At 47.3% G+C, this 278,039-nt stretch overlaps 12 protein-coding genes and 1 non-coding gene across 46 annotated transcripts in view; 8 read left to right on the top strand and 5 right to left on the bottom strand.

Annotated features, from left to right (window-relative positions):
• Nucleotides 1–46,674, bottom strand: part of LOC104019961 (rho GTPase-activating protein 39) — a 53,536-nt gene extending 6,862 nt beyond the window's left edge. The window contains exons 1-5 of the mRNA XM_087750309.1: nt 46,542–46,674; nt 19,452–19,850; nt 10,020–11,328; nt 5,509–6,055; nt 4,105–4,194 (exon numbers count right to left, since the gene is read on the bottom strand). Of these exons, the coding sequence (XP_087606435.1) occupies nt 4,105–4,194; nt 5,509–6,055; nt 10,020–11,328; nt 19,452–19,850; nt 46,542–46,552 (2,356 nt within the window). The 5' untranslated portion in view covers nt 46,553–46,674. The remainder of the gene's footprint in view (nt 1–4,104; nt 4,195–5,508; nt 6,056–10,019; nt 11,329–19,451; nt 19,851–46,541) is intronic.
• A 9,906-nt stretch (nt 46,675–56,580) lies between these two features.
• Nucleotides 56,581–56,652, top strand: TRNAE-UUC (transfer RNA glutamic acid (anticodon UUC)). The gene has a single exon. It is a non-coding gene; the product is annotated as a tRNA-Glu (tRNA).
• Nucleotides 56,653–59,826: 3,174 nt separating this feature from the next.
• On the top strand, nt 59,827–92,879 carry RBM39 (RNA binding motif protein 39). Of its 14 annotated transcripts, none has more exons than XM_087749330.1 (18): nt 59,829–60,127; nt 63,495–63,557; nt 65,397–65,446; nt 69,114–69,308; nt 74,791–74,856; nt 74,962–75,015; nt 76,415–76,532; nt 77,156–77,308; nt 77,881–78,018; nt 79,593–79,658; nt 80,584–80,788; nt 80,995–81,072; nt 87,335–87,367; nt 88,532–88,607; nt 88,767–88,872; nt 89,003–89,063; nt 91,704–91,782; nt 91,877–92,879. In XM_087749330.1, the coding sequence occupies exons 2-18, from the start codon at nt 63,507–63,509 to the stop codon at nt 91,878–91,880; spliced, it is 1,533 nt and encodes a 510-aa protein (XP_087605456.1). In that variant the 5' UTR covers nt 59,829–60,127; nt 63,495–63,506; the 3' UTR covers nt 91,881–92,879. The 14 variants fall into 14 exon arrangements, 12 of the variants coding, with proteins under 12 accessions (XP_087605465.1, XP_087605457.1, XP_087605456.1 ...); XM_087749335.1 differs by lacking the exons at nt 59,829–60,127; nt 89,003–89,063 and adding exons at nt 63,780–63,852; nt 64,877–65,024 and having other exon boundaries at nt 63,490–63,557; nt 65,397–65,450; nt 69,117–69,308; XM_087749331.1 differs by lacking the exons at nt 91,704–91,782; nt 91,877–92,879 and adding an exon at nt 91,059–91,682 and having other exon boundaries at nt 59,828–60,127.
• Nucleotides 92,880–94,863: 1,984 nt separating this feature from the next.
• On the bottom strand, nt 94,864–97,649 carry ROMO1 (reactive oxygen species modulator 1). Its single transcript, XM_087749343.1, has 3 exons — nt 97,559–97,649; nt 96,897–97,027; nt 94,864–95,221 (listed from the first exon to the last, which is right to left on the bottom strand). The coding sequence occupies exons 2-3, from the start codon at nt 97,025–97,027 to the stop codon at nt 95,113–95,115; spliced, it is 240 nt and encodes a 79-aa protein (XP_087605469.1). The 5' UTR covers nt 97,559–97,649; the 3' UTR covers nt 94,864–95,112.
• Nucleotides 97,625–111,241, top strand: NFS1 (NFS1 cysteine desulfurase). 2 transcript variants are annotated; one of them, XM_087749341.1, is made up of 13 exons: nt 97,625–97,781; nt 97,919–97,986; nt 98,816–98,932; nt 99,547–99,630; nt 100,291–100,443; nt 101,489–101,582; nt 103,605–103,739; nt 105,171–105,328; nt 106,770–106,875; nt 107,052–107,133; nt 108,540–108,623; nt 108,751–108,840; nt 109,433–111,241. In XM_087749341.1, the coding sequence occupies exons 1-13, from the start codon at nt 97,673–97,675 to the stop codon at nt 109,494–109,496; spliced, it is 1,344 nt and encodes a 447-aa protein (XP_087605467.1). In that variant the 5' UTR covers nt 97,625–97,672; the 3' UTR covers nt 109,497–111,241. The 2 variants fall into 2 exon arrangements, with proteins under 2 accessions (XP_087605467.1, XP_087605468.1); XM_087749342.1 differs by lacking the exons at nt 97,625–97,781; nt 97,919–97,986 and adding an exon at nt 98,038–98,621.
• A 4,031-nt stretch (nt 111,242–115,272) lies between these two features.
• On the top strand, nt 115,273–158,885 carry CPNE1 (copine 1). 10 transcript variants are annotated; one of them, XM_087749321.1, is made up of 17 exons: nt 115,319–115,408; nt 118,317–118,368; nt 143,864–143,992; nt 144,484–144,663; nt 145,428–145,502; nt 145,729–145,800; nt 146,479–146,562; nt 146,870–146,959; nt 150,776–150,874; nt 152,068–152,154; nt 152,257–152,316; nt 152,754–152,887; nt 153,523–153,577; nt 153,656–153,707; nt 154,750–154,883; nt 156,665–156,901; nt 157,693–158,885. In XM_087749321.1, the coding sequence occupies exons 3-17, from the start codon at nt 143,864–143,866 to the stop codon at nt 157,807–157,809; spliced, it is 1,605 nt and encodes a 534-aa protein (XP_087605447.1). In that variant the 5' UTR covers nt 115,319–115,408; nt 118,317–118,368; the 3' UTR covers nt 157,810–158,885. The 10 variants fall into 10 exon arrangements, 7 of the variants coding, with proteins under 7 accessions (XP_087605445.1, XP_087605447.1, XP_087605446.1 ...); XM_087749320.1 differs by having other exon boundaries at nt 115,352–115,408; nt 118,285–118,368; XR_015702848.1 differs by lacking the exons at nt 115,319–115,408; nt 118,317–118,368 and having other exon boundaries at nt 157,693–157,885; nt 158,234–158,283; nt 158,638–158,885.
• RBM12 (RNA binding motif protein 12) lies at nt 115,279–127,514 on the top strand. Of its 6 annotated transcripts, none has more exons than XM_087749316.1 (4): nt 115,330–115,408; nt 118,317–118,368; nt 119,415–119,483; nt 122,939–127,514. In XM_087749316.1, the coding sequence occupies exon 4, from the start codon at nt 122,961–122,963 to the stop codon at nt 125,601–125,603; it is 2,643 nt and encodes an 880-aa protein (XP_087605442.1). In that variant the 5' UTR covers nt 115,330–115,408; nt 118,317–118,368; nt 119,415–119,483; nt 122,939–122,960; the 3' UTR covers nt 125,604–127,514. The 6 variants fall into 6 exon arrangements, with proteins under 6 accessions (XP_087605443.1, XP_087605441.1, XP_087605442.1 ...); XM_087749314.1 differs by having other exon boundaries at nt 115,363–115,408; nt 118,285–118,368; XM_087749315.1 differs by lacking the exon at nt 119,415–119,483 and having other exon boundaries at nt 115,321–115,408.
• A 4,092-nt stretch (nt 158,886–162,977) lies between the features above and the next one.
• On the top strand, nt 162,978–203,818 carry LOC104020015 (fer-1-like protein 4). The gene is made up of 44 exons (XM_087749326.1): nt 162,978–163,030; nt 163,810–163,898; nt 165,826–165,925; nt 169,019–169,110; nt 169,722–169,763; nt 169,874–170,035; nt 170,326–170,386; nt 171,656–171,787; nt 171,950–172,012; nt 173,053–173,137; nt 173,413–173,572; nt 173,789–173,972; nt 174,749–174,935; nt 175,147–175,511; nt 176,161–176,269; nt 177,009–177,207; nt 178,548–178,668; nt 179,264–179,364; nt 179,930–180,017; nt 181,312–181,428; nt 182,909–183,061; nt 183,315–183,498; nt 184,062–184,186; nt 184,593–184,727; nt 185,930–186,103; nt 186,347–186,463; nt 186,819–186,980; nt 187,299–187,458; nt 188,541–188,644; nt 189,032–189,163; nt 189,772–189,820; nt 191,016–191,122; nt 191,479–191,610; nt 192,345–192,455; nt 192,903–193,030; nt 193,503–193,673; nt 194,459–194,613; nt 196,427–196,605; nt 197,683–197,768; nt 198,727–198,825; nt 199,098–199,339; nt 201,301–201,578; nt 202,296–202,396; nt 202,929–203,818. The coding sequence occupies exons 2-44, from the start codon at nt 163,843–163,845 to the stop codon at nt 203,107–203,109; spliced, it is 5,889 nt and encodes a 1,962-aa protein (XP_087605452.1). The 5' UTR covers nt 162,978–163,030; nt 163,810–163,842; the 3' UTR covers nt 203,110–203,818.
• Nucleotides 203,819–205,210: 1,392 nt separating this feature from the next.
• Nucleotides 205,211–232,305, top strand: LOC104019966 (arf-GAP with SH3 domain, ANK repeat and PH domain-containing protein 1). Of its 2 annotated transcripts, XM_087749546.1 has the most exons (24): nt 205,249–205,291; nt 209,698–209,770; nt 213,384–213,433; nt 213,550–213,679; nt 215,568–215,653; nt 216,173–216,248; nt 217,680–217,766; nt 217,989–218,089; nt 219,479–219,548; nt 219,994–220,081; nt 220,573–220,621; nt 221,007–221,170; nt 221,393–221,526; nt 222,215–222,306; nt 224,039–224,216; nt 225,133–225,218; nt 225,559–225,674; nt 227,496–227,563; nt 228,055–228,162; nt 228,274–228,478; nt 229,160–229,336; nt 230,296–230,417; nt 231,141–231,263; nt 231,490–232,305. In XM_087749546.1, the coding sequence occupies exons 4-24, from the start codon at nt 213,596–213,598 to the stop codon at nt 231,562–231,564; spliced, it is 2,289 nt and encodes a 762-aa protein (XP_087605672.1). In that variant the 5' UTR covers nt 205,249–205,291; nt 209,698–209,770; nt 213,384–213,433; nt 213,550–213,595; the 3' UTR covers nt 231,565–232,305. The 2 variants fall into 2 exon arrangements, with proteins under 2 accessions (XP_087605671.1, XP_087605672.1); XM_087749545.1 differs by lacking the exon at nt 209,698–209,770 and having other exon boundaries at nt 205,211–205,291.
• A 444-nt stretch (nt 232,306–232,749) lies between these two features.
• LOC104020016 (CMP-N-acetylneuraminate-beta-galactosamide-alpha-2,3-sialyltransferase 2) lies at nt 232,750–237,859 on the top strand. Of its 3 annotated transcripts, none has more exons than XM_087749697.1 (8): nt 232,751–233,017; nt 233,965–234,025; nt 234,942–235,211; nt 235,519–235,709; nt 236,007–236,294; nt 236,611–236,656; nt 236,849–236,968; nt 237,076–237,859. In XM_087749697.1, exons 3-8 carry the CDS (start codon nt 234,957–234,959, stop codon nt 237,241–237,243), a joined length of 1,068 nt encoding a protein of 355 aa, XP_087605823.1. In that variant the 5' UTR covers nt 232,751–233,017; nt 233,965–234,025; nt 234,942–234,956; the 3' UTR covers nt 237,244–237,859. The 3 variants fall into 3 exon arrangements, with proteins under 3 accessions (XP_087605824.1, XP_087605823.1, XP_009471653.1); XM_009473378.2 differs by having other exon boundaries at nt 232,756–233,017; nt 236,007–236,186; XM_087749698.1 differs by lacking the exon at nt 233,965–234,025 and having other exon boundaries at nt 232,750–233,017.
• A 1,372-nt stretch (nt 237,860–239,231) lies between these two features.
• Nucleotides 239,232–266,097, bottom strand: ERGIC3 (ERGIC and golgi 3). Of its 2 annotated transcripts, XM_087750307.1 has the most exons (13): nt 265,950–266,097; nt 265,677–265,747; nt 265,001–265,088; nt 263,579–263,698; nt 260,232–260,325; nt 258,891–259,056; nt 257,287–257,344; nt 247,616–247,647; nt 246,871–246,967; nt 245,098–245,162; nt 242,990–243,126; nt 241,973–242,028; nt 239,264–240,065 (listed from the first exon to the last, which is right to left on the bottom strand). In XM_087750307.1, exons 1-13 carry the CDS (start codon nt 266,035–266,037, stop codon nt 239,986–239,988), a joined length of 1,152 nt encoding a protein of 383 aa, XP_087606433.1. In that variant the 5' UTR covers nt 266,038–266,097; the 3' UTR covers nt 239,264–239,985. The 2 variants fall into 2 exon arrangements, with proteins under 2 accessions (XP_087606434.1, XP_087606433.1); XM_087750308.1 differs by lacking the exon at nt 265,677–265,747 and having other exon boundaries at nt 239,232–240,065; nt 265,950–266,083.
• Nucleotides 266,098–266,807: 710 nt separating this feature from the next.
• On the bottom strand, nt 266,808–271,419 carry LOC104020018 (uncharacterized). Of its 2 annotated transcripts, none has more exons than XM_009473381.2 (5): nt 270,928–271,419; nt 270,008–270,163; nt 269,476–269,583; nt 269,258–269,308; nt 266,808–267,094 (listed from the first exon to the last, which is right to left on the bottom strand). In XM_009473381.2, the coding sequence occupies exons 1-5, from the start codon at nt 271,417–271,419 to the stop codon at nt 266,915–266,917; spliced, it is 987 nt and encodes a 328-aa protein (XP_009471656.2). In that variant the 3' UTR covers nt 266,808–266,914. The 2 variants fall into 2 exon arrangements, with proteins under 2 accessions (XP_009471656.2, XP_087606229.1); XM_087750103.1 differs by having other exon boundaries at nt 270,008–270,160.
• LOC148056492 (uncharacterized) lies at nt 271,391–277,397 on the bottom strand. The gene is made up of 5 exons (XM_087750102.1): nt 277,153–277,397; nt 275,986–276,165; nt 275,555–275,706; nt 275,088–275,231; nt 271,391–273,406 (listed from the first exon to the last, which is right to left on the bottom strand). Exons 4-5 carry the CDS (start codon nt 275,127–275,129, stop codon nt 271,391–271,393), a joined length of 2,058 nt encoding a protein of 685 aa, XP_087606228.1. The 5' UTR covers nt 275,130–275,231; nt 275,555–275,706; nt 275,986–276,165; nt 277,153–277,397.
• Nucleotides 277,398–278,039: the final 642 nt, after the last annotated feature.

Raw genomic sequence — 278,039 nt, 5'->3', positions numbered from 1 at the left:
TGACACCAAGAGAAATGTTTGCACTGACAGAGCACTGATTGCTGGGAGAGTTTTTTCCAAAACCGTTGGCCTTTTGTTCTTTTCTGAGTCAAACTCAAATTGCTTGCTGAAAGCAGTGAATAGATCTGCCCTATTTGATTCCCTGCCAGGCTCGAAGCTTGCAGCAGAGTTCAAAATACTTGTGGCTTTTAAAATCTACATTCTGGTCAGATGCTGTGTATTTCAGATCAGCCTTTCACACACCCTATGGCTTAGGTAAGCTGGTCAGGAGCCTGGAGTTCCTCAAATCCTCTGGATACAGAGGGAGGACAAGCTCTTCCCAAGCAGAACAACAATTCAAAATGGTGAGAGATGTGCTTTCCCCCGTTCTCCTCTCAGCCAGCAGACAAACCACAGTCCCTGGCTCCCCACAACAAAACAAGCACCCCCTGCCTCAATCAATCTGCTTGACTGTCACAGCTGGAGCGGAGCCTCTCTGTAATGCTGGAGCAATGCCAAAGGAGGTACAACAGCATCCCCCTCTCCTGCAGGCAAAGGGATGGAAAGTCAGTTTTAAGAATTTCTCTCTCTTGGGAATATCTAAAGCAAAATATTCCCCATATGCAAAAATCCTGCTGATCCCAGGCACGATTCATACTGGAAATGTCTAAGGATTAAAGAAAACAAAGCCAATGAGCTGCTTTGTGATGCTTCGCTATTTCAGGTTACAGCTTCTGTTGTTAAAATGTGCAAACACACCCTGATGCAAAGTGTCATCCGCTTCTCGAAGAAGGGAATGGGAAAAAGACTGGACCGTGTCTCTGCATCACAACAATTACACGGGAGGCAGCACATTCAAAACTAATAATAGGAAATGTTTTTTCACACTGTAATTAGACCATGAAACCCATAATCACCCTAAGAGTTTAACAAGGTTTGCAGAGGAACTGGTTGCCTTGAAGAGCTTGCATGGCTGATGCGGGGGCAGCAGCCGGACATGTTTGCTTGAAGCCTGTTTCGTACTTTTCCAGAAAGCTCCCCGATCCTGGGAAAAGCGTAAAACCTACACCCTGCACTTTCTGCAGTGAGGTGTCCTGTTCCCAATGATGACGAAGCTGCAACCTCTGACCCAAAGGGGACTGTCAGGGCGATGCGTGGAACCCACTGAATTTCAAGCAAATAAACCAGAAACTAAACTTGCCCTGCACACAAGGGGCTGGACCCATTACTGCCCACAGACCTGAATCGCCAAAAAAGCAGAGCGCACCCTGAGGAACGGGGTGACCGATGCTCTGCCACAGCAGGCACAGAATGAATGACTCCCGCAGGGGCTCACACCTTAAACGTGCAGTGTGCAGCCTCCCTGCTACATAGCAGAAGTCATCCGCCCCGATGCAAGCGCTCCTGGCTCCCAGGGCACATGCAGAGTGAGACGGGCAAAGGAGATGTGGAGAGGCTGGGAGTGAGCTGGAGAGGGAAACGCAAGGCAGTGGAGCAGAATTTAGCTTTAGCCTCCACTCTTCCGACCTGACTTGACCATCTGGCTGCTTTTAAAATGCTCAGCTAGAGACTGACTCCTGGCATTTCACTCAGCACGTGCTCAGTTCTCCTAACAAGCAGACCACGTACTCCCCTCTGCTCCCCAGCTCACACCCGGGCAGCTTTGCCTGCATGGGCTGGAAAGGGCTAATACTGAAGGCAATTCCACTTCCCTGAGCACATCATGAATCTGAAATCCAAGTTGATCTGTTATTTCCTGTGGTACCACAGTAGCCCCAGGAGCTTGGGAACAGAAGACTACTAACAACCCACACAGTGAAAAATAGTTTGCAAAGGAAAATATTTTTCCATGTGCTGGCCTAGAAATACATGCAAGGAGCTTCTTGAAGAACCTCTCCTTTTATAACAAGTTAAAATCCAAGCAGGGCACACACAGGAGCGTACCTTCTGGAACAGACTTGAATGCTCTCCTGCCAAAAAATGTCTTAAAAAATGCAGCCAACAATGTGGATTCAGAACACAGCCATGGGACACATATTTTAGCACAGTAGAAGCTGTTGTCTTGGTATTTCTCCGATCTACTGCAGCTTCTCACAGACCTCAGCCTGGCACAGTCAGAGCAGGCTCTCAGACCGAGGCCCCCTCTCGCCATGCACAGGGGTAGGTGCCTCCTGAACCGCTCAGCTGGGCTTTGCGCCGGCACTGCTCTCCTGGTTTTGATCTGCCCAGGGACCTCCATTTTATGGCAGTGTTTTAGCCCCTCTTCCTCACACCACCAGTGCATCCTTCTGCATTCCAGCAATGCGCCTCCGTCACCATTCCCTACGTGGGAAACGCCATGCTTCGTCAGCCCAAAGGGCCGTACGAGTCAGCAGCCTGCATCTGCCACCAGGAGGATAAGAAACAGATACAGGATGTCTGAAAAATGAGTATTCCCCTGCGAAAATCTCCCGGCTAATGGCAGGTGGGAGATACCCTGAGGCAGCGTTGCACCTGGACCATTAACCATCAGCTGACAGACCTCCCTTCTTTGAATTTGTCCCATTTCTTCCTAAACCTGTTCATGCTCCTAACCTGCACAACACCCTGCTTTGCCGACTCTTAATGATTTACTCTTGTGCTTTAGGAGAGGGTGCTCTTAAGCCTCCTGCCCAACAACAAAACCAGGCAGTTTACAATTCTGCTACAACAAACGATGGGAAATTTTCTTTCTCTCGCTTTCCCCAGCACCTGCAGTGCTTCATTCTGGAAACTTTATAAAGCTATCCTGACATGCCTTTTTCATAACATTTCACATATATGTGTGTATCTATATATAAATATATATATATATAAATATATTTTTTATTTTAAATTTATTTTTAATTTTTAGGTAAAAACTACCTCTACCTTCCTAAGCACAACTCCAGCACACGCAACACAGACAAGCAATTGCACAGAGCAGCCTGCTCAGCCCACAGACAGAGCACGCCCTGCACAGAGCAATCTCCGGGGAGTTGTCCAATAAAGATATCAAAGTCCCTCTGAGCACAAGCAAAATGACTTTTTGAAGGCTCAGAATGGGCTGAACTGTCCTGGGCCTGAATAGGAAAGGAAAAAGACATATCCCGACCAGAAACATAACCCCTCTGTGTAATTTCAGGTCTCTGCTCTGAATCCCACTGGAGACGGAGAAGTGATAGATGCTCTTACTGCAGGGGCTGCGACCAAGGGGCCTCCTCAGCCACTTCCCAGACTTGCAGCTGCCTTGGGGGAGCAGTGACACAGGGAAGCCGCTGCAGGAGAGAGCGTCTGTGGTGTTCGCGTTTCACATGCCTGCCTCCTGGCGTCAGGTAGGGCTCAGCAATGCAGGAAGGTGGACTCCAGCTCTCCCAGATTAAAAAGGCCAAGGCCACATGATGTAAAGTGCTGCCTGATATGAATTCACAGGGTTGGCTCAAGTTTCTTGAAAGCAATATAGAAAAAAAGAATAGAATGGACTTTGTCTAGCAAGACTTTAGCCAGATAAAGTAGTATCCTGCAGCCAGCAGTTAAAACCTGAGGCTGGAGGACTACGTAAGCTCTTGTTCACTTGGCAGAGAGGCTATTGCAAGCCCTGGACTGCAGAGTCCAGGAAGTGTGGACAATGGGAAGCCAATGGTGGAGAGAAAAAGGCAGTGTTCTTTGCCAGGTATCGGTGTCCTCTCTGAAGGTCCTCAGGTTGGGTGGTGGTTTAAAAAATCCATTACTACAATTGAGACAGGGTCTTTTTAACACACTGGCTCTTACAGCTTTTAGCACTGGAATGTGGCATAGGAAACTCCGTGGCATATGCAGACCAGTTGAATTACAGCCCCAGGTCTGCATCCAAATTAAAATCCCTTTTCTCACACACCTGTGAGTGAAAGGGGTTCCCCCCTGCTGCCACACTGCTACCTGTCCCATATGCTGCCCAGCTGCCCCCCACACTGCTGATCCATGCTCTGGTCAAATCTCTCACACTGGCCACCTGCAGTAAAGTTTCCCAAATCTAAGTCTATGCGCTTAAAGAAATGGTCTGATTTTCAGTGCAGCTCAGCATCCCCGCCTGTCTGAGGTCAGTGCAGTCCTCCCTCTCAGCTCCCTGCATACTGTGCCTCCCTTTACCTTCATCCTCAGTGTTTTGTTTCCTCTTTTTCCTGGATTTTGAGTTCTTCTTGTTTTTCAGATCCACAAGCTCCTTGATGCGCTGGGCAACTGAAAATTCAAAAGAGGCTCTGGATTAATAATGTGGAATGATAAAATACCAAAGCCCAGAACTGCCAGCCTAACTCCAGCATGAGGAGGTCTGCTCAGGGAAAGGTCCTGTACCACAGTCAGCTCCAAACACATCTGAGTGAGGGGCTCAGAACACCACTCAACTTCTCCATACAGCCAAACAATTGAGAAGGGGCTCCAGGCAGCAAGCTTATACCTAAATAAACGTACTGCCTAAATAGCAGCAGAAGGAACAACCCACTCAAATAGTTCAGCTTACTTCTCCTTGCTGCCTGGACCCTGGTGCTGGCAGGGTGATTTTTTACTCCGGGCCAAGCGTAGCTGGAGGGAATGGTTTTGGGGAGAAGTGACAATGGCCTGGGATCCTCATGAAAACTCAAACCAGTGCTGTGCGTGAAGGAACCCCACGTTAAGGCTACAAGCATGAAACCAGAAGGCAAAGGTTGGCATTGCACTGCTGCTGCCCCTAGGACCCACCTCCACTGCCGCACTCACTCACAGGGGCAGAGAGGGGCTGGGGCAGAACTTCCACACCTGCCCTGGAGATCTGTGGGGGCTTTAACCTGCGTCTGAAGCCCCAAGTGGAAATAGATGCTCTGGTTTCTCACCTGAGACTGCACAAGACACAGCAAGCACTGCTGAAATAGTGACAAATCAGCCAATAAATACTCTACAGGCTGGCACTTGGCTTTTTTTTTTTTTTTTTTTTTTTTGTACAGGATGCTATAGCAATTTAAAATTGGGGTAATAACTGAATATATGCTGGGCTGGTCCCCAAGGCTTCTGAAAGACAGATAAATCGCATCTATTCACAACAAAAGACAGCATCCTTCAGGATCCCCGCCTATTTGCCAAGATGAGGCCTGTTTGTGATGTTTGCAATGGCTCCCTTAAAAAAATTTTGTATTAAGATTCATCTGGGTTTTTTTGCCTGCTTTAAGGAACTTTGAAGTAAATCATGTCTTCAGAGAACCCAGAGAAACTCTGCCCTTGGCGGGTCCAAATCAGCTCTTTTCAGTGCTGATCTTGCCATGCTGATCGGTGAGATAAGCACAGTCTAGGGCTGGCATTTCTTTGCCAGACACAAGTGAGAATTGCAGGGAGATGAGCCGGTGGCAGCTTCATCTCGCCAAGGAAGGATGAACTCGCCCAGCACATGGTGCTCTCACTGATGGAACCCACAGCACTGGCTGGTGACCACCTGTTCTTTTTAAAAAACAGACAGCCCTGAATAAGTGGCACAACCCACCAGAATGCTGCTGGGGGCAGAGTGGGTGTGCTTGAGGCACTTACTGTTTTCATCACTGTCAAGGTGGCGATAAATGTAACCTTCCAGATATGACTGAAATTTGGGTGATGGGGAGAAAAAGGCCAGACTGATGGCCATCAGTTCCCAGCCCCATGCCAGACTTCGGTAGCACGTATTATCTGTTGTCTGCCGGATCAGTTGTATGTAGAGCTCATCCCGTAAACCTTGCATGCTCCAGCACTTGGTGACTGTGACCAACGCCACGTGATTCCGGTCCATGCGAGTCTGACGATCTCCCATGTAGCTCTGCACCAGTTTGAACATCTCACATGCCTCTTTTTTGATGGTGCGGTTGCTAGTGATAAGCATTGGCTTTTTGATAGAGCCACCGTTCCAGGACAGCATGTTGGAGATGGAGATCCTTCGGCGGAAGATGCCCTGTGTGTGCATGTTCAGGTTTTTAGAAGCCCAGTCTGCCATGCTGCTCTGAGAGATGGGCTTCCGTAGAGTATTGTAAGGGAAATGATACCCTACAGAGCTGCCAGACTGGCCGTTGCTCTCCTGCTTGGTGTCCAACTCTATTGTCCCAGGCTGCAATGGAGAACAGATGTGTTAAATGCAGCTCAGATGACTCCTTACCCTGCTAGAAAAATTATGAACAGTGAGTCATGAAGCTACCAGCAACTGCAAAGTAGCGAATCTGTCCAAATCATGATTTTGTGCAGAATCGGTGGCTGACATCTGTCATTCTGCAAGAGCCTGGCTGGCAGAGCTGCACACTGATGCTGTCCCCAAGAGAAGCGCTGGGACATGGAGTAACAGGGCTGATTGTCCAAATTGTCCCAGAGCTCCAGGGAACAGCCCAAGCAGGAGCTGGGCTGACTCCCAGAACAGCAGTACAGCTCTGTGGCACCAAGCACCCACCAAGGAGCCAAGTTTCTCCCCAGTCCTCACCTCTCAGTTCCTGTGGAGCCACAGGATCCCAAGAGGTGGGTGGGGAACACCAGGAGGTGGCAGAGACTAGACAGCCACAGCACTATTTGTAATGTTTCCTTCTCACCTTTACCCTTTGTGGCCCCTACAATCCCATAGCTGGTTCCTGCCTTTACTATTTTTCCAAGTTCCAGAAAAACAAACCAAACCAACCAACCACAAAACGAAATCAACATGGCTGGTGACCACCAGGAGCTGCCAAGCTTTGGGCAGCCTGTGCCTGGACAGCCTCTGCATTGAGGCATTCAAAACATGTATCTCAATTCCACCACGACCCTCCTGATGGAAATACTGGCCAGACACACAAACGAGACAGGAGAAGCTAAGACAAGAACAGCAGAGCACAGGCACAGCCATTTTGATGGCAAGGCTGTCACGCAGGTAGGATAAATCGTGTTTGAGTTGGTGAAGTGAAGGAGACCAGATATCTGCGTCAGTCAACTTCCACCACCAATGGAGCTGGCTCTCACCATACCCTACAGACACACCACGACCTCCTGCTGAACAGGCCCTGGTCCTCAGCATCTGTGGGGAAGATACAGGCTGTGGCTACAGATCCAGCGCTTCTGACAGTACCGCTGCACAGGACTCGGGGACATCTCTATAATGGGCTCCCTACCATGTTTTCCTATCCAAGACAGGCATAACCTTCCCCAAATTAAATCCGAATTGTTCACAAGTACTGGGTTGTTTTTTCTTCTCAGAGAACTAGGGACAGCTGCTCCCAACCTGCAGTCTGCAGTGATCGAACTCATTTGCTCCAGGGACAAGTTCACTGATCACAAGTTTACAGAGATAAGCAGCACAGACAAAGACCTTCCTGCCTCCCAGACTTTGTATGCAGTTTTTACAGGCAGCCCTTGTCCATCCTTCTTCCCCAGCAATTGCTACAGATAACTACATAATTAGAGCTTTGCTAGTACTGATCCCAAGAAAATGATGTATAATAACTACTTGTGAGAATAAGACACTTATTTTGCCCATCCAGAACTCTCTGTTCTGGATGGAAGTGGCAGCCTGGAACACATATTGAACTCAAACACCCAACAAGTTGTTTTAGGAAACAGACTTTTTTGTTAGAATTGAAATTCCCACATACAGCAACTAAGAGCTAAACAGCCCACACTTCGCTCTGCGTTCTCCAAGATCTCCAGCAAGTAGGAAAAAGCCAAACATGATAATCTTGAGGGTTTTGGTTTTTAAAGGAAGACAAAGAAACAAAAATCCTGTAAATTTTGTTTTTGCAGTGGAAAAAGTGAAATAAAATATGCATTTTCCTTCTTTGCAGATCACCTTTAACTTGTGTGCCACAGTCTATTCCGGTCCTGGCCTACAGTCAACCCCAAAGTACACGTTAGCTCTTAAACGCTTAGAGCAAGTCAGTGTTTTCTTCTTAGTAAGGAGGAACTGCTGAACTCACAACAGAGGCTTGTGCGGTCCAACCCTTTCCTATCTTACAGCAAACATGTACCTACACGCGGATGTCGGGATCAGCACACATCACATTCTACCTCTTATTGCCAGCCTGGGACACAATCATTTCTCCCGCTTTTCTACTTCGTTTTGTGTTTTTATCCCTTGAGTTGCCCATCTACCTCTTCACTCTCTCTGAATTCACTTAACACCCTGCCTAAAAAAACCCTGCCTGCAGTTCTCTCCCATCTCCATCCTCAGTTGCTTTCAATCCACCTCCCCTGCCCGGGGTTGGTTTCCATCCTACCACCCCAATTGCTCCTTCAGCATGTTACTTCTGAGGATCCACCTCCTCATACCCTCTAAAGGTTCAACAGGCCTTTGGTTCTCTCCTCTTCTCTCTCTAGAGTTTATCTCTTAAATCTTGTTCACACAACTACCCAGCTATTATCTTTGTGCTGACAGTATGCATCCACCTCTGCTCAGCCTGTCCTAGAATGCACCCAGGCCCACCCTCCTCAGATAATGAATTTCGTCGTCTCCCGATTCTCCTCTCCATCACGCAGGCCCAGCACAGGACATCACTGGTGACTCAAGCCATACACTGCCATTTTCAGGTGAGGCAGAGATTTTGCAGCCATATTCTCTGCCACCTCCTCCCCTCTTTACTTGGACTCTTACATCTCAGAGTATTCCTGTAAATAGAGTATTTATTTATTGACTCATTGCCTTTACCACAACATCCATCTCCTTACATCTTCCACTGTATTCTCCTTCTCCATCCTACCACGTGAATTATTTTTCTTCGTTTTCAAGGCTATGCACAGCCTATCCCCAACCCACCATCTCTTGTGCATAATCAAGACATCAAGTCTCAGCTCTCCCTGTCGATGCAATGAGGTGCAACACATCCTGAAGACCAGATAGCAGTCTTCCAACAAATCTAAAGAGGCTGTGAAATGAAATTGCTGAACTATTAACTGTAACATGTGAGTCGTGTAAACTCAAACTGGCCCTGTGCCTGAAAAATGGAAAACATGGGAACATGACATCAGTTTTAAAAAGGGTTTCAGGTGAAAGCATGGCACTATCGATGAGAAATTACAATAAAGAGAAGAACACACACACATAAATCTGATAGAGCTGGGAGGTATCAGCCTGGCTTTTAGAGAAAAGTTACACCTCACAAGACTACTGGAGCAATCTGAAATGGTCAAGGAGCTTTGCCAAGTTTCTTCATGAAAGGTCATGGACTAGTAAACAGGAGAAAAGACAGAACAGAGGGTTAAAATAAATAGTCACTTTTCAGGCTGGAGGATTGTTATCAGCTGTGCCTCGCAGAAGAGATGCAGAGACTCAGGCTGTTCAGCTGGAGTGAAATAATTGGAAGAGTAAGCAAAGAGAAAAAGGACAAAATGTTCACAGGACATGAAATTACCTATGTAGAAGCTAAATCTGAACTAAAACCATGAAGCAGGAGGTCCCTTCAAATCCAAATAGGAGAAAAGATGGCAAACTAAATTCTGCACAAGTGCTGTGTTATAGCGAAAAGCTACTCCAGTTGTGCAGGCACACTAACGGGCTTTAAAACAGCTATTTCCAACAAGAAGATGCTACAGTCACTGTCACCAGTTTTCTGAATATTTCCATTCAATGCGCAGGAACGATCAGAAGGGAGAACAGAATACGAGGAACTATTAGAAAAAGAAGAGAGAGAAAAAAAAGAGAAAACGCTGCCACGTGGCCATACAAATCCTGACGCCTGCGTCCCGTATCCCACCAATTCTGGCCATCCCAGCGCAGAAAGGACATGTGAGGGCAAGGGCTACCAAAGAAGACGTTAGCGCCAGTAAAATGATCAGGCAGTAGATTCACCCAAATAACACAGCAGAGCTACCCACAGCACTGAGGGGTTGCTGGACATGAGCCCCTCCACAATTCCCCCTCCTCTCACGCCACTGGCATGAAATGGGGTCGTCACCTGCAAAGCTGTGAAGCTTTGTGACCTGTTTGCTATTCTGCAGGCACAGACATGTTCTGCCTGCAGCACATCCACTAAACCCACCCAGGAGCAGACCAGGTACTTGGCTCTGCACCACGACAGTCCAGCAAAGGCATGCGATTTAACCTGGTGTAGATGGAGAGGTACCTGGGAGGAGCGGTGTGTAGCATCTGATGAAGCCAAACTTGTCTGGCTGGTCACATTCTTTTCTAAAGAATCTATTTTCTCAAAAGTCCTCTTCTGCCTCACTGTGTCCTGTGGAGCAGCCACATCGTTGGGAAAGCTGCCCCTGCTCTCCAGGCTCTGTCTATACAGAGACCTAGTACTAGCTGAGACATCGTCCCTTGAGCTCCGGCTGATGCATTTTTTCAAGTGGTCGGACTGAAATCTGACTTTGCTGCTCTCTGCCGGGATGCCACTCTCCAGACTTTCAGCATCGAGGCTGGCTTTGCTTCCCCTGCAAGCTGCTGACCTGCCCACCACAGCACGCATCTCAGCAATCAGCTTATCATTCAAAGCTGTGAGCTCGCTGCTACTGCCCACAGAGCCAGGTCTTCCTTGACCTGTCCCTTGCCTCCTTCCTTTCCTTTTTCTCAAGCTTGGAGAAGGACCAGTCGAATAACCAGAATCCTGATGGCTTATACCCATTGGGTACTCTTGAGTTTGCAGGCTGTTCTGCCGACTGTGGTGGGCTTCCATGTTCTTGAGGACGCTGGCTTCCAAGATCCTCCAAGACTGCTTGAAGCTGTCCTTTGAAGTAAGCTGACCAGGCAGTTTAGTAGAGGCATCTGCTGTTGCAGCAGAAGAGTGGGAAAGTTTGGAAGACTGGTCAATGTTGACCATGTGTTTTATATATTCTCTGCCAGCTGGGCTGTATTCAGTGGAAGAAGGATTTCTTGCATGCTTCTTTGCAGCTTGCTGCTGTTGCATACCTGGATGCTGTAATAATTTGGTTGGTTGCAGCTGCTTTTTTAAGCTATTGCTTGGCGACCTTGGTGGAGACATCCCACTCATACTGACGCTTTCAGTGTCCATATCTACTGGTGGCTCATCATAAATCGGAGACTCTAAAGATGGCTCATCATATATAGGTGCAGGGGAAGCATACTTGGGGGATGCAGGCTGGGGGGTTCCTGTCTGGCTCCTTGAAGGTGTTTGAGAAGTTGGACCATTCATCAGCACTAGGCAAAACCCACCGTTCTCCATCTTTTTGATCTGCATAGACTGCTTTGTTTCTCCTGCAGGCATTTGCTTTGTGGCGCCAGGGCTCTGGGACACGGATTGAGGCTGAGCATATGTGGCTGGTTTTGGAAGAGATTTTTGGCTGTTAGCCTCTGGAACACTCTGCAGCTGAAGCGAACTGTTTGAAGAGCTCTGTATCTGCCTCAAGCTGTTCACTTTGACCAACATCGCTGCTTTTGTGCCTGGCAGAGGCTGCCAGTGGGTAGGAGTCTCCCTAAAGGAAGAAAGATACAAATACAGGGAATTATTTAAGAATTATATTAACTGAAGTGTCCTCTACTTCTACCCAAATACCAGATTGTTAGTCTCAAAGTGCCTGGAGATTCCCCAGCCAGTTATATCAGTTCCTCATTGTTTTTTCTTGGAGATCCCCCTTCCCAAAACAGAAAGACGTTGTTGTTATGCACATGACAAATTCCTGAGTCACGAACAGCAGACGAGATGCAACAAGTTCATCATACTATAACATGTCTGGTATCAGCAGCACCGAGATAGGAGACGACCTATACTTCCCAAGGCTCATTAGCTAGCACGGCACCCAGAACGACCAGCTGAAGACCAGTAGGCTATTCTGGACCACTCAAGCAGTGAGTTGGAAAATAATCCCAAGTGTCTACCTTTGGATTGTCAAACTATGATGACATTCCTGCCAGACCACATTACTTTTTTGATCTAAGTTTCCAAATGCATGTTTATTTTGCAGAAAAACCTATGAGGTGTATGGGAGGTGTACAGGGGCAGGTGCCTGTGTCTCACAGCCCACCAAGTCTCTGTGTAGAGCATCCTCCCAGTCTGGTCCAGATGCCCCAGATCTGGTTCCCTTGGCCAAACCTACTGGCTCTGCTCAGCTCTCATGGCTGTGAAATCGTCCTCTGCTGGGAGTATCCTCTGACCTGTGGCAGTACTCAGGATCCACCACAACCCAACGTGCCCACTGCAACATCCCAGTCCCAAAGGTGCATTTTGCAATGTAATAACAACCTGCTGCCAGAATGCAGCTATAGCCAGTCTGTATTTTTGAGCTCTGAGGAAAAAGGAATGGAAAGGCTGTTAAACCAGCCTGAGCTCCCAGGGCTTCAAAGGCACCACTGTCCCCAGGAAGGTCCCCTTGAACCTGGCCCTATTTTGTGCCCTCCCTCCATGTATCCGCTACCAGCCGTCACTGGGTAAGACCTAAGGGCGCGCTGTGCATGGCCCGTCTGCGACAGGAGATGTTTCCATAACACCTTCACAGCCATTTTGCTATTTGAACCTTAACACTTGTTCCCCATCCCACGCTGCTGACCTGTCCTGCACGGCCCCTGCACTGGCAGACAGACCCACGTCCACCACATGACCAGAGCTGCCTCTCAGTGATGCTATCCCCTGCTTGTGCCTTCCCCGCCAAGCCCCAAGATATCCAAACATCCCAACCCTCTTCTGCTCTGCTCCTGCTCTCCAGAGACCTTTCACCTGCGAGGTCCCAGACTCCTCCTTCAGCGCGGCTTCCTTGGGAGTGCTCTGCCTGTCCTCCCCACTGTGGCTCTCCCACCAGCAGGGTGCATCTACACAGACCCTGCTCTCCCCACAGCAGCAGCCCCACATCACTGTGAATGCCCTATTTCACCTGCTCCCCCCTGGTTACCTGCCCCACATCCTCTGCCCCACACCCAATATCCCACATCCACTCCCACTCACTCCCCTCCTAAGGGGGTGGCGTGCTCCTTCCCCATCCACCGCTTACCATATTTTTGGCAAAACATTCTCTCCGATGGCACTGCGTCTCTGTGAATCCCACCTTGGCACAGTGGCACTGGGAGAGGCATGGGTGAGGCCGGCACTGCCCTGCCGCAGGCGCAGTGGCTGGCTCCTGGCCAGGGTCCAAAGGCCCCTGCCGCCCTTCGGCTGCCCCGTGCTGCACGACTGCTTTTGCAGGGCCTGGCTCCTTACCCGTGACAGACACGCAACTGCCTTGTACAACTACCCAGGTGACCAGAAAGGGTTTGAGAAAGGGCTGCCATCCTCTGCTTCCCATCCTGGGGTCCCCCTTGATCTGGGGACCTCTCCCAGCATCTCCCACTAAGGCATGCAGGGTTTTATTTTAAGGGAGCTCCCAACACTACTTCAAGATGGAGATGCCAGCACTGCGAGGAAGGACTGTCCCCCAGCCACCGCCTCCCGCTCACAGCGTCACAGCTCAGACCTGACCCGAGCCCTGTCCCAAGAGTGGCTGCTTGGGAAACACCGAGGGATTTGGGATTGGCCTCCCTCCACCTGCCGAAGCTGCCATCAAGCACAGCCCCTGGCTCTCCCACTCCTGTTCTGCCATCAGTGGCTTGTCCTCTGCATGCTTCTTCCCAGAGGCGCAATGCCTGGAGCTGGGGGGTGACCATCAGCGGTGCCAAGCAAGGACACAGGCAGGGAGCAGCCAGCAGTAATGGCAGGATAGGGGTGGCATTCGCGAGGATATGCAGCCCTGCAACCCACCAGGCATCCCTCCCTGGAGGCCGCAGGGACTGCTCCTCTCACCTGTGTGTCCCTCCTTCATGCAGTCAAAGCCCCGATCCCAAGCACAGGCGCTGCTGAAGACCCAGCTGTTCCTCAAAGAGGTCCTGGACTAACAGGAAGAACCAGAGCAGCAACATTGGGTAGAATTTTAAACGAGTGTTTCTGACACACCTCCGTCTACCCCTCTGCTAGGCTGTAGCAGCAGCTCATTTCATGGCAGGGAAGTCAGACTGGCAAAGAGCTGTGTCAAGGACAAGCATGACAGAGCCACTCATGGGCTCCTGACTCAGCTGGCAGGCCAGGATTGATTGCTTGGGAGTGATTTTAACTCAACGCTACGACCAGATCAGCATCACATCTGGACCAGCACTATCCAGCTCTTGGGTCCCAGGGGAGACGAGCCGCAGCCCTGCAGCACCGCAGCCCCTGAGCTGAAGGCATGTCCACCTGCCTTGAGAGACCCGCAGCTGTAGCAGGGTTGGAAAATAACCCTGTGCTCTGAAGGAAGGTGCTGGACCCCACATCCTACGAGCCACCTCCCGAGGCTATTCCTCTCCCTACCCTACAACATTGCACCTCCAGCCAGCTCCGTGCACAGCTGAACCACGCGCTCAGCCAAGGATTGGCAGACCCACCTCCGTCAGGCATGGCACAACCAGACTCGTCCCCCGGCGCAGGCTCAGTGTCCGCTGGGCATCAGCAGGCCCACCAGTGCCTGCCACTCCAGTGTTCACCAAACCCCTGCTGATCTGGAGTGGCAGGACCTCAGCCTGAAGCTCTGCCGCCTCCTTGCTCAGCTCTGCAGCCTCCTTGCTCAGCTCTGGGCCGCAGCAAGGAGCCTCTCCCTGCCTGCACAGCAGGCAGAGGCACCGCCTCCTGCCCAATCAGTCGTATCAGTGCCTGTCCCGATTCGCACCCATGTGGCAGTGCTGGGCAGGTCCAGATCTGTCCCTGCTCGGGTGCAGGGCTGGGTGTCTGAGCAGTGCCACCGGCCTGACCTCCGGAGATGGGCTGCCACCCCAGCATGATATTACGATTTTTGGGTCCTGTGGGACCCCAGCTGGCAACAACCTCCCCCACTGCATCTGTGAAGAAGAGCAGAGCCCAGATTTTGGCCCTCAGATGAGCAATGAGGGATTTGATCCGGAAAAGAAAAGGGGGTGCTGTGCTCATGGCCACTCCCAGAGGACAAGCTGCCTACCTGTGACTTGGTGCCAGCCAGAGAGCAATGGGTGCCCCAAAGCACAACAGCTCCTCCCTGCCCCGAGTCACTTCACTGGGGCAGGAGGAAGGCGTCCCACACCTTGGCCCTGCCCGGGGCCAGAGGATGGGGTGGGGCCTTGGCACCGGCTCAGCCACACGGGTGGGACGTGGCAGGGAGCGGCAGGAGCTCCACACCGTGCTCCACAGATGCCCTGAGACCAGCCGGCAGGACAGCAGGACAGATTAGACAGATGGCCACAGCAAGGCAACGAGCCAAGGGGTTCTGCCGTGAGCAGCGAGTCTCCCCAGAGCAGGTTTTTGGCACTCACAGTCTGCACCCCAACGGGCAACTGGGTCAGAGAAATAGGCTCTGCTGCCTCTGCAGACTCATGTTCCCTCCTTCAGGCTGAGGGGCAAAGCTCGCATTGGGACCCGCCTGCCCTGGACCACTTCAGACCAACTGCGGCGAAGCCCTGGAGCCAGCAGAGCCCAGCGGCACTCAGGCAGCTCTCAGGGGACAACAGCACTGGGACCTTTTACACAACAGCCACACAGGGCAGCCGAGCAGGGTGGGTGGCAAAGGTGCAGTCAGAGGTGGGAGACAAGCAAGGCCACTGTGCTCCTCCCCAGCTGTGATTGGGGATGTGAGGACTGGTCCAGGTACCCAACATTTGCCAGGGGTTCCTCAGTACCCGCTGGGTATTGGTACCTCTCTGGGGTGCCCCTCTGCCCGCTGCGTGCCCACAGGCACTCCTACTTCAAGGACAGGGTATTGCACCCAGAAGCTTTGCATTCAGGGCTGGCATGGGACTCTGGCACTGCCGTGGCAGTGTCCTTGCATGGCTTTGCCAGGATATCCAAGGGGGTCTCACAGGGCCAGAGAAGACATTGTGCCCTCCAGTGTCACTGAGGACAGAGGGAGCCAAGCTCCAGCCTGACCACAGCCACCACATTCCCCCTGATCAGGAGGTTTGTAAGTAAACATGATGGAGGAGTGAAACCCCTAAACGTGTGCCATATCCCACTTTGCCTGTCAGTCCCATCCTGGACAAAACGTGCCGTCTCCAGCTTCCCCAGCTTCCCCAGCTGCCGGAGATCAGAGGAAAGAGGCACCACTGCAGGGAAGACAAAGCTTTTTTGAGAGGACCATTTCCACAGCCATGAACGATCTCCTGGGGCCACGTCTGGATACAGCTTCCCTCAGCCCCATCCCCAGGCTGCTGAAAAGACCGAGCAGAGGAGAAAGGGGACTTCCTGACTTCCCAGCATGGAAAGAGCGTCAGCCTTGTCCTTCTGAGCAGCGAAAGCCCTGATGGAAAGCAAAGCCAGTGGGGGAGAAACGTCCCAACACAGCCTCTTGGCCGTGCTCTTCAGCCACCAGCAGGAGAGACCCTGCCGAGTCCCCCAAGACGGTTCCTTCAAGGAATGCTTTCAAGTAGCTCCAATATAAACACTGCAGCCCAGCGCTGGCTTTCCCAGCCCGCACCCAGCTCCAGCAGGCCCAGCGGATCCAGCAGCTCTTCCCAGGCTCCAGAGCTCCATTGTTTGCTCTTCCCTCCCAGAAGCCTGCAGAAAAGGCCCCGCATCTCAGCTCTACCCTTTCCAGGCGTTGTTTTCCTGGTGCTTTGACAGAGGCGAATGAACAGGGATATTTGTATTTCAGCGGCACTGCTGCCACTGCCTCCGGTGCCCATGCTGGAGGCATGGATGGAGACCCCGTGGAGGCAACCCACCCAAGCCCAGGTCTGCATGGCCCCGAGGAGAGCTCTGCAGACATGCGCAAAGGGCATTGTGTTTGCGCACCCGGCCCCAAGGCCAGCAGCTTAAGAAGGAAACAAGCCTGTATTAGCAATCCTGATGGTGTTTCTTGCCCAATTATAAAGAACTTAATATTAGCATTACTTAACACTGGGCCTTGAGAGATGTAAGGCACAAGAAAGGAAGGGTGGGAAAACCCAATCTGCTAAAAGAAAAAAACCCCTCAACCACAAAGTATTACTGAAAAAAGGATAAAATCCCTTCCCCCAGCTCTCTGTGGCATGTGCTTGCAGGAGGCCCCTCTTGGGGACCATGCTATCTCTTCTGGCATCTCCATTTATCATGGGATGATGAACATGAAGGGAAGAAAAACAAATCTTTTGTGCTGCTATTAGAGACAAAAGCGAAACCATCTTGGGCACAGTTATCTATAAAGATGTCAAATGCTACTAGCAGCACTCAACGTGTTCACCCTCTGTTTATACAGCTGTATTCCTGCCGAGGAAAGGAAGAGGACACACTTATATTTGTCTTTGGAGAACAACACAGACAAAAAGAGCTGACAAGCTTGGTGTGCTTTTGCTGTTACTAGACCAGATATCCCAGTAAGGGCATTAGATCCCACCTGGGACACTTGCTTTGGGCTCAGCTCTTTGCTCACCATTTTACGAGCTAGCAAAAGGCAAGAAATCTCTCCTTGGGTGTCATACTCGGGTAGGGAAATTGTTCTCTGCACCATAACCAGACATGCAACCCCTGCTCACAAACAGGAGTGACAACACATGATGGATGTGCAAGGAAACAGTGCTCTATCTCCTGCTTCCAAGAAAGCAACTTCCACAGGCAAATGCTGTCAGCTTATTGGTGTGAGGATCTGGAAGAGCCTTGCACGTCCAAGCAGCCTGTTAGCTCCCAAGCAAGCTGCTACTCACACCCTTCCCAGTGCTTGCACTTCAACAGAGTTTATTGCAGGCTCAAAGTGCCCCCAGGTTGCTGCAAAAACTTGGGCTTGGGATGGAGTGAGGGAGGACCCCTTCCCACTCCCCTTCCCTACAGGAGAACCGGCAGTGATGCCTGAGATGCTGCCTGGCACCAGCCTGGCTGGCAAGGAAAGGTAAAGTAAACCCCTGCACACGTTGCATCATTCCCCTTCCTCCTATATGAGGGGGCCTGTGTGGGGTCCTCCCTGCCAAGAGGGCTGGAGAGCGGAGGGACGGGTCAGAGCTGGCATCACTTATCCCTCGACACACAGCCATTCCCTGGACTGAGACAGAGGAGGCCACGTTCTCCTCCTGAGAGCCTGAGTCAGAAGTATTTTGGACCCCGTGGAGCTCAGGATATTTAATGCCCTGTGCAAGGCTCTTGCAGTCGCTCCTCTGGAAACACATAGTTTGTCAGCTCCCGTCCCAGCTGCCCCAGAGCACCGGGCTGCAGAGGGACAAGGAGGGGAAGCCGGTCAGCTCATGGCAAATCCCACATGCCTGTGGCTCACCTGTGGTCACTGGGGAGGACCGGAGGGAGCTGGGAGCTACTGGGGTTCAGCTTAAGGTATTTCTCACTGTTCGGCTTTCTCCTGGCAGGGCAGGGATCATCCTCTGTATGGGTCTGAAGCTCAGAGGGGCTGCTCGTGGAGCAGGAGGCACTGGAAGCATCACAGGCACCAGTAAAGCTCTGGGCTCTTTCTGGTGCACTTTATGTGCATCACCAGCATCTCCCAGTCACACAGATCTGAAGTGAATACAGTAGCATCTCGCTGGGGGCAGCAGACAAGTGATAAGCCTCAGTTTAGGGCACTCTAGAGCATATATTTTCCAGAATCACCATCCTACATGGTTTTAATCATCCTGGCTTTCTTCTTCTCTCCCCACCACCAGCACATACACAGAGAGGCAACCTCAATCCAAAAGCCAAGCTGTTAAAGTAGCCTGGCTTGCTGCATTGCCCAGAAGTGGGGACAAGGAGCACTGGCATAGATGGCAGGAGAGCCAGGCTCACCTGAGCTCTGCTCTAGACCTTGGGTGAGTCACTTCTCAGCATGTCTCAACTCTTCTCGCTGCACAGCCTCCCCAGCTGTTGGTACCACATTCCCCAGGGCAGGATGATGCCCAGACAGAGCAGAAGGGAGCAGGGCAGCCCTGGGCAGTGCCCCAGGTGGAGGGGCTGTCCCCACAGAGACTGGGGGGGTGGGGGGTGCTTTTGTGCAGCTGAAGCTGGCAAAGTTTCAATACACCCCCCCCACCCCTGCCCCGATTGTTGTCAGACTGGTTTGAGCGTTAGAAAATCTCTTAGCCAAACAAAATAGCATCCCGTTATTGTTCTTTCATTTCAGGCTTGATGTGAGCAAATAACTGTGCCCAGGAGCTCTGTCCCTGCAGCCCCACCTCCCACCCTGGCCAAAGCTGCAAGCACATGCAAGCAGCTGAGCAAGGGGGGAGGGAAAGAGCCAGAGCAGCTGGGCTCACCTGCACCCGCAGCAGCCTAACCCCTTGCACAGCAGCTCAGCCATCCCGGCAAACTCCGCCATGAGCATCTGACAGAGTTCTTGTCACTGTGTGACACTCCTGCCTGTCCCCTCTCATTCTGTTTCGCACAAAGTGCTCTAGAGTGATGATTATCTTTTGACATGTGTTTTTACGGTGCCCCACACAAATGAGGCCTGGCCCAGACTGGGGACGTTCAGGTGGTACCACAGTGCTGAAAGCGGACAGCTGTACTCCAGGAAGAGGAGGCCACGTGGCGGTGATCGCTGGCCTGGCAGCACTTTGCCCCAGCACTGCACCCTCTTGGGGCAGCACAGCTTCCCAGCCTGTTTGCCAGGCAGCCAGTGCCTGCCTGGCAACTGAAGCCACCCATTAGTTACAAAACAGAGAAGGCTAAAGCTCTCCCTACCTGCCAGGGTCTTTCCTCCTCTCCGCAGCGCAGTCACCCTTGCCCTTCTCCATCTCCTGCAGGAGGGCCATTTGGACAGGGGTACTTCTGCCATCGCTGCTCGTGCTGCCCCGGTGCTGCCGGCTGCGGCAGTCGGGCTGGGAGCTGCACTTCATGGCCTGGAGCTGCGCCAAGGGCACGATGTCACAGCCTTGGGGCCGGTGCCACACCGTCTGCCGCGTGATGGCATTGTAGTAGTAGAAGCGGTTGTTGTTCTGGTCGAAGAGCTCCCACCACTGCTTCTGGTCTGACTGGCGCACCTTCAGGTTGGGAGGGGGCTCCCAGCCACACTCGCCGGTGGTCAGGTTGACATACATCCGCTCCTGGGAGCGGGGCTCGATGATCTCCACCCAGTCTGAGCTGCAGGGACACGAGAGCCTTGTTAGTCTGGGCAAGAGGCTCGAGGCAAATGGGTTGTCTGGGAGTCCTACAGAGCTGCTGCCACTGGGCCTGGCAGCCATGCTGCAGATCAAAGCATTGCTTGGGGCCATTCAGTGATCTAACAAGCTCAGTAGAAGACGAAGGGAAGGGTTTGAGATGAGGCTGAGCCAAATCAGCAGCTCCCTGGCACAGGGAAGGGGAGGTCAGCCCCCGCCCAGCCCCAATGTCCCAGCCTGGGACAAGTGGCACGGGGCAGGCGAGCACCATCTGCTGATGATCTGATAACTCACATCAAGGGCTGGCACGATTGCAGGAGTGCCAGCACCTGGCAAGATGCAGCCCTGGCTCCTGACAATGCAGGCAGCCTGCTCATGTGAGTGCCTGCCTCCAGGGCTCACATGTTGTGGGGCTGGAGGGGACCTCTGGGTCACCCAGTCCCTGCTCGAAGCCCACACCTACTTGCCCAAAAGATAAATACAGGGAGTGACTGGTGGACGAGACCATCTCCATCACAAGCTCTTCCCCTCCTCCCCTGGCTGATGGGACAAAGCCCTTGGTGGCCCTTTGCATGTAAGGTGACACAAAGAACAGGCACAGCCTGCCACTGATCCATAACCCCAGAGAAGCCCCTCCAGCCCAGGGCTCAGCCAGAAAGCAACGCGGGTAATGCTGTAGGGTTGGTTTTGAGGCAGATCAGTGCAACAGTTTTGTGGCAACAGAGGTGTTGGGCTGCACAGTCCTCATGCATGGCACGTCAGCCTTTAACACCGACCCACCTAACCCAAAAAGCTGGCCCGGGTGAAAGCAGAGGAGCTCAGCAAAGCCAATGCCTCCACAATACTGCAGCCAAAACCATTCTGGCTGGCCCAGGTAAACAGAAGAAGGAGGTGCAAACCCCAGCAAGGTCTCCTCCCGCGCAGGAGAGATGCTGCCACTAATGTGATGCCACCCCCGGCAGCATGCTTGAGTGTTCAGCTGAAAACAGAGATAAAACCTACATGTGCCCCCCAGCTCCTCCTCGCATCCCCCAAGTCCTGGCCCTTCAGCCTCCTCCTCTGCCCTGTGTCAGTGGAGGCTGCAGGAAGGAGGTCCTATTTAACCCCAGTTACTTTCATTATTAATAAAAGGCATATGAAAAGGACAGGTCCAGGGACACACTTGAAACCCGCTCCTGCCCAGTGTCTCAGGGGCTCGCCCTGGCAAGGGCATGGCAGCAGGAGCCATTCCCAGAGAAGCAGCTGGAGAAGGAAGATCCCATTGCATCCCTCTTGCGCAATCTCCGCTGCTAGCATGTGGCTCCTCAGAGGGGTCTGGGTTGATGGTGGCAGCACTGCAGTGTCCGAAATGGCAGCCTGGACTCCCAGTGCCTCGCTGGCACGGTTGCGGGAGAGGAGGTGTTTGCTAGCAGGGCAGTGCAGCCCTCAGCTCTGCCTTGGCCTTCTGGGGAAGGGCAGTGTGTCCCCTCCCACCTGGCAAGTCTGGGAGGGGATTTAATTGCACATCACGCCTCCCCACTAGGAAAACCGTGGGTGTATTCAATGCTGAGCAGTCTGGCATGCACCCCTAAAAAGCAGGCTGCTCCTTGACTCTTCAAGGATGCAAAATTGATAGGTACAATGTCAGTTAAACCCAAAATAAACCTGAACTGCCTCTGAAAAGGTGCAATTCTCCCCGCCACGACATCTACCATGCAATGCTGACCTCCAAGAGCCTCACGGAGGGCAGATGTTCAGGCTACCACAGACAGGCTGGCTGGGGAAGCTGATCTGGGTAAAAGCCACTTTTTTGTGGCATAGGTCCATTTTCAGCCAGATCAGCTCACCCGGCACAGGCTATTACCACCATGACCATTCACACTGGTCCAGCAAGCAGCTGGGAGCAGAGCACACCACCTTTCCCCATGGCACAGATTCCTGCGGGGCTCCCACCATTGCCAGAGCAGGGCAGGGCACTGCCAAGAGAATGCCTGAGTGTGTATCCCACTTGGAAAACCTTATGTCCAGAAAACATCTGTTTTATCGTTTGGTATTTTTTGGTCAAAACTAGATCAGTTCCCCTATTTGATTGAAGGTGCAATACAAACAGCCGTACCAGCACCCCAAGCCACAGCTCAGGGTGGGAATCACAAAGCCAGCCTGATTATTTCCATGCAGTTGCAATGTCAAACTATAGGCACAGGAACAAATATCAGCAAGTCCCTGCTGTTATCAAGGGCGTTGTCAACTGCAAAGAGGTGTCATCTATAAACAGGCCATAAAAGGGGAAAACGAGGGCAGCAGCAGAGCCCAGCGGTGCTCGGAGGAGAGCAAGATGAGCAGGACCACGGAGACAGCAGGAAAGAAGCACAGTAGGACAAGGAACTGGCAAAGAGGGTCTGAGATACAGCTCAGAGGGGACACAAGAGGAGCAGTGACCTCTGAGAGCACCACAACTCTTCACAAGAAGGACAGGCAGTCAATAGGAAAAGGGGCACAGGGGACTAAAAACGGGACTTAGACCTAGGTGGCACACTGGCAGCTTCAGGTGGGGAGAAGCTGCTGCTGGTGCTGAAAGGTGGGGGCTTCACCCAAAGGTAGGGGGGCACAGCACGCTGCCCTCGGGAGGGGAAGGGCAGGGGAGGAGGACAGCAGGCCTTGGAAGGGCTGGAAGAGGAAAGCAGGTGGGGCAGGACCTCCCCAAGCAACACAGAAATGCACACACGGACGAGCTTGGGAGAAAGACAGGAGGTAGTTATGGAGTATGTGCTTGTCAAGGGGAAAAAAACCAAAAAACCAGCAAGACCCAGCTGAGCGACCAAGACACAGTTGAATGATCATCCTTTTTAACTTTCAAGAGCACACTTGTTTTGATCTGTTTTGCCAGCAACTGGATTAGCAAAGTGCTGAAACACCAACTGCTCTACCAGTGCTGTTGCTCCTCAGGAGAGAGGAGAGGTCAGCTATTTTCTGTTAAGTACAAGCTGTTGAAAATAACGAATTCTTCTCATGGCACTTGGCCACAACCAAACGTGTGTTGCTAACTATAGTCTTCCGTTTATAACAAGCTGACATTTATCTTTGCGTGCAAAGACACATAAGTGGATGACTTGCGTTGGTGACCTCTTTGCTCCCCTAAAATTGAGGGGCTGAGGATGACTGAGGTGGAGTTTATTCAGGGAAAAAGTCTGCACAGAACACACTGAAATACCAAAGAGTTTGGTACAATCACATTCATATGTAAAGAAAGAAAAGGAAAAGCAAGGAGCACATTCCTGGAGCAGGGCCAGCCAAGGGCTGCCACACAAGCCTTGAACATAACATCAGGAACTCTGGAAATACGTGATAAACCCAGGATTGCCGAGAGATAAGGCCATAACTTGGACATAAAAAAAAATTAATTCCAACTCCCCTTCATGGGGTTAAAGAAGTAGTTTCCTGGGAATGGTCTGAATAATGCTTTTCCCCATCCTCTCAGCTCCAAGCGCTGGGCAACGCAGCAGCCACAGAGCATGCACCCACTCCTGCCAGCACAGCGGTGCCTGGTCACACCAGCAGGATCACTGAGGTGCTTTCAGTCCATCTCATCTCTTGGGACTCAGCGTCCCCAGGTGCAGGACTTCCCTGCAGGCCCAGTTTGCAAACCCAGACCAAACCCCATCACAGCCCGAGCGTGGGGACACACAGCCCGTCGGAATCACAGCAGTGACAGGGAACTAACCCAGCCACCAGAGAGCCTGCAACACAGAACAATTTCAACAAAAACCCCACTTGCTTCCAAAAACAAACCCACATTTCCAGTGTGCACCCTCCTGTATCACCAGAGAGATTTCAGGAGTTTCTTCTGTGTCCTGAGCAACTACACAAAAACTTTTGACACCGCGTAGCTTGTAAATAGGCCACAGTTCCAGCCACTCACGCCGAGTGGTCTGAGACCCACTTGACTGCAAAGTGACTTTCCTCAGCACACTGATTTTTTGGGTGGCAGGGCCATGGCAGGGGGCCGGGTCCCCAAGCAGCGAGGTGCCGCGCGGGGGGATGGTGCACTAGGCATGCAAAGAGCAGGAGGAAACGTAGGGCTTTTTGTGCACCATTGCATCTCACATGGGCAGACAGGTTTGTTCCCACCTGAAGGCTTAGCCCTCACAGGCCAGCAGCTTGTTTTTTTATGAAGTGTTGTATAGACAGAGCAGGTAAGAGGCCAAGCTGCTGCGCTCTGTCCTGCCAGCCTCTACGACAGAGGTGATGGACATCTGCAAACTTTGCTCCTTCAAAAACAACTTGGGTCCCTCCTGCCTGCCACCTCTGCCTGGCAAAGCCTGGGAATTAAAAATAATCATTCTTAAAAAAGGGTATTTTGGCCTGAAAGAGCATTCTGCTAGCATCTCTTCATTGGATCTTCTCACAAAGACTATAAATGTTAGCATGAGTCCAGGAAAGAATAAAATTGTTTTAACTAAAGAGAAGGGAGCAGGACTAGAAATGGAAGGGACCAGATACAGGAGAAGAGTCACTTGCAGGAAGAACTGAGAAACCCCAAGAAGCTGAACAGCCACTATTCCACATGAGAACTGGTTTTCTTGCCACTGTCACCCAAGTGACACCGCAGCCCGGGCAGCCGAGCACGGTCCCTGGACGCTGGAAGTTCTTCACGAGGCCATCCAAAGATAAGGATAGTAGATGTTTTTTCCACTGGAGCTGTTAGCTTGAGACCAGCGTGATGTGACCACCCAGCCCTCTGCATGAAGCCTTCACTCCACTCATTACCTGCGCATGCTGCTCAGCACCAACTCGAGGAGACATTTACCTGCTGAGGGCAAGAGAGCCCCAAGAGAAGCCACAGGGAAACCCCTGCCTCAGGGAGCTTCACACCAGGCTGCAAGCAAACCCCTCTACGTGGCTGCAAGGGGAGCTCTTACACCCTGATCCCCCATTTCACTTCCATGTCCTGTGATTTTTGGACTTCCCATGCTCCAGGCCAAGATCCCACCTCCTTCCCCCACTTCCCTTCTTCAGGATGAGCCCTGCAGAGAGCTGGGGCAGTACTAAGTCCTTCTTGGCCAAACATGACTGCATACCAAGTGGGATTTTTGAAGACTAATGCTCTCAAAGAGAGCCTGCAGCATGCTCAAAGATGGCCCCAAGTCAAATAAAAGCAGTGGGAAATTAAGCTCTTCCTCCAGGAAACAGTGTATGCTCTCGTGTTTAGTATCACAGAAGGACAGCCTCACTCTGAGGACAGGGGACCCTCCTGGACAGCAGAAGACTGAAGAACTTGAGGGGCCATAGGCCAACATGACCTTTATGAGCGTTAATGCTTCCCTTTACACCATCTCCATACCTTGCATGGACAAGGTGTTGCTACCACACCCTGCATGGGGCAGCCACCTTGCTGTGTCCTTGCATGAAGAGCTGCAGTTCTTTGCCTACGGCTCGAAGCCAGGGCTGCTGAAGCCTCTGCAAAGCCCCAGGAGGTGGTGAGGCCCCAGGACCGGGCAGATCCCATCATCAGAGGTCATCTAACTGAGGATGTGTCAAGGTCAAGACTAAGTGCCTATGAAGTGGTCCTCCTTGAGGACAAGGAACAAAGAGTTTAGCCATCAGGCACACACACAGATTAAAGTACAACTCTCGGAGACCGGTCACACTGTGGCACTGGCCAGAGGCAGGGATGCGTGTGTGTGATCCAGGGCTCCTTGCTGCAACAAGCGGCTGGGGTGCTGGGGACAGGCATCTGAAATGACCTGTCCTACAGAGACAGGGAGTTCAGAGCCTCCTTGGTTTGCTGCTAATGGAGCGTAGGAGGAGGGGCCCATGACAGGGAGCAGGAACAGCCTTATGGAGAATGAAGCTATGTTTACAACCCCAAGTGCTCCAAAGGGAGGCCCCAGCAGCAGACCAAGGCAAAGCAGTTAAGGAACAGGGAGTGGGTACCATCCCAGAGGCACTGAAGCTGCTGCCATTGCTGCTTCTCTGCAGGTCCAGGCTCTTGGCTGGCTGCAGAGCAGCCCAGGCTGTGCTCAAGCACCCCAACATCAGCACAGCTTTTTTTAAGAGGATTGTGCTTGCCCCTTCACCTTCTGCATGATGGGCAAAGCCACTCCAGCACACTGGGTGGGTTGTCAGACAGACTCCCCTCAGAAAAACTTTGCTCAGTACAGATGCTGAGCAATAAAGTGCAACCCCCGGGTGGCTCCAAGTCACTCAGATTTGCACATCAAAGCCAGGACAAGGCTGTAAAGCTCATCTGTATCCTGGAGCTGCAGAGGGCCTCCAAGAAGGCTGTAAAGCTCATCTGTATCCTGGAGCTGCAGAGGGCCTCCAAGAAGGTCTCTAGCACCAGCTCCTTGCGGCAATGCTCCACCAGCTGACTCAGTCAATTTAGGCTTTATTCACTGCCTTCTCTCAGCCAAGTCCAGAAAAGCTGTAATTTAGATCTTAGGAAAAAAAAAAAGTACCCAAAACAACCCTCTCCCCACACATATATATCTGAACTTATTTTGAACACACATGCATCCTTCTAACAAAAATTATAGAGGAACTAAAATAAACATAATATCAGCCTGTTCCTAAAACTCCCCTGCTTCCGAAAATAAGCATTGTGCAAACAAACCAACCTCTGCTTCACAGGAGACAGACCAGACTGTGAAAATATAGAACAAATGGCTGCAATTGCTCAAAGCCTGAGCACGTATGCTGGTTCTTGCTTGTTCCCTGGCTGTTCCCAAACTTTCCCCCAGCCCTCATGCCAGCACTGCCAGCTCCCATCTTGCTGCTGTGAGTCTCCTGGTTCACCCTGGCTCCAGAGCAGAAGTGAGGGCAATGGGGCAGCTCATCCCTCGGGAGTGGGTCAGGGCAGCGCCAAAATTAACAGCAGATTCCTCCAAAATCCTGTCTCAGAGAGAAAGAAGTAAGAGACAAGGATTTTCAAGACACAGCTGAGATTTCCTGGGGTCTCCACAAGAGGAGAAACATCCTCGTTTTCACGGCTTTAGGACAGAGCATAAAGCACTGCTGGGTGGGCACTAACAGAGCAGGAGGAGCCTCAGGTACCAGAGATGTAGGCACAGTTGCCAGGGGACTGCACAGACCAACACTAAAGGAAATTGCACCTGAGGGCAGCGGGAGAAGTAAAATCCACTCCCATTTTTAAAAATCCTGACGATACAGACTGGGCATAGCTCTGTCTGCGCCTGCACAGCCGGGGTAAGCACAGGCTCTTGCCACAGCTCCTCTGTTGGAGGTACAGAGCAGGGCTAGCTGCTATGCCTGGGGAAAGGACCTGCTGCTCCCTTGGAGACCAAGGGCCTCTTCCTTCTCTCTGTCCCCAAATTGTCGGTGAGGGTGAACACCTCGGACTGCATCATGGCCAGAGACCAGATGTGGCCACGGCAGCCTGGGCAGAAGGTGAAAGACGTAAGATGTCAAAATGCATTCAGCATCAGAAAGGCTACAGGTGCTTCCCTCTGCTCTTTGTAAGGGTCCCCAAAGCTGGCCAGGGACATGGATCCGGCCAGGTAGCCTCTCCTGTGTATCTGTCCCAGCCAACCCAGGGGTTTTATGTGACTAGGGAACAAAATCCCTTGTAGAGATTGAGCCCCAGGCCACAACAGAGCAGCAAGCCAGTTTCCTTGGGCTACAGGATCTGCCTGGATAACCTGTCCAGACCTCAAGCTGCCGCCATGGCATCCCCTGGATCTCTCCTGCCACCACGGCTGGAGTTACTTGTTTTTGCACGTCAGAGCACTGCCCAAACCCCCAATCCTTAAAAAGCCTCCATAAAGCTCTGCTTTGCCCCAGACGCAGTGGCACCTCCTAAGCTCATTGAAGGCTTCAGCAGAGCCATTTTTCCTTTTAAGGGCTGAGCATTTGGGAGTTTCAGGAGGCGGGGGGGGAAAGTACTGGCAGTTTTCATCCTCTCTCTCCTTCCAAAATGTGCTGCATAGATCCACAGCCCCATCCAAATCCCAGCTGCTGGAGGGGAGGCAGCTGCGGGGGAGGCTCGGTGCCAGCCGGACGGTCCCTGCCCAGGGGGCACGGGGTGCCCTGGAGGGGAGCCGAGGTCTGGTGCAGCTCAGTGCTGTCCTACCACCTGCACAGCCACAGGCTGCATCAATCCCAGGACACACGGTCAGGTCCGTTGCCACCAGGACTCGGAGCAATACCAGCGGCACCATGCTCTGATGGTGACTGCATCTCTCCTCGACATGCGCATAACAAGACTTTGTCCCCAACAAACCAGATTTACATGGGAAAACCTCAATTTTAGCAATACCCTAGAAAGGAAACACTTCACAGCTGCTTAGGTGAAGGCATTACGGGACAACCTGCGAGTTCAGCAACAACTGACCACCACGACTGGGATGTATCTTGCCCTCCCTCCATCCCCTGGTGCTGCCCCACTGAGGAATCCCAAGCTCAGCCCCAGGGCAGCAGCCTGACACCTTGCCATTGCCCCCAGAGGCAATGTTCCTGATTTCAGGGAGGATTTGTACAGGCATGTATGCCATAAGCACAGCTTGATGAGTGTCACTGCAGCCATCCCACCCGTCCATGGCCCCACCAGCAGGGGCAGCAGGTACTCACATGAGGCCATCGCCAGCTGCACCAGCCGAATCCTTTCAGGAGTGCAAATCTCCACAGTGAGGTACCCAAGGTCACACATCTGCTTTCTCCTTACGTCTTCTTGGGTCACACCAAGCTAAGACAGATGCTTCCAGCTGGAGCAGAGCTGGGCTTTATCTACCTCTGGGAGTGTGTGCTGGCACTGAGTCATACAGGGTCTGCCCAAGATGGGACTCAAAGAACCTAAGAACCTCCCAGCTCTTATGAATGTAACCCTACAATTAGGCCTGTTCCCATTTTTATCAAGGGGACAGACACGGCAAGAGGAAGGGACAGGGCCAGAACCCGCACATGAGTCTCGTGCCCTCCTGATGAGCCCCAGCACCACGGAGCTACCTGCTGATTGAAACCCTGGTCAGTGACCAGAAAGCTGAACATGGCTTGTTCTGTTTCCATGGACCTCTAAATCCCCTACACCTCTTGCCAGCCGCCGAAGAGAAGTAAATCAGACCTAAGCAGGGCAACATTTCCCAACACTGACAAGTCTGTGCCCAGGGCCAAGAGTGTCATGCTGATACAGCTGCAGGAACGAGGTGGAAAAGATGCACCTGCCAAAAGGATGAACAGCAAAAGCCCAGAGCCCTGGAGAAGCAGCACATGCCAAGTGCTCTCCCTACACCAAAGCAAGTAATGTCACACAGATGATATCCCTGCTATTTCAAGGACACAGCAGCACCCGCTGCCTTCTCTGTCATTCTAGGAATTACTGACAAAGGTCCTGCTTTATCTAGCTTGCTGCCCAGTTGCTTCAGGACTGATATTTACTCTTCACAGCCTCCTATAACACCACTACTGATTTCAGGGATTCCTCCCAGCATTGCCACAAAGCCTTTGCAGCCAGGGTCCCTGCAGCTGCTGTCTCAGCTGGTCAATGCCAAGGAAAGCAGCCCAGGAACAGGAGGCTCCACGATCAGAAGCTGTTCTGGAAAAGCTGCCCCACTACACAAACCCAGCAACTGCTCCACCACCCCAGCAGCAGCCGACATCACTCATGCTGCACGAGGAACACGACTCTGCAGCATTAACTCTGCAGCCAACTGATTTTCATCATTTCTGTGCACAAATAGATCATCCTGGGCTTAACGAAACAACGCGAGGTGTTGCACGGCCACAAACATGCTGCAGTGCTACAGGGCATATAGTTTCCCCATATAGGAGGGGAAGAAGAATTTTTATACCATCTTCATTGAAGAGGAGAGCCCACAGCAGCCATGACAGAGCAAAGCAAACAGCCAAGTGCCAGAGGCTCATTTACACCAGGCACAGAGATGCTTGTTTGCTACACAAGGGAACACTGAGCAACAAGGAGAAAACATTTACAGAGGTTTCTGAATTGTGTCGGTGGACGAAGACTGGGAAGACAGGAACAGAAAAGAAACCTACAAAACCAGAAAAGGGAAACCCATGAGCTGGTACCTTGGGACCGAGCAGCTGCCTTAGCAAGAGCATGCAGGGACGGGGACTGAAAGAACCTCTTGAGACACCCACCTCAGGTCTAAAATAACTCCACCAGACCATAAAAAACCCACCACAACTTCAGCTTTTCTAAAGGAGGCGCAGAAGCTGGCAGCGGTGGTGGGCAGGAGCAGACCAAGGCTGTAATTACAGGGTGGAGCACCTGCAAGGCAAGGCCATACACAAACGCCCGGTGTCACCGAGGGTGCCAGCTGTTGACTCCCTACAAACAGCCGGATCACAGAGCATAAGGCTTCCAAGCACCAGTCTGCAAAGCTACATATCTGAAGCAGCGACATTCCTAAATGCGCGGCATTAGCAAAATAATGGCCCTCTGTCTCTCTTCATTTAAAGGGCTGCCAGTCATTTATTAGCTGAAACACAGAATCCCTTGAAAACTCATGCACAACACAGACGCGGTTTGCAAGGGACGGGGTTATTTCTCAGCTAGCAGAGCCCACAAGACACTGGTGGCTAAAAGTATAAAACAAAGATAACAGTGTTTCATCACAACTTTTTTAGGCCATTTCATTCTTTGGCAAATCTCTCCAGCTGCAGCTGTCTCTGCCGACTCTGTTGAAAAAACTAAGCACGAACAAATGCAGAGAAGCTCTTGAAAGTATTAGCTGTCCAAGCTTGTTAAGCATGACTCAAGTTAACTGCTACAATGCCGGGATGGCAGAGGAATTTGGCAGCGAGTCAAAGGCAAGAGGAAACACAGAGTCCGCAAACGAATAACTCCCCTGCGCCCCGAGCTGCCATCAGAAAACTCATCCCAACGGGACTCCGTGCAGAGGAGCTGTTTCAGAGTCATCATTTTCCCCAGCCCAAAGTACACTAATTTCCTCTGGCAAGGGAAGAGAGGCAGTAAATAAATAGCCCAAAACCTCAGCCACAGAGTTCATAAACCCTTCATAAAACAATAAGCACAAAAACCTCTTTTCCATGAGAAATTAATTTCTTACATTTGTTTTGCCTATAGGAATCACTGAACGAAAAGCGCATTGGACGTGACAGAGTAAGGATGCTGCAAAGCCAACGAACTGGACCACACAGCATCAGTCCCCTCCCACAGCCCCCGAGCTTCCCCCTCCCACACGCTTGCCCCGCGGAGCAGTGCACGGTTCCCTGCTCCATACACACCTCGATCTCTGAAAAGCTCACCCATTGATGAGTGAATTAGCAGTTTGGGATGAAAAACACAGCCCGTGTTTGACTTTTTCCATTGTTTTTAATTCTCATGTAATAAACAATGAAAAAAGCTTCCTCCGAAAGGAAAGGCGTGTTAAGTGTTGCCCCAAACTGACATTCTTTTCCTGATTGTCTCAAACATTACGGTGTGGGTAGGAGTCACATCCCGTGAGCTGTATTTCAACCTCTGCTTTGTGGGCTACACACTTAGGTCTGTAAGATTAGCAGTGACTATAGTAACACCTCCGAACCCCAAATAAACAAAAATACTAGTTACGTATAGTTCTGGTGCTTTGTCATTAGCAAGATCTGGCTTGATTTAACGAGAAACAAAGACTGAGTTGCTCAACCTTGCTTTAAAACACAGTCACAGCCTTTTTAAAACTGAACATCTCTGCAATCTCGCATGTTGGAACAAAGCGTGATTAGTTAAAGCCCAAAATCTGCCTTTGCTCTCACCATGTCATAGAAACAACGGTGAGATTAACCTTCCTGAGAGTCCGCAAGAAGCCAGTTATTGGTGAATAACTGTCAGACACGAAAGGCTCTCCAAAAGGGTCTCAGTGGTTTCTTGGAGATGTCCAGAAGAAAAACCAGCTGGGCTGCGTGAGCCGGTACCAACCCAGCCAGGCTCACTTGGCTGAACTCCCACATCGCGTGTGCTGCCTCCCCAGGGAGCCGCAACCCTTGGCAGTGCCTCCAGTGGTACCGCATCCAACGGACCCTCCCGAGAAACAGGTAGAGCAGCAATAAAAGGGATGCAGTCACTCCCTGCAGACATGACAATTATTTCTTGCCTTGGACCAACTTTTTGCAGGGCATATGCTCATTGCTTCAGCTTCCCCAGGGATGTTGGTAGGAGAAAAGATTCTGTGTTTTCACTAAATCTTTTTCTCTCTGTTATGACAGTAGGCTGTCAATCCAGCAGGTCCAGGAGATCTCAGGAAGGGTGATGTCAAAGACAGTGACATCAGAAGAAGCTGCAAGAGTTGAGAGCACCAGAAAATAACGAAAACCAGAGTGCTCATAGAGTGTCTTCCTTTTAACTCTCAAGTTGGCGAAGAAAGGGGGCAGGGAGGCTTTTACAGTTAATAGCTGCACTTCTGCAGCAGAAAAGCAAACTCCCTTGGGGAGAGGAGATTGGCCTGGCAAAACAACTCGTTCCTCTGGAGGGATGAAACTGGACGACTGCACAGTTGTGACTTGTGTACAACCAGAAGCAGAGCTGGGGACAGACTGACAACCCTGGTCCTTACCCATCGCAGTGCATCACAGGTGCTCAGGCTCAAGAAGAACCACCAACATGAGCAAAAGCCCAAGTCCCACATTTTCCACAGCTCCTCAATCAGGTGCTAAAAGACCTGGTGGTGGTATTTCTGACACGTTTCCAACTCAAAGGAGATACATACAGGCAGGCTAATGCAGCTAGGAAAAGGTGGATGTGCACTTGGGGGTTTTAACCATAGCTAAATTCAACTACTGCCAAGAACAGTTTAACCACAAATTTGAATACACAGGGTTTATCTTGCTTAAATGACCAGGAGATAAGTAAAGAAATCGTGCAGACCAGAGCCTGGCCCAGATCATGTTTAATTGGCAGCAGGTTCTCCCCTTGACCAAGTCAGCCTGAAATAAACACTTAAGCTTCTGTACAGAGCTGGAAGAGTAAATATGTGTCATCTGTTTGTCCTGGTTTAAGGGAAAGAAAAAAACAAAAACAAAAGAAAAGGAATAAAAAAAACTCAGGCTGGGCTTTCTTATAAATAGCACAAGAGAGACAGTCCAGCTCAGCTCAGGAGGTGGCTGCAGAGCTGGCAGCACTAGACAGGATCTCCAGAACAAAAAAAAAAAATCCAGGAAGTCCCCAGTGTCACTTCTCCCCACAATTGATTTAAAATGAGCTTATCCCTTGTACTTGGTACATGAGGAAGAAGAAACTTCCTGGCTACGAGGGGGGAAAACACAGTTATTAATAGCTCCACAATGAGCAAGTATCAGAAGTTATGTTGCAGCCCTGGAAGATCTTGGCTGGATCTTGAAAATATCTGTTGCCATGGCAGTAATTGCTATACATGGTAACAGCGAACAGTGGTGTGAGAACAATTTAGTTTTTGATTTGGTGCCCAAAACAAGTTCCTTTTGTTTTCTGTCACCAAAAACCCAAGCATTTATTAGCCTGCGTTCAGTCCAAAACTGAGCTTTTCACTTTCAGCAGTGGCAAGGAAGGCAGCAAAAAAGGGGCAAATTCAGAAAGACATCAAAGCGGGTAGTGCTCTCTCTGTCCTTCTCTTACGGCATAGCTGATGGATTGGGGCAAAGATCTGGACCACATTCAGCTTCCCTTTATATTTGATGCCCACCTAGACAGTCCTCATCTGCCTCCAGTACATAGTATTTGCCACTGATAAAAAACACAGAGGCGTTTATTCTACTTCCAGCAGCTAGAAGCAAGAACTTTTCTGAGATGGGATGACCTAACGCTCACTTAATATTCAACGTGACAGCAGACCACAGTGGTGTCGTGACTTTTTCATTCTGTCCTCTGCTCCCCTCCCTGCTGTTCACAACCTCCTCTTCCCTTCCTGCAGCACTGCCAAATGCCGGCCGATACTTTCGCAGAAACATCTGCTACCCCCAACCGCATTCCTGAATTTCAGTGCTCAGTATTTCTTACCTCATTTGCTCAGAGCCCATCACTGTGCACGTGGACTGCGGCACACTCTTCCCCAGCCATCGCTTTCATCCCCTTTTCTAGGTCACGTACAAACACAGTGAGCGGCAGAGATCCCAGCCTGGCTCCCTGAGGGACTTCCCTCCATTGTGAGGTCTTACAGTCTACTCCTCTTCTTCATAGCCTATCTTTCAAGCATTTACTGACCCATGGACCCCATGATGGACTTTTCTTGGATACCCAGGGCTGAAACCTTTTAGAGAGGTCCACTAGACCACTCCTCTGGATCAGATCACCCCTGCCATGTGCTCACAAACACCTTCCAAGTGCCAAAGGAGTCATGTGGCTCAATTCCGGTCTACAAAAGCTATGCTGGCTCTTCTGCAACATGTCTTATCTATCTACGTTCCTACTTAATGTTGGTTTCTGGAAACTTTGAAGAATGTAAGATACACATCTTGAGTGAAACCAACTGCCCCTCCATCCTTTCTACAGCTGGGACAACAGGAGAGGTCTGTTAGGCACAACACGTGAGCCCAGTCATACCCTCTCTCCATCTTCTTCCTTATTCCCCAAGAATTCACACTTGTATTATGGATGCTAAAGGCACATCCCTGTCTGTTCTTCCTAGTATCCGTTTCAGACTGGCTGCCTGTAAGTTTACCCAAATGCTTTTTGAACCTGCTGATGCCTTTTGCATCTACAACCCCCCAACACAATGAATTCAGAAGTTCATCACACATTGTGGAAAATAAATGTACTTCCTTCTACCTGCTTTAAACCAATCTCCTACAGGTTTCATCAAGTGCTCTGGTTCTAGTGCCACAAGACTTGGTAGATAACATTCAACTTAATCAGTGCCTTCATGATTTTGTATACCTTGATTATAGGCTACGCCAGACTTCTCCTATTCCAAACCACATAGTCACAAATTTTTTTCTCTCTCCTCATAAGGCAGCTGCTCTGTCCCTCAAGTCATTTTAACTGTCTTCTCTGCAGCCTCTCCAACACCACTGTCCTTCTCAAGATGCAGTAACCAGAACTGCGTGCAGCCCTCAAGATATGCACCAAGGTGTTACAGGGGGTCAAAATTATGCTCTCTGCTTTGTTATTATCTCCCTTGCCAATGGTGACCAGAATTTATTGTCTTTTTTGGCTAACATTGCACACTGAACTGATGATTTCAGAGAACTGCCGATGATGACACTGAGCTCCTTCCTGAGCTGTAACCATCAGTTCTAGGTTCAGCGTCATACAGGCCCAGTATAGATAATTTTCCCCTACGGGTACCCCACATTTTCCTACACTGAAGTTCATCTGCCACTTATTTGTCCACTTGCTCAGTTCTGTGAGGTCCTTCTGGATTTCGTCACCTTCAGTGAGGTATCCAACCACCTGAAGGAACTGAGGATCCTCTGCAAACCTGGGGATTTCACTGCACCCCTCCATGCCTGAGGTCACTCACAGGATGAAAACCAGTCCCAGGACCAGTCTCTGGGGCCTCGCTGCTGACTCTTACCCATGCTGAAAAATTACTGTTAAGCCCTACCCTTTGCATCCTATGCTTTCACCAGCTCTCAGTCCATAACAAGACCTTTACTCCATGCCCATGGTGACTTAGTTTCTTAAAAGCCTTTGATGAAGAACCTTGTCAAAGGCTGTTTGAAAAGCCAGATATATGAAGTCTATTGGTCCTGCTACCCACATGCTCACTGAGCTCCAGCAGGTCCGTGAGGCAGGGCTTGCCTTTACATTAGCCCTGTTAACTCTTTTCTAAGAAGCCATGCTTGGCCATGCCTTCAGTGATCTTGTTCTTCACTGCAGAGGCCCAGGCACAGAGGTCAGACCCACCAGCTTGTGGTGCCCAGGATCCTTTCTACAGCCTTTCCCTAGCGTTACACCTGGCAAGAGACATTGAGCCACCTGATGTGTACCTCCCTGATTTCCCCAAGATCCCCCTCTTTTAAAAAATGCCATCGTATTTGCCACCATCAATTTCTGCGATACCAAAGGCACTTAAGCAACAGAATACACACAAAAGTATCTCAGCAATTTCAGATTTAAGATTCTACAGCACTCTTGAGTAAACACTATCTGTTCCTTACAGTTTCTTATCAGTTCCTCTGTTTGCTCTAAAGCTATTTCTACTGACATTCAATGCCAGGCAACTTCTCAGACAGCTCTTTTGTAGAGAGCCTGTAGTTTGCAAAGCTACAAAGCTCCTCCACAGGAGTGAAGACAGCCAAAAAATGGTTTAGATTTCTGCGTGACGGCTTTATCTTCCGTGCCCCTCACACCTTAATCTTTTCTGCTGCCTGTCTCCAAAAGGTTTTTGATGCATTTGAAAATTAATCATATTTGGCAAATTCAGTCTTCAAAAGTCTTATTTTGGCCTGCCTTATTTTGATTTTACATGTAATCTGCTGAAATATATACTTTTTTGGTCTTCTTGTATGGATACAGCTTCCCCTTTTTGACCAACATCCTTCTCACTCCACCAGCCTTCTTTCCCCTGCACATTTCCTTTTGTTTTCTGTCTTTCTTTATAAGAAAGAAAAGGAAAAAAAAATACTTTGGTCTTTTCTTGGTGGAGGTATCCATTCCTTCTCAGCTGCCAATGTCATCATTAAATAACTTCCATACCACCTCTGGTCCTATCAGCTACTCTTTAGCAGAGGGACAGAGCCATACAAAGCAGACAAATATCAGGGCTCTTACATGACTGCAACAACAGACAACCCCTTTCTAGCAGGCTCAGGAGTAAGCGCCAGCTCTATGGCAGGGCAGACATAAGTCTCATTAATTTTATCAATGATGCCAGTCATAAAGAGCCCATCAGAACCACAGGCTCGGACTTACCATGACTGTTCCTGGGCACATACGTACTGAGTTTTCATAGGTAACTGCATATTCCCAGTTTCCAGATGCCCACGGAGACGTGTTTCCAGGTGGAAACACGTTACATGACCAAAGCACCTCCTGTGGTACCCACCAGATGAGAGGCAGAGGGGTCAAGGCTCCTCCTTCTTGAGGGAATACAGGACTACAAAGGGCAGCCAAGATCCCAGGAGAGCAGCACCCTGTGGCAGCATCTCCCTTCGAGGGAGCAGCCACAGCCTGGACCTTCTCCCTTGTTTTCAGCACTGCGGAGCGCACAAGGCTGCAGTCAAGGTCAAGGCCCACACAGCTCCTGCCAAGGTCCTGCCAGAGACAAGAGGCAGGGCCCAATTGCTAACAAACTGCAAAACAGGTTTAGTCAGCTACAGGTTTTAATTTAAAAAATAAAAAAAGTCACCAATCAATTTTTGCCTGAAGCACAAGAAAAACGAGGGTTTGCATCTCCCAGCTGTTCATTACTCTTCTTGACATCTTCTGTCACAGCTTAGCAGGTGTGAAGTCGAAAGAGATGAAGCCTGATACTCTTCTGCATCTTGAGCAGCACGGAAAGCTCTGCCATGACAGGGCTGCACCCCAGAAAGGCGCTGGCTGAATCCCAGCAGCACCCAATTTTCACAGCCAGCTGCACTGACATTGTGCTTTGTCCGCAGGCCCACATACTGGCTGTCCTAATGAAAGGCTGCGCTTCCACAGGGACCCACAGAGCAGTCCAAGCTCTAGTACAGATGCATCTCACCATTAAAGCTGTTTATGCTCACGGATGTCAATTGCCTTTCCCAGGGGAAACAGCCACACCATTAGGAGGGTTTACAGCTATAGCACTATAGGCAAAGCAGCACAAGGTCCTACCACAGGTAACAGCTCCAAAACGGTAATTTCAGAGAATACTGTTAATTCATGTAAAGCCCCTCAAATCCTCTCTGCAGTCCACAGAAACTCCGTGTTTAACCTAGGTCCAGCTGGGACATGGGGGACAAGAAAGCAGCACCGCAGGCAGCCCCACAAGAAATTTGTCTGTTCTCTGACCATCTCCACACATTCACTTGAAGAAATGGTCTACCACTGCAAACAGTAGAGGTTTGAGACAGGTAACAGGAATTAAACACATGCCCTCCCCGGCCCGCAGCGTGCCATTCCTGGGGGCCGAACTCCACTTCGGGGAGGCGCTGCACGCGCTGTGAGGACCACAGTAATGGAGCTGCCGTGGCCAGCTGCAGGGGCTATTTTATTTCAGCACCCAGAGTACAACATGTACATGGTATCAGGACACATTCTCAAATAGGAAACTGTGCTCTTCCCCAAAGAGCCTCCGGTGCAGGATGCAGCCCAAAATCAACACACCCCAAGCACAGGTCACCACCCGAGCCATCCAGACCAGGCAGGAACAAGCATGTCAACCACTGGAAGTCACTCATTTTTACATTTTGAGCTGAACTCTGGACTGTTTCACTGAGCTATTTGACAATCATCACACTGTCCACCCTTTTCCACCTACGGTCTTTGCTTCATGCTCCAGAGCCAACAGGGCAGACAGAGAAAGTAGCCCAAGACAAAGTTTCCCTCTAGCCCCACAGCAAGCACACCTTGCACCAAACATGCTGGGTTACCAAAAAACTTCTCTCCCACGCACAGACAGCTCTTGCAGCTCAGCAGAAGCTCTCCTTATCCAAACAGAGACAAAAGCAAGTGATTTCATCCCTCCAAGACCAAAGAAAGTTTAAGCACACAAGTGCTCAGCCATTAGAGGCAGCACTTGGAGGCTGAGGGGGGACTCTGCCATCGCACCCTGAGAGGCTGCCTTGCTGGGGAAGAGTTATGGGGAGCCAGAGAGGCTGAAATCACTGACATCTTCCCCTTTGCCAGACTCATCCAGCCCTCCTTGTTTCAACAAGAGCAACCAGACAAGTGTCCCCCACCAAAGGGAGCTCTGCCCCACAGCAGCTCTCTGCCAGCCTCCCCCTCTCACAGCAGGGTTTTGGCATTCAAGGCCAAAGTCTCAACAACATACCCAAAGTCACCCCTGCAGCATGGCATCCAAAGCTGGCCCAGCAGACCACGGGAGAGGGAACTGGATGATAACGTCATGGTACACTGAAAGCAGAGCGGATCCAATGACTTGCTGCTGCTGGAAGGAGGGGGTGCCCTCCGCATCCCCCCCATGCTCTTTCCCCACAGTGCACCCCCAGCACTCATCACACAAGAACACTGGAGCTCCTCAAATTCCACATGGAGCTAATTCAGCTTGCTAACTAAAAAGCAGCCAGTTTTCTGTTGCTTTAGTGAACTCAGCCACTCTGGTGACGGGACCCAGGGCCAGAAGAAATGAGAGTGGCAGTGCACAGCTTCACCCCCAGAAGATCATCACTGTCTTTCTTATCTTTTATGCTTATTACTACCCCAAAACAGATTTCTGCTTTGGAAAAGCCTTCAGTCTCCAGAACCTCAAACACATGTTTTAGACTTAATTTCAAATTACAGCTTTAGTGAATTTCGGCCAAGTTGTCAGACCATCACCTAATCACCAGGCATTTCCTCAGCAGCTTCTAAAATCACAGTACAGAAGGGACCACGACATTTGCTTTTCGTCCTCATTTTCAGTGATTTTAAAACTCATTTCATGAAAATGGAAGTAGCTTATTCCAGGGGCAAGCTTTCTAAGGAGTTTCCAAGCCAAAACTGCAACTCTTCTGCCATTTGTACTCTAATGCAGGATGGCAGGTGAGAGCCCAAGGGCAGCACCAACCCAAGCACAAAGCTGCCCTCCAAGCCCCAATGCTACTTGCTTCACACTCATCTTACTGTACCGACTAAATGCAACTCAGCCGTATCCCAGGCAAACTATCCATTGTATTATGATGGTATAAATTGCTAAGAAAATATACCTCCATATCACAACGTGCTTACCACTTGTCCTTAGGTATATATCAAACGCTTCTCATGCCAGCCGCACTCCAGGCTCTGCACCCCAACTCACAGCCCTTTCGCCATCTCTCTTTGCTTCACTGGATGTTGATTCATCACCAAGAATTCGTAAAACACTTGGAGCTTCTCCTCTCACCATAGCTTAGAGCAATGCTTGCAAGGCCTAATAAAAAAATCCCAAACCTAATTACTGTAGATAGGGAGCAAAGAAGAGCTAGACAGTGCAGCTGATACACAGCTGAATATTTCTAGCTATCAAAGAACTACAATATACATGAGAAGGAAACAGTTGCCAGACCAGAAGAGGACCGAACATGGCATTTACAGTTTTACGACAAACTGAATGCGTTGAAACTAACAGCTGGACCTTGAGTTACTGTTCAAACGCATATAAGGGAGACTCAGAGCCTGGATTACAGTGTGTGACCACCCGCAGCTTACCCCATGTCTGGAAACAACCCTGCACTTGCTATTTCCCACACAGCACCAAAAGCACGTGGGGACGAGCCCAGAGTAGATGTGGCTGCATGGGGGAGCATGACTGCACAAGCACATTAGCAGGGGAGTAAGGGCCAGGCGCTGCAGCAGCTGGGGTGGCCAGGACCAGTTGGCTGGAGCAGGTCAGCATCCCGACAATAAAACCAAGCCAGCCACCCCAAGGGCCCAGCAGCCAGTGCAGAGGCACTGAAAACTGCAGCCAACATCCACCGCCTGCTCTGGCCACAGCCCTGGGAGGGGCATCTTTCCAGGCAACACTACCCAGCACTGCTCACCCACTGCATCCCCTGGGTCTGTATTTAATTATTCAGCTATAAAGTCTCCTATGATAACTTTTTCTGACTCGACTTTGTTACTGAAAATACTTTACGCCAATTCATGCTTCTCCTAAACTGAGTCCTGGCTGCTTCTACACATGAAAACCCACGTGCAAGACATTGCACTGCCTCAGAGTCGGAAAAACCAAGACAACTGAACTCCATGTGGTTAAAGGGGATTTGCTGAGCTCAGTCCCAACTCATTGGGCATCATCATACAGGGCTTTTCTTGGTACCACTGGTGATGGAGACAGTAAGCCTCCTTGTCATTCTTCTGGGGGAAAAAAATAAACACAAGCAAAACCAAACAGAAAAACCAGATCTACAGAACAAAGAAGTTCTGTCTGCTGCAGTGCACCTGGCCCTGGGCCACCAGTTCATGATGTCCAAGACGACACAAAATCCCACTACAATGAGTCTTCTCTGCCTCTGTAACAGGTTTCCAGCCAGAAAGCAGTAACCTTGTTTGCCCAGGTAGGAAACAGCCCCATCTGCCAAAGCAAAGTGCCTTAGGGCAGTGTCCCACATCTGCCAAGTTACACACACAAATCAGCCCAGCACAGGTTTGGGTTCCCCCACTTCGCCCCGCTTGGCTTGTTTGTTTTTTGTAGATCATAAACCCTGTGGCTAAGAAAAAGGTCAGTTTAGAGGGGCCCAAGGACTGCTCTGCTCCAGGCTGAAAGAGGAACGTGCAGCAAGTCCAGGGAGCACTGGGCACTCATCATCTTTGTTTCATCCCGTGTCAGAGCAGTTTCCATCGAAGAAGGCAAAGTGCAGTGAGAGCTTGGCTTGGGGAGCTGGGCACAAGCAGAATACAAGAGGCGTAAGAAAAATACATCCTCTGTGTAGAACCAGATTTTTATTTGCCTCTGGTGGCTGACGAAGATGCCAATGAATAATTTTATTCAGACCTCTCTATTTCAGAAGTTCCCCAGCGCTCTGCAGCATAAAGCCCTCAGTGGAATTTCATACAAGACCTTAAGTCCAAAAAGACAAGAAAGCCCGACAAAAATAATCTCAGCATCTCCAGTGCTTTGGTCTTTCAGCTTGGTTTTTTTTCAGGGGGAATTTTCTAAAGTTGATATCGTCCAACCCGAGTCTCTTCTTTTTGCCTGAAGCACATAGCTGCAGGAAGCCAGGCACATCCCAACTCCTCGAGCTGCTACACAAGCCGTACCAACGCTCCCCCTGGGGATCATGAAGTCCTTTCTATCTCCAATGCTTCATTGCAAATAAGCAATCTGGACCTTCAGCATCCTCATTATAAGCTTCCCAAACCTCTTTTGGCTCTGTGCATTGCATAACCAAAAAATGGCAGCTGACAAGACACAAAGAAAAAAGCTTGGGAGAGTAGCTAGAGGATGGTTGACACCAGCTACACTGGAATTTGCTGGTCAATATTCAACTGGAAATATAAAACATTGTTATTCCTTACATCAGTAACCTCAAACACTTGGAACAGTAATTAGGATGAGAGAATATATCCCAAGTAATGGTATTTTTTCCATTCTCCCATGAGACAAAGACCAAGTGCAAAAAAATTTTCTCTTGACCTACAGTGTCTCGTTCCAGATGTACGAGCCAGATGGACCTCATGTCTACTGCTTTAGTTAATACTTTCCTGCCACTCTAAAAACTGACTGCTTTAAGAAATTGCCCAAAGCAGAAGACTACTCTTGCCCATGAAAAATATAAAAACAATTGGACAGACAGCTTGCTTCAGCAGACACTCATGACTGAGCTACTAAAAAGCACAAGAAATTGCTTGATCATTAAAGCCATCTTTCTTACAAGGGAACTACCTTTCTGTGCACCTTGAGAAAGGCAGGAATTAACATCATATGTGTAATGACAGCAGAGCTCAGAAACCTTCTATGAATCCAGCGAAAACCAAATTCCAGTGTCTGTTCTGGAATTTATTTTTATTACAAATAAGAGGCACTTCACTAACTATTCAAATCTGCCCAGAGGGCTTTTTAAAGAAACACGAGCGTATACGTCACAACAAGGCACAAATAATTGTGCTCCACTTGGGAAGGACTGATGGACCCTAAATGGAGCATTTCAAATTCTGACGTATTTATTTGCTGAAAGCTTGCAATCTCCTCTCAATTGCACCATCCACTAAGAAAGCCATTTGGGTAGTACGACAGGACTGGAAACACTGGGAAAGAAGACCACAGGGAAGGAGGAAATGCCGCGTCTTTCCTTTGAACTTCTGATTAGTTTCCATTAGAAGACTCTGGTGTGTCTGAAGGTGTTTCCCAAGGACCAGGCTTTATCTGCATAGAGTCAAACACTGTAACTGAAGGCATGACTCCCCCTCGGGAGCTAGCTCCAGGCCATGCTGGGCCTGCTGATGGAAGCAGGATATGGCAGTGATGGTGGACAAGATGACTACCTTGTCCTCCACAGCTTATCACTCCTCTTCTGCCTCTGCCAGCAGAGAGAAAATGCACTCCTGGTTTCATTTAAAGCCAGCCAGTCTGTCACCCCTAAACCATTTAATCCCAAGGAAACTGCGCTGGCAAGCTCACCGATAGCTCCAGCAGCACATTCAGAGGAGCAGGGATGACACCAGGAGTGCGTGGCAGAGGTCGGGCTGCTGATAACCTCTCCCACCTGCCCTTATCTCCATTGATGCAAAAGAGCAAACAGAGACCTTCACTGCCCCAGCTCATGTACTGTGAAGTGAGTTACCACAATGCTCATCCAGGAATAGACTCATCCAGCAGATGAGAGCTGGATGACTTGCTGGAAGCAGAAGCTTGTCCTGCGGTCACAGCTAGCTATAGAGAGGACATTTATTCATGGCCTTATTTAAGCCAATTAAGAAGAGGGTAAACCAGAACAGGGCACATGGACCCAGTTCAGAGGATGTGGGGGGCCTCTGCACTGAATAACAGTGGGAGGTTCAGATGCCCTGACAAAACCAGAAGACGCCTTTGCTGCAAAGCCACGGCTGAGTTCAGACACAAGGAGTCTGTCAGCAGCTCCAGGGCAGGCTGATGAAGTGTGGAAGTTTTCACTCATTCCCAAATTAAAGCTTCTGAAAAAAACACAGAAACGAGTATTCAGGCAAAGACAAATTAAAGCCTGAATTAATCTGAATTAACTATATGCAACAAACTCATACTCAAGATACTGAGATTCAATAACAAAATTAAGAGTCTTCATCGTAATCAGAACAGAAAGCACGTGAATCCTTTGTATTTTGTATTAATCAAATTAAAATGGCCAGCCAGACCAGCAGATTTCCCACTGAACAAGCGCACTCAGTACCATCCCCCGTCCTTCTACCCACCCAGCTAACAGGACTTCAGCAACCCCCAGTACTTCTGGCGCAGGCTATAAGATCTCCCTTTGCTAACATCCCAAGGCTGTTTAATTCAAACAGCCAAGAATACCCTGCTGAAACAGCAAGTCCAAACTGAAAAGCTTTCTTTTCCATAGGTAAAATGGCAACCAAGTAGTATTCTTACCAATGCATTTACCTATCAAGAAATATAGATATGACACATCCTTTTGCGACTTCAAAGAAAGGGTTCGTGAATATTTATTAAACTGCACTGCCAGGGGAAAACAAACAAACAAAAAACCAACCAAACAAAAAAACCCCAAACAACACCCTCATGGGCCAAAAAGCCAAAATCCCACAGCAGTTTATGCTTTGTTATCTTTAATTATAGAAGCAATTCCATTAAAGCTGATTCGGATCTTACAGTCCTTCCCACAGTCCCTCAACAATGCTAATAGCTCTTCCTCCATGGCTCTATGTGAAAAAAGAAAACACTGTTCCCTGGTTTACAAAACTTTACCTGGTTGCCAGCAGGCAGTTGCCCCAATCCTATGAAGCCAACTCCAAAAGAACAGCAGGATTGATTTTAAAAATGCCTTAAAGCTCAGACACAAATACATTGAAATCTGCAGGATTTTCTTACCCATTAGGCAGTTCACTACAGGAGTCTCAGTCTCTCCTCCTTTCATCTGTGCACCATGGCACATTACATTTTTCTAGAGATCAAGTAAATCACTTGAATGGGATGCATTTGCCTTTTGTGCCCATAAAGCAGGGCATCGTTCAGTGAACCGGATTCTGCAGGTCTTGTTGGCACATTAAACGTGCAAGTCTCTCATGAGGTTTTCAGCTGCGGATCCAGTAATGGTCAGGCTGGAAGCAGCCTTTTGCAACACAAGGATGGCCATAAAATTCTCTTGGTTACAAAACGCACCAGACCAGTGTACTTAGATCTCCCTGTAGCTTATGTGCTCCCAGCTAAGGCCAAGACATCTGTTTCAGCTAAGCAAACCTGTTGTGGATACAGAAGGCATGTGAACTATCCGACCAAAAACCTGGCTTCAAAATCTGCATTCCTGTAATCTGCTGTGATCTCAGCATCGCTCCAAATAGCCTCCATCCAACTGATAGGAAGCTGTCTCATCAACTCAGCAAACACCAAACTCAAAAAGCACCAAAGAGATAGCCAGTGGGGATATGCTAGAAAAATTATGCTGAAATCCAGCACAAGAAGCTCTGTACTCCTCTGCACTGGCTAGTGGAACGATAGCCCCAAATCTACATGGCTTTGCCAGGTTTTTGAGTTTATCCCCTGAAGTGAGCAACCTGCAGCCTCGATCCCTGAGTGCCCTTGACTGTCACAAGCAGGGAGGCAGAAGCAGACGCTATGAGTTGCTGCTGCTGGCAGACCGAGAGCGTGCTGCTGTGCTAATTGTTTTGCTCTGGATGAATTCTGGTATTCTACATCCACTCTCAAGGGGATTTGCTATCCCTTCTCAAGACGTTCCTTCTTACAGACTAACTCAAACCATGTTCTGCTGGAGAGGATGCAGAACAGACAGAAGAAAAAACACAACTTCAAACGCAAGAGAAAAAAAATATTCCAAACACCTTGCACCGTCACCGAGGTACTGGGCAAAACGCCAGCACAGCCCTCCCTCCTCTCCCCCAGACAAAGAGAATGCGAGAAGCCAGCTGAAATCTGGGGCCTCGAGAGAGAGCCCCACTCACAGGAATGTTAAATCGTTCCGAGCTTTTCATCTAGGACAAAAAAAAAACGCTGGCAAAACAGCACAACAGCAACTGGCATCAGCCACGGGAAGGACAGTCCTTCTGCCAAGCTCTGTACCTTCCTCCCAGCAGAACCAAACTTCATTCAGCCACTTCTGGCCGATGAGCTGAGGCACAGAACGACCAGGAGGAACTCTTCCTGAATGGGGTTATTCAGAGGAGCCATAAAATCCACCCATGTTTCTCGGAAGCAGGAGGCAGCCTGGGAAACTGGCTTGGCTACCTGGCCCTCCATTTTCACTGCCAACAGGTGATCCTGGCTCCCTACCAGCTTCCAGGTGAGGAGCAAACCCTCTCCTGGTCACCCCTCTCCAGCAAACCAAATGCAACAGCCATTCCTGTGCTTGGCCAGGAAAACATTGTCATTTTGTAATTGCGTTTGTTTTTTTAAGTGATGGAGAGCAACCTACGCGTGCAACTCACCGCAGAGCCTGCAAGCCTGGTCTGAAACATACAAAAGCAGAGGGTGCTGCTGACTAACCGCTCGTCTGCGGAGGTGCGGGGCACCCGGCAGAGCCCAGCCGCCGCTCTGCCGGACCCCCAAGGCCCAGGCCGGGCGGGGAGCCACGGCTCAGGGTCAGGCCAGCTCAGCTCAGTGAAACTCAGGGCCAGCCGCCTCGCCAGGAGGCTGCCAACAGCCCGGCGCTGGCAACGGCCGGCGTGCCCCAGCGGGAGCCGGGCCTTGCGGGGAGCCGATCTGCCGGGGCCGAGTGGGTGCGGGAGCTTCCCCCGCAGACAGGCCGGCACAGGCCGGGGGAGCCGGCCCGGGGAGCGGCTGCGGGAGAGAAGCTCCTCGCACAAGTTGGCGGCGCGGCGCGGCCCAGCCCTGCCTTGCTGCCGCCACAGGTCCCGGCCCGGCGCCGGCCGCCCCTCACCTGCCCGCCGGGGCCCGCGGCTCGCCCGCCCCCTCCCCGGCCGGGGGCGCCCCCAGTCCCGTCCCGTCCCGTCTCGTCCCACTCCTCGCACCGGCCCCGCGGGGGCGGCGGCGCCTCCCGCCCACCTCAACAGGTGCGCGGCGGCCGCACTCACCCCTCCGCCATGGCCCGCTCGGCCGCGCCGCCCGCTCTGCCCGCGACCGGGGCAGGATGTGAAACCGGATCCCGGCCCCGCCCGGGGGGCGGCGCGGCCCGGCCCGGCCCGGCCCGGCCCGGCCTCCGGGACCCCCGGCCGCTCCCCGGGTCCCTCTGCTGGGGGCCGCCGCGCCGCGCCGCGTCGGGCCGGGCCGGGCCGGCAGGAGCGGGGCGGGGCGGGCAGCGGCGCCCCGGGCCGGCGGCAGCGGCGGGGCCCGCGGGCCGAGGGCAGCCCCTGGCGGCGGCCGCTCCGGAGCCCTCCCGAGCCCGCCGAGCCCCTGGCGCCGCGAAACCCCTGCCCGGCCCGAGGGGTGGAAACGAGGAGGGGAGAAGCGGCGCCTGGACCTCGGTCTTGGAGAAGCTGAGGCATTATATGAGCTGCAGGTCAATGGCCACGGTCAGCGGACCGTGGCTGGTGCAGGTCCCAGATGTGGCCCGTGCTTGCTCCTGGATCACTGCTGCCCCGGCAAATCGTTGGGTGTCCCCGACGCTGCCTCCGCTGCGCCCGGAGCTGGCAGGGGGTGTCCAGGCAGGAGCTGGCCCCCATGGTGCACAGTGCTTCAACGGCTGTGCTCTGCCCGCTGTTATTGCCGACATCCTCCAAGAGCCGGGATGGAAGCGGGACTTAGGCAAGTGGGACTTGAACCAGCCTGGAGCATCGAGAGAGGAAAACGTCTTCATCCACGCTGGATGCCGGGCTGTCCCTGCGAGGTCACAGAGAGGGATGACAAGCCTGGGGTCAGCCCGTGGTGTAAGGCTGCCACGCATCTGGGTTTGCCCAGATGTGCCCCCTTTTTTGCCCTGGCCATTTTGTCTGGGCAGATTTTGGGGACTTTCTGTGTTTGTTCGTGTCCTGAGCACATAGTAGTCTGGTCAAGGCTGTGCAGGAAGACCAGGTGTGTCCCCCACGCATGCACAGATCAACCATCAGCGTACGAGCAGCAATCCAGAGGCCTCAGGAAAAGGTGGAGCCCTGCTCCTCGACCAGCATGAGTAGTGTGAATAAACAAACCGTGTGCTAAAGGTCAGCCTCACTAGATCAGCTTCTGTCAGCCACCAGTTTGGAGTATGTCACTTGGCACCATGGCACAGCAGAGCCCCTGTTATCTCAGTGACTGCTGCGATGTGGCACTGCATTTCGTACGGGGTCCTATTATTACAGAATAGGAACAACCCCATGCAGAGGCAAATCCTGGGGGCTGAGCTGCCAGATGCCTCAGGCCCCTCTAACTGGGGGTCCAAGGCTTGGCAGACACTCGGTCAATTTTGCCACTAACAGAGTCATTTTGGGCTGGTATCACACCATGCAGCAAATTTCTGCTACAGTCAGAAATTAGTCTGTTCAGCTTATTAATCACCTCGGGCGAGCCAGCGGACAGGATCCCTGCGCAGAGCGATACCACACTCATGGTGCTCTCTCGCAGACGGCGTTTTGGCACTGCTGAAGAACTTCAGAGTAACTTAATCTAAACACATTCACATGAAAGTCCCACTGCACTTTTAAATAACAAATAGAGAGACAGTGAGATCATGGCCACTCCGCTCGCTGGCTGGACACACAGCTGCATTGTGCTTATCGGGGGGGGTCCGTGCAGTGGGGGCTGGCGGAGAGTGGGGCCCCCGCAGGGGCTGCGAAGCTGCTGGAGATGCCCAGGGTGCTGTGGGAGGGCAGGCAGGGGAGGCTAAGTTTTGCACGGCTGCAAAGCTCGCGGACTGAGGCATTGGCTAGCAGGGAAGGAAAGGAAGAGTTAAACCAGGTCTGTGTTGGAAACAAAAGTTTGCTGGTGTAGCTCTAACATGGTTAAATTGGCAGCTTTCCTTGTGGAGATGCAGATATTATTCTCCTTTGCCAAGAAAGGCTATACCTGTCCTCTGAGGGAAACAGCGGTACTGGGAAAATGCTTGACAGTCTCTGTCCAAGGGCTCTTGTAGATACAGACTTGGTGTATAAAAACTTTAACAGCCTGATTGACATTGCTTTGCTCATAAGAGCCTTTGGACAGACTGAAAATAGGAGCTGGGAAGGTGGGAGGTTGCAAGAGCCCCAGCTTCAGGGGCCCCCCAAAGTGGGTGTCCTGACGCGGTACAGGGGAAGTTGGCCGCAGGAGGGACCAGACAAGCATTCATTTTTTCTGCAATGTTCTCATTTTATTTTGCATATTTCAGGGTTTGATGATAACATGTAGGCTGTTTTCAACCTACACCTCTGGCAGAATTGCTGGAGAACCTATAACTTCATTGCTTAGCTGCTGCGGCTGAAACTCTTGGGATGTGATTCTGCACATAGCACACTAAGAGGTCCGCTCTCTCTTGAGGCCGAAACAGGTGAGCTGGAGGCTCTCAAGGACACAGAGGACACACCAAGATGACATCTCAGATCAGTCCTACTCATGGGCTAGCAGCCCTGTGCTGTCTTGCACGAAGTCATGCAGCAGGAGGGCATCAAAATGAAGAGCAAGGAAACTACCATGAAGGCAGAACCTCCCCACCAGAGGATGGTCATATACTCGCTGGCACCAAGGACACTTTTGGGAGCAGAGATCCCCACTGCTGTAAGAGGAAAGCTGGGTGGAAGGGGGTTCAATTACCAGGCACGATAGATGGTTCTGAGGCTGTGACTTGCACACAGGTGCAAAGCTGCCAGACCAGAGTGCACCTCTTTGGGAAAGCCAGGGAGCGCTAGCAAACATGAGCTGTGTCACACCAGTGACTCAGGGAGGAGGAGAGAAATCCCACAGGGGAAAAATTAAGGAGCTAAGGGAAAAGCTTATTTTGTGGGACCTCTGCAGTGACTTTTTCAGAGGCTTTCCCAGCTCAGGCAGTCACAGGCTGAGGAAAACTTCTACTAGTGGTACCTGGTACAATAATACAAGGAGGTCCTCCTCTAGAGATACAGGTGAGTCGCTCTGTGGCACGTACATGGGAGATCAAGCCCACCAGTCATTGCCTGCCATCAATGCACCAAAGATGGCAGCAGGAGGTGAATATGAAGTGTCTGAACAGTCTTTGAAAGCATGGCAAAGACATCGCAGTGTCTCTGAGAACAGAGGGTTATAAACCCTGACTCTTTTGCTAATAACAAAACCACACTGCCTACAAGAAGACACAGCCGTCGTGAATTGTGAGGCTGTGAACACTAGATCACTGTGAAATGAATTAAGAGATGTGTGATCAATGTTTCCAGGCCAAAGTATCCCCTTGCTGCCTGTTCTTGGCTGAAAGATATTTCCTACAACTGTCACTGAAGAACTGCAAAAGGAGCCAGCTCCCTGAGATCATGCTCGAATCACGTCTTCAGATGCTGCTCCCAGGTGGAAGAAACTGTGTCTGGAGTCATGCACCCACCCCCCTTTCATGAAGCTGCTCAGCTGGTGGACGTCCGTACTTGTGCACACACTCCACATCAGGAAATGGCAGGTGGAAGACCTTGCATTGACGGGTCTTCCTCATCTGTGGGTGTGCAAGAACTGGTGATGCTAAAGGTAAGGAAAGCTCAGTATTGCACTGCTGCTGCCCTGCCCACACGTACCAGGCTGGGGAGATGGGGCAGTGCCTGGGCAGATGTGCTACAGCTGCAAGCACAGCCAGCATGTTGCCCCAGAGGTTTGGGCCAGCGGGAACTGCCCTTGCTCTGCCTCTGTTAACAAACTGAACTGCACAGCCTGGAACCAGCCCAGCCCAGTACCAGCCCCACAGTAAGTGTCTCCACATACAGCAAGGGGGGAGTAACAGCTCCAGTCACGTGTGAACAAACCCTGTGTTGATGAGAGACTGGAGATACTGGGAGTAGACGCCTAAAATGCTTGGCAAGATTTGAGTGTCTGGGCTTATGGCCAGCACTGACCCAGTGCAGCTGCAACCTTGGATCAGCCTTCCAGGGCACCAGCGATGGTTGGAGGATGAGCTGGGAGATGCTTCATCAGGGGGGTGCCTGCTCTGCTTGGGACCTGCATTTAAGCTCAAGTCCTCACCTTCAACCCTGCCTGAGCTACGTTCCAGCCTGTGGAACCAAGTCTGCCTGAGCTACGTTCCAGCCTGGTTCCTGCCAGGCCTGGCACCTTGCTGACCCCGACCCACCAACTGGGTCAGCAGTCCCCCGACTGTGGCTGACCCTGGTTACCATCACCAAACCTGCTCTGCTCCTCTTGCATGGTGGGTATGGCACTGCCATGCTGTCACCTTGTCTCCAGCTCACCTGTCACCTCCTACTGCCCCTGGCACCACAAGCCCTCATGGCTGAGAGGGGGAGCAGGAGCAGGAGCAGCTCTGTGGACTCTTGTACTGAAGGAGCCAATAATACCAGAAAACTTTCTGTACTGTGAAAGCTGTATGATGTTAAATAGGACAAACTACTACCAAGTTACTACTGTGAGTGCCTACATGTGTGCAAGATTTCTCACCATGGGCAGCTCTTTGTTGCAACAGGAAACAAGATAAAGTGCTAGGTTGACCAGGGGGTACAGTTCACCCACATGGGTGATGGGGTCTCCGTCCTTCGAGATTTTCACAGTTTGACTATGCAAAGCCATGGTTGACCTGATCTAGTGTTGGTGATGGTCTCAGTTCAAAGAAGAGTTTGTGCTAACACCCTCCAAAGCTCCTTTCCGATCAACACATCTGTAATTCTATGTAAAAGGGCTTAAGGTTCGAGCTAGGCAGGCAGATGTGGTGAATTCTCCATTCTTTCAGAGCACAGACGTCTTGTATCAAATGTCTCAAATACCTTACTGAACGGGACCAGGCTGACCTGGATGCAGGAGTTGCTGGCTGAGGTTCTCTGGATTGTGCGCTGAGAGAGTCCTCTCTGACAAATGGTCTTAGCATGTATGAGGCAAAGAAAAACATCCCTGTTCTTAATTAACCCTGTCTGTGTTTTGAAGCTGAATGAAGATATTGAATAGCCCAGGACTGTCCTTTGGAAAGAGCTAGTTGGAGATATTTGGCCATTTGTAAAAATACTTGTTTTTAAGCAGCAATCAGCAGTTTTTTTTAAAGCGAGCATGATGTAAATTTATATAACAAGCCAGATGTTCTGCAATAGGGCTTTTTAAAAGTTATCGCGTCCCAATTTTTTCCATCTTACCATCTTTAGCTCCCTTGCACAGTAAGCAGTCATGCTATCACATTACCAACTGGCAATGGCAGCAGCTGGCTGTAACCCAACCTTACCAGCATGGGATGCGGAAACAGATGGAGCGGCAAATGCTCCTTGTTTCCTCTCCTGCTTTCTAAAACAGATTGTGACTAAAAACATACAGGAGAGGTTTCTGCCATCTTCCCTGCTACCGTGGTTCCCTGGCTGCTGACAAAGCTATAGGATGAGCTGTAGCAGGAGTTACTGCTCCCCACAGCGAAGGAGAGCTCTGCCTTTTTAGAGGAGAGCTGCAAAGAGGGGAAGGGCATCAGATGCGATGATTACAAGCCCTTAGAGGGGAAAGAAGGGTGCAGTGGGTGAGATGGCTGAACTGAGCTGAGGGCTCCCCATGCATCAAGTCCTGCTCCTCCTGCTGCTCTGAGTCTTGGTTCTGGTGTTCTTTGGAGCCTGGGTGAACCACGACAGCTCATGAAACTGGCACAAAACAGAAGTGAGTCGTGTTTTGCCAGGCTAGTAACCTGAACTGGCCCAATGGATGATCGGGCGAGCACTGGGACGAGGATGAGGAGCAGAGCCACACACGAAAATGGGCTGGGAGGAGAGAAGAACAGGGGAGGAAGGTGGAGGTGGGAATGTCCCTTGTGAACCAGAAGATTGACTCTGCTGTCCTGGGTAGTCCTTGTCCCAAAGCTAGGCAGACACAGGAAGGGAAGTCCATGCTCCCAGGTTACTTTCTATGAGCTGAACTCTGAGGCTGCTGGCAATGAAGGTCAGGAAAATGTCCACAGCAGAGGCTTGCCTGTCTTGCTTCAAAATTCCCGTGGGACAAAAACTCCCCAAAATAAGGTGCACGTGTCCCTGCTACCACATCAGTTACAGGCTCCCAAGGGACTTCTACTCTGTCACAGCCTCTCACACCTCTTTGTATCTGCTAAGAGCTGTGCTGCTTTCAATCTACATCCTCTAAGGATTTACTGATTGGTCCAAATGCACGAGCTGGGCAATGGTGCTCTCTCCCCGGCAGGCAACATTATACACTGGAAAACATGAAACTGCGTGTGAGTGGGCTACACGAGTCCCACCATCAGCTGCCTTGAGCTGGGGGGCAGCTGCCCAGAGCAGAGGACACTTGCCGAGAGGCGGGTGGCCAAGGCTGATGACACAGGACTGAGCTGGCAGCGCCACGTGCAGCGAAGCAGCAGCGTGAGCAGTGGTGACACAGCTGTCCCATCTCACTGCAACTCCCTGCTCCCCCTCCCACCAGGCTGCACAAGCTGCCTGACCCGTCTGGCCTTGCTGTGGCTGATGTTTGTGCCAGACAGTGTAATATTGTTGTAGGTACTTGCCAAGAACTGAGTTTATTTTTTAGCCACACACAGAACCTGTAATTCCTCAAGCTAATCCTGCAGTCTGATGGTTTTTTCTTACAAGCCTTGACAAATTAATTGAATCCCCACTTCTGTGAGAAACCTGGAAGGAAAGTCCCACAGTCAGGACTCCAGAGTTAGAGACGGGGATTCATAAAGTCACCTACGCTGTTTCTCACTAGTGCAGAGGCTCTTCTGGGGGTATTTCTTGCTGGCCTTGTTGTCTCCTGGGGCAATCATTCAGTCATCTATCTGAGATCCTGTCAGGGTGTTTTGCATTATAATTTGCGTAAGTTTTCTCAGCTTCATCCCATTATTCTTATTCTTAACTATTACAAAAAAATTTGCTCCATTTTGTTGTTTATAGATGTCCACAACTGAAATATCTTCAGGTTGTTATTTCTCACTTTATCCTTTCAGTGAAATAATACAGATTTGATTGTTTAAAGCTTAAACTTAATCCCTTTTGCCCTTAGATAGCGTCTTGAGTTCTGCCTGCACCCTGCCTGCTTACTAATACATACTGATAACAAAAAGTCCTATAATGAGTGCAAGGAGTGGTATATTACTCTCTTACCTTTTATCCTTTCTCATACAGTCAAGGATTTGAGGACCAGCCATGCTCCTGCAAGGGGAACCGCAGCAACTTCTTTGCTCTACCACGTAACCGCGGGGAGAAGATAAATTTCTGAACTTGTGGTTGCCAGCGTTGCAATGCCAAATGTCCCTGTTTGCATTTGCCACACTGACTGTGTCAGGCAAGCTCAATTCCTCTCAGCATCCAGGTACTCAGCTTTAGGCAAACCACGTTGAAAGATGTTCTTTGCTATTTTTTTAAACACCTTGGATATCTGCTAAGCAGACCAACTCAACGAACAGGTTCTTGTATTTTAATTTGAGTGCTGTGCACACAGGCTGGGTGCTGCCAACCTGAACACATGTATCTCTGTCCAAGTACCTCCGTGGCCGCCCTTTGTGAACGGCTGTTGTTAGAGGAGAGAGGAAACGCTTGGCCTTACGCCTGAGCAGCATCTCGGGGGACTATCTGATGCAAACTCCAGGTAATCCTCCATGGCAGCACATCGGTAGGAGGCTATGGTCAGCCCCACCGTGCCAGAGCGGTCCCACAGGGCAGCCCGCAGCCCAGACTGTCGGGCAGCTCATGGAGATGAGGCAGGTCTGAGGTCAACCTGGAAAGTCAGTCTGCAGGTCGGGGTCAGGATCAGGCCAGTGGTGGTGACCGGGGTCAGACGCAGCCCAGTGACGGTCGTGCAGGTCTGTAGTGACAAGGCGGAGCCAAGGCCAGGCCAAGCAGTCAGTCTGCAGGTCAGGGTTAGAGAGACCCAGGGCTGGGCATAGCCATGGGCACGGGCACATTGATGAGAGCACTGGAGACAAGCGCATCTCCAGCACAGCTCAGATGGGGACTGAGGGCCCAGGGCTGATCTGAATTGGGGCTCCTGGGCAGGGCTGGGGTGCAAGCCCCAGGTGAGGCTGGCCAGAGCTGTAAGGGCTTCTTAGCACCCTTGGGGCCCTGAGAACAGCTTCACGGGCAGGTACGACAACAGCATGATCATGGTGAGTCTAAGTGAAGCCAAAGGTCTGCCTCCCCCAGTGTCCTGATCTCCAGGAGTGGTGAATAAAGGGAGACCTTCCCCCTTCCCTCAAACATAATTCCTGGGCAAGCAGAGGTGGAGGGGTGTAGGTGCTGTCACTGCTGCTCCTTCTATTGACACTTCCCTAGAGCTTCTGGAAGAAGGAGCATCGTCCAGCACTGAGACTAGAAGAGAAGCTGAGGAGAGGCAGGTTGATGCATGGGAGAAGCTCAAATCTCACCACCACTGGTGCCAAGTCCTTGGGGAGCAAATTGCCTCTCATCTCATGGAGACAGACTGCAATCATCTGCCAGAAAAGCAGGGACCTCTGACTGGCAGCCAGTCCCTCCTCATGTCCTTAGCACAGACCACAGCAATTTCACGCAGGCCAGTGGGCTGCAGCTGGGATCCACGCGAGGATACAGGATCTGCTCAGATCTACCTTACGCAGTTACCATCAAATTCATTTGAAACCTCTTCAGGATCTTCTCTGCTGGCATACGGACATGGTCTGCACCAGCTTCACATTTTGAAGGGTATTTTATTTTTAATTTGATATTTCAATAGCTTTCTTTACCATGCTTTGTAGCCATACCAGCCTATTTTTAGTCTTTTCCCTCCTGGTGATATAAACTGTTCTGAGCCATTTTAGCAATCTCCGTGCTTCTTACAAGCATGTTATCCTTTTGGCTTATTCATTTTTTAATAAGCTCTTTTGGGAGGAATTTCTTTGTTGCTGTTGTTCTTTTAATTATACAAGATCGAATACATTATACTCACTCTTATACATAGCTTTTTTAATAGCACGGTTCTGAATGAAGCCCCTCACACATCTCAGCACTAAACCCAGTCACTTCTTTTATGTTCTCCAACCAGCTGCTCCAAAAATCAAGCCTTTGTGGTATCTAAAATGTAGCAACTACATCATATGCTGATGTGACATTTACTCACTCAATGTGGGGGTAATTGGAGACTCTCCATTATGATGATGTTTTCTGCCTCGGCAGTGTCTCTGATCTCCTAAAGATATCACTGTCACCACCACTGTTTTTGAAGACTGTTCACTACAGTAGTCCTAATATTCCCCTTTGCCTATTTAGGTGTGAATTTTGTAACTACAGGGGTTCAGCGTTACACGTTGGAAGATTAAAATCGTGTAGGCACATTGACGCCGAGGTTTCTTGGGCATCCAGCATCATTCCTCCACAAGCACAATTTAGTCGGTTCTTCCTGTGTAATCTGTAGCCTGCTATTGCAACGTCCCACGGATTATCTGTCTTGCACCAATTTCTGATAAGGTTGTTATCAGTCACAACTGGGTAGTCCAGTTGTTCCACCTTGGCTTTTGATTGCTGCAATTTGTACAGGAGCACATTTGTGGCTGTTACCCAGTTTCTGTACTTTTTAAGCCGGACTTAATTTGCTCATCCTCCCATTTGTCATCTCCTTTTTCTTCAGTTTTGCCAACCTCCATCCCCATCTTTTAACTGAGAGAATTTTAATGACTTAAGGAAGGATGACCCTAAATTTTGTGGGGTTTTGCACATCAGCCTTCTTCACTCGGCGCAAACACTCCCCTGTAACTTGATGAAGGGTTGGCAGCCCGACTCCTTCGCTCGCAGCCCGTGTCCGTATTCCCACGACCCGCTCCTGGCCGCCTGCCTGGGCTCCTGCCAGCGAGAGCCTGCGGCCGCCCCCGGTCCCGAGGGTGAATTGCTTCCTTCGGGCTCGTCTGCGCGGGGGAACGCGCCCCAGTGCAGCCCCGGCCGCGGCTGCCAGGAGCCTCGGCGGAGGGGGCGGGCGAGGACCAGCGGGCAGCGCGGGCAGGAGCGGGCAGCAGGCAGCGCAGGCAGGGCGGGCAGCAGGCAGCGTAGGCAGCGAGCGGCGCGGGCAGGCGGGCAGCAGGCAGCGGGCGGCGCGGCAGGAGTGTTAAGCATGCGGTCCCACATGGTCTAGCGGTTAGGATTCCTGGTTTTCACCCAGGCGGCCCGGGTTCGACTCCCGGTGTGGGAAAGCATCATCGTTTTTTGCTTTCCACCTTTTTTTTTTTTTTTTTTTCCTTCTTATTTGTTAATTCTGTGACATCCCTTCCACCATGTTCCACCGCAGCGCAGGGCAACACGAACGACTCCCACCCCCACACCAGACCCTCTGTGCCTCCCCAGGGACGTCTGTTAAGTGAACGCCCTGGTGCTCATCGCAGAGTCAGGTGATGACAAAACACCAGCGATGGCTGGCGTTCCGCCCACTGCGCTGCAGCGAGAGCCAGTCTCTCCTGTGGATCAAGCCATCCTGGAAACGGGAAAAGTTTTGTTAGGAAATGTGTTACTGAGAGCTTCCCCCGGCCTTCCCGTCAGTGTCAGAGCTGAATCCAGCCAGGCACGTAGTGACCGCACCAGCAGCCCCGCAGAGCTGAACATCCACAGCCGGTCGGCCAGGACAGCGCTACAACACACCAGGGCTGGCACTGGACATGGAGCTTGGGCACCTCCCTGCCAATCAAGGTCCCTCATTAGCCACTCCCACCCAGTCCATAAGCACCAAGCCCTACATGTGTTGGGTTCATCCTTCCTCCCACACCACCCCGGCATCAGCCAAGGGCGAGGGGTGTGTTAGTGCAGTAGACAAAAAAAGACACATCCGTGGCCTTCTTCCAGAGCCTGGCTTCACAGGCAAACAATGGGAGAGAAAACCCCTAGGGAAATCCACCAACATGAGCCTAAGCACATACTTAAGTCGCAATCATATGATGAGGGAACAAGGAACACGGAGCTGGTTAGACCTGACCTTTTGCGGCTGACTGGGAGCAGCACCAACGAGCAGCAAGTGATGGCGGCGGGGTGAGGGACATGCAGCCAGTGCGGTGCTACAGGAACGACCACAATAAACCTCATTCTGTTTGTGAGCAAATTATTAATTTTGTTTACAACCAACCTGTACAAAAATGATTAGGTTGGAATAGACTTATATTCATGCTTTTTTTTTTATTTTTAAACAGCTCATTTTTCCTAAACATCCCAAGCTCAATTAAGTTGACCAGTTCAGCTTAGAAAGACTTGGAAACTCTGTGCAAGAGCTTCAGGATCTTTTTAAGCTATTAACATTTCAGGAACTTTGTTAGAAATGACATTAAATGACACAGTAGCCTGGGAGTTTCGCGAAAACAGGTTTTCATTTGCAAATCTGTGGGCCTGAGTTCTTATACCTTAATTAGTTTAAGTATTTCTATATGCAATAGCAAAATTATCATTTAAGGGGGCAAAGTTTGTTTGGAGCTTCTCTTTACATTGTTTCAGATTCGTAGGACAAAAAAGAAGTAAACCCCCCAGCCATTGTTGCTTACGTCTGCTGACTTCAGCAGGAAACCCGCTCAATGTTATCGGTACTGCATTGAACAATTGGGCAAAACTTACTGTGTATTATTAAAAAGTTAAATACAAATGAGCCATTTTGTGGGCTCCCAGGGGAAACAAAGCACTGTTAATGAGACAAGCAGGTTTTGTTTCACAAAACACTACTTACTTTCTGAGTTACACCATTCAGCTTCAAGGCTCCAGCAATCTGCGGGGGCCTGGGCCAAAAGCTGCACCAGAACGCCAGGGCACTACAATTTAAGTTATACTTGGGACTATAATGGCTAAAAAGCTCTCAGTGGTGGCCCACTGGGGGGGGGGGGGTAGTTTCTGGCAGAAGGGTACAGCCGTAACACCTTCAGATGCTGTTACTCTTAAACTTACTGAATCTTGTCAAGCCCTCAGCCAAAGGGAGTAAGCTCAGAGCACAGACGCTGTTAAATCGTCACATCAGAAGAACCAGTCATGAAGGAACATAAACAATTTCACCCTGCTGCCCAGTCTATGACCTAACCCGCTCTATCCCTCTCTCCAACAATAAACAGCAAGCTTGAAACAGCAAATCTTTAACACTACCCCACACCATCATCCATTTGGCCCAAGACAAGATGAAAGTATTTCAACAAGGTAAGCACATGCAGTGCTTGCTCCTGTGCTCTCAGGCTCCAGCATCAGCAGCTCAGGGGCCTCCTGACCCAGACACGACTGACGCACATTGTGTGTTAGTCACAACAGTTCCATTCTTTTCACCTGTTGAAAAGGCAACAGGCTTTCCTCCTCTGGCATGAGACACCCAACGCGATTCTCACTTGGCACTGCCACCCAGGATGTTGTGCTGGAAATGTTAGCATAAGGGTCAACTAGGAATCTCGAGAAAGGTGTTAGTTTACTTTTACAGCAAGTGTAAAGTTATTTGATATAACAGGTGTTGGTAGAAATCTGGACACCGATGTTAAACGGCCTGTCTACAATGCTCCCGTTATTGCAGTAACTGTACAGTGCAATAAGCATTTAAAGAGCTAACACAGCTTTTGGTTTAAGCTAAGAGACTAGAAAACCACTTATGGTTACGTGGTGCTCAAGAAGGGAAAAAAAATAACACTTTCCTTAGCAAATAACCCCAACCGGGGCAGGGCACCTGCGTGTGGCCAGGACAGAGGCTGGGGCGTACAAAAGAGTAAAACCTGGGGATAGGAGGAGGCGCAGCAGGTTTGCCAAACGGCAGGGGACCGTGAGAGGGCTGTCCCCGCGCCGGCTCGGTGCCGGGGCCCCGGCCCCCCGCGACACGGCTGCTCCCGAGCGGCGGCTCCGAGCCCGCGGGCCCGCCGCCTGAACGATCCCGCGGGATGGCGCTGGGCTCTCGCACAGCGGGGACACCCACCGCCCCGCCCCGCCCCGCCCCGCCCCGGCTCGGGATGGCGCCCGGGCCCGCACGGCTCCGCGCAGGCGCCCGGGGGAGGCGGGCCCGGGCCGGGCGAAGGCCGCAGCACCCCAGCCCTGCCGGGGAGAGGCGGACAACCCCGGGGCGGCGCAGGGTGCGAGTGCGGGCCCCGGCAGAGGCGCAGGCAGCACTGCCCTCCGCCATGGCGGGGGCGGGAAGCCCCCACCGGTCACCTTTGACCTTCCGGCCGCGCCCGGGGTGGCCGCGCGCTCTCGCGAGAGCGCAGAGGCTCGTGACGGCCCCGCCCTCCTGCCCAAGTCTCGCGAGCGTTTGAGCCGCCCCTTCCGGGCGCGATGTCTCGCGAGAGGCGGCGGGCGCGGGCGTGCGCGGCCTTGTCTGGCCTGGCTCTCGCGAGAGCCCCTGCGCCGCGCGCTGGGCGCCCCCGTGCCGCGCGCCGAGCTGCCAGCAGCGAGAGGCGGCGGGCGCCATTTCGGGGAGCAGCTGCCGGTGCCAGAGCCGGGGCCCAGCCCGGGTCCGGGGACCGCCCGCCGCGGCCGCGCTGCCCCTCGCTGCCTGCCGCCCCGGGGCCGGCCGAGCGGGGCCGTCCGTCTGTGGTCTAGACGCCTGTGGAGGGCTGCGGAGCCCTCGGGCCCATCCCCCACCGTCCGCGCAGCCGGCGCCGGGACCGGGAGCCGCCGCCGCCGCTGCTGGACCTCGGGCGCCCGAACGAGGACAGCGCCCGCCCGCCGCGCAGGTAACTGCCGGGCCCGGGGCCTGGACCCCGCCGCTGGGCGAGCCGCGGCCTGGCCCTGGCCTGCGGGCGGCCCGGGAGGCCTGCGCCCCTCCCGCCGCCACGGTCGCCTGGCCCCGGCCGGGCGGCCCCGTCCCTCACTGCCGGGGGCCGCTGCTGGCCTCCCCGCTGGTGTCCGCCCTGCGTCTTGCTGGAGTCGGGGCGCTCAGTGGGCTGCCCCCGCCCCGAGGCCGTGGCCGGGCCGTGCGGGATTTGGTTGTTTCTGAGGCCACGTAGCGGGCGGATCCGGCTGTCCCCGCCGCGGCGCTGTCCCTCCCCGGCTCCCCCCACGATGGCGCTGTGCTGGGGCTCCGGCCTTGCTGCCGCTGCGGCGGCCGGAGCCGGCAGGGCCCGGGCGGAGCGGCGGGGAGCGGCTCCGGCGCTGTTTACGTTGGGAGACGGGGCGGGGAACGAGGGGAGGCGGGGGAGCGCCGGGCCGCCGCGGGCGGGCGGCTCTCGGGGCTCGGCAGCCGGCGGGGCGGGCGGCGCCGGGGGCGCGGGGAGTGGAGGCCTCTGGAGGGCGCGGGGCTCGGGGCGGCTCGGCTCCAGCCTAGCGGCGTGCTGCGGTCGCCGGGCTCGTCTGGTTCCGATGGCGCGGGGAGCGTGCGGGGGGTTGCGGGTGGGAACCTGCCGAGAGGTGCGTGTGCTCCAAGAGCTGAGCTCCCCTCCCGAGGCCTCGGCGTTCTCCCTGAACTTCCCTGATGCTTTCCCAGGAGGCAAAGCAAGAGTGGAAGTGTCATTGCTTAGAATTTCCAAAGCAAGTAATTTCGAGGAGAGGACTTTTTAAAATTCCTTTTATGTAATATAACAGCAAAAAGAGATGGAATCTGCCTTCAAAATATTGGCTAAATGAATAGCAGTAGATTTCATGTCCGTTTAGATTTTCTGTAGACCCACAAAGTCTAGTTCAAAGTGTAGTTCATTCCTTGTTTGTTTTGACGTTTTGGGGCGTTGTTTGTTGTTGTTGGGTTTTTTGTTTGTTTGTTTTTTCTCTACAGAGATGTCAGGTATACGCAGCTTTTTTGAGCAAGCTGAAAGGCTTTTATGAAAATTATCTTGAGCTTCTTCAGTGTTTAATGAAAGATACTTGGAAATCCGTCATGATTTTCTGCTTGTTTGAAATTAATAAGGACTCTTACTTGTGGTTTTGTTTTGAAGAATAACTTTATATGTAGCATCATTATATGCATTACATGAATTACAAAGTCGATAGTAGGTCTGTTATGTGAACAGAAAGTATTCTGATTAAAACCTGGTATTATACTAATGGAAGTGTTTTGTACAGAGTACAGAGGGCACAGATTGCACGGGGTGAGACCAAAGGTCCATGTAACTCAGGATCTTGTCTGTGATAGTGGCCAACGGTAAATGCCTAAGAAAGAATAGAAACACAGGACAATCGTACAGTGATACTTCTCTCTGCGTGCTCTTAGTCGTCAGATAGTTGTGGTTCAGGGTCACAAGGCATGTCTTTGTTTAATGAAAAGCTTTTTCTGTAAACTTTAGCGCTCTTTTTGTTTTGGGTTTTTTGAACACTGCATGTGGTTTTTTTTTCTTTGTTAGCATCCACAGTGCTCTGTAACAGTGAATTCCATGGCTTAATGCCGTGTGAATAAGGACCTTTGTTTTGAACCCACCAGATGATAGTTCATTCACTCTTATTGTTTGGGTGAATGCAGTAATAGTCGTTCCCTATTCACTTTTCCATGCCACTCATTATTTGCCCGTTCCTATTATGGTGTCCCCGCCTTTGGCCACCCCCTTCAGGATGAAGAATCCCACCCCAGGTGTAGCTGAATATGTTAGCTAAACTACACGTATGAAAATGCAGTTGTGGGTGGGAGTTGTCATTGGTGGGAATTTTCTTGTAGAGTCCTGGGTTTGGCCTGGTGCTTTTTCACGGTCCTTAGTCATACTGATGTACTTGCTCATACCAAATACTGGTAGAGCAGTGGTGAATTAAATCACATGCATCTATGTAGATGACTTGAAAAGCTGAATGTAAATACTCCAGTAAAAAGTAAAATTGAGTCATTACATGTAAACTAAGGATGATCATATTTGTAAGTGATAGCACTATAGCCCAAGAGGTAATAACTTGCAAATGAGGTTAGTGTGCCTTGGTTAAGTAATTGAGTATGAACTACCAGTGCTCTGATACTGCTAAAGGATTATGTTTTATTCTTGATTGTATTAATGGGCGATGGTTGGATGTGGGTGGGGGAGTGAGTTGAATCTTACATGTGGTGCAGCTCTGGTATAATATTCTCAGTTATGAGCTTATGATTGAACAGCTTAAAGGATCTTGAAATGTTGGAGCCATTTCATTATGCTGGCCAAGTCTGTGGACAGCACAGTTCCTGCAGCAATGCCTGTAACCAAGGTGCAAGAATTAACCTGTGTGATTAAAAATCCATTTTATGGCACACATGCAGCAAAATAGTCACTCTTGGACTGTCTGACTTGGATCTAGAGGCCTGGCCATTTTTGAGTTTAAGAAAGACAAAGGAGAGAAACTGTTGCATTAATAGATTTGAGGAAGTAGAGTCTCTATACTTTAATGTAGAGAGTCTTGAGAGATTCTTAATAGCATACCTGCATAGGGAAAGGAAATCTAATGTCAAAGGGATTCAGAGTATAATAAACACAAAATTACATTAGGCGGTTGAAGTTTAAAAATAAGAGGAACAATTTAAAAAAAAAAAAAAGTTTGTGGTGACTAGTGTTACACAGCATGGTGCATCTTTTTTGCCTGAAACCTCAAGTTCCAGACTGGATGGATCTTGTGTATGATTTAGTGTATGATACAATCATAATTGTTTCTTCTGTGGCCCCCATTATGCAGGAGGCCGCATTTCTTAAAGGACCACAGTGTTCACTTTAAGTCTTCAGATCAGTAAATGTGGTGGTAGCAAATGCTAGGAAGCTGTGAACAGATTTGCTTGAGTGTTTGTTCTGTGTTCTTTACGTGTGTGTCTCGGGTCCTTTGGTCAAGCCCTAGTACTTCTCAAGATGGCCACTAGACCTGTGTTTCTGTATCATAAATGATCTGTGCTCTTTGTTTTGAAAGAAATAGGTGAAATACCTCTGGGGCTTCCACTGATTAATTGTGTTCAATAGCATTTTGTTGTTCGCAGCTGTAATTGCTTTGTGTCACGTTCTTTATGATCTCACTGGGCAAAGCTTCATTCCAGTTCTTGTTGGAAATGTCTTCTGAGCCACTGCTCTGTGAATTTGAGCCAATGCAGTGATGGCCTCTTAAGCAAAAGCCTTTGGAATATAAAACACAAGGGTGTTTTCCATCTCAGGTAGATTTTGCTTCTTCTTTCAGGTGTCCTGAAAAATGGCTGATGATATTGATATTGAAGCAATGCTTGAAGCTCCTTACAAGAAGGTGAGAAAAATGTGCCAGTGAGGTCCTGTTTACCTTAATTTAGCATTATTCATGAAACTACTGCTGAACTGTAAACTAACATCCCTGGAGCCCTCATGATTTATCTTATTGGAGATGCATTACATGTAACTTACAAGTAAATATATACTGTTAATGTAATTATATTGTGCAGTAGTTTCACTTCAGAGTGATGAATAAATGCCCATCTATCTCTCTTTGTAGACTTGCCTAACGATATCTCACCTCTACTCCCATGAATTCACCTTTGATTCCAGTGTGAACTGTCAATCATAAGGTAGTAATTGAGTGACGTATCGCTGTACCGTGGTCCCCTAGGTTTTTAAAAAAAAAAAAACACAAAAAACAAACAAAAAACCAAAAAAACCCACCCAAAACCAACCAACCAAAAACAAAACAAAAAACCCAAGAAACCAAAAACCTCTCCTAAAATTGCCAGGTCCAGTTTGGTATAGCAACAAGGTGAATGCAGTGGTTTGGGAAAACAGCAGGGTTCCAAGAATAACCTTTTCACCAGTCCCATGGCAAGTAAATATTTGAACAGTCTGCTCAGTGCAAGAAGAGTGAGACTTGCTTTTAATGCAGAAGACTGGTGGCGGTTAATCTTTTAACAGGGCAGATGGAAATCAATTGCTGAGTGAACGAATTTATGAAAATTCTTGGATCCCTGAATAGAATGTTCTTAGCAAGTAAAAGACAGTATCACAGTCTGCGGTGTCATTCTAAAATAAGCTCTTGTATTCTTCTGTCCTAGTTGTTTAATTAAGAAATGTCAACTTTTATGCAAAATTTTTATCAATTAGTGTAGTGATGTCTTCTACCTAAACCAGCAGCAAATGAATACTGTCTTTTTGTTTTTCACCAAATGGTGGTGAAGTGTTAACATTATGCATGCTTTAGCACTGGTTTTGCAATAAATGTATATTAAGTTTAAGTTGCTTAGGAATTGTACTTTTGATGTAACTGATGTGATTAAACTGTAAAGCAAGTATATAAATTATATATGAGCTATTGTTAGTCTATTCTGCAGTGTTTATTACAACCGTGTCATGAATTTTGGATGAGCATTTGTAAGTTTTAAGTGGTATATTTAGTTTATGTAATATTTAGCAGTTACATTAAAATCTTGAAGAGAAATTTGTAAATTGTTATGTTAAAATTCTTGTGTCCTGGTTTAACATGGATATTTTCCATGTAAACAGGTATGGAAATAGGGAGTGTTTAGGCTGGACTGGTGGATTATTGATGACTTTCTTGGGAGTCGACGTTACTAAAGCAGTGTGAATCCCTGTTTGCTTCAGGGCGAGATGTGTGACAGAGGTGACATCAAGCTCTTACAACCCTTCAACGAAAATGAGCGAAGATCTCGGGAATGGCATCGGTCACAGGAAATCCATAGTGGCTGGCTGCTAGCGTAGCCACTGGGGCTTAGGCAGAGTTATAGCCTTGGTACTGATCAGAGGGGCACACAAACCTGAAACTTCCTCTTACATTTTATAGAACTAACATTTAACCACTTGAGTGCTGAATTCTACAGGATAACTTGCTCTCTAAACCATGTAAGGAAGTATCTACAATTTAATATACACTTTTAAATGATGTAAGTCTTGTATTTTGTAATTGTATGACTTAAATTTAAGCAGCAAAGTGGTTAAACATGCCTACCTAAATTTTCTAAAGCTTTCCACATTAAACTGTAAACAAGTAATTTAGTATTAAAATTTTTGTTTTTTATTTTCTTATTCCTATTCCCATTACCCTTTGACCACTTGAAATGTTTCCGCTTCGTCCTCACGATGTTCTTCTATCAACCCTGCTTAGGATGAGAACAAGTTGAGCAGTGCCAATGGCCACGAAGAACGCAGCAAGAAGTAAGTATTTTCTCAGTTCTCTGCATTTTGGGGGAGGTTGCTGATTTTTGTAAACTTGCGAATGCATGTCAGTAACATCTAGGGAAATAAAATGGAAAAGCTTGATATTTGCAATTGCTGCAACTGTAGAGTTATGAAATTTTCTTTTGTTTACAAATGTAGTTATGCCCTTGTCACTGATGTCATCAAAATTGTGGAAACACTTAATGTTGACATCAGATAAAAATACAGACTTGGTAGGTTCAGCATATTTAATTTCCTTTTTGTTGCTTTAGCAATGCAATGGATTTTGCATTTTAATAATGTATTTGGTGTAGAATTTTATGTGATGTGGAACAGTTCAAAGCGTTTAAAAATACCAGTGCTTTCTTGAAAAGGTTTGGGGTGTTGGATCCCCTTCCTCTATTCCCCCTTGCCTTTGAAAATGTCTAAATTTTTTGTGTCTAATCTAAACTTTATAAAATTACACTATAACCTTTTTAAAGAAACAAAGTACAAGCCCACCTTCTTCAGGAAGCATAATTCCAGGGTCTGAACACCTGCTGATGACCCAGAAGTCTGGAATCAAATCAGAAATTTGAAGAAAAATGCCTTGCATAAAAGAGCCTCTTAAATACCCTAAATAAATGGAAGGTTTTTAAGTCTGTAAAATAAATTCCTTACCTTACAAGCATCATTTGGTGGTGAGATAGTTGATGTAGAAAGAATAATAATGAATTTGATAGTTGAGTATACAGTAACCAGTGTGTTTTTGTAATATATAGCTAACATAAGAAGTCAGCATGTATGCTGTTGTCATCTTCTGAAATCATACGGATGAAAAGCTGAAGGAATCCCAAGAACATTTCTTTCCAGGTGTATAAATATTTGGGAAATTGGAAGTCCAATTCCAACATCAGACTTACGTTGGAATCTAATAATCTAAAATTGATTATACCTTATATCTGTGTTCTAAACAATACTGTTAACATCATTCTCATGCTAAATAGAGACCCCTAAAACCCCATCAAAAGCAGCTACTCCCAATGTTTTTAAGTTCTGAATTTTTATTGCTTTAAAATATATATATCTGTGGCATGTAAAACCCTGCTTTTGTTTGGATGGCTAGTCTCAAAATATAAACTGGGATCTGAACGAAAAGCAGTGGTTTTTAAATTTTGGAATTGGTTCTGACCTTGGTTCATGGTAGAATGATGAGAATCCTAGAATGTATTTTAGTTCATTTCCTTAGTTTCTGTAACCTCTCTAAGACTAAAGCAACAGCGTTTGTTATCTTTCTGCCCACGGTCCCATTTTCACGTTGGACCTATATGCTCTGAGTTTGTATTTCTAATTCAGAAAAACAGTAAAGTAAGTTTAGAAAAAAAATATATTATTGTAAAATAAAAGAAAGTCAAGGTGTTTTGCTACTGTTAGTCTTGCAATGTTATTTCTTCTGTGGAGTTTTACCTCTTTTTCTGCTTTCCTAATCGTACTCTTGGTGTCTGTTCAGAAACATTGCTCCTGTGGTATCTTCCCATTTCAGTTTTTGAGTTAGCAATTGCTAGAAGGTTAGTTATTCTTGTACTGCAGTTCTCTGATAGTATGAAGCTTTTTGTCCCAGAATTTTTATTTGATACAGCTGTTGTTCCCCTAAATCTTTAAAGAACGAACTACGCCATTTTGTATGTGACTTGTGACAGTGTACTCTGTTGCTGAAGACTAAGGTGTATGTAGGCTTTACGAGACTTCTTGCTTTGCTTATCAATTAAATTGTTTGACATGTCAGTATCTAGAGGATATGCTTTATCTATTTCAGTTGGACAATACTGGAAGAAGATTCAAACTGTCAGGAAAACTGTAAGCCACAGCAAACATCAAGAACTAAAAAAGCAACATTAGATTCAGTGTGCAGCTTTCAATAATTGTCAGGTCAAACTAAATTTCTGTTTTAGAAATTGGAAGGATTGAGAATCTGCAATTTTACTAGATATCTGTACTGTACGACCAGTTTAATCGTGATTGGAAGGCAGAATGTGGGTCTTGACTGTTAGGAGTCCTGCAAGCAACGAGGGTTCAGTTCATGGTTGGATAGTCAGTAGTTGCTATCTTTACTGAAGGCTAGCTGCAGTTATTAGTTACTGGTACTGGCCAGCATATTGAGCCACAGGTAGTATTTTTTCAGAGCTATTACGATAGTGAGTGTTCGAGGGTTTTAACTTAGGGAGATATCGGTAAGTGATGGATCCTAGGAAAGAGACACTATGCATGCCTAACTGTCACAAACTTCAGTGTGGTTAAGTGATGTAGATGCAGATTATTCTGGATTTCTGGGTGGTGTCGTCTTATCAGAGATTGTGAAGCTTCTGAATACCGGGTTTTGATGCAGCAGCTTCTCTGTCCGTACAAAAATATTAGAGAAACAGATGGGCTACTGTAGATAAATAATAAATTTTAAATGCAATATTCTAGTTTTTAAAACCAAATTTCAAAATGTTTCTCTTGAGAGATAAATACTAAGATAGTTTTAATGGGCCTTCCTAGGTGGAGATTGGAGAGCAAAAGCTGCTAATGGTGATTAGGCTCAGTAAGATGTGGTAGCTGAGAGATTTTTACTTTAGTTATTGAAACTAACTAGAAGTCTTAGTTTATACATGCCATAGAAAGTAACAGGGATGAACTTTTTTTAAAAAGGGGTGGTGGTGGCATACAAAGTTTTTAAGTGTATGAGTGACCGTGTGTGTAATCAGAAGGCCCAAAAGGAGGAGAGGAAAAATTCAATAGCAAAGGATGTTTTGAATTTCAGAAGTCTAACAGCAAAATTGGTTATTCCCAAAAATTAGTTTGAGGTAAATTACTGTTTTAAGTAATTGCTTGAGCATCTGCTTAATGTGTGCTTTATGTATACATACATATATATTTTATAAACTAAGAGAGTAAGTTTTTATGGTCCAAGACTGAAATAGAGGGAAAAAAATTGCAAATAACACAAAAGTAGTCTGCCAAGAATGGAACAGTGGCTCACTGGTTTTCAAATATGAGGTATAATTAACTTACAGGTGTTAAAAGTTTACATTTTCTAAGTAAATGGTTAAAATTATAAAGATAAGCAGTTTGCCCCAAACCTGTAAGAGGTGCGGACTTAGAAAGCAAGTGGCTTTAGAGTGGGAGTAGCAAGTAGGAAGCAAAACTCTTAGGTAGTGTGTTAAGACTGATGGCAGGCAGTATCAAGAGAAAACAACCTTCCTTTCCCTCAGATTTGCCTCTTCCTTTCTATTTTTGTTGTGTTTTGTTTTACTGTGCTGTAAAAATACAGTTTATTCTTAGCATCTTGATGGTGTGTTTAAAGTATGTTTGAAAGACACGTGAAGTACTGCAATTAGTATGTACTAGATCTAACGCAGGAAATATTTTTTCAGTCCTTTTACCCTTCCTGGAAGCATTCCTTAGAGAATACAGGATTTAAAATAAGAAAGTGCTTTGGAGCACTTTATGCTGCTCATGATAAATTTTAAAAGATTGCTGACATGCTTAACCACCCATTTAACAAAAGAAACTTGTATAAATACCAACAGGTAGAAATTTTTTCCTGTCAGTGTCTGTGACGTCAGGTTAGAGGAACTGTGGAATGTGAGGTAAATAATAACTGAGGTACATGTGTAACCAAAGTTGTCTTTTTCTTTCTCAGGAGAAAAAAGAGCAAGAGCCGAAGTCGAAGCCATGACAGGAAGAGGAGCAGAAGTAAGGAACGCAAACGAAGCCGAGATCGGGAAAGGAAAAAGAGCAGAAGCCGGGAAAGGAAGCGGAGCAGAAGCAAAGAACGCAGACGCAGCCGTTCCAGAAGTAGAGATCGCAGATTCAGAGGCCGCTATAGAAGTCCCTAGTAGGTTATTTATGTAGAGTTGCATGTGTGCTGCTTCAGTGTGTGATGTGGAAGCTTAAATGCTTTCTATGCTCTCTAGAAAGCACTCTATGCTTTCTAAATTAGTCACTCATCTCAAAAAAGAGGGTGGGAGGTTAAGGTTGAAGAGTGTCAATAAATATGGAGTGAAAAAGGACGACAGTAACATATCCAGTTCCTCCTGCTAGTTTTCATTCTTATCCGAACACAGAAAGATGCAAAAGCGAGTGAAAAAATGCGTACAACTGACTGGGAAACAAAGTTTATCACAAAATTAAAATAACGAGCAAGTTTTCTGCATGTCCTAAGTATCTTCAGTATATGAACCTGACGGTTTAACTGTCAAAAAATGAATAGTAGTCTATGACTTTGGTTACAAGCTCATAAAACCTTTTCCTTGTATTACTAAAGGTATTTACTGGGTTGCTGCTCTTAAAACACTTACTGCATAAACACTTCCTGTGTTTACGTATTCAAACTGGAAGCATCTTGTCTTAGTAATGTCCATGCATTGCGTATTTGCCCTGCTTTTTCTCAAACTTGTTTAGAGGTTGTGGGGGAATTCTTCAGTTCCTCTCAGATCTTTGGCTTGATAGAACTTCTGCTATAGTTAGTTCCTGACAGTTGTAAATCACTTCTCAAAAACCATTTTTTCATTGGTATTTATTCTGTTTGTGCTGTTTTGGATTCCTGCCTTCCCCTTTGCTTCATTGTCTCTTTTTGCCTTCAAAGAAGCAGAAAAACAGTGAGAACTGGGCTGTGTGCTTGGGTTTCATTGATTACCTGAGGCTACTGTTTGTGTCTGCTTTTGTCTGGGTCTCATCTCAACTGTTGTCAAATCTCAGAATGCAATCATGTCAGAAGCAGGCATTTGAAAAGGATGCATTTTTTTAATCATGTAATGTCACCTGCGATGGAGAAATCTCTCTCAAGATGTTTCAGAAGACAATGTTTACCTTCCGATAAATTGCAGGCTTGTACAGTTTTCTGCATGGGATTTTTTTTCTAGATGACTGGGTCCCAATCCAGGGAATGCATTCCTTTTGGTACTCTTGGAATGCGAACAAAAAATGCCTGAGGTCTCAGGGTCTCATTTTGTACTAAGTCACCTGGATGTTGGCATTTTCATAATGAAAACATACTGCAACTACTGGCTCGGCTAAGATGCAGTGGCATCCTGTGCTTCCATCAGCCTGTGTACTTGGGGATCACAGAGCTTATCAGCCCTGCTTTTACTTTGTCTCAAGTGTCAGGCCTGTCAGAGCCTCTGTAAAGCTGCTCTGGGCTTCAGCTCTGAAGATTTCAGCTGTGCGCAGTTGGCATGTTTTCTACAGCTCTTTGGCAACTATAAGATTACAGTAGCTAGTTGGGTTGTGCCAGTGCCACATTTGTGGCTCCAGACTGCCTCATAAACAGAGGACCTTGATCAAGATCTTCAGCCTTCCGTATGTGGAGCCTGCCAGTCTTCTCACCTCCAATATGGTGTTACATGGAGAGGATGTCCTTCATCTCATCGCTTGGTTGGGAGTTGTTGCATTCTCCTAGCTGTGTCGGAGGGTTTTGTTCTTTTGTTTTTCTTGTCATCACTGGGTGAGAAGGTTCTTCACGTGGAGAAATTTGGGAGTTTCAGTGTTCTGGTCTTCCAAAATAATTTCCTCAAGTAGAGGCTGAAAGTATGGACATTACTACAATAACCCATGCCTGTTTTAATGCATCAAGATATGTTGTGCCAGGAAGGTAAATGATTGCGAGGGGTCTTTTTCTTTGTTCTGAAGTTACATAGCTGCTCTGGGCAATTTCTCTGGTATTGAGAGACAGTGAACAAAAAGGTGAGATAATCTAGTATCCCCTGAGGATACGAGGTTGTTGTTATTGGTGTGGCAGTTTTGTGTTCCATGCTTCAGTTGCCGAATTGTTGCTTTCATTTAACCAAGTAGCATTTTAGTGTTTAAAATAGTTTAGTGGAAGACTGGTATAGGGCAACTACGTGCATCCCAGAGGCATTGGTACTGACTGTTGCGTAGCTAGCAGTTGGCTGTTGTTCACTTGTAGGTCATGGATGATGCTGTTGAAGCGATACATATGCTAACATGATTCCAGAATTCTAGTTTTGGCTCAGAAGGTGTGAAAGAGAAGGACCTCAGAAGATGGGGGAGGGAAGACCTCTTTATTTCCTGTTCACAAGTCTTCAGTGCAGAGACTCACCTTCAAAAGCTGTATAACAGGAGCTGACTGTCAGGGAGACACAAGTTCTGGAGATGAAGCTTCCTGTACCACCAGCCTCCTTTGGATCAGATACCTTTGCATCTACCAACAATGGTGCTTCCATATGAAGAAACAGTCTCTGTAGCAGTCCTGTCAGCTCAGCGTTTCCAAAGTAACTACCAGAATGCTCTTGCTGGCTGGAGAATTTGAATCTGGAATCTCACCTTGTGGGGCTGTTCAGACAGTTCTGAATTGGTGTTACTGCAGGCAGTGCTGTAGCTGACTGCAACATCTAGGTCAAAATGCTTTGTGGCCTTTTTTTTAATTTTATTTTTTACTCTTCTTCCTCCTTGTGATCTTTCTCATTTGCTTTATAAAGGCCCCTTTTCAAGCTGATATCTCTAAACTGAGATGTTTTTGCTGCTGGAGGTGATGTGGAAGCATCTCTGCAATAGTGAAAAGAGAAAGTCTAGTATAGGTATTTCTGAAGGAACAGTATGCCACAGAGAACGTGAGGACTTTGAGTTTGTCATCTTTAAGCATGAGATAGTGATTAAATGTTTAATTTTTTTTGAAATTGGGTGACTGGCTTGCCTTGCTTAGTGTTAACAGGGTTTTTTAATATTATCCTTCTTGCATATCTTGCCCCTTAGGTGTTTTACAGTTATATTATTAGGTCTCTTAGGAGAAAGAATTTGACCAAGTATTCTTGCTTAGGCATCTGTCTGACAAATCCCAGCTACTGCTAACATACAGTAGAAGTCAGACTGTCCTGTTGCTATTGTGGAACAAAGAATTTGGGTAAAGCTGCTGGGAAAACAGAGTTATTACACGAGGACTGAAAGTTCATCATGATTCTCCTGGACTTCGTTAGCCAAAGCTTGCCTTGTCTGAGACTTTTGTTGGAGTCTTGGATGTGACCGCACAGGTGAAAACTGATGTTTTACTGGCTATCTTCTAACCTGACTATTGTTCTTGGGCCATGTGGCACCATGTATGTTTAGGAAAACATGTGCCTAGCTGTGCTTTGGCTACACACAGGACTTAGTGCATTTGGCTTATGAAGAAGGTAACCCCTAGACATAAATTGCTTGTGACTTGGTGCTGTCATATGTGATAGCAGGAACCGGGCAACAATTGCAAAGAGTTCTTACGCAGTAGGAGGAAAGAAGAAAATTCCCTTGAGATCTACAGCTTTACAAGCAAGCTTCCTTAGAAAAATCCAAAGAAATGCATCCCGCAGAACACTGTTGAAAAAGGATCTTCAGAAGGTAACTTGGGCCATCATCTTGCCCCAGGCAACTTTCTGTTCAGTCCATTCCAGTGTTCTGTTACCGCTTTAGTTTGCTGGGGTTTTTTAATGTTTCTCCCAGGTAGTCATGTAAATAAGATACTACTTATTTGTCAAAAGTGAAAATGGAAAAGAGATTTTTTTGGAGTTGTGGTTGTGGCCCCCCCCCCCCCCCGTTGTGCATGTATTTGAAAACGGTTATTGTGTATCTTCTCAGGTTTTTTTCATTAGGTTTAGACAAACACTTAAAACATTTCTTTCACTGTTTCCTTAGAAACTGATGGTCTTGATTATTGACCATCATTTAGTTGGTCTGTATGTTAATATTCTAGAGTCACTGTAATTGGTTTGTCTTGTTGCATTTGAATTGCAATTAAGAACACCATGTTCTACATCAGGAGGTGTGAAGGTGCAAGGTAATCCCATCTCTGATAAGAAGCCAGCCTCTGGAATTAATACCAACATTTCCAGATGCAGCTTTTGGCAGTATGTGTCATAGACATTGGAGGACCTGAATGGACGCTCTCAGCAGTCATTTGCCTGAACTTGAGTAGGAAATGGAGTAATTTATCCTAGGCAAAAAAAGGTCTGCTTTTCATCAATAGTGATCTCATCTCAACATGTGCCTGTCTTTTATGTGTTATTTTCTCCTAATAAGTAGTTTCTAAATGGTCTTTTTTCTTTATTTTTTTTCCAGTGTTATACAGGGCCATATTTCCCTTGCTTTAACCTGGCCAGCACCGTTTTGGATCTTGGCCCACTACTTCCACCTGTGTCATGACATGTTTAAAAATGGGCATCCTCCTCCTTGTTGTGGATGCTGAGTTTAACTGTAAACATTACTGCTCCACTGAGTAGCAAGAAGATGTTTATCAGACAAATTGGTTGGCTAAATGGATTTAGTGAAAGACTATGTAATGTCTTCAGACTGCCATGTCTTTCAGGGTGTTTTCACATCAATTTGTAGCCACAGCAGAAAGAATCAGTTCTGTGCAGATGGAAAGACAAACCCCCTAGCATTCGGTCTGTGCAGCAGTGTCTCTGCCATTCAGTGGATATACAGGAGGAATGTTAACAGGTGGTGTTCTTTGCCTTGTATCTACAAGGAGATCAAGTTCAGGGAGAACATGATAGGGTGAATCTTACTATTTGTGTCGCAGTCTGTTACCCTGTGCCACAATAACTAGCAAGAGGACTGTACTTAACATGGAAGCAATGGGCAGATTGCCATTTCTTCTAACAGCCTCTGTGATGCCTGGAGAACTAAAATTAGCTTCAGCCAAGAGATTGGATTTCTTCTGTGGTGACATGTCTATATAAGGTTAACTGCTGGCTTAAATGGTTCTGTGTTTTGATGTCCATTAAGAACTTAAAGGAAGCTGCATTTACATGTTTGTAGCACTTTAGTGGCTAGAGCTGAGACAACATTAGCGAATGTGTCCCTTGCAGATGTCTGCAGGGAGCTACTTTGGTTTCCACTTGCACCTTAAATTTCATGAAACTTTGAGTTTTATAATGTTACACAAATAGTCCTGCCAGCACCATTTTGCTCAAAACTCTGAGGCTGAGTTCCAGCCCATTAAGGTACTGCTTTGCAGTCATCAGTAGGTAGAATATGCATGTGGACAAAAAAACATGTAAAGAAGATTACAAGAGTAACTGTAGCTCAGAATATTTTGCACATATAAATGTGCCATGTCTGGCTGGCTCATGATTCAGTTCTTCCTTGGAGTCCTTTATATTCTGGGATTTTGTGATGCAGATGAAACTGAGCGGGGATCACATTCTGTGCCTTATGGTTTGGAGTGCTGCACATAGCTTATGCATGCTATGGGTGCTGCTAATGGAAAATGTTTACAGGTTCAGGTGCAGGGGTGGGTGCGCACTTGCAATGTAATGTGAGTACAGACAGGAGATCTTGATTTCAGGTACTCTGGTGAGTAATGTCCATTTTTGCTTTTGCCGTAGTTCTGGTCCAAAATTCAACAGTGCCATCAGAGGGAAGATTGGTCTGCCTCACAGCATCAAATTAAGGTTTCTGAATTTTCTCTACTTATTATTGCATTGTTAATAGGTTTTGTTTAAAATCAGACTGGTGTATTTGAAGGTTTTCTTATAATCTTGTTGATCTCTCTATAGCAGACGACGTTCCAGAAGCAAAAGTCCCTTCAGAAAAGACAAGAGCCCTGTTAGGTAGGAATTTTTACACACATTTGTTTTTTTTTCTTGTCCCATTGAAGTTGGAAAAGTAACAGTGAAATAATGCCTGACTACTTGCTCTCCAGCTTATACTGACAAGTAATGCTGGAATTCATTCAGAAAGCCCATGAGAGGAGAGCATTGAAAATACGTTGCTTTCTCCCCATGTCATAAACTATCTCTCCACACACACCCCCAAACAGCATACAATTGTAAATAATGACAGTTTGCAAAGCATGTCTTGCTTTGCTTTTTGTGTTTCTGTATTCTCAATCTTTTTCCTGTTAATTGTGATTTAAATTAGCTAGCTTTTCTGCTAAATCTTACTTAATAATCTTTAAGTATGGAATGGAAAAGTTCTGTACAAATGCTTCTTTTTCCTATTCAGTATGTATTGATGTTATTTGTAGAGAAGACAGGTACCTTTGAAATCCAGGAGGTGCTTATCCATTCTTAGGCTTCTCATTTAAGGGAATTGGATTTAGATAGCTGCTAATGAGATTATTCTCTAAATTAATGCAGTTAAATTTAACCATCTTGCTTTCTTTTTTAATTATTAGCAAACTCTTACTGAGATAATTTCGTTTAAATTTTTTTTGTGTATTCTCAGTGATTTTTTTTTAATATTTATAAAAATATAAATACCTATTACATGTCTGGAAACTCAGTCCAGGATCCAGCATGCCAATTCTGTCATGTACTTAAGTACAAGTCAGATTTTTGTAGATTTGAAGCGTTAACACCTTGAAAGTGGTGCATCTAATTTCAGCTAGCGATCAGTATCAAAATAAAATTAATCTAGTGCTTCTGGTGTCAAGGATGAGGGTAAATATTCACTATTCATACTTTTTTATGGGTTAACAAGCTGAAACTATAAAATGAGGACTGGGAATTCTGTTTGTTTAGTTGTCAGTATTGTTCATGTAGTGGCTATAGTGACTCCAAAGTGACTGGGTAGATGCAAGATTTTAGTTTGCAAAGCCACAAAAAAAGTTCGTACTACTTGTCTGAGAGTTCAGACAGCTAGTCTGTGCTAATTAATCCCATGTTCCTTTGTTTTCCTGTCGTCTTATCTCGTCTTTTTGACTGCAAGCTCCCTAGTGGTACTGTTACCTGTTCTGGACAGTAGCAAAATGGCACCTGTCTTTAGTTGGGGCTTATATACTTAATATACAATTTTCCAGTCATATTTAATGCTTACAGTTGAAAGGATGTCCAGTCATGTTAAAGAAGTTGTTGTTATTTTATGTATTCCCTTCAGTTCCTGACCCTAACTTTTTTAATACGGCAGGCGTTTTTTTCTGAAGTACTGATTATTTGAAGTTTCAGGCATGGTCCAGAGATGAGTTACCTTAATTCCCATTATTTTTTAACTGAACTTTCCTCTTTCCAGAGAACCTATTGATAACCTCACCCCTGAAGAGAGGGATGCTCGAACAGTGTTCTGCATGCAGCTGGCTGCAAGAATTCGACCGAGAGACCTGGAAGAATTTTTCTCTACAGTAGGGAAGGTAATTAGTAGGGAGGCTAAAATGATTCTGAATACTTCCTCAAGCTGTCCTAGTACAGGATTGATATTCTGCAGAATTGTAAGCAAGTGGCTTTCTGGAGCTTCCTATACAAGTGAAAGGGGGGATGAATGATGACCAGCTAATTCTTAAAGGCTTTGAACATGAAAACGTAATTTATCAGGAGTTCATTGTTCAGCATGTGATGTGATGCAAAACATGGCAATATAATTTTGATTCAAACAACTTCGTTTTCCAGAAGTTTTAGTCTTTTGCAGATCAGTATGCCAGATATAGTGTAATTTAAAAATTAGTTTAACTTTTGATTTTGAAAAACTATTTGTTCATCATCTGTAAGGTTCTGGCTTAAAACATTACAGTGCTGCAAGTATTCCATTGCCCCTGTTCCTGTAGCATAGTACGTTTGACTTTGAATGGAAGCTTTTAAAGCTAGCTTGCTTCTGGGATATGTTTGTTAAGATAGCTTTATGCTACTATAGATTTGCAGCATAATTACAAAGCAATTGACTTGGCAAATAATTGTCTGGTTATTAATACCTTTAAGAAATGGACTGCATTAGGTTTTTTCCTTTATCTCTAACAGCATTTCTATACTTGCCTTTCAGGTTCGTGATGTGCGAATGATTTCAGATAGAAATTCTAGGCGTTCAAAGGGAATTGCTTACGTAGAATTTGTTGATGTTAGTTCAGTGCCTCTGGCAATAGGACTAACTGGACAGAGAGTCTTGGGTGTACCAATCATAGTACAAGCATCACAGGTAAGGAGTTGTAAACCTCATTTTTATTCATGTTGAGCAGTGCCTCTTTTATCTTGCTGGAAAACTTAATGTTTGAAAATTTGGTTACCATTGAAGGTTTGGAAAACCTTAACAAGAACGATTATTTAAGCTAATTGTAGATGGACCTTTGTTTGTTATAGTTTACAGGCACATTAAAGCAATTCAAAGTTATATAAATGCATTTTGAAAATACAGATGTTAAGAAAGTAGTAATAATGAAACTGTAATAGTGTTACAGAATTGTAGTATATATTATGTATGCTTTCCAGCATGTGTAAAAAGTAAAGTGTTAATTTACTAGATACAAGCCAGAATTCTCTATGAAGTTGCTTGATTTGAAGGCTTTTGGAAGCTGTGTCTCTCTGCTTGGTCATGGTCTTGGATTTTGTAGATTTTAAAGGTAAAGTCCGATGGATAGTGTGCAGATTATGAAACAGCTTCTATTATGTGGTGAATCTGCTAGTTTTAATCTGGTAGGTGTATACTGCTTATGCTAGGTTTTTTTATTAAATTCTTACAGAAGGTGAGTTTTTCTCTTTTCCTTTTCTTAGGCAGAGAAAAACAGAGCAGCAGCAATGGCAAATAATCTGCAGAAGGGCAGTGCTGGTCCTATGAGGCTCTATGTGGGATCATTACACTTCAACATAACTGAAGATATGCTTCGAGGAATTTTTGAGCCGTTTGGCAGGGTAAATTTTAATTTGGCATGTTGTGTTATGGTAGTTTATTGGAAAAACCTGGGTTAGTTGTAGAGCACTCACAGCTTCTGGAAATAATTTAGCTGTACACCTGCAAAACATTTGTTTCTTCTTCTCACTCTTCTGTGCCTGTACATCCACAAGGTGTTAGATACATAGTTAGTATTGGAGAACAAATGAGAACCTTGATTTGTGATGTGGTTCAGTGATTTTGAATGACAGGTCTTACGAAGGAAAGCTGAGAATTCAATGAGTACCTAAAATTACAAAACAAAATCAAAACAAAACAAAAAAAATCCCAATGTTACATCCTGCTTCTGCAGCTTGTAAATATTCCCCCCACTCCAGTTATGAATGGGGACCCTATTTCACAGGTTAAAGCACAAAGCACAGAATCAAGTCTGTGTTCGGTTCAGTGTGAGTGTAGTAGTTTCATCTGTTTCTGAGGATTTTGACTTAAGTTTTAGCTCATGTTACTACCATGAACTAGTGTTGTGTCCCATACAGCCCTGACGCAGGCCCCTTTTCACTCCTGATCAGGCCCCAGTTTGCAGCATGGTAATATGTTTTTGTAGAGAGAGTTACGGAAGTGAGCAGATTGAATCTGAAGTTTCCAGTGGAATCGTAATAAATGTTAGCCATACTGTGCTAACTAAGGTATCATGGGTATATCATTATTAGATAGGGAAAAAGTAATTTACTTAATTTTTAAAACTTTTTTCCATTAAGCAACATATTATCAAGCCCATTGATGTTTTTTAATATATCTTTGGATGTTAACCCTGCCTCATACATACCGTAGCAGTGCTTTTCAGATGCATTATTCAGATTCAGTATGTGTATTCCTTTATTCTGTTGTTCAAAAGCCTGGAAAATTGCAGCAATTTATTAAATTTTAATGCACATGGCTGTTCTTGTTTTGTTTTCCCTCAAGGTCTGGCAGTAGGATTAATGTAGTTTAGGAGGCTTACATGTAGAGCTGTGAAGGTTTTTCCTTCTCTTGATTCCATATACTCCAGCCTTAAGCTTGCTTCTTCCTCTTACTTCTGTGTTGCTGTCTCTTCCCAACACTATTTTATGGCTCATGGATGACTTACTAATACGTCTTAAATTCAGTAACTGTAAACTTCTAGGAGTTCCCATATAAAATATGCACCTTTTTCTTGAAGCCCCTGGTCAAAGTCATGCAAACTGCTTTTCTTACCTTGTAAAATGGAGTTTCTCAGCGTATGAGATGCCATGACTAAATGTTTCAGTTAGGATTTGATGATGTCTGCATGCTCATTGTCTGCCAGAATGTTGCATCAGGACCAAACCTCTGCCCGTAGTTGGACTCAAAGGATAAATTGTACATTACCCTTATATTTGCCTGCTTCTGTTTTAGTATCAAAGTATGTATCTAGCTGCCTGTACACTTCAGGAAAGAATGAGGAACTGATTAAAAAAAAATAGTGGTTTCACATTCATGTATGTATATTTGGCAGGGTTGTATTCAGGTTTTGTTTTGATATCTTGCGGTTTGTTCCAAAATGTCTGATAATAAATAGCTTTATTCTTATTTTCAGATTGAAAGCATTCAGCTGATGATGGATAGTGAAACTGGACGCTCAAAAGGATATGGATTTATTACGGTATGACTAGAATTGCCAGACTACTTAGACAATTTCTGAGTATAACCATGTAGTAGTATAGATTACTGTGCAATCTGTTAAGTCTCATCTTGGAAATGTCGTGTTGCAGGACATGCAGCAATGGCCTTTTTCTTTGTTTCTGCCGCTTCTCTGGGGGTATTGTGGTTGAACAATGCACACGTTTAGAATGGAATAGTATACTTTGTGGTCAGTGCCTGGTAAAGCAAAGCTGTCTTCTGCAGGCAAAGATACTAGTAAAGACTGGCATTTTCACAGTGCTGTGAAAATTATTGAATTTGAGCTTTTTAGGGGAAATAAAATTTTAGAGGCTAAAACTTCCAGTTGAAAACATTTTTCCTCTTTACCTTCAGATACATAATTTTGTGAACTTGGGTTTCTTGACTGGCCTGGCAGTTTGTCATGGGGAAAAAAAAGTTGGCTGGGACCTCTGGCACTTGGAGACAAATGAAACCAAACTAACTATATAGCTAATATTTGATGGTTTTAACACTGACAAAATATTTGTATATTTAATTTGATGTTACAGCATAAAGCAGAACTTCTGTTAGGAATAGCCAGTAAATGCATGGCAGTTATAAGTTACAAAGGAAGTGACTGTCATTCTTGGAAAGTGCTGAAAGAGAACTGCAGCCATGATTTCTGTTGATTGCAATATCTAGATGCTCTAGCTTCAACAATAATATATATTTTAAAATATTCTTATCTAAATATGAGAAAGTAAATATCCAAACTTGAGTGTGTTCGGTTTAAATGGAAAATATGGAGCACATTTAAGTGAACTTGTAGCTATTGTTATCTTAAATTTAGTGTTTCTCATGTTTACGTAACTGGATATTACATACAGTAGAAGCATTGCTGAATCCTGTAGGCAGTATTACTGAATTTATATTTTTCTGATCTACAGTTCTCAGACTCTGAGTGTGCCAAAAAGGCCTTGGAACAACTCAATGGATTTGAGCTGGCTGGTAGGCCAATGAAAGTTGGACATGTAACTGAGCGCACTGATGCTTCCAGTGCTAGTTCATTTTTGGACAGTGATGAGTTGGAACGGACTGGAATTGACTTGGGAACAACTGGTCGCCTTCAGTTGATGGCAAGACTTGCAGAAGGTATGTGTGATGATTAACAGGAAATGTGTGAAAATATGGAAGTTCACAGAATTTGAATTAATACGCCCCACAGAATATTATGCTATAAATGCATAGAATGGTATTCTTAAGCTTTTGACAACAGTAAGATTTCTGATACTTCTGTTGCTGCATCCCTAACTGAGTGAAAAGTGCTTGCTAGAAGGTACGTTCGTATTCTGTTGTAGGTACTGGTTTGCAGATTCCCCCGGCCGCACAGCAGGCTCTGCAGATGAGCGGATCTTTGGCATTTGGAGCTGTGGCAGGTAAGAAATGACGACCTATTTATTTTTCAAAAATACTTTATGCTTGGTAATTTTGAGACAAGAGGTACTTAACTACATTTTGTGATCTTTTAAAATGAGAACATAGGTATTCCAGCATGTTTTACAAACTGCAATAACACTGCAAATCCATGAGCAAATAAACAGTGACAGTATATGACAGCTTTGATGGGCATGATTCACTTTGCATTATTTTTGGCAAATCTGTTGTAGTTCACTTAATTCATCCCAAGCCTTCATCTCTTTATCTTTACTATTCCCTGTACTAATGGGGACTTTTATGTTCTACTGCAGTGTAAATGTTGACTGTTAAAAATGGCAGGCTTATAATTGGAAGGGGATTGACACTTCTGAAAAAACAGAGCTGTACCAGGAGCAAGAAGGTTATTAGGACTCTATGGGGGACATGGCAACTAGGACTACAGTAGTGTTAGGTTTATACGCTGTATGTCCTGGTGAGGAAGGACACTGTACATCAGGGAATTTGCGTTGCTTGGAATTGGTTACAGTTTGTATGTTCTGCAAGTGGGTATGTTGGAAGTGTTACTGAGACTTTATTTTGTTCTGAGAGGGAATGAGGCTGAGGATATGATTGCTGCTGCTAGTTCATAGCTGGCCTGAACAACAAACTGTTCAAGAGGGCTTCAGAACTAAAGCAACGAGTAACCTCCCGCAGGAGATGAGGAATTTACAGAGTGGCATTTCTTGTTATTTTTTATTAATAAAAGAACAAAAGGCATGAAACTGCCAGAGCAGTGGAAGAGACTTTAATGTCACAAATAACTAGATGCTGGACTGTGTGAGAAATGTCAGGAAATCAACAAAGAACAGGTGGCATTGTTTTGTTTGTCTTCCAGCAGAGTTTGTGACAGAAGTGATTCAGACTTAAGATATACCTGAATCATGTTACTGAAGTTCAGGTGCAGTTTTGAGAAGACTCTGCACATGAAACTATAGACAGTTACTAAAAGAATATAATAGGGTCTTTCTATAGATACACCCTTGGAAGGAAAAGGAACTGGCTAGTGAATGAAAAATGTGGGTTGAGGAATATTTTTTCTATCTGAGAAGAAAAAGAAGAAAAAGACACAGTGGCAAGGAAAAAGCATATCTAGTTCAGAAAGATAAGGAAAGGTAAACAACACTAAAATTAGATCACCTTTAATGTAGGTGATAAAGTGGTGTGACAGTACTGCTTGGAAACAGGCGTAGTCAATGAGACATGAGAGAAATATTTTTAAGAAACACCAATCCTTTGTGCACCCCCATATTTGAAACAAACAAAGAAATCCAAACTCCCCAAATCAGGAACATGGCCAAAAACGTCTGACACAGCTGAACTGTTAGGATAGCATGGAATCAGTATGAGACAACATGTCTGTGGAGGAATAAATGATAAGGCTGAATACAAGTTTTTGAAGAATATGCATGTTTAGTAACTGTAGAAATAAAAGTGGTAGGAGTAGCATTGTTTATTCCACTTGTATTGTACAAAAGGAATGATGCAGGCATGTGCAACTTACGTAACTTTGGAAAAAGGTAAAGCTTTTTGCTGCCGTAGAGTCATGAGCTGTCCCCAAAGTGAGATTTGGTTATGGATTAAAGATCTCTTTACTCTTGTTAGAGAAAATTACTACCAGGAATTATGTCATTATGGGAGACTTTAACTTCCCTGATACAGATTGGAGAAGAATTGCTAGTAATAATGGTGGGGCCCAGATATTCCTGGATGTGATATCCGACAAATTTCTTCATCAAACACTCACTGACTCATGAAGAGGGGATGCTATTTTAAACTCTATTTGGTAAGTAATGAAGATGTTGCGGATGAGAATAGAAATGACCATTGACTTGAGGGATCATGAGTTGCTCAAGTTTAAGTGGAAGGATAAACAAAACAGGCCTTGTAAATAAGGCTTCTGATTTCAAAAGCGGTGGTTGAAGAAACAAGGCAATAAAGTCATCTGGTCTAAGCAACTTGGGTGTTTGAACAGGCAGGATGTAAAAAGTTACTTCAATTCCAAATTGCTAATGCTATATTGGATCTGTATTCCACAGAAAGAAGAAACAGTCCTGTTAGAAATGGGCTCCAAACCAAACTGGGTGATTAACTACCTCAAAAGAAATAAGGAATAAGTACAGAGCCTATGAAGAATGAGAAAAAGGACTGATAATAAAACAATATTTTTAGTTTGGGAAAGAGATAACATGAGAATTACCTGCCAAAGTCAGATTGAGTTAGATGTTGTAAAAGACATGAAAGCATAGATGAGGATTTACCACCTCTTGAAGGAAGCAGGGCTGAGGTTGAATGAAAAAATACTCAAAGAGATGTTTCAAAAGAATCTCATTGCCTCAGTTTGTAGTGGGGACACTGGTCATGAAGTTTGGAATTTGAGGAAGGTAAGCTAGGAATTTAGATTAAAAAAAAGAAAATCATTCACAAGGTAGAAGCAAAGCTAAAAGTAAGAGCTGAATGTACTCAGTTCAGTCCCATCAAATTAGTGAGGGAATAGGTACATGAAATATGAGGTCTGATATCTGGTATTGCCAATAAATATTTTAAGTCTGTGATACAATATATAGCTGGAACATCTAATTCTAAATTACCTACACTTAAAAGGAAGGAAGAACAACATAATCTGGCTGGTTTCCAGTCCTTTTACTCTGACTTCACTTCTCTCCTTCAGAAGTCATACTAAAGATGGGTAAACTGGAGAATATTATTGAAGTATAGCATACTTTCAGAGAAACTGCATTTAAAGACTAACAATCTATGATAAAACTGACTTTCCTAGACAGAGGAGCAGTAGTAGAACTCTTCTTTCTAAACTTTTGACTTGTGTCATTTGGAAGTTATTAAACTAGACAAGTGGGAAGTACAAGATGTGTAAAGAAGCTGGCTCAAAGAAAGAGGGATTGTTTTTCAAGTGAAAGCTGGGAAGGTTAGAAGCTGTTGTTGAAGCCAAAGTTCAGGTGTTGGGCTGATCTTGTTTAATATTTACATGAATAATAATGGTCAACAGGAGTAGGAGTGAGGTGAGTAAATACAGAGGTGCTGTCAGTAAGGGATTCTTGGGGTGTTGTACGTTATTCACCTGTTCAGGATTGAAGCAAATTCTAGTTATATAGCCTGGGACCTTAGCACTGTGTTGTGGTTTAACTCCACTTGTCAACTAAGCACCACGCAGCCGCTCGCTCACCCTCCCCGCCCCCAGGGGGATGGGGGAGAGAATTGAGGAAAAAAAAGTAAAACCTGTGGGTTGAGATAAAGACAGTTTTAATAGGACAACAGAGGAAGAAGAAATAATAATAATGATAAAAATATACAAAGCAAGTGGTGCACAATGCAGTTGCTCACCACCCACTGACGGATGCCCAGCCCGTCCCTGAGCAGCGATCACTGCCTCCCAGCCAGCTTCCCCCCAGTTTATATACTGAGCATGGCGTCATACAGTATGGAATAGCCCTTTGGCCAGTCTGGGTCAGCTCTTCTGGCTGTGCCCCCTCCCAGCTTCTTGTGCACCTGGCAGAGCACGGGAAGCTGAAAAGTCCTTGACTAGGATAAACCCTACTTAACAACAACTAAAACATGAGTGTGTTATCAACATTATTCTCATACTAAATCCAAAACACAGCACTATACCAGCTACTTGGAAGAAAATTAACTCTATCCCAGCCAAAACCAGGACACAGTGAAAGATGGCTGAGGAGGAGGAAAATACCTAAATACTCCAGTTCATCAGTGAGTGAATATGAACTGTTGACATGATGTGTTTTTGAAAGGGCAACTATGTTCCTAGAGGTAGCATACTTTAGCATCTGAGATGTAACATACACATTTGTGAACAGTTCTGACCACCCATGTTCAAGATGGGTTAAATCAAATTAAAATATGGAAGCTAAAGAATAAGTTTTGTGGGAGACCTGAGAACTTGGACGTTATTCCCATGGAGAAAGTCCCAGCAGGAAAAACAATTGAAGCTAAACAGTTGTAGCTGTGTACTTTCTGTTCTCTAGTAAATTCTGTCTGAAAATCTGAAACTTAAAATAACTGTAAGGCTATAGAACATTCTTCTAATACTTTGTGGGACAAAACATTCCCTACTTTTGGGAAGAAACTATCTGTTTATGAAAAAGATGGAGATAGTGTGCTACAACAGAGGGACGAACAGGTGTTATCGTCCCGGACCTCTATTTGATCTGCTGTTTTGTTGTAAGCAGTTACTTAGAAAACTGGGGAATACTTGGCAGGTTTTTGTTTATTTAAAGCTAGCTGTGTTTGAAAACAGACACAAAATGCTTTGATACATATTTCTGTATTTCTGCTTTCTCTGTACTAAGCGTGTACTTCTTAGTCATGCTAAACTCACTACTCTTGCAGATCATATAAACAGAACATACTGGAAAAAGTTACTTTGATCTTAACTTGACAGATGTATTAATTTTAGTTTCCACATAGTATTAAAAACTGCGTGTATGGAAGAATAAGAGTTGACGATGAATTTCTAAATTCTGAGTGAATTTAGAAGTGAGAGGAGAGGACCATTCTTCAGTCATAAGCAACAAGAAAATTCGGTTAGTTGGTGAAAGATTTGGGGGACAGGTGGTTATGTTTCAGAGATGGTAGATAATTAACCTATGAAACTTGTTGCCACAAGATACTGTTAGCTGATCTTCCTATATTTAGAACAGATTTGACTCTCAGCCCTAGACAGAATTGGAACTGGTGATCTGTGTAGATTTGCCACATTTGGTGCAGGTGGCCTGGAGCATTCGGCTGTACAGCCCCAGGCTGACCGACATTTGGTGAGTTCAGCTGTACATGATGTATATGTGCAATTGTGTCAGAATTGCAGAGGGAGAAGTCTCTGTCCTCATCTAACTAGAGTGATTTAGGAGATTTGGGGTTTTATTAATTTTTTAAACACATTTGTTTACAAAAAAGTTTGCATAGTAATTAACTAGGTAATCAGTTGTAAATTTGACCAAATCCATACAGTTTCTGCAGAGAATACAGGCTAAGACAGTATTCCCCATTATGGTATTTCTTACTCTATGGAGTTGAAGATTTCTTTGTGTCAGATCCAGATGGAAAAGATGCTAAACATAGCCAATTCTTGTTATAGCTCAGCCTTCAGAGCTTGCTCCTTCCACCTCTTATTTTTCAATATGGTTCCCAGTATGTGTTCTTCTGTGGAAGTCACTTGGGAAGGCACTTGAGGAAGACTTCTCTTCAGGGCTCTCACTGCCTAATACGTTGGGGGGGGGGGAAATCACTCCTGTTGGTCCCTGAGTGTTGTGGAAGAGAGTTTATTAGAAAGGGGAAAAGTATGTTGATACCTGATACCTTCAGGTGTTCCCAGCTAGGCTTGGAAGCTTACTTGGGGTCCATCACTTCACTGCTTTCTAAACAAGTGAATTAAGATGACGGTTAACTTGAGTGTTCTAACTCCTTGTGTTAGTGTGAATGAAATTGGAACATAACTGAAGAGGCTTATGCTTACATTTCTTGCATTCTGAAGTTTTCTGTTGGTTTAAAGATGTTGAGTATTGCAGTCGTACACTTGGAAGTGGTCAGAAAGTCTGCATTTGTCTGTTCCCATTACTTCAGATTGGGACAGCTATATTGTATTAAAAGAGTAATTAAATCAGTGTTTTCTTGAAAAATATTCTGAACACTTGAAAATGTTTTGAGTTTGAAAAATACCAAAGTAACTTGTGTCATGACATTTATATGGAAAGATAACAGATGAAATATCACCTTATTCTACTTGAAGTTAAATTTGATAACTGGTTTCAGAATGTCACATTTGTGTAACTGTGGTGCTTAAATGCTTTCTGTTAGTAAAGATGCCAAACTTCTAATGCCTGTAAGAACTGCTGTAATTATTTTCTCATGGAACAAAATATGTCTTATAAAGAGTTCAAGAACAGCAAAGGCAAGGTGGAAACAGTACACTGAATTAAAGGACATGGTCATGTCTTCCCTTTTAAGGTATTGTTTCTCTCTGAAATATGCTTACCTTTGTGGTTATGGAATCTCTATCAATTACAGAATATTCCAGCTGAAAAGCTGAAATTAGTGAAACTACTCACAACTAGAAAGGGACAGTGAGAGTGGGTTTGAGGTACTTGAACAAGCTCTTAACCACAAAAATAGAAGCTAAACAACCTGGCTGGCAGGTAATGATACAATAATGCTAGCAAGCATACTAATTAACTTCTGTATATTTTTCTTTAGATTTGCAAACGAGACTGTCTCAGCAGAATGAAGGTAAACTAGCATTTGACATTACTTCTCACCAGTAGGTTTTGTTACAAATGGCTATAAGTTAAATGCTTCTGGTGCAGAGTTTGCCAGCAGCCTGAAAAGTTGTATTAGTGTGTGTAGGAATCATACTGTGTATTGATTATTGACTGAAAATAACAGAATGTATGTTAAACACTTCGCCTTTTCTTCATAGTGTTTCCTCAGTGTTGGTGACATTCCCCAGCCATATGTTAGTCCTAGAAAATGTGTGGGTTTGTGTTTTGTTTGTGGGTTTAGGTGTGGTTGGGTGTGGGGCTTTTTTCTGGCTTAGAGGAAGGGACTAGAGGGATCATTTGAGAATCAGGAGTTTGGGGTTACTGTCGCTGGATTAGTCATCTTACTCTGACTGCACAACCCTTAATGTCTGATATTTGTAGAGAGAAAGGTGGCTGTTATTTAAGCTAAATTAACAGAAGCTTACAGCCTATGGAAAGGGCAGCCTATAGGACAGTGCTTATCTTTAATAAGATGTACTGTGATGATGAGCAACAACAAATGACGAGTAATGATTTCATAGTTACTGGGAAAGAGTATAGATCTATTCTACAGTTAAAATGTTTAAAATTTTAGTTATCAAATATTTCCTACATTATGTGTTTCCAAGGGACAAAAGTATGGATATATTTTTTTGAAGGATAATTCAACATGCTTAAAATACATTTTGAGAATTCTTAAAGATGTCTGTCACTTCCTGTGAAGTCAGATGGGGTGGTACCACTCCATCCGGAGCTGCTGCTTGGCTTCCACAAGGAGAAAAAAATTAAAGGTGCTGCTGGCATACATCTCGGGCAGAATTTTTAGATGCATGTGAAGATGCATATATCTGCATTTAAATGGTTAAATTGAAAATGTGCCAAAATCAATGTACAGGGTTATCTTTTTACTTTTCAGCTTCAACTGTTCATCTGTGCTATTTTCTGTATTGATCAATTTATCTATCATAGATAGTGTCTAGTTATGAGTTCTGCTTTCCTGCCTTCAATTTTCTGTTTAGTTAGAACTGTTGCTGAATGTTGGGATTTTAAAGAATAGATAGAAGATACTCACTTAAATTGGAGCCATGCGTAGTGGGTTCTTAGATTTGTTACTGGTTTTTTTTTTTTTTTTTTTTTTTTTTCATTAAAACAGTTCTGGCTGCAGCTGCTTCTGTACAACCGCTTGCAACACAGTGCTTCCAGCTTTCCAACATGTTTAATCCTCAAACGTAAGTGATTTATCCTTGTCTGTTCCGTGTTTGTTGATGACTAACATCTGAGAAAGGAATCAGACTGTTGCAGAGGTTTTTTTGGTGGGTTTTGGGAGTGGATTTCATCTGAGTGATAACAATTCCATCTCTGTCCTCTTCTTCCTCAACCCCCTACAGTGAAGAAGAAGCTGGCTGGGATACAGAAATCAAAGATGATGTGATTGAGGAATGTAACAAACATGGAGGAGTTATCCACATCTATGTAGACAAAAACTCAGCTCAGGTATGCCCAGTTCCAAGGAGACACTGAGCAGGTTTTAGGAGTTTTGTTGCTTTGTAGTGTATAGAGGGAGCATTACAAATACTTCTTTTTTTTTTTTTTTTTTCCTAAACTGAATCGAAATTTCTTGCAGTTTTTGCAGGATGTGGGTGGTTCCCTCCTTTTTGGAATCATTGTGTGTAACTTGAATGCAGGTATGAGAGCAGTTTTCTAGTGCTGCAGTCTGCTCTTATAGATTTACAGAGCTGAAGTTACTGTGGAAATACAGGCTGAACAGTGGTGGCCTCTTTTAATTCTGGCATTTGGCTTTTCCCTTAAGCTGTGCATTTCCCAAAAGCCGGGGACTTCCAGTTTCCTCAGTTTCTAGAGAATGCAGGCTTTAGCACAAAGGATGCCCTGTTCCAGCAGACTTGAGATGTACAGTTAAATGTGTGCCTAATCCCATGCTTGCAAACAGTTGTGTTAACTAGTAATGTTGAAGTCTTGCAGTGGGCAATAGGAGTGCCTAGAGTTATAACAGGGAGGAGAAGAAAAAGGGCTACTGATGCAGACTTAATTACAGGTTGATGCCTGTTTGAGGGACTCTCAGCCTGCATCTTAAAAAGGCTAATGCATTTTTCTTCTGTGTTCACTTTGTTTACACAGTCCCCTGACTGTTTATCTCTTCCTCCCTATTTCAGCTCTTAGAATATAAACTGTGGAAGGTCTGTAAAGAGATTTGGCCTTCTTGAACCCCTTTTATATAGAATTCACAGCCCAAACTGAAGTACAGTTTTCAAATGCTCTCATAGTCAGATTAATTTCTAACCATCAGACTCTGGGAGTGTCCTGTTGCATTCCATTCCGTTGTGCGAGGCTGAAATGTACGCTACTGTCCCTGTCAGTATTGCTTAGATGGGATTGTTCTGCCCTGGTAATGCACCTGGCACTCACAAACCTCTGTTATCATTGTGCTGCTTCTTTCTACAGAAGACTCTTGTCACCTGAAACCCTTTCACGTGGGTTGCTGAGATGTTAGATCAGAGATAGCTGCAGTCTAGTACATAAAACAACACAAAACCTTTCCTAGCATTTTGTAATCTTCAAGATCACTGCTGTGTTGGACTACTGGGTTGATGGGCGGCAGAAACCTTTCCCACCGTCCATTAGTCTGTTAGTATCTTAGAGAAAACGGTGTCGTTTGACAGCTGGGAAAAGAAAAAACCCAACAACAAAAAAAACCATCCCCACACAACCCTCAAAAAAACCCACCACCCCTAAACCCCCAAAAATGCAGCAGCCCTCAACATATCTCACATAAGTTCTGAGCACACAGAGCTGCAAATCTGGCTCACCTTAGCAAGCAGATTTAAAAGGAAAAACTACAGCTACTATATCATGAGCCAGCTGTTTGTTACATGAAATCCTTTTTGTCACAGTATCACAGTGATGACCCAGATACAAAATACCTACTGGTATTTAAAAATACTGAACATAAGTTTCCACTGTGTTTTTCTGTTTTCCAGGCTTAGATTCTGGTCACATTCTTTTACATGTTTTCATCTCCTGTTTCCCAGACAGCCAGGCTTCCCAGGCTAAGGGCTGTCAGTAATCAGCCATGAAGATGTGATTTGTTGTGGGTTGAAAAGATTACAGTCCTAACTGAGCATGTGGTCTCGTGTACCGCACCAGTCTAGACTCTGGTGTGTTAAGGAAAACTAAAGCTTTATGTTACTGTATCTTGTTTCAAGGTTTAAGCAGCTTGGATGCCTATGCAGGGGGAGGCTGAGAACAGAACTGTGTGTGTTAATTGCTTAGTGCCTTAAACATCAGCCCCTGATCTCAAGTTTCCCCTGTGAGAAGCAGTGAGTTAGATCACAGTGGGAGGAGTTAGTACAGGCTGGCAAAGGGTGCTAGAGGGAAGGCTGGGTTCTGATTCTTAATATATTCTTTTCCTGTAAAATCTGTTTCAGCGAGAATCTAATCTGGTTCAGGAATTACTGGTAGTAGTCTATTTTTAAGCAGGCTGCCAGAAAAATGCATACCCATTACTGTGGGCGTTTGTATGTCTTGCAGTTGTTGAATGTGAATATTGCAGTACTCTGGATTAGGCTGGTTTAGTGCTTAATTTGCAGATAGAAAACTTCAGGCATCTCTGGCAAAGTTAAAAGATCAGTCTGTCACCTACATTATTCTCAATATCATCTTAGGCTCTTCTTGCCCTGCTGTGATGGGTTTTTTTCCCTTCGTCTCAGTCCTTGTTCAAGTCAAGACAGACAGATGCTGAAGTTCATGTAGGACAATTTTTACAGTACCAGTCTTCCTTGAAGTGCTGGACATCCTTCCTGCCCTGGGGAATGGCGAGTGCTTAATACCTTTGAAAACCAGACTGTGAACTTGCATATCTAGTTAAGCATTTGTGGTTAAAGTTGGTGATGTACAGAACTTGATGGCTGGTGTGCAGTAGAGGTAGCCAAACTCCTCCCGCTTTTCTGTTTCGCATGAGATTTGTAATCAGGAGCCGCTAGATACTCTTTTGAAGGGTTATCATGAGCAAGTAGGCAACCCATTACTTGTTGATTTCAGATCAAGCTCACATTTGGTCTGTTTTGCAAAATCCTATTTAGAAAAGTTTCATGCTAAGATAACTGTTAAGTATGGTAACGCGTGTCAGTAAAAAACTGTAAAAAACCCTCCGTTTTGTCATGCTCATTCTGCATTATCAGTTGATACCAGTAGGAACATAGTGAGGCAGGTTTGCCTCAGTCACAACCATGCGAAGGAAGTGTCTTGAAAACAGACGATGTGGGACGTTTCTCAAGCCTCTAATGGACTGTAACACATCTGTATTACAGGGCAACGTGTATGTCAAATGTCCTTCAATTGCTGCTGCCATTGCAGCTGTAAATGCGTTGCATGGGAGGTGGTTTGCAGGTGAGTGGATTTCATGTAGAAACCTACATTTAGTCATTAATTACAGAAATGACCAAATACTGATTTTTTTTTTTTTTTTTAATCTTCTGATTAGGTAAAATGATTACAGCAGCGTATGTACCTCTTCCAACGTACCATAGTCTTTTCCCAGATTCTATGACTGCAACCCAACTACTGGTTCCTGTTCGACGATGAAGATGGATTTAGTCAGTTTTGTACATAGTTATTTTTTGGAGGAAGATTGAGTTATCTTTTATTTAGATAAAACTAAAGGAGAGGATTTAATGTCATTTTGTGTACACTTCCTGCTACCTTTAAAAATAAAATGAAGTAAGCAGAAATGCAGTGTGTTCATTCTCCCTAACTAGCATTTCCACTGTATACAAAGCTGTTGACTTCTTGTTCTGCCTTGTAATTCTTGTACATTTACTAAGGTGATCTGTAGGAACTGAGAAGTAGCTCATAGAAAACAAGTTCTCTGTAAAAGGCAGATGGGACATAATGACATTTTTAATGTTTCACAAGCCTTTCTTTTAATGCAGCAATTACATTTTACATTTCACTAAATGTAGGTGATCTGCTAAAGGTTAATATCGGAGATAAGACTTTATGAAGGGACATATTTAGTGTTTTGTATAAATGGAAAATTCAGAAGGCTACTGAAAGCTGACTCTAGACAGCCACTCAGCTTGCTTTGTGATGAATAATTGGTAAGAATAGAAGGATTGAAGGGTTTTATTTCTTGATGGTAACTTTTGATTAATGTATCTGTAAAAGTTTCTTTGTAAATACTGTGTGAGGTGTGTCTAAGTTTCCAAACAAAACGATCTCTGCATTTCCACATAAGTTTCTATGTATGCAGTGTGGCACAGTTGAAGGATTTCAGCCGAGTCTGAAAATCGGTAGGAAATACAGAAACATGTTTTGTTCTGGTTGCATATAATCTTTGCTCTTTTTAAGCTCTGTGAGCTCTGAAATATATTTTTGGGTTACTTCAGTGTGTTTGACAAGACAGCTTGATATTTCTATCAAACAAAGACTTTCATATTGCAACAATCTTTGTAAGAACCACTCAAATAAAATTCTCTTAAAAAGGCCTCCATGAAGCTTTATTTCTCCACTGTCCTAATGTGACTTAACCAGTGTGTGCTGCAGACAGGAGGTGAGTGATGCTTTGAAATGGGAGATGTTTGGAATGTCACACCTCCAGGAGAAAATGCAGGAGCTGGTTCCTGCTGTTTGAACCCTCTGTGTACTGCAGCCGTGGCTGCTAAGGGCCTGTGGTTTTCTCACTGCCTGGGCAGCGGGCAGCTCTTCCCCTTTCTCAGGCCTGTGGCGGATTAATTCTGCAGATAACTTGCCCCCTGCTCACCTCTGCCCCCATTTTTCACAAATGGTTGTGAATCGTGGAGATGTAGGAGGAATTTATGTTGGCTTTTAGTCTGGTTTCTGTAGGGAAGCCTGCCCAAGTGGATTGCCCTCTTATACCCCTTTCCCCCCTCCCTGTCATTTTTAACTGCTGGCTGATAAAAGCTGTGTTTGACAAAGGTGTAGAGAGTATGTTCCACCCTGGTGGGTGAAAATGGGCTGGGCAGGGATGGTGCCAGTGCTCGGAGACCTGGTGCTGCCGCTTGGGGTGGATGTCGCTGTGGCTGAGCTGCAGCATGGTGAGAGACTGTCTTCAGCAGTCCAGGAGGGAGCCACAGCAGAAAATGGGACTGGGCAACTGGAGGTACAAAGGCAAATGCAGGGAGGAGCCAGGAATGTACTGCAGGAGGGTGCCTTACGAGTACGTGACACAGCTGAGGAAAGCCAAGCAAAGCTGCTCTCTACTTTTGCTTCACCTTACTTTTTTAGTTGCCAGTATTAATCCACCAGTGCCAGCTGAAGTAAAACTTGAGCTGTTCCAGAGCAGCTGTGTTGCTTCACTGGGTGGTTGTTGGCAGAGTTTCTCTCTTGGAGGTCACTGAGCTGCATGGCAGAAGGCAGAGCAGGCTTTTAGTGGCAGATTTGTCTTCCTTAAAAACTGGGGAAACAGCACGTCTATTGGGTAAAGGCTGTACAGGTGCTGTTTCAGGTTCTGCTGCTTCTAACCTGTCCTCTTCTAGCCATAAACAGAAATAAAGGAGAAACAAAGATAAGCCTTGTTTCAAAAGGCAAATAACAGGAGATTGCAACACTAAACTAATCATAGTTCAGCTGTAGGTAGTGGTACAGAGGCTGGTGACTGGTAGGGGGTAATCCCTGTTCTCCCTGGGACACACTGAGCACCTTGTAGACCCATTAAGGCGGAGTGGAGGAAAAGTCTACTGGTGGAGCACTGTTTCTGGTAGCATAGCTCCTTCCCTTGGCAAGGGAATGAAAAAAGCCACTGCAAGTTCCTATCGCTGGAGGCAGCCGCAGCCACCACTTCTGTCCTTCCCTTCTCTGGAAGGACTGCGCAGGGGAGCGCGCCTTGCCTCACCGAGGGTGTTGGACTGCACCCTTCAGAGCTGTGGAAGAGGCAGGGTAGCCCCGCCGGGCTGTTCTGGTAATGCAGTAACTTGCAGCACAGCAGTCCTGAGGGGAGAGCTTTAGGAAAGGCACTGCTCAAGGCCTGACAAGGAGGTTCCATCTCCCAGGTCTGGTGTTGAAGTAATCCTTGCGACTCATCACAAACTACCTTTAGCTGTCATGTGACAGAAGCCGTTTTCCATTTTACAGCAATTTAACAATTTCCAGCTCTAGCAGCATGGCTGAACCTGTAACTGTTCTGTGCTGTTCCTGACGGCTTCCTGCACCTGGCTGGAAGAAGGTGCCTGAGCTGCTGTAGTCTGCCCTCAGTTACAGAAGGACTTGCCCAAGTCCTTCTGGGGTCCCTCACTCTCTGTGAGGGTGTTTGCCCCGTATTACCTGGAACTCAGAAATGGGGCCAGCTTCAACCCACCTATTTTTGCAAGATGAGAGAAATTTGATAGTTGATCTGAATTAGCCACAGAGTAACTCTCCTAGACTTGGGAATACAGGAATGCAATGGTGCAGCTCGACATCAACGCATCAGGAATGTGAGCTGCCCAAGTACCAAAGGGAGAAATGCGCACATTGTACTTATGCCTGTGAAACAGGAACTTTAATGTAGCACAAAGGGTTATTAATTCTCATCGTCATGGAGTAAGAGATAGGAGGAAAGTAGAAATTTGGTAAAAAGCATGTTTGCAATCAGCAGAGCAAGGAGGATGGTGCTTCACCATTTCATGAAGAGCTCTCGCTTCCAGGTATCTAAAGATTTTATTATGGTACAGAGGAGGAATGGCTGGACGGGGCACTCTGGGTTGAAACCCATGCTCCAGGTTAGCAGCGGATTCCCATACCAATAGCCATGAATGTCCCAAACGTCCCACCACTTTGCATCATCGTTTTGCCAACTCCACCCATCAGCTCTCGTCCTCTCATGCCAATCCTGAGATAAAGAAAAACACAGGAATTATACAAAAGCTGAAGCCTGACAGGTAACAGACATGCAGCAGAAAACACCTGATACAACCAGCTAATGGTTGCCTGAGTGCCCAAGTCAAACACGTCCTCTTCAGTCTAAATTTAAAGTGACACCACCTGCCTCCACAAGGAGACGGGCAGTGCCCCATGCCTGAGCTACTGCAAACAAAAATGGAGCTGTTCTCTTTGGAGCACTTGAGTAACCCCTGCCAAAGGCCCACGTGTATTTTTTCCTGCAGCAGTACCACCTGATGCTGTACCCTCCTGCCACACCATTAGCAGGAACAGCTTTACCTGCTAGTGCCCCAAATACCCTTAATTTGGAGAAAAACAATTGTGCTGTCCAAGTATTGACTTACCAGAGAATAAAAAGGGTCTGAGCTGTTGTACTACCATCCTGTCTGGCTGCAGTGGCAGTATTTTTAATACCACGAACTTAAAACTATGTTGTACACTGACTTCCTATTTACCACTGACACTGTATTTTTACCATGAGAAAAACCTGAAAGGTCTACAAGTTTCCAGAGGCATTTCTGTTCTCCAGTTCCCATTTACCTCAGGTCAGAACAAAACAAGAAGAACTGTTCCTTCTCGGGAAGCTCTTCTAATATTTGACTTTTAAGTGCTGCTGTGACTGTAGGGTCTAAGGAATTTCATGCACTTGATTTTTAAAACATGGAGATTTTCCCTCAGAAATGGTACAGCAGAGGTAACGTAGCTGTGTCAGTCAAATATGACAGAACCACTGTCACTGCTTCTTCTAAATACCCTAAATCCGTATTTTTTGCTAGTAATGTACCACTTCCAAATACTCTTCAGGATCTGAGAGAGATCAGAAAACTTTTTGAACTGTCTGATTAGACTTTGTGCCTTTTCCTCCTTTTAGGCTCGCCCATGTTTAATCACAGATTAAAAAAACCTCAAGCAGAAGGAGGTTTGCAAAATATGAAAGAGCTTATTTCAGTAATTCCTTTTCATGGGTGATGTGTGCCAAAACCAGTCAGTCAGCAGCGCAAGAGCTAACTTGGAGCAGTGAGCGTTCTTTGTTTCCGTGCCAGCATGCCGGGGAGCGCCAGGGGGAGGCAGACTGTTGTCCCTCTCTGATTCGCAATGGGAGTGTGCCAGTGCCAGCCACAGCTTTGCCTACACCCTTGCAATTGGGACTTGGGGTCAGTGCAGTAATTGCCTCCGTGCAGGGGGATGGGATGCCCAAAGCAACCACGATGCAGATACCCGGAGCGTGCAGAGTACCTCAGGAGGCTTTAGAGCAAGGAGAGGGCTGCACGTGTATCGGCACCGACAATTCATCCAGCTCGTCCTGGAGCTGATCTTCCACAGCCTCAGCTTCCCAGTGCAACCTCCCTTATGAGTGGCAGGAAAAGGTCTGCGAAACTGCGACCTCCTCGTACGCAGCTGACCTAGAGGTGATGCCCCACCATCACCAGACTTTCCCACTTGAGGCCGGGGCTGACAGCAGGCTCTTGAACTGTGGCTGGTCCAGAGCCACTGGCAAAGCTTCACCTACGTGAGACGACACAGGACCAGACCCGCACCTCTCTTCCCAATCCCAGAGCAGTAGCATTTCTCTCTGGCCATCGCTCTGTCATGACCTGTCCGTGGAAGCCATTTCCTTGGCATACCTGAGGCAGGAAAACGTGCCGAACAGCGCTCCTGCTGCCATGCCCACTGCAAAGCCCATCATGAAACCCATCTTTACTCTGTCAAAGCAGCTGGGCTGTGATTGCCCGTATGGGCCCACGGTCACAGGCATCTAGAAAAGAAAGCACAAAAAACCACATGGATAGACTATTTTGTCTAACACGCTTCTATACCGAAACTGTGCTAGAGAGCAGGCCCGCATGTTTCGCCCTCGGCAAGCCCCTGTGAGCACCGCTGTGTCCCCAGGGCTGTTTCAGGACATCGCTCAGTGCTCTTCAGCTCCCAGTGAGCAGCGCACAGTGTCGCTTGGCAAAGTCCCCGCTGCCGGGCCCGTCCTCCCGAGCGGCCACCGGCCTCAAAGCCAGAGGAGCGGGGCAGCGAACCTGCCCTTCAGGAGCCCAAGGCGAAGGCTCACGCCGCGGCCCGCCCCAGCGGCTCCCCCGGGAGGGGCGGCCTCCGCCTCCCGCCCGGCGCCAGGCCTCGCACCAGGGCCCTCAGCGCCCACTTCGCCCGCGGGTGCTTCGGCCGTGACGTGACGTGACGCGACGCGACGCGCCGCGCCCCTCCCCTGGGCGGCCCGGGCCTCCGCCGCAGCCCCCCGGGCCCGCTCGGGGGGCGAGGGCCGCCGCCGCCCCGCCCGTACCTCGCTCCCCCCAGCCGCGCCGCGCCCTCCGCCGCTGCCCGCTCCGCCCTCCGCTTCCGGCGCGCGCCGTGACGTAGACGGAAGGGGCGGGCAGGCCCGCCCCCCCCCGCGGCCATGCTGCTGTTGCGGCGCTTGGCGGCCCTGCGGGCGGCCCCCGCCCCCCGGCGGCTCTCGGCGGCCCCGCCGCGACCGGCATCGGGACAGGGACCAGCACCGGCACCGGGTAAGGCCGCGGGGGGCGGCAGCGGCGGAGCCCGAGGCGCGGGCGGGCTCGGCCGGCGGAGTGCGGTCCCGCCGCTCCCGCGGCCGCCTGACGGCGGCTCGTCTTCCCTCTCTCCCTCCTTCCCTCCTTCCCTTCAGGGCGAAGCAGCGATGGAGGCGGCGCCCTGCGGCCGCTCTACATGGACGTCCAGGCCACCACCCCGCTGGTGAGGGCCGGGCCTCGCCGGGGCTGCGCTCTGTCCCGGCCTCTCGCGTTCTCGGGTCGCGGCGCCGGCGCCCCTGGGCTGCCCGTGCCCTGCAGCCGCTGCATCGGCCCCGAATCCGCGGTTTCCCCCCAAAGAACAGCAAGTACAGGGGGAAGGGGAGAAGTAGACTTTGCTTCTGTTCTCTTTTTTCTGGAGCGCTCGCCTGTTTCCCGAGTTGGAGGCTCTCCCTGCGCTCCTGGGTTGGCCCTGGATAAAGCAGCGTCGCTGAACGTTAGCTGTAACGCCAGGCGCGTTTATCTGGGGCACAGGGGACCTGGGTCATCCTCCGAAGGGCCGCCTCATCGCTGCCGCCGCCCCCGGGGCGTGCAGGGGCTCGGTGCCTCCGTTCGCGTTCTGCGGGCGCGCTGCAGGGCGGGAGCAGTGGCAGAGCCGCGCTGGGGCTCGCGCCGAACTCTGTGGGGGTGGCTGTTGCTTTGAGGGGCAGCCAGAAATTCATTTAACCAAAATACTCGCCTGTGTAATTTTTCCCGACTTTTTAAGACATTGTATGTCTTCTGCTCAGAAAATCATGTTCTTCTGTGATCATCTTGATGCAGACCAAGGTTATGTGTGAGAGCGCAGAATGTAATTGCCGGGTACTCATATTTGCCGGAGGCTATGTTGTATATGACGTGCAATAACCTCGAGTTTTCGAGATCTGGCCTGAGCTAAGTGTAGACACTGCAGCAGAAGTGCTGCTAATCCTGGGGCGGAGGGAGCGGGGGGGTGTGTAGAGGGGACAGAGATGCTTTTTCTTTGTTTCTAAGGCTGGCTGGTTTGTGCCCTGCAGGATCCCAGAGTCCTGGATAGCATGCTCCCGTACCTGACGGCCTACTATGGCAACCCCCACTCCAGGACCCACGCCTACGGCTGGGAGAGTGAGGCTGCCATGGAGAAGGCGAGGCGGGTGAGTCTTCGGCTCTCCACAGTCACAGTGGTTTTGCTGCTGGTGAGGAAATTCAGTGTCAAAAGAAAATCAAAAGCAGTGATAAAACTGTTGTAGTTAGTTAGTTCTCTGTAGGCTGGATTTGGCAGCTTCCTCTTTGCTTAGCTGTGATTTAGCAGATTTATTGCAAGAAAAAATAGTGAGATTGGAGCAACTGAAATGGCAGAAACTAATACTTTAGGCAAAGGTGCCTCAGGATTTTTGGTTTCCTGAGCTCACAAGCATGCTGCTGCAGTAATCAGGCTAACTCCATATTTTATCATTCTCCTAATCTTAGGTATGGGTCTCTGTCATTTTTTTTGGAAGTAACGTGTACTGGGTTATTGTCTACTTAACTCTTATGTTCTTTTATGATGGCTAATGCTTAATAGCACTACTGTTAATGACTATGAATTCCTTACGTATTTTATATTAATGCAGATATTTAGACTATTGTACCTGTAGCATAACTTTGTGAGATACTAGCCTTTCGAGGCTCAAGGGAATATTCTTGAAAACATTTTACATGTGTTTTGCTGTGTTGAATTAATTGTATTTTGTCTTAACAAATCAAATTTGTATTTCTTTTTAAACAGCAAGTTGCAGATTTAATAGGAGCTGATTCAAGGGAAATTATATTTACCAGTGGTGCAACAGAATCAAATAATATGGCAATTAAGGTAAAAGGTTTATACTGATAACTATTTATTATGTTAAAATTATGCTCTTAAGAACTGTATGCATGTTTCAACAGTTTAAATGTTAATATGTTGGCCTAGTTAGCAAATATTTGCATTCCTGGATTTAATCCTTGTGATATTCTGCTACAGAAATGCAGGAAATACCAGGATGTTTTGGTGCCCAGGACATGGTTTTGAGGACGGATTATAATACTCAATGTTTATCTTATGTGCGCCAGATACAATCCTTCTGCTTACATAATTAAAATCTTTTTCATGAAATATAGTGGAGATGCTGATTACAAACTTTTTTCTGACTAAGACTAGGTAGTGTTTTAACCTTTAATATGTGGTTGTTCAGACTTCTCATTGTATATGACTCCATTGCAAATGTTTTTAAAAAAGTATTTCTGTTAGTAGTGTCTAGAACTTAGTTAACATTTTCACAGGCTTTTTAAAAAGTGAGATGCTTTGAAAAATGAGTGCTTCTGGAAATATGTACTGTGAATTACATGTCGGTACCTTTTAGATTCATGACTTGGGGCAAACATAATGAATTGTATCTAAATAGTAATTTCTTGTTTCCAATCATTTTGTGTAAAGCTTGCTTTTTTCAGTGGCCTAATGGCAAATTTCTTGTTCATGGATTGTGCCTGACAGGGTGTTGCAAGGTTCTATAAATCCAGAAAAAAGCATATCATTACTACGCAAACAGAGCACAAGTGCGTGTTGGATTCTTGCCGTTCCTTGGAGACAGAAGGTTTTCGGGTCACGTATCTACCTGTTAAAAAAAATGGGCTCATAGATTTGAAGGTAGGTTGTTCACTGACAGAAAGAAAGTGAAAATAGAAGAGGTTTTTGCTTTAAATTGATGTTCAAGAGGACCTTGTGTCCTCTCGATGATAAAGAGCAAAAGATGATAAATATCACAAGGTAGAATGAGAGTCACAGTCAAATCTCTGTCACAGTTGGAGACGGATTTTCTGTTCTGTCTGGTGCTCTAGACTTTTTCTCAACCAAAACATCCATCTCTCATCCCACTGTTCACCTGCTGTCATTCATAACCATGCAGGTGGAGCTGTTGCATACCCTATAGAGAGCCCAGTACATGGCTAGGATGGAGCTGGCTTTGATACAGGAGGCAGTGGTGAAATTTCATGACCTGAGCTACTCACGGCATCAGACACAGTGATTACAATACTCCCTCCTGATTGCTGTCCATGAACTGACCCTTCTGGGTGTACTGGCCTCAGTCCTGGGATTTAGAAGTTGTACATGCTTATTTCATTGTTTGTGTCCTGTAATACAGGACAGCATCAGTTTTATTTCTACCCCCGTCATCTGGCCTGGAGAGATGTGTGTGTTTGCGGTGGGGTAGAGGGATCAGGCCTGCAGGCGCAGCAGTGTTAGTCATGTTCTCTGAGAACTTTGCTGGCAGACTCCTTTGCATGACACTTTCTTGTATATCGTGCAGTTCCTTTATAGCCAACGCACTTTGTCTAGATGTGGCTTAAGCTGTTTTGTGGGTAGTTAATTCATTAAAGAAAATAGATCAGAGGAATGTATGAGGCATAGCAAAAGCCTGTTCTGACTTGATGTAATCAAGTCAGGTGGCACAGTGCATACCAGGGTTAGGATATGTAGAAATGCAAGTGATCATGCTCCTCTTCCTACAGGAATTTTGTGTTTACATGGATTAGTGCTCTCACCCGGACTGTTTGTCAGAACCCAAGGGGTTTGTTGGAAATGTGCTAGCTAGGAGGCTGGTGGTTAAGATTTGCTAGCAAATCGAAGGTGTGCACAGGAATCTTGCTTCTGTTCTTAGTCACAACTTCTGTCTGTTTGAATATTTCACCAGGAATTGGAGGCTGCGTTCCAGCCAGATACAAGTTTGGTTTCTGTAATGACTGTGAATAATGAAATAGGAGTAAAGCAGCCAATTCATGACATTGGTAAGTACGCCGTGGCTTCCAGAGGCCAGCTAATGTTGCTTCTGCTTCATTTTACTTAATATTTTCACAGCCAAGTGCTACTGATGCAAAAGATTAGATGTAGTATAATTAAGGAATAAATAATAATGCTGTCTCAAATAAAAACTTAGTTTAAAAGGGAAATGAGAACAAAATTCAGTACTTTTTACAGTGAGTATTGCAGCAATTATAGCCTTGTAGTACAGATCAGCTGCAGTGTTTCTAGTTTCATTCTGAATTGTACAATGGATAAAAAAATAGCACAGAATAACTGGCCAAATTGAGTTTGCATACTCTAATGGTTTACTGAGCACTTGTAGTGTTTAAGAGGAGATATGTGCAGAATTTGGGATGGGAGGGGATGGTGAGCATGAAACTTAGACGCCCTTTCCCCCCTCAGTATTGCCATATACAGTCATGAACAATTGGTTTGGAGGTCAAAAGGCTGCTGAAGAGTCAGGTTTCTGGAACAGGAGGCAGGGAGAGGGTGAGGCAGGCTCTGAGCAGGCAGATGGCGGGACGGGGACCTCAAAGCAGTCTGGCAAAGCAGGTGCAGGGAGAGCTGGAGAACTAGGGTCGTTGGAGCAGGCAGGGTGAGCGGGTGGCCCACATATGCAGCTCCCGGAATCCTGTGGTGTTATCCTTGATAACGTTTCCCATGACAGTGACAAAACACGCCCCCCCTGCCTCCTTCATATTCAAGGTATCCTTTCATAAGATGTTTTGAGGTTTTTAGACAGTTTTTAGGCTTTGGCCTCTGCCCTGGAGTTTATACTTCGTGGTTCTGGAGGGAATTGTTTTCCCAGGCTGTGGCAGGCGTCTTATCCTGTTGTGCAGCTGATTTTGCTCTTGCTTAGCTGCTGCATTTTTTTTTTTCTTTATTATGCTCAAAGCAGCATTTTCCCCAAGGTTCTTCAGGTTCTGTTTCTTCATTGACAAGTAATTAAACATCAGTGAGTTGCTTATAGGCCTGAGGACTCTATTTTCTTCCTGTGCTTTTATTGGCAAGGCCGTTACTGTTGTGCCACGCTTAAATGCCAGATACCTGATACCGAGCTCTGGTTCCCACAGTAGGTTCTCGTAACACCTTGATAACAGGTCTAATAGGCCAGGACTGGGGCCTTGGGGAGTTAACCCAAGGCCCTGTTAGCATGAGGCCTGTGACCTGATATTAGCAGTAGCAGTGCCGTTCTTGCTGGACCACAGGACGACAACTTCTCCTGTGAAAGATAATGCTGAACTTGTGCAAATGAGAGGTCTGGGATGCAGCTGTGCTAGGTACAGATTCTGTGGAAGATGGGTTGTAGGGTTTTTGATGACAAAAATAAATAATATTTAAGTTCATTGCCCATGAACATTACATTATTTTGTTCCTTAGTGTATTTTAGCTCTTGATGCAAAAACATTGATTACACGCTTGAGTGACTTCCGGTGGGAGTAATCGGCATGTGTGAGGACTAGTGACAATTCTGAGAACGTTTTTGATGCTGAGTATTGCAAAACTTGGAAAATAGAGGAAATGGCGTAAAAATACTTGGCAAATATAAACTTGAAAGTAAGACTGGCTTGTACTGGACTGGTGTTGAGAAGAAAAATAATCAAGAAAAAAAATTTTAATTTTGTCCAGCCGTGGAGTCATCCCTGTGCGGAAACTTGGATGTCCCGTGCAGCCATTTGTACTTAAACTTAGTAGGTGTGAGTTTGGAAACAATCTCACTTCTTAACAGCAAAAGACTTTAACTTCTCAACTGAAGAAATTCACTGTAATCTTACCTGCTGACCTGCCTAAACCTGTGCCCGGCTAGGCATCAGCTAGAATAGCTCCTACACAGCTTTAGACACTTTACTGTAAAAGAAACATGACAGCACACATTTTTTCCTTTGTCACCTCAGAACTGGTCCTTGCTATAAACTGATACTTTAGATTCGTTGTTGGAATCATTGGAATCATAACGATTAGATGAGATAATGTGGGGTTTTTTTGCTTTTGTGTTTTTATTACAGGTGAGATCTGCCGTGCACGTAAGGTTTTCTTCCACACAGATGCTGCACAAGCAATTGGTAAAATTCCTATGGATGTCAACAACATGAAAATTGATCTAATGAGCATCAGTGGCCATAAAATTTATGGGCCCAAAGGTACTTACTGAAGTGCTTTTCTAGAGAATTGTTGTTTCCATGCTTACCTTAAGGTAACTACACAAGGTATGAAGTCAAACCTGTCTGTCATAGTGACTGTTACTTAAACTGTAGAAAACTATTGTAAGACTGGTATTGGACTGGTTTTGGAGTAGTTCAGGCACAGCTGCCAGACTTAAAGCTGTGATAAGTGGATCTTTGGTGCTGAGGGGTTGTGAGGTGGCTTCACTGAAGGAAGAAACAGTATCTTATAATGGTGGCAGCATTAGGAGGAGCGGCTTTTCAGGAGTCATCTGCTTGGTGTGAAGCAGCGTTGATGCTGAAACGATTGAAATTAAATCACTGGTTTATAGGGCAAAGTTTATACCCAAGTATAACTAAGTTGCAACAATGAGATCAAAAGATAACTTTTAGTTTAAATTCTTAGTGATTTTGGTTGTCTTCTACTTCCAATGGCTTCTTCCCCCCAACCCCATTTGTGTATCTTCTTTGCAGAATGGGGTTTAACATCCGGCTATGGATTTTCTAGTTGACTCCCAAATAGTAAAAGTTCAGCTATTATCACTGTCACAGTCCATTTGGTTTATAACACTGGATATAGAAGGACAGAAATCAGGTTTGCTGTATTCTATGTTCTATTTGGAAACAAAAGACAAAATTATTATTTTTTCAATATGTCGTCTTTTTCTGTACGAGCTCTCCTCAGAGCTGAAGACATATCTCTGGACGAGGACTAAGTTTTCAACCAGTAACTTTGAGCAGGTGGCAGACATAAATTTTCACAACTTCTTATGACCAGAAATTGCAGCCATTCTTCCTGTGGTGACAGTCACTCGTTAGGTATGCCAAGGCACGTGAAGACATGGAAATCAAGTTTCTGAGTGAGGAGACTAGAGAGTGAAATTGCCTGGCTGTCAAAACTGGCTCATCTAATCTGCCCATTGGTGCCACAGATGGGTCTCCCTAATGAGAAGAATGGAAGACGACTCCTGTAACTGGTGCTGACCTGGTAATCCAGGGAAAAGAGTTCTTCTAGAGCTTTCAGTTGAAAGTCAGTAAGGGAACATCAATGAATGAAATATTTGCACATAAAAACTTCAATGCAAAGGAATGAACTTCAGCTGTGCACAGGAATTGTGAGAAGTAAGGGAAGTATGGAATCCTTAGGTGGCTGAAGCACATTGGGAGAAACTGAGCTTCTCCCATGGCTGAAGCTCTGGGAGCCTGAATGAAGAAGAACGTGAATGCTGGTAACAAACAGCATTTCCCAGAAAATATTGTGCTTCTATACGTGTTCCCTACATTTTTCTCCAGCGAGGTGTCCAAATATGTGTTTACTGTGGAAATAAGGAATGTTTCCAAACCTTGGAGTCCCTTTCCATAATGTCAGAACTGTGGATATATACTAAAACGGCTTTCCTTGTTTTCAAGGGGTTGGTGCTATCTATGTTCGCCGTCGGCCACGCGTCAGGCTAGAACCCCTGCAAAGTGGGGGAGGCCAGGAGAGAGGACTGCGTTCTGGGACTGTGCCCACTCCTTTAGCAGTGGGCCTGGGGGCAGCGTGTGAAGTGGCACAGCAAGAGATGGAGGTATGTGGGAGAAGATATTTGTCCTGGATTCCAGAAAATAATATAACATGGCCAGTTAGGTCTTAGATTCCTTAGTCTATTTGTGTCCATGTGCCTGAATTAAATTTGAATCTTGTATTGTAACATAAAGTAAATGTTTTGAGATCTTCAAGGATGTTTTGGAGTAATTGGAAGCTGATTTTCAGCTTTCTTAAGTTTCTTTTTTCTTGAAGTGGTTTGAATGATGGGTTTCTACAAGTTTACGGTTGACAGTTTTAGTGAAATGCAGCTTTAAGTGCGTGTACTCATCTCTCCATTCTGCACACATGTATTAGCAGCATCTCTGAAATGGAATAAATCATGTTTATGTAATGTATGTTGAAAAAAAAAAAAAAACCACAAACTTCCTAGTCCATTATCATACTTATTAAATGTATACAAGTTCAAGTTTACTGCAGCTTTGCAACTAAAATTTTTTTTTTTTCCTAGCTTGGACAGTAAAGTTTATTTGCTAGGTCTGGTGTCTAAGCCTCTGTGTGCTGCTATATCTGTTTGAGGGCACCAATGCATTCCTTACAGCTGGAATGTAAAAATCCTTTAATATAGTGCCAATGGGATGCATAAGCCAGATATCTGTACACATAGGATCAAGCTTCTTCCTGGGAGACAGAGAGCTGCCATTTGAGCTGGGTGGTTATGGAAGCCTTGTTAGAGGCTGGAGAGCCTCCAGAGCCTGAATTCCACACAGGCCTCGTATCTGGATTCTCTTCCTTGCCTGGCAGAGTTTTAACGTTTCTAAACCAAGTAATATTTGAGATAGCCTTGTTTTCGTCTAAAGCATTTTCAAGCATGTAAACAAGAATGAATTGCATGTGTGCATCTGGCTGTTTCTGTGCACCGGAGCTGATACCATACCTTACTGCTTTTTTAGCATAAGTGACCTAGTTTTTTAGTCTAGAACAAGACACTGCACGTGGGCAGTTCTCATTGCGTAGGTTATGTGTTGTAAAAGCTGAGTTCACAGTAATTTGGAAGTCTGTCTTCATGTAGTACAGTATGAGAGCTCCTAGGGAAATAAGGGGCATTTACCATAATAGATGCCCTTTCTTGTGTTGTAAAATGCATCATCTTATGCATTGCCTAACTTGTCTTTAAACACAAAGAACTCGGTGCTTTTATGAAAGCCACTTTGTCAGCTTGTATATATAGATCTTTCTGAATGGTTAGGAATATTTTTGAAGGCTGAGCTAGCTAGGACCAAACTGGTAATTCTCTTTTAAAACAGCCTCTAGAGTAGGGAAAGTTTGAAAGTTTCTTTTTAAGTTTCAGATGTGTTCTTTCCATAGTCTAACCAAACCTAGCTACTTCAGGCTGCTCATGGCTGGTGACACAAAGCAGTCTGAGTGAGGTCAAACTGTACACTGTTTATTATTTTGGTCTCTTTTTCTGGTTTCTTTGCTAGTATGACCATAAGCGAATCTCACAACTGGCAGAACGACTGGTTACAAAAATAATGAGTGAAGTTCCTGATGTGGTTATGAATGGAGATAGAGAGCATCGCTATCCAGGTAACATTAGCAAAATCCTGAGCCCGTTAGAACTGTCTAGCTCCTCAGTGTTAATGGCCATGACTGAATAATGCACTGTAGCTACACATTGTGCAAGTACTGCCATGTGGGGTAGGATTTGCCCTAGATTTCAGTTGATGGAAGGTTTTTTTTCTATTTCATTTATTTGTACATAGGATGCATCAATTTATCTTTTGCATATGTGGAAGGGGAGAGTCTTCTGATGGCTCTGAAAGACGTGGCGCTCTCTTCAGGAAGGTAGGTGGAATGTGTGGGAAGGATAGCAGTATATTTTAGAGAGAAAATAACATCTGCTAATGGAGGTACAAACAAAGGAGTGGTCTCCTCTATGCCCCATATTTGTGTATTCGGTTAATGAGTCAGCCTGGCATTGGTTGCATTCTAAGATGGTGTTTCTCTGAAGTGGCACATTTCAAATGGAGGTCAAATTTACTCATCCTGAAAGAAAAAAAAAAAAAAACAAACACGCAAACAAAACCAGAAAAACCAACCTAGAAATTCCTACCTGCCAGCCTTGCAGACTGGTTACCTGCAATCCAAGTAGCCTTGACTTGTAACTGCCGGTGACACTTTCATTCTAAAGGCTACCAGCATTTGAGCAGCTTCTGTCCTTGAGCAGGATTTCACACACGTGGCAGATTGTAACTAGAATCCAGCGAGGCTGGACAAATATCTGGATTAAATTAGCTCATAGTGCCTGTGTTTAACGCAAAAGGAGAAAGAAAATGGAATATACTTTTAGGGAGCTCTGTTGACTCTGCAGGAGTGACGAGTAACGTTTCTGTTACTAAGACAAACTCGATCCTTATGATTAAGTTAATGGAGTGTAAAGATGCCTTCCTTTCTTCACCTTTGAGAACAAAGCAGTCAGCATATCTTAATTAGAAATATGTTGGCACTATAAACAGGAGGAACAAGTCTCCACGTGACTGTCTCTGAAGCCGAACACTTCTGTAATTTGAAAATCTCTTCTGAGGCTCTGCTTTGTGCACCAGAGAGCTGTAAACAGCTCTCCAGTTTGTGCTGCATGTTGCTACCTGTGAAAATTGAGTAACAACATGTAACCAGTTTTGCCTCCTGCTTCAAGATGGAAGTTCTCTCTACTGACGACTATAACTAGATCATCTTGTTCTGGATTCCTCTGGGCATTGTTTTTCATTTATTTGTTCTGCTGCCAAACAGCAGCTTGTGAAGTCTTTTTTTCTTTTTTAATGTTCCTGTTATGTTACCTTCTCTGGCTAGTTCTGTCTTGGCTCCTTTGTCTTTTTTTCATGGCCTTCACTTCAGCTACCTCTTAGTGTACATTCCCGCTGCTTCTGTTTGGCATTGTGTTTATTCTTACTGTGTTATCTGTGTTCTCTCTTCTTACATCCTGCTCCTAATTTATTACCCTCATTCTCTTGTAATGTCTGCCCCTTCCATTCTTTTTCTTCAGCAGCAGAAATACTACTCTTCTTGCTTGTATTCACTGGTGGTTTCTAAGAGGCTGGGGAAGCTGATATAGGTTGTTGTTAAGAGTCATAGTAATATTAAATGTCTAAGTGAGCTGTTCTTTGTTGGGAGGAGGTTAGTGAAGTGTTACTTTAGTGTAGCATCTGCAGATGAACAAAAATTTGAAATTTGCCTGCCTTCCCTTTCCCCAGTGCTTGCACATCAGCTTCTTTGGAGCCTTCTTATGTTTTGCGGGCAATCGGAACAGACGAAGACTTGGCTCACTCATCTATAAGGTGTGTGGAGTGGTCTTCCCTAATGCTTCCAAATATTTTTCTTTTCTGCTAAAGGTAGGTGGTGGACTTGTTCCACCCCTCCATATGCATGTTATTCTAGTTCTTTAGTGGTTTTCTTTTGGTTTAGATTTGGCATTGGCCGTTTCACTACAGAGGAAGAAGTAGACTATACAGTGCAGAAGTGCATACAGCATGTTAAGAGGCTGAGGGAAATGAGGTGAGCCATCTTCTTATTGAACATAAAGACTTCGTAGGTATGATAATCATTTGAAGAGTTGGATTTAGTTGAAAGTTTTATTGTTTGTTTCAAAAATCTGGTGATGTCTCTGTATATAAGCAAGCAGTGTTGCCAGAGTGGGTAGTGGGCCTGATCTTAACAGTAGTGACAAATTTTTAAAGAAAAAAACCTGATAACAAACCTTCTCCCAGATCCTGCCTTTGTCAGGGAAAGAATACGAGTAGGGCAAGCATGTAGGGCAGTACTTAGAAGTTTCTAAGCCAGAGATGGTATTACTGAGTTTATGTATTAATAAGTTGTTTTAGGGCTCAGTCTCAAAGAGACACGAATACGTTATACCTAAAGTGGGAGCAGGAAATGAGGTGGAGCACCTGCCCTCTCGCCTTCTGTATTTCGGGCTGAGGACACAGTGGAAGACTGATCGTCTGAAGCTCACTGTCCTCCAGAAGGGGAAGACAGGTAGATAGGTATCTGCTAATTTCTTGTGGAGTTGATGAAAATGTCTGTTTGGTTATTGTTGATGTTGTCTTGTGCGTTTTAGATAGCCCTCATTTTTCTTCTTTCTTTACAGCCCCCTGTGGGAAATGGTGCAGGATGGAATTGACCTCAAAAGCATTAAATGGACTCAGCACTGAGAAAACATTGCTATCTATGGAGTAGATGTGGATTGAAATGCATTTTCTGTACATTCCTGAACAAATTATGCAGCACGTCTGTTTTTTGACACTTGCAGTTTGACTGGAAAACTATCCTTTCTGATCACAAAGTCTAAGAAGCCAAAAATGAAACTAGTCTTTATCCTGGAGAAAGGCAGGATGATGTAATACCCATTGCATTTATATTGACCCACAGAAATTTATGCTAAAACATAGTTTATTTCTAAATGTATTTTCTAATAAGACAATGAAACTCCTGGGCCAGTGGTGTCCTGGCAAGAGGTTGCTGCTTCTCAGTGTAAAACATCCCGTGTAGCTGTTCTGTTTGCAGCACGGACCTATTGCCAGGCCTCCCGTTCTTTCTGTTTGAGGCGGGCGTCCTGCAACAGCAGCTGGTTTTGTGCTGCTCAAAGGCGTTGTATTGCAAGAAATTCTCGCTTGGCGTTTCTAGAGGAAAAGGATGCCTCAGTGTGGGTATGTGCCTTCACAGTTAAGTTGTACGTGCAGTTAAGAACAATTTTTTTTCTGAAACTGAGTATTTTTGGCTCTTTTTCCTTGGTTTTATCTATTTTTGGGTGATGCTTGTACAGACCAGCGTGCACTAATCCAAAACATCCTTCTGCATTACAGAGTTTATGATACAATGATGATGATGCACTTAGCTGTCCCCTCCACTGTGTTTTTTCCATGCAATTTTTTTCTAAGTAAGGAAAGAAGTCTTGAATGACTGGGGGAGGGGGGTAGGCAGAATATGTCAGCTTCAGTTGCAGTACCAGTTTAGTTGGAACATGACTGGTGGAGGTGGTGGGGAGAGCAGATAAAGTGCAATGTCTTAATGCAGTCTGGGTTTTTTGTTTTGTTGTTCTTTTTTCCCCCCTCCCCTTCTGATGAGTCCTTTGCTGTTACTCAGAGTTTGCCTGTGGGCTCTTGGCTTCTGTCACTTGAGGGAGTCTTGCCCAGTTAAGCCTGGATGTTTTGTCTGGTGATAAGAAGGTGGGGCTCTGGAGCTTTCTCTGCGTGGCAGACTGTACTTCTAGGGACTTACACGGGAATCCCTTCCCTGCAAATGCTGGGGGAAAGTGTCTGTTAAAAAGGGTTTGATGAGATTAATTCATGTCAGTGTTTCTCCTTTCTTACCTTTGTTGATCTTTCCAGTAGGAAACTTCACCCCATATTACAAAGTGCCTTTGTTTCAGTTGCATAAGCAGACAGCTCTCAAATTAGTTTTGTTGATTGATGGATGCTGCATTAGCTGCTGAATTTAATATACCCTTTAGATAGCTTCAGCTTTTACATTACATGGTTCATCCTCGAGGTAGATACCATCCAGAACTGAAGATGTGCTAAGTCTCACACAGTGGATTGTGTTACAGAAGCTTGGGGGTTTTTTTTGTTGTTTTTTTTTTTTTTTTGTTACCAAGGACAGATTTGGTTGGTTGTAATGCAAAGCTAATCCTCAGTGGCTCTATTTGAAATTATTAGCTTTAGCAGTTTTAATATTGTAGCGCTGGCGCCTTCTATTTCATGACAACATTGTTAAAACTATCATATGCATAAATAGGTTTTAGAGGTGTTGTATGGACTATGTTTTATCCTTGGGCCATACATGTTTTCTGGATTAAGTATGCGATAACACTTTCCCAGCATGTTTTAGAACTGTATGCTTATGAAATTGTTCTTTGTGTTTCATGGATGATAAAAAATATAGATAAGATTTAAACTTGGCTACTTTCAGTCTTTTCGGATCCACCTTTCTGGCTGAACTATGCAGCACAATTAGTAGGTTGCTAAATTGCAGCCTTTCATTAGAGAACAGAGAAAGATAAACTCCTAAGTTTTCTGTGAACACTGTTAGAAGCTCTTTCTGTCATCAAGTCGACATTTGACTTTTGATGAGTCATTCTTTTCAAACTCAGTGCCTGATCTGAGCCATTTTTTTTTAAACTCAAACAGCTTAAATTGTGATTATTTTGAGAAAAGGGAGCCCCAAATCTTGAAGATTCTGAGCACCTCTTATGTGCTAAGATTTAACATATAAATTCTACATGTAAAGGTTTGGGCAACTCATTCACACTGTTAACAAATGTTGGTTTGAAAATGCTTATAGGACAAGATGAGGAAAAATTTATAGTGGAGATACTTTTCCCCATTACAGAAAGAAGTAATGCCAAGGATGAAAGTCTAGTTGTAGACCACTGAATGCAGTTAAAGCTTTTTGTATGGGGAAGTAAATTTCTTTGGGAGGAGAGTATTTACAAATGGAACCACCTGTAACTCAGAAGGGAGGGAGCTGTGGGGTTTTTTTTGGGTGATTAATTGGAGCCATCTGCAGGGCATTAAATTAATAATACAAGGTGAGGCTACCAGGAAGGTGAGGATTTAGTGTCATCATTTTGCAAGTGTCCTAAAAATTGAACCAGTGTGACAAACAGGAATAAAATAAACTTCCAGTAGTGTGAGATGGTTAAGTAATAGAAGGGGAGAAAAAAATTAGAGTTGCCTGTTCTGGACTTGAGGAGACAGAGAGAAAGAGGGTCAGTTGACAGATTTGTTGACAATGTTATACAGCCAGCCATAAACTTATTGGGGATTTTTTTAAATGATAAATTAACATAAACACTATTGCCTCCAACAAAATACTGCCTCTTATCTTCGATCTTATATCTGCCTGACTGATTGGCTTGCTGTTCTCTGTCTGCTGTCACTTCAGTTATGGTCCAACTGTTACCGGTCGAATTGTTTCTGCTAACAACATGTATGCCCCGTGCTTTAAAATGATAAGTTTCCCAAAGCTTAGTCCCAGAAAGTTGGCCTAAAAGATCTCTTCTCCACTAAAGACAGTTTTGATAAAATTTCAGGATGGTGAATAAGGTCCTGCACTGGAAGAAAGCAAATGCCAGTTTTTAAAATGGACAAGCTGAGTGCTTGGGAGAACTGAGCACTCTGACAGCTGATGTTCCTCATGTCTATCCAAAACAGAGAAATAAAAAAAGGCTGGTACAAGATGCTCTTATAAGAAGAAAAGCTCATACTAATGAGCAATCAAAGTGGTTTTGTGCTGAGTAGGCATAGTAAAACAAAGTGTTTAATTTACTTTTAAAAAGTAACTATACAGGATCAATAAGGCACATCATAGCTGACTGACAGATTTTAAGTATAGATAGGAACGAGGAGAGTATTTCTGGGAGGCACCTGTGAGTATTATTTCTGTTGAACATTTTTCTAACTGATCTGGAAACAATTAAGACTTGCAGTTGGCATGTAGTAATCAGAGAGGAAAATACAAAGTAGTATGAATCATTTAGTAAACTGAGTTTATTCATCCAAGCCACATCCTTGTAGAAATGAAGGAATAGGATCAGAAGTTGTGTTTACAGAATGGTATCTCTAGGGTGCTGGAGAAGCAAGGAGCCTGGGATTTGGGGTGATGTTTCCAGACTAATGATGTAGCAAAAGTATAATGCAAGGAGGAAGACATTTTTATTGTTTTCCTCAAGCTTTACTTTAAAGTGTCCTGTGCAAATTTTTTTTACTAATTGTGTACCTAACACCCTACTTCAGTTTTGGTTCAGGTGGAGGAGACAGATAAATTAGTGTGCTCTCAATAATTTCCTAGTATGTAATAAAGGCAAATCCCATTCTTTTCTAACACCGTTTTTCTCTGCCTTGCTTCCACCACATGCATGTTACAGGGGACCGTACTGGACATTACTAACAATGATCCCTGATCCCTGTCTTTTAACCTTCTGCATACCAGTGTTTTGCTTTCCAGAGACACTTTTCCCCCTGCTGTTGGTACCTAGTTGCATCGTGCTGCCAACTCCTCTTTGGTACCCTTGATCACTTGGCCTGCTCCTAATACTAGTCCAGGATTTTGTTCCCTCTCATCCACTCTACAAACAAATCTGCTTCTGTTAATCTTGAGTGAACTAAATATTCTCTCCCCATGAAAATCTGGGTTTGGCTGAGAAGGTAGGTGGAGACCTGTGGAGGTAATCTGTGTCACAGGCATCTTTTCCAGGCTTTGCTCCAGCTGAGCTTGAGCTGCAGCACAGACCAGAACACTTGTGCAAGGACATGTGCTGGTCTGCAGCAGCTGTCCAGGACATCAGGACTTGCTCTCTAGTGTGCCTTCGTGGAGTCAGTATGGACACAGTCTAGAGGCCTACTGAGGATTATGTAGTTTGGTCCTGGTTTTTTTGCTGGTCCACACAGTAAACGTCTTAAGTATCTCCACCAGATTTTATTTCAGCCTCAAAAAGCAACGTGGTGACTCATCACATTGCACAAAAGCTGAAAAGTCTTAGTTTTCTTCTGACCTGGAATACTCCAGCACTGCTCTTTGTTATCCTACAACTTCTCCCTGCTGCAGGGTGGCTGGCACAGCCCGGGAAGTGCTGCAGTGCCACAGGGCGAGGCCCTGAGCTGCAGGTGCTCCTGCTGCCCCTCAGGTACCTTGGGCAAGCAGCTCTCCAGGGGGTCCGGCAAGCCTGGCTGTGGATGCCTTGGGTGACTCCAGTCGCCTGCTTCTGGCTGTGCTGAGGGGTGCATGCTGGCAGCTAACCCTGCCTAGTGTCACTAAGGCTATGAAAAGACAAATTACTGGATACTACCTACAGCAATCCAGAAGTGATGTGTAAGCAGATGGCACGCCTAGCAAGACAAAAAGGAGGTGTTAGCTTGACAGAGCTGATAAATGTTCAGGGCAGCCGTTATCATAAATACCACTTAAAGGACAAAATCTGTAAAACCAGGGATAATAGGGAGAAGATAAACAAGTGTGGGCTGTTTATTGAGAGGGGATGAGGGTGGTAAAGGAGGAGAATTTGGAAGTAGAAAGAGAAGATATACAGGGAAGCAAATCATGGAGTGGGGGTTATTGTGATGCCAAGCAGCCCCAGGCCTGATCCCATTGCCTCAGGACAATGCACCCATCACATGTTTTGGCCTGGTTTCTGTTAAGTGGTGAAAACCAGCTAAGTTAACTGAATTGTTGAACTCCTAAATTCACTGGAAAAGTGTTTGCAATGTGAGGTGGTGATTTATTTCATGTTTCTTGCAGCAGACTATGTGGGGTTTTTTTCATTGAAAATGTATTCTGCTGCAGTACCCGTGTCCACTGAAATGCAGTGACAGAGCATCTCCTGGGAGGTGTCTAGCTATTCTTCAGCTCAAGACACTGTCTACTTTTATTTGTATTGCACATGTCAAGCAAAGGACAAATATAGCATGGGGTAGTTACACTCAAAAAGGCATTGACCTAGGGTAATCTGACTTTCATTTTAACTCTGCAACCTGGTCCTAAGTGAAGAAGTCAGAAACAATCACTCTTCTTCAGCGTTCTTTTGTTCGCTGGAAATTCGATGCCTCCTTTCGAGTCCCCGTCTACTCAGCAATAACCCTCAGTTACACCATCATTAATTTCCAGAAAATGTGTCACACTATCACTGGTTGCAGAGGCGACCGTACGAATCTTATACTGTGGGTCCGACGTTGCTCTTTTCAGCCTTATAGCCGTGGTGTTGCCTTAAGAAAGGAGTGTGGCGACAGGCGAGGCGAGGACGCTGCCTCACGACAGAACCCGTCCTTCCCGCCCTGACCCAACCGCCCCTGACGTGCTGCGCGACCCGCGTGGCGCATGCCCCGTCTGCCCCTGCACGCGGCCCCGCCCCGGGGCGGGCGGGCGGCAGGAGGCCCCGCGCGCACCGGCGGGCCCCGCCCTCCTCGCGCCGCCTGGCCTAGGCCCCGCCCCTCCCTGGCGGCGGGTGGCGGCGCTGCATCGGGGCGGCCATTTTGTGGCGCTGCGCGGTCGGTGGCGCTGGGCTCGGCGCGGAGCGGGGCCCAGGGCGGTTCGGCTCCGTTCTAACCCTTTTTCCCGTACAGATCCCTCGGTAAGAGTGCGGCGGCGCCCGGGCGGGCCGGGCCGCCTGCCCTGCCCCGCGCTGCGGGCCCGCGGCGAGGCGAGGCGAGGGGAGGGAGGCCGGGCGCGGCGCGGCTGGCACGCGTCCCCGCGCACAAAGGGCCGGGCCGGGCCGGGCCGGGCCGGGCGGCGCCTCCCGCGCTGCGGGCCCGGGGCGCCGAGCGGGGGCCGCTTCCGCCTCGCCGCGGCCTGGCGCGCTGAGGCCGGAGGGCCCGGGCCGCGGCCCGGCCCCCGCCCTCGCCCGCCCCCTCGCTCCCTCCCTCCCGCCGCGCCTCCGCCCGCGCTCGGCGGCTCGCGGAGCTGCGCGGCCGGCGCGGGCAGGTGAGTATGTGCGGGCCGAGCGCCGGTGCCGAGGGCCCGGCCGGCGGCAGGGGCGGCCGAGTGACCTTGCGGCGGAGCCGGGGCCCACGCCCGGGCCCGGGCCGGGTCCGAACGGCGGGGCTCGGCGGGTGGCGCCGCGGCGGTGTGGGGGTCGCGCAGGCCGGAAGCGTTGCCGCGCGGGCCGCGAGGTGCGGGGGAGCGGCGGGAGTTGCGCGCCCGGCGGGCGTGGCGGCGCGGTCCCGTTGTCGGCGCCTCGGCCCTTGGGCGCGGGAGGAAGCGGCGCGGGGCCGGGGCCGGTGCCGGCGGGGCTCGTCCTGGGGGTCCGCGGGGCGCCGGCGGCTGCTCCTCGCCCGGCCCCGGGGGACGAAGCGAGGCAAACGCTCCGCGCTTTGCGGGTAAGGAGATCCCTGGCGCCTGTGGCGCTGCCACCGCTCGTCGGGGTTACCCGGTAAACACCAGCGAAGTTGCCGTGCAGTAATGTAACGCTCTTCTCCATTAATAATAATCAGCTCTGTTAAGAGAAAAAAAAAAAAACAAAGAAACAAAAAAAAAACAAAACAAGAAAATAAGCAAAAAACGAAAACAACCTAGTGTTGAAGTGGGTCCCAGAAGTACACCAGGAGTCTGTGTGAGCTTTCTTTCGAAAAAACTCTTGGCTCTGGTTTTACTCACTCTTAAACTTACCCATTCTTCTTAATGATTTTCTTGCCCACCTCGATCTGCTGGGGTTAGGCAGAAAAATCAGCAGGTTGTTTCCTCAGTGGACTCCTCTTAAGGTTGTTCCATCGGGTGTTTTGTGTCTAGTGGATGGTGGTTCTTTCTGTATAGCCGATAGGGTGTTGTGGGGAGAATCTCTCCCATGAAGTCCCAGAGGTGTGTCAGCGTTGTGTCGGAGTACCTGTGCCCTAGTCGATGTTTGGCTAGTTACTATGCTCTTGCACATTGGGTTGATTGGAAAGGATGCCTTTACCTACGAGAGTGGTGGATGGTTTTCTTTAAAGTTGAGAGAAATGAGACTGGCAAACAAAAGTAGACGGTGTTTGGTGGAAAGGTTAAACATAGTAGAGTGGAGTTTTGCTCCTTTTCTGAAGAATGCTGCTTGGTTTTGTTTATGTTGTTTCACATTATAGCATGTTGTCTTAGTCCACTGCAAATCTTCAGCTTGTTTTCAGTGTTGTGAAGAGGAACATATGCAACACTGTGGTTGCTATACTGGAAATACATCAAATTATTTGGGTTTTTCTTCCACATGGAAAGTTCCTTGTGCGTGAAAGATTTATCTGCTTCTTGAAGCAGGTGTGGTTTTGCATGAAACTGTTTTTCAGGTGATTACATTCTTTCCTGCATTGTAAACTGCTGTTTGATACTGCTAGATATGAAAGTATATAGTTGAATCCTTCTAATACAGGATTGCTTGTTTCTCGTAAAGGTCTAATAAAACAAAAAGGTGTTCTTTTCCTAAATGCATTTGCCATTTTAATATAAGTCTGAAGAGCGTAGTTGTATCTTTCTCACTTGTAAGTCTGCTGTTAATGTCCTGGAAGATCTGTGAATATCTGTGTTTGTTTTAATTCCCTCTGTTAGTGAGTTTGTGGATGGTTTGGTAGTGCTGCTTTCTCTAAGTTCACTTTGGTAATGATGCTTATGACTGAAACCAGCTTGTTTTGGTTGTGTGAGGAGGAGGCAGTTATTTGTTCTTTGTGTGATTAATTCCTGGATAGTTTTCCAAGGAATCACAATTTTAGTATGAAATGGCTGCTTAGGCAATGAAAGAGCAAGGGTTTTCCATCCTTTCTTTAAATACAAAATACATATGTTGCCACTTAAAATGTTTGGCTCTTGTGTTGAGTTGTAATCACAGAAAGACAATTTTTATACAGGGATGAAAAAAATGGGCATTTGATCAGGATTTGGATCATGAAATGACAGATTACAACTGAAAATACAGCATGTTGGTGGGGAGTTCTTGCTGTGTGCTCTGTAGAGGTGACTGCCTAGAGATGGCTGTGAAATGTCACTTAGTTTCACCAGTTTGTGTGACTCCTGAAGAATTCTTCATGTGCAGCTATAGGGAGGTTTCCTGAGGTGCAGCTTATATTGCTTTGTTCAAGTAAGATGATGTGCAGTTGGAGGAAGGAATATCATTATTGATGGAGCAAGGGTTTGTTAAAATTCAGGGTTTTCAAGTATTTAATTCTTGCTCTTTGCCTTTGAAAGGGTGATTTGTTCACCTATTGGTGATGGGAAAATTTGGAAGATTCTTTGAATGTTTTCTTTTTTTTAATATTCTTTGTGGAAGGCATATTCATGTCTTGAAACCATACAAAAACTGTGCAATGCAATTACCGACAAGTCATACAGGGATAAGGTATTAGAAAATGCACTCTTACTCATGTGGTGGTTTTATGTCGCAGTGCCTTGTGGTGGTCGCAGGTTTGAACTTTCTATATATACAGTTCTTTGTGGACTGTTACTGCTGTTGTGTTGCCTGCATTGATTTTTGCCTCCATTTATTCTTTATTGCAGTCTAAAAGTTGGTTTTAATTGGTTGCCCACAGGATTGGCTTGGCTTCTGCTACTTGTTAAGAAAAAAAACATCTGTCTTTGCAGGTAAGAGCCTTTGAATTGAAGACTTATTTATATGCATATTGAGTATACCTTAAGAAATATTTGAAACTTTTGGAATCTGTGAATTGGTATTAAAACACTTGGGTCAAATAATCTATAGCTAGTCTCTTTACTTCGACTCCCACTGGTGATGGTGGTTCTGGCAATGTTGTTCTGGTAAACAGAATTTTCTGCCAAACTAATGTTTTGTTGTTTCATCAGCATGTGGTAGTCTGGAACACTCTTCCAGTTATTTTGCACTGTTGGAAAATGTAGCTACTTTGCTGCAGGCCACAGGTCTGCATGTTTCTGACTATTGGAGTTTAGAAGTGTGCAATAATTGGTTCTAATTAGGTTTTGCAGCATTTAAAGGGATCAGATAGGTTCAAATTAGCTCAGAGATTACTATCTTAATCTAACAGGTTGATTTTAGCCTTAAAAAAAAAAAAAAAAAAAAGCAGAACGGTAGTCTGCAGTTGTAGCTTTTGCTAGACAGTCTCAGCCTGGATACTTAAAATTCCTCCCACAATACCAATGTTATTCCAGTTCTTAGTCTTCGTCCAAGAATTGCCAAATATGTTGTGTGTGTGTGTGTGTACCGCGTGGGTATTGTACTTTAATACTCCCCAGGGACTATGTTGAATCTTCTAAACTTTTCTTAATTTGAAAAATGTGTACATCTTAAAGGCTAGTCTGGTGTTTATATCAATTTATGCATATGACCCAAATTCTGCTTATTTTACTGACTAGCACATAGGTGGAAGAAGTAATATTGTCATCTTGTACACCTTTTTCCAGTGTAACATCAACATTTTCAAAGACGTTACTGTCAAGACACATAAATGTGCTGTTAAGGTTCATCAAATGAGTTGAATCAGATTGATTGTTGGCAGCCCTTTACTCTCCGTTTTTGATCTTGGCTTGCTAATAGGGATGGCTCGTCTGTAGTACAGCTCTAGCATTTTGTGCTTCTGGTCTCTCCAGAAATATACCAAACACACAGAATGACAACAAAACCCACTTTTGCCTTAAAGTACCTTTTTGTACAGGGGAGAAAGCAGGCAGCCTGAGAACACCTCTAACAGCCCAACGAAAAGCCTTCAATGCACACTTAACAGGTGTGTAGCCCATTCTGTGTCTGAAGTTAATGTTGCCTCTTTACATGTATGTTGATCTTTACAAGTGAACAGTGAAATATTTGAGCAGGCTTTGCTTTTTCATTAGTTGGAAAATTTCAGTGGGTTATTGTCTCCTAAGTGCGTTTTGGAAAATATCGGACTTGTGAGTGCTTAGAAATGTGAAATTTGGCCCTTTTGGTCCTTGTGACTTTTCTTTAAATCACAGAAGCGAAACTAATACTTTGTTAAAGCACTGAAGCAGTTATGTTTTGAGTTGACAAAGTTTTTTTTTTTTTTTTTTTTTTTTTGCCAAAAATATTTGATGGAGTAAAGTCCTTAAAATTCTTTTTATTCATTCTATGCTACTGTTAACTCTTGCTTAATAGCAAGCATTTGCTTAATATCATGCATATGGAATTAACTATGCTGAAGTCATTGCAGCTAGTTTTTCTGGCAGCTATATGCCTAAGCAGCTGTTTGCGTTTTTTTTTGTCCATAGTGATTTAGTGGACCTAAATAGAATACTTAGTAGCAAAACTTCAAAATATCTCTTAGCGTTTACAATGAAGTTTTGAATTTAGTGTAAGATGGAAACTCCTGTGTTATCCCAGAAGGTATGTAAACGTTCAGATGCTTGAACTCTTAAGAATTCTCTTGTGACCTTATCTGTTAATTTGTCTTCTGGGCTAGATTCGTGGAATGATTAGTAAATGCAGTTATCTAGCAGGTGTCGGTTCTGATAAAGAATACGTGATGTTCTAAACCAGCCGATCTGAGCAGAAAAACCTTCCCAAGTTGCCTTTGTTCAACTAATAATGGCTATATCAGATTGTCACTCCTTTTGCATTAGTAAGGAAATAACTAAAAGTACTCTTCCATTTAACACAAAAAATTTCAAATGTCTAACTCCTGATGCATAAAAATTTCTGAAACTCATTTCTTTGTATAATAGGTAATGGAGAAAATGTAAACCTCCTAGCAAGATTTGCTATTATTATTATTTTAGTTTTCAAAGCATAGGTGCAAAAGCAGGGATGCTTTTATACCACTCACTTGCCTCAGGATCATCTAATTCAAAAGCAATCCTGTAGCATAATGTAATAAACTTCGGTTTTATAATCCCCTTTAGTATGACTTCCTTAAAGTAGGCAGAATTCTCATTTTAACTTTAGTTTCAGAGATTGCTATCCATGTTAGTCAAATTTAAAATAAAACTACAGAACAGCTGAAAAATACTGCTGTTTTAAAACAGTGCAAGAAGTCTTATATGCTTGCTTAGATGTGTACATAGCGTAGATAGTTCTTCGACCTGTTTTTTTCACATGGGCCAGTTATTTTGCTGTTGGAAAATGACTGGGCAATGAACTTCATTCTCAAGTTAAATTTAAGTGTCAGTATAAGAAATAAGTGCAAGATGTTGCTTTTATTACCTTTCTGTAGAGATGGGAAAGTTGTTTTTAAAAAAAATAGTCCCTGAGGCTTAGTATATATTCCCCTTCCTGTTGTTGCCATCCCTTGGTGGAGTAGGGGTTTTCTTAATGGTATGTATGGCTAGATTATTTTTTTAAACCCTCTCATGTTCGTCTTGCAAGTTCCAGTCTCTTTCAAGATGGTGCAGTAAGGAATTGGACGTTCATTCACAGCGACTAGAGCAGCAGAGATGACTTTGTGCCAGTGGGCTTGTCTGCCCGTTCCTTGGGGGAGAAAGGTCCTCCACACTTTTCTTGGTATCAACTAGATGTGGGCCAATGCCCTTTAATACCCCAGTATGTTGCTTGAGTTCATTAGTGTATGGAAGGAGTTAGCTCTGGTTTATTGGGCAACAAAACAAAATACTTAAGTACCCATTTGATTAATCTGAAGTTCCATCATGCAAACGAAAGAATTGCTTCTTTTTTTTCTCTGTAGAAGAACTGTTACTCTTGTTTTCGTTAAGTACTGAATTCTGCCTTACCTGGCATGGTTAAATTGTTGGATAGTGGCCTTACCTAGTAGTTAAGGATGTATTCAAGCCGTGTCTACTCTAAAGCAATTGGAAGACCTGGACAGGCAAATGCACTTGTCTTAAAGATTTGACTGTATGCTGGGATATAATACTTAGCTGAATGTGAAATGTTGGGAGATAGTTACTGCTCGCAGTTGGTCATAGCTTTGGCATACGGCCAAAAGTTGTTGTTGGTGCACTGCCTCCTGGTGTTGCATTGTATCATCTGGTTCATCCTTGACTTCAAATGCTTAATTAACACCATTAGTATGTGACTAATGGGAGCCTTAGAGGTCTTCCATACAGATACTGAACTGGCTTGTATTTAGGAAGTCAAGAAGTTTCAGAGATGAAGTGGCTCAGGTGAAATAAGGTGGTACTGCTGACTGTTTAGGATGAGAGGCTGGCTTCTGAACTGGTGAATTGTGCTAGTATTGATGTGATGCTTTCAGTCTGAAGGTTTGTTAAGAATAAGTGAGAATTACCTAGTTTCCTGTTTGTCTTGAACTTCTGATATGACCTCAGGACTCTTCTGTAGAACGTGTACAAGGTAACTGTCAAGATCTACCTGTTCAAAAGTGATCTTAAGTTTCCACTAACCTCAGCTGCAGAGGTAAAAGTCATTTACTTGTGCCTGAGACAGAAGGTGTAATATTAGACAGAACATCCGCAGCTATCAAAAACAAGGTATCATTTTTTTTAGAAGTTGTAAAGGCCAAATATCTAGCTAGGATATGCCTAGATGTTAATCTAGTTTAGGTGAGGTCTGTATAGTCCAAAAACGTCTCGGGCTAGTTTATAACGGTTAGCTAGCTTCATGGTCACCTAGACCTCTTGCCTTTGCTAGGAGAAAAATATAAGATGAGTATAATCTAGATGGTACCTGTCAGGACGTTGTGTGAGTCTCACCGTTGCTAGTTGTCCATAATGGGTTTTTGTTCGTAACCAACCCACTGTTATGTTCCTAGTCGTCTACCTGGCAGAAGATAAAATTCCTCTTCAAATGAAAGAGCACTGTTTATTTCCTATAGGTGTGCAGAATTTTTTGCAGTCACTTTGTCAGGTACAGTGGATACCATATCAGTGTATGGTAAATTAATTTTGTTTGCTTGGCTAAAATACTCATTTTGCTTATGTTCCATTAAATATTCAAATACTGATATAATAGTTCTGATTTTTGCTGTTCCTTAGTTGTTTGTTTGTTTTTTTACTGACATTTGTGGGTCTTAGTTTAACAGTTATTTTGGAATTTCTAGTGCAAAATGTATACTAATTGTGTTGGTAAACATTTAATACTTCAATCTGTATGAAGTAAACAAACATGAATAAGGAACTTAGAATATAAACATGCTTAATCTTTGCAAGATGCTGTTAGGTGTATGTAAACAAATATAGTAGATGGTGTCTGTAGGTAATTGCATGGTGTCATAAACAGTAGTCTGACATAGCCGTTGCCTTTTCTCATCTGCAGGTGTGTGTTGTTTCAGCGCAGCATGGCTGTGGTCATCCGCTTGCAAGGTCTCCCGATTGTGGCGGGGACCATGGACATTCGCCACTTCTTCTCTGGATTGACCATTCCTGATGGGGGCGTGCATATTGTAGGGGGTGAACTGGGTGAGGCTTTCATCGTTTTTGCCACTGATGAAGATGCAAGGCTTGGTATGATGCGCACAGGTGGTACAATTAAAGGGTCGAAAGTAACACTATTGCTGAGCAGTAAAACTGAAATGCAGAACATGATAGAACTCAGTCGTAGGCGTTTCGAAACTGCCAATCTAGATATGCCACCAGCAAATGCTAGCAGGTCGGGACCACCACCTAGTTCTGGAATGAGTGGAAGGGTTAATTTGCCTACTACTGTACCTAACTTTAATAATCCTTCTCCTAGTGTAGTAACTGCTTCTACTACTGTGCATGAAAGCAATAAAAACATATCCACATTTTCTACTGCCAGTATGGGGACTGCACCTCCAAATCTTGGGAATACCTTTGGTAGCCCAACATTTAGCTCAACTATACCTAGCACAGCATCCCCAATGAACACAGTACCTCCTCCACCAATCCCTCCTATCCCAGCTATGCCATCTTTGCCACCAATGCCTTCTATTCCCCCGATACCTGTTCCACCTCCTGTACCCACACTGCCTCCTGTTCCTCCGGTTCCTCCGATACCCCCTGTGCCCCCCGTACCCCCAATGACACCTATGCCTCCCATATCAGGAATGCCTCCTATGAATCCTCCACCCGTAGCACCTTTACCTGCTGGAATGAATGGGTCTGGAGCAGCAGTGAATATGAACAGCGGCTTGAATCCATTGTTTATTGGTCCCATGAATCCTGTAAATCCTATCCAGATGAATTCTCAAAGTAGTGTCAAGCCAATTCCAATCAATCCAGACGATTTGTATGTCAGCGTTCATGGAATGCCCTTTTCTGCAACAGAATCTGATGTGAAAGACTTTTTCCTTGGGCTCCGTGTGGATGCAGTCCATATGCTGAAGGATCATGTAGGTCGAAATAATGGAAATGGACTAGTTAAGTTTTTTTCTCCTCAAGATACATTCGAAGCACTGAAGCGAAACAGAATGCTGATGATTCAGCGCTATGTTGAAGTTAGTCCTGCAACAGAGAGACAGTGGGTGGCTGCTGGAGGCCACATAACTTTCAAGCAAACCATGGGTCCCTCTGGGCAGTCACACCCTCCTCCTCCCCAGGCTCATTCTAGGTCCAAATCTCCTAGTGGACAGAAAAGGTCACGGTCGAGATCTCCCCATGAACAGGGTTTCTGTGTTTATTTGAAAGGTCTTCCCTTTGAATCGGAGAACAAACATGTGATAGATTTTTTTAAGAAGCTGGATATAGTTGAAGACAGCATTTATATAGCATATGGACCTAATGGGAAGGCGATTGGAGAAGGTTTTGTTGAGTTCAGGAATGAAGCTGATTATAAAGCAGCTTTGTGTCATCATAAGCAGTACATAGGGAATCGCTTTATTCAAGTCCATCCAATTACTAAGAAGGCAATGTTAGAAAAGATAGATATGATTCGTAAAAGATTGCAGAACTTCAACTATGACCAGAGAGAAATCCTCATGAATGCTGAGGGAGAACCAGGCTCGCCAAAATTGTGTGCACATATATCTAATATTCCGTACAATATAACAAAAATGGAAATCCTTCAATTTCTGGAGGGACTGGCAGTAGAAGAAAACTCTGTACAAATTCTTGTTGATAATAACGGACAGGGTTTAGGACAAGCACTGGTTCAGTTTAAAGCTGAAGATGATGCTCGTAAGGCAGAGCGTTTGCACCGTAAAAAACTGAATGGAAGAGATGTTGTTTTGCGTTTGATAACTGTAGAAGAAATGAGAGATATTGAGAGAAACCCACCATCTCAAGGGAAAAAGATACTGAAAATACCGATACAAGGAAATGCGTCTGTGCCAGGAGCACAGGGTGCTGGTGGGGATGAGCATGCCTTCTTGGGGGGAAATTCTAAAGATGCAAACAATGGTCCTCCATTTAATTTCCCTGGTAACTTCAGCGGGTCTGGCACATTTGGTCCCCCTCTACCACCACCTGGAATAGGTGGCTTTCCTGATTCTAGACCAGGAATACCTACAGTTGCAACTAGCGGTTTACCTGGTGCAGGTATTGAGGTCCCAGGTTTTGCAGGTGGTCCTGGTAATTTGAGTGGACCAGCAGGTTTTGCAGGGGGTCCTCAGACTTTTGGTAACGGTCCTGGCAATTTAAGCGGACCCCCCGCCTTTGGTGCTGGTCCTCCAGGAATTGCTAGTGGTCTTGGACATTTAAGTGGACCTCCAGCATTTGGACCTGGACCAGGAAATATACATATTAGTGGACCACCAGGTTTTGGAACAGGGTCTGGGAAGCCAGGACCAACTGTCATTAAAGTGCAAAATATGCCCTTTACTGTTTCGGTGGATGAAATTTTGGATTTCTTTTATGGTTACCAAGTGATCCCTGGTTCAGTGTGCTTAAAATACAATGAAAAAGGCATGCCCACTGGAGAAGCAATGGTTGCATTCGAGTCTCGTGATGAAGCTATGGCAGCTGTTGTTGATTTAAATGACAGGCCTATAGGCTCCAGAAAAGTAAAACTTGTTTTAGGGTAGCTGTTAATATGAAGCAGTTGTAGAATAGATATTCATAGTGCTGTGATAAATGCATCCGGATTGGTTTTTATAGTATTTCCAGGATAGAACCTGTGGATTGTTTAAATTGTAAAACAGATTGGTTTTGATAAGACAGAGCACTGGGTTAGCCATTACATAAGAAACACTGCAAGGGTAGATGCGCAGTGGATTTTCCCATACAAATATGTGGAGAAGCTAGACAGATTCTTATTCATCATAGAAGTTTGGTAAACTATTCTGGACACAGTGCTTATCAAGGAATCTAGATTGGTTTTATGTAGTTTCGGATAAGGGAAATAGATGAAGTCAGTGAAGCTCTTCAGTGGGTGCTCTTGCAAGCCATTGTAAAATAGGTAGCTATTTCTAGATTTGGTTAAAAGCTGGCTGAATTTGCTTTGTTTACAGGTCAAAGCTTTGTTTAAAGTCCTGATTTTACTCCGCAACTGAACGAATTCTCAGTGTACACAGATTAATTGTTTTGTGTATGTATCTTTATTTTTTCCAAGATTCTCACTGTATGAACAGTTGAATTATGCCCATTGCTGATGTGTCTACCAAACTAATTCCTCTTAAGTATGAGCAGAATCGTTCTGTAAAATTCAAGCTGTTCTTTGTGGAATAACCTTTAGTTATTTATATATTGCAATTATAACTGTGCAGAATAAGACTTTTGCCACAAGTATAGCTAACCTCAAACATTATCATATGAGTTTTATAGTACACTTACAAAACATTTGCAGTAGAAGTAACAACTTGAAAATACTCATTATTGTTTAAGTAGCTTGATTTGTTAGGATTACATGAATCAGTTGGGATAGGACCTTTGACACTAGTTGGATATTGATGTTGTATTTCTCATGTGTCTCTTACATAGAGTCTCTGCTAAGAGAACCAAAGTGGTGATTATTAGTAGAAGATTGGAGTCCAGCTAAAGTTTTAAATTAGTTTATATATGAAAGAAACTTTTATCTTCAGCAACTCTTGTCGTGAATTACTGCCATGGGTGAATTCAGAGATAAAATTTATTTTTCTCCAAAACTTGAAAATACTGAGTTTACTATATATTTTTGCAATAAAGTTGTGCTATTGTATTCAAAGTCTGTAAAGAGTTGCCATTTTCTTTGCTGTGCAGTAAAACCTTCCATGGAAAAATGGAGAATTGGAAAGGAAGTAATTACACAAGTGAAAAGTGGATTTTTTTTTTTTTTGTTCATCCTTGCTTGGCTTATGATAAATTTTAAGACTTGGGCATTGCCTGAAAAATCCTGCTATTCCCTGCAAATCATTGTACTTAAACATAGTAAACTTTAAACTGTTTTGGTTTTTGGACAAAGAAAAACAGTGCCTTTTGGTGTTGCATATCATGGAACACTGAAGTGTATGGTCAGGCAAAACTGAGAGGTGCAAGTGGCAACAGTTTTATTCATGTGGTGTGTAGGAGAGATTTGAAAACCTGTGCAGCGCTGCATCCTGAGAGGATTTCACAGTACAGGACTATGTGGAAGGATTGTATAAAGGTGTACTTCAATAAAGAGGCGGTCACGTTACATGGATGCTTCTGTATTTCATTAGCATAATTTTGTTTTGGCAGATTACTAGGTGGTCCCAACTTTGGAAAAGTCATGTGATTTGTATATACTGTTTAAAATTAAGCCTCCTGTTAATAAAACTGTCTGTCTCTGAAGCTTCATGTTATGCGTTTCAACAGTCTTTGGGAGTAATGTTTCAACAGCAGATCTTTGTTTCTTTTTTTTTTTCTTTGAAAGTCTGAAAGTACTCTTGCTGATGTCAGAAAGATGTGTGATTAGGAGTCAAGCCTTTCAGTTTATTTTTTAAATTTTGCTCTTTGTTTTTTAAACAAGTTTTATTAAAGTTTCATACTATATTGGAGTTATTTGGGTGCTTGTTTCTTCATGTTTCACATTAGAATAAAATTACTGAAAAGGAAAACTTGGCTTCATTGTTCACAGAATTGATTTAAGATATTAGTGTGTGTTGACTTGCAGAAACTGGTGATAACTGTTTTTTCAAGTTCAAATGAATCACAACAATGCTTGCCTTGTTGTGAAATGTAATTAAACTACAGGTGTCTGGAATTAGATACACAGTTCTGTGTTACTGTCTTTTGATTTCATGTCTTGATCCTCTTGGTAACAGATACAGGGTTATTGGTGTTTGTGTTAGACACGGCATATGCTGCGAAACATGCTTGTGTGCCTGTTCCTTTGGACTTTCTAAAAGTGCAGGTTTGTTTTGGAAATCTTTGATTTTCTGATTCGTGATTTTCTCTATGGTCTAAAGATGTTTAAATGCTTATCTAAAAAAAAGTGCAAACCAGTACAAAAAGCCATTGGTGTTGGGAACATTGATATGGATGGAATGCCTAAGTGGAGGTTTTGGGGTGGGGAAGGAGCTCTTCATCTTGCCAAGGAGTTGATGCTCCATATCTTTTAGCGTAAATTAGTAGTAAATTAGTAAATATCCCCTCTTTCTTGAGAGTAGGCTCTTGGAAAAAATAGGAAGTTGTAGCATATTTAGAATTTCTGTATTTACTATTAAAAAAAATACAGCTTCCAAATAGTTACAGTTGATCCTTTAAAGCATATATAAAGTTCATTATCAAGTGTCACTTGCAAATATAAGAAGTTTTCTATAACAACTCGCTTTCACGCTAAAGCCTTAAACTGCATGTCGTGCTAAATTGAGGGATACCCTTATATTAACAGACTGTGTGGCTAGCTTTGATAAAATTCCTTACTTTGCACATGTTTATATTCATGAAAAGCCTTAAAAATAAGGGGTAGGACCTTTGAGGTCCCGTTTCCAATGTGGAAAGTATGTAACTGCCCTTGCATATACACTTCAAGGCTGGCTGCTAACAAGAGGTAGCAACAGAAGGAATCAGCTGATAGACACTGCTCAAATTCGCAGTTGTTTTGGCCTTGATGCTTTGAGTGTCAGGAAGTGACATCCTGCTTAGCCTCATTGGAACAATATAGTCAGTGACACTGATGTCCCGATTTCTTCAAGTTATGGAAAGAAGGTACTTGTGTTTATATAAACTGGCTGAGTTGGTGTTTTTAGCAGTTCCTTAAGTGTTAGTGTCTGAGCACTACTTGTAAAAAAAAAAAAAAAAAAAAAAAAAAAAAAAGTGGTAAAGTGTTACATTCACAACATGATTTCTGTTAAACATACATATTTTTGTTGTCCTATTCACAAAAGAAAGTATGAATATAATAAATTATTCAATGATAAACTTGTGACCTACACGGAAGAACTGCAATGGTTAGATGAAAGTGTAACTTTAAAGTTACCAAGCTTTCAAGCAGTCGCAGTCAGATTTCCTTTTTAACACAAGTCAATTCTGTAATATCACAGACAATATTAAAGCCAGTTCTTTATTGATGAATTGTTGTTGCCACGTTCTAAATGTAGATTTATGGGAGGTCTGAGGCTTTGTAGGTTTAAAGAAAACTGCAGGATACTTTTTTTTTTTATTCTAAGTAGTGTTCCCTTCATAGCATTTAATGTTTTCCTTGAATGCCTATGCTCTGAATTTGTTGTGAGTGGAGAGGAAGATCGATGCAAATATGAAGACTATAGTCGTGTGCCAGTTGACATTGAAGGTCTACCTTCTAAAGAATATATGTGCTGGTCAGTTCTGCTAAATTCCTCAGGCTGTCCTTAAGTTGTTGCCTATACTGTGTGAAATTAGCAGCTTGTTTCGCTGAGACTATTTTGGTGCACTAAAGACTGCAGACTCTAGAAAAAAAATTTTTTTTCCAGTTACCTAGGCACACCAGTGGTGCGTTAACTGTAAATAATGATTTCAGTTTCTATATTTTGTTCCTCCTCAGTCTTCTGGTGTGGTGGTTCCAAAGCTGCTGCTTCCCGCAGTGAATGCTGTCAGCCCTCAGTGTGTTGTTCAGCAGTGCGCGCCTCTGAACAGTGTTGGCCTTCTCATCGGCAAAATTGAAACAACTACGTATTATGGACCACTTAAAGCCTCTGGTTGGACAACGGACCACTCTTTGAGAGCAGTTGTTTTAGGATGATTATCCAGATATATGGATTAGACACTGACTCAAAGGATTGCAATTCCTGTTTAATACAGACTCTAGTGCAAGCAAAAGACTAGTTTCTGTCTTTGACAAGATAAGTGGTTAGAAGGAAGCAGTTTTGAAACTGGACTGGTATATTAGGAGACATTTAGTTTGAGTCTAGGGACATATACAAATTAGTTTTATGTCAGTTTGCTTCTTTAGATACTGTGCAGGTCTTTAAAAAGAAAAATAGAGAGAGATGCTAAATTGTGTTGCTGTAAGAGGTTTTTCAGAAGCAGTGCCTTGGGCCTGGAAGCAGTATTGCCAAATATATTTGCTCGTCTTTGCCCTTTTGCAGGTTTGCTGATGCTCCCTTCTGTTCTGTGGCTGTATGTTCTTTCATGGTTTTGGGAAAACAGCTAGAGTTTGTGTACAGAGCGAATGACTCTTCCTCGTGGTGGAAGAGGAAGTGAAATTGTCTGTTAAATGCCTCTGCAAGAAGAGTAACCTCAAGGGGTTCTCTTCCTATCTGTTTTTGGCAGTGAGAATGTGACTGTAGTTGAAAGATTTGGCTTTCCCACAGAATGAAAATCTGTTGGTTGGTAGTATGCATTCGACTTAAGGTTTGTGGCTGTGTACTGAACTCTGCTACTCTTTCCCTATCGTATGATCAGGTAGGTATATTGTAGATTATTTTCTATACAGATGACTTTGTCAGTAATTTTCTCGAAGCTTTGTTACTACACACAATGTTTGGGGAGGTGTTTGTGCAGGGAGTGCCTCCCACCTTCCTGACTTCAATGCTTTTTACTCATCGGTATAAATACCATATGTAAGAAAAGCAGCCCTAAAAGTGTTCCTTTTCCATAGCTCCAGACTGAACACGGGTGTCAGATGGTTTAGTTGTGACTCTCTTCACTCGCTGGCACTCCTGTGCAGCTTCCTTTGTTATCATTCATCTGTTTTTATATATGTATTCACAGCATGGCAGCTTAGGAGAGAAGCAACCAGATTAATTCTGACCTGAGTTCCTGTACTGCTTCTGTGGAGTCAAAGCTTACTCCTTTGTGGCTGCTTACAGCCTTAAGTTCAAATGGTCTTTCCAGTTGCTTCCCAAATATATTAAAGTTTCAGAAACAGTGAATATATTTCCTTTTAACATGAGTCCGATTTCCACAAAATAAATTTTGTACTCTGTGTTTACTGCTCTCACACCAGCTTCATTTTCCCCAAGTTTTGGAGGGTGTTTTGTCATGAGCTACCAGTGAGCTAGACTGTAGTTCCTCATTTAGTTGATAATAGATCACAGCCAGGATAACTTCAAGGGGTAGAGTGGGGATTGCCTTTACAGTACATGGTTGAGGGAGTACAATTTCCCTGTAAAGTTTAAAACTGAAAATTTAGATCTTGGAAGGCTTGCACAGGGGAAACAGGAATTGATCCTGCCTAAAACTCTCTTGGTTGGCATAGTCTGGCTTTTTGGACCTGTCACTGCTTCTGGAAGGCTGGTAACTTCTTGAAATCTTCATATTGTAGTTACAGTATTGTTAACCAAAGAATGGTAGGATGGTGTCGCTCTGATTTCTGACTGCCTGAAGGTAGGTGGAGCTTCCAGCTAGCTATTTTGTAGTAGTTTCGAACAATTAATTTCATTTCAGCCATTTCCCATTAAGTGTGTCGGTGTCGATGTAGCCTTGCTCTGTGTGACAGTAGAAAGCTTAGAAGTGCTTTCTAGTGACTCAGAAATTAAGGCAGATTTTGGAAGGAAAATAGCAATGTAGTCAGACCCTAAACTACCTCAAGAATTCCTTTTAGGTAATTTTGATTGAGTGCCTTTTTATGATAAAATTCATAGGACAGCTGTCACTTACTAAAATTTCAAGCCTCTGTGTAGCACCTATTTGCTTAGTGACCTCCTTGCTGTGGTGGCATTTGCCAGAATGTGCTCCATAATGTGAGCTTTTTACAAAACTTGTTTTCAGCAGTATAACCAAAGCATTGCTGCTTGTTTTGATGGGAGGATGGATGTGGAATGTGAAAAGTCCTTGCTTGTTTGAACAGGAAGCTCAACTTGAAAGTGAAAATGATGCTTGCCAATACCATTTCATTAATCATAGAATCATAGCCAAATCATAGAATTACTAGCCAAATGCTTCTAATAAAAGGGCAGTGTTTATAAATCCCATATTCTTGAGGAACACTAACGCAACCAGCTACAAAAGCAAAGAGGCTAATTAAAGTAAATTTAGGTACTGGCAGTTGACTGAATGTAGGGGAAATCCCCTTCTTTAAGGAGGGGAGACAGAGTTGTTTAATATTACTAATTCACTTGCCTAGGATTCCCCCACTACATTCCAGCATTGCTGCAGAGCCAGTCTTCTGTGTTATAGGTCCAGTCTCATACGAATAAATGGAGTGGTTTTTATAGCACTTGGAGCTCTTTTCATCTATGGACTTGAATGCTTTTAGGAGGTGAGGTAAGTGCTATGCAGGGTGGTGGTGTATAGCTAATTTGTCTCCGAGTAAGCCAGTGGCAGAATGTTTTCGTCCTCCTGTTAAAGCCACATCAGCATTAACATCAGTGAAGTGGCGTTAGGGTTGAAGTTGAAAGGTTGAGGCCAAACATTCACTCTGTAGCTTTAGTAAAAGCAAACAAGTGATGCCCTAATCTAATGAAGAATGTTTGTGGTTCAGAAACTTCAGCACTGAGCAGAATAAAACAGCGAGTAGATAGTTAAATTTTTAAACTAATCTGAAATTTAAATTCAGTTGTTAATGATACAATGTATGAGATGTAATTGATCTAAATGGTTTGCTATTAAACAGTTAAACCTGAGCCCTGCACGGTCTTATGTATTCTTAGATTGTAAATCAGAATTGGTTTTGATGGTCAAGTCTGTTTTAAGGTTTTTACAGACAACTGTAGTTGTTGTCACTTAAGTCAGTGATAACACCTGTGTGTATACAAAAGCATTTTAAATAAACTGGATGCATCTCTTAAAGAAAGAAGCCTTTCAAGTGTATGTGAAAAATTACGTGCATAGCACCATGGTGTACTGCACAAATGTCCTGGATTTTTTGAAGGCCTTTTTTATCATCTGGACGCTCATCCTTCCCTTTGGGTAACTGACACTGTATTTTTGTTAAGACGGTAATCCAAATGGCATTTCTTCATTGCAATGCAAGCAATATGTCAAGCTATTTCTTTGAATTAGAAGGTAGTATTTGGCTACTCCGGGAGCAGAAAGGCAAGTGTGCAAACAGTGTTTTCCTTCTGCTGGATGGCTTGTGCTACTTTTCATGTTAAAATTCGTCCTTAGTTGTGTCTGTAAAAATAACTTCGAGCAGAAATGAGAGTAAGTGTTCTGAAACCAAAAATGCTTTGGTTTAAACAAAAACAGTAACAAATCAATGTAATATAAATCCTAATATGAGTCTGCAAATAATGTTATATCTTAATGAAATATCAGCTATTTTCAGTGCAGTGACTTGACTGAATACAACTGTAGTATCATTATTTATTCTGTTATTGTGAAAGATGAGAGGAATCCCTGTAAGCAAGTTCTGCACCAGCCAGAATGTGGTGGTGTAGTATGTAACCTTCCTCTCTGTCTTGTTTAGTCTTGAAAAGGTAGTAGGAACCTGTTGTTTTGAATGTTTTTGAGCGGCCCACGCTCAAGGTCACTTACATGTATAACGTGAAAACAGATACAGTTTTAATCTTTTTATGATCTTCAAATCCCTCTGCTACTGCATTAGGTACACATAAAAGCCCTGTTGGTGAAGAATCTGCGACAAACAAACTGCTAACACGCAGAGCCTGTCTGTTTTGTCCTGGCTGCTGCCTCAGTTATTCAGCCGTTCTCTTACTATGCAGATAGTGCTTTGCTGCCGAGAGAACGTGCAATTTGTAACCTGAGTTTGCAGGTTCCACCTAATGTCAGTAACTCCAAGTCTCTCTACTTGGAGCAAATGTAATTCAATTCATGCTTTTACAGCTGCTAAATTTATGTGAGGTTTTTCATCAGAGAGGTTTTTGCTGAGAGAACTTCTCTCTGGGTTGGTTTGGTCATATTTATTTAAAAATTGTGGGAACTATTAATTTGACTTTGAGAAAATTAAAGCTGCTCACCTGTGGGAGAATCTAAGGCTTACCAGTATTGGGTTATAGGGGTTTTCAGGTCTTAACTTGCAGAGGCATGTTTTCTAAAGGGTGTGGAACACCTTTGTAGCAAATTCAAACTTAATGACAACAGAATTTTTTAGGGTATAAGTTGAAAAGTACTGCAGTATATATACTATGGATAGCAGACATGGAAGAAGCACTTGAGGAAATACCTGTTGGTTTGCAGTTGTGGAATCTCTTCCCCCTTAATGCAGGGAGATTGTATGGTCATTTTGGCTCACTTGGTGCTGAGACAAGCCTAATAGCTTGAATCGGTTGTCGTAATGGGTGTCTGCTTTTGGGAAGGTACACTGGCAGGAGAAGTTGCATCTGGAGGAGAACAGAAAAGGGACACGAGGTCAGTGTGGTGTTTTGTGGCCTTTAAATACTTCTGTTGTTAGTCTGGATGGGGGAAAGAAAAAACTTTTAAAGTCTCTTGCCAAATGCTCTCCTTTGTTCTACTTCCTTGATGTCAGGTTTTTGTGGTGGTGGTGGGTTTTTTGTAGGTTTTTCTGTTTTGAAGCATTATTATTCTGCAACAGATTAGGATGGAGAAGTGAAGATATTCATACTATAGATGGTAATAATTAAGTGGCGGAAAAGTATTATGGGGATGTGAATCTTTTTAAAAAGAAGCATATACTCAAAAGGAGAAAGAAGAACTGAAAGACAGTGTTGGCATAAGAAAGACTGAACTTGCAATGAATAAATTGAAGAAATCAATTTCTTATGAGCGCTGCAGAAGCAATAGTATGGGATTTTTTTTCCAGATCATATTTCATGACGAGCTAGATTCAAGATGAAAGTCCATAAAGAAGAAAGCCTGAATTATATAACATGAGAGAGAGTGTGATTCTGTAATGCATGAGAACTTGAAAGGTCCCTTTTGCTTTATGTTGTTACTCATTTTTTAGGCAGGAGTTGTCACTGCAGTAATAACTCCAGGGCAACCGAGAATAGTCTAGAGAATTCATCTGGGGTATCAACCTTTTTTTTGGTGATCATTCAGCAGTGCAATAAAAACAAGAAATATGGCTAACTTTTCATTAACTAAGCGGCTATTGGTACTATGCGGTCACCAAAATTCTTCAGTAATGTGAATTTGTTTGATAAAACAGCAAAGATTGGTAAAATGTATTGCTGGAATATTTCTTTTTAAAGTCTTATTTTGGACTTGTGCTGTTCATACAGTATGTACTAGCCTAAACAGATGGACCGTAATGAGTTTCTGCCTTGAAGTCACTTGTGTAATATCATGGCTACATTTGGGGGAATGGGTAAAATCATGCAGGCTCTAGAGTAAGTACAGGATGGTTTAAATTTCTAGCCTTTGGGAAGGGTAGAGGATGCTAAAGGGGTTGGCAGAATGAATACCAAGGTATCGCCTCAAAAATCATGGGTGCATGTAAGTAAAAAGTGCTATGTTGAGGTACTTGCGGGTGAAGCTGAGGTGTAGTTGAAGAACCAAAGAGGAGGAATATGACATAGTCTTCAATCTCCGCTTAAGGAGTTTGGACTGAGAAGTGGAGGAGCCATAGCCAGCTTGATTTATCTGGGGCATGAGACAGAATGTTTAGCTATTTGTGCCTGAGATGGGAATAGCTGGAGTCTTAAGGGAAAGAATGAGGCCTTACTTGAGAGAGGCAAAGATTTGCAATGTAAAATGATGTGTTTTGGGGTTGTTACAAAGGTCAGTGTGGTTGAGCTTTTAAGTCTGTTTTTCAATGAAGTTGTTTTTTACATTTCAGTAATAAATATTTGAGAATCACAGGTGGGGGAAAAAGCAGCTGAATAAAAGAATATGACAGGAAAGAAAAAAAAATCTTATTTGGTGGGAGAAGTCAGTGAGCACTTCTAGGACTGCAGTTACTTAAGTTCCAACTTAAGCCAAATGAATGATTGATTCCAAAGCCCCAGCCTGCTTTAAGTTAGGTTTTCAAGGAAGTGATTTTTAATATTCTACTGCTAAATGCTATGAAGAACTTTAAAATGTGTTTTCTTTTGCATAAAGAGCTTGGAAAAGTAACTTAGGTTTTGCTTAAGTTGAGGTGTTAATTTGAACTCCATTGTAATTTAATATATTACAAACTAATACTTGAAATAGAATCAATATTGACTTATCAATTTGCTTACTTATTTCTCAGAAAAGTGGAGGGTATATATATATAGTAAAGGCACGCACAGGCCTTTCTTTGAGCTTGTTGGTTGTGATTAAGGGGGATATTGGTGCCTAAGTTAAAGGTGAACATTAGGCAGTGTAAAGGTGAACTTGTAGAAGAAGGTGTTGTTTCCCTAGAGCTGGGACTTGGCTCTTGTTTGCTGCGGAGGGAAAGCTGCAGTAAAGAAGATGCAGTGACTGAAGTTCTTGTTCACACTTTCTGCTGGAAATTACAATCCCGTTTGTGATTTTCGTAGCTTTTTTAAACTGTCATAAACTTATTTTTATTATTGTATAGGTATTACATAGATATATAGATATTATAGTATAGATAATTGATTAACTTATAGATGTGGTGCTTATGGACGTGGTTTAGTGGTGGGCTTTGCAGCGTTAGGTTAACGGTTGGACTCGATGATCTTAAAGGTAAAATGATTCTATGATTCTATAAATGGGAGCTTTGCCTTCTCAGTCAGTTTCTGCGAATGTCTTGGAGGTCAGGTTGCCACAGCGCATGCTCAGCACTTGTACCTGTGGGCTGCCTTCAGACAGAAAAAAAACCAAATTCTCGTGGTGATACTGGAGCTTTAGGGTTCATGTGGAGACAGCTCAGTAACTAGAACTAGGTCATAACTCCCATGCATGTTCAGTAGTGCCTTAGGTGCACAATAGTCAATAACCTCTTTGCATGAGGCTTGTCATCAAATTCAGAGCTCAGAAAGGCTTGTCTGGGCTGGCGGCTGTGCTGCTGCTTACCTCTGGTGGTGGCTTGGAGTGGTTCAGTGTCAGCACAGCCTCAGTGCTTCACCGCTGCACCCTGTAGGAGACACTTCTCAGCTTTCTGCTGTGTGTCCATCCTCCCTGGGAGGTCTCATCCCTGAAATTAAGGTGATCTGATGGACCATGGACACTTCTTACCAGGACTGAATCAAGCTGCCAGAGCAGTTTGGTTAGAAAGGTGTTCTTAATATTCAATATTCTATTTCTTTTTTAACAATTAGCAGGTGCCTTTTGTTTCAGGTTTTGTGTCAAATTTGTAATAACAGTTAATTAACTCCCTTCCCACAAAGTTTTGATTGATCAGCCAAAAGGTATGGTGAGAGATAACATGGAACACAGTATAGAGAATACTGATTTATTATCTGCCTGTAGTAATGCTGGTCTTAACTGTCCCTGCTCCAAACCCTCAAGAATAATGAAAAGGCAGAGAAAATTGTAGCCATTTATATTATCTGCAGAGCTTCTGGACTGTGGAATGAGGCTCTGTGGCCCATGAAAGAGCTGGTGTGCTAGAAAGGCTGTACTTAGGAATAATTTTTGTGGACTGTGGTCTTTCTCATGAGACTCTTAATCTCAGCTTAAAATGAAGATGCTTTTCAGTGCATGTAGTGATACAAACCTAGCTTTATGATTTTCTTTTAGAGCCTTATGGGGTTCAGGAAATTAGGATCACATTAGAATTTTTATTTTGATGATACATTTAGAAAGTGATGCTGACACTACCTCAGCACCAGCGTCAGCTTTGTAATATCAAAACCTGAAACATAACAAGCTGCCCCCTGAAAATTGAACTAGTAGTCTGAGAAAGCATTGCTTCTGATGGTCTACACATTCAGGGATGACAGGAGGAGAAGAGAGAAGCTGTTTTGATGAAAAGGTGATAACTGCAAGATGTGAGATTAAACTAAGCAATGGACAAGGAGGAGACTACGTTAGGTTGTTGGGAAGTGCAAGATTTATTAACTGGGATGGTCTGTTACAAGTGCTGGGTGTCTTAGCATAAGGCCAAGATGGTGAAAATCGCGATTGGTACATACTGCTGGCAGGATTGCTGCCATTTCTGTTGTGTTTGTAAGCAGAACGTAAGGCAGAAGCTATGGTCAGCCCAGTACAAAATAAGCTCGTTGGAAATCAGCTGTCCTTAAGCACATGTATTAAAGGCTCAAGCTTGAGTTAACCAAGTTCTTAAGTTAATGTGTAACATTTGGTGTACACTGAAATAGAGCATGTTGGGTATCCTATACAGAGTGGTATAGTTGATGAGAATTTATTAGTGTGATTAACTAGGAACAAACTGTGGGTTTTCTTGTGCTTAATCCTTGCTTATGTTCTGTCTTATGTGGAGCAGTGAAATCAAGCTGACCCACAAGACTAGATTCTGTGATAACGCTAACATTGTCTCTCCAGAAGACATCACTTCTGGCACTGCCAAAAATACTGGTGGTGGTGTTTGATGCCTTGAAGTTATTAGATTTTTCTTGTCCTCCAGGTGACTCTGTGGGTTCTGTGAGCTGTCATACTGGGATGGTCTGAGTCACAACCCCCGTCTCGCCTTGTGCTCCCCTTCTTCACCCCATCCTCCCCAGCCTAAAGGGAAAGGGGAGCCTCTGGCTTTCAGGCTTAGTGTGGTATGGAAGTGTATAAAAACAAATGCTGTTAACTAAATAATTCGCACCTTACGCGGCCCAGCACTCGATCTGTAGTCAACTAAATGGTGGCACTCCTACTGCAGAGGGCTAAGTACAGAGGAGTTTGTTTATGCTACAAACACCCATATGTGGCATTTTGGGGAAATGCGAGGCCCTCCAAAGCTCTGAATTGGGACAATTAAAATCTTTCAGCACTTTTGTTCTGAAGCTTTCTTCGAGTACAGGTGGACAGTGCTTTCTTCTCTTACATTTGATTTGCTTTTAAGCTTTGGTTATGCTGAATCACTAGAAGAATAATTATAAATTAATATTAGACTTGTCTATGGATTTGATTTTGTTTACATTGGAGAATGTTCTTTTCTGTATGAAAGGAAGCTGTTTTTTTCTGTAGAATCATGTGAAAAGGGTTGGAAGTTCTGAGATGCTTATATAAAACTTCAGAAAGTAGCAGGTAATTCCTTACTCTTCTGAATGTGTAGCATGGATCTCCTATGTGATTTTCCTAGAATGTAGCATTTTTTTGTCTCGGTTTGATTATTTAGGACGAACTTCTTTACTGGTGTGCTTCAATTCAGTGTAGAACAGCTTTGTTGGAAATATGGGATTTATCTTTCCATGTGTATTACAGAACTATTGGAGTTCATGATCTTCTTTACAGGGAAGAGGTGGTATGCACAGTAAAAATAATGTTGACTTTTTAAACTGGACGTCAGTTTGGTTGTCTGAGTGCTTCTTAAACCTTACTTAGTCCGGAGCCATTCTGTGTTTTACTTGAATAACTGGGAATGACATCTGGTTGAGCAGTGAAAGACTTCTTTGGAGTATGTGCTCAGGATCTCAAGGACTTCTGTGGATAGTATTTTGCTCTAGAGTTTGTAGCGATAACATGGGTGATGCTTTATTTTTCCTCAAAATCTGGTGTTATATCATGTGCAATTCTAACTAAAGGCAAAAAATATAGGTGCCTGATGGATCTGAAGCTGAGTATTGGAACTCTTCCCTTGAGAAAAGAATGTGCAGAATTCGGCTCAAGATGAAACTTCACAGGGCATGCCTCTCAACAGCGAGATCGCCGAGTTGTGAGAGCATTGGATCAGATGTGTGTGGCTATTGTCAATACAAATTGTTGATCGTGGGGGTATAATGTAACATCAGTTGTGATTTTACAGGCTATTTCTAACAGCAGCACTTACCCAGTGGCTTGCTTACATAGCCTTTTTTTCTGAACCAGCTATGCTGAGATGTACCCAGTGTCTCTGTTTTATGTATTTTAAATAGAGTTTGAATTTATTATCATGTTTGGAGTTCATTTTTACTTGGCAAACTGAATTTCTGCTGCTAGAATAGTTTTGTGACTTCCAGACCGTGCTGTACCTTAATCTGCCAGTTGCGAGTAAGTTAGATTGTTTGTTAAATTGTTGTCGTTGCAAGCTGTTAAGGATCAATCTATAATAAATCCTTTATAAATTGAATGTGTTTTTAATACCTCTATGGAATGCAGTTTGCTTTAGCTGCTGTTTTTGCTTTGGAAATATCCATTGTCTTCTGTAAACCAGAAGTTTCAAATAATAGACATCAATATTAGTTATCAAGGGTGGTTGGGGGGGGGGGGAGGAATAAGAAATAAATAAATTTTTAGAATTTCTGGAGCTGTTGGAAAATAGAAAAATTTGAGTGTTGCAACAAATGTAAATAATATTCTGTCATAGTAAAGATTAATTGTTGCAAGTCTAAAAGCTAAACTTATTTTCTGTGTGTGAACGGTTAAAGTATGCTCTACGAAAACTCAGTGAAACAACATGAAATTTGTTTTTGAAATGTTGACTCGAATCTGCAAGCTGAATGAGATCGGTGTCCGAGTGCATGCCAAGGAAAAAAGGAAGGCTATTAATAAAAATAATAAAACCCCAAGTTCTTCCAGTTTAATTACACCAAACTGTATACTTAGCCTGGGATCAGAGCCTTCATGCACTGTTTGAGCATATAACCGCTAGAACCTTTCTCTCTCATCATGTGTCTGTTACATAGCACGGGTAAGTGATGAAGCATTGCTGCTTGGTCTGTGTTAAAAATCGTACTGATGGTGCAGTGCTTGCTCCTTGGGAGTAAGCTGGCACGTGCTAGCTGGGCAGCTTTGAAAGTGATGGAATACCAAGATGATGTTGCAGGGTTGTGTAGATGTTTGGGACATAGAAGCTTAAGAGAAAAGAGAAAGCATTGCAGGCTTCTGCTTAAAGAGAAACAGGATGGGATGTTGTATTAGGCATAGGGTTGTTCTAAGTACAAGTGCTGATTGATGGCGTTTTCAAAGCTTTCAGGATGGTCACTCCTCTCTGAGGAAGTGAACAGAGCCTTTATGGACAGAGGTGGAGGTGAAAGCCAACTGATACATTTCACATAAACAATTCAGGTTTTTATAGGAAAAGAAATGCAATTACTGGAGTAAAATACAGTTTACTATGAAGAATGAAAGTAAATTCCAGAATTCTTGCTTTACGGAGGAAAAGGGAATATTTGAGCCAATGCTTGTCATCATTAAATCCTGTTTAAAAATAGTTGATAACTGAAGTTGGGGCTAGTTTTCCAAATTGTTGAGGAACTCCACTGTTTTTTCCCCATTTCAGTATATTTGTATGTGTGTGTGTTTGGGAATGAAAATATATTAAGCTTTCAATCTTTTTAAGCTTTTCAGATGCAGGCAGCTTTTGAGAGATTTGCACTTCTCCCACTAACTGCATGAGCGGGATGACTGGGTGAAGGTGCTTACCTAGAGGCTAAGCAGGTCTTCAGGCTTGACTGAAATGGATGTTGTGTCTTCACAGACCACCTACTCCTTGCTCTTGCTGCCGAGATACCCATACTAGTCTGTGATCAGGGCTTTCTGCTACTATTATTCAAGGAATGGATTGAAACTGGAGAACACCATACACTGTATTTGGAAAGCTGTGAAGTGGTGGTGGGGGGGGAACACAAACCAAAACAACCTTTGTGTGGACTTTTCAAGGATGTTTGTAGGCAGCAATATATAAACAATTGCTGGCTGAGGTTCAAACTGATGTTTTCAGAGTAAACATGAATTTTTTAGCTGAATCTCTTAAGGAGCTATCCCTCTTCTTTCCATAAGGGTTCTGTCTGTAGTTGTTAAACCCGCTTTCTTGTTATCCCCCGAGTTGGCGAGGAGGGAGTACAGCCTGTTAGAAGAACAGTTCCTGCTGAACCACTCCGAACAACCAGCCTGGCTGTACTCTGTTGGTGCTGGTTGTCATGTGCATCGGCTGGTGCCCTGTGATCTCCAGACAGAGCAGGAGGATGTAGCGGGAAAGGATCCCTTGTGGTCTGTAACTTCCTAGGGGTTCAGCAGAACATCTGGTCTGTGTTTCAAGGGAAATCCTATGCCATTACTAAATCCAAAACAGTAGGATGAGACAGCCTTCTGGGTATTAGTGTATTGAAAGATAAATCCTTGAAACAGTGGAGTATTTTCATAATTTTATTGCTACTGATCTGGAGAAGAGATTCAGATAGTAGATGGGCAGTAGTCAGGTTTGAGGGCTTGCGTCACTTCACCTCTTGGCTTCACTGTGTGGTTTAACAGTTCCCATCTCAAACTTTTTACTTTTCCTTAGTGGTGTCTTTGTAACATGGAATAAATATGTACGGACTTGTTTTGTGTGCAGCTTGAGACCTGTAGTAATGGTTTCCTCCTAGAAAGGGACTGCTGCTGTTTGGGGATGCTAAAGCTTGCAGGGAGCTGTTTCTTTGAGGTTAACTTTACTCCTGATCCTTTGTACTCTAGTGGGGAGGAAAGGTGGCTCCTGGTTCTGTCTCCTGTTGGTACAGAAATCTCCGTTGCAGTAGAGGAAAATAAGAGGAGAAACGTTGGCACGGGAGCCAGGGCTGGCTGTCCTGATCTTCCTTGTCAAACAACTGGTGTCATACAAATGTGCACAGTTGTAGAACTGCAGACTGTGCAGAGGTGAGACTGGTGGAATGGTACATGTAGTAAATTAAAAACCTGATACCTGTGACTTGTGATTTTTAGGAGGAACATATGTATTAAAGGCAATGGTTTCTTTTGTGAATCTTATTTGGGGTTGAAGGCAACTGAAGTGGAAGATGGATGGCTCTGACTAGTAGTTTGAACAGTTGACTATACTACTTCAAACTAGCCTCTTTGAAGATGCTGGCGTTAAAGCAGATGATGACAATGACCTCAGTAGAAATCTGAACTATGATCCTCTTTGCCTAAAGCTTTGCTAATTCTTATTGAGCGCCGGTTTTGTCCTGCTGCCATCACTAGAGCATCCGAGTGCTGTGCAATAGCGTATTAAGTGACGTCGTTAACATCTGTCCAGGGTAGACTGCAGACTGGGAGGTCTAAGGGATTAAATGTTGTCTAATAAAAGCTCATCTCTTCATTGAGATAAATATTTACACCCTGCAAGTATGACAAAGTCATGTGGATACTTAATACTAGAAAGAGCAAACAATTATTTCCTTATTTTCCAAACTCTGAAGGAGCTTCTCTGAAATATTCACATTTAGAGCTCTCAAGCTGTCCAATCGCTTGAATGTTTTGATGTTGAAGGCTTCTAAATTCAGTTTTGAGAGTTACAGCTGTTCTTTGAACAGAAGTGTCTGCAGTTTGATATGTAATAAAATTTAGTTATCACCTTGTTACAAGATGATACAGTTTTTTTCTGAAGGCAGCACCACCAAGAAATGGGGTTCTGTAGCTCCTGTGGCCGAGCATGTAAGGATCGAAGGGAGGTCTTGCAGGCTGGGGGGGCTTTTATGACTCTTTCACCGTGTTGAGCAAATTTCAGCCTCTTCAGTTCAGGGCGGCTGCTGCTGCGCTGCCTGCAGGCGCTGGCTAGACAAGGTTCCCTTTCCCCGTGAAGTGAAAGGCTGAGAGAGCATCTGCACAGGCAGGTCCGGAGCTTCAGGAATCGTGTAATCAACAGCTGCCCCATGAAGTGACAACATGCGAGAGCGCTTTTAAAAATCCATTTCCCCCTGGGGAGAGCAGGGCGGTAGGGAGAAGCGCGCACCGAGGCGGAGGGAAGGGCCCTTTGCTCCGGCGCCTGCAGCCCGTCCGCCCGGAGCCGGGCCGCCGGGAGCAGCGGGCAGAGCCCGATGAGGATACATGAATAAAAGAGGCGGAGGGGAGGGCGGCGGGGGCGCGGGGCGGGCCGGCGGCCGTGGGGGCGCGGCGGCCGCCCTCCCCCCGCTCTGCAGGGGCTGTCGGGCCGGCGGCGCTGCGCGGCCGCGGGGGGGGGGGGGGGCGCCGGGGCGAGCCGGGCCTCCCGCGCTGCGCGGGGCCGCGGCCCCGCCCCCGGCCGCGCGCGCCGCCGGGAGCCCCTGGGGGCGGACGGGGGGCGCGGGGCGGGAGCAGCCCCCGCGGCGGGGCGGTGGTCTGACCCTCTGCTCTGCTCTGCCCGCAGATGGCCGGGTGCTTGTCCAGGGTGGAGCTGTCGGTGTCCTGCCGGAGCCTCCTCGACAGGGACCTGGGCTCCAGCTCGGACCCCCTCTGCGTCTTGCTCCAGGACGTGGGCGGTGGCCAGTGGGCTGAGGTAAGGGCGGCCGTCAGACCCCGCTTTTCCGTCGGGTGTGAACACACCGGCTTTTCCCCTTTCCATCCCGTTGGTTTTCCCAGCGGGTGCGTGATATGTTTAATTCGGATTTGCATTCAATGAGGAGTCCCCAGTGCCCATGCTCAGACTCTGGAGTTTTATGTTCATTGGTTTCATTAATTGCTCACGTGTTTGCTTGAGTTGCATCGGGATGTTCGTTTGCCTGTAACGATATGGCCTGTCCTCTTTCCTTTACCCCACCCGTATGGTAACGCTTATGATTGGATGCGATTTCCTTTCTTAGTGAGCTGTCGGTCAGCCTGGCAGCAGCCTGGTTCATCACCGAGCATGAAGCATGGTCTGGGGTGCGTAGCCCGGCTGGTGCCTGTGTTCGACCAGCGCAGAGGCCCACGGGCGCAGATTAAAAAACTGTGTGGGAGAAAGCGTGGTTCTTGCTCATCATCAATTTCTTTGCTTCCGTGTTTGTGCAGCTTGATCGCACAGAGAGGATCAAGAACTGCCAAAACCCTGATTTCTGCAAGAAACTGGTTGTGGACTACTACTTTGAGAAAGTGCAGAAGCTGAAATTCGGTGTGTATGATATCGATAACAAGACCTTTGATTTGAATGATGATGACTACCTTGGAGGGATCGAGTGCACGCTGGGACAGGTATGTGTAGAGGCATGTTAAGTGATCTACAAAATAGCAGTAATCATTGGGTTTATTATGAAAAATGGGGTAAAGATTGCTTTCTCAAAGGCTTTGACGCATTCAAATTTGAAAACATCTTGTTGAACAGGTTAGTTTACATTACTATTGAACATAGAAAAATCATTGTGTCAATCACAAAGCAAAGGTTAGAAATATACATGGTTTGCTGTTAATTGCTTAACTTAGGAGGTGCTTGTAGCACTAAAGGCAGTCTGGGAGTAAGGAAGGCATGGTGCTTGGAGAGCTCTAATGGAGTCGCCTTTGCACAAAGTGATCATCCGCAGTAAATTTGGGGAACTAAGGCTATTTGAGATTCTGTATTCATTTCCTGAGGAGGAGTTTGCATAGCTAGGTAGGAGAAGAAAAGTGGGGTTCATCTTATTAAAGAAAGACTTGATAAATTAAATAGTCTTTTCTGACTTATTAATAGCTTTTTGGTCACTTGTGATGAAAATGCCTCTTGTGTCTTGGGGGCAGCAAAAATAGGAGGCTAAAGTTAAGTTCAGAGACATGTTAGTGGGTACTGTTCTGTGGATAGTGAGAGAAGATAATTTTCAGACTGTTCAGCCATTCAGGAGCACAAACTCTGATGGCTGTCGCTGTTGGAAATGCATTTAAATCCTTTTAGATCTTTCAGGAGAGTTTGAAAATTTTGCTCCTGAAGAGCAATTTTTTGCTCTTTGTCTAACTTGATATTTATATTATTTGTCTTTCAACCTTAGGTTGTGTCCAGCTCAGTGTTCTCCCGACCGCTGGAATTGAAGCAGGGAAAGCCAGCAGGAAAAGGCACCATTACGGTAAATAATGTTTTTGTGTGGAAAAAAATGATTTCTCATTCTTCCATATGTTGTCTGGGACAAAGTAACATTTATGGTTTTCTGACAGTATATCTTCAAATGCTGCGCATGTACAGGAAAGAGAGGTATTTGTAACTACAATTTCTTTCATGGACAAAGTATGAGCAAAACTCTATGGGGTTTCTTGTTTAGTTTTTTTTTATTTTATTTTATTTCTGTGGCACAGATTTCAGCAGAAGAGATTAAAGATACCAGGGTTGTGTACTTGGAAATTGAAGCCCGAAACTTGGACAAAAAGGTATTGATTTTTTTAAAATTATATTGCATGCTTCTGCGATATTTACAGTTAGTGCCTTTTGGCCAGGAACCTCTCTGTATTTGCAGACGTTCAACTAAGCTAGGTAATCCATGTATGAAAAAAGGCTCACTGTGTTTTGTTACTTACAGTGAAGTAAACTAGAGACATAATTTCATGTTGAAAACCACAATGTCAAACTGGAAACTCAACTGCCAGGTTTAGGTTTTGGGGGATTATTTTGGCTTTGGAATATTCTGTATATTAATACAGTTCAATTACATTATTGTCTCCGATGAACATTGTAGCTGTGAACTGAGCTTTCTGTAATGTTATTAAGGAAGAAAAGGGTGGAAATTTGGTTATGCTGCCTCGATGTTACTTTAACCTGAAGACCAATCCAGGGATTTAGTGACCTCACTGCTCAGTCAGCAAAATGACATAATTTATAGTGACAAAAATGGTCTGAGGACACAGTCTTGGAATCAGAGCTGATAAATTCTGATGACTTAGAAGTGCAGCAGTTTAAAAGAGAAAAGTAAAGTAAAAGAGAGGAAAACAAATGTATAGTTTGTTTGACTTTGTGCTTTGTTTGAAGTATTGTGTACTGATTAGCCAGCTCTTCTCTCATCTAAGCAAAATACAGGAGGCTGATTACTTCTGTTTGGTTTTTGTTTGCAGGATTTCTTAGGTAAATCAGATCCATTTTTGGAGTTTTACAAGCCGAGCGATGCTGGAACGTGGCAGCTGGTGTACAGATCAGAGGTACTATTTCTACGCTGATGTTTTTCTTGAGTTCCTACTGAAAGCAGGAGTCTCGCTTATGGTCATGTTTTGCACCAGTTCTGCAATGAAAGTTGTTTTGTATCCTAAAAAAGGGTCCTCTAAAATTTAACTTTACCCTGAACTTCAAGCTTTTATATCTTATGGAGCTTTTGCTTGGCCGTCCACACATTCAGGGTTGACCTGATTGAGGCTGTTCTTAGACAGCTGTGCAGAACCCTCATGTTATGTTTCTTAGTGACTTGCACACCACATCCCTTACATGATGTTATGCTGTAATTTTTTTAAGGTGATTAAGAACAACTTAAATCCATGCTGGAGGAAGTTCAGTGTTTCCTTGCAGACGTTCTGTGGTGGAGATTTTAATAAACCTATCAAGGTACAGCCTTCAGAAATTCTCTTTGTTTGTTGTTATAAGTAATCCAATCTCTGTTGATGTTAACTATGAGTTACCAGGTTATCTAGTCATATTTAAATTTTTAGATTGCCTTTCTAGAATAGTAGTGTGGCAGATAAATGATTATATGTCTGTTAAGTATGAAGTCTATATTAAAACATCATGAGTTATCAAATTGAGAAGTCAGGAAATGCAGAAGTGACGCACTTTCTAATGATTAGTCATAAGAAGAATTATAACTGATTTTTTTCGCTATTTTGTTGGGTTTTGGTGGTGGGGGTTGTTGGGAGGGTTGTTGGTTTAGGGTTTTTTTTGTTTGTTTTGTTTTTTAAATTGTCGCTTTCTAGCACTGTTTCTAAGTTAACTGGGAAGCTCATATATGTTGGACAAGCTTGAGTGCCTTAGGATACTGACATAAAGAAGACCTTAATGCATCTGTCAGATTCATCCGTTCATGAGACTGGCAGGCTTGTCCCAACTCTTTTCCAATCTGCCACAAGTAGAAATTTGGTTTTGAGTCAGAACTGTAATTCCTTGTGGTCTTGTATATGATCACTAATTCTCTCTGGTCCTGGTTTATGGAGGTGGTAGCAGAACAATTAATGGGCATCTTTTAATAAGTTTCTACAAAAGAAGATCTGATAGCAAATTAATTTGTTAATTTCTTTTCTAAGCAATGCATTGATAAAAGCATTTAAATCCATAGATAGTTCTGTGTGAGTACAGTCTCTCTCTGCTTATCCAACTCCTAAACACTTTCCATTTGCAGAATTTTCCTGCCTCATCCTGTCTGTGAAGAAATCTCATGCTGAAAGTTTGATCTGAAAGGTTTAGCAAAAACCATGCGTGCTAATGTTTTTATTTGTGCGGCATGGCAGGTCCAAAGAGTTACTGAGATTATTAACCTGGAAATAGATGTTCAAGTGTGCGGGGCTTGTTGATACGTGGTAATATTCTAAGTGGTGTTCATGAGATTTTATTGTTGGAGAATCAACAGTCTTAGGTCAGAAAGAAGTCCTCTTGGTCCAAACGTGAGCAGCAAATGTGGAAAGGAGATCGCAAGGAGATCCATATTATCATTTGTCAAAACTGACATGAGGTGGCATGGTTTACACATTCATTCTATTACATGAGGCTGTATTTGTTATAGTCCAAAAAGATTTGTGTGGGGTTTTTTTTTGTGTGTGTGGTTTTTGTTTGTTTGGTTTGGTTTTTTTGCTTTTGTTTTGGTTGGTTGGTTTGTTTCATTTTTTTGTTTGTTTTGGGGTTTTTTGTTTGTTTGTTTTCCAGAAACTTTCTGTGCTTTGGAATGACCTGCTTCTTAAAAAGGATAGATTTTTGCTCTTAGTTCATGTCAGCCAAAATTCTAGGTGCATGTGCAAATTATCTATTAAGTTTCGCAACGCAGCTGTGAAAAAGGATTATACTGTTCTTGTACTTAACAGGTTAGGGAAGTCAGTCAGAAAGGAGAACCCAGGCTGACAGGCAGGAGATTCATTAGCAGCACTAAAGAATATAATATTGCAGTAGTGTTTCATTTTTCATCTGGTATTTGCTGCTCTGAACCTCGTTTGAGGCTTCCAAAAATTTATGTAGGAACAATTACACGTGAAATAATGGTAGTCAGTGAAGGGAGAACTCCTTGTACTTCAGTGGAAACAGCCATTTTGATGCGTCCCCTAAACATCAGCTTTGCCAGCTATGTATGAGGGTTATGTACTGAATATGTGTATGAACAGAAATCTTTTGATCAAATTAATGATGCTACCTAATATTTCAGTAATTCTTTCTTCATCGTGAAGCAGAGGGGTGTTCTCCTTGTTCTGTGTTAAGAACAGCTCAGATTTGTGACACAGCCTAATCTTCTTGACAGTTTCATTAAAAATAGGGGCAAATGAAAGTAGCGTCTCTCCCCCATAGCTATTTAGATGGAAATAGCAAATGTAAAATTTGTGGGGTTTGGTATTGGGACTAAAGCTACCAGTCTATGTGTTTGATGGCAAATCCATTTTCTGTGAATTTTGAAAGTTCCTCCTGTCGATGAAAGGGGCCTTTTACCTGCGGACTGTATGCCAAGGCTCATAACAAATATTGGCTAGTTCATTTGCGAAGAAACAAGTCATCAGTAAATAACTATATACAGTGTCCTGCAGTATTGTTAGCAGGATTTGGTTTGCAGCAGCAGCACTACGCTTTGGGCTGCATGCAGTGAATCTTGGCCAGTTTTAGAAAACCCTTGCAAAAAGAGGTTTGTTTTAAGCAGTATCATGCTGTGAACTAATAACGAAACTGATCCTAAGTACAGTTTTATTGGCACAGCTGAGAGAGGGAGCGGGAGCAAGCAGGAGGGGAAAGGAGGTGAGGAGGTGCACGGAGGCGGCAGCTGCTGAATTCTCTGCAGCTCTCTAGGTGTATTAGCGCAAAGGAGACCCTGCACCAGGAGTCTGCACTCTGGCTTCTGCACGAGATCCTCCTTTGTTGGCCTCCCTGGTATAATCCAGTTGCTTTTGGGTGATGTTTAAACATCAGAATTGCTGAGAGAGGCAGAGTGGGGTTCAGGCAGGAGGGTGGGAGTTTCTTCATGGCAGAGCATGCGGAAGAGAAGAATGGAAAGGTGGTGGGTTGGGAAGGATAAAGGGGGAGAAGGGGGGCACAGTCTCTAAGGTGACCTTATTTTCCCATTAAGAGACTGAAGAATGACACGGTGCTTCCCATTTAGGTGGCTAGATTAGACCATAACTCACCCAGCTTTTTGTACAGGTTTCCCTGTCATACCAGTGGCAGATCCTTAGTGGATCAAAGTAGTCCTAAAAGAACCCTGTCTCAAATTCAGATATCTAGCCATTGAACTTGGCATCCTTATAGAGGTGTAACCCATGGCTTCATCTTGTCCCTTCGTCCTGAGGAGAAAGCTGTCACTGTGGTTTATACTGGAGTAACATCAGTTACTAAAGGCAGATCTCAGAAAGAGAGCGCTTTTGAATCTGTGTAGCATGTGAACTTCAACAGGGGAGGAAGCAGCTGTTCACAAACTGTTTCTTGATTGACTGCTTCTGGAATCACTTGTGTTCTGCAGTCGTGTGTATTGTGCATGTTATGAATGCTGTGCATAGTTGAGTTTGTAGGGAGCTATTGACAATATACGTCTTACTGCGTTTGCTCTAAGCCACAGTTAATAGCATATTTTTATTTTTAAATGCATTGCTCTTTTGCATTATCTAGTTCTGAAGCTGTCATGCTGATTTAAACATGACTGGTTATTAATTATTTATAATTTGGTTGGTATAAGATGCAGGAAAAGACAGACTTAGTGCTCCGTGGAAATTGCAGTTTCTTTGTAAATCGATGCTATTGCTGGGCAGAAGAAAAGAGTATATTCAGAAAGTGCTTAGATAACAAACTTTTAATTGCTTCTTCCCATTAACCCCAGTTGCATATCTTGTCCTGAATGATCTCGCATTTATACATCTGGGCTGTGAAATGTTGGGGGGTTTTGTGGTTTGTTTGTTTTAACCTCTTGTGTTTAAACTGGGGAAAGCTTTTAATTAAAACTTACACTGCGTGTACTTAAATGGGTGAGCAATTGAACATCTTCCTTTTTCTGAGATTCACTCTGGGTGTCTCTCTTACTGTCAGGTTTCAGTTAGTGATATGGATGACACCACCAGTTCAGATGTGATAGGGGAGTTCACTAGCATTGCTGCAAAGCTGTTGGAAGCAGGACATCACGTGGCGAGCAGCTGCCGCTCTCTCTAATGCAGTACGCTTGCCCATTGCTTGCTCTCTCTTCCCTTTCAGGTACAGTGTGCAGATCATGACAGCGATGGGTCGCATGACTTGATAGGCACTTTTGAAACTAACCTGACTCAGCTGCAAAAAGCAAGTGACAGCTCTCTGGTGAGCTTTCTCAATCCCCCGCTAACTTAGTCCATAATTCAGTCTTTCACAAACCCTTTTTAATATTGACCTCAGAGATATATTTTTAGTTGTTGCTTCCAAAAGTGAATTTTTATGTCTGTATCTTTGTATGTACTAAGCCAACATCTGGGAACAATAAAACCTGGTGTGGGAATTATGTTGCTCTGTTTTCCTGTTACCATTCCTATTCCTAAACACATGCTTGAGCCCGTTGTCTGCTGGCCACCAGTCACTTTTCCCAGCAGTTCAGCTTGCTTTTGCCTCTGCTGAGTCAAGTGGAAATAAAGGGCTTGTTCGTGCTTTAACAGTCGAGTCCAGAAGTAGGGCTTGTCTCAGATAACATTTGTGCTTGAACTGGTTGCCCTCACGAGCACTCTGGTTGCCTTTCTAGCTGAGAGAAGCAGTGCTTCCAAGGGGTACTCTTCTTACCTTGTCTTGGACATCCAGTTTAGAATAAGTTGAATCATTTGCTGGTGGTGCCCATTTCTCTCTGTTGTCTGCAGTGAAAACCTGAACTCTCATTCTCATGGAGATGTCTCATCTGAATTCAGACAGATGAATCTGCACACAGGACGTAGCCTAGGACTGCTTCCACTTGCTAGCCCGCTTGATTTCTGTGGTTGTAATCCTAAAGCTGGTGGAAGATTCTTGCCTTTTTCCCTAGCCCACGTGAAATCACAACTATTGCAAGTGAAACAAACCAGTGAAACACTGCCATTGGGAACCTGCAACCTAGGCTTTTTTGGCCTCCCCCATCCCAAGATTTTGCCTCCTCATTTTCTGTTTGAGTGCATTCCCTTCCCTTAACCCAAAAAGAGCCTGATTATATTAAGAGAAATGCTCGTGGTTTTGATCAACTTTTTTTCCCTCTGATACAATGACACTGTTCCATGATTGCATACAGAATAACAGTTATGTTGTTAAGGAGAGAGATACTTCTGAGGTCTTTCCTCATGTTTTGCCCAGTGCTGGTAGCAAAAGCATCCCATTTAACTCGCCAGATAGCAGCCAAAGTAGTTGCAAACCTTTTTAAAATTAAGTTTCAGAATTCTGCCAGATATTTGGGTAACTCTGAAATTGTGTGATGTCTGACACTGTTCTGTTTCAATAATTTGCCCTGCTGTAAATGCAGATATTTTGGAACTTGCTTCTTGCATGCTTGCTTTCTGTAGGTGGAATTTGAATGCATTCATCCTGAGAAAAAACAAAAGAAAAAGAGCTACAAAAACTCTGGTATTATTAGGATAAAATCCTGCAAGGTAGGAAGATTTTTGTGGGTTTTTTGGCTTTTTTATTTTCTGATTGTAGTGAAATCTGTTCTTATGGGGAGGAGGTGTAACACTGTCTGTCTGTTCCTCTAGATTGAGACAGAATATTCGTTTCTGGACTATGTCATGGGAGGATGCCAGATTAACTTTACGGTGAGTTGTTTCCCCACTGCATATCTTGGTAGATGACAGGACAAGAGCAATGAGGTTGTGATTACTACTTTTATTTGCAGTGCAAATGACTGCAAATTCAGTATGCGTTTGCAGTGATGAAGACTGCAAAAAACAAATGATATTATAGTTTTACTTTTTGTGATCAAGCAGCAACTTTAATGGAACTAGGGTTTCTTAAACTTCTTTTGAGAAATTGGTTCAGTCTATCAGTGGAAAGGATTACTACTTCTTAAACATGCATGTATCCCAGTGGGAAAAGGTATGCAGGCTTTTTGGCTGTCCCTATATAGGGCTGCCTGTGTGCCTGGGAGGAAGGGAGCTATGTGGGCCTGGTCTAACGCTCTGTTTCTGGGTATGGTTAGTTCTCACTTATGATGATGCATCAGTGACTTGCTGTCATCATCTTGACTGATTAGGTGGGTGTAGACTTCACTGGCTCCAACGGAGATCCCAGGTCACCAGATTCTCTTCACTACATCAGTCCAGACGGGATAAATGAGTACCTGATTGCCATCTGGAGTGTGGGAAGTGTAGTCCAGGATTATGACGCGTATGTAGTGATCTAGCTGCTGCATCAAAAATGTGTCACAGCGGTGTCGGTGATCAAGGCCAATAGCTTGTTCTGGATCTGTAGCGTTTGAATGACTGAGGTGCTGCCTTTCCTTGGGAGATCCCTTCAGGAGCTGCTACTGCTTCCTCCCGCTTCTGTCACTACCAGGGAGGGCAGTGGCAGCCCTTCGTAATTTGGCATGTTTGCTTGATTTGTCCCTCCAGGTCTGCCCTTTTATGGCCCTGGGTTACTCTGTAATGCTGCTTTAGCTGGTCACTAATCCCTTGTTGCTGATGGTGCATTTCAAACATGAATGCCCTGTTTGATTCAATGGGAACATGTTTGTCAGCTCTGTCCTTTAGCCAGGCTGTGGTTGGGTTGGCTTTTCTCTTGTTACTTCGAAATCTCCTGAGAGTCCTGTGGGGTGCTGCACTGAAAGAAGTTCTGAAACTGTCAAGCCCAAGCCTGCAACCCTTGGGTAACTGGTGGTTGGCCCTGGGGAGCTAGATGGTGTACCCATTCCTTGTGGCAGGAATTGAACCTTGGTCTCCAGCTGCTTTCTGGCAATAAAACAGAATAGTGAGTTATTAAAGAATTCCTCTTTCTCATTTCTTGTTGTTGCCCTTTCTCTCCAGGGACAAGCTGTTTCCTGCGTTTGGGTTTGGAGCTCAGGTTCCTCCTAGCTGGCAGGTAGGGCCTTCACAATGCTGGGCAGTTGCTCTGTCCATGTTTGCATTCCCTAACTGTTTGTAATGTCCCCTTTCCTAGGTATCTCATGAGTTTGCTTTGAACTTCAACCCGAGCAACCCTTACTGTCAAGGTAAGGACACCTTTTTATTAATATTTCACTGAGAGGGATGGATGTTTGAAGTGTTGTATTTCTTTGATAACTGGTGAAAACCAGATGCAGCACCAAGACATGCAGCAAATTAGATTTACTCTCACCTGGATGCTGACAAGAGCAGATGTGTGTTGATGCAGACTTCTGGGCATAAGCTCCAGTGAAGGGGTCTAGATTTAATTTGATTGTTAGGCTGCGCTGAAATTTTTGTTGCTGCAGCTTGGTTACTTCTGGTATGTTATAGGTGTTAAAATCCAAGCATTTCCTCAGTCAGTTCAGCATTGTCTGCCTCCTTGGCATCTGTTGCTTTGCCCTTTAAGGGTCCCTGTGCAGTAGCTTTGAGAGTTACCACACTAAAACCTGCATGGTGGACAATGCAAGCAGCGGTGGCAAATGAAGCTACATTGATAGAAGCCAGGAATAGGCCAATTTAGATGGATCCACAGAAGAATATGCACCATTTAAAATCAGACTTTTTAAAAAATTTTGTTTAGTTAACCTGAGAAAAGCTTCTTGTGTAGGAAAAACCTTAGGGATTGCTATTTCTGTTACAGAAAAGTTTGAATCCTGAATCAGCAATTATTGTCTTTCACACAAGGAAAATAAAAAGTTACTGTTCCAGAGAGCTTCTGACCTTGTTATCTAATTAGACTATAAGCAATTAAACAAGACAAATTGGATGACAAGGTAGAAAAAACAAGGTAAATGTAGTCATCAGCATGACTTTGCTGGATTATTTTTCCCGCAACTTCCATGAGCTTTGTGATGTTAGAGGCACAGAGAGTAACGTGAAGAATGTAGAATGGGGGAGAAATCTGCAAATCCTATCTCTGCAGATATCCACTGGTTTCAGCCCTGTGCTTTGTATATTTGCTGTTGGCCTGCTGCTTATTTGTCCTTCAGGAGTTCACAGCTGTGTGAGAGTTATTACCCTTTTGCCGTACTATTTAGTAATGCTTATAAAATAATTACTGGAGAAGTTGTGAGGCTCTTGTGGCAGCTTGCCTTCCTTGTGTTACAGGGATCCAAGGAATAGTGGATGCCTACCGCCAGATCCTTCCTCAGATCCGACTCTATGGACCAACCAATTTCTCTCCTATTATAAACCATGTGGCAAGGTTTGCAGCGCAGTCGGCACAACAAGGAACTGCTTCAGTGAGTGCATGTCCTTTCCTGTGGATCTGCATTGGGTTGATGTTTCTGTTTTCCACGTTCATGATGGGGTAGAAGGGAATGGTAAAGTGATGTTGTCTGTCTTCCTTAGGATCCCAAGTTTGGTCCTCTCCTACCAGCCTATGGAGAGGCTGTTGGTACTCTCTTGGTACCTATTGATATGAACCTGTGCTTGGTAGACATTGACATTAGTTTCCATTGCTCAAGTGGTATTATTTCTCCTTTTCACAGTTTGCTGGCATTGTACTTACTACTGAAGTATACAGGGGTGCTGCGTTGGCTTTTAGACCAATTGGACTCAGTCAGCAGTTGCCTCGTTCTAACCTCTCTTGCAGAGCTCAGTCACCTGTAGGGAATGCATACAGTATAGAGGAGCCATATATATTTTATTCCAAACAATTTTGCTCTCAAGAATGTACACAAAGACCGTGTCCAAGAAAAATATCAGAGGGTTTGACTGTCTGTCACAGCATGGTGGCATGCAGAATCAGGATATCTAGAGGGCCAGATTAACAAAGGAGTCTGAGAACTGTTAAATCAACATGCTAATTGCATTGCAGAGCATCCATGCTATCATACAGTTGTGTTGCACATCTCATTTGTGTGCTTGCATGGCCATGGCTGCTGTTAAAATTCAACTCCCTTTCTTTAAACTTCATTCCTTTTGCTTAAGGATGAAGGACTCATATTCCGCGGTAGATTTAACTGATTCCATTTTGATAGACGAATCAGAAGAAATTTTGATGTACACTCTGATACTTGCTTTATGGTCTAGCTGTGTCAATATTTTTGGTTCTACTTATGTTTGTGTCTACATTGAATACATTTCCCACACCTTGAGGTGCTTGGTCTAGGGAGATCCATTTTTTACATTTCTGAGGGTATTTTCTAGTCTTCCCAACACTTGGGGGAATCTTCTTATTTCTTTTTATATGTTAAATATCTCTACTTTTTCTTACAGATGAAAACCTAACTATTTAAATAAAGAATCTGTTAGTAAGGGGGTATAACCATAGTAGCACTTGTGTTAACTGGATTTTAGAATTGGAAATTCAGTTTTCTTTTATTTTCATTGTGTGTGTGTCATTTTTGATTTTCAGTTTAAGTCTGTAGATAGCTGCTATAAAACAGTGCTTGCTCATTTCAGAACCAGGTACTAAACCTTAGCCTCTGGAAAAAGAAGGGAATTTTAAACACTTTACCATGCTAATGTGTTGGTTTGAGGTATTTTTTTCTTTCTAGAAAAGCTCCTGTATTCTTCCGCTCTTGTATCTCTAGAGTGTCTTTGTGTCATGACATTTGTCACTGCTGTATTTTGAGATTTCTAATACTTATAATTTAAATTATTGGTAACTAAAAAAGAAGGCTTTTTGAGTTACACTCCAGGGATATTAAACTTTAGCCTTTTTGAGATGTCAGTGAGTAAAGCGGCATCCATCAGTGAATTTTGTATGCAGCTTTGTTGATTTAGGAGTACTTTGCTCATCTCTAGTACTTTCTGCTAATTGATGTAATTGTTCTTTATAAATTGAATTTAAACCTCTATCTTTTTTCTAGTACAGAGGAAATCTGACATGCACAATGAAAGGTGTTACGCATGTGAAAAAGTGGGAATAAACATAAGTTTCTTTAATGTTCTGGTTTTGTCTTATCCACAGCACCATCCAGTTTCTTTCTTAGAGTAAGAAATTGCTCCATTTGCCTTCAGTTATGTGAGCTTTGGTGTTGAACTCCCTAACTGGGTGCTTTCTAATGTTTTTCAGCAATACTTTATCTTGCTGATCATCACAGATGGAGAGATCACTGATCTGGACCAAACTAGGCAAGCGATTGTTAATGCCTCTAAGCTGCCAATGTCCATCATTATTGTTGGAGTTGGTGAGGCTGATTTCAAAGCAATGGAGTTCCTTGATGGAGACAACGGTGTCCTGAAGTCCCTGACAGGAGAGCCAGCTGCAAGAGACATTGTCCAATTTGTGCCTTTCCGACAGTTCAAAAATGTGAGTTGTCTTTAACTTCAGAAGAGTCCTGGTGCCAGTATAATATATGCAGTTGTTACATCTAAAAAATGAGCATGGGTCTAGACAAGGCAGCAAGCTGCATGCTCAAAGTGCTGTCCAAGCTGCTTGTTCCCAGTTAGAGTTGAGATGTTTGTGTTCGAAACTGTATGCCTTGTGGCAACTCTCTTGAAGGTTTTCATAAAGAGCTCTTGTGTCATTGATTTATTATACTGTCTCTTGGGTATTGCAGAATTAAAGGAGTAAAGGAGATGTTTTCTCTCCTGGGATGGAAACATTTAGGCAAGCAACTGAGATCATGTTGTCAGTCTCTGTTGTTGAGTCCCATGAGTGATTTAAGCTGAGATGAGTCTTCCCTGCTGTTGAAAGCAGTCCTGTCGTTCCCCAGCTCTTCCCTAATTCCACTGTTGGCACTAGCATTTCTGCACACCGCACAGTGAATTGGCTTGAAGAGTGGAGTCAAATTAAAACCCAAAATAAGAGAAATTGCTAGTGGCTGGGGCTGTTTCCCACCCAGATCAGGGCCCTGTAAAGGCTGTGTGAACCTGGGGTTGAGGTGGGAGCAGTGCAGGAGTGGGAACAAGTGATTCTCATCAGCAGTGCTCACTGAGACTGGAAGTGCTCCTAAAACTGCAGCAAGGAACTCCTGAAACAGGGAGTGAGACGTGGCAAGTGGGGGGCTGCACTCTGAATTCTTTAAGAGAGTTTGTCACTGGGCTGATAAATCCTTTTTCTGCAGTATTTCTGATTTATTCTCCCTGTTCTCCTTGCAGGCTCCCCGGGAAACTCTTTCCCAGATGGTTCTGGCTGAAGTGCCTAAGCAGCTGGTGTCATACTATAAATGGCAGGGATGGCCACCTGTGAAACCGCCAGAAATAAAGATGATGTAGATTGCAGCCTGACCCTGGCCACCTGTATCACTGGGGTGAAGAGAGCTGTCTGCGCCCACACTCTCTCTTGCACACTGTGGGTGCTCAGTGCCTCAAGATTGTACCATTCACACTAATTCTCTTTCCTGCTTGTGCTCTGTATCTTTGATCTTTCCTGTTCCTAATTGGAAGAAATGTAAATACGGAAAAAACACAACTGCTGGCAGTTTTTGTCACAGAAAAATAGACCTTGTTGGTTTTCCACCTTGCAACAGTGACACATCATACTACACATCATTGCTTGACATGGCCCATCCGCTGCTTGGCAGCAGTGTGGGCATGTGCACTGAGCTGCTCACGCAGCACTGCTTCAATACTGAATTTGGTAGGAGAAGTATTGCAGTCGTGTTTACTGTAATGATACTTACCATGTGTTCCTTGATAGGTTTTTTCCTTCAATGAAGCTGCCTTGGGAATGGGGACCCTTCTGTACTGGTTGGTACCAAAGTCTGTTGGTTATGCCTGAGATAGTTCCTATTGTGCCTTCATAAAGTGCTGGTATATTTTTATATGTAGAGGTTTATTTTTAAATTTCAGTGACCATAGTTGCAATCTTTTTTTTAATCACATTTCTCTATTAGCAAAAATTGCTTCTGTGATGGCCTCTTACTTGGAGCCATTGTTGCAATTTAAGAACACTGCACTTTGCTTATTTGTGGGGGGATTAATGAGGATTAATCATTAATTAATTGGGGGGTGGGATTAATAGTTACATTAATGTGACTTTCAAAATCCAGCAACTGGAAACATTGAAATAAGGGTGCTTTGAGTGATTTCTTTGTGTTACAGAAGTTACGAAATGAAGAAGTAACTATCTGTGGAACTCCAAAGAGGTGCTTCCTTGTCCTCAGAAGTGTGAAGTGTGTATTATGTGGTCTGGGGACTGTAGAACAGGCACATGATAGCAAAGCACAATTGTTTTGAGAGACGGGAGTTGATAGCTCATTTCAAAATAGAGATAAAGAAACTTGGGCTTGTCATTGCACTACAAGTGGTCATCACTTTCATAAATAAATAATCTGCTTTGACTTACATAACATGTCTGGACTCTTATTTCCTTTCTGGGCTTTTCCTTTTGTTTTCCAGCAATGTGGATGTTTTGGTTTATGGAAGGTCTTTGCTATAGTACTAGGCTGGTGGTGATTCAGCATCTGAGTTAGCCTAGGTTGAGTGTCATCAGCTGCAAAAGCAGAGCAAGTTGTCCATCATTGTTAGTTTTGTTACCTGTTAATCATTAAGACTGCTGAATGTATATCCTGCAGCCCTGTCCTGCAGTAAAATGAGCTGTTTCTTTACTGTGAAATTATGAAAGAACTTGTCTGTTCTACCAGGTAAACCAGGAAATGGTGAGAATACATTGGAAGACTGCCCTGGTGATTCAGGCTATGAAACTGGTAGGCTACAAACCTGTTTGAAAGGAGAATCTGGGTTTGAATCCACATCCTCAACTAGACTAGTTGTTCTGGATGGTATCTGCCACCAAACTAGTACGTAGCTTGTGTTTGAAGGGCCGTGGGTCTAGCACCACTGCTGAGCAAAGATGAATTTGTGCTAGTTTTTTATTCAAACCTAGTTTTGACCATGACGTCTTCTCCCAGGTTCCACAGGCAGCAGGCAGCTTCCTCTAGAGAAAGCTGGGCTCTCTCTCCTGAAATATTCCATCATCTAGCCTGCAGCACCCAATTTTCTTGCACTTACTTAGATTCTTGAAGGAAACCAAGCAACCTCTCTTCTTGAGAGGCTGCCTAAACTAAAATGCATTACAAGTGTGGAGGAGAGGGAGGAAAATTGCCAAGCCTTCTCTGAGAAACTGCACTGTGGGTGAGAGCATCCTTTACTCATGTTTTCAGCGGCTTACAACCTGTGGGCAGGGCTCTCCTTATGTACAAGCAAACCTAAGGCTTTTTTGTGTGTGTGTTTTTTTTTTTTCTTTTTAATAAAGTGTTCTTTAAAGGATATTTACAGCAGTAGTTCTGAAGGCTCACCAGTCCCTTGTTTGGACCAAGAAATACCAGTGGCAGTGTGTAGTGCTTGGCTTCAATTAATGGTTTCTTTGGCAACATGTCAGAAGCACATTGGGACTTTCCTTTGCACCAGCCTTGAGGGGCAGAAGATGAGCTCTGAGACAGCAGAATGCGTAGTGGGAAATCCATTTCACCTCTCCTTTTTAAACTTCTGCCAGTTCCCACTCAAAAGGAAGAGTGAATCCTCCGTCTCTCTGTGCTGGCTATGAGGAGTAGAGTCACTGTTCTGCAGCTAACTGAGGTGACTCCAGGTGCTGGACTCATTGATGGTAGGAGTAGACCTTCCCTGTTTTGGGGAGGAAGAGGCCAAGATGTGGTAGAGGCAGGTCTGAGGAAGTTCTTCCCCCTGCAGGAGCAGAGGAGAATTTGGAGGACATGCCATTTACCCACAGGTAAGTGGCTGAAATGTGAATGAGCAAGGGGACACAAGTCACTTGAGAACAAGAGCTGCATGGGTGTGGGCTCAGGTGAAAAGCCATGGGAGGGCCAAGCTTGGAAGCTGCTGAACTGGAATGGCACAGTTTTGTCTGTTTTCTCTCATCCTTGACTCTCCGCAGGGCTCCTAGTTTTAGAGGCAGTGAAGACAGCTGCTGGGCACTTCGGTGAGAGAGAGGCTGGGAGGTATGTCTCCTGCCTTGTGCTGCCCTGGGTGTAGCTGGAATGCAGATTTACAGCATGGTTGTCACTTTAAGTAGACGAGAGCTCAGGTTTTCTTCCTCAGGAGAATGTGCTGTTCTCACCCAGTGCCGGTGTGCACTCTCCATTGTCCTGGATCACGCTCTCACTTTATCTCCATGGTAAGCATGGGGAACACCTCGGAAGTCTCTTTACCCTGGCCTTGGCTGAGATTGAGCAAGCACCCTGGTACTTGTGGTCCCCAAAGGTATTTCAGCCTTGGAGCTTTGTATAAATCGAAAGCAGTTGCACATGGGAACTCATCAGGGAGGGTTCCTCTTGCTTCTAGGACACCTGGCAATGAATACCAGTGACATTTCATGCCAGACTATGCCATGCTACCTGAAAGAGCTCCCTCCTCTAGGGGAGATAATGCTCCATCGCCCTTCTTTGCCCAGACAGCTTGTTGGGCTAAGGGCCCTACTTGGGGTCTAAAATGTTTGGTTCTTCCAGGGACTGTTTCACCAAAACTGAGGCACTGTCTTTAGGTGAATGCAAGTGATGGGACTGTTCCAGGTGTTTGAGGAAGCCACACAAACTCCCCTGGGAGATGGCTTTCGATCAGATTTGAGCAAATACTGGATCAGTGCATCAGTGGCACACTTTAGTGGTCTGAATGTCTCAGTAAATGCCTAAATTGCACCCCTTGCCCCCCTCCAGCCATGACTGGGTGTGGGGTCAGCGCACTGAGCTTTCTGTGCTACCCTAAACTGATCAGCTCCCTTGTTTGGGTTCACAAAAGGGGTGCCGAATGCTGCCGGCCTGCTATGTTTTGTTGCTGCACTGTGAAGTGGCATCCTCCCCACTGCAGATTGTTTCCACTGCCAATGCCACCACTTCCCTGGCGCTCCAGGAAGCTCTTGTGTAAGAAGGAGATAAGGGAATGACCGCAGGACTTGCTTCGAAGCAGTCTGGCATTGCACAGGCATGATTCACTCCTCAGTGTTTGTGGAGCTGGATTAGCCGCCCTGGCCTGCTGCAAGGAGCCCTGTACTGTGTGCATAGATGCAGGTGTTTGGTGCTGGGTGCTGAGTGGGAGAGCCAGGTCCCCAGGAGGAAGAAATGCTTTCCAAATCCTGCTGAGCTCATGATTGTACAATTGCTTTAATCTGCCCTAAATCTGTGCTCCAGAAGGGCTCCAGCATCTCTCATTTACCAGTTCTCATGCAAGTGAGGTGAGCTGGATCAGGCCAAGCTGGTGAGCACAGCTGTGAGCACAGCCGGTTCCTGGCATGATGTCCCCCAGGTCTCCCTCCGTGCTGCGAGGGGCTGGTGCCAGCCCCTGCAGAGCAACTGGAGCTCCTACCCCACCGTGTGTGGATTTCAGCGTTCATCTCTGTCCTGCAGAGAGCTGCCACCCGGGCTGCAGCCTCCGTCCCCAGGAAGTGCTCTGGCGTCCCACCTACACCCGCTTAGCTCCGCTGGTCCCTTGCGTTACTGTGCTCCCATGCGGGGTAGGCGGAAGGTGAGTGGGGGCTCTGAGCACCTGAGCGCAGTTTCCTCCCGTCAGGGGAGCCCAGCCCTCCTAATCAGAGGGCCATGAGCCAGCCGGCCGGCTTCCCTTCCCCACCCTCCCTCTGTTTGCTTTGGAGGGAGGGTTTTGACCACAGAAGACGTGATTTTGTGCTGGAAAAGCTGCAGGGCTGGGACAGAGCAGAGCCGTGCTCCTGTCCTCGCCCCCGCGTTCGGGCCGGCGTCTTTCGGAAGCCCCTGTCCCCGCGCAGGGCATCAGGCCTGCCCTGAAGCGTGTCCGCTGGGGGCTCTTCCCTTCTCCTTCCTTTCCCAGCCCTCGGAAGGGATCCCGAGCGCCCAGCACTGCGCTCCACGGCTCCCTGTCCCCAGCGGGCCTGTGCGTCAGTGCTGCCCCAGGGCGCGCAGGGACGGCGCCGTCGGGGTCTGGCCGCCGCGGGGCACAGGGCAGACATCTGCGGAGCGCCTCCCCGAGCCCCCCGTGGCCGGGTGCTCCCCTCTGCCCGGCTGGGCCGGGGCCCCGGAGGGCTCAGGCCGGTCGCCCCGCAGGGGCCATCCCCTGCCCAGAGCCAGCCCGGTGCCGCAGGGCTGAGGAAGGCAGAGCAGCCGGGGCTGCTTCCCCGTGTCCTTCGGCGGGGGCTGCCAGGCCCGTAGGGCGCCGGGGCGGGGAGCGGGCGGCCGAACCGGCCGGGCGAGTCGAGGCTGAGTCACTCCGGGCGGAGCGGGGCCGAGCGGGGCAGCGCTGCCCGCCACCGGCTCCATGGCGCTCAGCGTCGGCGTCCGCCGCCTCTCCCGGCTGCGGGGCCGCGGCGAGCGGCAGGTGCAGCTCAGCTTCCGAGGTGGGCGCCGGCCATGCGGGGCGGGAGGGAGGGAGCACAGGGTCTTGCCTTCCCCGCGGCGGGCGGGCCGCGCCGTGATGCCCCGCTGGCACCTCACGCCTCCCCTCTCCTTCTCAAGGCTTCACCCAGAAGACGAGGAAGATCCACTGCGGTCCGGAGGCTGTCTTCGGGGAGGTGAGGACAAACCGGCGGGGCGTGCAGAGCACAGGGGCTCCTCTGCAGGTGTCATCCATTGGACAGGGATGGGACATGGCAGTGTCTTGGTCAATGCCTCGTGGGGCAGGAGGGGGTAACGGGGGGAGCAGAGACAGGGGCTGGGCTGGGAAGTGTTCTTCCTAGCACCCATCTTCACCTTCATGTCCCTGAAGCCTGTAAAAGCCCGGCCCTACTGGGCTGGTGGGTGGTTCTCGTCTCCCATCCCATCTGGATGCCTCTGTGCCGCCTGGGGCAAGGAGAGAAGGATTGGGGGACAGGAGGGACCTTTCCCTCTTGCAGACCGCAAGGCAGCCAGCCAGTTTGGGTGTCAGGTGAATCTCAGCCTCAGGGTGCAGCTTTGTGACATGCCTTAGCCTGATGGCTCCCTGCTTGGGGTGATCTCTTCTCTCTAAGTACTTCTGTACTTTCCCATGCCCCATCTCACCCCACAATCTGCCAGATCAGGGACCTCAGCAGCCACAAGCATACTCCTCTTTCCAGGGTGATGATGCTCTGGCTTCTTTAGCAGCTGGCCTGCGGCTCTGTGCCACTGGAGGGGCTCTCATTCCCCTCCCCATCCTTCCTCCATTCTCAGCTGCAGGGTATGCCGTGGCCAGCGGGAAAGTAACTTCCCACCGCAGCAGGTTTTAGTCGTGCTCATTGCATGTCACCTTGCAGAGGAGACCAATGAGCCACCAAACATAGGAAAGTGTGACTGGAAATGAATTATCATCTCTTCCTGCTCTGTTTGTTTGTAGATCTTTCGCTGGCCTCACTACGGGAAGCTCGTCATGGGAGAGATGCTGTCCATTAAGGTTTACAACTGCAGCAAGGTTTTCAGTAACAGGTAGGTCCTTTGGTTGTTGAGGTGACCAGCAGAGGTGGGGGAAGAGACATATTGGGCTTTAAATTTTCTACTGGGAGTAGAAAATATTTATTGGAAATTTGATGAAAGGAAGATGAGCAGGATACAAGTTATAGAAGAGGGATGGAGCTGGTTGTTCTAGTGGGGCAGCAGTATTGTATATATTAAGTTAAATAAGGGGAATGATTCAGTTGTGCTAGCAGTAACAAAGACTACCTAAGGATCCAGATCAGACCCCCAGGTGGGACAAAGATAAAATAGGGCCCTAAGAGTTACAAGGGCAGGACTTGCAGCAGAGTGGGGACCTGCTCTTACATTGTAGATCCATGTGGTGACTGTGACCATCCTGCACCCAAATTCAACATGCCTATCAGTGGGAAAAAGCCCTGAGCCTGTGGTAGTATGGTTTAACCTTTAAAAAAGATAGCAATTTAAATTTAAAGGATCAGCCAGAATTTAAAATGCTTCTAGGTGGCACAGGCACAATACTGTGAACTCAGCAGCTATTCTAGCAGTTGTGAAACACTTCAGGGAAACCCAAGAGTAGACGTGACAGATTGAGCAGTGGTGGTGGAACAAGCAAGGGAGCAGAAGCATGTCCTTCCAGGACATGTGAAACATGAGGATGCAGGGAAGGGTGCCAGCTCTGATAAGCAAAATGTAAGAACTGAAGGAAAATCAACAGGAGCAACTTTCTAGAGGCAGCTAATAATACAAGCCTTTTCAAAGCCATCACAAGCCTGCTAGAGAGGGTGTGGAGGAAACAGATGAGTATAGCACATGCGAGATACTTAAAAATAAAGCCAGAGCAGAAAATGTGGCTGAACTTCATGTCACTGTTTACTGGATGCTTTCCTTATGGGAGCTGGATCAGAGGAATTGTCTCTGATTGAAATGTCAATAGAAACGGCTGTAGGACAAATAGGTAAAACAAACAGTAACAAATCACCAGGACCTGATGGTGCTGAGAAAAGAAGTCCAATGGGAAATTATTGGACTGGCACTGGCAGCATCTATCCATGCACGTCTGCTGCTGGGGAGCAGAGTAATGGCAGGTGACAGACATTACAGTTTAAAAGCAGTTGGTCAGCGCACTGGGATGATCAAAAATAAATAGAAAGAGCATGTGGAAGGACAGAAGGGAAAAAATTGTTACACCACTCTATCGATCTGTGGTCTCTGGACTTCTGCATGTGCAGCCTTTCTGTGGCAGCAGCACTGAGCTGGAAAAGCTGGAGAGGAGGCGGATGAGCAGAGAGACTCCTTCCTCAGGGGTAGGAGACTAGACAGGCTCTGCATCTCGGAGAAGAGGGAGGTGAGAGGGGATAAAAGAGATCAGCAGCTCGCATCTGAAATGGAGGTGACTGGGGAATGATTCCTCCTGCTTTGGTCCCAGGTGGGCAGTGAAATGCTCTGATGGTGGTTTCCAACAGGGAGCTCTGCTTCACATGGGGCTTAGCTTGGCTGCCAGCAGAGCTGTCATGGGGAGATGGAGGCCAACATACAAACATGCTCCAGACAGCAGTAACACAAGGTGGGGTTAGGAGCAGCTGAATGCAACCCCACATGTGTTACTGCCGCTTACAGCGAGCCAGATGACCCTTCCCCAGGGAGAAGCACCTTTGGAGTGGGACTGGATCTGCACAAGCCTTTAACCATTGATGGCAGCTCAGTTGCAAGCAGCTGCCGGGGCATGACTGGGATGGAGGCACGACGTGCTGCAGTGTCAGTGGCTCTCAGATATTTTGACTGCCAGACTCCCTAAGGAAAGTGCTGCAGCAGTTTTCTGCCTTCACTGCAGCTCGGAGGGGCTGTGAGCAGGAGAGCAGAGAACCTGGTACTCTCTTCCCCCAGGATGTAGGCACTGATGCTACGTATGGTATTGCTGCAGCCTCTGATTTTGTTCCAGGCTTCTCGGTACCCTTGTCCTCAGCCTTCAGCACCTGATGACATCCAGGAGGCTGATCCTCCGCGAGGCCCTCATTGACAGGAACCACAGAGTCACCGATGTAAGTCCTCCATGGGCAGCCTGGCCATCAGCAATCAGGAATGCTTTGTGGGAAACCTTGTGTGGTGCTTCCCAGGTAGATTTGAGGCTGAGGGGGAATCCAAGGTGCTGCTTTGAGCCTGGGAGCACTGTGGCATTTGTGCCCTCTCTGCACAGGGGGGCAGCCACTTCATACTCATCAAGTGGTTCTAGGAGCAATAGAAGTGCATGGGGTGGGCTGGGGGCCCTAGAGACCTGCTGAGGGTGTGGATGAGCAGAGGGAGGCTTAGTAAAACCTCCCCAGGTCTGGGCGGTGGATGTAGGAGGTGCTATTTAATCTGCTTCCTGCACCACGCAGTGCATGGACACGAGCTGCTTCAGGGTGCAAAGCAGAGGGGAGCTGATGGGGTGAGGCTGAAGGTGGCAGGGTGCCTTGAGACTGCCGGTGAGCTTTTGGGTTAAACACCAGTGCTAACCGAATGGCTTAACGATGATCCGGGGCACCGTGAATGCCTCTGATGCCTGTCTGCCCCTCTGTTCTGTGCTGTGGGTCTTGCTCCCTTCCCACCCCAGCACCAGGGCTCACTGGGCCCTTTGCGCCAGTGGGAAATGAACACGACCCAAAAATGAACTGTTTCCTGCTGGCTGGGTGTGCAGGCATGGTTCAGCAAGTGCTGGGCAACCAGGGCTCAGTGCCAGGGCTGTGAGCAGGGCCAGGAGGAGGAGAGGCGGACAGCCCTGTGATGTGCTGTGCCACTGTTTGCCCTTCCCACGGGCAGCCTGACTCACCCCCGCAGTGACATGTGCGATGCAGCTCTGTGGCCACCAGACCGTGAGCCTGAGTGGCACAGGCACATCTTTCCCATGTTGCCGAGCTGGCTGGATCAGGGAGCAGGTCTTGGTGGAAACCAAGCATTTCCAGGATGGTTTTTAGCTCGATGCAGCTCACTGCGTAAACGTTCATGCCCACGTAGGGACAGGGACTAGACTGACCCTTCAGCAGCACTCCATGTTCGCGCTGGTTTGAGGGGACCGAGCTAGGGGTACTTATGCCACTGTAAGGTCAGAACTGCTCTGCAGCCCAATCCTTTGTCCCTGGCTGCCTCTACAGAGGCCTCAATGGGCTGAGGCCAATTGTATGAGGTTCAACAAGGCTCAGTGCCAGGTCCTGCACTTGGGTCGCAACAGCCCCATGCAATGCTATAGGCTTGGGGAAGAGTGGCTGGAGAGCTGCCTGGCAGAAAAGGACCTGGGGGTGTTGGTCGACAGCCAGCTGAATATAAGCTGGCAGTGTGCCCAGGTGGCCAAGAAGGCCAGCAGCATCCTGGCTTGTATCAGAAATAGTGTGGCCAGCAGGACCAGGGCCCTGATCATCCCCCTGTACTCGGCACTGCTGAGGCTGCACCTCGAATACTGTGTTCAGTTTTGGGCCCCTCACTACAAGAAGGGCATTGAGGTGCTGGAGCATGTCCAGAGAAAGGCAACAAAGCTGGTGAATGGTCTAGAGAACAAGTCTTATGAGGAGTGGCTGAGGGAGCTGGGGTTGTTTAGTCTGGAGAAGAGGAGGCTGAGGGGAGACCTTATTGCTCTCTACAACTGTCTGAAATGAGGTTGTAGCGAGGTGGGGGTCAGTCTCTTCTCCCAAGTAACAAGCAACAAGACAGGAGGAAATGGCCCCAAGTTATACCAAGGCAGGTTTAGATCAGATATTAAGAAAAATTTCTTCACTGAAAGGGTGGTCAGGCAGTGGAGCAGGCTACCCAGGGAAGTGGTTGAGTCCCCACCCCTGGAGGTATTTAAAACACGTATAGATGTGGTGCTTAGGGGCATGGTTTAGTGATGGATTTGGCAGTGTTAGGTTAACAGTTGGACTTGATGATCTTAAAGGTCTTTTCTAACCTAAACGATTCCATGATTCTATGATTCCCTTGTGCTAACAGCAGCACTCACGCTGATGAGCTGCTCCAACCAAAAAACCAAAAAACTGGTTTTGCCAGGTTGGTTTTTGATTGTGCAGCCCTGGCTGCACAAGGGCTGTGGGATACAGAAATAGGGCAGGCAAGACTGGATGCCCATCCAAGAGCAGCCTGAGACCCTCTCCCTCAGCTCAGCTGGGAAGAGACACATCTCCAAGGGAGAGAGGCTATTTCAACCACTGCTCCTTTAGCAAAGTGGGAACAAAGCCCTTCCTGCTATTCCAAGTCCTGTTCTTCTCAGGGACTTGAGTTATTTGCACCCCTTTTTTCTCCTGGTGGTTTGAAGGGGTTTTTTTTCAGAGCCTCAGCTATTCACCCAGCTTTATCTCTGGCTTCTGCATCCATCCAACCTTTGCTGCTGTCTTTCCCAGCCACTGTACTACCGCTTTCTTGGGCTGTACTTCTCCTCCCAGAAACGTGTGTTTTCCAGGGACTGAGCTATGAACCCAGATTGTACATCCCCTTCAGCCTACTGAGAAGTGACCACCTCCATGGCTGTGATTTTGGCCTCTGCTGGGAAATTCTTGCGTGTTTGTGTTGGTTTGAAATCAGGCTGGTCACCTGCAGACCAAGTGGTCTGTGCTGGCTGTGCTGATACTCAACGTGCCCGGTACTTCTCTGGCTGTCCTTCTTCGTCACTAACACTAAGTCAATGTCTCTTCTGATGCAGACTCTGGATGTGCTTATGGCTTCTGTGGTGTTTTACACCAAGCTGTCATGCCTGGGGATGCTCTGACAGCTGTCTTGCGCCTCCCACAGAGAGACTGCTCCAAACCCCTGCGTATTAGTTTGCTCTGCTGCAGGTGTCTCCGCGCTTTCCTTGTCAAAAGTGCCCCAAGATGGCTCTCAGGGGCTTCTCCATGGTATATTTTAGATTTGGAAACTTGAGCCAGCTTTTATTCAGTGAATCCTGGAGTTTGGGAAGCTGTAGGGGAGGGAGTTTGGTTAGCTCTAGCTTGTTGATGGAGGCAGATGAGGAAAGTATGGTATAAATAGGCTTCTTGTGGGGTTGTGCCCTTCCTCTCCACAAGCATCTCACTTCTTTTTTTCTTCCACGCTCCCCTTCCCCTTTTCTGTGACATTTCTACAGTTGCTTTGTGACTGCCAAGCTCTCAGGCAGTTTTGTTTTCTGTTTGTAGATCTACATTGAGTTGGATTTGCGCTACCAGCCTCCAGATGGCTCAGCTGGGACCTGGGCTGAAGAGGACTTTGTCTGTCAGATGAAAGACAGGTACCGAAATCCTGGGAGGAGCAAATTTCTGGGCAGCTTGTACAGCTGCCTTTGCCAGTGGCAGCCTTTGGGATGCAATCCAGCTTCATTTACTCTCCACCTCTGGCCAGGCTAATGCATCTCTGCTCTACAGCAGCAATAAGTGAGCAGGGATCTTAGAAAGAAAATACCTTGTATTCAACAAAGACCCCGTGACTGCAACAACCCACTGCACCCTGGGAGTCCTTTCAGACTTGAGAGCATTTCTGCAGCCTTCCTGGCTGACTGGGAGCAAGATACTGTGGCTGCAAAGTTGCAGAGAGCATGGCTTTGGACTGTAGCAATCCCAGGCATCCTGCACACAGGTGGTGCCCAAAGCCAGGAGAGATGCAGGTGTCTGGGCAGATAGGATGACAGGCAGCAGCAAGGTCTGGGGAGTGTTGCTTCTGGAGTGCCAGAAGCAAAGCAGCAGGCACACAGGGTGCACAGTGGAAAAGCATCGCTTAGGAGGATGCTCATGTCCCTGCCAAGAGCCAAGCAGGAGCATGACTGTGGCACTGTTACTTAAATGGATCAGTGAACAGCTGCAACACGCTTGTTTTTTTTCAGCAAAGCATCTGTTTTTCTTACAGTTCGGAGTTAATCATCCGCAATCCTGGATTTGAGGACCTGGAGTAAGTAGCCCTACTTAAGTGTATCAGCTCACCCTCCTGGGAGGAGGAGAGCGCACAACCCGCTCATCAGGACTGAGGATGTGGCATGTGATGTGGCAGGGGGTTTGCAGGGCAGCTGAGGGGCTGAGGGCGAGCGAACTGGACAGGAGGGCCGCCGCACTGGGCAGGAAGCTGGCGAAAGGCCTGGAGACTGATGAGGAAGAGGAGGAGGAAGATTTCTGTGATGTGTCCGAGATGGAGATATTGGGCATTGTCTTCAGCCCTGTGAAGAGGTATCCGTGGTGTGCTCTTCTCTCTTGCCCCTACTTGGGCACTGGGGTGGAAAGTGCCAGCTCACGGGGTGATTTCTGGGGGAATCCTGCATCTCTTGGCATTTTGCTTTTGAAAAATGTCAGAGACCTTCAATCTCTAATGGCCCCAAACAGGGACTGTTGGGGATCTGCTCCTTCCGAGGGCAAGGATCCATTGTTTGCCAGGGTTTGCATTGCCCCCATTGGTGGGGGGCTTGCTCAGGTCCATGTAGATGAAGAGACCTGCTCACCCGGATTGTTTTTCTGTGCAGCCGCTCCAGACTTTGCTCCGCACGGGACCTCTTTGCCACCCCAACCCCACAGAGCTTCCAGGTACTGCAGCATTGGGCGCGCGTCCCTACAGCTGCCTCTGGCCCCACAGCCAGTCTCACTGCCTTGCTGCAGGCCTGGGCTTCTCCAGTTGCCACGTACCCTGGTGAGGCCTCTAGCATGAAGATGCCTTCTTGTTTTGTGTGGCTTCCTTGGGCAAGGTGTGAGATTCCCTGAACGAACTGCACCCATGAGTGCTGGCTCCAACATCAGTCAGCCCAGAGCAGAATTTCTTTTCAGGCCATGTAGTTAGCTATGGATGTACAGGAGAAGGGAATCAGCCTGACAACCACATGTGCCACTGCAAAACACTCCTGAGCAGAGCTTTGGAGAGCACCCAGGCAGGGCTGGTGCCTGCCAGCTTCCCCAGGGCCTTGCCTGGACCCCCAGGGACATCTCTGGGACATGGCTGGGGGTGGAGGGCTGCTGCAGAGGCTTTCTTGGAGATGCCAGGAGGCTGGTATGAAGCTGTGGCTCTAGCCGATGCTCTGATATCAGGTTTATTTGAAACCACTGTGAAGTTTGGAAGTGGAGTTCAGTCCCATCTTTTGCCCTGCAGATTTCAGGGCAGGTCTCCCAGCCTGGCTATGCATTTAAATCCTTTCCTGGTTCTAAGTAAACATGGACTCTCATTTGGGTCTCCTGCCTTTCAGGGCTGGGTCCTATCCACCAAGCAGGAAGCTTTTGTGGGGGATGGAACTTCCTACCATCCTTTTCTTGAAGCTGTTATTCTTCACCTTAACAACTGCCTAGTTGCTTGTACTGAGAGCAAACATGAGAACATTTCTCCCATGTCTTAGACCCACAACCAGTTGCGACAAATGAGACAGCCGCATTCCAGTCTTTCCAATGGTGTCTATCTCAGTAGGATTCAAAGAGAAATACTGACAGAAGATACAAAGAGCATCTTCTCCAAGATGCTCTGTGCACCCCACCATGTAGGAGCAGTGGGTTTGCATCCCCTTGGGATCAAGGACTGAGTGGGGACAGTGCCGCTGCCGGGACAGTGCCACTGGGGAGGCTGCTCTTGTCAAAGAGGATTTAACACTTCATTTCCTTGCTTGTCTGAAAGAAACAAATATCTCAAATACCATTTTGGTTTGTCCTGGCTATAGCAGATTTCAGCAGCCATGCTCTTGCCTGCCCCAAGCATCCACCCCTGTGGCAAGAGGGCCCTGCACATTTGTGCACTGGTATTGCCAAAACAAACTCAAGATGGAGCTAGAAACGAGGAGAGTGCTGATCCGAGGGTTTTCTCCCACATTTTCTTAGGTTGGGATTAATATCATTGAAGCACAGAAGCTGGTGGGGGTGAACATTAACCCCTTTGTGGTAGTCAAGGTTGGAGAAGAGAAGAGGCACACAGCGACACAGAAGTCAACAAACTGCCCCTTCTACAACGAAGTATGTGATATGGACAGAGGCTCTGTCCTTGGCCTACTGGTGTTTCAAGTGGCTGAGGCCATCCTTGCAGGGGATGTTCGGGATGCAGGTGCTCTCAGGCAGAAGCGCTTGTGGGGCCATATTGGGAGCCCGGGGCTCAGCTGTCTTGCTCTTCTCTTTCAGTATTTTTTGTTCGAATTCCATGAGCCAAAGGACATTTTATTCCACAGACTCATAGAGATCTCGGTAAGTATGTCCTCCTCTGTATTCTTCGTTGGTAACTGATGCAGCCCAATACTTCTGGATGTGGACGCTGGAAGTGATGGGCAAATCAAGGGTACCAGTACCAGGCAGGTTTTCCAGCCAGAGGCACCTGCCCTGCAGAGAGGCCAAAGGACCTTCCTGCAGACACAGTGGGGCAGAGACCCAGCCCCACTCTGAGCCAGCACTGGGCAGTGCTGCCTTCCCACCTCCTCTGTGTCAGGTTTTCTCTGCATCCAGTGACTGAAGTGGGGCCTCTGGGGCATTTTCTTGCCCGTTGCCTTGCTGCCCTGCTGTTTTGGGGGCGATTCCTTGCTGCCCTTTACCCTGGAGCCTCATCCTGCAGGTTGTGGAGGTAAATGACTGGTGTGAGGGGAGCTCAGCAGTGATTTGTGCTTGTAGAAAAGCCCAGGCAGGCAGAGAGCAGTCTTCAAAAATCCTCTGGCCCAAAGCGCAGGGGCTTCTCCAAGACATGGGACTTTTCTGAAGGTAGCTAAACCCAGCCAGCATCTCCTTTGCCACACAATCTCCAGCGCTTTCCCTGTGAAAGGCTGCACGTCTCTTCTGCTGGTGTGGGTTCAGCAAGCACGGATCAAGGCTTGGGTTTTGGGAGAGACATTAGCCTGGGGGAGGAATGGCTCTGCCATGACCCAGCAGGATATGGACATAGGATCCCTTGCGGGAAAGCAGATCTGGCCTTGGTCTGTCGTAGGGGTTTGGCTCATCTGAGGCTGACAGAAGAAGCTGAATTGGTTGCACGTGAATTTGCCTTGGCCCAGGTTTGACTGAGGGCTATGGGCTGGTGGGCTTTGTAGGAATGGTTGGGTAGGAATGGTTGGGTAGGAATGGGTTTGCCCCAGGGCTAGTTCAGATGGGTCAATGTGTATGAGGAGCTTGCAACCGCTGCCCGAGCTGTGTGTTGGAACAGGCATCTCCTAGCAGTCCTGTCCTCCTCAGAGGTGTCTGGATGTGTCACCTGGCTGCCCATGTCTCTTGGTGCTCAGGGGGATTTGTGCTGTCTGCAGGTTTTTCACTCAAAGAAGATACCATTCCTGGGAACATGCATAGGAACGTTTAAGATGGATGTTGTGACGGTGTACAGCCAGCCAGGTATAACCAACTGCACTGTGTACCTGCTCCCTGACCCCGGCATTGTCTGAAACTGATGTTTCCTTCATGCTCTGCTGGGTCTGGTGAGCGCCCTGTCTTTAAAGCGCTTAGTTCGCATGAGGACCAGCACTTGCTTCTCCTCCCAGCTGTCTGAGGGCTGGTGACACCTCCTGCACCTTCAGAGGCAGGGTCAGGGCAATCTTTGTGCACACATAGTTGGGATGGGAAATGGTAACCTGGGCTCTTCACAGGGAACTCCTTCCCTTCCCTCTCAGATCACAGGTTTTTCCAGAAGTGGGCTGTTATCAGTGACCCCACGGACACCCGGTCAGGTGTGAAAGGCTTTGTGAAGTGCAACATCTCCGTCACTGCACGCGGGGACGTTGTGGGCTCCCTTCCCACCTCCTCCAGCAGCCGGGATGAGGATATTGAAAGGTAAGTTCAGTGCAGTCTTGCATGGCCCTGGGGAAAACAGTCACGTGTCTCTTCACGCTACCTTTTTTGCCCCATTTTTCCCCCTTCTGAAGGGGAAAGACCCAGGGAAAGAGACCTGTGGTGGAGCAGGATCCAAACCTTCTGCAGTCAGGGCATTTCCCAGCATCGTGTTTCCTGAGCTCCAGGAGAGAGCCAGAACATGAATTTGTCTTTCAGGAACCTGCTGCTGCCTAAGAGAGTCCCTGCAGAGAGACCGTGGGCCAGGATCTGCATCAAGCTGTATCGTGCCGAGGGCCTGCCCAGCATGAGTGCGGGCATCATGGGTGGTTTTTCCAAGATCATAGGGGATAAAAAAGTCTTTATCGACCCATATGTGCAGGTCTCGTTCTGCGGGCAGCAGGTAAGTCTGCCAGGGGGTCTGCGTGGGGCCAGGCTGATCCTCCTTTGGCTGTGCAGCAGCATGCACTGGGCTGATGCTGCCAGGAGCCTTCATGGGACACAGCAATCCCACCAGAGAGAGGCTGGGAGAGCCCAAGTCTTGCTGTCTTTGGCAGTGGCCTGAGCTGTGTGGCTGTGGATGTGTGGTGTCTGGATGAGAAGCCTCTTATGGGACTTTTGTCTCTGCAGAGAGCTGCATGGGGGACAGCCACTGGCTGAGCTACAGGCTGTGCAGGCAGAGATTTCATATCCCTAAATGTAGGGAGAGGGTCAAATAAATCCTGGAGCAGAAGTCCTCTGTGGCAGGCTGGACTCAGCCTGACACCCTTGGGAGAGTTTACTGAGCTAGTGGCCCTTTTCCTGCACCTAAGGCCAGGGTTTCTGGTCCTGTGATGTCCATTAAGATGAGAATCAGTCCCTGGGCAGCCTGGTGTGCCTGGGGGTGCTCCCAGGGGACCCTGTAACACCTCTGGGTCTGGTGGTGCTGCCTACTTGCTTCCGGTGTTCCCCTTGGCTGTGCAGAGCACAGCCAGGGCCGTGAGACAGCCCCCCTTGATGAAGCACAGAGAGAAATTGATGGGATAGTGGCAGGAGCAGGGACACTGCCACCTCCAGAGCTTGCCCAGCACTGTCTGCAGGTGGGACAGGAGGACATGCCACTTCCAGAGAGGCTCTGCGGCATCCCTTGCTCTGGCCACTGGCTGGGCCTGTGTGGCTTTCACACTTTCTCCTTCCCAGGGGGAAACGTCAGTGGAGACCAATACCACCGAGCCTGAGTGGAATGAGCAGATCAGCTTCATCGAGATGTTCCCGCCTCTGGCCAGGAAGATAAAAGTCCAGGTGCTGGATGATGCTAATGTCGGTGACGTGGCCATCGCTACACACTACATTGACCTGCAGCAGATCTCAGACCCTAGCAGGAATGGTGAGGTCTGGCACAGCTGCCCCTGGGGCAGGTTGTCCTGGGCAGCCCCATGCCATGCACCCTCTGCTCGGGCATGGTGGTCTCCTGAAGGTGGGAAGCAGGAATGGCCAAAGCATGCTCACATCCCTGTGTCCTGGGCTGTCTTCTTGGGGGAAGGTCTCTCTGCAGCAGCACCCTGTGGTGTAATTAGACCCTGTCCCTGTCGCTGCAGGCTTTAACCCCATGTTTGGCCCAGCCTGGGTGAACCTGTATGGCTCCCCCCAGAACTCAGCTCTGCGGGACATCCACAAGGACCTCAACGAGGGCATGGGCGAGGGGATCTTCTACCGCGGGCGCATCCTTATGGCCATCACGGTAGAGATCTTCAGCAGCCCCAGTGTGGCAGAGAGGAAGCCTGGGGACAAGACGAAAGGTGCCCTATGCAAACTGAAGCTGAAGAAGAAAAGTAAGAAATCCAAAGAGAGAGCCAAAGAACTGAGCCAGCTGCCAGGAGAGGAGGAGGCTGGGGGCTCTCAGGAGGTCGAGCAGCCTGGGGAGGTCACTGTGGAGGTGGAAGAGCTTCATCCACTCCCTGAGGTGAGTCCTGCCATGCTGGTGTGGCTGACCCATGCCGGCCCGCGGCATGCACAGGCCTGATGGGGAGGAGGCAGTGGGATCATTTCCTGGTGTAACAGTGCTGGAGCAAACCCAGCCTGCCCATTGCTGGGCCATTCAGAGTGCTCTCAGCCTCTGAAAGGGCTGAGGCCACACCTGCAGCCACAAAACTGCCTCCCACATTAAGGCTGGAGCATCCCCACATGTGCTGCCTTCCTGGCACAGGGAGGACTCTCATGTGGGTGTTATTCCCAGGGCACAGCTGCCAGCATGTACTTTTTCTCCCCTGGAGCCAGGGAGCTGTTAGCTGGCTCTGGGTATCCACTTGGTCTGGGAAAGGCAGGCAAGATGCAGCTGTGTTGGTACAGTAGCCATCCCTTAGCCTGCAAACCTGGTCAGTGGCTTCACACAAGCATCAGCCAAAGCCCTGGCTCTGCACCAACCCCCCAGGATTTCCGAGAAAACTTGTCCTGCGTCTGGCAGCCCAGAAGTGGTGACCTCAGCAGCGTGCCACTGATGTCCCTTGGGAGGGCTGGCAGGCACTGGCTGTGCCCTGGTGCTCTCTGAATTTCTGCTGAGGCAGTGTTTTGGCATACAAGGCACTCGGGCTGATTTCTGTCTCCTTGCTTAGAATGCGTTGGGGAGGAAGGAGGAATTCCTCCTCTTCGCTGCCTTCTTTGAAGCCACTATGATGGACTCATCTCTCAGCTCCAAGCCTGTCAGCTTTGAAGTCTCTATAGGTGGGTATTCCCCAGGGCCCCATGTCCAGAAACGATGGGAACAGTGCAAATCTCCCACTGACAGCTCAAGTCAGCACTGTGGTCGTAAGGTGCCAGCCCTTGTACAGCTCATGCCTCCGAAACAGGAACTCAGGAAGGGCAGGGGATGAGGCCAGGGAGTGTGCACAGTGCTTTAATTACCTTAAAAGTCTGGATGCCCTCCTATGGGATTGAAGATTTGCAGTATTTGTCTGAACTGCCTGTTTGGGGAGAGTGGTTGAAGCTCTCTTGGGAAGTGGGGGTGAAAAGAGGTAGAAGGGTTTGGGAGCAAGAAGGGGAAGCTGGGATACTGGGGTTGGCCATGTGGTGCTGAGGGGCTGTGACAGCGGGTGATGAGGAAACAATAGTAGGAGAGCAGGTCCAAGCCCCTGCCTGCTAAGCTGGATGCTGGTAAGTCTTCCTGAGTGACTGCTACTGACCCCAGTGTAGGGGTGTAGATGGCAGTTAGCAGGCACTTGGTGGAGCTGGTGGAACTTGAAGGCATACACAAGGACTTCCTTGCAATTGCCCGGGTCCCTGTCAGACCCCCTGCTTGTCTGTGTGATGCTCTGATGGTTGGATGCTACTGAACTGCTAGTTCCAAAAGCACTGCATGCCCATATGCTTCTCTTGGCAGGATGATTGCACTCTGATTTTGCAAGCTAGTAAACTTGCAAAGTGAGCCCACTTATCTGTTTACTGTTTAATGCTTAACTTCAAGGAAACTATGGCAAAGCTGAAGAGGTGGTGACCAAAGCGTGGAGAAAAGTGGAAAAGGGAGAAGTGAAAGAAGAAAAGCAGCCTTTGCTGGACCCTGGTTCAGATGGTGAGCTAGATGTTGAAGTCCTGGCCTCAGCTTCAGCAGCACTGAACAAGTCAGTGACGAAGAGCCAGAGACCGGAGCCCATGGAGTATGACAGGTGAGTCTTCTTCGTCCTTCTTTCCCACCTGCCCAGGTCCTGCCCCAGCTTCCCAGGTTGGTTATTCCAGATGTTATTAGAGGTCGGCTCAGCAATGCGACTCCTATGCAGGTGCTTCTCCTTTTTGCAACCCTGCAGCTTGCCATGGCCTAGCTGGCTGCCATTGCCCATTAACCCTACAGGCCTGTCCTGGTTTCAGCTGGGATAGAGTTAGTTTTCTTCTTAGTAGCTGGTAGAGCGCTGTGTTTTGGATTTAGGATGAGAATAATGTTGATAACGCACTGATGTTTTGGTTCTTGCTGAGCAGAGTTTACACTAGTCAAGGACTTTTCAGCTTCTTGTGCTCTGCCAGGTGCACAAGAAGCTGGGAGGGAGCATAGCTAGGACAGCTGACCTAGACCGGCCAAAGGGCTATTCCATACCATATGACGTCATGCTCAGTATATAAGCTGGGGGAAGAAGAAGGAAGGGGGGGACATTGGGCGTGATGGCGTTTGTCTTCCCAAGTAACCGTTACGCGTGATGGAGCCCTGCTTTCCTGAGGATGGCTGAACACCTGCCTGCCGACGGGAAGTAGTGAATGAATTCCTTGCTTTGCTTTGCTTGTGCGCGCGGCTTTTGCTTTACCCATTAAACTGTCTTTATCTCAGCCCATGAGTTTTCTCACTTTTACTCTTCTGATTCTCTCCCCATCCCACTGGGGGGGAGTGAGTGAGCGGCTGTGTGGTGCCTAGTTGCTGGCTGGGATTAAACCACGACAAGGCCCTATGGTGTCTGCTTGATGTGTGCAGGTGGCCAAGGACAGGGTCCCGGGGAAACTGTTACCCATCAATAACAACAGTCCCTTTTCTGGTTAACAAGCAGCATCCTAAGGGCTTGATTCCAGTGAGGAGGAAGGAGAGGAGTAATCTGGAAAATGCTGTCCTATGTTGGACAGGTGAGACACATACACAAGCTCTTCTGATGATATGTTTCCTCTGGGAATGCTGCCTAGTTTGTCCCACAGGCCTGGCAATGTCTTGGTGCTTGCATTGTGAGCCCTGTGCCTGCTACTACTCAGTCCCACAACAGCAAGAAATCTTGGCAGCTCTCATCAGCTGCATTTGTCTGGGCATGTGCTGCTCTCTCTGCTAGAAACCCTGTGCGCTAGTTTGGGATGGCAAAGGGCAGATCCAGCAGCTTGCATCCATGTCTGTGGTGCAGGGCCCAAAACAGCCGGTTCTCTGCGAGGACAGAGCCCAGACACTGCTCCCTGCACTGGGTGTGCAAGCGCTGCATTGTGACATAGCATGTGCTTTCTGCAAACAGCAGCCGTAACCTCCTGTGCCTGCTGCCCTTAGGTCATACAGCTACCTGCCCATGATGCATGAGAAACCCTGCGAGTACGTGTGGAGCTACTGGGAGGATCACACCTGGAGACTCTGCATTTCCAACTGGATTGTCAAGCTGGCAGAGCGCCTGGTAGCGTGTTCAGGATGTCTGTGGCACGGTCCTTCCTGGTGTGCTTTCCTTGTAGCACATGCAGTTGCTCTGTGAGACATTTGCCTTAAACATCCTCACCCCCCATGCAAGTCCATGTCTCTTGCAGGGCTCAGTCCCACCTGCTCTTTAGACATGTGGGGTCTGGTGGTGTCTTCTGGTGGTGTGAGTGACACTATGTCTGTGACAAAAAGCTCCTCTGCTGCCGCTCCTTAGCTGCGTGTGCACTGGGGAGATGCTGCTGCAAGCAGACTCTCAGCCTCGGGCTGTCGTCAGCGGGGTGCAGTCTCTGCCCAGGGCCTTGTCTTTCCCTTCTGGGCTTAGAAATCTGAAAGTGGAGCCTGCCAGTGTGTTTCAGTGGCTGCTCAAGGACTGAGACACAAGGTGTTGTAACAACCAGTGTTAAGGTTATCCCCAGGCTCCAGAGTCCCTGGCAGCACAGCGCTGACCTGCAGCACTCTCACAATCCTCAGCTCCACAGAAGGGCACAAGCCATTTGTGGCAAAAATCCTTGCAATGTTTCACTCTGACCCCGCAGCTAGGTACAAGCTCCCTGAACATTGTGCTCTCCCCATAGGAGCAGGGGCTGGACGACATGGAGAAGCTGATGAGAAGGCGAAAGGCTAAAGCAGAAGAGCGGCTCCGAGAGGTGCTGGAGGAATTTGTAGCTGGATGCAGGTTAGCATGTCCCTGATTTCCTAAGGTTTCTTGTTTTCAGGTTAGGAGGTCGTATCATGTTCTGCCTGGGCTGTGTGCAGCCTGATCTCTCATCCTCTTGAGGTGGATGAGCGGAAGGAAACCAGGATGACCTGGGGCTCTTCAAGCTTGGAGAGGAGACCCCAGTTCTGGGAAGCACAGGGTTACAGACTGCAGCCTCGATGTTTCTGGACTTCTGGGTGTTTCCTAAATGTTAGGGAGCTAACTAACATTCACTCTGCTCAATCATGCAGACAAGAGACTAGTGTTTCAATCACTGTGACTGCCCAGTGGGGTCTGATACGCACTTCAGTCCCCAGCCTTGTGATGGAGACAGTAGACAGGGAGCCTCAGGTGCTGAGCAATCCTCAGTGTACCTTCAGAAACAACAAGCTTGCAGAAGAGAGGGCATTGCAGAGAGGGGGTTTCTGATGCATCTGGATTAGTACCAGGGATTTGGAGCTTGTGCCCCTGCTGTTTGAGCTGAGCTCTGCTTGCTGGGTGCAAGGGACCCAGCAAAGAGCCTGTGCTGCTTTTCTCATTGCAGACAATATTCGCTCAATACAGAGAGAAAAACAATGGCACATCCAAACAACCTTGACAGATGTCGGATGAAATACCTGATGCGCAACGTTGTAAGCTGTGGGGCTTAGCGGTGGTGGTGGTGGGAGCCCTCGTGACCCTCAGTCTGGAGGATGCTTCTGGAGGCCCAGCTAGAACTGATGCTAAGAAAGAAACCTGGGGCTAAAACTCCTGGTATCAGTCATAGGCTTTTACTGCAGCATCTCCCACTTCTGCTCAGAGCAATACAGCTTCCAGCACAGGGAACAGAGGCAGGGACTGGCCATGGCTGCCTCCAGTTTTATGCAGGTGCTGTGCCCTGACACCATCCATCCTCTCCTGTGGGGCACGTCTGGCTGAGCACATGCATGTTGCTGCCCAGTAGGTTGCTGGAAGCCTTTTGGTGCAGGCTATTCCTGCAGACAGTTTTGGGGGAGCTCACTGAGACCCACTGCCCCTGGAAACTCAGCCCATAGGCTGGGTACCCATCCAGCAGATCTACAACAGCCATCCATCTACCTGTCCCTGGAGAGGTCAACATCTAGGCACTCATAATCCTGCAGACAAGGCCAGCTGGCTGAAGGAGAGCCCTCCATCACAGCACAGCAGAGCATGGCTGTAGTCATAGTCCCCATCAGACTACAAAGCTTTGAAAGGCTGACCAAAATGCAATGACAGCAGCAGGAAATAAAATTTAGACATGTCTGGATCCCGGATCCCTTCCCTCTGCCTCCCTGCACATCATCACCTGAGCTATGGTGAAGGTACTCTGGTAAGTCTGAGACTCTCTGAAAGAGAACCAGCCCAAGAGATGAGTTTTCTGGCCTTATCAGTCTCTACTGGGTTTACACCCTGAATTCCTTCTGGATTTCATTATTAGTTTTGGTTCATCACAAAGTCTCTGCTCGGATGTGTACACTGTCAACTAAAGAACATAAAAGCCCAGCCCTGTCTTCCAGTTTCCTACATCTTTGTATTCCCATACTTCTGTGGCCCCAAGTTGCTCCTTGTGCAAAGCCTCCCCCAGGCACTATCTGGAGCCTTAGACCACCAGCTTCTGAAATGTTTATTCCTTATACATCTTTCTGCCCCAAATGATGCTCTTGGACTTCTGTTACCTGCTGATATCAGTAGAGCTGATCTCTGGAGTCTCCAGTTCTTGGCACCCTTCACTAAATGGCTTGCAACAGGTTCATGGAGGTCTTCTCTCAGCAGCTGGGGAGTGAGCCATGGTGGAGGTCAGGGTGTGATGAAGCAGGATGGGCACGATCAGCACACGGGTGCTTCCTTGCAGAGCCCCTGTGAGGGGTACCAGTGTGGCATGCCTGGATCACAGCTGGGCATGTGACAGCCATGCTTTTTGTTCAGATCCTGTATGCAAAGCAGGGGCTCCGCATGAGGCGGCGGCTGACTCGAGCCAATGTCAAGGAGAAGGTTAAGGAAACAAGGAGGGTCCTGACAAAGCTATGCTTCATGGCTAAAGAGGTACGCTTCATGGCTAAAGAGCTGCTCCCAAGGCACCCTGTTTCTGAGCAGGAGAGGGCATGGGCAAGGAGAGGGTGGTGGGCTGGCTGCCGGGGCTCTTGCTAGCCTGAGTTGGGGCTTTTTCCCTGCTGTCTTTCCTTGCTATGTAAAATCCCAAGTTCCAGCTGCTGGAAGTTACCATATTTCGTGTAACGGCTCTTATGAGGGATGAAGCTTGGCAGCTTTGCAGGGCTGTTGGTGACAGAGCAGGGGTCGAAGCAGCTCAGCGGTGGGTTGGAGGCAGAGCTGGGTCAGCTCCAGGCCACCTGGGCCTCCCAGCCCTCTCTGCCCAGCCAGTCTGAGGCCATGCCTGCAGTGGGGCTGCAGGCAGTCTGCCTGGGAAAACAGCCTTGCCTGTGCTGCCTGCACTCCCACCAGGGACTGGCCCTGGACACTTTCTGCAAATTCAAACTTGCCTTGAAATAAGGTCTCTCATCCATAGTAGAGACTCCATTTTCAGAGTTTCACTAAGTAACTCCAGAAAATCAGTGTGTTTGTGTAGTGTAAACCAGAATGCAATGTTTGCTGGAGTTAGTTGGACAGATGTTGCAGTTTGGAGACATCTTTTGCTAAGTGAAGTCAAATAATTTTCACGTTTTCAGCTATGTGAGGGTAGACTTTAGCATGACCAAGACGTCACCCCTCGCACGACCAGGAGGAGAAGCTGTCCTCAGGCTCCAGCCTCATAGGCTGGCTGCAGCTGATCCCCCAGACAGAGAGGAAGCTCCTTCCATTTAGCTCCCTGTGATTGGGTGGGAATGTTGCTGTCTCTGCAGAGTCAGCCCTGCACATACACTTGCTACTTTTAGTCCCTGCTTGGAGGCTGGCAGTCTTGGTTTGGATCAGTAATAAATTGCTTCAGCTACTTGTGTACTGAAAAATTGCAAGTACAAGTACCCAGTACAAGTGCAAACACTAATGGCAGGGAAACTAAGGTGAGGAAGAGAACTTAAATTAGAGTTTAAAAGAAGTTATTGCTTCCATCTGTGCATTTGCTTTATTCCAAGTCCTGCTCTCAACCCAGACTGCAGCTTTATGCTGGGCACTCATGTTGCTGGGATGCCAGCTAATGTGGTTCCTTCCCATGGATCAGCACTTGGGCTCCTGTCAAAGGTATGGAGTAAAATGCCGCTTCTCCAGTCTCGTGGGGGCTCCCTTTTCCCGACATGGCATGGGGTTGAGTGCATCCTGCTGGTGTTCACAATGAAAAACAAGGCGGATCACAGATCCCTCCAAGAAACCTGCAGAGCCATATTGCAGGGCTGAGACTTTCAGAAGCACGTGCCCAACATTAGGCCTTTCATTTGCTTCTGGATCTCCAAAGCACCATGCAGCCAGCAGTCCCTCCTGCGAGGAGACGAAGCTTTCACCATGTCTGTGGAGGGAGGACAAGATATGTGCTGTTACTCTGCTGTGATGTTCCTCTCTTTCCTCCCTCCAGCCCCAGTGCACCCTCCCTGATGTCCTTGTCTGGATGCTCAGCAACAACAGGCGTGTGGCATATGCAAGAGTTCCTGCGCAGAACATCCTCTACTCAGTAGTTGAAGAGGAGAAAGGCAAGGACTGTGCGAAGATCCAGACTGTTTTTATGAAGGTAGGGTTTATACCAAAACAGTGTGCTCTCACTTGCTTCATGCTGCTTCTCCCTCCTTGCTTCCAGCCCTCCTTCCTGAAATCCTGGAGTTCACAAGGAAACACAGATCTGGCTCCACCACTGCCTTTTGCCTCTGCCAATGTGGTGTTCTGTCTCCTGTGCTCTTTGGTCAGTCACTGGCTGATGGTGATCATCTCGGTCTGAAGGGGGCAAGGCCAAGATGCAAAACCTGCTAAACCTCCTGTGCTTTCAGGTCCCTCACTTACACACTGGTGAGATCTTTGCCAAACTGGAAATCTACCTGTGGCTTGGGGTAACCAAATATGCGAAGAACTGTTTGGCGGAGCTGCCTGAAGAGTTCAAGTACCTCTCTGAGAGTGGACAGGAGATAGCCCAGTTCTCGGCGTACAATCCTCCCAGCCGGCTCAGCAGGGATGGTGAGTGCAGATGCTATTTTTCTATGGCTTAACTGTGAGCAGGAGAGCAGAGAGGTGTGAGTTCCTGCCGATGGTCAGTGTCCAAGGAACAGGACCTGATCTACCATCTCCATGTCCTCTCCAAGGCATGACTGAGACAGGCAAGTCCAGTTTGCTCTCATGAGGACGTGTTTGCACACCCACAGCTGGAGCAGCAGGCAGGACATGTGCTTTGTAGGCACTGAATGTGCTGCCAAACTGGCAATGGACATGAGGTCTGCCCTCAGGCTGAGGCCTGGTAGCGTTCCCCCACACAGCAGATGCTCACAGCAGATTGCTGCACATTTTACATGTCATGTCCTTCCCAGAGCTGTCTGGGGAGCCCACTGAGCTTGTCTTGCTTGGCCAAACTTTTTGACATGTGCTGACCTTCTGAGAACCATGGTGAGTGCCCCTAGAAGTGGTACCTATTCCTTGCAGGATGTGCCCACTCCTACCTGGCTGGCCCTCTTCTTCGTGCATTTTTTGGCCTCACGCAGTGCTGTATTGGGGAACTGGGACCTCTGTTCTCTTTTTCTTACCAGATTTCAGCTATTTCCAGCTCCGAGCCCATTTGTATCAGGCTCAAGGGATCCTCCCTGCAGATGACAATGGCCTTTCAGATCCATTTGCAAGAGTGGTGTTTTCGACTCATTGCCAGACCACCAGGGTGAGACCACTTAAACTCTTGCCTCTGCCTTCTTGGGGACTTGGAGAGAGAAAAATCATCATGTCCTCACTGACATGTTGAAGGCCAGTGCTGTGGCAGTCCTCCTGGAAATTTTGTAACTTCAGGCATGAGGTATTTGTGTGCTCTGAGTGGTGTGACTATGTTCAGGGAACATTTGACAAAACATATATATCATTGAGCATGGTCTCAAAGGTTGATTGGCATGTGCTAGTTGGCCCCAAGTGCTGGTTTCACACTTCTACCATCTCACCTCCTGCCAGGCGCCAGCTGCGTGCAGCTGCGTGGGAGAGGGGATCAGTCCATGCTTCCTCACTCTTTTTACAAAGTGCATGTCATTTGTCTCCACTGGCTGTGGTACGCTCAGGCCTCCTGTCTCTGTCTGCAGATGCTGGAGGAGACACTGAGTCCCATGTGGAATGAGCAGCTTCTGTTTGACCAGCTCATTATTGATGGGAAAAAAGAAGAGTTGAAAACAGAGACCCCCATCGTTATAATCAACCTTTTCAGCCACAATAAATTTGTAAGTATGGCCGTGCTGCCCTCCTGCTATTGTTTCCAGGACAGGGAGGGCAGAGGAACTCTGTATGGGTGCTGCGAGCAGGCACTTAGGAGCCACATCTCTGTTTGGTTTCCATGACTCAGCTTGGTCCTGGTCCACTGTTGGCAGTGAGTCCTGGGGGCTGTGGCTGAGGTTGAGACTTTCTGTAGACTTCTGTGAGCTGGGGTGAAGCTGCTGGGTGCAGTTTGCATATGGCTCAGAAATGACCTGAGCTGGGGCCTGATGAGTGCTCGGTGGATCCGGGATCTCTCCTCTTTGGAGAAACACTGCGCTTCTCCCAGCTGCCTGCCCCTCTTCCTCAGCAGGGTCACATTGCAGAGGGCTCGTAGCCAGGGGGAGACGATGTAGCTCTTAGGGCTCTTCCTTCCCCTCTGTCCCCCAGGTGTTGTCTTCCATCCCTCCTCAGTCCTCCCTTTTCTCTCTTCATTAGTACTTTGAAGTCTCACTCCTCTCCTGGGGCCTCTTTGTTATCATAAGGGGAATGGCACTGGATTCTCCTGTGTAGCTCTGCAGCTTTCCTGGGTCCGTTTCCTGGGTCCCAGTATAAGACAGACACTGACATACTGGAGTTGGAGCACAGAACAGAGTGAGGAGAGGTGGAGAGCTGAGTATATTCAGCCTGGAGAAGATGAGGCAAAGGCAGTGTCTTATTGCTGCCTGTAACTGCCTGATGGGAGAGAGTAAAAAAGGTGAAGTCAGTCTTCTCTTGGAGGTACCCAGGGGCAGGATGACAGGCAATGGACATAAGTTGGAACAAGAGAAAAATCCAACTTGATATAAGGAAGCAATTTTCACCCAGAGGGAGTTCAAATGCTGGGCCTGGAGCTCAGAGAGCTTGTGGGATCTCCATCTTTGGAGACATTCAAACCCTGGCTGGAGGAGACTCTGAGCAACCTGATCTAGCTTTGATGTCACCTGGTGCATAGTCCCAGGCCGTTTGTCCAGTTCTGCCTGGAGATGGGCTGGGAGTTAAGAGGAGCTACTGCAGGCATGTCTCATCTGCTCCTAGCTCTGCATAGAGCAGAGGAAATCAAAGCAGAGGATGGCAATGATGGAAGAGTGGTCTTGTGCTGTCCCAGATTGGCTCGAATTAGTGGTGTTTTTTCCTCTGAGGTGGTGAGATAACACAGGGATGCTTTGACCCATTCCTCCCTTTCCTATAGGGCTCCCCCAAGTTCTTTGGCCAGGCCTTTGCTGTCCCACAGGTGAAGCTGGTTGATGAGCTGTACACCAAACCTGCCCTGCAGTTCTTCGATTTCTACAAAGGCACCAAAGCAGCAGGAGAGCTCATTGCCACTTTTGAGCTGATTGAGCTGGATTACAGTGGCTATTTGGAGGTAATGGGCTTGTAGGAAGCTGCACGTGGTTGCTAGCTGTCTGGGGAGAGCTGCGTGGGTGAGGAGCTGTTTGCATGGGGCCTACCAGAGGATCCCCTCTTGAAAGCCACATCTGGCTTTCAACGGAAGGGACGCTTCAGGGACAGAGCCTGTGAGCATGGATCAAGAGGGGAGGGAGAGGGGGCATGGCATGGAGTGGAAATGGCTTTCATCGCTTGGTGTACCCTGGCTCCACCTGTTCAGCCATCAGTGCCCAAGGACGTGGAGCCCAAGGAGCCCAACTACCTGGGAGACCCCCGTGATGGACGGTTCATCATCCCTGAGGGCATCCGCCCAGTGCTGAAGGAGTTTCGCATAGAGGTGCGCTGCCTTCTACTGGGCTGGCTCCCCACCAGGCTGCCCCAAGCAAACAGCACAGCTGGTCTGTGCAGAGGGCAGGGCTTGGGGAGGGAGACGGGTTTGGAGCTCAAATGTGCCTTTGAGGCCTGAGCAGATGCCAGAAATGGAAGCACTTGACATGAGGGAGAAATCATCTGAGCAGTTTAACAGCCAGAACTGTTGGGTGGCTGAGTTGGGAGAATGGCCTCATGCCTCTCTTGGGGTCTGTGTCCTGCGAGGTGAGGGGGGTGGCAGCACTGGGCAGGGTTGCAGGCTATGTGGCCATGCCATGCCTGGCATGTCTCAAGCAGCCCAGCTGCTTCGTGTTGTGCTTCAGATTCTGTTCTGGGGCCTGAGGGACCTGAAGCGAGTGAACTTGTTCGAGGTGGATCAGCCCCAGGTGATCATTGAATGTGCTGGCAAGAAGGTGGAGTCGGAGGTGATTGTGGCCTACAAAGAGAACCCCAACTTCACCGAGCTGGTCAAATACATGGATGTGGTGAGTGGGAAGGGGGGTCCTGCCATGCCAGGGTGCACTGTGGCTGTCCTGCACCCATGCACTGCCTGTCTGCATGGCGCAAAGTAACAGGAGGGGAGCTGCTCCTGGGATTTTGCTCTCCTGTGGCGACATGGTTCAGCTGCTGATCAAAGCCTTTGTGAAATTGCCCACCAAGAGCAGTCTCAGCCATTGCCTGTCACTGCAAGGCTTTGGTTTTTGGGCAGAGCTGCAAGGCACCATCAGACCTCCCTGCGTGTGGTGGGGCTGCCACGGGTATTGCCCTTGCTCCTGTGAATGGCGTGTGTGGTTCTTTTGCAGGAGCTCCCAGAGCAGGTCTACCTGCACCCTCCCCTCAGTATCTTTGTGGTGGAAAAGCGGGCATTTGGGCACACTGTGCTGGTGGGTACCCATGTTATGTCTGATGTGATGAAATTCTCTCCCAGAGAGATGGAGGAAGAACCAGAAGATATGTGCAAAGGTGAGCTGCTTGGTGAGGTTCCCATGGAGGCAGCAGGCAGGTTCTGCCAGTGGCAGAGATCCCTGGCCCTTCCGCTCCCTCCTAGTCAGGCAGCAAAGTCCTCTTCTGAGACCCATAAGATGCCCAGCAAAAGCACAGCGTGGGGCAGGTTAGGGTTGGAGGCAGGTCGTCATCCTGGTCTGTAGCACTCAGCTCCAGACTGGTGTTCGGGAATCATCATCAGCCAAGTGATGGAGTGCTGTGTAAGGGCTAGCATCCCTCTTTGAGAGTAGCAAAGGGCAATTTACAGACTGTTTTCTCCAAGGTTAGCTTAACATTTGCCTCCCCACCACACTGGTAGGACTATTCATCTGTGGATGTGGCATCTCCTTGGGGTCTCTTTCCCAGACACTGTTTGCCTTACATTTGTAGAAACTAGAGGAGGGAGAATGACTCATGAAGATGTCTTAGTCCAGCAGGACATTTAGCTGGGGCTAGATACTAGACTGTAACTTATCCATGTGGAAAGTTTGTGTCTAGAATCAGAGATGTTTAGCCTGCGAAGGACTATTGTATTCACCTATTTGAACCCTCTGCATAGGCAGGCTGGAGAGCTGTCCCCAGTGAGACCTCCATCAAGCTCTAGGGAGCTGGTGCACTAGGACCAAGGATTGAAAGGTTTACACTTCTCTCACATTATTGGGTCAAGGTCTGTTCATTGGGTAATGGGTTCACTAAATAGCTCTGTGATAGCACCAGCCCGAGGTCCTGATTTGGAAGTGGGTAAATAAATATGGCACGAAGGGGAAGAAGCAAAGGATTTGTTGATCTGTGGTCACTTCCTAGTAGGGAAGGTGTATCTCATAAATCTGAATTCCAGGGAGTCAGCAACAAGCATGTTGATGATGGTGGCCAGTCTCAGCACTGTACTTGGATTTCCAATAATATTTTTGCAGGGTCTGCTATCAAAAGCTTTAAAAGCAATCACACTATAGTGGGGTAACAGGGAGCTTTTTCCTGTGGAATAACAACTGGCTAAAAAGTAGGAAGCAGTGGGCAGAAATAAATGCATGGAAACATGAAGCTCTTTCTCTTCATCTCAGCTCAGAAAGTCTCATCTCAGCATCTTCCCTCTCAGACTGTGGTAAACATTGGCCTGACAGCTGGTGACCCAGGTCCCAGCACTCACCCCCTGAGTCTTGTGAAGGTGAGTGATGTGTTGGACCCAGCAAATTTTGAAGTTTGGAAAGCCAAACTGAAGGTTACAAACAAAAAAGAAAATTCAGAAGTTCAGAGTTAAGTTTCAACTACCAGTTTTTGCTCTGGGCCCAAACACTCCTCTCCCTTGCCTGTTCATTGGCACTGCTACATGTCTGGGCTCTGGCACAGGGACGAGAGCTGTGTTGCCTTGTGCCTTGAAAACTGCTGCTTTTGTAGCAATGCACAAATCTGGGGCTATAGGTAGCTTTGCACCTCCTGTGCTCTGCCTGAAAGCTGAGCCTCTGCCAGAGGCTCCCAGGGCACTAGAGCAGGGTGTATGGGTGTCCTGGGTTGTCCTTTCCTCCCTCTGAATCCTTTTCTCTGTTCTTTTAAGGCTCCTTTGAAGAAAATTCCTATCAATAAGCTTGTAAAGAAGGAGGATGAATACGAAGAGGAAACACCAGAGCTGGAAGAACTGGATTGGTGGTCCAAGTACTATGAGTCCCTGAAGGAGCTGTATAACCAGGTAATCTTTTGTGACACCTACGAGCAGAGGGGAAAAGTGGCTGCACTGGCTTGAGGAAGATGTTTTCAACAGCACTGAGTGTCATAGGAGCCCTCCTGGCATGGATCTGCAGGTAGATGTGGGCTTTTGTGTGTCAAGCACACTTAAGGTATGCCAGGTATCAAGCATCCACCAGGTGGACTGATTTCAGTAGGCGATGGATGTTGAAACATCCCTGAGGCTAGGTGCCCAAGTGGTTTTGAGAATGTGACCGGGCTTTTGTTGAGGTGCTCTTGAAAATGTGACGTTGCTGATTTTAGCTGCAATACAAGGGCTTTCATGATGCTTGCTCTCTGTCCTGGCTGTCTTCCCAGGACATGCTATGGGAGCAGGTCTGCCCCAAATTTCCTTCCTTGCCCTGTGTCCCTTAAATCCCAATCAAAAAAACAGCAGGAAGATCTGGGGAGAAGAAAAGGTCATTAAGGCACTCATTGGATACCCTCCTGCAATGATGTTAATGATAAATGATCTCAGACTCTGCTGGCAGGAAAGCTTTGACAGTGTCCTGCGCTTGGATGGAGAAGCCTTTGCTGTCAGAGATGTGAGGTGACTGTTTGTGTGTGTTTCAGACACGCAGTGATGAGGAAGATGCTGAGAATGATGACCTAACTGATGCAGGTGAGTCCTCTAGCAATACCCAGCTCTTCTGTGGGGAGAGCCAGGACTTACACCATCCCAGAGGGTGCTGGGCTTGTGGGAATGGGGTCTGAGCAGGCAACAGCTTTGCAACATTTAGCAAAAACAACACAAAAGAGAGCAGAGAGACTGGAAACATTGGCAAGGGCTAACAAAGGCTATTTCAAGTTGAAAACACTAAACCTGCCTCAGAAAAGTTTGGAAGATCATGCTGAAGCAAGAGTCTTCCTGAATGAGCAAAAACCTGCAGAAAAATCAGCTGCAAGGATCATGGGATTGTCAGGGTGAGAGGAAGAAGCAAAGATGGGATGGAGAGAGAGGATGGCAGAGAAGCGAAACTGTCCGGGAGTTGGGCATCACTCTGTGCATGTGGGATACTCACCTGGGGTACAGGATTCACTATGAGGTAACAGAAAGACAGTAATAATAAACAGATGATCTGAGAACAGTGTTACAGCTGTAGGCTCAGGTTTGCAGGGGTGTAAGCAGTGACTTGCCTAGCAATGACCTGGGGAGGTGAGATAGTAAGTATAGAAATTATGTAAATCCTATTCAAGGAGAGGGCTGGAGGGTACCTGCATGCCATTAGTGCTCAAGGGATCTAGGGTCTTTGGGAAATGGGGCAAGGACGCAGCCTCTCTGCCCTTGGGTTGCTGGTGCCCTGGAGGAAGGTCTAGCTATGCTCTCTCCGGTTGCTGGTGCCCTGGAGGAAGGTCTAGCTATGCTCTCTCCATGCGCAGCTGCCTGTGCCCAAAGTGGTAGTGATGCTTCAGTTAGACATCCACCCAAAACAGCCGTCCATCAGATAAGCATCCATCCAATGAAGAGAGTTAGCTCTCATTTGTGCCTTCCCTGACAGGACCTGTGGGCTGGTCCAGCCACCTTCCTCCATTTGGTCTCTGTCCACTTCCTTCCTAAACAGTAGCCATGCAGGGAGGCAAGTCTGTGCCAATTTTTGTCGTGCCCATCCGTCCCCCCGTGTTCCCCCCCCCCCCCGCCCCAGCCATGCCTTGCTGGGAAACCTGAGATGCCATAAGGACACCTGTTACAGATAGTGATAGCTCCAGTCAAAGCCCTGGGTGAAAGCGAAAGCTGTTGCTGGGATCATTTCATGGACAGACACTTGAGATGATGGGAGAGATCAGAGCATTTCCTAATCTCCTATTGCCATTTCTAGATGGAGGGAATTTAAATGCATCCTCCATTGACATGGAAGCAGAAGATGAGGCAGTAATTGAAGCTGAACCTGCTCGACCCAACAGGAAGCTCATTGCCACCCTTCAGGTGATTGTTGGGGTGATGTATCTGGCCTCTTTCAATCCCGGCCCTTTGTCCTTGTCCTCCTCACCTCTCTGCAGTGGGGGTTAGAGTGGGAGGAGAACCTGCAGTGTGTTCTGGGCCCCTAGTGTTGCTGGGCTTTGAAACAGCTAGTCAGACCTTGGAGCCAAGCTGGGATGTGTGTGCACATCTGAGGATGGACCTGGGGGGATAAGGGAAAACCATAACACCCTGCACTGACGAATACAAGGGTAAGGTAGGACCAGGTGAAATGGTTGAAGCAGGGAAAGGATGGTCTTTCTGACTCTCCTCTCCTTCAAGATGGCAGGAGAAAGCCCAAAATGACTTTCTACTTATTTCAGATCTACAACTCTGAGCTGGAAAATGAGTTTGATAATTTTGAAGACTGGCTGTGTATTTTCCCCCTTCATTGTGGCAAAGCAAATGAGGAGGAAGATGGAAACGAGGATGAACATTTTGTGGGGAAGTACAAGGTACTGTATCATCTGAATGACACTTGTGCTGCATGTGGAAGAAAATCCTTAGGACAACTTGTATATCAGAGCATGCTGACACCAGCAAAACCTTGGAGAGTGCATGTGTGTGCAAAGTGATGTGAGGCCACAGTGCAGCATGGCCAGGGTACTGGTGGTGCCTGTTGAAGCAATTGTGTACTGTAGTCCTTTGTTAGCTGATAAGTGCACCTGATTTAGATTTTTTAGCTCTTGCAAGGAGAAAGCATGAAGCATAAAGGACTCTTATTCTGGTTGGGGCCTCTGGGTATGTTCAGTATGCAAATAAGAATTAGTGAGCTTCACTGTTTTTAAGATTAGTAAACCTTGTTTAAAAGAGGCATCATCCTCCCACCCAGGAGCTCTTGAAGGCTCTGAAATATCAACTACAGAAGTTGATTTAAGAAGGTCCCTAGAAAACCTTTGGTGCCCCCTGCCTTTGGTAGTCCAAAGTGCCTGGAGATGTTCAGATCTTCTGGCATTGGCAGTGGTCTGACAGCCTGCAGCCTAACTTGCAATCAGGGACTACCTGGGCCATGTGGATATGACAGTGCCTTTAGAAAGGACTGTCGCCATGGGCACAGGGTGTCTGTGGTCTGCATGAGGCTATGGCTCTGATTTTCCACTTGGCAGGTGAAGCTGGTCTTGGTGGTTCCAATCCCATCTGAGATACTCTCTTTTGTATCTAGTTGTTACTTGCAATGTTTTTTCTGCAGGGCTCCTTCTATGTCTACCCCACTGAGGAAGCCAGCACAGAGCCCAGGGTCTCCCAGGGTGTTCCAAGGAACAGACCCATCAAGGTTCTCGTAAGAGTTTACATTGTTAAGGTAAGTCTCTGGTGGTGGTGGCAGTCTTACTTGGAGGTCTGGCCCTCCCTATGGACCTCCTGCCATTCTCTGCTCAGTAAACATGAGCAGTGGCACTTGTGAAATCTTGATGCTGGCTTGAAGGCTCTGCCAGCCCAGTGAAAGTCACCTACATCTTGTCCATGGGGAGCCTTCTATGCTTTGTAGCTTCAGGATGTGCTACAAATCCAGATGCGCATTTCTTGGCTCCTCATCTGCCTTGAGACAGTGAGCAAGTAGGTGGGCCGACAGCTGCAGATATCGGTGGCTTGTTGACTGGCGATTTGTATGGGAACAAGTGCCTGTTTCACTGCTGGCGCAGCTGCTGGACCTGACCAGTGGGCTTGGGTGGTCTCAGGCCTGTGCAGTGTTTCTTGTGCAGGTTGCTCTCTGCAGCTGATGTATGACAGAACCTCTTGTGTATTCCAGGCTACGAACCTGTCTCCAGCAGACCCCAATGGCAAGGCAGATCCCTATGTGGTGGTGACTGTGGGGCAGGAGCAGAAGGACACAAAGGAGCGATACATCCCAAAGCAGCTCAATCCTGTGTTTGGAGAGTATGCGGGAAGTTTTTTTCATAGGAACACTGCAAATCTGGGGTTCAGGCTGTGGTGCAGCATGTGTGGTCTTCTGTTCCTTTCTGGTGGAGAATCTTGTGCTGTAACACAAAGGTCCCAGGCATGTCTCTTGCCTTTGGCTGACATAGGAGCTATAAGTGTTTTGGGTTGGGAGGGGAGCGCTCCCAAAGGCTTAACAGAGAAAGTAGCAAGCCAAGCAGCAGCAGAGCATTGGAGAGCCTGTTCCCTAGTTCCAGGACCTCTATCCAAGGGCATACATTCCTGGAGAACTCCTTTGTTTGAACAGGCACACTGAAAACTGCACACACTGAACTTCTGGAGAACCAAACTCTATCAGAGGTCTTTGAGTTTTCAAATACAGTTCTTAAATGTGTAGGATGATCAAAGCAGAGCACGTGTTTCATTTCCATCCTCTTTGCTAATTGCACTCTCCTTGTCTGCTTCTCTCCAGAGTTGTGGAGCTGACAGTCTCCTTTCCCATGGAATCAGAACTCACTGTGGCAATATTCGACCATGATTTGGTTGGATCTGATGATCTGATTGGGGAGACCAAGATTGACTTGGAGAATCGATTCTACAGCAAGCACAGGGCCAACTGTGGAGTGGCTTCTCAGTATGACATGTAGGTACCAGTGTGACACATTAGGGCCATGAGATGCATTCTTCTCACCTACCATTTGGGTGGGTAACAGAGCACCTCCAGTTTTGCAGGACGGAGCTTGCATCCACAGTATCCTTCGAACAGGTGCCCCAGAGATTCACTACAAGTCACATGGATAACTCCATCTCCTTTAGACTCCTACCAGGTTCCTATGATAGCTCTAATTCCTACTGCCAGACTAATTTGTTTTGCATATAGTAGCAAAAAAATTCTTTAATGCTTTCATATTGGTGTTCTGTGAGAAAAGCACTCACTTGACATTGATGTGATTTTGACCTCTTTCAGAAAGTATGGCTGTTTCTCTGGCAGTAGCTAGTTCTGTGAGCAGCGAGACTGATGACATCTGTTTTCCTTTGGCCTCATTCAGTATGGGTTCTCTGGTGTCTTTGCCCAGTTTTCTGTAAACTTCTCTTCTCCTACCATGCTATTGGAGAATTAGCTGTGGGCATGGAGTTGAGTCCCCAGTGCTGCTAAAACCTCTCTCCCACTTATGAGCTGCACCTGGAATTGCTCTTGTTGCTGCTCTGGAGCTAATGGTTCTGTGGAGTGCTAGCCTGGCTTGTTCTGGGGGAGAAGAGCTTGTTAAGCTTTCATTCATTAAGCTTTGTGTGTGCCTGTGGTTTTCCCAGTGAAAATCTTAGCAGGGATCGGGTGGCATAGTCTGTGCTGTAGGGAAGGCAGCATGTTTCACAGCCTAGGAAAAAGTCTAAGCAAATGATGTTCTCGATGTTCTCCCTTCCATGCAGAAATGGCTACAACATGTGGCGAGACGCTTTCAAGCCCACGCAGATCTTGGATAGTTTATGCAAGAAAAACTCGCTCCCTGCAGCAGAGTACAGACGGGAGGAGGTCAAAGTGGACAATAAAATATTCAAGGTCCCTCCAGAGGCTTTTCCTGAAGGTACAGAGGGCTTGGAGAACAATGACTGCTCCCTTAAACAGCTGCCTGTGCTCAGCAGTGCCCATGCTGGTGAGAGGTCTGGGAACCCACCAGCCTCTCTTCCCTGATGTGTCCAGGCTGGCTGCCCTCACTCTGTGCCCTGCATGGCCCAACTTTCTGGGTCACAGTGGGGAGCATCCTTGGTGCTCAGTGGCCTGGTTTCAGTGGCTGACGGTGTTGCACTGGGGGAAGATGTGATCCAGGCCATTAGGTCCCAAAGTGGCTTCCCAGGCAGTGGGTGGAGCAAAGTAAACCTGCTTGCACGGCAGTGGTGTGCATGGAGGTTTGATGGCTTGTACAGCCAGAGATAAGTAGCTTATTCTGATGGCTGACACTGGCACAAAGCTGTACTGATGGTGCTTGTGACCACCATCAGCAAGATACTGGCGTCCTTTCTTTTTTTTTTTTTTTTTTTTTGTTGGGGGGGGCACTTCTTCAGTCTCCTTTCCTGTTTTTAGCTGGCTTTGTCCTTCAGGGATGCTCTCTGCTTCTGGTGGCTTTGGGTTCTTTGGGTCACTCCCCGCTGCTGCTCAGTACTGTAGATTTCCTCCTTTTTGGCAGCTTCTGCTTCTCCTTTGCTGTTTTTCTTTCCTCTTCACTGGTGTTACAAACCCTGAGCCAGCGCCGTGGATGTCCAAGAACACAGCAACCTTTCATGCCCTCCGCCAGCAGTGATGGACAACTTCCCTGAGCACAGGCCTATCCCTACTGTGCCCATTCCCCTCAGTGGCCAACACCTGTGAAATCAAATCCAGCCTGGAGGAAAGGATGGAGCAGATGTGGCCTGCTTGTGGATGTCTGGGTCCTGCAAGGCAATGCTATGTAGCGCATAGGAAGGATGATCCCTGTGCCTGACCTGCCCAAAGAGGGGGGACCTATGTGTATGGCCAACTTTACTTTCTGCTTGTTTCAGTGCTGCTGTTCCTCAGCTTTCTGCTGGCCTCTATGGCTTATGTCATGAAGGGGAAAGAAATCCTGCTCAGGAGAGGGCAAGGAGCCTCCAAAAGTGCTTTTCGCCTTTTCTTAAGTCACTGGGTAGTTGGGAAGGGAGAAACAAGGTGCTCTCCTGGTATTCCCCTGAGAACCGGCTCTGGTTCACACGTAGCTGTAGTTGGTGCCCCATGAACCTCTGCTGTGCTTGGGGACTGCTTGGGATGGTTTCGGTCTCAGACTGATCTCCAAAGGGCAGATGCTCTCCATAAACCCAGGGGTGGGTGGATCATTGTGTCCTTGCCTGTAGGTTCCTGCTTTTCTCCCCACCAGCAGGATTTGGTCTTGAACTGCCATTTGGCTTCACTGTGTCAAATGAGTCAATTAATCACACAGACTGTTAATTAATGGGGAGCACAGATGCATGTCACTGCCGAGTGACACGTGGTGCTTTCCTGGAGCACTTCTAGGGCAAAACCTCTCATCCATGGATCTGTTGGTACTACCAGAGAGACATGGGGACTTAAACTGCCCCAGAGGGTCAAATCCTCCTTGGTGTCCCCTGGATCCTTTTCCCAGGGCCATAGTAAATTCTTTTTTGCCCTTTTCCTCTTATTTCTCTTAGCTTGTTTGTCTTCCTGCCTACAGTTTTCCTCATCACTGTAACATACGGACCTCATTCCCTTCATCCTCGCCCTCCTGCTTCTCCCCATTTTGTTTTTCTGTGGAGGTGCTTGTTTGCCCAGTCCATCGTCTTCCCTTATTTGTGCCTGTGACTAACGTTGTGATGTGGCTCTTGCCAGCCAGATGCCTTTATCTTCTACCTGAATGTGTCCTGCTGCAGAGGCCTCTGTGAGGAACAAGAGAGGAGTGGCAGATGAGAACTGGTCAGTGGATGGTGAACATAAGGCTTTGTACATCCTGCAGCACTGGGAAGAGATGCCAGGATATGAGTACAAGCTGGTACCAGAGCATGTGGAGATCCGGTCCCTGTACAACCCGGAGAACCCTGGGCTTGTGCAGGTGAGATGTGTTTCCTTGCCCAGCCTAGATATTGTGCTGGGGAAGGACCTTCAGGGCAACTGGTTCCCAGCCCCCTGGCTTGTCCCCTGTTGTCCTTTTGTCTCTTCATCATGGCATGAATCCCATGCGTTGCCCTTTCCTGGGTGGGTAACTGGAGCTGTGTCTATGGATGGCTGGCCCTGCTGTTAAGTGAGGACTGTTGGCCTTGGGTATCCTTTGCTCAGATCCACCCTCTGACCTCTCATGGTGTTTCTGAACACCCTTTCCTCAGGGGACCTCTGTCTATTGATGTTGTGGTCACAATGCTGGTGGCCCAGGGTCCTTCCTGTCTCCTCAGGCCATGTAGCACTGCTCTGATGAGGATGCTGTGTGGGTGGCAAGGGACCTGCTCTGCCTTCTGAGGCCTGCCACCATGCACCACGGTGGGTGGTAGTGTCCTCGCCTATCCCTGCCTCTTCCTCTGCTTTGTCCCGTATCACTGCTGCTTTGGTCCCCTGCAAGAGCCCTGTTCTGTCCCCTTGGCTTCTCCCTGAGGGCATGACATAACTGCTGGCTGGAGGAGAAACATTCCATCTCAGTTTTATGCAGTGCAGTGATCTGAGCTCAACCTTTTCCATGTCCTGCACAGAACATCTCCTGTTCCCTCAGGTACCAGAGGTCTGTAACAAAGCAGAGCTCTGCAGTCGCTCTGGCTTTGGCCAGCATTGGAAACACATGTGGGGAGGGCAGGGTTAGACCTATCACTTTGTAGTTTTCTTGGCTATGCTGAAGCGTTGCTTCATCGTATGCTTCTTGGTAAGACGGAGGGACACGTTTGCCTTTGTTTGAAATGAACTCAATTCAGCTGAAATAGTTTTTCTTGGGAGCAGGGTGGGGAGGGAAATAAGCAATTTTTCATAGTTTTAATTTTTTCCCTATCTAAAATCCAGTCACATGTCACTCTGAAGTGCTGGGGATGGAGAGAGCCAAGCAGTGGCTGTCTGGTGAGAGCTTTCCTTGCAGGACCAAGCCCTTGCTCCTTGAAGAGCTGGAGGGTGGTCTGTCTTTTGAAGTCTCTCTGCTGTCTTCTCTCGTCAGGGCTCCTTGCACATGTGGATTGACATGTTTCCGAACGATGTCCCCGCACCGCCACCTGTCAATATCAAGCCACGACTGCCTGTCAGGTAGCACCCATGGGAGTAGGGCTGGGGCTGGTGAGCCTGCATGGAGGGTCACTGTCCCTCACCATGCCTGGAGGGATGTGCCATGGGGTCCTGCACAGGCTGACAATCTGTGCTAGCCTGGCATGCAGCCCTCCTCTCTGCTTCAGCTCTGGCCATGGGATGGTCTCCTGGGTGTATCGGCATGGGGCATAAGCGCTTCAGCTGCATAACTGTGAAGGGCAGGGTTGATCTCTTTAAGGCTGGACATGAAGGTGATAGAAACCCGGGTCAGAGCTACTCATCTAGCTCTATTTTGGCTAGTGGACAGATGTCCTCTGGGTGCCTGGAGAAGTGAAGGAGGAGATCTGCTGTTTTCAATGATCTAATGGGGCTATTGAGATGGAGGGTCCAGATTCTTCTCAGAGGTGCACATGAAAGGACAAGAGATAATGGTCACAAGTTGCAGTGGGGGAAACTCCAACTGGATATAGGGAAAACATTTTCCCAATGAGAGTGAAGCTACCCTGGGATAGGGACGGAGTGACCCAGAGAGGTGCTGGGATATCGATCCTTGGAGATACTCAAAACTCATGCAGACGAGGCCCTGAGCCATCTGATCTACTATGAAGTTAGAGCAAGAGGTTGGAGCCAAGACTGCGGAGGTCCCTTCCTGCCTAAGCCTTTCTGTGCTGCTATGGCTAAGTGGTGCTGGGTGGGTTTCCCACGCACCAGGGATTAGCTTTGCAAAAGCTGCCTGTTTTGATTGTGGGTGTTTGTCTTGTGCGGTTGTAGTTCCCCAGGAAGGGCTTTGTGCATGGCAGCAAGACTGCTGGGCTGTGCTTGGCCAGAGGAGCCCAGGCAGGGGACCACAGTGCTAAGAGGGTTCAAGTCCTGCTGCTCTGCTGGTGTGGGCTTGACCTGCCCTCCCAGGCACCGGGGGCAAGAACATGTCTCACTCACCCCTGTGTCCTTTCCACAGCTACGAGCTGCGTGTGATTATCTGGAACACAGATGACGTGATCCTTGATGATGTCAGCCCAGTAACGGGAGAGCCTTCCAGTGACATCTACGTGAAGAGGTCTGATGGGAGCCAGAGGGAGGCCAGAGCCTGGCTGTCCTGCTCCCTGCCCCACATCCTCACTGTCTTCTCTGAACATCCTCTGCTCCTCCCTGCCTCAGTATGAGGTGCCCCACTCCAGTCCCCTGCATGGAATGCTGTACCCTCAAAGGTGTTGGTCTGGTTTGGCTCTTCCTTTCCTGCTACCCCGTGGGGTTCAGCCCCACCATCCTTTTGCTCTGCTTTTGGGGCTGGCTGACAGGGGGTAGGAGATAACTGAGTTTCTCCTGCAGCTGGATAAAGGGTCTTGACCATGACAAGCAGGAGACGGATGTTCACTTTAACTCCTTGACTGGGGAGGGCAATTTCAACTGGAGGTTCATCTTCCGCTTCAACTATCTCCCGACTGAGAAGGAGATCACCTACAAGAAGAAGGACTCTGTCTTCTCTGTGGAGGGATCAGAGTTTCGGGAACCAGCTGTTCTGGTCCTCCAGGTCTGGGATTACGACAGGATTTCAGCTAATGACTTTCTAGGTATGGTGTGACCTGCTGGAAGTGGGGTGACCTGTCCCTCACCTTGCTGGAGTATTACTGCGTTTCCCCTGGAGCTCAGCTCTGAGAAGGGACACCAGGAGCATCAGATCAAGCTCTTTAGCTCAGCAGTCACCTGGGCTGGTTCTTCACATGTGAGCTATAGGCAGAGCCTGGAGATACACACCTCTCCTACCCAGACATGTTGAGCTTGCATGCTTGTCCAAGATCCTTGGTGTCCCTTTTCAGGGCCTGTTATGCCACAGGACTTCCAGGTTCTGCTTCCTCACAACCTTTCTGATGAACTTGCTCATTTTCCCTACTCTCACTTAGACCTGCAGATCCCAAGACTTTCCCAGGAGCTTAAGCTGTGGTCACAGGGACTGGCAACCTTTGTGAGACCATTTGCACTGAAGTTGCGGCATCCCATTACTGGGGGCTTGGAGCTCTCCGGCTGCTCTGGTACTTCCCAGTAACCAGACCTGCTGAGCTGGGCGTGCAGCAGGGCCTGGTGACAAAACTGGGTTGGTGGTGATTCCGCCACACTATGCTAGCACAAACACTGCTGCTTCTCTCCAGCTTCTGCTGCCATCCCCAAATTTGTAGCACTCCATTCAGTTGTCCCTCCCTTCTTCAAACTTTGGCCTCCCTGTTAAAAAGCAGCCCCTTTGCCCTGCTGTCTCTCGGGCAGCATAAAACTCTCTTTGTTCATCAACCTTCCATGGTGTATTTAAAGGGCTTTACGTCCATGAGGCACTTCCAATGGTGATTGATTCAGCCATGCTACTCAGGCACTGAAGAAAATATTAAGACAGCAATCCCAACGATTCCTCGCATGTACAATCTCAGGAACTTCTAGGCAGGAAGGGACTTCTGCAGTCTTTATTGCAACCTCCTGCTCCAAGCAGGGCTAGATGCACCGTAGGTTGTTCAGGGCATTATCTGGGTGAGTTTTGAGTAACTCCAAAGATGGAGATCCCAGCACCCTTCTGGGCCCCTTTTCCTGGCTGCACCATTCTCGTAATTCTCAAATTTTTTTACCTGCATCAACTTGAGTCTGTTGCCTTATGTGCTTTCATCATCCACTTCTGAGGAGAGCCTAGGTCCATCTGCTCTGTAGTTTCCTTTAGGCTGTGAGAGATGCAGTAAGATCTCTCCCTTGACCTCTCTTCTCTGGGATGAACATATATGGGTATCTCAACCCATTCTGCTATGGTGCATACTCTAGCCTTGACCATCTCAGCCACTGGACTCTCTAGTTAGTTGACACCTTTCTTGTGTTGGGGGCCCAAAACTGGACACTGTATCCAGATGCAGTCTCACCAGAGCTGAGCAGAGGAGAACACACACATCCCTTGGTTGCTGACTATGTTTTTGCCAATACAGACCAGTACATGAAAAGACTGGTTTGATGCAAGGGCTTAGTGGCAAAGTGGGACAGGAGCTTCTTCCAAGGAGGACAGGGGCGCAAGGCCAAGCAGGGAAATGAACTAAGGATATTTCAGATGTAAGACAGACTAGAAACCTTTAAAGAGTTTCCCATGAACTAAGGATATTTCAGATGTAAGACAGACTAGAAACCTTTAAAGAGTTTCCCAGATTTTATAATTTTTTATTGACATTTGCAGGAATGAGGAGGGAAGAGGAGCTTGGACATGTGAGGAGAGCAGGGTGGGACATGGTAAAGGAGTGAAAATAACCCACTGTACCACATGCAAACCAAACTGGCCACATCAGAGACGAGACAAGACCTGTGGCTTCTGCTTCTTAGTGTCTAACTCTTGGGCTAGTCCTTATGCTGAGCTTCAGGTCTCCACCTGTAAATGTACAGGACTCTGCTAGATCATTGCGGCAGCTGGGACCTACTCATAGTGGTGGGAGAGTGGCAGAGACAGAAAGGCAAATGGTGTGTGGGGTGGACCTCAGGATTTCACCATGAGCTCTCCTCTTCACTATGCCTGCAGGATCCATCGAGCTGAAGCTGCATGACATGGTGCGGGCAGCCAAGAGCTCAGAGCATTGCACCATCAAAATGGCCAAGGAGAATGCAACACCTCGCTTCTCCATCTTCCAAAACAAGCGCATGAGGGGCTGGTGGCCCTTCATCAAACTCAAAGATCAAGAAGACGAGGAGAGAGGGGAGAGGGAGGACAAGCAGAAGGAGAAAAAGAAGTGGAGAAGCTCAGTCAAACCAGAGGACGTGGAGTTCACAGACCCCAGTGGGAACAAATACCTCCTGACGGTAAGGCAGGGTGCTGGCACAGGTGAGCAGAGAGCCAGTGTTTTGCCTCTGCCTTGACATGGCAACCTGCCCTGCATGCACGTAACCTACAGAGGCAGCAATGACCCAGCTGTCCAGGACTTTGTGCAGGGTCCTGGAGACTTGTCCCATCTGCTGCAAATCCAGCACCTCATCTACCCAGAAGTGCCAGCTGCAGTTGGATGCAGGGGGTGTCCAATTTCATGTCTTCCTCTGAGCTTCCCATAGAGCAGTGCTCAGTGACGGGAGCAAAGCAATAGGCATATGGCTCCTCATCGACCAGACAGGTGAGCAGCAAAAGCTTGTCCTAGGGTCTCTGCCTACTCCAGACAGGCAGGTGCCAACTGTCCCAGGGCAGACTCGCTGCTGATGGCCCTGCTAGCGGATCATTGTTTGTCCCCAGGGGTGAGTTTTGCTCAGTGCCAGTGTGGGAGGCTGCAGACAAATCCACATAGCTGGGCAGTTCATTACAATACAGTCCCTTGTCTGCAAAACAGTTAGTTTCTGGCCAGGCCACAGTTTCCACTGGCTGTGAAGTGAGACACTCCATAGCTAATGCCTGGAGAGAAAAGATAATTGCTCTGAGCATCTGTAGGTGGAACTGGGAGAAAAATACCCAGTCCTGGCAGGGCGTATGGTCAGCAGGCAGGTCTGCGAAGCAACATGTGCGGCTGTGGCTCAGACATGTTCCCCCTCCAGGGTAAGGTGGAAGCAGAGTTCCAGCTGCTGACTGTGGAGGAGGCTGACAAAAGTCCTGTTGGTTTGGGCCGAAAAGAGCCCAAACCCCTGGAAAAGCCCAAGTGAGTATCTGTGTTATCGCTTTTAACGTCGATGGACACTGCCATGTTTTCAGCAGCTGTTTGCATGAGGACAGGGAGCATCTCTTTGTCAGGAAGCTGAGAGCAATCAAAGAGGCCCTGGGCAGTGGCGTCTGCAGGACTGGGGCTGCCAGGGCTTCTTAGAGCTCGAGTGGGTCCAGCAGGACTTGTGGCTGCAGCATCTGGGCCAGGGCTGATCTCAGTGAGGTACTCAAGACAGCTATGTCATAACATGGCTTGTAAAAAAAGGGCAGCTCTGGTTTAACCATGTGAACGCACCCGTTAGCCACATGGGTGCACAACAGCTCTGCCCAGGCTGTCCTGAAACTCGGGTCCTGTTGTCTCCAGCACTTTCACAGGCACCATATTTATTGCAGCCCCTAGGGTGATCCTGTCTGGAAGCAGCAGGAAGAGCTGGCGACCCATGAGGGTGGCAGGGCACCAAAGCAGAGGGGTGAACGTGCTGCTCTGTGGATTGAGCCTGTGCTTATCTGTTCTTCCCCTCCTGTTCCAGCTGGCCAAAAACTTCTTTCAACTGGTTTGTGAATGCCATGAAGACCTTTGTGTTCTTTATCTGGAAGCGGTACAAGAAATACATCATTGTGCTGTTCATTGTCGCTGTTCTGACCATATTCCTGGTTCTTTTGATCTATACCATGCCTGGATACATCAGTGAGAAGATCATCAATGGATAAATGCTCTCTAGCACAGGACTACTCAAAGACGGGTGATTATTGCAGGAATTGAGACTGGACCAGAAAGTTTAAGGAAATTCTGCAGGTGCAGAAGCAACCTTCACAGTGAGAGACCTGCAGAAGTGGCCTCTCTTTGGGGAGTCACATTTCATGCTAAGTACCCACGAGATGCTAAGAAACCAAGTAACCAACCTACCTTTGCTAGCCTTTGCTTCAAGGCAAACTCCTTGAAGGACAGTTACAGCTTTGGGAAAAAAATTGTTCTTTGTGGAACTGGAGTGGGAGGGTGGGAAAAAGGGGTCTGATGGGGCTGTCCCTGCAGACATGGCAGCTGAAACCAGCTCTTGCCATTGAGAGTGATTCTGGCAGAGATGGAGACATACAGAGCCATCCATGCCCCAGCTTGACCACACTTGGCACTTGCCAGGCCTTTGCCCAAAGTGTTCAAAACACATTGTACAGGGGGAAGGCAGGTCTGGTGTAGGGTCATGGTGGAGGTAGGACCTGGAAGACATTTGAATGGGGCTTCCTATGGAGAAGGATGACAGAGCCAAGGTAGCCATGAGCTTCCTGCCATGCCAAGAGCACAGGAACAGGTCTTGGAGCTGGTGTTGATTCTGGATGTGGTACCACTCCCCAGGACGTGGACTTTCTGGCTGTCGCTCCTTACAAGCTGCTTAACAGCTTTTTCTGCATGTGTTGGGTTGGATTCAGGCTTGCTTCAAGCTTCATTTTAGCTTTTCAGTTCCACAGGAATAAAAGCTCCTTGGCTGCTCTCTCCGATGCTGTTTGTGTTTTGTAGCTGCATTCTGGAGCTGAGGGCCAGCCTGCTGCAGGCAGTCTTCGCTGATGCCCCTTTGCCCCTCCTCCTGGATAACACAGCGCTGGGATATTGGCATGGGGTTGTCAGCATGAATCTGTATTGTGGTGTTGGGCCGATGTAAATTAAATGAGACTTGTTCTCAGCATGGTCTCTGGTGTCCCAGAGTCCCTGTCTTCTGCACAGACAAGCCCTGACATGATCTGATCTCAAGTGGAGGTGCTTCACCCTGAGTTTTGACAGGACAGATTCCTTCTGAGCGGTCTCATCCTGGTGCAGGAGATGATGCTCAGAGGCACCATTGCATTTCCAAAGAAATTAACTGACAACGGGTTTTTTTTTTTAAGATGGCTGCCTGATTGTCTTTTCAATGGGGCAGAAATAGAGTAAGTTTTGGGGAGAAAACTAGCTGGGCAGTCAGGCAGACAAGTAGAAAGCAGGTGAGGACTCTGGTTGGACCTGAAGCCAGGTGCAAGTGTGGGGCAGACATGGTGCTCCCCCAGGGGGTCCAGAGTTCAGCTGCTGGGTGGGGGCCCCAGAATGGCAAAGGGGGAGCCCTTACCCCCCCCGGCCCCCCCCAGCAGACCTTTGGGCTGCAGGGGGAGTGAAACAGGCTGCAAAGGGTTCAGGTCATGTAGTACCTGTGTGGACCTAGAGCAGGGCCCTGGGGTGTGACAGTGCTGCTCCCAGTGCTGCCTCACCCCCAACTTTCTGCAGAGCCTGTTGCGTGGGACATTGCCTTCACAAACAGTGCCCGGTGCACCCCAGCAGTGACCAGTGCATCCTAGCACACCTGGTGCACCCCAGCAATGACCAGTGCATCCCAGCACACCTGGCACAACTCAGTGGTGGTCGGTCCATGCCAGCAAGGTCAGTGCACCCCAACACACCCAGTGCACGTCCCCAGGCAACTCCTTGGCTCTTGCAGCCATGCTCAGCTACATTTTCCACCACGCCACCGGGCTGGGGCTCCCTGTGACTCAAAGTGTGTCTGCCTCAGGCTTCCTCAAAATATTTCAGCTTATAATTGCAGGATTTGTAGCCATGCTGCTGTGTGCCTGGGTGTGTGTCAAGGGGTGTGTGTGTGTCTATTCAGGGCATGGGTGTGCAAGGCAAGGGGCTCCCTCCTGCCCTTGCTGCTGGCAGCAGTGTGACCCCAACCCTCCGCCCCAGCCCTGGCGTGACCACAGCTCCTGCCGGCAGTTCCCCTTCCTGGCATTACCTCACCACAGCACCATGGCGGCCCTCATCTCCGTGTGCGACTTTGTGCAGCAGGCTCAGGAGGACCTCAGCTCACCCACCACCTCTGCCTTTGCCAGCCACATGGGCCGCTGCAAGGCCACTGTCAACAGCCTAGAGGAGGTGAGCAGGGGTGGGAGTTCATGGGGGTGCACCCCAAGGGGTTGGAGGGGCCATTCCCTCGTGGTCCTGCAGGATCTGTGCCCCAGTTCAGGCATCGCTGTATCATTTGTCACTGTGATTGGAGAGTGGTGCAAGCATCTTCGGGTGTTTGCAAAACACTCAAAGCAAAGATTTGGTGAAGGCTTGTAATGGGTCGTGGTGGCCAGGTACAGGTCTCAGTTGGTGGGGAAAAGAGCAAGGGGGGGAGGTTTGTGCAGGAAGGCTATACCTTGTACCGGGCTCACACTGCGTGGTAAAGAGAGGACAGAACCCTTCAGGCATCAAACTACAAGCAAACCAAAAAATTAAAGGAAGTTCTTGGGGGTGGCAGGATGGTTTCCTCATTTGTACAGAGTTAAGCTGTGGGACAGGCTGACGTGGGATGTTTGGAGGCGAAATGCATGAGCGGTTCCAAAAATACACAGAGCTGGGGTGAGAGCTGGCAGCTGAGCACAGCATCCAACACAAAACTTATTTGGGCCAAATGCCTTTGTTTTCTGACTGATGGAAAAAGCCAGAAGATCCCGATAGGCATCATCAGGCATGGCGTGGGCAGGGAAGGGGTTGGTGTGTGTTGCTGGCACATGAGGGAGTGAGGAGCAGAGCTCAATGTCCTGGGAAGACCGTGAGCGAGGGCCAGATCAGCTCAGTGGAGGATCCAGGCTTCCCATTGAGAGCATCCCACTGCCCACCTAGACCCACCTTGGGACTTAGCTGAAAACTATGGCCTGTATAGTATAACCATCATGCTGGCCTGTTTCTGGGCAAATCAAGGTTCTGACCCCCCATGGAAAATATCCATGAGATGTTGCCACTGTAGTGGGGCTCTCCGTATGGCGGTCTAGAGGGCTCTGAGCCTTTTGGTGCCTCCTCCTGATAGGTCTGGTAAATGTGCTGGGAGCAACCAAACCGCACCACCACCATGTCACCTCTCATTGTTTTGTGTTTTCAGCAGATGAGGGGATGGTGTCCAGGATTTTATCAGGGCCTGTCTGTGCGCTGTGACTGCTGCACTGCCCTGAAGTTCCCCGGCGCCTGCAGGCTTGGAGCAGATGGGGAGCTGTGCCCCTGTAGATCATTTTGTCAGTGGTGGTCACTGAGATTTTTTTCTTCTCAGGCCTCCAGAGGCCAGGACTTGCTGAGGAGCCTCTGGGCATGGGGCAATTTCCTTGTGTTGCTTAATTTTCAACTGTTACTTTATCACTTGCACCCCAAACAAAGCTAAAACTTCAGTCCTTTAAAACAGAGCTGCTGCATCAGGAAGCTGTGGTTAGAGAGAAACACTGCTGAACTTGTTCATGTCTGCAGAGCTCCTGGCTTGGAACCTGCATGTCAGAGTGGACATAAAACTCAGAACACATTCCCACTGATGTGCAGCAGCAACCCCCAGCGCAGTCTGCAGGGGATTTTCTGCAGTGAAAGCAGGGAGTGGTGGTGTGAGCTGCACTGGCCAGGCAGCAGCATTTGTGTAAGCTGAGAGATACGGGGAGATGATTTCATCTTTGGGTGCAGATCAGGGCTGGACTGACCAAATGGCAAGGAGAAATTCCAACATCGTGGGGTATCCCCAGTTGCTCTTGCTTGGGTGTTGGTGTTGGCAGGAGCTGCCTGTCCTAGAGGAAGGTCCTCTCTGCCTGCATCAGCACTGGACTCTGTCTTGCTTCCTTCCTGAGCCTGACACACTCTCGCTGTGCAGCCAGGTGAGGCTGACCAGGCTCTCACCTGGGACTTAACTCCTTCTGACCTGTGCAGTAGCTCAGCTGCCACCTCTGTGCAGGTGGAAGGAAGACTAGGAGGAAGACTCCAGTGCTGGAGAAGGGAAAGCGAGAGCCAGTGGCCGGGAGCTGAAGCTGAAACCAAAATGAAAAAAGAAATTAGTTGCAATATTTTAGCTGTGACATAATGAACTATTGGTGTGAATGGCCAAAAGGTGAAGCGAATGCTTGGTCTCCATCCTCTTTAAATGCAGCTTGGATGTCTTTCCGGAGACTACTGAGTCCCACACAGGGTAGGCTCATGCAAGGTTGTCTTGTGAGTGTTAATGCCACGTCTATGCAGACGATCAGATGATGTGAACTGACAATCACTCTCAATCTGAGTTTTTCTGTACTCTTGAAAAGTATTGCGAAGGGAGAAGTGTGCTGTGGCCCCAGAACCCTGGAAATCACAGACAGATCTGGAAGAGCTGGAGCCACAGGGTCCTTCTGTTTCTTGGTCTCACCTCTGAAAGGCAGAAACCCCAATGCCAGTGACTGCTGCAGTGGTTCAGCCAGCAGCTTTTGTTGATGGCGTAGGGAACTTTGTACAGCAAAGAGTTCTTACTGCATGCAGACAGCCATCAGCAGGTGCATGCTTCTGCCATCACTTGGCAGTGTTAGGTTAACGGTTGGACTCGATGATCTTAAGGGTCTTTTCCAACCTTGATGATTCTATGATTCTATGATGCTATGCTTGTAATGGAGAGCAGCACCAGTGTGGGATAAAGCAGTAAACACAGCAAGAGCCTGTCCTTGAGCAAGGAGAGCCCTGGCATGGTGTGCACTGAGGCTGGCAGCAGTATGGGCAGCAGAGGGGGAGGAGTGCTGAGCTGCAGGGGAAGGACATTAGCCAGTTTTCCACTGCTGGAGGCAGATCCCCAAAGGGGATGTCATGCAGCTTGGCTGAGTGCAGAACCAGATCCACTCCTGCAAGGCAAATGAACACAGGTAAAAGTACAGGCAGGGAAGGGATCTTGGGGTTTCCTGCACCTAGCGCCAGATATGTAATTTCCTGCCTTGTGGCCAGTGACTGTACTTGTATACACTTCACAGTCCTTGGAGGGAGTCCTGCCTCTTGCAGCTGGGCTCACTGGATGGGGGGAGCCCAGGGAAGTGGAGGTCCCTGTTGGTGATGGCCTCTGGGATGCCACGGAGCAGTCTCACCCTGGTGCTGCTCCTCTGAAGCAGAGAAGCCTCCTGGCCTGAGAGCATTGGCCCAGCAGGCAGGAAATGGTCCCAAAGGTGGGGATCAGTCACTTGTGGACCAAGGTTACACCTTCAGGGAGGGGATTGTCAGGAGAAAGGAAGAGGAAGGCCACAGATGTGGGAGGTTTGAGCATCTGTGTGTGGAGAGCTGAATTTCTGGTAAAAGATGAAGTATAAACAAACATGAGTGGCATCATAAGGGACCTGGGCAGGCTCCAGTGACATTTCGGGAAGGAGGCAGCTGTCCTGGTCAACGTGGGTCTCAGCAGCAGAGGGGAGTGAGGGGGAGAGAGGTTCTGGAGGCCACTAGGGGGTTGGAGATCAGGGTCTCAGTGGCAGCGGCCTCCAAATTGCTCCCTCCCAGTGCCATGTACAAGGGCAGGAGGGGAAGGGAAGAAGTTGAGTCTGACTGTGGCTAAAAATCTGCTGTAGGGTTGATAAGATGAGAGACATCTAGAACTGGGAAAGCTGCCCTAGTGGAGCCTCTGCAAGGGAGATGAGCTTCACCTAAGCCAAATTTGTTAATTGCCCCAGGAATCTCTATTTGAGGGCTTGGCTGGAAAAGCTCGGTTCCAAACTGGGACGGACAAGAAGGTGCAGATGCTAAAAGTTGTGGGTGGCAGCTCTTCCCTGGGGAGCAGAAAGTCTGGCAACTCCTATTTTGGGGTATAAGTCCATAATTCAAGTTCTCAACATCCCTGCTGCACTGAACTCTGGAAACGTGCAGGCAGATACGTTTCCAGCACTATTGTTTCTTGGGTATCTAAATGTTTATGGTGACGTCCCTGCATGCCACAGTCTTGACTGTGCTGAACCACGCAGAGGCTGACTCACATCCTCCTCTACTATGTGGGTTCAACTGTGTGGCTTGGCTGATGCGATGCACGTGGGTTCAGCTGTATGGCTTGGCTGATGCGATGCACGACAGAGGACAAAGCCAGTGGTGGTACCACTCCTCTGGGTACCCCCCTGCCCACTCAGCTGTTAAATAGCCTTAGCTGTAGCATGCAAGTCCACCCTGAGCATTCCCAAATTGCTGTAAAACTGTTTGCTCCGCAAATCAGTGTTTATGGATCTTAAAAGCCTGTGCCCTATCTTCGAGCTCTGGCACTGTCAGGACAACACTCAGAGTGAAGCCCTGTCACTCCCTGCAGGGCCAGCCTGATGTGGGAGCTGTCAGGGCTCGCATCAGTTCAGTGAATAGGTCACACTTGAAACACTGTCCCCAATCAGGAGCCTTCCATCAGGAAGGCTTGCAGTTATTTAAGGTATACATGGACTACTACCATCACCTATCTGCTGACAGGACAGTCTGACTCTGGGATGCTGAGGCTTGTGCTAAGCCCTTTGGGTTATGGAAACATGTATGGATGTAGTCAGTGACCATCTTCTCTGCATTTCTAGGCCTTGGATGCCGACCGAGCTGTGCTGCAGAAGATGAGGAAAGCAGCCAAGGCAGAGCACAGCTGTGGACAAGGTCAGGGCAGAATGGAGCCTCAGGAGGGGGGAGGGGGTGATGGCTGGATGAGGGGAGTCCTTGCTGCAGGTCAGGTTGACTGCAGCAGGGAATATGGGTCTCAGGGATCCCTATAGCTGGGTGATAATTCTGGGGGCAGCAGGAGGCAACAGGAGCTGGCTCAGGTGTGTGAGCAGAACTGGGCATGGTGACTCCCAGGAGGGAGGCAGGGGTTGGGTGTTCATCCTGACCTTCCCCCTGCACTTGCTGGAGACCATCCATGTTCCCCCAGACCTCATCAGCCACCTCGAAGCCCACATTTCTTCCCAGGAGAAGTTCTCGGCAAACTACCAGCTGGAGGGCGAGGAGCAGCTGGCCAGCGCCTTTAGCACTTTTGCTGCCTTCTCCCGGGAGCTGCTGACCGCTGTCAGGAGCCTGGTAGGCAGCTCTGTCCCTTGCATGTACATCAGAGTGGTTTGCAAGGGGATGCTGGTGGGGGCAGCAGGCCACAGCCTGGAGGTCCAAGCTCATCCCCTTCCCCAGACAGAGGCAGGAGGCCATGGTGTGATGTTGCAGAGCCAGTGGCACAGCCTGCACGGCCAGGGCCATCTGTGCAGACCTCTGAGACTGCTCAGAAGAGGCCTCTGAATGTCTCCTGTCCACCATCCTGCTTGAAGCCGGGCTCTCACCAACACTGGGTCAGGCCGGCTGTGGCTTTTTCCATCTTGGTAATTTCCAAGGATGGAAGCTTTCAGCTGATTGTTTTCCAAAGTGGTTCCTCTGTAAGCTCACAAACAGTTCTGCTTTCTCTGCATAAAGAGCGGTGCAGGGGTGCAGTGCTAGCAGCATGATCTCTCTCTTTCCTTTCCAGTGGCAGAGTTTGTACCACAACATTAACTTTTCCCTGGAGTCATTAATAAAGGGTGACATGAAAGACCTCAAAGGGGTAAGCAGGGGCTGAAAGGGCTGTGCCGAGTTGGGGCTGGTAAGTGGCTGGCTGGAGACAGAGCGACTACCAGCTGTGGGGTCTCATCCCTGGCTCACATCTTGCCCTCCAGCAGGGATACATGTTGGAAAGACAGGTCTGCCTGCACCTCCTGTGTGCCAGATCCTGCTCCCTCCTGAGGCTGGTGCCTCACACCACAGATCAAGCTAGTGGTGCCCCTTAGCTGGGACCTCTGCCTGTTTGTAGGCACCTGGCTGAATCCAGAGGAGTCTGGCGGCATTTGTTATGTGGGGAAAAATCAGGGTGTTGTGCACCAAATATTGATATCTTCCCTGGCCATCAGTGCACAAACTCCTCCACAGCCTCACAGTGAGGTGCCCCTCCCAACAGACCCACCTGTGGTTCTTGCATTTACATGTGTGAGCACACACATGTTGGTGTGAATCTGAGCGTGCATGTGTGTATCTACCAGCTGCAGGTGCCTCTCAGGGACTGCAGAGTAGCAAGTCCTGAAGTGACCATGCAATTTGATCTTCAGCACTGTAGAGATATCAGAGAGCTTCACATTGCTCATTAGTGTAGATTTTAGGAAAAGCATTGAACTTGTATTTAATTTTTGCTTTTTGAAGGTCATCATGGTCCTTGCTAAGTCTGCACACACGTTCCTACCATTAAGTCCCCAGGGCTGTACTCAGGCCATCAGCTCTGCATGACTGCCCCAGGTACCTCTGCCTGAGTAGGGGTGCCCGTGCCTGTGGGGGTGTTTGGGGTGAGGAGGCTGGACTGATCCCGATTGCAACACTGAAGCGAGGTCACTGTCGAGGGATTGCTGATCGTAGCCTGCATCTAACATGGTGAAGCACCTGCCAGTTGTGACCTGGCACCATTCCTCTCTGGGTGGTTTTGGGCACAGAGACTCCGCAAGCAGGGCATGTATGACTTGAAATAGTAAAGCAATTATTTATCGGCTGATGCACACACAAGATTATTAGGATTTAATGAGCTTGGTGTTAATATGCTCAGCACCATGATGAGACACCTGAGGACTCATGCTGGCTGGGCAGACCAGCTTGGGAGGAGCAGGGACAGCGCTGCTGCTCCCTGCAACAGATTCTTGCTATTGGTCATTTCTGTCTTCCACCAGACCTGCTGATACTCTGACAAACCCCCTGTGTTTTCTTCTTTTAGGATTTTATAATTTTCCGTGATGCTATTTTTCCTCTTGAATGCTTTAGCTAGTAGAAACAAACCTGTTTCAGCAACCCGAACTCTGTAATTTTACCTTTTTAATCTTGTATGGTTCCACTCTGTAGATTTTCTCCCAGCACTGCAGTTTCCTCAGATGCTTGATGAAGGTTTTGCAGCTGGGCTGTATCACGGCTGGACATCCTTGAGTAAACAGCTGAACCTCTGGGAAAGTGGAGGGAAAGGTTTGGACAGGATTGCAGAAAAAGGGATGGGAACTGTGGCAGGGTTTGGGGACTTCCAAAGGACTAATTGCCAAATACTGAAACAAATTATGACCATTTAAGCATCTGTTTGGAAGCTTGTGCTATTAAAATACGAAGGAAAAAAATCCACTATTTGCATTGTTAAGAACCATGTCAAGAAGACTGGGAACCAAGAAAACAGGCAGAGAGAGAGGGAAAAAAAACCCAGCTGTGCAAAAGGAGTCATGGTAAAGCTGAAGGGATCCAACAGGAATCAGAGGCTGACCTGAATCAATTTCACATTTTCATTAGGATAGAGATAAATGCAAGATCTGTCCCTACAAGGTTCTGCCTTGACATAAATAAAGAAATTTCACCTCAGGGTTGAGAAAGGCATTGGGACAGGAACCCAGAGAGGCTGTGGGATCTCCATCCTTGGGGTTTTTGAACACCTGCCTGCACAAAGCCTGATCTGAATCCAGTGCTGTCCCTGCCTTAAGCGAGAGGTTAGACTAGAGACCTCCTGAAGTCCCCTCCAACCTGATTTACTTTGTCTTTCTTTGACACAGAGGTTTGCGGAGCAGTAAGTAGTGAGAACAGGGCACAACATGGGTGATCTGAGTAAATGAATTTAACGGAGAAATGCAGAGGAACATACCAAGATGGTAACCACTGGAGAGAAGCTAAAGTCATGCAAAGTCAAATGAGAAACAAATGATGGCTTTTTAGCAGCAAGACTAATTTATCTTTAAATGAATACCTGGGGAAGAATCAGATTGTGCTGATGTTGCCAGGTTTGGGTGGGTTTCTAATGACTCTCTGAATGCTGTTTTGTTTAAACATGACATTCTGACTTCAGAAGGTGAGAACCTGGTTGGTACTTTCTGGCTTGTGCATGTCTGAGCAATTCCTTCTGCCCTTAAAATTGTGAGTCTGTGAAAGGTGTTACAGCTGGGTACTGCTATGTACATACCGATGTGATGGATATATGCGTGATGTATGTTTTGGAGCCTATTGTATTTGCATGTGTGTGCAAGCATTTGCCTGTGAGTGAACCTGCACTGGTGAGCGCACTTCGCCACTGTGCACTGAGTTGAGGCGAAGACCTTCCAGGGGAGGGACACTCCTGTGGACAGCCATGTCCTGGATCTGCAAGGGCCTTTATGCTAGGGTGATCCAGTGGGAACACAGTACGCTGAGGATAAGGAAGGCTCTGTCCCAGTTGTAGTCATTAAATGGTGCCTTTGGCTCTTCCTAGGAGTTCAAGAAGCCCTTTGAGAAGGCCTGCAAAGACTATGAGAGCAAACTGTAAGTCTTCAGGCTCCCTCACCCCAAGGTCTGGACTTGGAGGCTGTTTTTTTTGTCTGCCTTCACCAGCAAGCAGTCAGACAGAGCCTTTCACGCATTTCTCCTCTTTCCTTGAGCGCCAAGATCGAGAAGGAGAAGCGTGAGCTGGCAAAGCAACACGGCATGGTGCGGAGTGAAGTGAGCGGTGGGGAGATCGCTGAAGAGATGGAGAAGGAGCGCAGGACCTTCCAGTTGAACATGTGTGAGGTAAGGACAGGGGCCAGCCTGTGCCACGTGGAGTGGTGTTAGAGTCGCCAAATTGGCATCCAAGGGATGAATTTGCCTTCCATTGGTGCACAGCCCTGGCAGAGCCCAGTCTGGAGCAGGCCAACATCAGCAGTGACTCTCATACTGGTGTTTCTCACTTGCTCTCCAACCTGAGAATGTTTCAAAGCAGCTTTTTTTTCTGAATCCACACTGATTTTTCATTCAGAGCCATCTTGTGTCCCTGGTCAATGAGTAATGCTTGTGTCCAGGCTATTGCAGGTCCCTTTCTGCCTTCCTGGGATGCTGAAGTCCCCCAAGCTCTGCTCTGGGCACCAGCAGCATCCGACTGCTTGGCCCCTGGGGACCAGCACCGAGGTGGGCTGCAGATCCCCAGGGACTGTTGCTCAGCAGGTCACGTCTGTTGTGCCGGCATGACCATGGGCATATACCCTCAGTTGGAGAGCTGCCTGGGTTGTGGTAGGCTCAAGCCAACCTGGGGCAGGGGCTGATCAAGGAGTTCAGCCAAAGCTTGAGCCTATATTAACTTGGCAGTAGAAATAACAACTTGGGAAAAATCCCATGAAGGCTTTGGATCCAAGTTTCTTCCTGACTGCCTACGGTGGGCTCTGCGGGCACTGAGGCCCCTGCTTGCTCTCAGATGGTTCCACCATAGCCCTCCCTTTGCTTGTTGGGATAAACTCAGCCCAACTCCCCTGCAAACGGGATTTCCTGCTCCCACTGCGACACTCACAAGCAACAGCATGAGTAAAAATTGGAAGACACCAATTTCATTCAAGATATCCAGCTCTTTGTAACCATGTTTTGGAAACAGTTACTGTTTCTGTACTGAAACTGTTGCTCTACTTCAAATATCAGAAGCCCTTGTGCTACAGAGCTGCATCCTCCTTAAACAGAGCCAGTAGGTCAGGTGGAGATTTCATTCTGTGCTAATGTGAGTCCACATGTGGCATTTGGGTTCCTGAGAGGGTGTCTTGTAGGAAACACTTCTTCTGAAGGATTGAGGATGTTTTGAATGGTCCCCTCAGAATAAATACAGCGAATTCTGAGGTTGGCCATGTTGAACATGTATTTTGGAAGGTGAGTTACTATGTTGGCCTGTGGGTCTTCTGGAAATGGTTGTTTGTAGGTTGCTGTTTTTACAGTGGTTGCAATGTCAAGAGAGCTGATGCTGGTATAGGAGTAGTCCAGAGATGGATGAAAAAAATACTCAACGTGTTTCACAGCACAGCACACTGTTGCCATAGCCATTGCCAGTCCACTGAGTGAAAGGGCCAGTGTTGGTTTTCACGGATGAGGTTGTTATGGTGGATGATGGGCTGGGTGAGGTGGCAGATAAGTTTGGGCTGGAAATCTGAATGTTCAGCTCATTTTTGAAGGTCCTCAAGGGAGGCTGAGATCCCAGCTGCGTGTAGGATATAGGCAGGCAGGCTTGCAGCACTGACGTTGTCAGGAGGGTCAGGTGGAGGTGGTGCAGTTCATGGATCAAGTCTAGTGGATCCTGGAGGAACTTGGCTCTTGAGTGATGAGTTTTGAAGGTTTATAGGAAAGTTGGCTATTCTTCAGTTAAGGTACTCTGAATGGTTAATCTTTGAGGGTGTATTAACTGAGTGTTTGCCCTGCATAAGTAAAGCCCAGCAAGTCCAAGATCCATGCCACCACCATCGATCTGCCACTGTATTAGCCAGATCAAAGCACTGGGTCCTGCTTAGACCATCTTCTCACCCCATAAAAGCCCCATGAGCTGCTCCCCTCAGGGCATGACTGCCAGGATGGGCCACAACACACTGGGAGAGGGACTATCAAAAAGTGCATAAAAGGCATTTCTCTCTAAGCTACAAATTTAGTCCTTGTGTCCTTTTCCCTTCAGTATCTAATCAAAGTGAATGAGATCAAAACCAAGAAAGGGATTGACCTACTGCAAAACCAGATCAAGCACTGCGGCTCACAGTTGAAGTAAGAATGACTGGTAACCTTCCTGCACGCCCTTTTTCTCCCGAAGCACTGGCTGTAGAGGGGACCTGGGGGTGGCTTAACTTGCAGGACGTGGGTTCCTGCAGTCGGCTTGGCCTGTCCTGTAACTTGCCAAAAGTCCTCTTCTCCTGGAGGTGGTGGAGGCAAGGATCTCAGTGGGGTGTGTTTCCTCTCTTTAGCCTGACATTTTCATAAGCCAGTGTAAAGCAGAAATCTGGGATACAAAGAAGAGTGCTGAGCACTCTCCCTGAATTTGACTGCCTCCAAATCTTTCTAAAATACATTTCCTAAGAAAGGTTTGGGGTTTTGTGTTTTTTTTTTTTTTTTTTTTTTGGGGGGGGGGGTTGTTTTGTTTTTCAGCTATGAAGCTAAAGCACTACCTGCTGAAGGCATGATGGGCTCTGAGGCAGGAGCTCAGGGGAGCCTGGGGCCTGTAGGCTTCACAGCCAGTGCTAAGAACAGGATTTCAGAACATGCCCTTACGTTAGCCTCTTCTCTCAGTTTTTTCCAGGAATGTTTAAACACAACGGCAAAACTTCAGAAGTTTACAGAGAAGCTCATCCCAGAGCTGCAGAGTGTGAGTATTCATCTGAAGTTGAGTGTGGCAAGCAGGAGCAGGCTGGAGAACAGGGATGTCTTCCCCAGGGCCTCCTCTTCCTCTGCAGAAGCAGAAGTGAGGACTTTTGCAGCTCTTCACATTTATTAATCATTGTTTCCTGATCCTCTGATGTGCAGTGGCCCATGGAGGGGTGAAATACAGCCATCCCTGGGAGTGGAAAAATTACGGTGCCATATCCCAGGACACAGAGTAGGAAGAACAAGCATAAACATGGGTACCAAGGAGGCACTAATGTATTCATCTGCCAAAGCTGCTCTGCAGACTTCCAAATTTCTCATTTGTGTTCTTAGCTTTCCATGCCTGTTGCTGCCAACTCAAGCTCTTAATGCATTTCCTTGGGGGCTTTGTTTTGCTGTAGAGGCAGGTCATGTAAGCCTTGTGAACTTTAGCTTTTGGCCTGGGGCTCTGTCAGTCATACACAGCCTGGAGACAGAAAGGAGTTTTTCTAAGTGGCAAGGCTTTCAGAGACAGACTGAGCACTCATGTCCCAGGTGGTATGATGTCTTCCAAGTGCAGCAGAGGGTTTATGTCAGTTTCCAAGCATTTCTAGATCTCTGTTCCAGTTTGCGTGCTCATCCTTCTCCATACCTCCTTGCAAGTCAAGATTTGCAAAGGCTTGGGATATAGTCCTCACTCAGGTACTGTGCCAGCATCACTTGTGCACATCTCCCCTGGTCCTGTGGTGCAGGTCTCCTCCGGGCATCTGCTGCTTTGTTTGAATTAATCTGCTTTAGGGGTGTTACCCTGCTTGTTCCATAATTTGTAATCATTCATATTAAAATTCATTATGTAAATAACAAAAAGAGGGGAGGCACCACCCCAGAGCAGGGTAACTGAGCACAGCAAGCAGCATCCTATGAATCCCTCATGCAGACAAACCCTGAGGCTCTGTTTCAGGGCCACATTCCTGCGCCAAGGTCCATCAACTTTTTGATGGCTTGGTAACCTTTTAATTATTTTAATTACTGACACTACCAAGGGAAAAAAAAAAACAAACAACAACCACCATGGTGACCTTCAAGCTGTTGGTTGTTTTTACACTGTGGAGAGCTGCAAACAGCTGTTTTCTCAGTAAAATGCACACTGCTCTCCTGTGGTCTCACATTGCAGGAGGTGTGGCACTGGGGACATGCCTGTTCCCTCCCCTCAACGAGATTTCCACTGAAGGGCTTCTTGTACATGCCACATACCATGGCACGGCAGAGGACAAGCGGAAACCTCCCACCATAGGAATGGGGCTCCATGCATTCCACAGATGCAGGGAGGTGGCGAGGGCAGAGGGTGGCATGGGGGCACCTCCGCTGTGCCTGGGAGGAGTGGGATGCTGCAGCCGAGGCAGGACCCTCCTGCTGCCATATGAGCAGCTCACTGTGCTCCGGTGCCTTTCAGATGAAGATCAGGCAGGACGAAGAGAAGCAGCAGCTCTGCTCCCTTCGTGACCAGCTGAAAAAGGCATTGCAGCTGGAGCAGAAAGAGGTAAAGTCTGATCCTTCTTGCAAGGGAACATGGGGTGGTGCCTGTAGAGGGCATGGCATGGCAGCTGTTTATATAGTGCCTGCCTGCCAATGGAGAAAACTGTGGGGTTCTGGTGAGGTCTGAGGGAACACAGGGTCCCTGGTAGTCCCATGAGAACATGCTCTTGGTTGCCAGTAGTACTGGTGTGGTAGGGCCTTGCTGCTATTTCTTTCCTTCTGCCAGGACCCTGGGAGCAAGCCGGCAGGGTACAACATGCACCAGCTGCAAGGGAACAAGCAATACGGCACGGAGAAGTCAGGGACCCTCTTCAAGAAAAGTGATGGGTAAGTTGGGATCCAGCATGCCCCTCTCAATTGTGCTTTGGTGACCTGGGGCCACAAGGCAGAGGAACAGGACAAGCATGCTTGAAGGTGTGCTCAACACTGTCCCAGCCTCCAACAGGTTTCGACATAGAGTTCCAGGCAGCTTTTGTCCATCTTTTAGCTCTGAGGGCATTCCTCTCCCATGAAGCTGCCCAACGTCCTCTCAAGCCCTCTGAGCACTGGGGATGAGGACCCCTGCACTCACCATGGGAAGCCAGAACCAGCTCCCCATCTTTCCTTCAAGCAGGGATCCCATTGCCTTCATCCAGCACCCCATGGTCTTGTGCTGGGCGGGATGGGAAAGGGTCGGTGCCTCTCCCTCTCTCCCAGGCACTCATTGCTTTCCAGAATCCCCTTCATCGCCTCTGCTCTGGGATGCTCTGGGTCCACCCCTCCACCCTTCCCGGGTGGGAGACACTCAGGGGTGCACTGGGGATTTATATGCAGTCCTGATAGTGTTTTCTGTTCTCTTCTCCCTTCCCTTCCTCCCCAGCCCTGACTCGGCCTTTGCCTTTCAGACCCTTCTGCCCTCACAGTTCAGTACTGGGCTCAGCTCCCTGACTGTGAGAATTAGGGGAAGGAGCAGAAATGTGGGGTGAATTAGACACAACGTGGGTCAGTGCTGCCTTGGAGATGGCATTGTGGTCCAGAGGGGAGAGAGAGCCAGCAGCCATCCTGTGCCCCGCTCCCAGGAGCCAGACCCTGAGCTCCTGGAAAGCACTCCACTGTCTTTGGAAAGAGGATCATCTTCCACCAGTGTGTGGGAGGATGTTTGCAGGGAATCACAGGGGTCCTCTACTGGAAGATTTGCACATCTGGAAAGGACTGTGAAGTGTCCTAGAAAAACCTGAAACTGGACAGAAAATAATGAACTCGGGCTCAGGAGTCTCCTTCACTGCAGACTGAAGTTCAGTCTCTCTTCTCTTTTTCATCTCTTCCACTTTCACCCTGTATTACAGCCTGCCATGACTGGCAGGGACAGGAAAGCCAGCCTGGGAGCAGTTTGGAGGTAGTGGTCTTGGATGTTTGCTGAGGGCTTCTGCAAAGGGTTTCATGCTCTGCTAGCAGGTCCTGCTGCCCCAACTGATGCTCTGCACCTGTATCACCTTCACAGCAGCTATGCTGCCTGTCTGTACAAGCCTGTCTTATGCCATATGATGGGTCTTTCTCAGCCCAGAACAGACCAAGAGTGACAGATCCCACCCATGGCAGCCCAGCCGGCATGTCTGATGAGACCTGCGGCCCCATGCTGTGCCTTGCATGGCTCTTGCATTTGCCAGCACTTCACTGCATTGCACGTCTGCTCCTCTGCATGTGTGTCCTCTCAGCTCACCCTCTGCTCATTTCCAGGTTGAGAAAAGTCTGGCAGAAGAGGAAATGCACCATCAGCAATGGCTACCTGACCATCTCGCACAGTACGGTAAGAACCGCTTCTTTTACTCTGCTCTGCTCCTGCTGGGAGCTGCTGCCTGCCCCTGCAGGGTCTGCAGAGCCTGCCGCTGCCAGGCACACCAGTGGCTTCCTGGGGCTCGTCAGATCCCTCGTGTCTGCTGCTTGCCCTGCTGGGCTGCCCTGACATAGGAGGCTTTCTGTTAAGACTTAAGTCTCTGCAACCCAAGAGAACTTTAGACAAACACAGGAGGTCCTCACGTGCCTGGAGGGGTATGAGCCTGGGGACTTAGCTCCAAGCATGGGGTGGCTGTTGGGAAAGAAAAGGTTCGTGTGCTATTTCTTGCATTTCTCCTGAGAGTGGAGCCAAAGACAAAGTGCTGGGCACAAGGCAGATCTGTGGTTCTGTCTTCAGAGCCAGGTGGTGCTCATCACCACTGGACCACAGCCCTTTGAATGCTGCATTCTGCTTGTAGCTCAACCGCCCACCAACCAAGCTGAATTTGCTGACCTGCCAGGTGAAGCTGAACATGGATGACAGGAAATGCTTCGATTTGGTTTCCCGTGAGTGCTGGTGCCTGCCCTGCAGTTCTGCTGGGAAGGGCCCGGAGAGGTGGCAGTGCCTGGACAGCCAGGACGGGCAGGGATGAGGGGAAGCTCTGCAGCTTTGGTCCAGCTTGGGGGGATTACCCTGGGGAAACTGTGCTAGGAGACAGCTCTGCTCAGGACCAGTGATGCACACGCAGGGTGTGAGATAGGCAGCCCTGCCATGGGGCAGTGTGGGGTTTTTGAGGACCACACAAGTGTAGTTCCTGGGCTGCAGCTTAGCTAACACCAGCATCCCTTGTTCCTGGTACAGGAGCAGGTCCCTTTGCCTGGGGTGCACTGGGGAGGGGCTGAGTGAGACGGAGGTGACTGTTACCCCAGCTGTCTGGGCTGGAGATTACTTCGGACTCTGCTGAGCCCAGCTCAGCCGTGGTGTGCCCTGCCATGAGCCTGGTAGGCAAGATGGATGAGCAGGGTGCCTAGAGGAGAACCAGCTCTGTGTGTTTCAGACAACCGCACATACCGCTTCCTGGCAGAGGACGAGCAGGACTGTGTCGCGTAAGTACTGCCAGCGCCTTGCTGCGGACCAAAAAATGCTCCTCTGGCTGCCAGTGAGGAGCCAGCTCTTTGGATAATTGAGCAATAAGCCGCAGCCCCTTGTTTGATGCCCTTCCCATCCTGACTGTGTCCTGGTCACTCGGGGGGGGGGAGGGGGGCGGGCTGGCCAGCTGCGAGCAGGACATGGAGCTTGATGGAGGCTCCTGGCATGCAGTTTTTTGCTGGAGTCCCATGTAGGACCTTTGTGTGTGGTGGCTGCTGTGCAGGCTGGGGCAGAGCAGGATCTGCCCTGCAGCAGTGGGATGAGCCCTGCTGCCCTCCTTGCCCTGCAGCCCGAGTGTGGCTGCACAGGGCCCCACTCTTAAGCCACTTTCTGCCCATGCAGCTGGGTGTCCGTCCTCAGCAACAGCAAGGAGGATGCACTGAACGTGGCCTTCAGCAAGGCGCAGGGCAGAGGGGAGAGCAGCCAGGAGGAGCTGACCCAGGCCATCATCAAGGAGGTCAGAGGCATGCCCGGAAACAGGGAGTGCTGTGACTGCTCGGCCCCAGGTGAGAGCCAGCCCATGGCTGTGGGGCAACTGTGCTTCCTCCCTGCTGGACAGGTAGAGCTCTGCCCTGCCCTCCATGGCATCCAGCTCCTAGAGACCCACAGGCACCTGGGGTCTTGCACTTCCCCTCTGTCCTGCTGTGGAGCTTGTGCCCTGGGGTTGTGGTGGGGCTGGCAGGGAGGAGAGGGAGATGTGCATAAGCCTGACGGTCTTGTCTCTACAGATCCCACTTGGCTCTCCATTAACTTGGGCATCCTGATCTGCATTGAGTGCTCTGGGATTCACAGAGAGATGGGTGTGCATCTCTCCCGCATCCAGTCACTGTCTCTGGACAAGCTGTCAACCTCTGAATTGCTGGTAGGATGCTGCCAGTGTGTTCTGTCGTCAAGCCTCCCTCTGCTTCTGCTCTGGCCTTCCTTGAAACTAAGTTAATTCAGTGGGTTTTTCACCAGTTAAACTGACCCATACCCAGCTGTAATTCCCAAGGTTTAGTGGTGATTGTGGCAGGAATTGTCATCTTCAAAGAGGAGAGTGGGGAGTCATTTTACTGTTGCTGGGTCACCTGTCTCCCTCAGTCCCCTTTTCCCATCTGTATCCACTGGTGCAGGACAGCAGTGGGGCAAGGCCAAGCTTGAACTGGGGTAGAGCAGAGTATGGGTCAGGCAGGGGGTTGGAGACCTTGTATGGTGCTGTTTTAGGGCCACGATGCTCCAGGTTCTCATGGGTTTGGTAGGGGTGTGATGGAAGCTGCTGGCAGCTGGTGGGCATCAGGGCAGGGGATGGGAGTGTTTGGCAGGGATCATTGCTCATCCAGATCCGAGCCCAGGGGTCAGCTCTGGGGTTGATTGCACTGCTGGAGTTGGGAGATCTCAGCAGCAGGAGTCAGGACAGAGTCTCTGGCCACTGGGTATACACATTGGGTATACACATCCTTGACATCCCCTCAATACCTGGTCAGAATCTCAGACTGGAGCCCGCTCTCCTGCTGCCACACATGTAGAGCTGCTGTATGTCCCGTATCACCTCTAACTTGGCTGTTTTGCAGCTGGCGAGGAATATCAGCAACTCTGGCTTCAATAACATCATGGAAGCAAATCTCCCCAGTTATTCCCTGAAGCCCACAGTGCACAGTGACATGTGAGTTGCTCTGCAAGAGCTGTTTCTTTGTGGGAGGCTATATACAGGGGCCCTCACCCATGGGCACGCTCTCTGTGGTCCTGTGTGCTCCCTGCAGTGACCAGGCCCATGGCACTGCCCGAGCTCCTCCCCAGACTGTAACTTCTCTTTAGATGATATTTCATCAAGTTCAGCAGGAAAGGTTTGATAAAGGAGAGAAGAGTGAGGAAGAGCCAGCAGGAAAGCTCAAGGATTGGCCCTGAGGTCAGGACAGGGACTGAGGAATCAGTGCTGGAAAGGGAAAGGCAAGAAGAGAAATAAGCGGAGCTGCCAGGCAGGATGGCCCTGCCTGCACATCAGCAGTAGGCATCAAGCAAGGACCTGCTGAGGATGTGGGAACCCCCGTCTTTCATTCCGGAGTGCCCCAGCCTCTAGGCTCTGCAGAGGACAGAGGAGAGCTGGGGTGGCATGGCTGGTACCAGCAATAGCTGGGGGTTTCTCCAGGGCTTAGTGCCATAAACCTGGGGTGCAGCAGAGATCTTGGGGGAAACATATAGCTGGAGAGCTTATTGTCAGGGGCCGAGGGGACTTTCAGGAGACTGGAGAGCAGGCAGACCAGGCATGATCAGGTTCCATTACGGGCATGTAAGTCCTGACTAGGGCACTGTTTAGACAGCGTGGACCTACCCTGCAGTGAACAGGTGGATAAGGAACTGCACTTGGCAGGGAGAGAGCAGCAGAGCTGGGGCAGCAGGAAAATACAGCTGGAACAACATGGTCAAGGTTGCCAGATCCACCCTTCTGCTTCAATGCTGGGGAAACTGAAACTGCATGAAATTTCGGTTCTTCCTCAATGGCCTTTTCTGTTTGGAGCACTCCTTCACCACCTGCAGCCATCCCACATCCTCTGGCTGATCACCACTTCTGCTGTTCTTGATCTCTCCAGGGGTAGAGACCCAGGTTATTCAGCTAGTCCTTGTCTGGAAGCTGTTCCTGACCCATGGATACTCTCGGCCAGTTCATGCCACGTGGTGTTTCCCAGTCCTTGAGATTACTGCTCCTTCCCCTATTTCTCACAGTCAGGGAGCTGAGCCCAGTACTGAACTGTGAGGGCAGAAGGGTCTGAAAGGCAAAGGCCGAGTCAGGGCTGGGGAGGAAGGGAAGGGAGAAGAGAACAGAAAACACTATCAGGACTGCATATAAATCCCCAGTGCACCCCTGAGTGTCTCCCACCCGGGAAGGGTGGAGGGGTCCAGGCTGCTCATCCCAGAGCAGAGGCGATGAAGGGGATTCTGGAAAGCAATGAGTGCCTGGGAGAGAGGGAGAGGCACTGACCCTTTCCCATCCCGCCCAGCACAAGACCATGGGGTGCTGGATGAAGGCAATGGGATCCCTGCTTGAAGGAAAGATGGGGAGCTGGTTCTGGCTTCCCATGGTGAGTGCAGGGGTCCTTGCCCCCAGCCATGGCAGTGCTCGCACTTTAAATGCATGAAAGTCAAGTTCTTGTTTAATTATGTAACTGCAGGAGAGGAAGTTTTAAGAAAACCACAGTGTTTTGTAAGAGTTATTATGAATGCTGCTGCAGAGGAGTTTGGGGAATGGGACAGAGAGAGGAAAAGTGCTAAACTGCCTGGCAGGTCTGAAGGAGAGAGAGCAAAGGCGGCTGGGGCAGTGGGAGAGGTGGGGGGTGGCCCTGGGATGCTCACTGCGTCGCTCTGTGGCCCCTAACTCTCATTCGGCTGGCCTCTGCCAGGGCCTTTCGGAAAAATTTCATCATTTCCAAGTATGTTGAGAAGAAATATGCCAAGAGGAGCCCTGGTGATCAGTGCTCCAGCGTCCCAGAAGCTGTCAAGAACAAGGACATATTTTCTTTGCTCCAAGCATATGCGGAGAATGTGGATTTGAGCGAGCCTGTGCTGGCACCTCTGCAGGTATGGCCACCCGTCCCATGGGCCTGTATGGCAAACAGCTTTGCCATCACCTCTCCAGCCTGTCCATAAGGGTGCCTGTGCCTGGGAGAGGACAGAGTTTTCTGACAAAAACGATGCTTTCTGTGAGCCAGGAGCAACAGGCAGACTCAAGAACATCACAGCAGAGGGAGGTTTTCTGGCTGCAACCCCACAGCCCTCCTCATGCTGGGGGGCGGGGGCCAGAAGTCATAACCACAAGCCCAAGGCTTTCCAAAGGCCAATTTGTAACTGAGATTTACTTGTAAACTTCTAAACAGATTTTCTCAGGACATCCAAGTCTCACTGTAGGCTGAAAAATCAGGACAGCATTTTTTCCTGCAAAACTACAGCATGGGTCCTTGCTGTAAGTGCAAGAAGAGAGTGCAGCCCTAATTCTCGGAGCTGCGGGCATGCTGCTGTGCCACCCCCTTTGCTGGCAAGGGCACTGGTGGGTGTCCTCCAGAGTAAAAGCGAAGGACCAAAATGCTGCAGTGAGGAAGAAGCACCATCATTATGGGGTGTCTTGGGACAAACTGGCAAACGAAAAGTAGCTCTGTGGGGAGCAACCGTTGCACACCTCAGGGATCTGGTGAGATCATGGACTTGGCAAAGCTCAGCTACTAGCCTGGGGAGAAAAGTCACCCTTGGTTGTCTCAGATTCGAAATGTGAAAAGGGGATGATTGATTCTTCTTCACGAAGCCATTAGCCATGGCTCTACACATGTTAACTAGGTTCTCACCAGCCTTGGTGGCCATGACTCTGAAGAGACAGTCAAACCTGTTCATCTCTCAGGGATTTTAAATGTGTAAGGACAGTCCCTAAAGGACAGTGCTCCTGTCTGTGGTGGTGGTGCAGTCAGACACAGTCTCATCTTTGCTGTATTTTTCTTGGTTACAGGAACCTGGGGAGACCATTCTTCACCTGGCAGTGCTGTTGTCTGATCGAACCTCTTTGCATATTGTCGATTTTCTTGTCCAGAACAGGTAAGCTCATGACACCCAGTCAGCTTGTCATGGCTAAACTGTGCTAGCGAAAGGAGCAAGACTGATGATCTTCTCCAAAATGCTGCCAAAAAAAGACAGAAATCACCAGGGCAGGCCTCCCTGCAAAAGTGACTTAGGCTGGGCTTGGGGTAACTGCCCCTAGACCAGAGGGGCCTTGGGTTCCCTCATCTCCTCTGTGTTGAGGTGTGATGGTGGTGGTGACCACCTCTTCAGGTGAGGTGGGAAGAAGGACATATATGCCAGCACCAGGCAGTGTTTGCTGTGGCTGGGGCTGACAGCTCTTCCTGGGGGTGCTGACATTATCCACCCTCTGCTGCAGCGGGAGTCTAGCAAAGCAGACGGTGGAGGGGAACACGCCGCTTCACTACTGCTGCTATCACAACAAACCCGAGTGTGTCAAGCTGCTGCTGAAGGCTAAAGCCAACATCGCCATCCGTGAGTGGCCATGGGACCCCTCCCCCCCCGTGCACACATGGTGTCTTCTCAGCTCTTCACTGGAAACACCTCCTTAGCCTTGCTAAAGTGCTCGGCAGTGGTTGCAGCTGGGGTGAGGCACGTTGATGACAGTGTTGGGTGGGGATCCTGCCCGCGGGGTGACAGCCTCACTGCCAGGCTCTTCTCTGCATGTCCAGCAAGGTACCCTCCCTGCTCTGACACTGCTCTTGGTTGGCTCTCCAGGCTCAGCGGAGTTCACAAGCCGGTTTGGGGTGCACATGGCCCTCCGTGAGTGGGGTGACCACATCTCACAGGTTCCTGCTGTCGGCAGCCTAGGACAGAAGCGGTGGCTTTGCTGTCTAGCTTGGAGCAGGGGATGTTCCTCTCTGCTCCCTAGGGAGGAACCAGCTTGCTCTGGGGTGCTTGTGACCCCAGGGAGCTTGTGCCTCTGCCCCACTTCACTTGTCCCCGTCCCAGGTGGGCAGCCACAGCCCTGCCTGTGACTGGCAGCTCTGTGGTGGCACTGTGCTAGGGGAGGGGGTATCACCGAGCTGGCAGAGCCCAGCAAGGGAAGCGCTGCCTGAGCTGCTCTTCCACATGAAGCACATGCACAGCAGGAGCTGAAACAGGCACTTAACTCATTTTCAAAGCCAATGCTGGAGAGCAGGTGGGAGGGCTGCCACAAAGTGCTGGTTCAGAGGCAGTGTGTGCTGGTGCGCTGGAGCCCAGATCACAGGTCCAACCATTTATACTGCCAGTGAATCTCCTCTTCACAACACAGAAGTGAGCTTTAAAATTAGGATCCTGGGTGAATCTAGGGAAACTAGGTGATCCTGGGAGGATACAAATGTTTCCACCATCAGGTATCTGCTGAGCTGGTAGGTGCATTGAGCCTTGCCTCCTGAGATGCTCCTGTTTCCTGCTCCAGGCAGCATGGTGGCAGCCCCTTGGCAGGCAGAGAGACCACGGCAGGGCAGCAGGAGCTGGTCCCCCAGTTGCACAGTGCTTTGGCAGCCAGATTTCTCGCTGCCTCAGCCATGCCGGTCACAGCCATGCCTGATCTCTTTATTGACTTGACTACCACTGGTACCTCAAGCATCTTGAGTCCACAGCGCAGACCCTGCCACTGGTCTTGGGATGCTCTGTGATCCTTCAGGGTGCAGACCTCTTGCTGTTCCCTTCTCCTACCCTCCCCCTTCCCCAGAGTCCTTCCAGCCCACCCCTCGCCAGCCAGACCTGTGCTGCAGCTCTGCAAGGAGAGGTTTTGCAGAAACAATAATGTTGCAGAGTTACAGCAACACCATCACAGGTCCCACCCTCAGACGTCCCAGGAATGCAAGGGGTTTTAGTTTAAAGTGAAACGGTTGTCACTTGTTCACACTTGCACTCACACTCCTTCTTGCAGGGTGTCTGGGCGGTCTGTGTGTGCATCAGGACACACATACTGGGTCTGCCCAAAGCTCCCTGTGGTGACACAGAGGACAAGGGGTGGTGGCTACGGAGTCCTTCTCTGGTTTTGTAACCTTTAGGCTCTGGCAATGACTGAGCTCTTCTGTCCCTCTATCCTGTCCAGTCTCTGTGAGTCATCAGGATTTACTTGTGCTCCTTTCTCTCCTTATTGGGGTGTCTCTGCTCCTGCCCTCTTCTTTGTCTTCCCACCACCATCCCTTAATGGCCTGAGCCTGTGTTTTGGTCTGGGTTTAGGCTGCCCCTTCTTTTAGGCTTATTTGCCCCCAGGTGCCCCGAATGCAGCAGTGCTCTTCAATTCACTGAACACAGGGTGGGCTCGTGGTGTTCAAGGCTGCTGTTTCCCCCCCACAGCTAATGAAGCAAGAGAGACCGCCCTGGATGTTGCCAGGAGGATGAGACATCCCCTGTGTGAAGAGCTGGTAAGATGCTGTGTCTCATCACCCCTCCTGTTTTGGGATAAATCCCAGTAGCAGAGAGCGGTGGGGGACCCGCACCCATGTGGACTGCAGTGCCACCCGTGCCCCTCAGCATCTCCAGTGCCAGTGTGGGATGCAGAGGAGGGTGTGGAGGGTTCCAGTGGGAGCTGGCTCTGCTGGCATGGGGTCCCTCAGGGCAGAGCATTTTGGGCCAGGCCAGGCAGGGGTCGCGCCGTGCCTGGGCAGGAGGACATGGAGCTGTACTGAGGCTGCATGAGGTGAGCACATCTCCTCAGCGAGTCCAAGTCTTGCTTCTGCCACATCCTGATTTGTGTGTTTGGAGACCTTCGCAAACCCCCGTCACTGCTGGGAAGCACTGCTTGCAGACATGGGCCTGATGGGCGGGTGGTTGGAGATGGGGCCAGCAGCTGCCTGTGGGGCTGGTGGGATAGGACAGGGCTGGTAGATCCTCAGGGAGCTCCTCTGTGCCCCAGCTGCTGCAGGCCCAGAGCAATCAGTTCAACCCCAATGTCCACGTGGAGTATGAGTGGTGGCTGGGCCAAGACGACGTGTATGAGAGTGATGAAGACCTGGATGAGAAGGTGAGGTTCTGACAGGCTCTGGCCTGGGGTCATGTGTGCCACTGTTGTCCCCTTTTCCACTGTGCTGGAGCCATACCTGCTCTGTCTAACCCACAAATATCCCTTTCCCAGCTGGGTCCTGTGAAGAGGGGGTCTGCCCATCCCCAGAGCTGCTACCACCCCCCTGCTGCGCTCCCCAGGCCAGAGGCAGCAGGGGCACTGCCCTGGGGGCAGTGGCCGCATACCTGCCCCCCACCAGCTGCCCACCTCTGCAGCCTGGACATGCTGCCAGCCTCCTCCTGCGTGCCTCCATTCTTCCCCCAGTGGGCAAAGCCAGGTGAGAGCCTGCAGCAGGGTCCTGCAGGGACCGGCAGGGTGAGCTGCTGCTGCTGCAGCCCGGCTCCGTCGGCAGAGGGGGGGTCTGGAAGGGAGCTGGGCCCCTGATGGCGTGTGAGGGATTGTCTGGTGCCCTAGGGCACCCTTCTATCCTCTGCTTCTTGAGGGACCAAGGCTGGCTTGTGCTGGCTGGTCTGTCCTAGCACTGATCTCTGATTTGAAGAGCAGCACAGTGTATGGTCGCCATTGGAGCCCCTATGCTGGTGCCATTAGGATGTGTCGCCCCCTCCCAAATGCTGCTGCTATTGGGAGAGGCAGAGGAGCATGTCTTTAGAGACAGGGCTGGGAAGACAAAGCTGCCGGCAGAAACAGCAGCAGCATAGCAGTTCTGCTCCTTAGCAAGACCAGCTCCCACTGTCCTTGCCCAGCCTTCCCATGGTGTGTCCCACCTCCAAGAGCCACCCTGCTTTCTGGGAGACTCACCAAGTCCTGCCTGACTTCCCCTCTGCCAGTCCCAGCTCTGCTTCCAACCTGATGCATTTCTCAAGTCAGACCTGCAAGCAGAGAAAAGAAAATCCCTGCCCATGCGTTTGTGCCCATTCCCCCCTGAAGCTTCACTCCAAGAGCCCTGCTCAGCGCCAGCTTGGTGCTGACCCCTTATCTGTTCTTGCTCTGTGTTTAGCTCCCCAGGGGGCATATTCACCCTTCCTTACCAGCTCATCAGTCTTTGCTGAGGACACAAGAAGCAAGAAAAGCCCACCCCTGCCTCTGAGCATCAAGCACAAGCGGACATCCTCGGAGCCAGCACCTTGGGTACCGCTCAGCCCTGAGCAGCCCAGCCCGGCCAGCCTGGCTTCAGGTAACAAAAGGACAGGCTCAGGAGGGGTAAGGAGCCAGACCACACTGGTGGGAAGGACCTGCTGGAAGTCTGCAGGCCAGTACCTACACGAGGTCAGGTTGGCTGTGGCTTTGTCTGGCTAAGCCTCGGTCGTGGATAAGGCCCGCGAGGCCTCTTGCTTGGACACAGGGCTGGGAGAGCTGTGGGAGCTGTGGCACTGGACAGCATGCCCACAGCTGAGCATGAGGCCGGGGGGTGGGGTGGTGCTCCCCACACCCTGGCTGTTAGACACCGGTGCCTCCAGGGCAGGGTTATTTTGTGGTTTGCTGGGCTGTTGGAGATGCCGAATTCAGAGAAGGGAATGATCCCGTCCCCATCTTTCAGGCAGTGGATTTGTTTCCTGCCCTGTGGCAGAAAGATGCCCCCCTCTCTGCACCCAGGCAGGGTGGCAGGCTGGGGGGCTGAGGCGGTGGCTTGCACAACACAACCCTTTGACAAACGGGTAAGCGCTGTCAGGAGCAGCCCCAGGTGCTCCAGGATGGAGGTCTGGCCAGCTGGAGCCTCCAGGTGCCTCTAGGAAACAGCTTCATCCCAGCAGAGTTCTGCAGTGTGGGGAGCATGGGGGGACGGGAGGGTGCCAAGAGCACAACCCATGGCACCTGCATCCTTCCCCTGGTCCTGGCAGCTCTTGGGACACCTTAAAGCTGTGCAACCCATCTCCCACCTCCTGGGAACACGCTTCTCACCCCAGCCTCCACTCTATGTCCTTCTGCTTCCTGGCCATGTCCCTTCACCTGCTGCCCCTCTCCACTCCATCCCGAGTCCCTCCCCTTTCCAGCTGCCAGACTGATGAGGTGCTTGTTGCCCACACTGTACCATGGAGGAGCACCATGCTGCACTGTGTTGCCTGACTGTAGTGGTTGCTGTTGTCCACCCATGATGAAAAGTGGGAGGAGATGACCAGCATGATTGTTTCATAGGTGCCCTGAAAGCCATGGACCCCCTCTGCATGCCTGGCCCACACCAATCCCTCCAGGACCCAGATCCATGTTCTGGCAGTACGCGGGATGTCCCACCTCTTCTTCCTCGGAGAAGCAGTTTGGTAGGTGGCCAGTGGTCAGGGTCAGCTCAGGTCCCACATCTGCCCATATTTATCACTTTTGGTTTTGAACTGAGCTGGAGTCGGCCCCAGCAACTTCTCCTCCCAGCACTTCTGCTGTGACTCCCTGGCATTGACATCTCCTTGCTAGGTGCTGGGAACACTACCAAAATCCCCACAAGGCTGCACTGCCTTTGGAGGGAAGTGTTGTTTATTATTCTGGGTTGTTGGCAGGTCAGGGTGCAGTTTTGGACATGGACAAGGGTGTAGCATCCACACTGGCCCTGCTTCTCTGTGCTCCAGGGGACACCCTTCTCCCTGAGGACACGCTGCAGAGGCAGAGCCCTTTCATTAGGGAGACCTCACTTGCATTGCTTGGTCTTGGGGTTGTGCTGAGCAGCACTGCTGACTCCTTGCACAAAGCTGCCCTGAGAAAACCGGGACCCCAGAGAGTGCAACTGCACATGCCACAGTCCTGGGGCAGAGGAGCAGGTGCCTCTGGAAGGATGCTCTAGCAGAAGGAGATGTCTTCTGGATCCCTGTCCCACCCAAACTCCCAGCAGGTGACCTGCCACCTCTGCCCTCCCTCTGCACAGGAAACCTCCCAGTCTCTCATCCTTGCTCCTCACATCTTTGCCAGGGGCTTTGGGATCAAGACACTAGAGCTATTTTAGTTTGTCTCTGACAAAGCTGAGGAGGCCTGATGATGCTCTCTCCTGCTTGTAGAACAGACTGCTGCTCCGTAGGGTCCGTGCTCTCTATGACTGCAATGCTGACCGGGAAGATGAGCTGACTTTCCGCACAGGCGAGATCATTGTGGTGTCTGAAAAGGAGGACAGCAACTGGTGGGTGAGTGAACCTGTATATGGTGACTGGTGCTGGGATGCACATGATCTGCTCTCCATCCATCTCTTGCCTCTGTTGCACCCATTGTCATCTCCTGTTCTGCATCAGTCTCTCCATCTTCCATCTTTTCCTTGGCAACCAAAGGCAGCTGTTATGGGGCCAGTTCCTCATCCCCTTGAATGCCCATGTGCCATGCTCACCAGTCCTTTTCCTTCCTTTTTCCCTGCAGAAAGGGTGGATTGAAGGACAGCCTCACAGGCAAGGTGTCTTCCCCGCTTCATTCGTTCACGTACTCAATGAGTAGGAGCTGCTTCAATTCAAGAAGGAAGATCTGATCAGCTGCTTAAAATGCAATTCCCCAAGCTCCCATCTCCCGGCCTCCCTTCTGCATTGAGGGCCCCAGCCATGAGTGGGCTGGGAGCACCAGTTCAACCGATGCTGCCTCCCTCACCTCTGCTGCCCCAGCATCCCTGTCCCCCCAGCCCACTCCTCCCATGGGCTGCCAGCAGTGCCAGGCTGTCCCGGAGAACCCCTTAGCCAGGCAAAGGGAGAGAACACAGCAACCTACATGCACCACAGATGTGCTCCTACCCCAGTCACATCCTCATGCAAGAAACAGCCCTGGATTACTCTGCTACCAAATGCCCAGCTCCTGCCTTGCCCTGACCATGCTGTCAGTGCCGTGGTGCTCCCTGCTCTGCTAGTGCTAATGGAAACGATGGTAGAGCAGAGCAGCACTGTGCCCTGCAGGGCTCTGGAGCTGCAAGTGGAGCCGTGCTGGCATGCAGACCCCTGGGAGAAGGGCTTCTGCTGAGGGCTGAACATGCTGGGACCTTGGAACTGCAAATGACTGCTGTGGAGCCAGCATCACTGTAAGCCTGTGCTGTCCCTAATTCCTCCCACCCAGGTTTCACTGTTTGTGCTCCAGAAAATGTGCTCTGTGGCAGCTCAGGGCATTGCTCCTTCAGTGTCTGCTCCCCCCAGCAATGGCGGAGAGGACCTTTGAACCCACCACCAATAAATACTGGCTCTTCGGTGCTCTGTATTTTGCAGGGATGTTCTAGTTTGAGTTTCTAGATTCTTCCTCTTCGCTGCTCTTCCTCAGGCACCAAACCTCCTTGCAGGCATCAGAGCAAAGAGGGCTGACCTCCCCTTGCATAAAATTACTCACAATTCAGTTTGCATGGCTTTTTTCCACTGGTTGTGTTTTTCCAGTTGCCAAGGCACATTTTACAGCCTTCCTCTGTCCTTTCTGAGCCAAAATCCCATCCAGGTGAGCTAAAGAGACCAGCTGGTGAGGTGTTGGATGCACAAGGCTGTTGAGATCTCAATGTTGCTAGTGTCAGTGTCAGCAGAAGTTGAGCCAGCCCAGCAGGACCCATAGGGAGAGGAGAGCAGTTCCACTCCAGGCAGCTTCTCCAACCCTCAGAGGAACATTTTAATGATGAATTTCCTCCTTCAACCCTGGGAACATGGCCAGGGCATCTGGCTCCAGCAGGACTGGTGGCCGCCGCGCTGCTGGGCTGTGTGGGAGGGCCGTGCTGGGACACCAGGGTGGTGGGCACTGCTGGAGGAGGGACATCAGCCCTGAACTCCCTGTGCCACTCGCCGTGAGGCTCTGTTCTCCCCGACGTCATGGTGCAACACTTCCTCTTCCCGTGGAGGTTGTTGCAGCTTGCAACGAGCTCTGGCAAGGCCACTGAGCCTGGGAGCGTCACCTTTGCCTGGCCCTGCTGCACAGCGCTTCCTCTGAGGAGGTGAGGGGCCCCGGGGACAGCTGGCTGGGGACCAGGGGGTCGTGACACCATGAGGGTCTCTTTCGTGGCTGTGGGGCTGGGGGAGTTCCTGGTGGTGTCCCTTGAGCTGAGCGGGGATGGGGACAGGTCTGTGGCCACTGGGTGCAGCCTGATGCAGCGGTCACATGGCTGTGGTGTGGTGGCTTGTGGATGATGGTGCTGAGCTGGAAACCCCAAGGTGAGGGCACCTCTGGGCACTGGACCGGGGGGGGGGGTCATTTCAGCTGCCGTGGGAGTGTGGGTGCAGGCGGAGAGGTCCTGTCTGTGGAGCAGGAGCTGCACATGGGCACAGGCAGGGAGACAGGGCTGCTCAGCCCTGCCTGTCTAGAGCCCTTCCCTCCCCCGTGATGGATGACTGCAAAAAAGCTTAATGAAATATTCACTGTGCTGCCTGAGTCCCTTGGCTGTGGGTTTAATGGAGCTGCTGGCACTGGCCATGCAGCTGCTGGCCAGCTCATCCCCCCTCCATGGGCTGTGGCTTAATAACCCCCAAGGCTCCACTAGCACCTGAACTAGCCCAGGTGATCACTTGCTCCTGGCCCATCCAGCATGTCACATGGATGCTCTTTGCCTCCATCATGGCAAATGCTCGTGGCTGCTGCAGGAGGGCAAAAGACTAAGTCACAGGGATCTGCAACCACCAGCAGGGAGAGTGTCGGGGCCCCTTGGGGTCCCCTCAAGTCTGCAGGGTATAGAGCTGGCATTTTGTGGCCTCTCGGGCCCCACATCTGCATTTCCGGTACACTGGTGGTGGCTTGTTTGTGCTTCCCTTCAAGAAGAGGTGATGGTTCAGTTGCTTTTTGAAAGGGCAGGCTTGTGGGTGGGGGCGCAACCTGCTGCAGCTACCTGAGATCGTCCAGACATCCCCCCCTCCATATCTCATCTCTGCTTGTTGCTTGGCCCCCCAGGATCAGCAGTTTTCTTGCAGGTCCGATTTGAGTGCAGCTGGTTGGATACCACGGCAAGCAGGTACATCCATACTGCAGGAGCCACAGAAAATGGTTAATGATGTGGAGAAACAAAGCCAGTGCTGACCTGTGGCCCTATGTCAGCACCCCAGGGACTGGAGGAAGCACAGGGTTCTCCTTTGAGGACAGGAGGGGTTTTCTCTCCTTCAGCTTTCCCAGTACGGGGGCGGCGGGGGGGGGGGGGCGCTGAGCACTTCCTGAACTCTCTGAGGGTGAGAAAACCCTTTTCCCTTTTGCTTTCGGTTTACATGAGTGCTTTTAGACAGAGAACAGAAATGTCACTTAAATATGGGTATTTAAGAAAGGTTCATGCACACAGATGGCAGTTAGCACCTCCTGCTCCTTCCTCCTGGTAACGATTCAGTGCCCCTGATGCTGCAAAACCCCAGGGCCGCTGGGGAGGCAGAGCCTTGTCAGCTGCATGGCACTTGTGTGGGCTTGGTGGCGGCGGAGAGGCCAAGGAGCTCCTCTGCCCAGCGGCTGCTCTGCAGTGCAGGTGTGCGTGGGGAGGAGGCAGCAGGGCTTGCTGTGGGCAGAGGAGCTGCTTCATGGGTGGGCGGCTGCTGCTCCAGAGGGGAGCTGGAGTTTGGTTCATGGCCAGGGTGACAATGCTTTGCCACTTGTTCATGGGTCAATTTGCAGACCCTAAAAGTGTTGCAGGCAGAGAGCAGCTCCTCGTACAGCACATCCTGCCAGCCAGCCAGTTCTGCCTGGACCTAAGTAACTGCAGCAGTGCCAGAAGCAGACCACGGAAATAAAGCCATTGAGCAGTTTGAAAAGGAAACACATGCCAGGCTATTTCAGGTCCTTGTAGGGTTGGTGAGCAGCCAAGGGGTGTCCCAGGATGCTGGGCAGGGAGGGTGGGTGGGAAGAGGTCCTGTGGTGGCACTGCCGCTGGTTCCTGTGGCCTCTTGCAGCAGGTGGCATGAGGGATGCTGTGCCAGTGGCGCATGCAGGTGGTGCTGGCCCTGTGCCTGCTGCTGGTCCTGTGGCAATGTTTCCGAGCCCCCACAGACAGCCTTGGTCCCTTCCTTTGGGCTCCCTCCCTCCTCAACATCCCCGCTGCCTGCTGCACCGCTGGTGCCAACGGCTCTGCATGGTTCAACGCCCGCTACAACATGGCCATGAGGCCTCTGCTGACGGGTGCAGCCCACGAGCTCTCCGCCGATGTGGTTCAGTGGTGGCTGGTAAGTGGGGGCATGGGCAGGAGCTTGGGGCTCTTCCTGGGCGTCTCGAATCTGTTTGCGGTGGGGCAGGGCAAGTCAGTCAGTCTGTCAAGTCAAACAGATGCAACTGGGGATGAAGGGGTTGCAAGGAACTCAGCTCACCCTCCCCCCACCAACCTCTCTGGGTTGTCCCACACCCTTTTCCTAATATCCTATTGGGGTTTTCTGTGCCTTTCCCGGGACTCTGCTGGGAGGAGTGGGGCTCCATCCCCTTTTGGGGGTACCAGCAGGGGGCTGATGCTGCCTGTTTCTGCCCTTGCTCCCCCAGACCCTGCAGGGTCCCCCGAGTGGTGTCCAGCTTCAGGCCATAATTCGTCAGCTCTTCACTGTCCTCCCAGCCCTGACCAGTGGTGTGTGGGACTCATCTTGCTGCAGGACTTGTGCAGTGGTGGGGAACTCGGGGCGGCTGAAGGGGTCTGGCCATGGGCTGCAGATCGATGCCCATGACTGGGTGCTGAGGTGGGTGACTTGAAGGGGCTTGGCCCCTCCCTGGGACCCTGGCGTGCCCCAACCCCGGCCACCCTGTGAAATCCTCCAACACAAGCCCTGCAATGGGGCGGGGGGGGGGGGGGGGGGGTGGTGGGCATGCTACCTGGAGCCCCCCCACCCTGGGGCACACACTGGCCCTGTGTTGCCCATGTCCCCTCTTTGCTGCTGACCAGGGTGACCTGGTGTCCCTGCCTGGTGGGACCAGCAGCCAGGGCCTGGCATGGTGTGCAACTTCATTTCTGGATGTGCCTTCCTGCTGTCCCCTAGGATGAACAGAGCAAAGATCACTGGCTTTGAGCTGGATGTTGGCATGAGAACAACCCATCACTTCATGTACCCAGAGAGTGCAGTGAACCTTGGGCCCGGTGTCCACCTCGTCCTTGTCCCTTTCAAACCACTGGACCTGCACTGGGTGGCCAGTGCCTTCTCCACAGGAGAGCTCACACAGTGCGTTGGCTTTGGGGGAGACATCTCTTGTGCTGGAGACCTGGGGGGGTGGTCCTGTGGACCCAGCGGCCCTGGCACCACGGTCCTGGTGGGACAAAGGGCCCCTGGGTGAGTGTCCTGGCATCCCTCTGCACCACAGTTTGGGGAAGTGGGCACTGACCTGTCCCTGCAGGGCTCAGGCATCCTGCAGTCCCATAACTCCTGTGGGTGGGATTGGTGACTGTCCCCACTGTAGGCCCATGTGCTTTGTGTGTCCCTTCCCAGAACCAGGCTAGGGGACACTGCTGGGCCAGCCCAGTGGCTGGGGGTGTCATGGGGGCAGGTGCTGGCAGACACAGCCACCTCTGCAAACTAGCTGCCTCCAAAGGAGATACCCTGGCAGCGGGAGTGTCCCATGCTCACTGCTGTTCTCTCGTTTTTGCAGCACATATGTGAGAGTGAAACAGTTCATCAAAGCTGATAGAAACAAGGTAAGGGCTCAGTGGTCTCCAGCTCCTCCTGGGCAGGCAGGGCTCCTCTGGGCAGAGACTGGGCTTATTTTTTCAGTGGGATGCAGGCAGAGCTGGCGAGTGGGAGGGCTGGTGGCTGTGCTGGTGGTGGGGGCTGGCTGTCCCATTCACAGCACGGCGAGTGGCTGATGGCTCCCTCTGCTCCCCACTCAGGTGCTGATCCTGAGCCCAGCTTTCCTCAAGTACATCCATGACAACTGGACACAGCATCATGGGCGGTACCCCTCCACCGGCTTCACAGCCCTGCTCTTTGCCTTGCACACCTGCCAGCAGGTGAGCAGGGCCAGCAGGACTGGGTGCTGCCACTGTACCACTTGTCTGTGCGCTCTCAGGTTGACCGAGCACCCACTTAGTGATGGTTCTTGCTGGTGTGTGTGCAGGTGTCCGTGTTTGGCTTTGGAGCAGACAGTGAAGGGAACTGGCACCACTACTGGGAGAAAAACCGCTGGTCTGGAGCCTTTCGCAGGACAAGGGTCCACGATGCTGATGTCGAATTCAGTCTCATCAAGAGACTGGCAGCGGAAGGCAGGATTTTATTCTACAAATGATGCATTTCCAAGAAACTGAAGCCAGGTGCCGTTAGCACAGGAACTGGCAGCCCCCTGCACTGCTGGCCACCTACTTTGGCTCTTTAGCTTGTTTCTCCCTGCCAGCACTGCTACATGCCCAGGCATCTGTGGATGCTGCTATTCCCGGCATCTCAGTGCTGCTTGTGCTGGTCCCACCAGCTGGGTACTGTGAGTGCCAGGAGGTGACATGCTCCCATGGCACCAGGGACATTGCATTTGGCTGGACAGGGAGAGAGGAAGGGGAGACGGTGGGGCTGGAGGTGGGTGTGGAGCCCGTGAGCTGCTGTGCATGTCCCTGCAGTGGCTCTGAAGCTGTTGGGTGACAGCGGTGGTGGTGACGGCAGCCACTCAAATGTGGCTGTCCGCATGACAGAGCTGGCATTTCCACCCACTGATGGCTCTTGCGCGAGGTTTGTAGTTGTTCCCTGGGGAGGCAGAGAGAGGCCTCTTCCCTTCCTGTCTTTTTATAACTACGGAAGTATTTTTGAAATTGTATCAGAGTAAGAAAGGAAAAAAAAATCAAGCATGCTGTCAGAAGATGACAGAATCAAGTGCAGTTGAAATGATCTTGTGTTAAATAAACTTTGAAAACACACATGACTATTATTAACATTCGCTTTTCTTTTTGAGCCCTTACTGCTTTGAAAAGACAGCACAATCTATCTCGGCCCCACCCTGCAGAACAAGATTGCAGACCCTGGAGACTGAGCTCCCCAAAGGAGGTTTTCTCCTCCAGAGCAGGGTTAGCAGGACATCTTTTCCTACTTTCAATTACAAACACAAACATACTTGAATCCGACTCAGCTTTTCCATGGCTGAGACCACTCGGTCTTTCAGTCTATTAAAATCACCAGATCTCTTCTACTCATAAGCTCCTATTTTATAGCAGAAGTCTGTATTACTTGAGTTAACTATTAGCTTCATTCTTCAGGTGGAATCTCTATTTCTGTATGTCTTCTCTTTCTCTTCTCCATTATATCCAGTTTCCCACACTGAGTACGAGTCTTGAACTTACCTGCCCCTTCACCTTCACTCTGTTTACTCTAGGTGCTAAGCAAAGCTCTGTGTGATGTTCTCCAATGCTTTCATGAGGTTTACAAGTAATTGGCTTTCTTATCAAAGACAAGTGATAGCTGGCAATTGTTTAACTGTGGGTTAAACTCTTGCTACATTATTTCCATTCATCTTCCTCCTCCCAATTATTCTTTCAAATTTAGTTACAAAGCTGTGTGCTCTGCTGAGCGATTGAAGCTGTTCAGCAGCTTTTTCTGCTCCCGATAAAACATATAGATACTATGTCCCCTTCCTCACATTGTAGTAGTACTATGTGATCCTGACCCAATGGATTTATTAAATATCCTTGTTTCAACTGTTTTTGGGGTTTTTTTGTTTGTTTGTTTTGTTTGGTTTTGGTTTTTTTTGTTTTTTGTTTTTTTTGTTTTTTTACAAACCCATTTTTTTCAGTATTCTAGCTTGGAGATTAATCAATCCATCTCCTTACCCACACCTCAAATTGCTTCTCTCCCTGATTGAAAAAAACAGGTTTTAGTCTCCCTGGTTTGCAGATAAATCTGACTAATAAAAAAAAAATCCACAAACAAAAACTACTTTCAAATGAATTATAATGAATTATAGCTTTCTCTCTGCATTATCTGATCCTGTGCCTCTCACACTCACTGTGCAGTGTTCAACCAATTGCTTGGACCAAGTTTAGAGTCAATACCAAAGCAAATCCAGAGCTGAGATTTAAGAGTAATGAGTCTGTTTTGCCTGAAAACGAGGCAGGAATCCACAATATTCTATTTTTTCTCATTATTTTCAAATTTCTCCCAATATAATTTCATATACTCAGCACTTCACTCACTTGTGTAGATCATTAAAAAGAAAAAAAAAATCATCATTATATTTACATACTTTGCCACAATGCAGGTGTGTTTTTTAATTATAATTTCCAATTCACTACCACGATTAGTTCAAATAATTTAATTATTCTTCCAAATGCTTTACCAAAACACACAGAGGATGGACTTTATTTCAAAATATAAACAGAGGGGAAGTGAAAAACACAATCCAATTTAAAAATCAATTAAAACTCCGAACACGTCTTTTGCTGAAACATCAACTTGCATCTTTCGTAAGAGCAGCAATCTGGAGCAACTGCAGTGCCCCACGGCACAGTAAGCACATCCCAAGTGCTAGGTCTCACCACATTGCCCAGGACAGCTGGACGGAAAGTGCATGGGATTCAGCATATTTCGACAGAGGTCTGGCATACAGCATCAGCACACTCAGAAACATTTTTAAGAAAAATTTAAAAAGCTAGATGGTGTTGCTAGAAAGCTTATTTGATGGCAACTTCAATCCATTCCAGGTTTCATGACAAAACAGTACATTATTCCTGGAGGCAAACAGAATGCAGTATCTCCAGCATCTTTTTCAGGAAGGCAGAACTGGATGAACATGAACTGACAAAAAACGGTTTTTACAGTAGGGTCTGCACAGCCAGACGTGATGGCTACTCTTTATAGCAGCAAGGTTCAAGCAGTTCCATCCACAAATTAATGTCAAACAAAGAATGATGGGACAGTAATGTAAGAGCAGTCAGGGCCATCTGATAATTCCAAACCTCTTCTCTTGTGCACGCAGAAGATCACTTGTGTTTCGAAAAACCTGTTTAGTTCTCCTTAGAGTTTTTTTTTGTGGGGTGAGGTCGTTGCTTATTTACGTTGTCTTCCCAAGTTCAATTTTCTTCTGGATGGCACGTGCTGAGTGATAGATCAAGGAGTCAATGAATCCTGCAACTAAAAGGAAAGAACACATGGATCAAGCCAGACATGCCTCAAAGAGAGAACAACTCCCAGGGAAAGAAAACACAAACCCTTCTGTCAGTGAAAAGGAATTCCAGCTCCCCCAGACAGAAAACAGCTGCTGCTGCACAGAAGAATAAGGTCCTCATCTCATTAGGACAGACAAGATCCAGCTTGCAGGGCAGAGGTGATCATGCTTCTCCAGAAAAAGAAGTAAAAATGAGACAGGCCGAGTCATGTGTGTTTACTGATAAGTGAGAGGAGTTTGGAGAGGAAGCTGATGCGGAGAGCTTTATGCCATGTCATTGCCCTGACGCAGCTTGCCAAGGGCATGTTTCCCATTTCTTGCTTATTTCACAGTAACCTTAAAAGTAAGCTACATTACCTGATGCTGCCCTTTATGGATGCCCTTTATCGGAGACTGCAATGTTTACCCATCAAGGACACAAAGCAAAACAAACCAATGCCTTTAGTTCTTTCTACAGTATCTTCCCCAAATCTCTCCAGCACTGAAGAAGCCTATTAATTCAGTGCTTGTTTGGGACGACAAAAAAGCTCAGAATAGGTCTACTGCACCACAAAACCCATACAACCCTGCATCCACGAGCTCCTGCCAGGGAGGGAACACAGGGTGCCAGTCAGCAAAGGTATTTTCAATGCCTTTATGAAGCTTCATGTTCTTCTTTTATTCAACACCTCAATCTAAGGAGTAAGTAAGCAATTACTTGGCCCTATACAGACATTTCAATACTATATAAAGAGTAGAAGCTAAAATGGGAACTGAATCTTCTGTTTATTACTGTAGAACACAGAATTATCGGCCTTACTATCTGGTCTTTGAGTAATGCTACAGATGACTGTCTTTTGTGGTTCTTTTGCCCTGAAATTATCTCTACTTGTGGAATCAATTTGATGCTGTAACACAAAAACTGTTACACAGCTGATTTGATCTGTCCTCTAGAATATAGTCTGAACATGGAATATGGCAGCAAACACTATGCACTGGCTGTCAAACCTAATCAGTGCTAGAGGGCACTTGCATTTATCACAAAAATAATTTTTGAAAGCCTTTGACCAGCAAACATATGTACAATATCTACTGAATAAAATAACGCCTGATTCGATAAACAACGAGTGACCTTTTCCTGTCAGGAATCAGAGTGTCCTAATTCTTTTAATAACTCATAATTGCCTTGATACCATTTTTCATGTGCTCCTAAAGGAAATCCTATAAACTTAATAGTATTGGTATTCGTCAGTTAGATCTTTTAGATGTTGATATTTCTTAACTTTCTCTGCCACTGCATCTGCCAGCACTGAGAATGAAGTCCCGACACTCAAACGGCTCTGCAGGAACAGCCTCTCCTTACAGGACCCCATCTAGCTGTGAGGGCTACTCTTAGTCCCTGCAGAGCACTCACTGGAGCTCCTATGTCTGGTAACACAATTTGATACCTCTGAGATGGTTATGCCCATGGCGACCTGGGTTCACAGATTTTACTGACTTTGGCTCCACATGAAAGCAGCTATCTGCTTACAGACCCAAGCTGGCCAAGAAAACAGTACAGATACATTCATACAGTATGTGAAAGACTGCATTATTTGAAAACAAAATGTTCTGTAGAGCATCAAAATGAAATATTATGACAGGTCTACATCATAATGAAATGAAATATTTCATCAAATGAAATATTATAATAGGTCTAAGTCTGCAGTGCTAATTACAATCTGATGCCACTTCTGTGGCTCTGCAGAACATGTTATATCCCCTCCTGAAGAGTGAAATCATCTCTCCTCATCAAACAGGGATTTATTACCAGCCAGGACAATGCAGACTTTAGAAAGAGTACGATGGCAAATGTTTATACTTTAGAAAGAAACAAGATTGAAAGGTGCAATACCTGTAAATATGCCTCCAACGATGGCACAAACTCCCGTAAGAAAGTGTGTAAAGGACCTAGAATGAGGAAAACAATTTTAACAAGCAGCATGATGTCAGATAAGTAACAATCAACTAATAAAAACTAATTCATAATTATCATGTTCATCATAGCACATAAGTATGCATTATATAAATACTAATGCTGACAATTAACAGATGTAACAATTAAATAACACCTATTAGCTACAGAATGAAGTTTGTCGCTGATACTGTTACTGAGCAGCACTGAGTAGCATTAGAGCAGCGTGCTTTAATGAGCACAATGGAAACCCTAGGAGGCAAGTACTGAATTTATAAACCTAAAGGATGGACTTTTAATCCCTAACATTTTATCCATTCCCACCCAGACAGAATGCACAGCAGGCTGCTGTAACACAAAAACTAAATCCCCAAGCACATGTCAATACATTTTAAGGTATAGATATTGGCTGTCCCTCATTATGATCCTAAAAGATTGGGCAGCTACCACCTCTTCCATTCCCCTGCAATTACATGCCTGTGATTAACGGAGGACCCGGAAAGAAGAAACAGGTTCTGCACTGACTACAACATGCAGAAAGGCTATAGCAAATGCAGAGTAAGTAACCAGGTTGGATCAGCGTGGGTGCTGCTGTAGGTACTGCTAAGATGGGTATCCTACATAAATCTAGTCTTCCCATTAAAAAAGACTTCGAGGAAATTAGTCTGAACTGAGAACCATTATATCAGACTTCTGCTCACTCCACCAATTTCCTTCTCCATCTTGATACCGGATTAAAACGCTGCCGGTAGTATCAGAAAAACCCCAGTCCCTTTCAGATGTTCACACTGAGAGCAGGGGCATCTGGGAGTGCTTCTTCCTCTCCGCTGACTGAGAAGGTGCTTGGATGGCTTTCAGGTGTTTGCACTGTTGTTTCTAAGCGAGGAAGGAGTTTTAAGCTATGCAAAATGACATCAGCAGTGGGGGGTGAATGAAATAGATTGAAATGTCTCTTACCTGTGTTTCTCTGTCAGCTTCACCATCATGGGCGAAAGTTCATATAGCACAAATACACCAGGCAGACCCTGGTCTCCTAGTAGCCCATTGGCTATCTTCTCATGTCGTGTAACTGAAAACTGGTTAGTCCTTACCACCTAGCAGGAAACAAACACAGCAAACATTGTTTTGTTAAAAAGGAATAGGAAAGGCTACTAAAACACAAGTTCAGCGAAGCATATCAATGTTGCCCTGCCCACTCACTTGTGGGGGGCCTGACAGGCGTTACAAACGGTCACAAAGAACACCATCAGGATCAGGTCTATTTTTGCTACAGGCCAGCAGTTAAAGCCCCAGCTAGCCCAAAGAATAAGTGATGCATCAGTCCCCAGAGGCTGGACTGTTTTGGTCTCTGCTGGCAAGTAATGGCATAAGTTGTGCCTCTCGATCTCAACCCCAAGTCCACATCATCCTCTACCAAAATGTAGTCCACCTAAGCATGCTTCAGGGGACAGCACCAATGTCAGAAAGCCATATATATTAAAGAGTAGAGAAAAAAGGAAATAATACATAAAGGCAGGAGAGCGCCAGGGCTGCAGAGGGACACAGATTGCCCATCTTTATATAAATGAAGATCACCCTGCAGCATTCTTCTATACATTGTGCGTACCAGTCCTATTCTTAGAGCAAATAAATTGGGTTTCTGTAAAATGAAATTATGTTCTATCATCCCTAAGAAGCTATCTGACACAAATTACGATCCAAGCTGAGAAAGACACTACCCAGTTTCTTTACCAAATTCCACATTTGGGGGTTCCAAGTACTGAATGTATAACATGGCCCCTGGTACACATCTGGCAGCACACTTGGATCCATAGTTACCATAAGTATAAGCATCATGGTCTGCATGAATTCCTCTCCTGGTGACTAATAAAAAGCAATTCTATGTTGTTCTGATTGAAAGGATATGTGGTACATGCCCAAGAGTGGCATGAGTTTGGGTGAAGAGCCTGAGGTGGTAAGGGTTCCCAGTGTTGCAGGGTTTGCACGGCATTATAAAACTGCGTAGGACAAGGGAGTCAAATTCTGGCGTAGTTTCACCCACAGGTAGATCAGTCCTTGCACTGAACGAGGCCCAGAACCACACTTGGGTTTCACCTCAGAGGAAACTAGTTTGGTGGTAAAGTGAAGCTGGGCATGGACCACCCACGCAGTGTAGAAGATATAGAACCAAAACCTCGGAGACAGCTAGGGAGCTAAGCCATCTTGTACGTGAATGTTCACAGAGGTACTGGGCCATGTGGCACCTGTCTCTTCCTCACAGGGTTAGGTAAGTACACTGGGTAGCACTGGTGGTGAAGTCTGCACAGCAGTAGAGCCGCTGCCTCTACTGGTGTTTTTGTTGCAAAAAAACCATAACAGCTTACATCTTCCTGCTGCCCTAAGACTATGGGGGCCCAAATAATGATAACTGACAGGTTTGGTTCGGTTTGTTTTTTAAAAAGTGGTTCTCCGTAGCTCTTGAGATCCCCTGCAGAATGACAGCAACCAAAATAAACACTTCCAAATGAATGAAAGAAATCACAGTTCTTTCTGCTCCCTCAGGCTGGCTTCAGGAGAGAGCATAAGTTTGTCTCTGTTCTCAGGATCTTCGTCTCACCCTGGTATCTCCTTGGTAATTTGTTTATCCTACCTGTCCCAAAAGAAGGACATATTCTGAAAGCAGGGCTGGAGATCTAGCCACGCTCTTCTGGAGGCTAAAGGAGTTTTTAAATTGGAGACAAGCTGATCTTGGGTTATTCTCCAAAGAACCTTTTTAGGATCTCCTTGCTGCTTTGACTTCTCCTGAGCATGTACTAGGAGGGATTCATGAGGGAACAGGACGAAAATGGCATGGTCACTTTGATCTAGGTGGGATGGAGGAGGTTGAAGTCTGCTTCATCCCTGCTGCAGCATTACATATAACATTACACCATAACCATTGTTATTCTTGCTGGGGTGGTTATATGAAGAAAGTCAAACAGATTGTGTTGCTGCCACCACAGGTCAGGTATGATCAGCATCAGAATGCAAGGAGAAAGTCTGAAGGCTTTCACTTGCCAAAGCAATAGGGGAAAAAAGGTACTTACTTCACCATCTACTTTCATATACACCGTGGGGACCACTTTGACAAAATACTGAAACATCATGGAAGCTATAAGCAGAGACAGAGAGACACAGTTAATAACAGGCAAAGAGCTGGAAAGCTTAACTGACAGGTTAGGTAGACACCAATTGGTTTTGTTCAACTTGTTGGGGAACATCTTTCTGCACAACAGCTACTGGAGGTTTTCAAGGACAGTAAAGTTAATGTCTGACATGCATTTTCCTTTTGCCAAAGCAAATCTCGTTCCCGTTCCAACCAAAACCAAAACTACCGGCATTTTGGCCTTGACTAAATGGAAATCTTTCTACAAACCAGTTATCTTGCTATAGTTTTACCAGTACCACCTCTTGAAAATTCTTACTCTAGCACATGAAAACCTTTATATTTAACAGCATAGCCCTAAGAAAACATACTCAACTCTACATGAGTACCCTATATCAACTTCAATTAACACTACAGTTTATTCCTGTAGAAGCACGATTTTTATCATATCAGGAGACGGAAAGGAAGATCTGGATCAGTGAAGAAAAAAATAGGAGGAGAACTCCTGCTGCCTCAGACCAGCCTCTCCCTTCAGTTCCCTTAAGGATAATGGAAGGCAGGAGTCGCTTTGAAAACCTATTTTCTATGAAATTCCCTAGAGGAGATTATTCATCCATTTCTACAGCAGAAGTCATTCTCGTATATAGTATCTTTAGCTGGTCTGCAATAAACATAAATTTGACCTGCAACCTACTTCTCCCACTTCTTTTCCAGAGCACGTCTTCAGTCCTAATTCCTCAAGAATCTGCCAACTGGTTCTCCGAGGCCCAGGATGGAAAGCTTCAGCTTACAGAGAGAATTTTACCAGCCAGCTACAGGCCCCCTCTCAGAGAGTTTGTTACTCCACAGAAAAACTACGGCATCACGATCGTATCAAGCATTATGACACTTTTTCATTTTTCTGTATTTCATTTTAAGCACCATCCTTTGATTTGGGTACAAGAATTAAAATTGATGGTGGAAAATTTAAAAAAATCGATTCAGACCTCAAAGCAAACTACTTCTTTTGCCAAGCTTTATTATGTAACAGGACCCCAAATACCTGCAAAGACAAACTTTGCAGACTTCAGCAGATCTAAAAAAAATAAGTAATCTCTGCAGTAGCATATAAAGCAGTACGGTCAGGATCTTTCATGGAAAATGCACACAAGCAGGCTTGTGTGAATAAACCAAGATTACAGTCTGAGCAGCAGCAGCATGAGGGGAGACTTGCCTTTCCTTCTCAAGCCAGCAAACTGGAGCTACCTAGAAAAGATCGGCAATGTTTCAACTTCACTGCAGCTGTTCAGCTGTTACCGTTGGGTAGATGAAGGTCAGGCAGACACCACGGCTCTCCAGCAACTATCAATTAGGCCTTTTTCTCTCTAACCTGCATCTTCTGGTTATCTCCTACTGCACACAGTAGCTAGACAGGGCTCTCCCTGAACTACACCTGATGTAGGCATTTAATAATGACATGCTGTACCTGCTGTTGTGCATCCATGAACACTGAAAAGAGAGATCTTTCAAAAAGGTCACAGAATCAAAACATGTTGGCAGATTTGTTCCAGATGAATGGAGGCAGCTGTTCCAGAAAGAGCACAAGGTGGAGGAGTCTGCGTTTGACGCAATGCTGTCAGGGTTCTTGTTAAAGACTGGGAACTCTGCTCTTGTTCTCTTCTAACACTTATTAATACAGACACTTAAAAAGAGATTTCTCTCAGCTGGCTTTTACCTTGCTGTGCAGTGACGTCCGTCCCATCCAGAGGGTTCACAATGCCTGGATAATCCCTCCCAAAGGAGAGATGTTTGATATAGTGCGTCATATTGATCTGAAACGGAAATGCTAATAACTCAAACAACTGCACAGCATCCGAAGGGCAAGGTAAGGGGCCTAAAGTTAATTATTTGTATATTCTTCTGAGCGTGGCTCTGAAGTGTCCTCCCTTACACTGCGCATCCTAACAGTAAACTCCAAAGCACTTGCTCTTCTTTTTTATTCATGGGAGATTCCAAGATGTGGAACTTCTTTTCCTGCTGGAAATCCCCAGATCCCGGTGCCCTTCTCTCCCATCAACAGAGCAGGCTCTCCCACCCACTTCTCTCCCTGCCATAGGAGCATCATCCTGTCAGCTGCCTCGGTGGCATAGGTATGGGTATCATCTGCTTTCCTCCCAGCACAAGGTAAACTCCAACAGATCCAGAAACAGTTGTGAAAATGACAACCTTAGAAAACTGTGAAGCACAGCTTAAGGAGCAAGGCCATCTCTGGAAGAGGGGAACAGGCTTGCCAAGCAACATGCAGATGCCCCAGAACATACTTCAGAGCCCTGTGTGAAAGCAGGTCCCAGGTTCTGCTAAGACTCATAAAGCCAAGTCTGGCCGGGATCAGTACACTAGGATCTCAGTGTGGCAAAAGGAGGGAAATCCAGAAGGAAAATAGACCAAGACAACTAGAATATTATCTTGGGAACACTTACATTATCGAGTCCAAAGCTCTGCAGATCGTGAACTGTAACAGAAAAAACAGTTTAACAATATAGTTCAGACTGTGATAACAAGCATTCACCTTATTCTAGCTGGTAAGGGAGCTCCTCTCATTTCCATCACGATCTAAAATGGCAAGAAAATCGCCTGTGTTTCTCTCTTGCTTGCAGTAGGGCATGTGTTAGACAAAACTACTGCAATTCCCCTCTTGACATAGACTAGCCACTGCTAGAGTGAACGAAAGTAACTTTAATTTGGGGTTAGTTCAGACTGGTATTTCAGTCCTCTTAACCTAGGGCAAAACCAAGATCCCAGGGGCAAGCAAGGAAAACCTCACTATTAGCTCAGTCACCACCTGATACACATAACTCCTCTAACTGCTGTAAAACACAGAGGCACAGCAGATCTAAACTAACAACTGAGCAGAGCACATGCCTTAATATCGCAGGCAAGAGCCTGAAAGAAATCATCATCATCTCAGCAACTCTCAGCGCTCTGCCTATCAGCCTTCTTACTGCTGCCCAGAGAATGCACAGGGAAAGGAAAAGTCTTTGCAGGGACGGCCTGAGCAGGGTATTTGCAAACCACTGGTGAGGCCAAGGTTGACTGTCACTAGTGCTAGGATTTGGGGAATTTGGCCTGCCCTCTCTCTGTCCTTCCTGCATACAGCAGTATGACGATGCCGGCAGCACCAAGCACCCCCAGAAGGGATCTGCCAAAGATACGGGCAATGGGAGGCAACGGATAGATATCTTTTGGTTGGCTACTTAAATGACTTTACGCAATGCCAGAAGAATGACCTAGGATGGCTCTCCTTTTAGCTTTCAGGAAATCTTCTCAAATCCCAGCCTAGATCAACAGCTCCTCCCAAAGGAGCAACGGGGGAGACCTTGCGTCTTTCAGCACCACGACAACCAAACTCTGCAAGGAGTTTACCAGTGTAAAAAGAAAAGTCCTTAGCAATGCTGAGGATGAAATAAGAATCTCAGCCTCCAGTATTCAGTTTGGGGATGAAAACAGTTAATCCCCTGGCAGACGCTACTTTGGGACAGAAGTTAGAATGAGCTCACACAAACACCCTCTATGGAAGGAATACTGTACAGGTGATCAGCCAGAAGATTTGGATCGCCTCCACACTGAAATGGTGTCCTGAACTGATGGAGATTGAGTCCCACATTGTTTTTCTTTCAAGAATGCTGATGGGCAGGAGAAGAGCTCAGATGAGGAACTGATGTCTGTAGAAGGCCTGTGCAATAGTAACAGCCACACAACTAGTAGGGCTCCAGGAAAGGAACAGAGAAAGAGGCTGCAGTCTCTGCAGAAAAAAGAATTAGTGTCACTTGCTCTTGGTTGCCAATAAGGAGACGCCAAGGGACATAAAAAATGACAACCAGCCTTCAGTCAAAGACCGTACATCCTTTTGCAATTCAGCATTCCAAACATTAAAAAGTATGCAAAATAAGAGAGGCTATTAGGGGTCATCTGTCGTGTCCGAGGATGCCTTCAAATAGGCTCTGGCTGTCAAACAAATCTCTAGTAGAGAAGGGAATAAACCCTCCCTTAAGTACATAGGCAGAACATTAATGAAGATGTACATTGACCAGTGAATTTGTACTCTTAGAGAGCTAACAAAGCTTCGCACATTTCTAGGCAAAGCCTGGTGGCTCTGAGTAGGCAGCTCCTTTTCTAAAACCATCATCGTCTCAAAGAGCAGCTTACTTGGGTTTTTTCCTTCCACAATCACCACCACAAATGAGGAGGAAAACAAACGGTAATCACAAAACCAGTGCCTTCAGTGATAACTTTGATCCTTCAGTTGACCATGTAGAGTGTAAGAAAACCACAAAACCTGGAGCACGTACAGAACTGCTTCACCCACAGAAATCATAACGGTCATTGAGAGTGTGTCTTTAGGACAGAGAATGTCCTGAATGTTGTCATCAGCACCAGCTTCTTTTCTAGGCAACTGAAGGAATCTAATGATACATTTTAAGGAATCCTGAAAAGCTCTCTGGCTGTCAACAAAGCACGATGGGCAATGTCCTCCCTAACAAGTAGTGATGATGGCACCTCAGCAACAGAATGGTCCAAAGATAACCTAAAGGATGAATGAGAAGCCTCAGCTTCCCCTTGACTAGAAGAAACATGGCAAGGAAGAAGGAAGTGATATGATGATCATCTCTCTCCTGAGGAAGCTATCACTAAGGACTCTCCCGCACGCTGCAAACTCGCTGCCAACCACTGCAGCCAAAGCAGGAGATGGCTGCTACTGTACAGGCATGGCCAGAAATGGCAGCAGCGCCTGAACCACAAACCTCAGGAGGTTAAAAAGCTAGATCATGCAATCATTCCTCTTTACTCTGAGACAGGAAGGAAAGAGAGAAGGTGTGAACTGCTGCAAAGAAAACAGCTATGATATCCAGAATCACAAACAGGCACAGCTGGTGCTGGAGGCTGTCTTTAGAGAGGCACAAGTGAGTGCTTCAAAAGCAAATTCCCAAAGCTTCGGCTGGGATTCTCCGGGAACACAGCATGCGAAGGACAGACACACAGAGCACCTGTTCAAGAAGTACAAGCAGTATGTTTATGCGCTAGCTAAAAGGTAATTAACTATTATAGATGGCACAAAGGCGTAAGATCAGCCGCGTGAATTCTCCTAGAGAGAACAATTTTGATGACCTGAGATGAGGAAGGAATAGCAACACACACTAAAATATCCAGTAATGATGAAACCTAAGATAAAATACGAACAAAGTCTATGCTGCACAAATACCTCTAGTAATAAAGCGCACAGCCTCCACCGGTCAGCTGAGAAGAACAGCATCTCCTTGCTTCATGAACCAGCCAAGAGGGAAAGCACAGCAGAAGTGTGTCCTTTATAGATACAATAGGGCTCAAACTTTATCAGTTCTTGAGGCTTCCAGTTAGGTATACTGGAAATGCGAATATGGATGGATAAAAATTGCATTAACCCAGCAGAGCCAGACCTTTCTCTTCAGTCATCTGAAGACAGAAAAACACCCCCCCTCAATTTCCAAATTACATTCCCTTCAGGGCCTGGGAATTATGAGAAACCAAAAGGAATGCAAAGTTGTATTTAATGACTGTGCAGAACATTTTTCACCTAGGTTGGGTACATATGTATAAATAGGGAACCAACACCAAAAGAACATGAGAACAAAGGTTACATACAAGCATAGAGAAACATCCACGCAAACAACAATAAGGGAAGGGAAATCATCTCACCTGGAGTTAACAATCATGCAGGCAGAAAAAAAACAAAACAAAAAGGACAAAATGACTTTTTTCTTACAAATGGACAATTTTTTTTTTTTTAACATAGTTTTAGTTTTTCAGCATTTCCAGTGTTTCTGGTTCCTTCAGACACATGAATATTGCAGAAAAACAGGAAGGAGAACTTGTGTTAAAACAAGCGAAACATCAAACACTTACTTTGCAAAAAAAAAGATTTTCAGGAGACCATCAGAGGTCCTTGGGGCATAAAGATTACCATAGTATCAGGATATTTAAGAAATAAGCCTGGGGTCACATAAGATTTGGCTAATGCATTTTGCTGACAAAGTCTGAGATGTTAGGGGCTTCATTTTTTATGAAAAACTCCCAGGACATTTAGAATGCCAAACACAAGCAAAATATGGTTTGATTCACCAAGGCTAAGTGCCGGGTCCTGCACTTGGGTCACAACAACCCCATACAACGCTATAGGCTTGGAGAAGAGTGGCTGGAGAGATGCCCAACGGAAAAGGACCTGGGGGTGTTGGTTGACAGCCGGCTGAACATGAGCCAGCAGTGTGCTCAGATGGCCAAGGGGGCCAACGGCATCCTGGCTTGTATCAGGAATAGTGTGGCCAGCAGGACTAGGGAGGTGGTAGTGCCCCTGTACTTGGCACTGCTGAGGCTGCACCTTGAATACTGTGTGCAGTTTTGGGCCCCTCACTACAGGAAGGACATTGAGGTGCTAGAGCGCATCCAAAGAAGGGCAACGAAGCTGGTGAAGGGTCTAGAGAACAGGTCATATGAGGAGTGGCTGAGGGAGCTGGGGTTGTTTAGTTTGGAGAAGAGGAGGCTGAGGAGAGACCCTATCACTCTCTACAACTACTTTGAAAGGAGGTCATAGTGAGGTGGGGGTTGGTTTCTTCTCCCCAGTAATAAGTGATAGGACAAGAGGAAATGGCCTCAAGTTGCACCAGGGCAGCTTTAGGTTGGATATTAGGAAAAACTTCTTCACTGAAAGAGTAGTCAGGCACTGGAACAGGCTGCCCAGGGAAGTGGTTGAGTCACCATCCCTGGAGGTATTTAAAAGACGGGTAGATGTGGTGCTTAGGGACATGGTTTCGTGGTGGACTTGGTTAATGATTGGACTTGATGATCTTAAAGGTCTTTTCCAACTTTAACGATTCTATGATTCTAATCTATTTCAGCAGATTTTACCCTACGATGAGATAACACACTTGCATCTCCTTAAGAGCATGAGATTCATAGGCTACCTACTTCAAAACTTTGATTCCTGTTAGTCATTATACATGTCTGCATTAAAACACATGTACATACCATATAGCCAATAAATAACTCAGAATCGCCAAATGTGATTGTAACTAATAAAACCTGATATTCAGTAAGCTCAAGAAGGGTGGCTTTCATGAGGCTTACCCACTTATACAGTATTTAAAAATGAAAAAAAATTAGAGAGCAATTGCTGATAATTCAATTTTGGTGGCTACTCGTTAGCATTCTCTTGATTAGGAAAGTAACTGAATTTAGGCTGCCGTGATTAGCTAATGTCAGCAAACTTGAATGTAATTTCAATCGTTTTTCCTAATGTAAACAAGGACCTCTGATCTCTGTCTTAATGGAAAGACTTCTGCCAAACCAAAGAATCAAGGTTCATGGATAAGAGAAACAGGATGAACTCTTCTGGGCAAGGCCACTCCCTGCCTTTTACCTATATTCCTTGCACATTCAGCTGGTGCTATCAAACCTCACCTTATGTTGAGTTTTAGAATCTGTAGAGTATTATTTCAGGCAAATTATTTCTGGGGACAAAATATGAGTATGCGAGAACAAAAACACAGGCAAGGAGAGAGAACTGTGTATGGAAAAGGAAGCCCAAACAAGAAATGAATAATCCCTGAAAAATAAGACTTCTTCTGGGTCACATCTATCCTAGGGCAGCTACTCAAACAAAATAAAAAGACCTAAAGATTGAACTACACACAATTAAAGCTAACATAACTAAAGAGAAATAAAATTGCACCTTATTCATTGTTGGTTCTGGATTGCATATGTGTTAGCACCGTGTCTCCTCTTACTTCTTATTCTACTTTCTGAAAAAAGCAATTTCAACTTGCTTCTACCCAGAAGAGAAGTTACAATTTTGAAGATGTTAACACCAAGCACACGACAAAAGTTCAGAAGCTCAGAACAGAATTACATTTACAGTCAGATTTGCAAAGTGCTTCTCAATAGGACCCTCTGCACCATCACAAAGACACCTCTGCAGTTTCCCTAGCTGGAGAGCTATTAAAAAACAGTAACCCTCAGGAGAAGGGGAGAGTAACAGCGCAAGAAGCAAAAGCTGGTGTGCTAGCTTCAGTATTTGAATAGCACCAAAAAATAAAAGTATGGACTCAGGTCTAACCATCAGCTATACAAACGTGGTATAGCTACTCCAACGTGAGGCAAGGAGAGTGGTGCAACAGAATGAACTTTCCATAGTACTGACATTCTTGTTCACCCCCTTATTCTCTACTGATTCAAACAGGTAGGGAATAGAAGGCAGGAGCAAAAATACTGTCAGTCATCACAGTTTTGTATCAAATAGGTCTAGTAAAATTATTATTTTGGTTGGATTCTTAATGGGTTTTTTGACGATAACAGTTTGGAATATTCAGACTTCTCTTAGACATTCATCTTCATCCTGTGTGACATTCTGTTAAGTGTATTAATAGGACTGAGCATTAATGTAGACCTTCTTAAAAGGATCAAAAAATCACACGCTTCTAAGTTCTTGTGTGGAATTACAATCCAAATGAGATATTTCCAGGGGAGCTCTGGAAATATCTCACGGAGCTCTGTGCTCTGACTAAGACTAGTTAAGTTCTTTATCTGTAATTAAATAGGAAAAAACCCCTTCCTTCTTTCTGTAACCTTTAAAAAAAAAAACAAAAACAAAAAAAAAACACCAAAGAAAACAAAAAAGGATTATGAAGAAAGGTTATACTGAGGCAGAAAACAATCTCAGCTTCATGTACAAGAAAAAGACCAGGCTCTGAGCTGTCCATTTCCCTCGGGGTCAGGGAGAACTCCTTGATTGTTGGTTGGTGCCATGAAAACACTGCCCAGGAAAAGGTTGGGAAAAAAGGCAAATCATGTGTTATGAATAACTAGGAAAGCAAGGGAGAACAAAAGGAAAAAAATCATTACACCACTGCCTGCATCAGGCTTAGCCTGGACTTTAACCCTGGGTGCAGTCTGGTACTGCCAGACAGAGCTGAACTGAAAGAGGTTCAAGAGAAATCCAGCAAGGAAGCTCAGAGGTTGAATGGCTTCCACAAAGGACCATCTGAGTAAGCTGGGACTCTTCCACGAGGGAAAGACATGGCCTGTAGGCTGGCACACAGGAAAGGTCTACATCATCCTGAGAGGCAGGTAGAGAGCAGGCAGTGACAGTTCAGTCTTTTCCAACAGAGGAACAAGGGCCATCAGATACAGCTAGTGGGAGCAAGCAAATGAGGGGAGGTGCTTTTTCTTACAGCAGAGCAGACCTGCTGAACGCCATGCAAAACGTTTACACGGGTTCATGATGAGATGGGAAAAGTACCTGAAAGAGAGCCACTGAGGAATCTCAATAGACCGTAACAGACTCAGGAGATCCCGAGAGCTGAAAACAGGTGCACATGGAGAAAAGTATTAGGGGCCTTTTTTCCTCATTATTTAATGTGCAGAATTCCCAGAAAGCAGAAAGTTTGTCTGCCCATCATCCCTCCTCCTACTCCTTTTCATTGTCCTCAAAACACCAATACTCCTAACTGTGCCTCCAAAAGGTTTGCAGCAACTACATAGTCCTTTCTGGTTTTCACCAGTATTCTCCCACTGAGTTTTCAATTAAGTTATGCAAGACTGCTGGGGCATATGCAATTAGAGAGCTATCCTGACCTCACCCCCTCCTCTATGTACACAAAGTACTTGCTCTCAGGACAGCTAGTTTGCATTCATGCCTATTACAGAGAATAGATGCAATGCAGAGATGCTTTTGTTAACTTAGATACATGCTGTGAAGTTGTAAATACCGGCTGTAGCGAGGTTGCTGTTGTTATGCTAGTTTAAGCACACAAAGCAAGTTCTGCAGGAAGTGAAGTATGTTATTATTAACAACAACTAATATTGTGGGGAAAACCAGGCTTCCCACCCCAAAGTGCTTCATCATCTGTAGAAACTGTGCTCAAAAGCTTGCTTGTTTTTCTCCAAATACACCAGTTACTCTCACAAAGCACATTCACATTCTCCCCTGACCTTTACCTCAGTGGTACAGGTTAAACTGGAGTGAGTGACAGGAAGGGGAAAAATCAGGATGAAATTAAAGCTCTTTGTGAAACCTTTACTACAAATTTCACGTTTCAAAAACTCGATCAAGGGAACTGCAAACATTCCATTAAACCACAAATATTTTTAGTCAAGTTCCCGTTAAAGATATAAGGCAGGGACTGGGGGAGCAAAGTCCCTCCCACTGTAAGAGGTCAGGTTCGAGACCACTTGAGGAACCTGAACATACAGAAGTCTACGGAACCCGACAAGATGCATCCCAGAGTCCTGAGGGAATTGGCTGATGTAGTCGCCTTACCACTGTGCCTGGGAAGATCATGGAACAGATCCTCCTAGAAGCTATGTTAAGGCACATGGAGGACAAGGAGGCGATTTGAGACAGCCAGCATGGCTTCACCAAGGGCAAGTCTTGCCTGACCAGCCTAGTGGCCTTCTATGATGGAGTGACTACATCAGTGGACAAGGGAAGAGCTACTGATGTCATCTATCTGGACTTCTGTAAGGCCTTTGACATGGTCTCCCACAACATCCTAATTTAGAGAGATATGGATTTGATGGGTGGACTGTTGGGTGGATAAGGAATTGGCTTGATGGTTGCATCCAGAGAGTAGTGGTCAATGGCTCAATGTCCGGAAGGAGATCAGTGATGAGTGGTGTCCCTCAGGGGTCCATACTGGAACCAGTACTGTTTAATATCTTCATCAATGACATGAATGACAGTGGGATTCAGTGTACCCTCAGCAAGTCTGCAGATGACACCAAGCTGAGTGGTGTGGTTGACATGCCTGAGGGATGGGATGCCCTCCAGAGGGATGTGGACAAGCTCGAGAAGTGGGCCCATGTGAACCTCATGAGATTCCACAGGGCCAGGTGCAAGCAGTCCTGCACCTGAGTTGGGGCAGCCCCTGGTATCTATACAGGCTAGGGGATGAAGGGATTGAGAGCAGCCCTGCGGAGAAGGACTTGGGGGTACTGGTGGGTGAAAAGCTGGACATGAGCTGGCAATGTGCGCTTGCAGCCCAGGAAGCCAACCGTATCCTGGGCTGCATCAAAAGAAGCATGGCCAGCAGATTGTGGGAGGCAATTCTGCCCCTCTACTCTGCTCTGGTGAGACCCCACCTGGAGTACTGCATCCAGCTCTGGAGTCCTCAGTACAAGACAGACATGGACCTGTTGGAGCGGGTCCAGAGGAGGGCCATGAAAATGATCAGAGGGATAGAACACGTCTCCTAGGAGGAAAAGCTGAGAGAGTTGGGGTGGTTTAGTCTGGAGAAGGCAAGGCTCCAGGGAGACCTTATTGTGGCCTTTCAACACTTAAAGGGGGCTTATAAGAAAGATGGGGACAGACTTTTTTAATAGGGCCTGTAGCGACAGGAAAAGGGCTGATGGTTTTAAACTAAAAAAGGGTAGATTCAGACTAGATATAAAGAAGAATTTTTTACGATCAGGGTGGTGAAACACTCAAACAGGTTTCCCAGAGGGGTGGTAGATGCTCCATCCTTGGAAACATTCAAGGTCAGGTTGGACAGGGCTCTGAGCAACCTGATCTAGTTGACGATGTCCCTGCTCATTACAGGGGGGACTAGATGACCTTTAAGGGGCCCTTCCAACCCAAACCATTCTATGATTCTATAAACTACTACTATTATTCTGGCCACTGTGTATTTATATGTATACTTGAGGAAGTCCTTTACAACTTAAATTTTACTCTAAAAGTTCTGAATTGCTTTAAAATTCTCCTGACATAATTCTCCAAAATATCCCTTCCAGAGATACTGATATTCAGGTCCTGGCCTGAACACCTTACTTGAGGTTGTTTTACAGCAGAGCAGCAAAGTTCTGTGGAAAAAGTGAGAGTGAGAGACTACCCAGTAACATTCTCCTCCAAGTTCTTCCACACCCACATGGCAGCACCTCCAGAAAACACTTTTCTATTTGTTCATGATGGTTCTAAACCTCTGTAACAAAACTTCAACAATGTGCTCCCCACTGAAGCAGTCCTGCTGTTATTATGGATAGCAACGCAAAGATAATTAAAGAAAATGGTCAGATGCACTTGGAAGCTAAAGGTCACAATAAGCAGGAAAAGAAAATACTTTACCATGGACATGAGACTGTTGGAAACTTTTTCCTGGTGCAAAGTGGAAATTTCCAGCTACCTGCAGGAGATAGTAAATCTTTCATTAAAAGGTCTGAATCTATATAAATAAAGCAGTTGTACTGGTGCTTGGATTTTTAAATTTTTGTTTCAACAAGGTATACACCAAGCAACTCATTTTCATGGGTGACAGTATCAGCAGATATTGTCCTAAAAGAGAGACGAACTTCCCCTCTTCTTCACAGGCAGTTATGTGGAAAGCCATAATTACATACTGATGTTGATAATAAGTGTTCTATGCAGATTATTTTAGTGGACATAAAAATGGGAAGAAGGAATTAAGTCTATCGGGAGGGAACTGACTGCTGCTGCAGGAAATACAAAAAGTTATCACAGAAAAGGAGTGGAGAAAGTAACTGAGAGGGAGAGTGAGCAGGGTAAAAAAAAACTTAACAGAAGAAACAACAGTGATCCTATGTATACATCCATGAAAATAAGCTGCATGCAAAAATAAAGCACTAAACCTACAAAAAACGAAACCAAACCAAAACCAACGCCAACAACAAATCCCAAACCCCCCCAAAAGTCAAAGGTGGTTAAAATTTCATCCTGGAATCTGAAAGGGATATGGATATCAGGTGCCAATCCTCCCTGACACTTACCAGCAATCATAGACACTCTCCCCTGGAAGATCTGAATATCCCAAGCTCACATGGTATGTTACACCTTTGATGTCTGTGCAAACCTATCGCTTATGTTAACTGCAGACCTGATGAGAACGGAGACGTGCAAAATACCAAGCGCATAACAATGGATCTCAGAAATTTCCCCAGTGACACCCACCCCTGGACGCTTGCTACCTCCAGCAGTCCCCTTTGAATCTTTCCTGCTCATCACATTTTGTGATAGAGGGTCCTGCAATGGTTCGGTACCCACAATGATGCTCAAATCACAATGTCTGGCTTCGTGAATAAAAGGTTTACTTTCCAGAAATAAAGAATGTGGTCTCCAGAGAATGTACACAAAGATGTAAAAAAAAAAAAACCAACAACCCACAAAAAACAGATTTTGAATTAAAAAAAAATATTAGCCTGGGCCTGACTTCTAGAATGTACTTGGGTACGTAACCTGCACATCCAAGTGTTCTGGGTTTTGGTAACCCCCCAAATGACAGGGTAGTTACATAGTTATCTGGTATATCTCGTACTACGTTTTCATACACCAGCTGCAAAACCCAACTCTCTGAGCATTTTTGGCTTTGACAACCAACTCCAATAGTCTTACTTCCACTGTTTTTCTAAAGAAGTTAACGTGTCACTCTCTCCAGCACCACTCACTAGCTAGACAGTAGGAAAAGCTAAGCTTCTCCAGCCGGCATGCTTCCTACCAGCCCACACAACGAAACAGAGAATTAGCCCCTTCCCAATGCTTTTCCCGACTCTCCTACTGAACCCCTTTACGGGCACAAGCACCTTGCTGAGCCCAGGAGTTATTATATGACAGTCCTGTGAACACCTAAAGCTGGAAAAGGAGAGGAACGCCCCGATTCTGCCTTTTCACAGTCATCACCATCAGGCAGCAGGTTCACAGCAAAGCCCATCTCTCACCTTGTTGACCTCCAGGAAACCATACACTTGGCAGCCCTCGTTCTTCTGCTCTTGCATTTTCTGGCTAAACCCTTCCCTCTTGCACTGCTCTATGGTATCCGGGTTCTTGAAGGCCCAGCCTCGCCGCCTGTATGCTTCTCTGACATCGTCACAAGTGTTGCAACACCTGCAAAAGCACAAGCACCATCTTACCATCTTTATCGCTATAAAGAGATGCTCCAGCTCAGGACTTGAATCCTTGGTGGAGTTTTCTTCCACAAAGCAATAAAGCAAACATCAGGGACTGGACTTTGAAAGGAGGCTTAATGCTCCTGGAGCAGCTTGAGCTTCTTGATGTACTTTTTGAGATTTTGGCATGAGGATGAAAGCTGATTTAATGCAGAGCTTGAGTCTAAAGACAGCTTTGCCTGTCCATTTAAACAGCCAAATCACTCCTTGGCAAAGAAATTTGCTACAAAAATGACATCAGTGTCCCACAGTTCTGAGCAGTTTGGAACTTCCCTGTGTGAACAAAGCATCTGGCTGTTTCTATTCCTCCTTTCCTCTTCCCTGAAGGGCAAGACTGTCAACACTGGAGGGAGGCTTAATGGCAAACTTTCTTCACTACTTTTTGACCTCTGGGTAACATCTTGGTCACCAGAAACAACAGTTTTCTTTCTTGGTTCCACGTTTTGCCGGACCAAAGAAAAAGCTGAAGGCTGGAATCATGAATCCCTCAAGATGGAAACAGCTCTGGGGAAGGATGCGGCTTGACAGATGGGACAAACCAAGTTACTACAGAGACAATAATAGCAAAGGGTAGTCCAGAACCCATGCACTACCACGGATCCATTCTTACAAGAACTTGCAGGTAGGAGGAAAGAGAAACACCAAATGACACCTGTTGTTTGTGTGAGCGATAGATGTCTGGTCTTTGCTCCTGTAAGGATGCAAAGCCTGCAGCAGAAGTGAGAAGGCAAGGCCATAGCCAGGTTTTATTCCAAGACAGCTCACGCAACAGTGAAATAATTTACGCAGCTCCCCTCTGGACACCAAATAATCCCGGAAAAGATACCGTTTGCCAAGATACAACCTTTGTGGTACTGCAAAGGTAGTGCAATTTGCACTGCCCTTAAACAGGCATGTACACAAACTAGACAACCTAACTGCACGTTCTTAATAATCGTGAGTGCAGCTTCCAAAGACATACCAAAACCACAACAGTTCTCATCATTCTCTGAACACAGGCCCAGGAGGATTGCATTGCTCAGACCTTCATAGACATTTTGGGAAAAAATGTGCATGCAACACAACTGTATTAATCCAAGTGCTACAAAGATACGAAAAAGGTGTAAAGGTTACCGAATGTCCTCTGACTCTGCCCCGTAACAGCTCTCGCAGCGATCGGCATCCAAAGAATTTGGATCAAACACTTTTTCTTCTTCTTTCCCCAGCTCTAAGACAAAAGATGATTCAAAGTGATGAGGCATGTCTAGAAACACTATCTTGTGCTCTTGTTTTGTTCTATGCCCGGTCACTGTTCTACACATGAACGCAGTGATTTTGTGTTGGAAGCGGAACATCCTGCACCCAAAGCCCACCTGAAATGGCACACACAGAGCCTGTTGAGGCATGGAAGTAAGACCAAGAAGCAGAGTAGTGTTTGTCATCTCAAGAACACCCTCCATAGAAAGAACTGGCTATCTGTAAGCCTTGCTGGAGCACTGATCAGATGTTACGTGCGTAAAGGCTTTGTTAAAACATTTTCTAAAGTAGACAAATCAGTAAATTGCAACTGATAGAGGACACAAACAAAATTTTAAATAGCAGTCAACCGCAGTCAACAGTGCATAACGCATAATCCTGTCCCAAGACATGTAGGGAACATGGTTATCTATTGCTGTGAAACAAGCTCAGAGTAGGAGTCTCCCGACTGGAAAACTGACAGCCAGTCCTCCAGGATGACAATGCTGAGGAGGCACATACGTTAACCACTGCTCACTAGAAATCTCCAAGGCATTTCTACCTTCTTCGTGACTTAACAATTCTGCCAGTGTCTGTGCTGCATGTGTGTTGAATGCGCAGCCGCAGTATGGCTGGAGCACGAACTCGTGGAGTTTTATGTTCTTATGTGCAGAAGGCTGAAGAGCAACAGACTTGTAACAGAGGAGATGACAGCGGGTGACAGCTGAACCCCGCCAAAGGGCAGGAGATGCCTACAGAAAACTCAAACAGGACTTTTGTTTTGTCAAGAACCAAAACAAATACCGAAGGTCTGCAAATTTTGGAGTTAGGAATAAGTGAGCCAAGGAATTTTGTGTCTAAAATTTTCAAAAACATTAGCTCTTATAATAAGAGGCCCCCTTAAAAATCAAGCTGTTTCAACTCACAAATCCTGAAGGACACGACCAAGTCCCCTGGGTTACAGAAGCCCTCCAAGGCTCACTATCTAGGCACTGCTGCACTACCCTCTGTAAGCCTTGAAAAGATGGTTCCTTTGATAACTAATGATGGGGAAAGTGACAAGGTTCATCGTCAGACACTGCTGAGGGGATAAAAATGTTATCAGGGCCTTGTTTGTTGGAACTGGAAGGTATAACAGGTGGACAGAAGTGAGTATTAAAGATGCCTGTATTTCGTATTAGCCACAGAAAAAAGAGATTTTAATTAGAAAGTATGAAATACGACTGAAAATTAATCATTAACCTTATTTCCTTAATCAAATACTTTATGGCAGTCACAACCAAGCAAACAAAAACTTTTAAGAAAATATACCCATTATTAAACAACTGTGCGAGACTTTCTTTCTAAGGCTTACAACATTCAAAGTAGTTGAAACTGTGCTTAAGGAGTCACTATTTAAAAAGCGGTATGGCTTTTAATCTTGTAATTACACTAAAAGGTAGCGTCAGGAAGAACACAGCTTAGTAACTGCTATGCTTTGTCAAAGCCGTGACTGCCACCATTTGAACAAGAACACCTGTACACTACATGCAGTCTTTCAAGATACTGCAACCAGTAACAGCTTTTTAAATGTAATCACTAGCTGCCTGTTGTCTCAGAGGTAATGCACACAGTTCAGACACTATAAAGAAAACGCAGTACATAAAACTCTACATGCAGGGTTTCTTGCTGTTAATGCGGTCCTCAACTTGCATGCAGATATGATATGTGAAACTGGAAAACTCTGTCCATGTTAAAAGGAAGGAAACGGTAAGAACCACCAATAAAGAATTCAATTGTTTATTGTCACTAAATGGAAATGAGTAAGATGACATCCAAGCACAGAATGCAACCTAACATAGAAATCACTAAGCTATGAACTATTTTAATGTAACTATGATTAGGAAAAGCCTCCAGATACTACTCCATAAAATTTGGGTATGCTTTCCTAAATTTAAGGTCAATACTGCTATAGTTGCCATTTAAATAACTGACTGAACGTCAGTGTTACTAATAGAAACTGATAATCATAGAGTTTAATGCAGATGGGCGGATACTTCTGATCTAACTTGTAGCACGGGTGGTGGAAACCAAACTAGCCGTGTGCTTTTCCCAGACAGCAGAAGAAATTGCTTCTTCCTTGCAATGCATCTGATCTCTCTTAAAATGCCTCTTCTAGGTGAGATGGTTTGCTCCCTACAAGTTTCTCTTCCTCTCCATTGATTATATAAGGAGTCAGAGCAACCGGTTCAGACAGACTAATCCCAATGGACATTGGCAATACTAGCAAGGCAGGAGGCCTACACGTGTTAACAGAGAATTAGATACAGAAAAGCTGGTTTTGTCCCTGGACATTACGTTTGTAATGCCACAACCTCTGAATACAGAAAGGCTGCTCGCTGACACGATAGTAAGAACACTATCACCACATTCCCGTGACAACGGGAGATACTCTCGCACCTACCGATCGTTCAGCTCTTGCCTTGGTTTAGCCTTTCAACTTCAAGAACAGAAAAGTTAAATCTGAGTGATACAAATCAACAAATCTAGTTCATGCTGACAGGCAGAACTATACTATCTCCCAGAAAAGGCAATAAGCAGCTCATGTTTTGGAAGGGAAAAGTCAGGACGGTATTACCGTTCGATTGCGACGCTTTGACAGAATCGCTTCTGGTGCGTATCGAGGTACAACGATGAGCCATAACGCGTAAAAATGGTAGAGGAGAAGTTTTGTGTAGCCAAGGACCACTTACTACAACTTGTAACTGATAAATCAGCTAAAATATGTTTATCAGGTATGCATTAACACATGCAAAGTAAATGTAGCAAGGTGCAAGTTTGGGCTTAAGGGTCGAGTCACCGGAGCCTTCCCTGGAGAGACGCTCTTTCCTCTAACCAGGTCGTCCCATTTGTCAGCCCACTGTGATTTAAAGATACAACCAAAGTCAAGTTTTGCCAGAACAGCTGCTTGATTTCTAGTCGCAAAAGACCAGGAACTCAGCAGCTTTATGCCTGAAACGCATCCATGAGTCCTTGTTGTAATTTCAGAGGGACTACACAAAGATTTGCCTCACAAAAGTAGCGAGTATAATAGGAGTTTGCCTGATCCGCCAGTTTAATAGATTGGCGTGCTATAAACTCTTCAAGAGCTTGTGGTGTTTAAATGCTCTTCAGCTGCCACTTGTTCCCGTGAATCTCAAAACAGGCATACAGGGATGGAAAGACTACGAGAGCACGCACCCAAGAAAGGCAGAATAGCATCTTACCGTGTCTCTCGGCCTCTGGAGTCACACGATTGCCAGCTTTATCCAAACGTTGTTTAAACAGATTGTGCTCTACATCCAGCTGCTGCTCTCCTGCTACATCCATGGCATCGATGCTCAAATCTGAAACCAGCGAGCAAGGAAGTGGTCTATAAACACACATTTGTTATGGCCTGTGGCAGGCTGAGGAAGCACTCAACCAGTGAAAACACAGAATGTTTCAGCGAGGGGGATACCAGCGGGCCAAACTGGAAGAGCGGGTACGGTTGGGGCCAAATGACGTACAGGGAATAAAATGCATGTTGCAGCACCCTAAATGACCCTTCCAAATACGGGATCTGGTTTGGTGTACAAGAAGGACTGTTTCCAACTGCCACAGAAAGCGTTACCCTGAAAGGTAATACACTCAAGGCAAAAAAACAAAACCAAACCCCCCAAAGCCCATAACCATTTTCAGGAGTTCACGAGTTAAACTTAAAATCGGTTGAAAGCTGTCTCCTACCTCTACCCCTCACCCTTCCCCCTTCAACATCAGCACATTTCCTTGCGATCCCTTTTCACAAGTAGGATTGAGAAGGTCTGTGGTCTTGGCCTGGTATCGAAGCACCATGACGCACTGGCTGGCTACATGCTCTCTTGTAAGACCGACAGCTTCTCTGCACAAAACAGCAGAGGCTTCCAGCCTCTCTGGCCTTCCCATGCCCTTTTAAATGTGAAGAAGGCAAAGACCAATAATATCTTGGGTGGTCAGAAGGAAGTCAGACTCACTACATTTAGAGCCCAATGCAGGACCCAAAGGAATTACTACAACAGAACAAGAGGCAGGGAAGATTAGCGGACAGTTGGATAACGTGCACAGCAGTAATACCCAGCAAGACTTGCAAAATTTTCCATCGCTTTGTCCTGCAACTTTGTTTTCGATTTAGTTAAAAGGTAACCAGATTATTAACACTCATTCTCATTTTAAAAATTTTGGAGAAAGGTTACCACATGGCATTGGCGTTACAGTCAGAATTTAAGTACCAAAGCCAAGGAAAAGTCGTGCCTCGTCAAGTAACTTCCAAACGAGACTCTAAAGTTTTTCAACAACAATACAGTCAAATCTTGAGTCCCAAGTGAACTCTGTGCCAGCTTTTTCGGTATTACTGAGCTCTCTGACAAAGTACACCGCCACACAGAAATGTAAGGGGCTTTATATTGTAGCCTCATTTATAATCTAGAAAAATAACACTGCCCGATGGGAAGCGCTGGTTTAAGCGCCCAGTGGGCCTGGCTGGAATCACTGCGTAACCGCAAGGGATCAGCAGTTCCTCCCTGTCCGCGGCCCAAGCAGCAGCGCAGCATGCGGAAGCACCAGGCACACTGAGCCTCTCGGGCCCTCGGCAAGTATGAAAATTATTCCCAACGTTGAGAAGTCTGACTCACAAGCGCAAGGCATGTGTGGAAAAATAACGTCTAGATTGATCTTCAGTTTATCTCCCCTTGATTTGTCAACGTACAATTCCGGATGAACCTAGGAACAGAGGAAAAACAGAGAGTCCTGTTTCATTTGGAAGCAACCCAAAAGGCCTCTTTCCCTCGACTGCTCTGGCTCAGGAGCTGATTTTTAAGATGTGGGATTCACGAGACACCTGAGCTGCTGCCTCCCACACCTTCCATGGTAGCTAAGCGCTTGCCATTTGTGATACTTCTAAAAACAACAATAATTTGGGAATCTTAGAACTTGGGATGGGGACGGGGGTTCCTGCACCTGCTTTCTTTTCTTTGTGTTGCCTGCTTGTAGACAGCAGAGACAGCGAGAAGAGACTTTGAGACGCTCTCCTGCGACAGCGTTACAGGAGGCCACAAGCCAACCTTTGTGCCAAGCGGCTTTCGAGGGAGGGCAGCCCGCTCCCATCGTCAGGGCGACCAGCTCGGGGAAAGAGAAAAACCCAAACACAGCTGCGGCGGCTGAAGCTGCTGCGTGGGGAGCCCGGAGGAGGCGGCGGAGCAGGCGGCGGCTCGGCGCGGAGGCACGGCAGGCCGCCACAGGCCGCCTCTCCGCCGCGGCACCGCGGGCAGGAAGCAGCACTGGGGGGCCGGCCCCCCTCCCCCTACTCACCTCCTTGGTGAGGTAGTACTGCAGCTCCGAGAAGAAAAGCAGCACCACGATGAGCCCGCTGACAACCGTCACTGCCGGGGAGACGAGAACCGCCGTCAGCCCCGCCGCTCGCGGCCGCCCGCCCGCCTCGCCTCAGCCCGCCCGCCGCCACCCCGCGCCGCTGCCTCCCGCCGCCGAGCGCCGGCCCGCAAGGTCCCCCCGGCCGGCCGCCGCCCCACGGCGAGGCCCGGTCCCCCCCGCCGGCCCCCGGCCGCCCTCACCCCGCCCGCTCACCCAGCGCGCCCCCGCACGTCTTGACCCGAAAGTCTTCCAGAGTCTTGGGGAAGGCATCGAACCGCTTCAGCCGCCACAGCGAGCCCATGGCGCCGCGCGGCCCGGAAACAAACCCGCCTTCCGGCGCCGGGGCCGGGGCCGGGCCCGGGCCCGCACCGCCCCCCGAAGCCGGCCGAGGCGGCTGGCGGGGCCGGGGCTCCCGGTCGCCTCCGGGGCGGGAAGGTCCTCGCTGCCGCCGCGCCCTCTTCTGACCCACCCTGCCAACGGCCCCGGGCCTCTGAAGGACCCCCGAGGGACGCTGACTGTGCCGAGAGCCGTTTGCTGAAGGGGCTTGATACCGAGGCAAAGCTGCTGGGAGAGAGCAGTTTTCACTCGGTTTGACATCCTCCCCCTCCCATCCGTTGCCTCCGTCGCCTCCGTCTTTGGAAGGTCTGGAGTTTGCTACCAATGCCCTTTTGAGAACAACCCAGCTGTCCTTCAGGCTGGCTGTCGCAGCCACAAAGCGGAAAGCAGATCATCTCGGGAGAGTACCAGCGCTTTTTGTGCTGAAGCATGAAAGGAAGGAAAAACCCCCACTCTCCTGCCCCACCTTCAATCCCTGGCACGTACTCTCCACCCCTTCATTTTGATAACACCTCCATTTCCCTCTCTCGTCACAGGGAACGGCTGTGAACTCAAGAGGTTAAATCAGACAACAGCTCGTAATAGCTTACTTGTGCAGGTCAAAAACTAGTATAGTCTTTTCCTAAGCCACATATTTACCGACCACTTGCTTTTTGCTACTGAGAAAGTACAGTCCTGCGAAGTTTCTTTTATTAAAAAAAAAAAATTAAAAAAAATCACTTTCACTAGGAGATGCTTCCAGACGCAAGCAGAACAAATGCACCCCCGTTTCCCACAGCAAAACATAATACATTTCTGGAAAGGGCACAAGACAGGAACCCCATGATGCTGCAGCTGGTCCTCTAGGGGACAGAACGGTTCAGAGACTGACCCAGCTTCCGAGTCTCTGCTTCCAGAACAGCAGCTTTGGGCTCCCTGGCCACAGCTGCTGAGGAGGAATCCAGCTCTTGGCAAATCTCTGACAGCTTCCGGCTGGTCTTTGCACAGCAGTCTTGTGCCAGCTGCGTCTGCAGAAGGGACACCTGAAAGAGGCAAAAGGCCGAGCTCAGACAGGCCCACGCTGTTAGGACCATCCGTAGCGTCACGGTACCGGCTGTCAGGGAAGATGCACCCTCTAACTCCAGCCCTGACAAACACTTTGTCCTTGTGGAACGGGAAGCGACAGGTTCCCAGAGTCACCCTGAACTGAACTTAAGATTATCAACAATTCAAGTTTCTTTCTGGCAATGGTAACTCACACCTACAACACTGACACATTACACATATATTAAAGACAGAGGTTCCCTACAGGATTTAGTAACCCAACTCTTTTTTCCAAAAAAGAGATTTGGGCTACTGACACCTTAGTTCCACATGCTTTTTCCTCAGCAGGAGGACTACTGGTTACACAAGGTAGCGAGGAACCATTCTGTTATGACCTAGTTTAAAAACTTGACAGCTAGCACGTGAAAAGGGAGCAAACCTTCATTTTTCCTAATGTTAGAGCATTTCACAAATGAGCAGAGCATAATTTGATGAACAAAGCCCGGGGCGGGAAATGAGCCTTAAAGGACTGCTGATGCCTTGAAAGTCCTCAAACTCTATTATTTCCTGGCAACGCAGGGTTGTGCCTGCTGGGCTTTTTGGCAGGAGAGACCCAGCTGCTCTCACCTCCTGTTAGGTTTGTAGTGCAGCACAGCCACAGCAGCTCTGGCGCATTCCCCTCTGCCTGCTTTGGAGTGGAGGAGATGCCAGCACTGGGAGCAGTGCTCAGTGCTTTGCTGCTTTGGGGAAAACGGCTCAGGTCAGAGGTTTTCCTCTGTTTTCAAAGTGACGTGTGCTTTGCCAACGGCTGTGTTCCACATGGGAATGCAATCCCCAACCTCAAGCTAGGAATATGAGAATATTCTTTCTTGGCGAGTGAACTCGAATAACAGAAGCAATTCCCAAAGGAGTTTTATGGCTTATGGAACCTGCTACATTTGAATTACGATACCAAGGTCTGTCAACATAAAGCCAAACGCGATAAAAAGTGGGACCCTAATCTGCTAAGCATCTAGAGCAGACTAGATGTGAAACTCAGGCAGCCAGCTCTGGAAGGGGAATGCGTGGTGCTGAATTAGAAGCCAGTTGTGCACACGGAAAATAGGACAGCAAAGGGACTTCACAGCAAACAATATGCGTAGGCTAGGGAACGCCACCACTGAAGAGAGGGACAGATCTGACCACCTCTCTGAAATAATAAGGGCACCTTTGTGAAGGCTGGCTTGGAAGCCTGAAAAATCCTCCCATGCTCTGGTAGGTAACCCAGAGGTATGAGTGGGAGAAGCGGCCATCTGCTGCTAAGAGCATCTCCCAGGAAGTGTGAGATCAAGTTCCAGTTCTGCTGTTTCCCAGACCCAGAGGAGTGCCCTAACTAGCCAGTTGAGGACTATTCTTTGAGCAGAGCACCTTCGTTTTCCTGCTGAACTGCTGAAGTAGGTCCACGGTGCAGACAGACACAACAGTCACAAGGGGAAGGGGGTTCAGTTAGTTATCCGTAGCAACAGAACTTCAGACACTGAGACTTCCAGGTAAAAACATCCTTAACCTGATGGCTTCAGCAGCATTCTTGGCTCACTTGCCAGAGCTAAGCATCACATACTTCACTCGCATAAATCTTACATGCATTTTGCCCTGAACACCGGTGAAGATTCACATCCTCAGGGAGACCAGGGTGTACCAGACCCATAAAAGTACATGGAAGAGAAGTCTGGTGACTGCTGCTACTGCTGATACCACTGTCAAAGGACGCAGTAGGGTTCAGTAGCTGGAACGTACATTCTGACACCGACAAAACAGATGTCCATGCAGCGCTTAGGTCTCTGACTCAGTCCGATATTGGGATCATGATTAGCACAGAACAGCAATACGAGACTAACGATTGCCTGAAGGCTATAAGCTCTGGCACTGCCTTACATCCCTGGAGGCGAGGCAAGAGGAGAGGCAAGAGGAGTAACAGTACCTCCATTTGCAGAAGCAATGGGTTTGAATGGGTGAATGACGTTGTTTGGCCACGGCCAACAGATGTGTTTGACTGGGCATTTCCACTGCCTGGTGTACTCACTTCCTGACAGCTAAACAATACTCGGGCTGTAGCATCGGGCAAAGTCGCACCCATCAGTACAGCCACAGCAGCTTTTGATGAGAGCTTTCCTACTCCTCACCTGGTTCCACAACTCAGCTAATCGACAACTGCAGCACCTGTGAGACTCCTCCTGTGAAGAAAACACAAGGATTTCTTTTTGGTCTCCAGTTTGGCCAGGGCCATGGTCTATACTTGACTTCTATTAGGTCTATACTGGGGGACTGCTGCCTCTGGGATTTGCTATCGTTCCTCTGTATGGCCAGACCCTCCTCCCACCAAGTAAGATTCTGTTCCCACCTGTCTAGGAGCAGGCATCTGGTGCTGGTCAGAGAGAGAAAATCTGCCTGCATCTCGCAACGACCGACCTTGACAATATCTCTTCAGTCTCCTCCGTTCACGTTCCACCTGCACATTGGATAGGAGAAAGGGTCACAGAAACCTGCCACCAAACAAGGAGCAGAAGGGCCTCTGGACATCATGGCAAGGAGGTTTCTGCTCAGACTGTTAATTGCACCAGAGTGTGTTGGGGGCAAAAGGCACTCGAAGTAGACTATGGAAGAGAAAGACCAAGAGGAAACAGTTTCTGACACAAGAGTGTCAAATGTGTGTGTATGGGGACACTGGGGCAAGAAGGGTGGTACCAGAGTGAATGTGCATTTGTGAAGGCAATGGGGTGCCAGAAGAGAGAGAAAATACAAAAGTGTGTGTCCACAGGGGGAATCGGGAGAGGGAAGGAAACAAGCAGAGGACTCCAAAGTGCTGTCTGTGGCAATGTGTTGTGTTCCAGAGGACCGTGAGGCTTTGCGGAGGCAGTGAAAGCCTGTTTTACCTGCTCAAGAGTCCTCTTGAGCTCAGCACTGAGTTGCTTCAGCTCAGTCTTCTCAAGCTCCAGCCTGGCAACTGCTTGCTGCAGACGTTCCAGCTGCTGCAACAGGAGTATCTTCTTTGAGAGCCATGATAGCTGCTCCCCTTCTGCAACAGCCTGCTGGGTATTCAGAGAGGAGATTATGTGCACTGGTGCCACATAAAGGTTAGAAGAGCCAGAATCAACAAGGCGGGGAGAGTGACCGGATGCAGGAATGCACAGTGGTAAGTCCCTTCTTCTCCTGGTCCACAGACCAAAACAACATGCCCTCTTCCTAGGGGCCCTCCTCCAGATCACTTTGGGGAAATCCAAGGCAAATTTGCCGTCATGTTTTTTTGGACTGTGGCACAAGTACATCCTGAATGTGCAATGAAGCCTTTAACCTGATGAGGCAATGGTACCAATTCCATTATTTTTAATACACTGGAAAAGCTGTACCTCAGAAATCTAAATCTCTGAAAGCACCTTCTAAGCACCATCAGTGTAGCTGCTGTTCAGCCATCATTCTGCTAAGTTTAGTATATTAGTCTGGTCAACTGTGCCCTTTCCTTTCCATGCCAAATCCTAACCACAACATGTTGGCTAAGCTTGCCTAGATAGGAGAGAACCGATTACCCATCCCCAACTTTTGGACTTTAGTTAATTTTAACAGCAAGCTCCATAGTTCTTTCAGTAGTTCTGGGCTTGGCAGAAAACATTCCAGCAGATGAATGGTCTCTGGCCAGAGCTACACAGACAGGCAAGCCTGCTGGCTGCAATCCTAGTTTCTTTGGCCAAGCAGGTCATATATTTATGGGAATATATATTCCCATATCTTTATGGGAAACATCATTAGAATCCTTTATAGACATTTTAGTTGACTGATGATCAATCACACTGCCTACCTGATGATGAAACTGGTCCGTGTCCTTCTCTGTAACCTTACTCTGCAGGATGGCTATTTCTTCCCTCAAAGTTCCATTGGCCTTTTCACTCTCGGTAAGGGCAAGAGTCAGTGCTTGTGCCTTCTCTTTCCATTTGGCTTCTTCACTTTCAGTCTGCTTCAAAATAGCAGTCACACGCTTCAATTCTTCCCCCTTTGCTTTCTGCTCATCTTCCAGTTGCTGGGTTAGCTTCTTCTGTCTTTGCAAGGCACGGTCTCTCTCCTGGAGAACTCTCCTCTTCTCTGCTTCCTCTTCCTCCCATTTCTGGAGTTTCTGGATTTGTTTCTGCAGGGTGTCCTCTCCATCTTTCCATCGCAAAGCTGATGTTAATTGTTTCAGTTCACTCTGCCTCCTAAGCTCTTGTTCTCTCCCTGTCAGAGTCTTCTCTAAATACCTGACTCTGTCTCTCTGGTACTTGATCTCTTCATCCTTCTTTGTCAGTCTGCTGAACATGCTGGAGATCTTCCTGAAGAGCTCTTATTTCCTCACCTTGAGCCTTAGTCTCTCGTTCCCTCTCATGCAAGGCATCTTCCAGGAGCTTCTCTTGCTCTCTGTGATGTCTAACCTCTTCATTCTGCTCGGTTAGCCTAAGCTGCAAATTCTGCAAGGTCTTCAGTTCTTCTTCTTGGTGCTGGAGTTTTTGCCGAAGAGTTTCCTTGTCTTCATCTCTCTTCCTCACCACTTCCTCAAGCAGATTCACCTGCTTCTGGCACGATGCCAGTGCTTCTTCCATGCTTTCGCCACGAAGCCGGAACATGTTAATTTGCTCTGTCTGCTTGAGGAACTCCAAGTGGTTCTCCTTCAATATTTGGCTCATTTTGTCTAGATCCTGCTCTAGACTCTTGGCCTGCTTGCCTTCTAACTCCTTCTGCTCTCGAAGGTCCTGGACATGCTCTTGCAAAGACACTATCTCTTGATCTCTAGCTTTTAGAGAAGATTCAGCATATTCTAGTTTTTGCAGTATACCTTTAGTCTGCATTGCTGCCTCCTCCTTTTGCTGTTGAAGCTTAGAGATAGCCTCCTCCAGAACCTCTATCTTGTTTTCTCTTTCTTTCACAGTCAGTTTTATTGCTTGAAGATTTGTTTGCTCAGCTTCATGCTTTTCCTCCTTTTCCTTGCATGCCTCATGTTCCTTTCTAAGGGATAAAATTTCTTCCTCTTTTTCCTTTAGTGCCACTTGAAGGTGCTGCAGAATTTCCTTCTGCCATTCAGAGTCTTGTTGTTGTTTTTGGAAGGTCTCAATCAGTTCCTTCTGAGAGTCAATCATTAAATCCTTTTCTTTCAGTATTGCCGTAGTGTATTCTAAGTCTCTGTGTAAGACATTCATCTGTTCTGTTTTTTCCTCACAGCTCCTTGCTTGTTCCTTTTGGATGTCTATGAGTCTGTCCTTTTCTTTTAAGGTCTGCTCCAGCTGGTCACGGATAGTCCTTAACTGCATTTCCATGACTCCTTCAGCTTCCTGGATTTGCTTTTGTTGTGACTCAAGCTCTTGATCTTTTTTAGATAAAGAAAGCATCATCTTTTCTACTTTACCACGAAGCTCTTGCAGGTACCCCTCTTGCTCTTCCTTGTACTGCTGCAAGAGTCTTAACTGACCCCTTTGAGAATCACACTCACTCTCTCTGTCCTTAAGAACTGCCCTCAGGTGTTCAAGGCTTGCATGCAGAGGTTTCACCTGTGCTCTCTCCATTTCCAGTTCTTGGATCTGCCGAGTCAGAGACATAAGCTCTATGTTTTTCTCCTTCAAGTTTCCTTTCATATGATCAAGATCCGCCTGCAGGTTTCTCACTTGTGATGCACCCTGTTCTAGAATCATTATTTTCCCCTCCTGGAACTTGATCGCCTGGTCTCTCTCCTCCAGCTCTTTGCTCATCTTGCTGACAGCAGTCCTCTGCATTTCTTGCTGCTTCTCCAGGTCCCATATCTGTTCTTGCTGGGATCTGATCTCCCGATCTCTCTCTTCCAAGTCTTTGCTCATTTTGCTTACAGCAATCCTTTGTTTCTCTTGCTGTTTCTCCAGGTCTCGTATCTGTTCTTGCTGGGATTCCATCTTCTGTTTTTTCTCTGTTATGTCCTTAATAACCTGATCGAGAGTAGTTTTATGCATTTCTTTCTGCTTTTCCAGCATTCTCATCTGCTCCTGGTACAACTTCATTTCTCCCTCCCTCTCTGACAGGATGAAAGTCATATGAGTGATAGTCTCCTGCAAAGCTTTTCCCTGTGCTGCCTCTTTCTGGAGCATCTGGATTTTCTCCCACTGCGTTTCCACTTCCTCATTTTTAATTTTTAAAAGAGACAGTGTAGTTTGGAGTTCTTGTTCAAGGGAGTGATTCATATCTGTTGCTGTATTTGCTCGGGTTTCAGAGGCTGTGACTGATTCCTGAAGGTTTATCTCCCACACCGGTTTTTCTTTAACTGCTTGCAGTCTCTCCCATTCATGCTGCAAAACAGTGAGAAAAAGATTCAATAGTTCCGTCGATATATGTTTGCTTTTCATACTAGATTTGAACTCCTGCTTCAGCGGCAGTCAAGGGCTGCCCCCTCTCTCCCTGCCTCTCAGGATGTTGTAAGCCTTTCCTGTGCCACCCTTTAGGCTGCATCTTTCCCAGCTTACTCAGCCAGTCCCATCTTCCTTTTGGCCCTTCTCTGAACCTCTTCTGGCTCTAGTGTGTTCTTTTGGGGAGGAGCCACCAGAACTGCAATCAGGATTTAAAGTCCAGACTAAGCATGATTTAGGCAGTGGCATGATGATATTCTCTCTATTAGGGAGGAAGGGAAGAGAGAACAACCCCAACATTTGATTTCCCACTTTGGGGTTTGGTTGGGGTTTTTTTTGGACCTCTACCGTGTAGAGTTTTCATGGTACCATCCTCTAGAACCCCACTGTCCCCTCTTGAAGGAGTAATGGTCAGACCACAGTCTGTCATTCTGTGGTTGAAATAAGGACTAGTTTTCCCCTTGCAGGCATACATATTTATCTGGATCAGCACTTTTGTTTCTCAAATGTCTCTATTTTTTTCCCCACTGTCTGCTCTCAGATGGGCAATGTTGAGCAGCTTTCTATTATTAGCAAACTTTGTCTTCTCACCCCTTTTTCCAGATCCAGACATTTAGAAATCTAAATACGGATTTGAACAAAAATAATTGCCCAAACCATGCAATGTAAATAGAGACAAGTTTGAAAATTACTTTGACTAAAGCTTCAAGGGCAGAAACCTTCAGAACTGAGGAAAACAAACACCCTGAATCATAACTGAGTTTTATATGACTACAGCATCTTTTCCTGCTTATTCAGAAGAATGCAACTGGAAAAGTGAAAAGTGGCAGGAAAGCAAAAGTCTGGGAAACAAGGAACGATGAGTGGAAGGAAGGGGAAAATGAGGGAAGCTTGGTCAGCATTTGTGTACTCTGTATCTTCTCAGATTTGGACTGAACCTGTACAAGACCAACCAAAATCAGCTCTCCACTGGAAAAAGTTGCTCCTTAGAAGTATTAACAGAAGGCCAAAAAATATGTAAGAAATGGCCCTCTGTGGCATCTGCCAGCCTCACCAGGACATCCTTTCTTTGCTTCTCAGTGCTCTCGAGTTTCCTTTCCAAAGACACCACCTCTTGATGCAGCGTCATAGCCTCCGTCTTTAGAGACTCTTCGGAGGCTACTAGCTGAGACGTCAACTCTTCCACCTCAAGTAAAACATAACAAAGCAGTCAAAGACTACAGCTTGTCACTGTCAGCTGTATCATGTACTGTGAGGAAAGGGAAAGAACAACTTTACATTTCACCCTGTCACAAGAGTACCAGATTCAGAATGGATACACCTGACTTGTTTAAAAATCTAAGTGGGTCATCATGTTCAGCTGAAAAAAACACCTTAGAAAGCAAGACCAGCAGAAATCCATTCTGATGATTACTGGCAAACAGGCAAAAGGACTAGCCCACCTGTCCAGGGCAGCAGCTGAGATTCAGCTGGCCAGTAAGTCTCCTTCAGACCAGCTGAGATGGAGACCACAGTATGATGGCAGTCAGAGGGATTATCCCATCAGCCTGCTGCTCTGCAATGGAAAGGCAAGGGGAGAGACCACCTGTTTGATGACTGGAGTAGCTATTGCTGTTTCAGTCACCTGTTTTTGTAGACCATCCCTCTGCTGAAGAAGGATATTCATTTCCTCTTTGATGGTTTGGATTTCCTCCCTCTGCCTCTTCTCCGCTGCTTTGATCTTACTCTGAGTTTCCTGCAGCTCTGCTTGCAGTTTTTCTGTGATGTTCTGTAAACACAAATGGAGAGCAAGCTACTGAGACCTGCCATCAGGTCCAGCTTTTTTCTCTTTCTGTCTCAAAATCACATTCATTCAGCCACTTCTTTCTGCTTTTCTACCCAGCTCTGCTGCTGTTGTAACCCTTCCTTCCTGTTGCTGATCTCTGGAGCTTACCAGGCTCTGTGCTTTCAGTGCCTGCAGTAGTCCTTGCCTCCTCAGCTGCAGGACTTATGTTTTATTTCCTTGTTACTGCCCTTCACTCTGTTACCCGTCTCTCTCGGCCTCTCTCTCGGCTTACGTCCAATTGCCAACAGCCCGTTCCTTCAACCTACCCTACAAGTCAGATTATCTGCCCATTCTCTCACTGCTCTTCCACCTCCTGCCTGAGCTGCTCCAGCTGCTGGCAGGCTTCTGTTAGTTCTCCCTGAGTTTGGAGCAGTGTCTCTAATAAAGCATTCTTCTCACGCTCCTTTTCCAGCAGGACCTGCACAGAAATAAAGAGAAGACGGGTTTAAACTTCCCATAAAAAATTTGTGTGGTAAGACTCAAAGATGGATGGGCTCACACGTTCTCAAAGCACTATGCTGCTGGCCTCCTAGGTCATTATCTGCCCACTTGGAGGCACAGATTCCTAAGTGAGATTGGCAGTATAAACATGGTCCATCCGTGATTGAATCTTCAACAAACTCTTAGTCATCTAAGGATCGATAAGGAGCCCAGAAGAGTAAAAAAACCACACAAATTCTCCTTTCACAATCTTTACCTCTCGCTTGGCATTTTCGACTCTAGTTCGTTCCTCTTCTTGTTGAGCTTGCATGGTAGCAACTTTCTGCTTCATATCAAACAGCTTCTTCTCGTGCTCCCTTTCTGTCTCTGCCTTCTCCTTTTCCCATTGCTCCAGCATCTCCTGTAGCTCTGAACGGTGCCATTCCCGCTCGCTTGCCTGATGAGAGGAGAAAAAGACTTCAAGATGGAGTCCCAGCCAAGCTCCTCCAAAAAAGGTGAAGCTTCTTCCCTCCCACAAACCCCCACCTCAACAGGGCACAGTAGTGGCTTTGTGCCCTCCATAAATCATGTCCTATCAAGGAACTTAAAAGGAGGGTCAGCAGGTGGAAGAAAAGGAGATGTTACCTTCCCTTCTCTGATGGCTGCCTGTTTGCTAGCACCTCTCACCTCAGCATTTCTCTCTAGTCTCAGAGTCTCTATTTTCAAAGCTCAACTCCATTCTCATCAATGAAAAGATGCAGGTGGACTGCAGGGTGAGAAGGAGGCCAATACCCCGATGCCCTAGTCACAAGGCAGGCCATGAACTGAACTACCAGGAACAAGGGGCCTGTTCTATATGCTTTAAGCCCAAAGATAATACCTCTGTCAAGCATGAAAGGACAGAAAGAAAGGAACAAAGTTCCTGTGACTGCAGTTGGCAGGAATGCTAGGAGGTAACCTTTACACCTTTTTCGTATCTTTGTAGCACTTGGATTAATACAGTTGTGTTGCATGCACATTTTTTCCCAAAATGTCTATGAAGGTCTGAGCAATGCAATCCTCCTGGGCCTGTGTTCAGAGAATGATGAGAACTGTTGTGGTTTTGGTATGTCTTTGGAAGCTGCACTCACGATTATTAAGAACGTGCAGTTAGGTTGTCTAGTTTGTGTACATGCCTGTTTAAGGGCAGTGCAAATTGCACTACCTTTGCAGTACCACAAAGGTTGTATCTTGGCAAACGGTATCTTTTCCGGGATTATTTGGTGTCCAGAGGGGAGCTGCGTAAATTATTTCACTGTTGCGTGAGCTGTCTTGGAATAAAACCTGGCTATGGCCTTGCCTTCTCACTTCTGCTGCAGGCTTTGCATCCTTACAGGAGCAAAGACCAGACATCTATCGCTCACACAAACAACAGGTGTCATTTGGTGTTTCTCTTTCCTCCTACCTGCAAGTTCTTGTAAGAATGGATCCGTGGTAGTGCATGGGTTCTGGACTACCCTTTGCTATTATTGTCTCTGTAGTAACTTGGTTTGTCCCATCTGTCAAGCCGCATCCTTCCCCAGAGCTGTTTCCATCTTGAGGGATTCATGATTCCAGCCTTCAGCTTTTTCTTTGGTCCGGCAAAACGTGGAACCAAGAAAGAAAACTGTTGTTTCTGGTGACCAAGATGTTACCCAGAGGTCAAAAAGTAGTGAAGAAAGTTTGCCATTAAGCCTCCCTCCAGTGTTGACAGTCTTGCCCTTCAGGGAAGAGGAAAGGAGGAATAGAAACAGCCAGATGCTTTGTTCACACAGGGAAGTTCCAAACTGCTCAGAACTGTGGGACACTGATGTCATTTTTGTAGCAAATTTCTTTGCCAAGGAGTGATTTGGCTGTTTAAATGGACAGGCAAAGCTGTCTTTAGACTCAAGCTCTGCATTAAATCAGCTTTCATCCTCATGCCAAAATCTCAAAAAGTACATCAAGAAGCTCAAGCTGCTCCAGGAGCATTAAGCCTCCTTTCAAAGTCCAGTCCCTGATGTTTGCTTTATTGCTTTGTGGAAGAAAACTCCACCAAGGATTCAAGTCCTGAGCTGGAGCATCTCTTTATAGCGATAAAGATGGTAAGATGGTGCTTGTGCTTTTGCAGGTGTTGCAACACTTGTGACGATGTCAGAGAAGCATACAGGCGGCGAGGCTGGGCCTTCAAGAACCCGGATACCATAGAGCAGTGCAAGAGGGAAGGGTTTAGCCAGAAAATGCAAGAGCAGAAGAACGAGGGCTGCCAAGTGTATGGTTTCCTGGAGGTCAACAAGGTGAGAGATGGGCTTTGCTGTGAACCTGCTGCCTGAT

This window comes from Nipponia nippon, unplaced genomic scaffold (genome assembly GCF_047370975.1).
Source record: "Nipponia nippon isolate SJK-2023a ecotype South Korea unplaced genomic scaffold, ASM4737097v1 scaffold_13, whole genome shotgun sequence".
Classification (NCBI taxonomy): domain Eukaryota; kingdom Metazoa; phylum Chordata; class Aves; order Pelecaniformes; family Threskiornithidae; genus Nipponia; species Nipponia nippon.
This window is presented reverse-complemented; position numbering and strand designations above follow the sequence as displayed.

What these genes read in the sequence shown, in the direction of transcription:
- ROMO1 (XM_087749343.1), bottom strand. Translation starts at nt 97,027, where the DNA reads ATGCCTGTGACCGTGGGCCCATACGGGCAATCACAGCCCAGCTGCTTT. An exon ending in GGCACGTTTTCCTGCCTCAG is followed by an intron (nt 95,222 to 96,896) that starts GTATGCCAAGGA and finishes TCTTTATCTCAG; the next exon opens with GATTGGCATGAGAGGACGAG.
- CPNE1 (XM_087749319.1), top strand. Translation starts at nt 143,864, where the DNA reads ATGGCCGGGTGCTTGTCCAGGGTGGAGCTGTCGGTGTCCTGCCGGAGC. An exon ending in GCGGTGGCCAGTGGGCTGAG is followed by an intron (nt 143,993 to 144,483) that starts GTAAGGGCGGCC and finishes GTGTTTGTGCAG; the next exon opens with CTTGATCGCACAGAGAGGAT. An exon ending in GTAGTCCAGGATTATGACGC is followed by an intron (nt 152,888 to 153,522) that starts GTATGTAGTGAT and finishes CTTTCTCTCCAG; the next exon opens with GGACAAGCTGTTTCCTGCGT.
- RBM39 (XM_087749328.1), top strand. Translation starts at nt 63,507, where the DNA reads ATGGCTGATGATATTGATATTGAAGCAATGCTTGAAGCTCCTTACAAG. An exon ending in TTGAAGCTCCTTACAAGAAG is followed by an intron (nt 63,558 to 65,396) that starts GTGAGAAAAATG and finishes AACCCTGCTTAG; the next exon opens with GATGAGAACAAGTTGAGCAG. An exon ending in CCTCACAGCATCAAATTAAG is followed by an intron (nt 74,857 to 74,961) that starts GTTTCTGAATTT and finishes ATCTCTCTATAG; the next exon opens with CAGACGACGTTCCAGAAGCA.
- LOC104020015 (XM_087749326.1), top strand. Translation starts at nt 163,843, where the DNA reads ATGGGAGAGATGCTGTCCATTAAGGTTTACAACTGCAGCAAGGTTTTC. An exon ending in CAGCCGGCTCAGCAGGGATG is followed by an intron (nt 183,499 to 184,061) that starts GTGAGTGCAGAT and finishes TTTTCTTACCAG; the next exon opens with ATTTCAGCTATTTCCAGCTC. An exon ending in AGCTCATTGCCACCCTTCAG is followed by an intron (nt 191,123 to 191,478) that starts GTGATTGTTGGG and finishes TACTTATTTCAG; the next exon opens with ATCTACAACTCTGAGCTGGA.
- LOC104020018 (XM_009473381.2), bottom strand. Translation starts at nt 271,419, where the DNA reads ATGTTCAGCAGACTGACAAAGAAGGATGAAGAGATCAAGTACCAGAGA. An exon ending in TCAAGAGGACTCTTGAGCAG is followed by an intron (nt 269,584 to 270,007) that starts GTAAAACAGGCT and finishes TCCAATGTGCAG; the next exon opens with GTGGAACGTGAACGGAGGAG. An exon ending in TAGCTGAGTTGTGGAACCAG is followed by an intron (nt 267,095 to 269,257) that starts GTGAGGAGTAGG and finishes TGCCTCTTTCAG; the next exon opens with GTGTCCCTTCTGCAGACGCA.
- LOC104019966 (XM_087749545.1), top strand. Translation starts at nt 205,253, where the DNA reads ATGGGCCGCTGCAAGGCCACTGTCAACAGCCTAGAGGAG. An exon ending in CCCCCAGTGGGCAAAGCCAG is followed by an intron (nt 228,479 to 229,159) that starts GTGAGAGCCTGC and finishes CTCTGTGTTTAG; the next exon opens with CTCCCCAGGGGGCATATTCA. An exon ending in CCCGGCCAGCCTGGCTTCAG is followed by an intron (nt 229,337 to 230,295) that starts GTAACAAAAGGA and finishes ATTGTTTCATAG; the next exon opens with GTGCCCTGAAAGCCATGGAC.
- NFS1 (XM_087749341.1), top strand. Translation starts at nt 97,673, where the DNA reads ATGCTGCTGTTGCGGCGCTTGGCGGCCCTGCGGGCGGCCCCCGCCCCC. An exon ending in TCCAGGCCACCACCCCGCTG is followed by an intron (nt 97,987 to 98,815) that starts GTGAGGGCCGGG and finishes TGTGCCCTGCAG; the next exon opens with GATCCCAGAGTCCTGGATAG. An exon ending in ATGGGCTCATAGATTTGAAG is followed by an intron (nt 100,444 to 101,488) that starts GTAGGTTGTTCA and finishes ATATTTCACCAG; the next exon opens with GAATTGGAGGCTGCGTTCCA.
- LOC148056492 (XM_087750102.1), bottom strand. Translation starts at nt 275,129, where the DNA reads ATGAATATCCTTCTTCAGCAGAGGGATGGTCTACAAAAACAG. An exon ending in GGGATGGTCTACAAAAACAG is followed by an intron (nt 273,407 to 275,087) that starts GTGACTGAAACA and finishes ACTGTTTTGCAG; the next exon opens with CATGAATGGGAGAGACTGCA.
- ERGIC3 (XM_087750307.1), bottom strand. Translation starts at nt 266,037, where the DNA reads ATGGGCTCGCTGTGGCGGCTGAAGCGGTTCGATGCCTTCCCCAAGACT. An exon ending in GACGTGCGGGGGCGCGCTGG is followed by an intron (nt 265,748 to 265,949) that starts GTGAGCGGGCGG and finishes TCTCCCCGGCAG; the next exon opens with TGACGGTTGTCAGCGGGCTC. An exon ending in GGACGTCACTGCACAGCAAG is followed by an intron (nt 245,163 to 246,870) that starts GTAAAAGCCAGC and finishes CTCTGCTTATAG; the next exon opens with CTTCCATGATGTTTCAGTAT.
- LOC104020016 (XM_087749698.1), top strand. Translation starts at nt 234,957, where the DNA reads ATGCTGTGCCAGTGGCGCATGCAGGTGGTGCTGGCCCTGTGCCTGCTG. An exon ending in GCCCATGACTGGGTGCTGAG is followed by an intron (nt 235,710 to 236,006) that starts GTGGGTGACTTG and finishes GCTGTCCCCTAG; the next exon opens with GATGAACAGAGCAAAGATCA. An exon ending in GTGGGACAAAGGGCCCCTGG is followed by an intron (nt 236,295 to 236,610) that starts GTGAGTGTCCTG and finishes TCGTTTTTGCAG; the next exon opens with CACATATGTGAGAGTGAAAC.
- RBM12 (XM_087749317.1), top strand. Translation starts at nt 122,961, where the DNA reads ATGGCTGTGGTCATCCGCTTGCAAGGTCTCCCGATTGTGGCGGGGACC.